The sequence below is a fragment of the Polistes dominula genome, unplaced genomic scaffold (assembly GCF_049000335.1).
Source record: "Polistes dominula isolate Pdom_NZ unplaced genomic scaffold, Pdom_raw_medaka contig_75, whole genome shotgun sequence".
In the NCBI taxonomy this organism is placed as follows: Eukaryota; Metazoa; Arthropoda; class Insecta; order Hymenoptera; family Vespidae; genus Polistes; species Polistes dominula.
In genome coordinates, this window is record NW_028301003.1 from 2,105,793 (window position 1) to 2,352,500 (window position 246,708).

Below are 246,708 nucleotides of genomic sequence, written 5' to 3' on the forward strand. Positions count from 1 at the left end.
CTAGATCTCAAATAGACGAGCATGTAAATACATGTCAATTATTGATGGATCCTAATCAAGAAACTCAAATTAGAACTTCATCCGACGAAGAAGTAATATATTACATTTGTTACTTAAAATTACGTTCTCATCAAGTGTTATAAGACAAACATTAATTAATATTGATTTAAAACACTAGCCAAGACCCTCAACATCTTACCAGGAGTCACTTCAGGAGGAGAGTTCACTTCAGGAGGGGAGTTTACTTCAGGAAGGGAGTTCACAACAGGAGGAGAGTCAAATAACAGAACTTCCAAATTTACAAGGTGTATCTTTTCAAAAATGGAGAAAATCCCAAGAACTGGCAGAAATACAGGAAACATCACTTTCTAAATTAAAAAGGGTATGAAAATAGTTGTTAAAATGGAATAAGACATATATTACATAAAATGTATTTAATATCAGCCAAGGCCTAACCCAAAGTCGTTTAGAAAGAAAGATGTCCCAGATAAATCCTGGAAACCAAAATTAATGCAAGACAAAAAGTCAAGTTCAAAGAAGTCAGAAATGCGAATACAATCATATTATAAAACATTAAATAAAGAAAGGAAGGTAAATGTAGTAATTATCAATTTGAATGACTTGAAATTTATTTCTTTTTTTTCTTTTTTTATTTAATAAAAATCATTTCATTTGATATGATAGGAACTAAGGAAACTAAAAATAGACAGTGGTTCTGATGAAGCTTCTTCATCAGGTAGTGGATCGCCATTATCATTTATGGACACTATGCCAGATACCAAGAAACAAATTCTATTTGATATGGGTTCAAAATTTATGGCACAATTGGCATCTACTTCACAAGAAACAGATTGTTCACAACAAGAATCTAGTTCACAAGAAAAGATAACTGAAAAAATGGATGTTGAAAGATGGGTGATACAATCGTCACGTTTTTCGTCAGAAGTGACTACTCCATTAGAAGTTGAATCGAAAGAGCCTCCATCAACTAGAGATGTTCTACAAGAACAATCGCAATCATTTAGTGTACCTGCAGAAACAACACATGAAAGGGTTCGTTCACAACAGCCAAAAGAGACAATCAAAAAGAAACATGAAGAAATAGGTACAGAAATAAAAATGGTAGCTGAAGAGACACATATTTTATCAGTAGTGATTACTCCATTAGAAGTTGAATTGGAAGAGCCTCCATCAACTGGAGATGTTCTACAAGAACATTCGCAATCATTTAGTGTACCTGCTGAAACAACACATGATTCGGATCTTTCACAAAAGTCAAAAGTGACAGAGGAAAAGATATCTGAAAAAATGGATACAGAAGAAAAAATAGAGACTGAAGAGTCACATACTTTATCAGAAGTGACTACTCAATTAGAAGTTGAAATCGAAGAACCTTCTTTTGTTGCAGATGTTCCACAACAACAGTTACAATCAGCAAGTTCTCCTACTGAGACAAAAAAAGATTCGGATCGTTCACAACATCTTAAGAAGGCAACAGAAAAGAAACATGAAGAAATGGATACTGAAGAAAAAATAGAGACTGAAGAGTCACATATTTTATCAGAAGTAACTACTCAATTAGAAGTTGAAATGGAAGAACCTTCTCTGGCTGCAGATGTTCCACAACAACAATTACAATCAGTAAGTTCTCCTACTGAGACAGAACAAGATGCGGATCGTTCACAACATCTTAAGAAGGCAACAGAAAAGAAACATGAAGAAATGGATACTGAAGAAAAAATAGAGACTGAAGAGTCACATATTTTATCAGAAGTGACTACTCAATTAGAAGTTGAAATGGAAGAACCTTCTCTGGCTGCAGATGTTCCACAACAACAATTACAATCAGTAAGTTCTCCTACTGAGACAGAACAAGATTCGGATCGTTCACAACAGCCAAAAATTATAAGTAAAACGAAACATGAAGAAATGGATACTAAAGAAAAAATAGTGGCTGAAGCGTCACATACTTTATCAGAGGTGACTACTCAATTAGAAGTTGAAATGCAAGAACCTTCTCTGGCTGCAGATGTTCCACAACAACAATTACAATCAGTAAGTTCTCCTACTGAGACAGAACAAGATTCGGATCGTTCACAACAGCCAAAAATTATAAGTAAAAAGAAACATGAAGAAATGGATACTAAAGAAAAAATAGTGGCTGAAGCGTCACATACTTTATCAGAGGTGACTACTCAATTAGAAGTTGAAATACAAGAACCTTCTCTGGCTGCAGATGTTCCACAACAACAATTACAATCAGTAAGTTCTCCTACCGAGGCACAACAACATTCTGATCGTTCACAACAGTCAAAAATGACAGAGGAAAAGATACCTGAAAAAATTGATACAGAAGAAAAAAAAGGATGAAGCGTCACCTACTTCATCAGAAGTGACTACTCCATTAGGAGTTGAATTGGAAGAGCCATCTCTGGCTGGAAATATTCCACAACAACAATCACAACCTTTTAGTTTTCCAGCTGCAACAACACAAGATTCGGATGATTCACAACGGCACATTAGTTCTATGACAGAGAAATATGCAGAAAATATTGGAGAAGAAATGACGGATGCTGAAGTGTCACATGTTTTGGCAACAGAGACGAATTTACAACTGATTAAAACTGAAGAACCTTCTTCTTCTAGAGATGTTCCAGAAATAATAGCTACTTATCGTGGTGACACAACAAATGATGACTCACCACAAGCAGATATTTCACAACAAGATAGTAGTTCGCTACAAGAAAGTAGTTCGCTACAAGAAGATAGTTCGCTACAAGAAGATAATTCGCTACAAGGAGGTAGCTTGCAACAAGAATATAGTTCACAATCAGAAGAAAGCTTGGGGGAAGAAATGTCAGATATGTTGAATTATCTGCATTGGATGCAAATTGGATCTTCAAAACCTACTTCATCTTTACAAGAAGAACAATCCGAACCAGTTGTTTCTCATGATGAGGCAAAACATGAATTAAATGTTCCACAAAAAGAAAGTCGGTCAAGAAAAAGGTCAAACGAAAGCTCAAGTGAAAACTCGGATATCGATGATTTACAAAAAAAAGGGAGTTCACCAGAAGCAGATATTTCATCAGAAACAGATGGTTCACGAAGGAAAAAAATATGTCTAGAAAAAAGAAGACGTTATGATTCTACTTCAACAACAGATGAAGATAAAGGTGAAAAGACTGATTTGGAGAAACCTTCTTCCTCTGTTCCAAAAGAACAATCTGAACCAGCTAGTTCTTCTTCTGAGACAAGACAAGATTTGGATGATTCACAACGGCAAATTGGTTCTAGTAAAGAGAAATATGCAGAAATTACTATAGAAGAAACAGTGGAGGCTAAAGAGTCACATATTTTGGCAGAAGAGACAACTTTACCAGAGGTTGAAACGGAAGAACCTTCTTTGTCAAGAGATGTTCCACAACAACAATTACAACCAATTAGTTCTCCTGCTGAGACAAAACATGAATTAGATTTACCACAAAAGGCAAGTAAATTAAGGAAAAGGTCATATGCAAGAACGGATATTGAAATAGGTAGTTTACAAGAAGCAGGTAGCTCACAACAATTAGATAGTTCAGAAGAAGCAGATAGCTCACAAAGAGAAGTTATAAAAAAAAGAAAACGTTCTGATTCTTCTTTAACAACAGATGAAAATAAAAGTAAAAAAATTGGATTGGAAGAACCTTCTTCGTCTGTCCCAAAAGAACAATCCAAACCAGTTGTTTCTTGTGATAAGACAAAACATGAATCAGATGTTCCACAAAGTGCAGGAATTAGGTTAAGGAAGAGGTCATATGAAGCAACGATAGCCAAAAAAGTTAGTTTAGACGATCCATGTTGCTCATTTCAAACAGATAGTTCACAAGAAGGAGATAGTTCACAAAAAAAAATTCGAAAAGATTCTAATTCTGATTCTTCTTCATCATCAGATTAGAAAAGATGGGAATATAAAAAAAGACAATATAAATCGTATTATTGTCTAGAAGACTTAATTGTCTTCTATGTTAATTATACACTTAAAGCGTTAATGTTTTATGTAAATTATGTTATACAATATATATACTTCTAGATAAATTAATGTTTTTATAAATGTATTGAATATTGTTATTAATTATATAGATATAATTTATATATTTATAACAATTACATTATAAATTATATTATTATTAGATAATAACTGTAATATATTATTAAATAATAATATATTTTTATAAAATAATTAATGTAAGATCATCTTTTCTTTTTTTATTAAAAAGAACAAATTATAGAAACAACTTTAAAGAAGATATATATGATAGCTTACATATATACAGAAATATAATATAAATTATATGAAACTTAGCGATTAAAAACATTTTATTGAATACAAAAAATTTGACCAACACTTTTTAATTGTTTGATTTTTAATTTTTTTTTTGTTAGTCTTGCTTTTATATTCTTATAAAAATTCTTTATTGTAAAAAATACAATTGTAACCTGTGTGAACTAAATAAACTATTTTATATAACATTTTTATTTGAATATTTTAATTATTTTCTTTCCTCAGTTACTATATCCTTTTTAAACACCTTATGTTTATGATGTAAAATTTTAAATTAAATATAAAATATTACTATATATATTTATTAAATATATTAAATATATGTATTATAATAATTTTAATGGACAAAGCCGTTAATTATATGAATTTATTTATTTTGAGTATAAACTACACGAAACTTTAAATATTATAATAATATTTATATATTTTTTTCTATACTTTAATTTAATAATAAAAACAAATGTTTATTCTTATTGTTACCAATATCACAATTAATGTTTTTAATTACGAATTTCGATGTATTTCAAATAATCGATACTAAACTCAAGACTCGAGATATAATATAAAGAAAAAACAATAATTTATACTTTTCTCAAGTAATTTTTCAACGAATATGTGTGTTTTGTTTTTTTCAGAACAATTATTATCGAATAAATCATTTAAACATGGTATAATTAATTTTTAACGAATTAATATGTTATAATTTATGATATGTCCTTATACTTGTTTTAAATGATGTTTGTAAATAAATCGTTTCTCGAGATTTGATACTTAAGAGTCGAAAAATTTAGAAATTTTTTTTTTAATTTCATATTACTTTCAATCTAATCTCAACAGAACGATCAATCTTTGTTCGATCTTGTCAGTTGGTGGGCTTATTTGACAGACAAGCATTACATTCAATGTGCTAATTATATTTTATTTATTTTCAATTAACAAAAAAGCATTTTAAATTACCTGTTTCATCTTAAGATATCTGATCATATATATAGAATTTTTTATTTATTGTTTGCTTTTTAAATTTTTGAGACCTTTTTAAATAATACGTTAACATAAAAAAATACGTAATAAAGCTTGAGAAAGTTGTATTTAGTAAAACTACAATTAATGTGGTCACAAAAGGTAATTATAATTAATTTTATCATGCAAAGTGTTTTTAATTAAAATTATTAAAATAACTTTTACCATTTTAGGTTTATTTTATGATATATAGATCCATGGAAAGTTATTTAAATCAATAAATATATATATACATGTATGTATAGATATAGTTATGTATATATATTTTGAGTACATATATATGCATGTATATTGAATCAAATACATATATTCTATATATATATTTATTATATAATGTTTATTGTTCACTAAAAGCTTTAAAAAAGAGTGTGTGATAAACAAATACATATATATCAATCTTATAATTTTATATAACACAAGGGCAAGGTGATTTTTAAAATTATCTACAATAATTTCTTTCTTTATTTTCTTAATTTTTCATTGAATTTTTAATATATTAATTTATTTTTTTTGTAAAAATAAAGATGAGCGACGAAGATCTTGTTCAATGTCCTTATAATCCTAATCACCACGTACCTAGGTCTCAAATAGACGAGCATAAAAATACATGTAAATTTTTGATGGATCCTAATCAAGAAACTCAAATTACATTTTCATCCCACGACGAGGTAATATATCAGATTTGTTTCTTAAAATTTCGTTCTCATTAAGTGATATATGACAAATATTAATTATTATTGATTTCAAACATTAGCCAAGACCCTCAACATCTTACCAGGTGTTACCTCAGGAGGAGAGTTCACTTCAGGAGGGTAGTTCACAACAGGAGGAGAGTCAAAAAGCAGAACTTCCAAATTTACAACGTCCATCTTTTCTTGAATGGAGACCGCCCAAAGATCCAACAAAATTACAGGAAAAATCATCTTCCGGATTAAAAAGGGTATGAAAATAGTTGTTAAAATGAAATAAGACATATATTATATGAAATTTATTTAATATCAGTCAAGACCTAACTTAAGGTCGTTTAGAAAGAGAGGTATCCTAGCTGAATCAGAAATAGAATCCTGTAAACCCAAATTAGAGCAAGACAAAAAGTCAAGTTCTAAGAAGCCAGAAATGCGAATAGAATCATATTATAAAATATTACATGAAAAAATGAAGGTAAATGTTGTAATTAGTAATTTAAATGATTAAAAATTTTCTTCATTTAATTTTTCTTTTTCCTAATAAAAATCATTTCTTTTGATATGATAGTTACTGGAGAAACTAAAAATAGACAGTGGTTCTGATGAAGATTCTTCTTCAAGCAGTGGGTCGACGTTATCACTTATAGACACTATGCCAGATAAAAAGAAAAAAATTCTATATGATATGGGTACAGAATTTCAAGAAGAACTGAGATCTACTTCACAACAAACAGGAAGTTCACAACAAACAGGTAGTTCACAACAAGAATCTAGTTCACCAAAGCCAAAAATGACAGGCGAAGAGATAGATAAACAAACAGATGTTGAAAGATGGGTGATTCAATCGTCACGTTTTATGTCAGAAGTTACTACTCCATTAGAAGTTAAATTGGAAGAGCCTCCTTCAACTGGAGATGTTCTACACGAACAATCGCAATCATTTAGTGTACCCACTGAAACAACACATGATTCGGATCGTTCAGAAAAGACAAAAATGACAGACGAACAGATTCCTGAAAAAATGGATACAGAAGAAAAAAATAACGCTCAAGTGTCACCTACTTTATCAGAAAGGATTACTCAAATAGAAATTAAATTGGAAAAACTTTCTCTGGCTGCAGATGTTTCAAAAAAACAATTGCAATCAGTTAGTTCTCCAACAAAAACAAAAGAAGATTCAGATCGTTCACAAAAGCCAAAAATGACAGAGGAACAGATTCCTGAACAAATAGGTACAGAAGAAAAAAATAAGGCTCAAGTGTCACCTACTTTATCAGAAAGAATTACTCAAATAGAAATTAAATTGGAAAAACTATCTCTGGCTGCAGATGTTCCACAACAACAATTACAATCAGTAAGTTTTCCTATTGAGACAAAACAAGATTCGGATCGTTCACAACAGCCAAAGACGACAAAGGAAAGGAAACCTGAAGAAATAGATACTGAAGCAAAAATTGAGACTGAAGAGTCACATACTTTATCAAAAGTGACTACTCAATTAGAAGTTGAATTAGAAGAACCTTCTTTAGCTGCAGATGCTCCACTACAACAATCACAACCATTTAGTTTCCCTGCTGCAACAACACATGATTCGGATGTTTCACAACAGCCAAAAATTATAAGTAAAACGAAACATGAAGAAATAGATACTGAAGCAGAAATGGAGACTGAAGAGTCACATACTTTATCAGAAGTGACTACTCAACTAGAAGTTGAATCGGAAGAATCTTCTTTGTTTGAAGTGGTTCCACAGCAACAATCACAATCTTTTAGTTTTCCTGCTGCAACAACACATGATTCGGATGATTCACAACAGTCAGAAATTATAAGTAAAAAGAAACATGAAGAAATGGATACTAAAGAAAAAATACAAACTGAAGAGTCGCATACTTTATCAGAAGTGACTATTCAAGTAGAAGTTGAATCGGAAGAATCTTCTTTGTTTGAAGCGGTTCCACAACAACAATCACAATCTATTAGTTTCCCTGCTGCAACAACACATGTTTCGGATGATTTACAACAGCCAAATATTATAAGTAAAAAGAAACATAAAGAAATGTATACTGAAGCAGAAATACATACTGAAGAGTCGCATACTTTATCAGAAGTGACTATTCAAGTAGAAGGTGAATCGGAAGAATCTTCTTTGTTGGAAGTGGTTCCACAACAACAATCACAACATTTTCGTTTCCCTGCTGCAACAACACATGATTCAGAGGATTTACAACAGCAAATTAGTTCTATGAAAGAGAAATATGCAGAAATTATTGAAGAAGAAATTGCGGATGCCGAAGTGTCACATATTTTGGCAACAGAGACGAATTTACAACAGCAAATTAGTTCTATGAAAGAGAAATATGCAGAAATTATTGAAGAAGAAATTGCGGATGCTGAAGTGTCACATATTTTGGCAACAGAGACGAATTTACAACTGATTAAAACGGAGGAACCTTCTTCGTCTAAAGCTGTTCCAGAAATAATAGTTACTTTTCATGGTGAAACAACAAATGATGAGTCACAGCAAGCAGATATTTCACAACAAGAAAGTAGTTCGCTACAAGAAAATAGTTCGCTACAAGAAGATAGTTTGCTACAAGGAGGTAGTTCGCTACAAGAAGATAGTTTGCTACAAGGAGGTAGTTTGCAACAAGAAGATAGTTCACAACCAGAAGAAAGCTTCGGGGAAGAATTGTCAGATATGTTCAGTTATCTGCATTCGAAAGATACTGGATCTTCAGCACCTACCTCATCTTTACAAGAAGAACAATCCGAACCAGTTGTTTCTCATGATAAGGCAAAACATCAATTAGATGTACCACAAGAAGCAAGTAGACAGAGGAAAAGGTCATATAGTACCTCAAGTGAAAGCACGGATATCGATATAGGTGATTTACAAAAAGCAGGTAGCTCACTAAAATCAGCTATTTCACCAGAAGCAGATAGTTCTCAAAGGAAAAAAATTTCTAGAAATAAGAAGACGTTTTGAAGCTGCTTCAACAAAAGATAAAGATACAGATGAAAAGATTGATTTGGAAAAACCTTCTACGTCTTCTTCAAAAAAACGTTCAAAAGCAGTTGTTTCACGAGGTAAGACTAAGCATCAATTAGATGTTCCACAAGAAGCAAGTAGACAGAGGAAAAGGTCATATAGTACCTCAAGTGAAGACACGGATATCGATATAGGTGATTTACAAAAAGCAGGTAGCTCACCAAAATCAGCTATTTCACCAGAAGCAGATAGTTCTCAAAGGAAAAAAAATTTCTAGAAATAAGAAGACGTTTTGAAGCTGCTTCAACAAAAGATAAAGATACAGATGAACAGATTGATTTGGAAAAACCTTCTACCTCTTCTTCAACAAAACAATCCAAACCAGTTGTTTCTCGAGGTAAGACAAAACATCAATCGGATGTTCCACAAGAAGCAAGTAGACTAAGGAAAAGGTTATATGAAACCTCAAGTGAAGACACGGATATCGATGTAGATGATATACCAATAGCAGTTACCCCACCAAAATCAGATATTTCACCAAAAGCTTATGTTTCACCGAGGAAAAAAAATGTCTAGAAAAAAGAAGACGTTCTGATTCTTCTTCAAAAACAGATGAAGACTAAAATGAAAATTAAGGAATATAGAAAGAAAGACAATATAGATCGTAATATTGTCCAGGAGATTTAAATGTCTTCTATGTAAATTATACTCTTAAAGCGTTAATGTTTTGTGTAAATTATGTTATATATTATATATACTTCTAGATTAATTAATGTTTTTATGTATGTATTGAATATTGTCATTAATTATATAGATATAATTTATATATTTATAACAATTACATTATAAATTATAATTTTATTATATAATAACTGTAATATATTATTAAATAGTAATATATTTGTATGAAATAATTAATGTACGATCAGCTTTGAATATATAAAAACTGTCTTTTATTCAAAAGAACAAATTATAGAAACAACTTTAAAGCAGATATATAAATGGGCTTATATATATACATATATATATATAGAAATATAATATAAATTATATGAAACTTAGCGATTAAAAAAAGGTATTGAATAAAAATAATTTGAAAAACATTTTTTAATTCTTTGATTTGTAATTTTACTTGTTGGGCTTGCTTTTATATTCTTATAAAAATTCTTTATTGTAAAAAATACAATTATAACCTGTGTGAACTAAATAAACTATTCTATATGACATTTTAATTTGACTTATTTAATTATTTTCTTTTCTGAGTTACTATCTTCTTTTAAACACCTCATGTTGATCATTTAAAATTTTAAGTTATATATAAAATATTATTCGATATAATAATTAAAAATATTAAATATATATATTATTATCATTGGACAAAGCCATTAATTATATGAATTTATTTATGTTTAATATATACTATACGCGAAACTTTAAATATCGTAATAATATTTTAACTTTTTCTTCCTATACTTTAATTTAATAATAAAAACAAATGTTTATTATTGTCGTTAACAATGTCACAAATAATATTTTTAGTTACGAAATTTGATGTATTTCAAATAATCGTTATTATACTTAAAACTCGAGATATAAATTAAAGAAAAAGAATCATTTATACTTTTCCCAAGTAATTTTTTAAGGAAAATATGTGTATGTTTTCTTTTGTTTTAAATTGTTATCGAATAAATCATATAAACTTGGTTTAATTTATTATTGACAAATGATTATACTATAATTTATAATATGTCCTTACACTTGTTGTAAATGATGTTTGTAAATAAATCGTAGTTCTAAATTCGATACTTGAGAGTCGAGATACTTAAATATTTTTCTTAATTCGAATTTATTATTATTTTCAATATAATTTCAACTGAACAATGAATTTTGTTCGTTCTTGTCAGTTAGTGTGTTTATTTGACAGACAAGCATTACTTACAATGTGCTAATTATATTTTATTCATTTTCAATTAACAAAAAATCATTTTTAATTACCTGTTTCATCTTATGATATCTGATCATATGTATAGAATTTTTTAGTTTTTGGTAGCCTTTTTAATTTTTCGTACTTTTTTAAATAATACGTTAACAACAAAAAACGCGGAGTAAATTTAAGAGAGTTATCTTTCATAAAACATTCGTCAATACTTAAATAAGACAAAAAGTAATTATAATTAATATTATTCTGCAAAGTGTTTTTAATTAATAATATTTAAATAAATTTTACCATTTAAGGTTTATTTCATATGATATATAGATCTATGAAAAGTTAATTAAATAAATATATATATAAATATATATTTATACATATAGATATATTTATGTATATATAAATTGAATATATATATGTATATATATGCATGTATTGAATCAAATACATATATTATATATATATTTATTATACGATGCTTATTGTGAACTTAAAAGCTTAAAAAAAAAGAGTGTGAGATAAACCAATGCATATACATATATATCTTATACTTTTATACAACATATAAAAAAGGTAATTTTTTGAAATTATCTACAATATTTTCTTTTTTTTTAGTTTTATTAATTTTTCATTGTATTTTTAAATAATCAATTTCTTTTTATAGAAATAAAGATGAGCGACGAAGAACTTGTTCAGTGTCCTAATAATCCCAATCACCTGGTTCCTAGATCACAAATAGACGAGCATGTAAATACATGTCAATTATTGATGGATCCTAATCAAGAAATGCAAATTACAACTTCATCCGATGACGAAGTAATATATTACATTTGTTCCTAATCAAGTAATATATGACAAATATTAATTGATATTGATTTAAAACACTAGCCAAGACTCTCAACATCTTACCAGGGGTCACTTCAGGAGGGGGATTCTCATCAGGGGGGAAGTCAAATGGCAATACTTCCAATTTCTGAGGATACATCTACTCAAGAATGGAGATCATCACTAAAACCAGAAATACAGGTAGTATCACCAAATAGATTACAAATGGTATGAAAATAATTGTTTGAATGAAATAAGACATATATTAATTGAAATTCATTTAATACCAGCTAAGACCTTACCCACAGCCGTTTGAAAGTAGTGAAACCTCAAGTGAAACAGATATAGATTTATGTGGATCAGAATGTTTTTCGGATAATCAGTCGAAATTACAGATGACAGATACACGTAAAAAAAAATATATTAAAATAATAAATACAAGAAGCAAGGTAAATGTAATTTATTTATAATTTAATTGATTTGAAATTTTTGCCCTTTTTTTCTAATAAAAATCATTTCTTTTGATATGATAGTCACTTAAGAAACTAAAATTAGACAGTAGTACTGATGACACTTCTTCATCAAGCAATGACTCGACATTTTCACTTCATTACACTGTGCCAGATAAAGAGAAACAAATTATACATAGTTTTGGTGAAGATTATATAAAACAAATATCTCCAGCTTCACAAGAAGAATCTAGTTCACAGCAAGCAGCTAGTTCACCACAAGAAACTATTTTACAACCGTTAAAAATGACATTGAAAAAGGAAGATGAAAAAATGGAAGTTGAAAGTATGATGAATCTATCGTCAAGTTCATTGCCACAAGTGTCTACTTCATTAGAAGTTCCAATGGACGAATCTTCTTTGTCTGAAGAGGTTTCACAAGAACAATCAGAATCAATTAGTTCTTATGTTGAATCAACAGATGATTCGGATGATACAGAAAATCAAAGAATGAGAAGTGACATGGAACATGAAGAAATGTATACAGAAGAAACAACGGATGTAGGAATGTCACATTTTTCGACAGAAGTGACTACTCCATTTGAAGTTCAAATGGAAGAATCTTCTTTGTCTGAAAAGGATTTACAAGAACAATCACAACCATCTAGTTCTTCTACTGCGCCAACACATTATTCGGATATTTCAAAACGACCAAAAATGATTGGTAAAAGGAAACATGAAAAAATAATAATAGAAGAAACAAAGAAGCCTGAAAGATCACATACTTTATCAGAAGTGACTAGTCCATTAGAAGTTGGATTGGCAGGACCTTCTTCGTCTGTTCCAAAAGAACAATCCAAACCAGTTAGTTTCCCTGCTAAGACAATACAAGAATCAGTTGGTTCAGAACGGCAAAGTAGGTCTAGGAAAAAGAAATATGAAGAACTAATGGAGATGGATCCGGTTAGACCAAGACACCGAAGTAGGTCTAGGAAAAGGAAATATGCAAGAATGTATATAGAAGAAAATAAGGAAGCTAAAAGGTCACATCTTTCGACAGAAGAGACGACTCCATTAGAAGTTCAAATGGAAGAACCTTCTTTGTCTGGAGATGATCCAGATATACCAGTTACTCATCATGGTGAAACAATATATGATACTTCAGATGATTCATCAAGTGATACTGATATCTAAGAACAAGTAGATACTTCACAACGAGCAAAACATAAATTAGATGTTCCATAGGGGGAACATAAGTTATGGAAAAAGTCATATGAAAGGACAGATATCAAAATAAGTAATTTACAAGATGCAGGTAGCTCACAACAATTATATAGTTTTAGTTTATCAGAAGCAGATAGTTTACAATAGAAAGGTATAAAAATTAGAATAGAAAACTTTTTGAATATTCTTCAACAACAGATGAAGATAAAGATGGAAATAAAGGAATATAAAAAGAAAGACAATATATATCATATTATTGTCCAGGAGACTTGAATGTCTTCTATGTAAATTAAATATTTAAAACGTTAATGTTTTATGTATATTGTATTATATATTGTGTATATATATTTTTATATAATTTATTCCTTATATAAATGTATTAATTATCGTCATTAATTATATAGATATATTTTATACATTTATAACAATTACATTTTAAATTATAATAATAATGTAATAATTGTAATATATTATTAAATAATAATATATTTCTATGAAATAATTAATGTACGATCATCTTCTAATATAATAACTGCCTTATATTAGAAAGAACAAATAGTAAAAACAACTGTAAAAGAGATATATATATATATATATGATTGCTCTTATATACATAGAAATATAATATAAATTATATAAAACTTAGCGAGAAAGAATGAAATCATTTTATTGGATAAATATACATTTAATATGAATAAATATGATACATCATAATTTTAAAATATAAAATGATATCAATGATTAACAATTTTTATGTATTAAATTGTAATTTTGTATTTGTTCCATTTTATATTTAAACAATGGGAAAAAACTTTTATGCTATTATTAATAAAATTTGATTAACATTTTTTACTTCTTCTTGTTAGTTTTGCTTTTATAATTCTATTAAAATTCTTTATTGTAAAAAATACAATTATTACCTGTGTGAACTATTTATACTATTTTATAGAACATTTTAATTTGATTTTTTTAATTATTTTATTTCCTAAATTACTATCTCCTTTCATACACTTAATGGTGATGATGTAACATTTTAAATTTGTATATAAAATATTATTCTATATATTAATTAAATATATTAAATGTATATATTAGGAGTACAAATAAGTTTCCGCCGTTTTGAGAGAGATGGCATGGCACAAGGCTTACGTTAGAATTCGCAGATGATAGCCGGCTTAAAAATTAGGTTGCTTATTCAAGAGCAACATAACCCTATCATACTATTACCTCCGTATTAGCATCATATTTTTTTTTAATTCAAAAATGTCTAAATTTGATTCAAATAAGCATCATTTGCGGGAACTTTTATATTAACTTCTTTAATTTAAAAAAATCTGCAACTGAGGCGCATCGATTGCTCGTAGAAGCATATAATTAGGCTGCCTTGAGTGAGAGATCATGTCGTGAGTGATTTCAAAAGTTTAAAAACGGTAATTTTGACGTAAAAGACAAAGATCGCAGTGGAAGGCCAAAAAATTGCGAGGATGCAGAATTGGAGGAAGATTCGTCTCAAACACAAAAGGAACTTGCACTTATTTTAGAAGTCACTCAGCAGGCAGTCTCACATCGTTTAAAATCGTTAGGAATGATTCATAAACAAGGTAATTGGGTTCCATACGAATTAAAGCCGAGAGATGTTGAACGCCGATTAGGCATGGGTGAAATGCTGCTAACTAGGTACAAAAAAAAAAGGTTTTTTTGCACCGTATCATGACTGGCGATGAAAAGTGTATACATTATGATAATCCAAAAAGAAGAAAATCATGGGGACTACCTGGCCACGTGTCAACATCCACAGCAAAACCGAATATTCATGGAAAAAAACTCATGCTGTGTATTTGGTGGAATTAGCTGGGTGTGGTGTATTACAAGTTGCTTAATCCAAGCGAAACAATCACTGGAATTCTCTACCGAACACAATTGATGAGATTGAGCCGAGCTCTGTAGGAAAAACGCCCTGAATACTACTCCAGACACGACAAAATTATTCTTCTACATGATAATGCTCGTCCGTATATAGCAGTTCCGGTGAAAAACTATTTGAAAACACTTGATTGGAAAGTACTACCCCACCCGGCGTATTCACCAGACATTGCGCCATCCGACTATCATCTGTTCCGGTCAATGACACATGTTCTGTCGGAGCAGCGGTTCACATCATATGAAGATACCAAAAATTGGGTTGATTCGTGAACAGTCTCAAAAGATATGGAGTTCTTCAGACATGGAATCCGAACGCTGCCTGAAAGATGGGAACAAGTAGTTGCTAGTGATGGACAATACTTCGATTAAATTTAAACTACTGTTCTTAAACAATAAATATTATTTTTTTGACAAAAAACGGCGGAAACTTATTTGTACTCCTAATATATTATATTATTATCATTGAACATAGCCGTTAATTATATGAATATATTTATTATATGTTGAATATAAACTATACGAAACTTTAAATATCCTATATATAATAATATTTTATTTTATTCTTCTTATACTTTAATTTAATAATAAGAGCAAAGGTTTATTGTTATCGTTACCAATGACACAAATAATGTTTTTAATAACAAATTTTGATGTATTTCAAATAATCGTTATTAAATTTAAGACTCGAGATATAAATTAAATGAAAAAAAAAATTTATAGTTTTCCCTAGTAAATTTTTAATGAAAATTAAGTGTTTTTTTTTTTTTTTAAATTGTTATCGGATAAATCATATAAACTTGGTTTAATTTATTATTGACAAATTATTATGCTATAATTTATAATATGTCCTTACACTTGTTGTAAATGATGTTTGTAAATATATCGTAGTTCGAGATTCGATACTTAAGAGTCGAGATATTTAAAAATTTTTTTTTTCAAATTTCATATTACTTTCAATTTAATCTCAACTGAACGATCAATCTTCGTTCGATCTTGTCAGTTGGTGCGCCTATTTGACAGACAAGCATTACTTACAATGTGCTAATTATATTTTATTCAAATTCAATTTAAAAAAAAAGCATTTTAAAATACGTGTTTCATCTTACGATATCTGATCATATATATAGAATTTTTTAAATTTTGTTTACTTTTCTCATTTTTCGTACTCTTTTAAATAATACGTTAACAAACAAAAAAACGCGGAATAAATTTGAGAATTATCTTTCATAAAACTCCCGTTACAGCTGTGACAAAAAGTAAATGTAATTAATATTATTCTGCAAAGTGTTTTTAATTAATAATATTTCAATAACTTTTATCATTTATTCATATAATATATAAATCTACAAAAAGGTAATTAAATAAATAAATAAATAAATAAATATATATATATTTATTTATTATACAATGTATAATAAATATATATTCTTTTTTGTATTTTTATTAATATTTCATTGTATTTCTAATATATTAATTTATTTTTGTTTTCTAAATAAAGATGAGCGACGAAGAACTTGTTCAGTGTCCTAATAATCCCAATCACCGGGTTCCTAGATGTCAAATAGACGAGCATGTAAATAAATGTAAATTATTGATGAATCTTAATCAAGAAATGCAAATTACAACTTCATCCGATGACGAAGTAATATATTACATTTTTTCTTAATCAAGTAATATATGACAAATATTAATTGATATTGATTTAAAACACTAGCCAAGACACTCAACATCTTACCAGGGGTCACTTCAGGAGGGGGATTCTCATCAGGGGGGAAGTCAAATGGCAACTATTCCAATTTCTGAGGGTACATCTACTCAAGAATGGAGATCACCAGACAAACCAAAAAAAAAGGTAACACCACCAAATAGATTACAAATGGTATGAAAATAATTGTTTGAATGAAATAAGACATATATTAATTGAAATTCATTTAATACCAGCTAAGACCTTACTCAAAGCCGTTTCAAAGTAGTGAAACCTCAACTGAAACAGATATAGATTTATGTGGATCAGAAGGTTCTTCGGACAATCAGTCGAGATTACAGATGACAGATACACGTAAAAAAAAATATATTAAAATAATAAATACACGAAGCAAGGTAAATGTAGTTTATTTATAATTTGAATGATTTAAAATTTTGTCCCTTTTATTTTTTCTTATAAAAATAATTTTTTTTTTCTATGATAGTCACTTAAGAAACTAACATTAGACAGTCATACTGATGAAACTTCTTCATCAAGCACTGACTCGAAATTATCACTTCATTACACTATGCCAGATAAAGAGAAACAAATTATGCATAGTTTGGGTGAAGAATATATAAAAGAAATACCTACTGCTTCAGAAAAAGAATCTAGTTCACAACAAGCAACTAGTTCACAACAAGCAACTATTTTACAACCGCCAAAACTGACATTGAAAAAGGAAGATAAAAAAATGGAAGTTAAAAGTATGATGAATTTATCGTCAAGTTCATTGCCACAAGTGTCTACTTCATTGGAAGTTCCAATGGAAGAATCTTCTCTGTCTGAAGAGGTTTCACAAGAACAATCAGATCCCATTAGTTCTTATGCTGAAACAACAGATGATTCGGATAATACACAACGGCTAAAAAGGAAAAGTAAAATGAAACATAAAGAAATGGATACAAAAGAAAAAACGGAGGCAAGAATGTCACATTTTTCGACAGAAGTGACTACTCCATTTGAAGTTCAAATGGAAGAATCTTCTTTGTCTGAAGAGGATTTACAAGGACAATCACAACCATCTAGTTCTTGTGCTGCGCCAACACATCATTCGGATGATTCACAACGACCAAAAATGATTGGTAAAAAGAAACATGAAAAAATAATAATAGAAGAAACAGAGAAGCCTGAAAGATCACATACTTTATCAGAAGTGACTAGTCCATTAAAAGTTGGATTGGCAGGACCTTCTTCGTCTGTTCCAAAAGAACAATCCAAACCAGTTAGTTTTCCTGCTAAGACAATACAAGAATCAGTTGGTTCAGAACGTCAAAGTAGCTCTAGGAAAAATAAATATGAAGAACTAATGGAGATGGATCCGGTTGGAGCAAGCCACCGAAGTATGTCTAGGAAAAGGAAATATGCAGGAATGAATACAGAAGAAAATAAGGAAGCTAAAAGGTCACTTCTTTCGACAGAAGAGACGATTCCATTAGAAGTTCAAATGGAAGAACCTTCTTTGTCTGGAGATGATCCAGATATACCAGTTACTCATCATGGTGAAACAATATATGGTACTTCAGATGATTCATCAAGTGATACTGATATCTAAGAACAAGTAGATATTTCACAACAAGTAACATATAAATTAGATGTTCCATAGGGGAACGTAAGTTATGGAAAAAGTCATATGAAAGGACAGATATCGAAATAAGTAATTTACAAGATGCAGGTAGCTCACAACAATTATATAGTTTTAGTTTATCAGAAGCAGATAGTTTACAATAGAAAGGTATAAAAATTAGAATAAAAAACTTTTTGAATATTCCTCAACAACAGATGAAGATAAAGATGGAAATAGAGGAATATAAAAAGAAAGACAATATAAATGATATTATTGTTCAGGACACTTAAATGTCTTCTATGTAAATTAAACATTTAAAGCGTTAATGTTTTATGTAAATTGTATTATATATTGTGTATATATATTTTTATATAATTTATTTCTTATATAAATGCATTTAATACCGTCATTAATTATATAGATATATTTTATACATTTATAACAATTACATTATAAATTCTAATAATAATGTAATAATTATAATATATTTGATATATAATAATATATGTCTATTAAATAATTAATGTACGATCATCTTCTAATATAAAAACACTTTTTTATTAGAAAGACCAAGTAGTAACAACAACTGTAAAAAAGATATATAAATGATTGCTCTTATATACATGGAAATATAATATAAATTATATAAAATTTAACGAACAAAAAAATTATCTTAGATAAATATAGATTTAATGTGGATAAATATGACACATCTTAATTTTAAAATATAACATGATATCAATGATTAACAACATGCATGTATTAAATATAACTTTGTTTTTGTTCCATTTCATATTTTAACAATGGAAACAAACTTTTGTGCTATTATTAACAAAATTTGATCAACGTTTTTTACTTCTTAGATTTTTAAAGTTTCTCGTTGGTCTTGCTTTTATATTCTTATAAAAATTCTTTATTATAAAAAATACGATTATTATTTGTGTGCACTTATAATACTATTTTAAATAAAATTTTTATTTGAATTTTTTAATTATCGTCTTTTTCCTGAGTTCTCCTTTCATACACTTTATGGTGATGATTTAACATTTTAAATTTGTATATAAAATATTATTCTATATATTAATTAAATATATTAAATGTATATATTAGGAGTACAAATAAGTTTCCGCCGTTTTGAGAGAGATGGCATGGCACGAGGTTTATGTTAGAATTTGCAGATGATAGCCGGCTTAAAAATTAGGTTGCTTACTCAAGAGCAACATAACCCTATCATATTATTACCTTCGTATTAGCATCATATATTTTTTTTATTCCAAAAATGTCTAAATTTGATTCAAATAAGCATCATTTGCGGGAACTTTTATATTAACTTCTTTAATTTAAAAAAATCTGCAACTGAGGCTCATCGATTGCACGTAGAAGCATATAATGAGGCTGCCTTGAGTGAAAGAACATGTCGTGAGTGGTTTCAAAAGTTTTAAAACGGTGATTTTGATGTAAAAGACAAAGATCACAGTGGAAGGCCAAAAATTTGCGAGGATGCAGAATTGGAGGAATTATTTTAGGAAAACTCGTCTCAAACACAAAAGGAACTTGCACTTACTTTAGAAGTCACTCAGCAAGCAGTCTCACATCGTTTAAAATCGTTAGGAATGATTCATAAACAAGGACATTGGGTTCCATATGAATTGAAGCCAAGAGACATCGTACGGTGTTTTGTCACGTGTGAACTACTGCTTCAACGGCAGAAAAGAAAAGGTTTTTTGCACCGTATCATGACTGGCGATGAAAAATGGATACACTATGATAATCCAAAGCGTAGAAAATTATGGGGTAAGCCTGGCCATGCATCAACATCGTCCGCAAAACCAAATATCCATGATTCGAAGCTTCTTCTTTGTATTTGGTGGGATCAGCAGGGTGTAATTTATTAAGAGCTACTCAAACCGAATGAGACTATCACGGGGGATCGCTATCGACATAAATTGATGCGTTTAAGTCAAGCCCTAAAAGAAAAACGGCCGCTTTACGAGAAGAGACACGACAAAGTGATTTTGTTACATGAGAACGATCGGCCTCATGTTGCAAAACCAGTGAAAATCTACCTGGAAATACTTCGATGGGAAGTTCTACCCCACTCGCTGTATTCACCTGACCTAGCCCCATCCGATTTTCACCTATTCCGTTCGATAACACATGGCTTAGCTGACCAGTGTTTTCATTCTTACGAAGAAACTAAAAAATGGGTCGATTCTTGGATAGCCTCAAAAGACATGTCGTGTTTCCTTCGCGGAATTCATATACTGTCAGAAAGATGGGAGAAAGTGGTCTCTAGTGATGGGCAATACTTTCAATAAAACGTTTTTGTTTCTTATATTTTAAAGAAAGTTTTTATTTTGTAAAAAACAGCGAGAACTTATTCGAGGTTCTAATATGTTGAATACAAACTATACGAAACTTTAAATATCCTGTATATAATAATATTTTATTTTATTCTTCTTATACTTTAATTTAATAATAAGAACAAATGTTTATTGTTATCGTTACCAATGACACAAATAATGTTTTTCATTACGAATTTTGATGTATTTCAAATAATCGTTATTAAGTTTAAGACTCGAGATATAAATTAAATTAAAAAAAATCATTTATACTTTTCTCAAGTAATTTTTTAAGGAAAATATGTGTATGGTTTTTTTTTTTGTTTTAAATTGTTATCGAATAAATCATATAAACTTGGTTTAATTTATTATTGACAAATTAATATGTTATAATTTATAATATGTCCTTACACTTGTTGTAAATGATGTTTGTAAATATATCGTTGTTCTAGATTCGATACTTGAGAGTCGAGATATTTAAATATTTTTCTTAATTCGAATTTCGTATTATTTTCAATTGAATTTCAACCGAACAATCAAACTTTATTCGTTCTTGTCAGTTAGTGTGTTTATTTGACAGACAAGCATTACTTACAATGTGCAAATTAGATTTTATTCAATTACAATTAACAAAAAAGCATTTTAAACTAAGTGTTTTATCTTACGATATCTGATTATATATATATATATATACATATATATCGAATTTTTTAAATTTGGTTTGCTTTTTTCAATTTTCTCGTACTCTTTTAAATAATACATTAACAAACAAAAAACACGTAATAAATTTGAGAAAGTTATCTTTTATAAATCTACAGTTAATGCTGTGACAAAAAGTAATTATAATTAATAATATTCTGCTAAGTGTTTTTATTTATTATTATTTAAATAAATTTTATCGCGTTTTAGGTTTGTTTCATATGATATATAGATCTATGAAAATAAATACATATATATTTATGTATGTATAAATTGAATGTATATATATATGCATATATATTCAATCAAATACATATAACATATATATATATATATATTTATTATACAATGTTTATTGTTCTCTTTAAAGGTTAAAAAAAAAACGAGTGTAATAAACAAAAATATATATAAATATATTATAATTGCATACTATTTTTAAGCAAGGTAATTTTCTAAAATTATCCGCGATTTCTTTTCTTTTTTTTTATAATTTGAAAAATATTTCATTGTATTTTTAATATATTAATTTATTTTTTCTGTAAATACAGATGAGCGACGAAGAACTTGTTCAGTGTCCTTATAATCCCAATCACCAGATTCCTAGATCTCAAATAGACGAGCATAAAAAAATATGTAAATTTTTGATGGATCCTAATCAAGAAAAACAAATTACAATTTCATCCTACGACGAGGTAATATATTACATTTGTTTGTTAAAATTACGTTCTTATCAAGTGATATAATACAAATATTAATTGATATTGATTTAAAATACTAGCCCAGACCCTCAACATCTTACCAGGAGTCACCTCAGAAGGGGAGCTCACTTCAGGAGGAGAGTTCTCATCAGGGGGAAGTCAATTGGCAACTCGTCCAATTTCTGGAAGTCCTTCTATTCCAGAATGGAGTTCATCAGACGAATCATCAGATTTACAGGAACCATCACCAAATAGATTACAAACGGTATGGAAATAATTGTTCAAATGAAATAAGACATTTATTTATTGAAATTGATTTAATTTCAGTCAACACCTTACTCAAAGCCGTTTCAAAGTAGTGACACTTCAGATGATACAGATATAGATTTATGTGGATCAGAAGGTTCTTCGGACAATCAGTCGAAATCACAGATGACAAATATACGTAAAAAAAAATATACAAAAGTAGTAAATAAAAAAAGTGAGGTAAATGTAATCATTTATCATTTGAATAGTTTATAATTTTGTTTCTTTCTTTTCCCTTATAAAAATCATTTCTTTTGATATAATAGATACAAAAGAAACAAAAAGTAGACAGTAGTACTGATGACTCTTCTTCATCAAGCGATGATTCGGTATTATCACCTGAAGATACTATGTCAGATAACAACGGAAGGTCTCTATCTTCTATGGGTTTAACATATTGTACAAATGTGTCTTCTACTTCACAAGAAACAGATAGTTCACAACAAGAAGACAGTTCACAAAAAGCAGCTATTTTACAACAGCCAAAACTGATATTGGGAAGGAAAGATAAAAAAATGGATGATGAAAGTTCGGTTGATCTATCGTCACGTTTTTCTCAAGAACTGTCTGATCCATTAGAATTTGAAATGGAAGAACATTCCTTACCTGGAAATGTTCAACAAAAATACTCAAAACCAGGTTGTTCTTATGCTGGAACAACAAATGATTCGGTTGATCTACAACGGCTAAGTAGGAAAAGAAAAACGAGAGCTGAAGAAAAAGATACAGATGAATTAACAAATATTGTATTGTCACATTATTTTGAACTAATTTATCCTTCATTAAAAGTTCCAGTAGTAGAATCTTCTCCGTTTGGAGAGCTTTCAACATCAGAATCAATTAGTTCATCTACTGAAACAACAGATGATTCGGATGATTTACAACGACTAAGTAAGAAAAGTAAAATGAAACCTAAAGAAATGGTTACAGAAGAAAAAACAGAGGAAGAAACGTCATATCATTCGACAGATCAGTCTACTTCATTAGAAGTTTATATGAAAGAATCTTCACTTTCTGAAAAGGATTCACAAGAACAATCACCACCATCTTGTATTCCTGGTCAGCGTACATATTATTCGGAAGTTTCACAACAGCTAGGTAGAAAAAGGAAAATGGAACATGAAGAAATAGATACAGAAGAAATAATGAATGTTAAAGTGTCACATATTTCAACAGAAGTGACTACTCAATCAGAAGTTGGAGTGGCAGGACCTTCTTCGTCTGTTCCAAAAGAACAATCAAAACCAGTTAGTTCTCCTGATGGGAAAACACAAGAATCAGTTGGTTCACAACGTCAAAGTAGATCTAGGAAAAATAAATATGAAGAACTAATGGAGATGGATCCGGTTAGACCACGACACCGAAGTAAACCTTTTAAAAAAGAATATGCAAGAATGTATACAGAAGAAAAAAAGGAGGCTAAAAGGTCAGATCTTTCGACAGAAGAGACGATTCCATTAGAAGTTCAATTGGAAGAATCTTCTTCGTCTGGAGATGTTTCAGATATACCAGTTACTCATCATGGTGAAACAATATATGATACTTCAGATAATTCAACAAGTGATACTGATATCTAATAACAGGCAGATATTTGACAACAAGTATAATATAAATTAGATGTTCAATAGGAGGAACATAAGTTATGGAAAAAGTCATATGAAAGGACAGATATCAAAATAGGTAATTTACAAGATGCAGGTAGATCACTACAATCAGATAGTTTATCAGGAGCTGATAGTTCACAAAAAGAGGTATAAAAATTAGAAAACTTTTTGATTATTCGTGAACTAAAGACGAAGATTAAGATGAAAGGAAAAAAATAAAAAAAATAAAAAGACAATAGAAATCATATTATTGTCCAGTACACTTAAATGTCTTCTATGTAAATTAAACACTTAAAGCGTTAATGTTTTATGTAAATTGTATTATATATTGTGTATATATATTTTTATATAAATGTATTTAAAATCGTCATTAATTATATAGATATGGTTTATACATTTATAACAATTACATTATAAATTATAATAATAATAATGTAATAATTGTAATATATTATTAAATATTAATATATTTTTATGAAATAATTAATGTAAGATCATCTGCAAATATAAAAACTGTCTTTTATTAAAAAGAACAAATTATGGAAACAACTTTAAAGGAGATATATATGGTGGCATATAAATATATATATATAGAAATATATAATATAAATTATATAAAACTTAACGAACACAAAAATTATATTAGACAAATATAGATTTAATATGAATAAATATGACACATCATAATATTAAAATATAATATGATATCAATGATTAACAATTTTCATGGATTAAATATAATTTTGTATTTGTTCCATTTCATATTTTAACAATGGAAAAAAACTTTTATGCTATTATTAAGAAAATACGACCGACATTTTTTACTTCTTTGATTTTTAAATTTACTCGATGGTCTTGCTTTTATATTCTTATAAAAATTCATTATTGTAAAAAAATACGTTTATTATTTGTGTATACTTATAATACTATTTTAAATACAATTTTTATTTGAATTTTTTTAATTATCGTCTTTCTTCCTGAGTTACTATCTTCTTTCATACAATTTATGTTAATGATTTAAAATTTTAACTTATATATAAAATATTATTCTATATATTGATTAAATATATTAAATATATATATTATTATCATTGGACAAAGCCGATAATTATATGAATTTATTTATGTTGAATATAAACTACGCGAAACTTTAAATATCGTAATAATATTTTAATTTTTTTCTTCCTATACTTTAATTTAATAATAAAAACAAATGTTTATTATTGTCGTTAACAATGTCACGGATATTAATTTTAATTACGAATCTCGATGTATTTCAAATAATCGATATTAAACTCGAGACTCGAGATATCAATTAAATGAAAAAAACTAATTCATACTTTTCTCAAGTAATTTTTTAAGGAAAATATGTCTTTTGTTATTTTAAAGAACACCTGTTATCAAATAAATCAAATAAACATGATTTAATTTATTATTAACGAATTAATATACTATAATTTATAATATGACCTTATAGCTATATGATGTTTGTAAATATATCGCAGTTCAATGATTCGATACTTGCGAATCGAACGATTCAAGAATTTTTTTAATTCGAATTTCATATTATATTCTATTTAATTTTGATTGAACAATCAAATTTAGTTCGTTCTTGTCAGTTAGTGTATTCATTTGACAGACAAGCATTAATTATAATGTGCAAATTATATTTTATTCAATCTCTATCAACAAAAAAACATTTCAAAATACGTGTTTCATCTTACGATATGTGATCATATATATCGAATTTTTAAAATTTTGTTTGCTTTTCTCAATTTTTCGTACTCTTTTAAATAATACATTAACAAAAAAAACACGTAACAAATTTGAGAAAGTTATCTTTCATAAATCTACAATTAATGTTGTGACGAAAAGTAATTATAATTAATATTATTCTGTAAAGTGTTATTAATTAATATTATTTAAATAACTTTTATCATTTTAGGTTTATTTTATATGATATATTGATCGCCGAAAAGTTAATATATTTATGCATATATAAATTGAAAGTCTACATATGTATGTATATTGAATCATATACATATAATATATAAATATATATATATATAAATTATAATTGCATACTATTATTAACCAAGGTAATTTTACAAAATTATGTACGATATTTCTTTTTTTATAATTTTATTAATCCTTCATTGAATTTTAAATATATTAATTTATTTTCTAGATGAGCGACGAAGATCTTGTTCAATGTCCTAATAATCCCAATCACCAGGTTCCTAGATCTCAAATAGACGAGCACGTAAAAACATGTAAATTTTTAATTGATCCTAATCAAGAAACTCAAATTACATTTTCATCCTACGACGAGGTAATATGTTAGATTTGTTTTTTAAAATTACGTTCTTATCAAGTGATATATGACAAATATTAATTGGTATTGATTTATTACTAGCCAAGACCCTCAACATCTTACCAGGAGTCACCTCAGGAGGCGAGTAGTCATCAGGGGGGAAGTCAAATGGCAACTCTTCCAATTTCTGAGGGTACATCTACTCAAGAATGGAGATCACCAGACAAACCAAAAAAAAAGGTAACATCACCAAATAGATTACAAATGGTATGAAAATAATTGTTTGAATGAAATAAGACATATATTAATTGAAATTGATTTAATACCAGCTAAAACCTTACCCAAAGCCGCTTAAAAGTAGAGAAATCTCAACTAAATCAGGAGACTCAAGTAAATCAGATTTGTTTTCGGACAAACAGTCAAAAGAGGGTCTGCTAGCAATGCGTAAAGAAACATATCTTAAAGAATTAAGTAAAAAAAGAAAGGTAATTGCAAAAATTTTTACTTTAAATGATTTGAAATTTTTTTCTTTTTTTTCTTTTTTTTCTAATAAAAATCATTTTATTTGATATTATAGGATCTCAAGAAACTAAAAATAGACAGTAGTTCTGATGACAATTCTTCATCAAGCGCTGATTCGGCATTATCACTTGAAGATACTATGTCAGAAAATAAGGAAATTATTGTATATGAAATGGGTTTAGAATTTAAGTCACAAATTCCTTCTACTTCACAACAAACAGATAGTTCAAAACAAGCAGTTATTTTACAACCGCCAAAACTGACATTGGAAAAGAAAGATGAAAAAATGGATAATAAAAGTTCGGTGGATCCATCGTCACGTTTTTTGCCAGAATCGTCTGATCCATTAGAATTTGAAATGGAAGAACCTTCTTTACCTGAAGATGTTCCACAAGAACAATCAGAATCAGTTAGTTCTTATGCTGAAACATCAGATGATTCGATCGATTTACAACGGCTAAGTAGAAAAAGGAAAATGGAACATGAAAAAATGGATACAGAAGAAATAGTGGAGGTTAAAGGGTCACATCTTTTGGCAGAAGTGACTACTCCATTAGAAGTTGAATTGGAAGAACTTTCTTCGTCTAAAGAGACTCCACTACAGGAATCACAACAATTTAGTTTTCATACGGCGTTATCATATCATTCAGATGTTTCAGATCAACTAAAAATGATTAGTAAAAAGAAACGTGAAGAAATGGATACAGAAGAAAACATAGTGGCTGAAGCGTCACATACTTTATCAGAGGTGACTACTCAATTAGAAGTCGAATTGGAAGAACCTTCTCTCGTTGCAGATGTTTTACAACAACAAATACTACCATTTAGTTTTCATGCTGCTTCAACATCAGATTCAGATTACATTGTCACAACAAACGATGAGTCTCAACAAGCGGATATTTCACAACAAGAAAGTAGCTCGCTACAAGAAGATAATTCGCTACATGAAGTTAGTTCGCTACAAGAAGATAGTTTGCCACAAAAAGGTAGCTTGCTACAAGAAGATAATTCGCTACATGAAGTTAGTTCGCTACAAGAAGATAGTTTGCCACAAAAAGGTAATTTGCTACAAGCAGATAATACGCTACATGAAGTTAGTTCGCTACAAGAAGATAGTTTGCCACAAAAAGGTAGTTTGCTACAAGAAGATAATTCGCTACATGGAGTTAGTTCGCTAAAAGAAGATAGTTTGCCACAAAAAGGTAATTTGCTACAAGAAGATAATTCGCTACATGGAGTTAGTTCGCTACAAGAAGATAGTTTGCCACAAAAAGGTAGTTTGCTACAAGCAGATAATACGCTACATGAAGTTAGCTCGCTACAAGAAGATAGTTTGCAACAAGGAGGTAGTTTGCTACAAGAAGATAATTCGCTACATGAAGTTAATTTGCTACAAGAAGATAGTTTGCCAAAAAAAGGTAGTTTGCTACAAGCAGATAATACACTACATGAAGTTAGTTCGCTACAAGAAGATAGTTTGTCACAAGGAGGTAGTTTGCTACAAGAAGATAGTTTGTCACAAGGAGGTAGTTTGCTACAAGAAGATAGTTTGTCACAAAGAGGTAGTTTGCTACAAGAAGATAGTTCACAACAAGAAGAAAGCTGTGGAGAAGAAACGGCAGATATGTTGGATTATCTGCATTCAATAGATACTGGATCTTCAGAATCTACTTCATCTTTTCAAGAAGAACAATCCGAATCAGTTGTTTCTCATGATAAGGCAAAACATGAATTAAATGTTCCACAAGAGGAACGTAGGTTAAGGAAAAGGTTAAACGAAAGCTCAAGTGAGAGCATAGATATCGTTGATTTACAAAAAGACGGGAGCTCACAAGAAGCAGATATTTCATCAGAAACAGAGAGTTCACAAGGGAAAACAAAATTTTTAGCAAAAAGAAGACGTCATGAATCTACTTCAACAACATTTGAAGATAAAAGTAAAAAGATTGGATTCGAAAAAACTTATCTCTCTGTTCCAAAAGAAAAATCAAGACCAGTTGTTTCTCGTGGCAAGACAAAACATCAATTAGATATTCCACAAGAAGCAAGTAAGCTAAGAAAAAGGTCATATGAAACCTCAAGTGAAAGCACGGATATCGATATAGGTGATTTGCAAAAACCAGGTAGCTCACTAAAATCAGATATTTCACCAAAAGCTTATGGTTCACCAAAGAAAAGAAAATGTCTAGAAATAAGAAGACGTTATGATTCTTCTTCTTCAACAGATGAAGATAAAGATGAAAAGAAAGGAATATAAAATAAAAAAAGACAATATAAATCGTATTATTGTCTAGGAGACTTAAATGTCTTCTATGTAAATTATACACTTAAAGCGTTAAAGTATTATGTAAATTATATTATATATTGTATATATATTTTTATATAAATTATTGTTTATATAAATGTATTTAATATTATTACTAATTATATAGTATAATTTATACATTTATAATAACTACATTATAATTTATAATAATAATGTAATAACTATAATATATTATTAAATAATAATATATTTTGATGAAATAATTAATGTACGATCATCTGCAAATATAAAAACTGTCTTATATTAAAAAAGACAAATTATAAAAACAACTATAAAGGACATATATATATATATGGTGGCTTGTATACATATGAAAATATAATATAAATTATATAAAACTTAACGAACAAAAAAATTATATTAGATAAATATAAATTAAATACGGATAAATAAAAAAAATCATAATTTTGAAATATAATATGATATCAATGATTAACAACTTGCATGTATTAAATATAACTCTGTATTTGTTCCATTTCATATTTTAACAATGGAAAAAAACTTTTGTGCTATTATGAAGAAAATTCGACCAACATTTTTTACTTCTTTGATTTTTAAATTTTCTCGTTGGTCTTGCTCTTATATTATTATAATAATTCGTTATTGTAATAAATACGTTTATTACTTGTGTGTACTTATAATACTATTTTAAATAAAATTTTTATTTGAATTTTATAATTATCATCTTTCTTCCTGAGTTACTATCTCCTTTCATACAATTTATGTTAATTACATAAAATTTTAACTTATATATAAAATATTATTCTATATATCAATTAAATATATTAAATATATATATATATTATTATCATTGGACAAAGCCGTTAATTATATAAATTTATTTATGTTGAATATAAACTACGCGAAACTTTAAATATCGTAATAATATTTTAATTTTTTCTTTCTATACTTTAATTTAATAATAAAAACAAATGTTTATTATTATCGTTAACAATGTCCCAAATAATGTTTTTAATTACAAATTTCGATGTATTTCAAATAATCGATATTAAACTCGAGACTCGAGAAATCAATTAAATGAAGAACATTAATTCATACTTTTCTCAAGTAATTTTTTAAGGAGAATATGTGTTTTGTTATTTTTCAGAACAACTGTTATCAAATAAATTAAATAAACATGATTTAATTTATTATTAACGAATTAATATACTATAATTTATAATATGACCTTATACCTAAATGATGTTTGTAAATATATCGTAGTTCGAGATTCGATTCTTGAGAGTCGAGATATTTAAAAATTTTTTTAATTCAAATTTCATATTACTTTCAATTTAATCTCAACAGAACAATCAATCTTTGTTCGATCTTGTCAGTTGGTGCGCTTATTTGAAAGACAAGCATTACTTACAATGTGCTAATTATATTTTATTCAAATTCAATTAAAAAAAGAGCATTTTAAAATACGTGTTTAATCTTACGATATCTGATCATATATATCGAATTTTTTAAATTTTGTTTCCTTTTTTCAATTTTTCGTACTCTTTTAAATAAAACAATAACAAAAAAAAATACGTAATAAATTTAAGAAAGTTATCTTTCAAAAACTGCAATTAATGTTGTGACGAAAAGTAATTAAAATTAATATTATTCTGTAAAGTGTTTTTAATTAATATTATTTAAATAACTTTTATCATTTTAGGTTTATTTCATATGATATATAGATCCCCGAAAAGTTAATATATTTATGTATATATAAATTGAAAGTCTACATATGTATGTATATTGAATCAAATACATATATTTATTACAAAATGTTTATTGTTCTCTTTAAAGTTTAAAAAAAAGAGTGTAATAAACAAAAATATATATAAATATATGATAATTGCATACTATTTTTAACCAAGGTAATTTTATAAAATTATCTACGATATTTCTTTTTTTATAATTTTATTAATCCTGCATTTTATTTTAAATATATTAATTTATTTTTTAGATGAGCGACGAAGAACTTGTTCAGTGTCCTATTAATCCCAATCACCAGGTTCCTAGATCTCAAATAGACGAGCACGTAAAAACATGTAAATTTTTGATTGATCCTAATCAAGAAACTCAAAATACATTTTCATCCTACGACGAGGTAATATATTAGATTTGTTTTTTAAAATTACATTCTTATCAAGTAATATATGACAAATATTAATTGATATTGATTTAAAACACAAGCCCAGACCCTCAACATCTTACCAGGAGTCACCTCAGGAAGGGAGTAGTCATCAGGGGGGAAGACAATTGGCAACTCTTCCAATTTCTGGAAGTCCTTCTATTCAAGAATGGAGATCACCAGACGAACCAGTAATACAGGTAACATCACCAAATAGATTACAAATAATATGAAAATGATTGTTCAAACAAAAAACGACATATATTAAATGAAATTGATTTAATACTAGCCAAGACCCTCAACATCTTACCAGGAGGCATCTCAGGAGGGGAGTTCACAACAGGGGGAAGTCAAATGGCAACTCTTCCAATTCCTGAAAGTACATCTTTTCGAGAATGGAGATCACTAAAGAAAACAGAAATACAGGAAACATCACCTTCTAAATTAAAAAGGGTATGAAAATAATTGTTTAAATAAAATAAGACATATATTAATTGAAATTGATTTAATACCAGCTAAAACCTTACCCAAAGCCGCTTAAAAGTAGAGAAATCTCAGCTAAATCAGTTAGAGCCTCAAGTAAATCAGATTTGTCATCGGACAAAAAATCAAAAAAGGGACTGCTAGCAATGCGTAAAGAAACATATCTTAAAGAATTAAGTAGAAAAAGAAAGGTAAATGTAATAATTTTTAATTTGAATGATTTTAAATTTTTCTTTTTTTCTTTTTTTTTTTTTTAATAAAAAACATTTCATTTTATATGATAGGATCTTAAGAAACTAAAAATAGACAGTAGTTCTGATGACAATTCTTCATCAAGCACTGATTCGGCATTATCACTTGAAGATACTATGTCAGATAATAAGAAAATTATTCTATATGAAATGAGTTTAGAATTTAAGTCACAAATTCCTTCTACTTCACAACAAACAGATAGTTCACAACAAGCAGTTATTTTACAACCGCCAAAACTGACATTTGAAAAGAAAGATGAAAAAATGGATGATGAAAGTTCGGTGGATCCATCGTCACGTTTTTTGCCAGAACAGTCTGATCCCTTAGAATTTGAAATAGGAGAACCTTCTTTACCTGGAGATGTTCCACAAGAACAATCAGAATCAGTTAGTTCTTATGCTGAAACATCAGATGATTCGATCGATTTACAACGGCTAAGTAGAAAAAGGAAAATGGAACATGAAAAAATGGATACAGAAGAAATAGTGGAGGTTAAAGTGTCACATCTTTTGGCAGAAGTGACTACTCCATTAGAAGTTGAATTGGAAGAACTTTCTTCGTCTAAAGAGATTCCACTACAGCAATCACAACCCTGTAGTTTTCATGCGGCGTTATCATATCATTCAGAAGTTTCAGATCAACTAAAAATGATTTGTAAAAAGAAACGTGAAGAAATGGATACAGAAGAAAACATAGTGGCTAAAGCGTCACATACTTTAACAGAGGTGACTACTCAATTAGAAGTTGAAATGCAAGAACCTTCTCTGGCTGCAGATGTTCCACAACAACAATTACAATCAATTAGTTTTCATGCTGCTTCAACATCAGATTCAGATTACATTGTCACAACAAATGATGAGTCTCAACAAGCAGATATTTCACAACAAGAAAGTAGCTTTCTACAAGAAGATAATTCGCTACATGGAGTTAGTTCGCTACAAGAAGATAGTTTGCCACAAAAAGGTAGTTTGCTACAAGCAGATAATACGCTACATGAAGTTAGTTCGCTACAAGAAGATAGTTTGCAACAAGGAGGTAGTTTGTTACAAGCAGATAATACGCTACATGAAGTTAGTTCGCTACAAGAAGATAGTTTGCCACAAAAAGGTAGTTTGCTACAAGAAGATAATTCGCTACATGGAGTTAGTTCGCTACAAGAAGATAGTTTGCCACAAAAAGGTAGTTTGCTACAAGCAGATAATACGCTACATGAAGTTAGTTCGCTACAAGAAGATAGTTTGCAACAAGGAGGTAGTTTGCTACAAGCAGATAATACGCTACATGAAGTTAGTTCGCTACAAGAAGATAGTTTGCCACAAAAATGTAGTTTGCTACAAGCAGATAATTCGCTATATGAAGTAAGTTCGCTACAAGAAGATAGTTTGCCACAAGAAAGTAGTTTGCTACAAGAAGATAATTCGCTACATGAAGTTAGTTCGCTACAAGAAGATAGTTTGCCACATGGAGGTAGTTTGCTACAAGAAGATAATTCGCTACAAGAAGTTATTTCACGACAAGAAGATAGTTTTTCACAAGGAGGTAGTTTGCTACAAGAAGATAGTTCACAACCAGAAGAAAGCTGTGGAGAAGAAACGTCAGATATGTTGGATTATCTGCATTCAATAGATACTGGATCTTCAGAATCTACTACATCTTTTCAAGAAGAACAAATCGAATTGGATGTTTCTCATGATAAGGCAAAACATGAATTAAATGTTCCACAAGAAGAACGTAGGTTAAGGAAAAGGTTACACGAAAGCTCAACTAAGAGCACAGATATCGTTGATTTACAAAAAGAAGGGAGCTCACAAGAAGCAGATATTTCATCAGAAACAGAGAGTTCACAAAAGAAAACAAAATTTTTAGCAAAAAAAAGACGTCATGAATCTACTTCAACAACATTTGAAGATAAAAGTAAAAAGATTGGATTCGAGAAAACTTATTTCTCTGTTCCAAAAGAAAAATCAAGACCAGTTGTTTCTCGAGGTAAGACAAAACATCAATTAGATATTCCACAAGAAGCAAGTAAGCTAAGAAAAAGATCATATGAAACCTCAAGTGAAAGCACGGATATCGATATAGGTGACTTGCAAGAAGCAGGTAGCTCACTAAAATCAGATATTTCACCAAAAGCTTATGGTTCACCAAGGAAAAGAAAATGTCTAGAAATAAGAAGACGTTATGATTCTTCTTCTTCAACAGATGAAGATAAAGATGAAAAGAAAGGAATATAAAAAAAAGACAATGTAAATCGTATTATTGTCTAGAAGACTTAAACGTCTTCTATGGTAATTATACACTTAAATCGTTAATGTTATATGTAAATTATGTTATACATTATATATACTTCTAGATAAAATAATGTTTTTATAAATGTATTGAATATTGTTATTAATTATATAGATATAATTTATATATTTATAACAATTACATTGTAAATTATATTATTATTAGATAATAACTGTAATATATTATTAAATAATAATATATTTTTATAAAATAATTAATGTACGATCATCTTCGAATATATAAAAACTCTCTTTTATTAAAAAGAACATATTATAGAAACAACTTTAAAGGAGATATATAAATGAGCTTATATATATACATATATACAGAAATATAATATAAATTATATGAAACTTAGCGATTAAAAACATTTTATTGAATACAAAAAATTTGACCAACACTTTTTACTTGTTTGATTTTTAATTTTTTTTGTTAGTCTTGCTTTTATATTCTTATAAAAATTCTTTATTGTAAAAAAATACAATTATAACCTGTGTGAACTAAATAAACTATTCTATATAACATTTTAATTTGACTTATTTAATTATTTTCATTCCTGAGTTACTATCTCCTTTCATACAATTTATGTTAATGACTTAAAATTTTAACTTATATATAAAATATTATTCTATATATCAATTAAATATATTAAATATATATATTATTATCATTGGACAAAGCCATTAATTATATAAATTTATTTATGTTGAATATAAACTACGCGAAACTTTAAATATCGTTATAATATTTTAATTTTTTCAACCTTCACTTTAATTTAATAATAAAAACAAATGTTTATTATTATCGTTAACAATGTCACGGATATTAATTTTAATTACGAATTTCGATGTATTTCAAATAATCGATATTAAACTCGAGACTCGAGAAATCAATTAAATGAAGAACATTAATTCATACTTTTCTGAAGTAATTTTTTAAGGAGAATATGTGTTTTGTTATTTTTCAGAACAATTATTATCGAATAAATCATATAAACATGGTATAATTTATTATTAACGAATTAATATACTATAATTTATAATATGACCTTATAGCTAAATGATGTTTGTAAATATATCGTAGTTCGAGATTCGATTCTTGAGAGTCGAGATATTTAAAATTTTTTTTTTCGAATTTCATATTACTTTCAATTTAATCTCAACAGAACAATCAATCTTTGTTCGATCTTGTCAGTTGGTGCGCTTATTTGAAAGACAAGCATTACTTACAATGTGCTAATTATATTTTATTCAAATTCAATTAAAAAAAAAGCATTTTAAAATACGTGTTTCATCTTACGATATCTGATCATATATGTAGAATTTTTTAATTTTTGTTTACTTTTCTCATTTTTCGTACTCTTTTAAATAAAACAATAACAAACAAAAAACACGTAACAAATTTGAGAATGTTATCTTTCATAAAACTGCAATTAATGTTGTGACGAAAAGTAATTATAATAATTATTATTCTGTAAAGTGTTTTTAATTAATATTATTTAAATAACTTTTATTATTTTAGGTTTATTTCATGTGATATATAGATCCCCGAAAAATAAATATATTTATGTATATATAAATTGAAAGTCTACATATGTATGTATATTGAATCAAATACATATATTTATTACAAAATGTTTATTGTCCTCTTTAAAGTTTAGAAAAAAGAGTGTAATAAACAAAAATATATATAAATATATGATAATTGCATAATATTATTAAGCAAGGTAATTTTATAAAATTATCTACGATATTTCTTTTTTTATAATTTCATCAATCCTGCATTGTATTTTAAATATATTAATTTATTTTCTAGATGAGCGACGAAGAACTTGTTCAGTGTCCTATTAATCCCAATCACCAGGTTCCTAGATCTCAAATAGACGAGCACGTAAAAACATGTAAATTTTTTACTGATCCTAATCAAGAAACTCAAAATACATTTTCATCCTACAGCGAGGTACTATATTAGATTTGTTTGTTAAAATTACGTTCTTATCAAGTAATATATGACAAATATTAATTGATATTGATTTAAAACACAAGCCCAAACCCTCAACATCTTACCAGGAGTCACCTCAGGAGGGGAGTAGTCATCAGGGGGAAGACAATTGGCAACTCTTCCAATTTCTGGAAGTCCTTCTATTCCAGAATGGAGATCACCAGACGAACCAGTAATACAGGTAACATCACCAAATAGATTACAAATAATATGAAAATGATTGTTCTAACAAAAAAAGATATATATTAAATGAAATTGATTTAATACTAGCCAAGACCCTCAACATCTTACCAGGAGTCATCTCAGGAGGGGAGTTCACAACAGGGGGGAAGTCAAAAAGCAACTTTTCCATTTCCTGAAAGTACATCTTTTCGAGAATGGAGATCACCAAAAAAACCAAAAATACAGGAAACATCACCTTCTAAATTAAAAAGGGTATGAAAATAATTGTTTAAATGAAATAAGACATATATTAATTGAAATTGATTTAATACCAGCTAAAACCATACCCAAAGCCGCTTAAAAGTAGAGAAATCTCAGCTAAATCAGTTAGAGGCTCGGGTAAATCAGATTTGTCTTCGGACAAACAGTCAAAAAAGGGACTGCTAGAAATGCGTAAAGAAACATATCTTAAAATATTAAGTAGAAAAAGAAAGGTAAATGTAATAATTTTTAATTCGAATGATTTAAAATTTTTCTTTTTATTCTTTTTTTTTAATAAAAATCATTTCATTTGATATGATAGGATCTAAAGAAACTAAAAATAGACAGTAATTCTGATGACACTTCTTCATCAAGCACTGATTCGGCATTATCACTTGAAGATACTATGTCAGATAATAAGAAAATAATTCTATGTAAAATCGGTTTAGAATTTAAGTCACAAATTCCTTCTACTTCACAAAAAACAGATAGTTCACAACAAGCAGCTAGTTCACAACAAGCAGCAAGTTCACAACAAGCAGTTATTTTACAACCACCAAAACTGACATTAGAAAAGAAAGATGAAAAAATGGATGATGAAAGTTCGATGGATCTATCGTCACGTCTTTCGTCGGAACCGTCTGATCCATTAGATTTTGAAATGGAAGAACCTTCCTTTCCTGGAGATGTTCAACAAGAACAATCAGAATCAGTTAGTTTTTATGCTGAAACATCAGATGGTTCGATCGATTTACAACAGCTAAATAGAAAAAGGAAAATGGAACATGAAGAAATGGATACAGAAGAAATAGTGGAGGTAAAAATGTCACATCTTTTGGCAGAAGTGACTACTCCATTAGAAGTTGAAATGGAAGAATCTTCTTCGTCTGAAGTGGTTCCACTACAACAATCACAACCATTTAGTTTTCATGCTGCGTTATCATATCATTCAAATATTTTAGATCAGCCAGAAATGATAAGTAAAAAGAAACGTGAAGAAATGGATACAGAAGAAAACTTAGTGGCAGAAGCGTCACATACTTTAGCAGAAGTGGCTACTGAATTAGAAGTTGAAATGCAAGAACTTTCTTTGGCTGCAGATGTTCCACAACAACAATTAAAATCAGTTAGTTCTCCTACTAAGGCAAAACAAGATTCGGATCGTTCACAACAGCCAATGAAGACAACGAAAAAAAACATAAAAAAACGGATAAAGAAGAACAAAAAAAGGCTGATGCGTCACCTACTTTATTAGAAGTGATTATTCAATTAGAAGTCGAATTGAAAGAACCTTCTCTGGCTGCAGATCTTCCAAAACAACAATTACAATCAGTTAGTTCTCCTTCTAAGACAAAACAAGATTCGGATCGTTCACAACAGCCAATGAGGACAACGGAAAAGAAACATGAAAAAATGGATACAGAAAAAGAAAGGGATGCTAAAACGTCACATACTTTATCAGAAGTGACTACTCAATCAGAAGTTGAATTTGAAGAACCTTCTTTGGCTGCAGATGCTTCACTACAACAATCACAACCATTTAGTTTTCATGCTGCTTCAACATCTGATTCAGATGTTTCACAACAGCCAGAAATGATAATTAAAAACAAACATGAAGAAATGGATACAGAAAAAGAAAGGGATGCTAAAACGTCACATACTTTATCAGAAGTGACTACTCAATTAGAAGTTGAATTGGAAGAACCTTCTTTGACTGAAGAGGTTCCAGTACAACAATTACAACCATTTAGTTTTCATGCTGCTTCAACATCTGATTCAGATGTTTCACAACAGCCAGAAATGATAATTAAAAACAAACATGAAGAAATGGATACAGAAAAAGAAAGGGATGCTAAAACGTCACATACTTTATCAGAAGTGACTACTCAATTAGAAGTTGAATTAGAAGAACCTTCTTTGACTGAAGAGGTTCCAGTACAACAATTACAACCATTTAGTTTTCATGCTGCTTCAACATCTGATTTAGATGTTTCACAACAGCCAGAAATGATAATTAAAAACAAACATGAAGAAATGGATACAGAAGAAAAAATAGAGGCTAAAACGTCACATACTTTATCAGAAGTGACTACTCAATTAGAAGTTGAATTGGATGAACCTTCTTTGGCTGAAGAGGTTCCAGTACAACAATTACAACCACTTAGTTTTCATGCTGCTTCAACATCAGATTCAGATGAGATGGACAAAAGAAATGATGAGTCACTACAAGCAGATATTTTACAACAAGAAAGTAGTTCGCTACAAGAAGATAATTCGCTACAAGAATATAGTTCGCTACAAGAAGATAGTTTGCTACAAGGAGGTAGTTCGCTACAAGAAGATAATTCGCTACAAGAAGATATTTCGCTACAAGACGATAGTATGCTTCAAGGAGGTAGTTTGCTACAAGAAGATAGTTCACAACCAGAAGAAAGCTGGGGGGAAGAAACGTCAAATAAGTTGAATTATCTGCATTCAATAGAAACTGGATCTTCAGAACCTACTTCATCTTTTCAAGCAGAACAATCCGAACCAGTTGTTTCTCATGATAAGGCAAAACATGAATTAAATGTTTCACAAGACGAAAGTCGGTTAAGGAAAAGGTCATACGAAAGCACAAGTGAAAACACGGATATCGATGATTTACAAAAAGAAGGGAGCTCACCAGAAGCAGATATTTCATCAGAAGAAGATGTTTCAAGAAGGAAAAAAATGTTTAGAAAAAAGAAGACGTTATGATTATACTTCAATAACAGATAAAGATAAAGGTGAAAAGATTGATTTCGATAAACCTTCTTCCTCTGTTCCGAAAGAACAATCCAAACCAGTTGTTTCTTGTAGTAAGACAAAACCTCAATTAGATATTCCACAAGAAGCAAGTAAGCTAAGAAAAAGGTCATATGAAACCTCAAGTGAAAGCACGGATATCGATATAGGTGATTTGCCAAAACCAGGTAGCTCACTAAAATCAGATATTTCACCAAAAGCTTATGGTTCACCAATGAAAAGAAAATGTCTAGAATTAAGAAAACGTTATGATTCTTCTTCAACAACAGATGAAGATAACAATGAAAAGATTGGATTCGAAAAACCTTATCCCTCTGTTCCAAAAGAACAATCAAAACCAGTTGTTTCTCGTGGTAAGACAAAACCTCAATTAGATATTTCACAAGATGCAAGTAAGCTAAGAAAAAGGTCATATGAAACCTCAAGTGAAAGCACGGATATCGATATAGGTGATTTGCCAAAACCAGGTAGCTCACTAAAATCAGATATTTCACCAAAAGCTTATGGTTCACCAATGAAAAAAAAATGTCTAGAAATAAAAAGACGTTATGATTCTTCTTCTTCAACAGATGAAGATAAAGATGAAAAGAAAGGAATATAAAAAAAAAGACAATATAAATCATATTATTGTCTACGAGACTTAAATGTCTTCTATGTAAATTATACACTTAAAGCGTTAATGTATTATGTAAATTATATTATATATTGTGTATATATTTTTATATAAATTATTGTTTATATAAATGTATTTAATATTATCACTAATTATATAGATATAATTTATACATTTATAACAACTACATTATAATTTATAATAATAATGTAATAACTATAATATATTATTAAATAATAATATATTTTGATGAAATAATTAATGTACGATCATCTGCGAATATAAAAACTGTCTTTTATTAAAAAAGACAAAATTATAAAAACAACTTTAAAGGACATATATATGGTGGCTTATATATATATATATAGAAATATAATATAAATTATATAAAACTTAACGAACAAAAAAATTATATTAGATAAATATAGATTTAATGTGGATAAATATGACACATCATAACTTTAAAATATAATATGATATCAATGATTAACAATTTTCATGTATTAAATATAACTTTGTATTTGTTCCATTTTATATTTTAACAATGGAAAAAAAACTTTTATGCTATTATTAACAAAATACGACCAACATTTTTTACTTCTTTGATTTTTAAAGTTTCTCGTTGGTCTTGCTTTTATATTCTTATAAAAATTCTTTATTATAAAAAATACGATTATTATTTGTGAGCACTTATAATACTATTTTAAATAAAATTTTTATTTGAATTTTTTAATTATCGTCTTTTCCTTGAGTTACTATCTCCTTTCATAAAATTTAAGTTATTGATTTAAAATTTTAACTTATATATAAGACATTATTCTATATTTTAATTAAATATATTAAATATATATATAATATTAATTCTATTAAACAAAACCGCTAATTACATGAATTTATTGATATTGAGTATAAACTGTATATATATATATATATACGCGAAACTTTAAATATCGTAATAATATTTTACTTTTTTCTTCTTATACTTTAATTTAATAATAAAAACAAATGTTTATTATTGTCGTTAACAATGTCACGGATATTAATTTTAATTACGAATTACGATGGATTTTAAATAATCGATATTAAACTCGAGACACGAGATATCAATTGAATGAAAAACTAATTCATACTTTTCTCAAGTAATTTTTCAAGGATAATATGTGTTTTGTTTTTTTTCAGAACAATTGTTATCGAATAAATCAAATCAAGATGATTTAGTTTATTATTAACGAATTAATATACTATAATTTATAATATGACCTTATAGCTAAATGATGTTTGTAAATATATCGTAGTTCAATGATTCGATTCTTACGAATCGAACGATTCAAGAATTTTTTTTAATTCGAATTTCATAATATATTCTATTTAATTTCAACTGAACAATCAAATTTAGTTCGTTCTTGTCAGTTAGTGTATTCATTTGACAGACAAGCATTACTTATAATGTGCAAATTATATTTCATTCAATCTCTATCAAAAAAAAAGCATTTTATATTAAGTGTTTCATCTTACGATATATGATCATATATATCGAATTTTTTAAATTTTGTTTGCTTTTCTCAATTTTTCGTACTCTTTTAAATAATACATTAACAAAAAAAAACACGTAATAAATTTAAGAAAGTTATCTTTCAAAAACTGCAATTAATGTTGTGAAAAAAAGTAATTATAATGAATATTATTCTGTAAAGTGTTATTAATTAATATTATTTAAATAACCCTTATCATTTCAGGTTTATTCCATGTGATATATAGATCCCCGAAAAGTTAAAATATTTATGAATATATAAATTGAAAGTTTACATATGTATGTATATTGAATCAAATACATATATTTATTATACAATGTTTATTGTTCTCTTTAAAGTTTAAAAAAAAAAAAGTAATAAACAGAAATATATATAAATATATGATAATTGCATAATATTATTAAGCAAGGTAATTTCATAAAATTATCTACAATATTTCTTTTTTTTATAATTTCATCAATCCTTTATCGTATTTTAAATATATTAATTTATTTTCTAGATGAGCGACGAAGAACTTGTTCAGTGTCCTAACAATCCCAATCACCAGGTTCCTAGATCTCAAATAGACGAGCACGTAAAAACATGTAAATTTTTGATTGATCCTAATCAAGAAACTCAAATTACATTTTCATCCTACGACGAGGTAATATATTAGATTTGTTTGTTAAGATTACGTTCTCAACAAGTGATATAAGACAAATATTAATTGATATTGATTTAAAACACAAGCCCAGACCCTCAACATCTTACCAGGAGTCACCTCAGGAGGGGAGTTCACAACAGGGGGGAAGTCAAATGGCAACTCTTCCAATTCCTGAAAGTACATCTTTTCGAGAATGGAGATCACCAAAAAAAACAGAAATACAGGAAACATCACCTTCTAAATTAAAAAGGGTATGAAAATAATTGTTTAAATAAAATAAGACATATATTAATTGAAATTGATTTAATACTAGCTAAAACCTTACCCTAAGCCGCTTAAAAGTAAAGAAATCTCAGCTAAATCAGTTAGAGGCTCGAGTAAATCAGATTTGTCTTCGGACAAACAGTCAAAAAAGGGACTGCTATCAATGAGTAAAGAAACATATCTTAAAGAATTAAGTAGAAAAAGAAAGGTAATTGTAAGAATTTTTACTTTGAATGATTTGAAATTTTTTTCTTTTTTTCCCTTTTTTTTTTAATAAAAATCATTTCATTTGATATGATAGGATCTTAAGAAACTAAAAATTGACAGTAATTCTGATGACAATTCTTCATCAAGCACTGATTCGGCATTATCACTTGAAGATACTATGTCAGAAAATAAGAAAATTATTCTATATGAAATGGGTTTAGAATTTAAGTCACAAATTCCTTCTACTTCACAACAAACAGATAGTTCACAACAAGCAGCTAGTTCACAACAAGCAGTTATTTTACAACCGCCAAAACTGACATTGGAAAAGAAAGATGAAAAAATGGACGATGAAAGTTCGGTGGATCCATCGTCACGTTTTTTGCCAGAACCGTCTGATCCATTAGAATTTGAAATGGAAGAACCTTCTTTACCTAGAGATGTTCCACAAGAACAATCAGAATCAGTTAGTTCTTATGCTGAAACATCAGATGATTCGATCGATTTACAACGGCTAAGTAGAAAAAGGAAAATGGAACATGAAAAAATGGATACAGAAGAAATAGTGGAGGTTAAAGTGTCACATCTTTTGGCAGAAGTGACTACTCCATTAGAAGTTGAATTGGAAGAATCTTCTTCGTCTGAAGAGGTTCCCCTACAACAATCACAACCATTTAGTTTTCATGCTGCATTATCATATCATTCAGATGTTTCAGATCAGCCAAAAATGATAAGTAGAAAGAAACGTGAAGAAATCGATACAGAAGAAAACATAGTAGCAGAAGCGTCACATACTTTAACAGAGGTGACTACTCAATTAGAAGTTGAAATGGAAGAACCTTCTCTGGCTGCAGATGTTGCACAACAACAATTACAATCAGTAAGTTCTCCTACTGAGGCACAACAACATTCTGATCGTTCACAACAGTCAAAAATGACAGAGGAAATGATACCTGAAAAAATTGATACAGAAGAAAAAAAGAGGATGAAGCGTCACCTACTTCATCAGAAGTGATTACTCAATTAGAAGTCGAATTGGAAGAACCTTCTCTCGTTGCAGATGTTCCACAACAACAATTACAATCAGTTAGTTCTCCTACTGAGGCACAACAACATTCTGATCGTTCACAACAGTCAAAAATGACAGAGGAAATGATACCTGAAAAAATTGATACAGAAGAAAAAAAAGATGATGAAGCGTCACCTACTTCATCAGAAGTGATTACTCAATTAGAAGTTGAATTGGAAGAACCTTCTTTGGCTGAAGAGGTTCCACTACAACAATTACAACCATTTAGTTTTCATGCTGCTTCAACATCTGATTCAGATGTTTCACAACAGCCAGAAATGATAAGTAAAAACAGACATGAAGAAATGGATACAGAAGAAAAAATAGAGGCTAAAACGTCACATACTTTATCAGAAGTGACTACTCAATCAGAAGTTGGATTGGCAGAATCTAATTTGTCTGAAGAGGTTCCACTACAACAATCACAACCATTTAGTTTTCATGCTGCTTCAACATCTGATTCAGATGTTTCACAACAACCAAAAATGATAAGTAAAAAGAAACATGAAGAAACTGATACAGAAGAAAAAATAGAGGCTGAAACGTCACATACTTTATCAGAAGTGACTACTCAATCAGAAGTTGGATTGGCAGAACCTTCTTCGTCTGTTCCAAAAGAACAATCAAAACCAGTTAGTTCTCCTGCCCGGAAAACACAAGAATCAGTCCGTTCAGAACGTCAAAGTAGATCTAGGAAAAAGAAATATGAAGAACTAATGGAGACGGATTCGGTTAGACCACGACACCGAAGTAAGTCTTTAAAAAAGAAATATGCAAGAATGTATACAGAAGAAAAAAAGAAGGCTGAAAGGTCACATCTTTCGACAGAAGAAACTACTTCATTAGAAGTTGTCATGGAAGATCCTTCTTCGTCTAGAGATGTTCCAGAAGTACTAGTTTCTTATCATGGGGAAATAATATATGATACTTCATCAAGTGATTCTCATAAGTCACCACAAACAGATTTTTCACAACAAGCAGAACCTAAAGTGGATGTTTCACAAGTGGCAAGTATGTTAAAGAAAAGATCATATGAAAGCTCGGAAGAAAGCACGGATGACAATATAGGTGATTTACCAAATCCTGCTACCTCACCAAAATCATATAGTTCATCAGAAACAGATAGTTCACAGAGGAAAAAAATGTTTAAATATACGAGAACTTTCTGGTTCTTCTTCAACAACAGATGAAGATAAAGGTGAAAAGATTGGATTGGAAAAACCTTCTACCTCTTCTTCAACAAAACAATCAAAGCCAGTTGTTTCTCCTGGTAAGACAAAACATCAATTAGATGTTCCACAAGTGGCAGGTAGGTTAAGAAAAAGGTCATATGAAATGTCGGATACCAAATTAGCTGGTTTAGACGATCCAGGTTGCTTATATCAAACACATAGTTCACCAGAAACAGATATTTCACCAAACAAAATTAAAAAACGTTCTGATTCTTCTTCTTCAACGGGTGAAGATAAAGATGAAAAAAAGGAATATAAAAAAAAAGACAATATAAATCGTAATATTGTCCAGAAGACTTAAATGTCTTCTATGTAAATTATACACTTAAAGCGTTAATATATTATGTAAATTATATTATATATTGTATATATTTTTATATAAATTATTGTTGATATAAATGTATTTAATATTATCACTAATTATATAGATATAATTTATACATTTATTACAACTACATTATAATTTATAATAATAATGTAATAACTATAATATATTATTAAATAATAATATATTTTGATGAGATAATTAATGTATACGATCATCTGCGAATATAAAAACTGTCTTTTATTAAAAAAGACAAATTATAAAAACAACTTTAAAGAACATATATATGGTGGCTTATAAATATATATATAGAAATATATAATATAAATTATATAAAACTTAACAAACAAAAAAATTATATTAGATAAATATAGATTTTATATGGATAAATATGACACATCATAATTTTAAAATATAATATGATATCAATGATTAAAAACTTGCATGTATTAAATATAACTTTGTATTTGTTCCATTTCATATTTTAACAATGGAAAAAAACTTTTGTGCTATTATTAACAAAATTTGGCCAACGTTTTTTACTTCTTAGATTTTTAAAGTTTCTCGTTGGTCTTGCTTTTATATTCTTATAAAAATTCTTTATTATAAAAAATACGATTATTATTTGTGTGCACTTATAATACTATTTTAAAAAAATTTTTATTTGAATTTTTTAATTATCGTCTTTTCCTTGAGTTACTATCTCCTTTCATACACTTTATGTTATTGATTTAACATTTTAAATTTTATGAATAAATTTTTTTATACATATGTATACGTACATATTTTTATTACATATATATATTATAGAATTTCTTCTAATATTTATAATTTATAATTAGAAATATTGACATCTTTATTTGCCGGGTTATTTTTGACCTAGTACAAAAATCATCCAGAAGAGCTCGCAAGTGTACTAGATTCCACATCGTTACCAATAGTATAAATTGTAACCGCTTTAAGTGACAAGTATAACTTGAAACATCAACTAAAGTAATTTGTTTGAATAAACTCTTTGTTTTATTTTTAAAGTTTAAATAAAACTTTCTGTAAAATGGTAAATAATTATTTGATATTAATGACATAATTTAAGTGTTTTATTAATTAAAAAAACAAACGTTCTTTACTTTATTCTTTCTTTTTGAGGTTAGCTTTCAAAATGCATTGTCATCAAACTCGCACTACATAAAATTTTAATAATAAAATATTAATGTTTTATCATTTTTTATATTAATTATTACATTTATATTTATATTTTATAAAAATCTTTAAATTCTCTTGTTTATATCGTTTTTTTTGTTAATTTTTTAAACATAGTGTTGTTTATAATGATATTGTATTATTAAAATAAATATATTTTATAATAATTTGAATTGTTTATTTAGGCTCGCAGGTACGATACACGTACCACGATTTTCTCACCAGAAGGTCGTTTGTATCAAGTGGAATATGCTATGGAAGCTATAAGTCATGCTGGTACATGTTTAGGAATATTGGCAAATGATGGCATTCTATTAGCTGCTGAAAGAAGAAATACAAATAAACTTTTGGACGAAGTATTTTATTCTGAGAAAATATATAAATTAAATGACGATGTAGTTTGTTCTGTAGCAGGCATTACAGCTGATGCTAATGTTCTTACAAATGAACTGCGTTTAATAGCGCAGAGGTATCTTTTACAATATGGTGAACCAATTCCATGTGAACAATTGGTATCTTGGTTATGCGATGTTAAACAAGCTTATACTCAATACGGTGGAAAAAGACCATTCGGAGTATCAATTTTGTACATGGGTTGGGATCGTCATTATGGTTATCAATTATATCAATCAGATCCTAGTGGAAATTATGGTGGTTGGAAAGCTACTTGTATTGGAAATAATTCAGCAGCAGCTGTATCATCTTTAAAACAGGAATATAAAGAAGGAGAAACTACTTTAAAGGATGCTATGTCATTGGCTATTAAAGTACTTTCTAAGACATTAGATATGAACAAACTTTCTGCAGATAAGGGTAAAGAAAAATAATATTGAAAATATTTTTGATTAAATATATTATTCTTATGTTAATTTCATGAATTTTATTTACAGTGGAAATGGCAACATTGACACGCGAAAATGGTAAAACCAAAATTAAAATTCTTCCAGCTAGAGAAGTCAATGCTTTAATAGAAGAACATGATCGATTAGAAGCATTAGCTGAACAAGCCAAAAAGGAAAAACAAAAGTTATAGAGATATTATTTTTACATGGGATCAATCTGGTACACGTTAAGGAAATATTATTCTTTTCTATCGTTCAGAATCCCATATTGTATGTTTGTAAATCTTTTACTTAATAAATTTATAAGTTTCACATTCTTTTTGCGTTCATCTATTTGAATTTAAATGTCATCGTATAATAAATAAACTATTATATTTAAAACTCAAAGAGACTATATTTTATCAATGATGTATCAAATCACATAATTTATTTAAATAGTATTCTTTGTAATGAATTTTTTTTTTTATTAAATTAATTTCAAAATAAAAAAAGTAATGGAGTATATAAACACACCATGACGTATAAGATACTCACCTTTGTAAATGTCAAAAAAAATAATTAAAATAAATTATTAAAAAATATTTTTTTGCAGTATTATTATTAGAATTGTTAATATTATTAAAAAATGCAAGAAAAAAGAAAAAAAAAGTTGTGTGTCGAGTCATATCGACCAGGCTGTCAATGCGGTCCCACTCCCGGGCGCGATCCCGCTACTGCCCGCCACGGAGACTTTTGGCTGCTGGGTTTCCCCTCTGGCCCGGTTCGCCTCTCCTTAGCCAACCTGGTCACCTCGACTTCCCCCGAGGTTACCATATTGATGGCGAGCTTAGCGCGGACGCCCAGTCAACGTGGATCCCGCACCAGCAGTAACCCCCGACCTCAGACCCTCCGACACAACTAGCCTCCGAGTAGCCGGATTACAGGAGCCGCCACACTCCCAGCTGACAACGAAGCTTCTACCTGTCTATATAAGTTTCATCTCGACTAACTTCATTCGTATATTGATTGAAATGTGTTAGTATATATACATGTGTATTGCGTATGTGTTACTATGTTCAGACTAGTTTGGAAGGTAAATTATTATTACCAATGATAAGAATATTTTGCTTTGTCGATAAAGATGTATTTGATTGTATCGACCAATAATACAATACGACATCTTTCGAATATATTTAGAACTAAATTAGCGTGCCGGTATATCGCATCTCGATAATCGAAATTCAATCGATTTCCTGTGCGTGTTAGGAACGCGTCTTAACGAGTTAATGTTTGGTGCATTCGTTACTTCTTTCTTTTCATTCTCTTAATTGAGGAAACATTAAGAAAGAAAAGAAGATGTCTAAGGCTGATGAGAATGCGGATACTGGTGATACAGGAGATAATTCCAATGGTTCTTCGGCAGAAACCACATCTTCCCGGGGTGGCGACTTTGAAACAAAACTCGAGTCAGATCGAAGTAAGAGGTTTGATTACTTGCTCAAGCAAACAGAAATTTTTTCACATTTTATGACCAATAATCAAAAAGACAAAGCTGGAAGCCCATTAAAAGTTAAACCTGGCAGACCAAGAAAACAACCAGAAAATTTAAACAAATCTGATTCCGGTGATCATAGACATCGAAAAACAGAACAAGAGGAGGACGAAGAATTGTTAGCTGAAAGCAATGCCAGTGTTGCACCAACTACACGTTTTGAATCCTCACCTCATTATGTTAAATCTGGTGAGTTAAGAGATTACCAGATACGTGGTTTAAATTGGATGATATCGCTTTATGAAAATGGTATCAATGGTATTTTGGCGGATGAGATGGGTCTTGGTAAGACACTTCAAACCATATCATTATTGGGATATATGAAACACTTCAGAAACATTCCTGGTCCTCATATTGTTATTGTTCCAAAGTCTACACTTGCCAATTGGATGAATGAATTTAAAAAGTGGTGTCCTTCTTTAAGAGCTGTATGTCTAATAGGAGATGCAGAAAGTAGAAATACTTTTATTAGAGATGTCATGATGCCTGGTGAATGGGACGTATGTGTTACCTCATATGAAATGGTAATCAAAGAAAAATCAGTATTTAAAAAATTTAATTGGCGTTACATGGTAATTGACGAAGCTCATAGAATTAAAAATGAAAAATCTAAATTATCTGAAATATTGAGGGAGTTTAAAACAGCTAATAGACTTCTTCTTACTGGTACACCATTACAGAACAATTTACACGAGTTATGGTCGTTACTTAACTTTTTATTACCAGATGTATTTAACAGTTCAGATGATTTCGATTCTTGGTTTAATACTAACAGTTTCTTAGGTGATAATTCTTTAGTTGAAAGATTACATGCTGTTTTAAGACCATTCCTTTTAAGACGATTGAAGTCTGAAGTAGAAAAAGGTTTGAAACCTAAAAAGGAAATTAAAGTTTATATTGGTCTGAGTAAAATGCAAAGAGAGTGGTACACCAAAGTATTAATGAAAGACATTGATATAGTGAATGGTGCGGGAAAAATAGAAAAGATGAGATTACAAAACATTTTAATGCAGTTACGTAAGTGTTGCAATCATCCATATCTGTTTGACGGTGCTGAACCTGGACCACCTTATACTACAGATGAACATCTTGTTTACAATTGCGGTAAAATGGTGATATTGGATAAGCTATTGCCTAAATTGCAAGAACAAGATTCAAGAGTATTAATATTTAGTCAAATGACCAGAATGTTAGATATTTTAGAAGATTATTGTCACTGGAGAGGTTTTCAATATTGTCGTTTGGATGGTAATACTGCACACGAGGATCGTCAGAGACAAATCAATGAATACAATGCACCTAATAGCGAAAAGTTTATATTCATGTTATCAACTAGAGCTGGTGGATTGGGTATAAATTTAGCGACTGCTGATGTAGTCATTATTTATGATTCCGATTGGAATCCACAAATGGATTTACAAGCTATGGATAGAGCTCATCGTATTGGACAACAAAAACAGGTACGTGTTTTTAGATTTATTACAGAGAACACAGTGGAAGAAAAGATTGTCGAACGTGCAGAAGTCAAATTACGTTTAGACAAATTAGTCATACAACAAGGTAGATTGGTAGATGCAAAACAGACTGCATTGAACAAGGATGAAATGTTGAATATGATCAGACATGGAGCTAACGAAGTGTTTGCTTCGAAGGACAGTGCCATTACCGATGAAGACATTGATACAATATTACAAAAAGGTGAAGCCAAAACTGAAGAAATGAAACAGAAATTGGAAAGTTTAGGAGAATCTTCTTTACGTAATTTCACTGTCGATGCACCAACCGATTCAGTTTATCAATTCGAAGGTGAAGATTATCGTGAGAAACAAAAAATATTAGGAATTGGTAACTGGATAGAACCACCTAAACGTGAACGTAAAGCTAATTACGCTGTCGATGCTTATTTCCGTGAAGCTTTAAGAGTATCAGAACCAAAAGCACCAAAAGCTCCTAGACCTCCTAAACAACCAATTGTACAAGATTTTCAATTTTTTCCTCCTCGATTGTTTGAGCTACTTGATCAAGAGATATATTATTTTCGACAAACTGTTGGTTACAAGGTTCCAAAGAATCCTGAATTAGGATCAGATGCAGCCAGGATACAAAAGGAAGAACAACGCAAGATAGACGAGGCTCAACCATTATCAGATGAAGAAGTTGCTGAAAAAGAAAAATTATTAACTCAGGGTTTCACTAATTGGACCAAGAGAGACTTCAATCAATTTATTAAAGCAAATGAAAAATATGGTAGAGACGATATAGAAAATATCGCTAAAGAGGTAGAAGGTAAAACTCCAGAAGAAGTTATGGAATATTCAGCAGTTTTTTGGGAACGTTGTCATGAGTTACAGGACATTGACAGAGTAATGGCACAGATAGAAAGAGGCGAGGCCAAAATACAAAGGCGTGCTGGTATTAAAAAAGCATTGGATGCAAAGATGGCCAGATATCGTGCACCATTTCATCAATTAAGGATATCCTATGGTACTAACAAAGGTAAAAATTATACTGAAGAAGAGGATAGATTTCTTGTTTGTATGTTACACAAATTGGGCTTTGATAAGGAAAACGTTTATGAGGAATTAAGAGCGACCGTTAGATCGGCACCACAATTCCGTTTTGATTGGTTTGTTAAATCTCGTACTGCTTTGGAATTGCAAAGACGATGTAATACTTTGATAACATTGATAGAACGTGAAAACTTGGAATTGGAAGAGAGAGAAAGGCAAGAGAGAAGAAAGAAGAGTGGCAATGTTGGTGCCAAACCTGCTTCCAAACGAAAACAAGAAAATTTGCCAGCGCCACAAGATAAACCTAGAAAGAAGAAGAAATAAAAATAATATGAATCTTTTACGATTAAGTTTTACTCTATACTTATGCATACAAAAAAAAAAAAAAAAGAAAAAAAAAAGAAACAGACTGTCTATTTTCACGGTTTTTTATATCTTTTTATTCGTTATTCCAAAACAAAATTGTTGCTAAATACCATGACTCAAATTCATAGATTTTTCATAGATTTCTTTATTAGAAAATACAATTCTCTCTCTCTCTCTCTCTCTTTAATTGTGTTCTTTTTAAAGCATACTTTTTATTTAAAAGTAAAGTAAGTAAAATAAAAATAAAAAAAAGAAAATGACGAAAATAAGATATATCTTGGTCTAAAGAAATATGCATTAATAATCTTTATTTTTGTTATATCAAGAATGAGTTGTCTCAAAATATAAATTTGTTTACCAATTAACATGAACGATAAGATCACATTTATTTGTCTATGAATTTGAGACTAAGAATCATTTTTTCTCCCTAATTCATTATTCTTTCTTTTTCTTATTCAATAGAAAAAATTGTAAAATATTTATTACATATTATTTATAAAATGATTCATTTTCATACAAAAAAGAAAAAAAACAAAATTTAATATTCATCGATTTATCAACCGCAAAGTACAATATTACACGGTTTACAACACAACAATAATTTTTCTCTTTATGATTTTGTAATTGTATATTTAAAATTGTGATTATAATCATATATTTTAATATCAAAATTATCGTTTTATTTATTATAATCGATTTATAGAACATTGTAATAAATTTTACACAAATAAAACTCAAGCCACCGAATTTACTCAAGATTTTTTATAACATTTTTTTATTTATCCGTACAGAAATCTATAAACAATGTCATCTTTAATTAATAATAATATACTGTTAATAATATATTATAATATTATGTATGTAATATATTTTTATTTATTTTATTTTATTTTTTTGTTTATGTATGCATTTGTGTACTGTAAATGTAGTATACAATACAGTCACCAGATGGCTCAGTTGACATTTGCGAAGACATTTAAATTTTTCTTTATTAGTTTACATTAAATATTCATAAATTAAAATTTAAAAAAAATACTAATTCGATTGTTAATATAAATAACTTTATATATATTTAATAATATTGCGAGATAAATAATTGTTAATAAATGAATTTATTACATTTATCGTTGGTTAAATGAACCAATCAGTAAAATCGAAGTATACGCATGCGCATAATAATTTCACTCCGTTTGGCACAAGAGAGAACTATATAAGTAACTAAATTTTCCACTAAACGTGATCGTCTTTGTTTTTATCAATACTATTGTTTATTATATATAATAAAACAAAAAAGGAAAAATAGGAAATTGTATTAAATATTTAAAAAAAACATCGTTATTTTGATTAAGTGCATATTATGATATCAAAAATTAGTTATATTTCAACGAAAAAAGAAGAAATATTTGAAATCTTACATCACTCAATCAGATGCGCGAATATTTTGGTTAGATATAACAGCTGATAATTGTCTTACTTAAATCATTCTAATCAATTCATGTGAAATACAAGATTGAACACAATGAATTTCAATGATCTCATTCACTGGTAAGATTGTTTTTATTATTTTTCATTATTCTTTGAATATTAATGACAGAAGATGAAGATACATTTTTATTGATTTCTTCAATACGTTATCTATATAACAGATGTATTATATTATTTTAGGTATCAAAAGAAAATTGGTATGTACGACAAGCAACAGTGGGAAAAAATAGTGGAACAAAGGATTCTTGGTGGATTTAATAATATTCCTATGAAAACTGCTAAATTGAAAACTGAATTTATCGATGTTGACTTGGTACGAGGTAAGTCATCATAGTGTAAATAAACATTTCAATACAATTATGTTATTACTTTCTTTTTTATGTATAGGTTCATCGTTTCCAAAAGCGAAGCCTAAACACGGTTTATCTACTGTTGCGTGTTTAGCTTTACAACGTTTTTTATTTCTACCTCTTTACAAAACGTGGTGGACCCAACAAACAAGTATTAGAGTGTTTGTTTTATTTTTGTTATTGTATAGCTTACAACTTATCAACGTCTTATTATATTTCTCTTATGAAGACAGAGAAAATGAGGCTGATGTACGGAAACTTTTTCTTTTCACTTAAATCACTTTATTTATTTTTTTTTTCCTATTTATATTGTTATGATTTATAATTAAATACGTTGTTTCATTCTACAGACAGTTTCAACATCGGAAGTATTTATGCCAAGCGTTATGATGTTAATATTATGCTTAGTTCATTCTCACATTGTATCAACGAATTCCGGGCCTATGGAAATCAATGGTTATAGCAGACAAAAAGTTCTTAGACGACCCAGACATGGTAGATGCAGAATTAATAAATCTAGACATAGATCTAATTTAAGTAAGTTCATTTGTATACACATATTATATTCATTTAATATATGTAATTTTATACACAAATATTTAGAATTTATTTTGTTTTATAGAAACCATCGATGATTCTAAATCATCACAAGATACTGCTTCGGAAAAAGCTAGCACCATAAGCAGAGAGGCACTTAATTCTGTACGATTTGCAAAGAAAGTTATGATAGAAAATTCTTTGACGTTGAGTCATTCACAGGTAAATTTCTAAATGTTTGTTTTTTTTTTTAATATTTTTAAATAATGTAATATCATTAGATTAAAGCTAATGATATATTTTTACAATTAAAGGAATTCCTTCCTTCTCTTTCATCTAGTAATAAAGAAGCGTTGAATATATCAATTAATAATCCACCTATTAATGAAGATTCTATAAATCACAATCAACCAGGTATGATAATGAATAATAATCAATATCAAATAATTTTAATATAAAATACATTTATTTATATTTGAAATATTCATTTCAAGATAATCAAGCAGAAGAAAATATTGAAGATCCAGATATTGTGCATCTAGACGATGATGGTTTTGAAAGTTTAAATGGGAATGTATCGAGTGATAACGATAGGACGGTTAATGTTGAAGAAAGAGAGAGAGAACAAATGAAAGTATGTGATAATAAAGAAGAAAATACTTTTCAATTGGAAGCATCTAGTAGTCCCAAAGTTTTACTTCAATCCAAATTCTCAGGTTTGGTGTTCAAATGTTTATTATACATTAGATAGATACTTATCTCTGATATGTATTTATTTTTTATTTTAGTTTATTTCGTATTTTAAATGCGTATGTGTTGTGTGACACAAGTAGACAAATTTATCGCACTCTTCGTTCATCTGTAGATACTGCGGTTGCATTACAAGCAAGAAACAAAAATTAAACTATAGTGGAAACTAATAATATTTCTATACCGTTAACACATGCTTTAATATTTGTTGGAAGGGAAAAGCAGAGTATTAGATAAATCATAGTTTTCCACTTTCCACGCAGCACCTGACCCATTGAACAAAGGAGGAAACTTTTCCGACAGTGAAGGAGATGGATGCATTCACATGGTAAATTTCAAATTTTCATTTTTATCCATCATTCTTTTTTTTTATGATATAATATTTTATTGAATTTTTAAGGAAAGAGATGAATCACCGACTGTATCAGAAATAAGAGAAGGAAGACGACAATGTGAAAGTGAGGAGGAAGGTGAATGCGAGGATGCTGCAACGAATCATTTAACTGAAGCAACAACATCTGCAACAGAATGGATGGGTGTGACGACGAACAGCGATGAATGCAGTTATAGGTACAAATATTTACAAAAAAAAAAAAAAAAAGAAACAATGTGAAATTGTTTATTCGAAATATAAATATAAATATATTATAATATAACATAATTATTTTTTCTTTTTTATAGTTCAGAACTGGAAGAAATAGATTTGCATGGTGAAATCAATTCGAATCATAACGAATTTATAGAACATCCTTTCTCTTGGGAATTTGGAATACCTCCTTCCATTTTATTAAGTTCCAGTTGTGCTTCATCCGATCGTAGTTAGTTTTACTTTATTTTAATAGATATATTTATAATAATAATAATAATAATTATTATTATTATTATATGTTACTTTTATTATAATATTAACACATTACATATTTACAGTTTCCTGTACTATTTGGACAAGGCGTGATGTGAAGAAAGCAGAATTGTCAGTACTTGATATTAGTTCTGCTATTATAGAAAGAGTAGAATCAATGCCGGAAAGTATGAGTTATTTTTACGGTGGATTGATATTAAGTATTGTATTATCTTTAGTACCATCGTTTAGACGAGTAACCGACACTCTTGGAACAGATACCAATTGTAATGTTACCATTCCTATTATACCAGACGATCTCAGACAAGCTAATTTAGAAACTTACACTGATATTCTATGTAGAATAATTGACATTGCTTTTGGAGATACCATATTGTAAGTTGTTTTATCTTTATCAACATATATTTACATATTATGTTATAAAATGATAATGATATAATTTTTAATTCATTACAGGAAACGTACCATTATTCTAATATCAGCCTTTGAAAGACTTGCATTATCTTGTTTTCTGTTCTTTCTATTGGCTGTCGCTGAACGGACCTATAAACAAAGACTATTGTATGCTAAATTGTTTTCACATTTAACATCATCCAGACGTGCCAGGAAATCTGATTTACCGCATTTTCGGTTAAACAAAGTGAGAAATATTAAAACATGGTTAAGCATCAGATCTTATTTGAAGGTACTTTAATATTAATAAATATTTTATATTTATTTTGTCTTTTAATATATATTTGTTTATATCATCGTTATGAACATTTTTTCAGAGAAGAGGACCACAACGTTCTGTCGATGTTATAGTATCTTCAGCTTTTATTGTAACATTGTTATTATTATCATTTATCAGTTTGGAATTAATTAAGGTAAACTATAATTTAATATTCTTATTAATTGATATTTTATTTTATTTTTACTATTATAAAATATATATATATATATATATATATATATATATATATATATATATATTTCATTTTTGTAGGATCTTGAAAGTTTACATTCGCAGTACAACGTTGAAGCATTGTTTTGGAGTTTTTCATTAGGAATATTTATTTTACGTTTTATGACACTGGGAACTAAAATAAATAAAAAATATAGAAATCTTTCGATTCTGTTAACCGAACAGGTATATATAATTATTTTTTATAAAGATAACTATATAGTTAGAAAAAATCTATCTTTCAGATAAATCTACATCTTCAGATAGAACAGAAACCCCATAAAAAGGAGGAATTAATGGTAGCTAATAGTGTATTGAAATTGGCAGCCGATTTGATTAAGGTTTTTGTATATTTTATAGTTTTTTCTTCTTTTAATAGATTAAAATTAACTGAATGTTTATTAATTATTGAATGATTGTTTGCAGGAATTGGAAAGTCCCTTTAAAATATCTGGCCTATCCGCTAATCCATACGTTTATACCATTACAAAAGTGGTATTGTTATCTGCCCTTTCCGGAGTCCTATCTGAGTTACTTGGTTTTAAATTGAAATTACATAAAATTAAAATAAAGTGAGATGTGTTAAGTATTATCTCACTTATCTACCTCGATGTTACAGACTGACTGGTGAAAATAATTGCATGATGTTTCGGTATATCTGTAAATTTGGATTTGGATTTGGATTTTGTTTTTTAATTTATTAGATGTTTAAAAAAAAAAAGGAATATATTTGAGAAACTATATATATATACATATATATATATATATATATATATTTTAGTTTTACGATTAGATAGAATAAATGAATGCATCTTCGTCGTTAGGTCTTTTTCTTTTCTTTTTTTTTCTTTTTCGATAATAATTTACGAGTTGTGCATAAATTTTGTTTGTCCAATGAATATTAATCTTTTTACGTTTAGCTAATATCGTAAACTATTTTTTTTTTGTTCTTCTCGTAAAATATTGTATAATGCATCTAATTACAAAAAGTTATTACAAAATTTAATCTTTGACAATATTCTAAATAAAAGAATATATATATATATATATTGTATGGATAATATATATAGAATATTAATTAATGGTTGCGTCCACAACTTTTAAATTTGAAAAAAAAAATAAAATAAATAAATTAATGAAAGAATAGAATAAGAAATATTTAGTCGGACAAAAATTTACTGTTATATAGTAATTTGAATTCTTACTTTTAACATATCGCTATATGTATACGATGAATATACGTATACATTATATATCATTCTTTTTTGATAGATGTACAAATGAAAAATAGTATGTAAATATTCTGATATATAATCTACTTACCACACGAAAAACAAATTAAAGAAAAGATAGTACCTGTGCAATACAAAATTATATTAACTGTATGCATATATATAACTACATATATATATATATATATATATATATGTACAGTTATTTTTCAAATAATTATAAATGTATTTCGAGATATGTTAAATAAATATATAATAAACATAATGAATATAAGTATGTACCAATGTGCAGATATATATACATTAAAAAAGAAAAACTGATTACTAATGAAAAATTGCAAAAATTGAACTTTGAAATTTGAGAAAGGTCCTTGAATTATATTTCGTATTTGTAATTCAATGTATGTGACAATCGTATATAGATAAGTAACGTGAAATGTTATATCGTAAGACCTATTACGTTACATTCAATCCTTGAGTCATCTATAAATAATAATACATAATTACATATAACAATACTTTTCAGTATAATCAATTAATGAATGGGCTACTTTAATAATAAAATTAAATATATCTAAATAGTAATAATAATAATAATAATAATAATAGTAGTGTTTATAGGTAATATAGAAAATAATTGGATGCTTTTTATAAAATTAATATTTCATATAAATAATTTTTGTTATAACATTCGATAGAAAAATTGATTAAATAATAACGTCATTGACACTGACTTAAATCGGCCCTGAACTTATATTATGTTTTATTTGTGAGTCTCTTGATTCACGATTAAGTTTATGTTCATCTATATTATGATTCACAATGAATTCATTGCAGTTAAAGTATTATTGCATCATCCGAATGAAAAACATAACTATAATAAAAAGTTATTATACTATATAAAACATTATTTTTAAATGGGTATATCGGGTGGTACGCTTTTGAATTATCTATTACTCATTTTAAATTAAATTTTAATTAATTAAATTTATTGTATATATATATATATATATGTATATATGTATATATATTTACTTTTAATAATTGAATACTACGGAGAATAATAGAAAAGAAGTTCGCGTTTAAACTAAACTAATTATATTTTAAAAAGGTGACACGTGTTATATTTAAGAAATAAAAAAAGACACTTAAATGCATATTAAATATTTCAAACGTCACGTGTAACGCGCGATAAAAATTAGCCAATGAGAGGGCTCCTGAGATAACACCAATGCTCAGATCCGAATTCGTGCGACCTTAGTCGAGTATAACCGAAGCTTCTCGATTCGCGGGGAACGTGCCTCAGTAACGCGCGAGACGGGTTCGGAGTAACACGTTGAAGTGACAAGTGAATAATAAGTGTAGTGAAAATAGTGAGATTGTGCCCCACCAAGTGTTTTGTAGTTCTACAAATATTTTCTCTATTTTTTTTTATTTTTTTGTTTGTTAATTAATTAAATTTATCATCTACATAATTATGGCTGATTCTTTAAACTACTACGATGGTTTCCGGACTTTTTCATGGTTCGCAGATTTCATCGGCTTGCCGATTGATCAGGTTAGAAAAATAATAACGATATATATACAGTATATATATATATATATTTTTTTTTTGTTCTCATTTCTTTTTCTCTTTCGATTAATCTATTTCTTTTGTTTTCCTTTCTTTTTTTTTCTTTTTTTTCCGCGTCATTTTAACGACGCACGAGCGTCTATTAAATCTTCTTCTATCGCCTGTTGACTGTACATGGACCTTGCGAAGCTGCATCGATCGTTCCTTCTTTCTCTTTTATTCGCTCTGTTTCTTTTTTTTTTTTTTTTTAATAAGAATAATAAATACATATATTTATATATACGTCATTTATATCAATTTCAAAATTAAATGATCAAACGTCAAATTTGTTTCATCGTGTTTTAGTATTATTTTTCAAATTAGAGGTTAAGATTTTTCTCATTTTATCTTTCCCAATATAAATCATTTTATATATAATTATATGTAATTATATATTTAATTATAATAGTATAATTTTTTTTTTTAATTTAATTTATTTTCGAGGGTGTTTTTAACGCAGCCATTTTAAAATTTGATTTCGATTATCGAAAGAACATTTATATACGATACTATTTGTTTTTTACGACGATAACTTCACTTTGCACTTTTTATTTTTTTTTTTTTTTTTTTTTTTTTTTTTTGTAAACATATTACTCCTGAGAGAGAATAAATATTTTAAATCGATCTTTATAAGAATAAACCGTAGCCGTTTATTTTCTCATAATTTTATGATGAATATATACACGTATGTATATATAGATATGTATGTATGTGTGTGTGTGTGTGTGTTATTAAAGTATAATTTTAAAATGTCCTACTATTAGTCGCAATCGAGAATGCCAGGTGGATTTAATCTCTCAAATTATTTTCTAATTGACAATTGACCATAATAATTCAACACTAAATGTATATTATTATTATTATTATTATTATTTTTAATTTGTTTGATATTTTATATCTATTGTATTTATATTTCATTTTTTTATTTTTTTTATTTTCCAATTAATTTTATGTTAAATATTTATAGGAAAATATATATATAGTTATAGTATCTTTTTTTGATTTTAAAATATATATATATATATATATATACAAGTATATGATATCATATATGAAGTGGATTAATTGATAACTGCTGTATAATCGTTATCAAAATTCAAAGATTAATATCAATAATAATTTGATTTAAAGAAAGACTTTTTATATTTACTTTAAATAGATTAAATTCCTTTCAAAATTAATGATTGTATTATATAGAAGGATTTGATCACGTATTGATATAATATAACATGATGCAAACAGTTTCTTGATTTGCAGTTTCACATGCAAATTATATCAAATAATCAAATATTAACCTCAAAAAAGTTGACACAATAAATGATACTATAATTAATTTTTAAAATAATATATAATCAAGAAATAACTTTTGTTCTATTCTGTACATATACTACACACACAGAGAGACACACATATATATATATATATAATGTACATGCAACAGGTATTATTTTAATCATTTTGTTTTATTTGTGTCTTTTGTTTTTTTTTTTTTTAATCCACTCTAATATCTCCACAAATGGTCAAACGTGGAATCCTAAAATACGTGAATTACTAACACATACAAACACATACACACACACAGGAATTCTATTTTTAACTGAATATTTTTCCTCTCGTCACATATACATGTAACATTTCATTCATGTATTACGTCTCAATGAAAGTAGTACGAAACTGTAAATAGGGGTCATCGATCAGCTGATATTATTCAATGAATCATATGTTCATAAAATATGTTCCTATATTATTATTTTTTTTTTTTATATATATATATTTAAAAATCTCTTTATAGATATATTTTATTTATTTATTTATAATTGTTACTTTGTTCATCATAATAATATAAAATTATGTTATTATTTGAAACGTTTTATTTTTCTCGAATAAACATTTTTTTTATTATTATTATTATTATGATGAACTAACCTCTTTTGTTTTTTTTTTAGATTGTATAACAAAAACATGGTTGATTATACATCTTTTTTTTTTTTATTGTGTCTGTGTATGTGTTTATTTGGTTTTTTACTTTTACATTTTATGATTTATTTCTATTTTTATTCTAATTTTTATTTTTTTTATAAATGATTCTTATTGTTTTTTTTTTTATGACAAGTAATGTGTGTTTTTCAGATTATATAATAATAATAATAATAATAATAATAATATTAATGTTAATGTTAATGTAATGTTATATTTCTTTTTATTTTTCTTTTTATCGATCAATATTCATGTTATCGAAAGGTGCGTCAGAGTGTTACTGATTCTAATAATAAACAAGTAACGTAAGCATTTCAAATAGATATACACGTTATAACTTGAGAACTTATTTATGATATAGGTTTAATTATTATTATTATTATGATTATTATTTTATTATTTTATTACTATAATTAAAAATTTCTCTTATTTCTATTTTTCTTTCTTTTTCTTCTTCTTTTTTGTTAAATATATGTTATTATTTTAGATATTTTTTATATTATATATTTAACACTAGATATATACCCCCGCCATTTTCACTATAACCTATCTCTACCACACTAGTCAAAATGACAGGTGTATACAAAAAAAAATGCTTTTTGAGACTTCCAATTTTTATTTACTCATAAAAAAATAACAAAAAACGTTTAACAATAATAATTTTAATAGATTAATGAATTTGTAGACATTTTTAAATAACAAAACGCTTAATTATTTACAAAAATCATTAAAAATAGTCCGACCTGTCAAAATGAACTGCGCTGATGTATCTAGTGTTAATATATTTTATATATTTGATAAGAAATTAGAAAAACAAGAAAGTAACAGAAAAAATAATGATAGTTTTTAAATTATTATTATTATTATTATTATCTAATAATAGTAGAAAAATGAATTTAATAAATGTGAAAAATTATCTTTACATTATCTATTTCTAAATTTTGTTTTCCTTTTTTTCTCAATAAATCACTGATATCTGTGACAACATTTTAATAATTGAGACATGTTTATTTTATCATTTTTTCATTATGGATAACACTTATTATATTGCCTATACCAATTTTTAGTAATATTAATAAATTAAGTGATTAAGATTACTTAATATTAACACATTGTCAGCTGGTGACCTAAGAGACATTTAAAACCTGAGCACCGGCAACGTATCAGCCACTTAAACCCCAAACGCCGGCCTTATTCACTTGTTTCTGATCAATGAATAGTCAACACAATGTGACAAGTAAATACAAATCGATGTGTAAGACACTTATACCAACAACAACAAAATCCACATCATCGTGAGGCAATTACTCAAGCGACAGTCTCAGAAACCCGCGTTTTCGCGGGGCCAGCTGTAAATGTGTTAAAAAGAATTATATATGTATGTGTATGGGATTCCCCTTCTCCTGTTAGTCTTCCTAAAGGATATCTAACAAGTAAAAAAGGAAAGAATTCCGCGGTGTTGTGTTAATAGGTTGATGTAGAAAGAAAAACCCTTCTTCACGGATATACAAATACACAAATACAAATACAAAGTGATGATAAAATGTCTTCTTTGCTCGGCTATTAAACGATGACTGATTCTCGATCGTTTTTCATTTATTTACTTCTTTCAGTGACACTCTTGATAGCGATATTCGGTTGTTCATTTTGCTTTTGTTCATCGTCATCCTTTGTCAAATTACACACGGCACTTTTTAACTCACTCATACCTTTCAAACTCTCACGCACTCACACTCTCACACCCCACATGTATATATATATGTTGTAATCATTTCTAATTCTATAATCTAATAAATATTCAAGAATTCTAATATGATTTGTCATTTGTTATTATACTAAACGTCGAAATTTAGAATATGCAAGTTTTATATATTATACATATACTTAATTGTAATATAATATATCATATTCATATTATATATATATATATATATATATATATATATATATATATATATATTACATATGTAATAGATAATTACATATATATATACTTCATTGTAAGATAATATATGATATATATATATTTAGTTGAATATATAGTAGATTATTTTATGTAACACTTTACACTTCAATTGTCAGTAATAATATTAATATTATTTAATTATTAATTATTTAATTTATAATATGTTTAATTGAATACACATAATAAATAATTTTATATAACACTTTACACTTCAATTATCAGTAATAATATTAATATTATTTATAATTCTGCAGATAAAAATGAATTAAGTAAAACAATATTATTATTAAGGATTATTATAAGATATTATTAAATATATTAAATAATATTTCTTATTAATTTAATAAAGAATTTATTTATTCATTTTTTTTTTTATTTTTGTGAGAAATTATTAAATTTATTTTATCTCAAAATATTATTACTTATTGTGAATAATAACACTAGATGTACCACCATTTTCTTTTCAGTATACCTATTTCTACCACACTAGTCAAAATGACTGGTATATTTAGTGTTAATTTGAAAATTCCATAAATAAAATGTTTATCAATAATTCAAATACAAAATTTAATTATTTATTTTGTCCTTAAATACATTGTGTGAATATTCATTTGAAAATATCATAAATTTGATAGCATAAAAAGATTTGTGAAATGTTAAAAGGGTTAAAGAATATTTGAATAATTATTAAACCAAATTAATTAGAATTCATTTTAAGACAATATTTATCATGTGATTTTAAATAGATATTACAAATTTACTTTCTAATAAGAATATTCTTCAATAAATATATTTTATGTGTTTATTGTTTATGAATAATTTTCAATAATAAATCAGAATTTATTTTCTTTTATTTTCTTTTTTTTTTGCCAAATATAAACTTTACATAAAATAATTTATACTATTCGTTTCTACTTCGTTTAAAAACCCATTAATAATTCAAAAATGAATATTTATTATATGAAGATATATTGAGATTGATTTCAATGTTTATTCAAATAAAGTATCATTTTAAAATTAAAGATTAAACGAATGAACTGAGTAGAATTGTCAAGAGAGATCAATGGCCTCCAGTTAGTTTAAAGTACGCATTTGTCTCTACTTCAAAGTAGTACCGTTGAAATGTACAGTCTATGTCAATAAGTATGTCAACTTATGTGCACGAACATTTTCACAACTATAGTATTTTCCAATGATTGCTAACATTATAAAGAATACAAACATTTCATTTTAACACTTAACATGTATAATTTAATATCAATAATTTATTTTCATAAAAACATACAAATTTATAACATAAAATACTTCATTAATTAAATAAGAATATTAGCATTATAAGTATAATTAAATATTAAACTTATTACTAAAAGTACTTATTTATAAATCTAATTCACGTGGGTTATCGTTTACTAAGTAATACCTAGCATGTATAATTCATTATTTACATGCAAATACATAGAATAATGTTTAAATATATTCTATGTGTATATTATGTGAGATTTTATTCTTCTCTTTCTTCTACTTCTTCAATACTTTCTTCTTCTTCTTCTTTTTCATCAGCATCTCGTCTGAATCTGAAACCAGCATTCAATCCAAATGAAGGTTCCAATCTTCCTCTTGGACCTGGTTGTACTTGACCACGTCCATTGACAAAGCCATTTCCAAATTGACGTTCGTATACCACTCCAGCATGTGGTCTCACTCGGTCTCCTTGGGTGTAATGACCACCACCATAAGCACTAGTATGCTCGTTCAGTTTCTGTTGGTACTCAAGGTTTAGAGTAGCACGTCGATCGGGACCGCTCAATGGTTTTTCTCCACGGAGTACAACTGATCCTTGAGGATCAGCTTCACGACGGAATCTGAATCCAGCGTTTAATCCAAATGAAGGTTCCAATCTTCCTCTTGGACCTGGTTGTACTTGACCACGTCCATTGACAAAACCATTTCCAAATTGACGTTCGTATACCACTCCAGCATGTGGTCTTACTCGGTCTCCTTGAGTGTAATGACCACCACCATAAGCACTAGTATGCTCGTTTAGTTTCTGTTGGTACTCAAGGTTTAGAGTAGCACGTTGATCAGGTCCGCTCAATGGTTTTTCTCCACGGAGTACAACTGATCCTTGAGGATCAGCTTCACGACGGAATCTGAATCCAGCGTTTAATCCAAATGAAGGTTCCAATCTTCCTCTTGGACCTGGTTGTACTTGACCACGTCCATTGACAAAACCATTTCCAAATTGACGTTCGTATACCACCCCAGCATGTGGTCTCACTCGGTCTCCTTGGGTGTAATGACCACCACCATAAGCACTAGTATGCTCGTTTAGTTTCTGTTGGTACTCAAGGTTTAGAGTAGCACGTTGATCAGGTCCGCTCAATGGTTTTTCTCCACGGAGTACAACTGATCCTTGAGGATCAGCTTCACGACGGAATCTGAATCCAGCGTTTAATCCAAATGAAGGTTCCAATCTTCCTCTTGGACCTGGTTGTACTTGACCACGTCCATTGATATAACCATTTCCAAATTGACGTTCGTATACCACCCCAGCATGTGGTCTCACTCGGTCTCCTTGGGTGTAATGACCACCACCATAAGCACTAGTATGCTCGTTTAGTTTCTGTTGGTACTCAAGGTTTAGAGTAGCACGTTGATCAGGTCCGCTCAATGGTTTTTCTCCACGGAGTACAACTGATCCTTGAGGATCAGCTTCACGACGGAATCTGAATCCAGCGTTTAATCCAAATGATGGTTCCAATCTTCCTCTTGGACCTGGTTGTACTTGACCACGTCCATTGATATAACCATTTCCAAATTCACGTTCGTATACTATTCCAGCATGTGGTCTCACTCGGTCTCCTTCGGTGTAATGACCACCACCGTAAACATTCGTATGTTCATTCAATTTTCTTTGTAACTCTAAATTGATGGTTGCACGTTGATCGGGACCGCTCAATGGTTTTTCTCCACGGAGTACAACTGATCCTTGAGGATCATCAACTTCACGGGGTAAACGTTGATTCTGAAAAACAGTAAGACATTACTTTTAGATTCTTATAAAATAAATTCATTATTAAATAATAATAATATTCATTCATTAATATAACATAGGTTATGTTAATCATATATATGTTAATAATTATTAACATAACCTATGTTATGGTAATGAATGAATATTATATTTATACAAACATAATAACATTCATTAATACATAACCTAATATTTATATAATCGAAGGTTTAATATTTTGCATTATAAATAATATGTATGTTAATAATTATTAACATAACCTATGTTATGTTAATGAATGAATATTATATTTATATTATATAATATTATAATATAATATATAACATATATATTGTATGTGTAATATAATTATATATAATATAATATATAATGTTATATATTAACAACATAACCTAAGTTATGTTAATGAATGAATATTATATTTATATAGTGGAAAGTTTAATATTCTTAATTATAACTATACTAGTATATAAACTGGTATATCAAATATAACTTTTACTTTAGAAATTATTCAAAATCTTAGGATACAACAAATAAACAGTTTATTTTATAACTATAAAATAAAATAACAAAATTAACTTACCACTGTTTCTAAATCAGCAATAGCAGCTGCATCTTGTAGATTATCCAAATTTGCACTAGAGTAAGTAATCGCAACTGATGCGATATATAATAACAATTGAAACTTCATTGTTATAGAAAGAGATATTCAGTTATTCTATTAGATTATAACAAATTACAGATAATAGAGTAGAAGAAGAAACTCAGAATGAAATCTTCTTTTGTGACTTCGTGAATTGAACTGTGCTTTCTTTGCTGATGTCTTTCTCTTATATACTAATCTTACCATATGTACGGGTTATATACATGCGTATTCCATTCGTTTTGTTTGCCATAATCGTCGAGGGATCCCCGGGAAGTTCCATATACTCGGGGGACTTTGGTGTATTCCAGTTCTGTTATTCGAAAAAAGAAACTGTTAAATGCATTTTAACTTGGATAAACTATGATAGTTCAAATGATTTAATTACTTCTATCAAAGTTCATCTAGTTCATATCATATTTTTGTGATATGTAACATTGAATCGTTAATTGGTCGAAGATCATTTTATTTGACTTTATCTTCTCATGTAATTGATAAATATCTTGTCATATCATTCATTCAATAAATTATTATTATTATTATGTTATAATTAATGTTTCATTAAATTTTAATATTTGTATATGCAATTTTTATTTTTATTTTTATTTTAAATAAATTTGATTTATTTTATTTATTAATAATATATAATTTTTATTGTTAAAATATATAACCTCACTATTACATATATTATAACTATACTAACTGTACACATGTTAATAACTACTATTAATTATTATTTTGTGAATATTGCTTATATTAACAAATCTTCTTAATATATATAAATTACGTGTCAGGTTGTTTGTCCGCAATGGACTCCTAAACTACTGAACCGATTTTAATAAAATTTTGCACATTGTGTGCAGTTTCATCCAACTTGAAAGATAGGATAGTTAATATCTCAATATATAATTGCAATATTATTTTATTGCGAATTATTTGTTTATTAATAAAGAGTCATGATTATCTCTGTTCGTTCGATAAGATTCTAACAGATGGCGGTATAAGGTAATTCGTTGACTTAAAGACGTGTGTATCGGACTAATTGTGAGCCACAGCTACGCGTGGCGGGTCACCCCTAGTTGTTATATATATAGTTATATTAATTATGTATATTTATTATTATATTAGTTATACAATTTTGCTTCCCTTATTTTCCTACAGATGGCTTATAGAAAAAAAATGTTGATAACAAAGTTATACACCTATTACTAAATATTGCTGATATAAATGAATTTTTCCCATTGTTAAATAAATTAAACTTATATAATTGTTATAACAGGAGATAATGAAACAACGCTACAAACAAGTATGAAATAAAACAAATAGTCATTTGTTTTAAACAAGCCAAAGAGTAGTTATTTAAATATAGCACATCATTGTTTGCATTGTATCAGATGAGCTATTGTCTTGCTTATTATGTTTCACATGTCACGCTAGTATTATTAATTAAAAAGAACAATAGTCAAAAGTGGAATTCTATAATTACCATTTACGTCATTATCTACATTTGAATTGACAAAGAAAACACTAATGATAATAAATTTATTAAGTGGGAACCACCGCAGAAGAAGAAAAAGAAGAAAGCACATACTTATCTTCATTTTATTTTCTTTTTTCCTGTATCTTTTATGTTAAATGTCATATTTTATTTATTATTTATACGTAATTATTCATATTTGCGTTGTTATTATTATTATTATTATTATTATTATTATTATTACATTTATCAGTTTATTAACAATGTCGATAAGAAATGTCAATTTTATTTCAGTAAATTCCCGTCTTTTATCAATTTATATTATTCTTTCATATTTTTCCTCCTTTTCTATCTTATTTGTAAGAAAAAGAAAAAGAGGATACGTATATATATATATATATATACCGGGTGTTAAATTATTAAAGACTTTCTATTAGTTTGTATTTATTGTATATTACATTTAATAATAATAATATTAATATATTTGTTTTTATTTAATTTTAGGCTAACTTTGTTATAACGCAATTCATTGCATTGCTATTGGCTGGATTATTCAGGTCATCTTTAAGTCATAAAGTAGTAAAACCAGCTACCAGACATTGGTTTGGTCTTACCATTGGTCTCGCGCTTGGATATTTCTGCTTTGGCAGGTAAATTATATATTAAATATATAATTGTAAATAATTGAATATTAAAATATAATAAAATAATAACAATTTTGATTATACAGACAAGCTGTACATTTGGTGGGTCTTCCAGTATTTTGTTATACAGCAATGAGAACACAAAATGCTGCTTGTATGCAAAGGTAAAAATTACTTCGTATAAATAAATTATTTATAAAGGAAATCTTAAAAAAAAAAAAAAAAAAAAAAACAGTCGAAAGACTTTCTCTATGAATATAAAATAATGCAATGAATAAATAACTCATTCATATTTATAGATATAAATTAATTGTGGACGCCTGATGATATGCAATACTTCATACTCTGTCGATAACATTGTTTGCGAGCGTCATCTATCAGTAAAAAAAGAAAAAATACATTTTTTTTATCCTTAATGGTATGCAACATCGTCATACACGAGCGTAACACGTGTTGCATATCAGCAGGGGTTAAATACAGTTTTCGTACCGACAGACGAGTATCAAGGGTTGCCTATGAACAGGCGTAAAATTAAATTTTTTTTTAAATTTTTTTAAATATTATATAAAATATTATAGAAAATCTATCGATATATTATATATTATAATATTTTTTAACGAACCATAAATATTCATACATTTTTATATTCATATATTACATACAATTTTATAATCATTTTTTTTATTGTTTATAATATTGTTAATGAATAATTTTTTTTTTCTAGGGCTGTTCTTGTCGTTGCATTAGCATATTTGTCTACTATACACATACACAGACAACTTTACGATTATGGCTCGTATACTCTAGACATTACTGGTATGTTTAATTAAAAAAAAAAAAGAATATTATAATAACATTTTTAAAATAATTCAAATTTATCATTATTTAAAATTAGAATGGTATGAAAATTTGATTTGATGATAATAATAGATATTTTTTGAGTAAAATTATACGTTTAATTAGAAAAATTAATTTGTTGTATTAATTATATATATTTTTTAATTATTATATATATACAGGGTGATCTGTAACTGGTGTCACCCTCTTTTCGCTTGTACCACCAGTTACAGATCACCCTGTATAATTATTGTGTTGGAAACTAAGTCTCATTGCTGATTTTAAAAAGCCATCTATCGACAAAATCCGCAATTACTTAATTGCCTATTCAATATATAATTTTATATAATTTATAAATTTAATATTATATAACTGTTAAAAATTACAGATACATTTTACTGATTCCCCGAAGGGTTACACTCTTTTTACAATTCTATCCTTAACCTATCTTAACACTACTCTCCCCTTCACTTCTCCTTTCCCCCTCCCCTCGTCCTACAACCCCGCTTCTACCTCCTTCACTTCCAACCTTGTCTCTCCTTCCCCTCTCTTATACTCTCAACCCTCTTCATCCATTCTTCCCTTATTACACTCACATCTAAAATCTCTCTTATCATTTCTTCTATTCCTCTCCCGTCCTCCTCATCTATCGTTCTGACGCAACCTTCCATCACATGCTCCCACGTCTCTCTCTCCCACCCGCACACCCTGCATCGTCTCCTCTCCTCCTCCTCCCAATATCTCTCTTCCCTCATCTCATTCCCTAATCTGAATCTCGCCACTCTTTTCTTCGTTTCTTCACTCCATTTGCTTTCCAAATTCTTCGGTATTCTTTCCGCTATCACTAACCTGTACCATTTATTATACCTGGAGCTTTGCACCTTCTCTCACTTTTCGTCCTCCTGCCTGTTAAATTATCTTATCTTCTTAATATATATATAAATTACGTGTCACGTTGTTTGTCCGCAATAGACTCCCAAACTACTGAACCGATTTTAATAAAATTTTGCACACTGTGTGCAGTTTCATCCAACTTGAAAGATAGGATAGTTTATCTTATTTTAATATATATAAATTACGTGTCACGTTGTTTGTTCGCAATAGACTCCCAAACTACTGAACCGATTTTAATAAAATTTTGCACACTATGTGCAGTTTCATCTAACTTGAAAGATAGGATAGTTTATATCTCAATTTATAATTCGCAATATTTTTTGTTTATTAACAAAGAGTCATAATTATCTCTATTAGTTCGATAAGATTCTAACAGATTGCGGTATAAGGTAATTCGTTGACTTAAAGACGTGTGTATCGGATTGATTGTGAGCCACAGCAACACATGGCGGGGCACTCCTAGTATATATATAAATATAATTGTTAAATTATATAATATATATTTAAAATATTAATATATTTTATATTATATTATATAAAATTATATATATATGTATTAAATATATATTTGTAAATTGTAGGTCCTCTCATGGTTATCACGCAAAAAGTAACGAGTCTAGCGTATAGCTTGCACGATGGATTGGCTAGGAATAAGGAGGAATTAACACCCTTACAACGACGCCAAGCCGTCTAGTGAGTGCACGCGTTTTATAATTAAAACCGAGTCCGAGAAAGATCTTAGGATGTGGGAACTAAAACGAGGAAACGAGCTACATCGCGTTGGTTAGATTTAAATATTAGTCTCTCACGCATATATTATTTATGTGATATATAAATATATATATATATACATATATATAGAAACCAAAAAAAAAAAAAGAAAGAGAGAGACAAAGAGAATATATATTATTATATATATATATATATTTAGAGGAGCATGATGTATATTCAAAGCTTGGCTTTTTAGTCTATTCTTAGTTTTTTTTTTTTTTTTTTTTTTTTTTTTTTTTCGATTTTCATTTGTAGGTGATTTTAGGTGACATAAAGAATATTTCTAGCAAAATATGAATGACGCCTATTTATAGCCTAGCTCTCTTGCCCCTCATTTTAATTAGAATTGTTATTTAATTATTGTCAAGATGAATGCGTAAAATATTTAAATCTAATTATTATTATTATTATTATATTATTATATTTATATAGTAAAAAGCAAGTTTGAATTTATATAAAATGTAGTTTATACGCTTTTAAGTCTACTTGTTAGTACTTTTTATTTATTTATATTTGAAATTTATCATGTGCAATGTTACAGGGTGGAATATTTAAAAAAAAAAAAAAACGGTTGACTTAAATGACACCCTGTATATAATAGAAATATATATATATATTTTTGTTGTTGATTAAAAAACGAGAAGAGGATCAAAAAAAAAATGTTTGACGAATTTTGATCTTCTACAATTGCATTGGCATGCACGTGTTTGTTTAATTATTATTTGTAGATATTTTGTAATTTAATTATTAATTAGTAAAGGATTTAATTATTATACAATACTTTATTATTATTATTATTATTATTATTATTATTATTGTTCGTTTATATTTATTTCGGGATAAAGATTTATATTTTGATTTATTTTATTTTATTTTTTTTAGATTAAAGTAGAAAACATATAAAGTATACAATTTCTTTAATAAAGAAAGGACACTTATATTAATTAATTAATTAATTGATTTATATTCAATATATATATATATGTATTGAAATTTATATAAATTTATTGTTTATATTATTCTAGTAAAATGCCAACGATGATGGAATACTTCAGTTATGTATTTCACTTTCAAGCTTTAATGGCGGGCCCAGTAATATTTTATCGTGATTATATCGATTTTATAAATGGTGATCATATGAAAGATGCTACTAAATCATTGACGGTGAGATTAATCTATTTTTCAAATATTTTATTCATAATTTTATTTCTTTTATTTAATTAATTCATCATTTTAATTTATCATTTTGATTCACAATTTTTTGAAAATTCTCTAAATGATAATATAATTATTAAAATATAATTATTATATTATTATCTTCTTCTTCTTAATATATATAAATAACGTGTCACGTTGTTTGTCCGCAATGGACTCGTAAACTACTGAATCGATTTTAATAAAATTTAGCACACTGTATGCAGTTTCATCCAACTTGAAAGATAGGATAGTTTATATCTCAATTTATAATTGTAATATTATTTTATTGCGAATTATTTGTTTATTAACAAAGGGTCATGATTATCTCTATTAGTTCGATAAGATTCTAATTAATTATATAATTATTAATTTAACGATTAATAATTAATAATTATTAATTATTATTTTTTATTATATATATTATATATATATACTATCTATCTATCTATCTAATTGTATATATTAATTATTAATTAAAATTATTATATAATAATATATTATTTATATTTTTAGGGTCAGAACAATGAGAAAACATTGGAAAATGTTAACGAGATTGTATTAGAACCATCACCGATGAAAATTGTTGTTAAAAAAGTGATAGCTAGTTTAATGTGCGCTGCTCTCTTTGTTTCTTTAATTCCATCGTTCTCAATTCAAAAATTAAAAGGTTATTGATTATTTTTACAAAATGTTTATAATATTATATATTGAATTTTGTGTTGTACACTCACATACACTTATACTTATATTTTATAAAACATGATTGATTATTTGTTTTAATATTTTTGGTGTTTCTTATTTTAGATGATGACTTTTTACAAGAATCATTATTTTATAAACTATGGTACATAATCGTAGTTACTACGTTGGTACGTTTTAAATATTATTATGCTTGGATCTTTGCCGACGCCATTTGTAATAATTCAGGACTTGGTTTTGATGGTTACAAAGAAAATGGTGAACCACGATGGGATAAATTTGCCAATATTAATGTTATTCAATTTGAGGTAATATAATCAGTGTAAAACAATCATACACTTATAATCAATAATTAACACTTTAATGGCCGCACCATTGTCTCCGCGGCAGCGGCGCTCGTGATAGCTGGCGTCGTTCCCGTAGATCTCTTAGCACAGAAGCGCAAAAGGATCTTCGCGACAAGTGTAGAATTGGGACGGGAAAGGGCCGCCACAGAGGCATGGAGAGAGACTCTTAGCAGCTGGCAAACCCGCTGGACAGAAGGCTTCAAAGACAGGTGGACGAGACGGCTCATAACGGACGTACGATCGTGATCGGAGAGGAACCACGGGGAAATAAATCTTTACTTAACCCAGTTTCTCTCTGGCCACGGATACTTCCGCAGGTACCTGTACCGTATGGGGAAAGTAACATCCCCGTCGTGCAGATACTGCGGACATGCACAGGACGACACGGAACACACATTTTTCGTGTGCCCGCGGTGGACAGACGCTAGACGCCAGACGAACGCTACGAATTAGAACAGGAGATCTGACCCCGGACAACATAGTGTCCGCAATGACTCAGAACCAGGACAAGTGGGATGACATGACGCGTTATGTGACGTACGTACTCACACAAAAACGAACAGACGGATGCCTAGAAGGCTGACGAACAAATTAAGAGGATGATCAGATATGCTAGTCAGTCCGAAGTAATATGCACAACAGTCCCGGACTGGTTCGGGGACAGCCGAAGTCAACTACTGACTTCATAAAACATATATATAATGGCCGCACAACTACGCAGTCAAACGTCACAATAAAATTAATATAAAACAAAAAACAACAATAAATTTAATTTTATATAATTTTAAATATTTCAAAAGTTATAAATAAATAACGGCCAATAACGGTTGTTCCGGCTATCACACACATGTTGTATGAGCGGCCATTAAAGCGTTAATATTATAATTTGTATTTAATTTGTATTATATTTCCATATTATTGTTGCTTATTTCATTTGTAATATATTTTGTTTATTTTTTTATAGACATCTCTTAGTTTAAGAGACTGCATAACCAATTGGAACATGGGAACCAATAGATGGTTGAGATCAATGGTTTACGATAGAGTTAAACGACAAAAGATATTACTTACGTATGCTTTATCAGCTTTATGGCATGGATTTTATCCTGGTTATTATTTTACCTTTGCCAACGGAGTATACTTCACATTAGCATCTCGTAATGTAAGTAATACGATTATATTATTACACATTTATAATGGCAGATTGAGTAGCAACTCGAGCGGCGCCGATACGGCGCCCAGCGGCTGATTTCAAATCTTTTGTTAACTCTATCTGCTTATTTACGATGTGTGATAAAATATTTCTTTAAAGATAATGCTTAAAGGGTTTAAAAGAGATTGTAAAGTTTGCTCTGATCAGAATACATCTGAAAATAATCCGGAAATAACATATTATTGTGATACGTGTCTTGATAAACACTTAGGATGCATCTTTGGGTATTGTTTTACGAAATATCATACAAAAACTAATTACAGAGTATATTATTTCTTAATGTTTCTTTTTTTTTCATATAAAAATAAATCAATTGTTAAAATTTGATTATTTGTATATATACGTTTGTTTGTTTATAAATAATTTTTAAAGTACATGTAAAGTGTTTTTCTAATTTGACTGAAATCGTCTCGAGTTGTTGGATTAGCGCAAGTGAAAAAAGACCTCGAGTGCAAAGTCTTCATTTAAATATTTAAATGAGATATTTATTTGCTTAATTTGTTAACCATGATTATTTATTATGTTATTAGGTACGTCGTTATATTAGGCCATTCTTTTTGGGCTCGAAAAACATGAAATTCATTTACGATGTGATAACATTCATCTCAACAAGAATTATTATGGCCTACATATCGTTCGCTTTTATTCTTTTGGAGTTCCTACCGAGCATTAGACTGTACCTGTAAGTTTATCCTAATAATCATTGAATATTATTATTTAATATTAATAATTAATTATAATAATGTTCTTTTTATTTTACTTTTGTTTTGTTTTTTACAGGTACATGTACCTGTTACCACATCTCTTTGGATTGGTTGCTATAGTCATTTTACCATATTTATTAAGTTCACGTCTTCCAGAAAGATCAACTGAAACTTCCAACAAAATATCTTCCGAGACTTCTAACGTTCGCAATGGAAATTTGAAACACAAAACTATGTGAAAAAGATGAAACAAAAACAAAAAAAAAAAGAAATCATCGTCGTTTAACAACCAACAACAGTTATATTAAATAATAAATTAACATATTAACACTTTCCCACAGGCACACAATACATACATGCATACATACATACCTACATACATAAATACACATGCCACATATACAAAACGCATATACATATTTTTTATTACTGTTTTCAATACATACGTATAATATTTATTGTTATAAACTGGTAGAAATTCTATAATTATATGTGTAATATACAAAAGTGGGGAATATAATATATTTAGATATATATATATGTATATGTATATATACATATACGTGCATATATTTATGCATACATGTACAAATATATTTATATTTGTATACAGAATTTTTGTGTACAATGAAACGTCCTATCAAAATTGTGTTTCAATTTTTATGGAAACTTTTATATCAACCCTTTTCTTACTGAACGCTTTAAATCGACTATTGTTCTATATAAGTGTACTCATATAATATTTTCATAAATTATACAAATCCTATATGATTTAATAAGTCATATATATGGGGTTTTTGCATTATCTATCCATATGTGGATTAACAGTAACGAAAGGGTTAAATTGGAGGACATTTCATTGTAGATATTGTAATATGTATATGTATGTATATTTATATATAATGTATATGCATATATATGTGTATATATATATAGGAAATATGTATGAGTGAACATTTGTATATGTGAATGTTAAAAGTCTGACGAAAGTTGTTCTTTGCAGCTATATTTTGATGGTAATGCAGAATTTTTGTGAGATGGAACATATTACAGATTTTATATAACTTGTGTTAATATATATTATCTCGTTGTTTGTTTTTTTATTTTTATTTTTATTTATTTATTAATTTATTTATTTATTTATTTATTTATTGTAATTTCCATTGCCAATCATCCATCGCTAAAATAGTTTTATTCCATGATTTGATCCTACGACTGCTGTATATATTTATATACAAACGTCAATCCTGTATTTGTAAATCCGTACAAATATCTTATCTTTTATTTTTCTATTTTTTTTTTTATTATTAACATATAAATATTTTAAATAATCAAAGATGTGTATGAATACCGTGGGGTGCGGTATTTAAATGAAAATAATACAAAATTGACTTGATATGCTATTTTGTATACCAAAAGAAAAGTATTACTGTAAATTGTCAAAAAAAAAAAAAAAATGATTAGTTTATTAGAAGATATATTTTTACAAAAATGTATATGATGGTTTTTTTATCCCTAAAATTGTAATATAAATATATATATATATTAATATATTTATGTAAAATATTTGATATAAAATATTAAATTTATAAAAAATGTTAAAACAGAAAAAGAAAAAAACAATGAATGATATAAAATAGATTAAATATTCTAAATAATAATTCTAAACATTAAATAAATGCATTTTGTGCATCATTGAAATACCGCAACCCATTTGTAAAATTCAACACACATTTAAACAATTTTAGATATACATATATATATATTATGGAATTTAATGGATAAATTTGAAATCAATTTTATTTAAATATGTATATAATATTTATCAATAACTCTTCTCTTAAGGGGTTAAATCAAAGGCTTATTCTTTTTTACGCAACTATTTTCGTTAGCTAACGTCTAATGGTATATCGTAGGATTTAATCGCGTAAAAAGAAGCACCGTTAGCTCTTTACGCACCATTGAAGCCCTACTGTTTCAGGAATACTTCCGAGTATGTTAGTCAGTAGGGCAGTAGTAACTAGTTGACTATCAGTCAATGTGCATTGTCGAGTATTATTTCATTTTGAATCATTCTACTGGTATCGAAGTGCAGTTTCTTCAATCATTTACAAATAAACCATTTTTTTTATATACAGCAGGATTTATATCCAACAAAATCATGGTAAACACAATAATTACATTGTATTTTAATCTATTATTATTAAATATTTTTGTTTTATTTTATTTTACCATTATAAATGTGATTATATTAATAATAATGATTATTTCAGAATTTGTTTACTTTCATGAAACTGGGCTACGCGATGCTGATAGTTACATTATTGTTAATGTTTTGGACCTCAATGGCACGAATGCACGAATTACCAGTTCAATATCCACCATGTTTCTTCAATCCACTTTGCACCTGTTCAAAAGCAATACCTGATCTTGGAATAGTTTCTTGTTACAATGTACCAATGCCACGTATACCACAGCCTATTAATTCTTCCAAAGTTTTTATGCTACAATTGGAAAACAATGGATTGATGTTCTTGCAACCACAATTTTTAATAAATACAGGTACAATTATTTATTATATTGATTATTGTTGATAATGAAATAATTGACAAGTGTTTTATTATTGTGATGGATATGATTATTGTAGATTGCTATCTCAAATGTAATTCTATACCACAGGTCTTTACAAACTACAAATCAAACATAATCCCTTGGCCGACATCCCGGACGAAGCTTTCCTAGGGCTTGAGAGATCGTTATGGGAGCTAGAATTACCCTATAATAGATTATTCAAAGTACCAAGCAAATCTTTCAGACATTTACAAAAATTACGTCTTCTTGATTTAACAGGTAATTCAATAATATTATTGGATTATCCAAAAAGTTCGTGCCGATTTTGACAGAAGATTGAAACGCAACGCATTTAAGTCTTTTTTTTTTGGTAGATTTCAATTAAATTATATATAAGTGGTCATTATGTTTCACAAAGCTTTCTTCATCTTTATAGATAACTTCAAAATTTCGTCTTTTCAAAACTTTTTTCAGGTTTTTTTTTTAGCAAAAAAACACTTTACGCCATCTACTGGAAATCGGCATAAACTTTCCTGATAACTCAATACAACAAATTAATTACAAACAATGATAAAAGAAATATCAAGAAATCTAGAAAAATGTTAATCCAATAAATAAATTCCTAATTTGTTTTCAGGTAACAAAATATCGCATATTGCGCCAGAAAATTGGCGAGGACTCGAAGATTCGTTGCAAATACTTCGTCTTGGTCGTAACTCGATCGACAAACTACCAGCCGATGCATTTGCCGGTTTATCATCGTTAGAAATTCTTGATCTTCGTGAGAATACATTGAAAGAAATCGATGCATCTGTTTTTCGCGATGGCATGGCTAAATTAACTCATCTTTATTTAAATGACAATCAATTGGTTTATATACCATATGCTCAATTGTCATCGTTAAAACGTATGAAGGTTCTTGATTTAAGTTACAATAGAATTTCTAAAATGCTTCATCCACTTCACGAACCAGAATTAAGGGGCGTACAAATGTCATTGGATATTCTCAGATTGGATTATAATCAAATTGAAATGCTTATGCCAACCGATTTTCAACATTTTTATAAAGTTAACAAAACTTATCTCAATGGTAATCCTTTGACTATTATCGAGGTAAATTGTTTCATTGATAATTTTGATTATACAATAAAATTCAATTGTTACACAATTAATAATTGATGTTATGTTTTATAGAGTGGAGCATTTCGTGATTCCAGAATAAAAGAATTATACTTCAGTGATTGTAATTTAATTGAAGTCAATTCGGCTGATTTTTCTGGATTGGAATCATCCTTAGAAGTATTGGATTTGTCTGGAAATAATATTACCAATTTACAGAGTCATTTGTTTCAAGAATATGATTTTTTACGTACACTTATTTTTCGTGAAAATCGAATAGATACATTTTCACCAGGTATTATTATTATTATTATTATTATCATTATTATATAAAGAAAAATTATGACGAAAACTAATCCCTACGTAAATGATCTTATTATGTATAAGTATTTAATGTGTTAAATCTGTTTAATTTAAACCAATTTTCTTGTTAACAGTCGAAGTGTTCAATGGTTTTCAATATTCTTTATATAACTTGGATTTAAGTGGGAAAGAAAATAGCGTCATTTCTTTACAAGATTTACGACAAATGAGAAACTTAAGATTTCTGTCAATATCAAAGATGCCTGAGTCGACATTGGTACCAGAAAATTTTCTTGAATTTGGTATGGACATTAAAGAATTGCATATTATACAAAGTAACTTGAACGCTATTAAAAATCATGCGTTCACTCATGTTCGAGGAATCAAATATTTGGATTTTTCTGAGAATTCTATTTCTACAATTGAGGATGATGCTTTCTCTGAGGTATACAATTTGAATTTGAATTTTTTTTTAGATGCATAAAACAACACTGATATTTGATATTTCCAAATTTTGATTATAAACCAATTGTTTTATTAAATCTTCTTAATATATATATATAAAAATGACGTGTCACGTTGTTTGTTCGCAATGGACTCCTAAACTACTGAACCGATTTTAATCAAATTTTGCACACTGTGTGGAGTTTCATCCAACTTGAAAGATAGGATAGTTTATATCTCAATTTATAATACGCAATATTATTTGTTTATTAACAAAGAGTCATGATTATCTATGTTAGTTCGATAAAATTCTAACAGATTGAGGTATAAGGTAATTCGTTGACTTAAAGACGTGTGTATCGGATTGATTGTTAGCCACAACAACGCGTGCCAGGGTACCCCTAGTAAATTATATATCAAAAATATTAGATAAAACTTTGAATAAAAAAAAAGTATTGACAAATTTTCAATTACATATTCGTGCATCTAAATCAATTGTTCTTATATTAAACAAAGTTTCTAATATAAATTTAACAAATTATTTATTAAGGTTGGTCATTCTCTTTTGACGTTAAGAATATCGCACGGTTTATCAAGTTCCATTACCGAGATACCTAACAAACCATTTAAGTCTTTGACAAATCTACAACATCTTGACTTCAGTAACAACAAAATTAAATCTATGCCAGACACAGCGTTCCATTTTTTAAAGAGAATTAAACGTATCGAGCTTCAGGATAATGAAATTGATGCTATTCCAAAAGGAACTTTTCAGGTATTGATTCAACAATTGTTGACATAAATATAAAAGTTTCTATTAAATCTATTGAAGCACTTTTATTCTAATCTAGAGGAAAGGAGGAGGGAGGATAAACCTAATCGTATTAATCTATTGAACCTATAATATCTTTTTTTTAGGGTGACATACATTCAATGCTGGAAGAAGTGAATTTTGCTTTTAATCAGATTAAAAGCATACAAACTCATACGTTTGTAGATTTGTTGTCATTAATGACTATTAATTTAGAAGATAATGCTATTCAGAGAATTGAAAGACGTGGATTTATGAATATGAATCGCTTGAAGTATATCAATTTACGTGGGAACAAGATCACTGATATTACTGATGAAGCATTCCAGGTAATTAGATTTATGTTCCATTTATGTTCAAATCGAGATATTAAAGGGTTTGGACAATTGGTGTTAGGCCACTTTCAAAATAAATGGCTCATATGATGATCTTACTAATTGATGTGTAGTATTATATATAAATTTCATTTTGTAGAACCTACCAGATTTAGAATTTCTCGATTTGGCTTACAATGACCTGAATGAATTCGATTTAACTTCATTTGACCAAGTTGGCACGTTATCTTCCTTCAAAGTTAATGTCAGTCATAATGAAATTCCAAAATTGTGGATCAACAGTACCACCTTTACATCACCAACCACAAGTATGTATTTAATAAAAAAAAAAAACATATATTTTCGTAATTTTTGAAGTGAAAACTTCTTTAGAATGGAATGTGATTTGAAAAAATGAAACGCGGTAATGTAATGGGGAAAAGAAACGGCCTTAATTTCATATAAAATACTAAATATTATTCTAAAAATATGCATAAATTAATTACAATATTAGAGTTTAATTTTTATCATTATTTATAAAAAATATTTGATTTGCAAACATTTTGTTAAGTATTTTATTATTTATTTTCTTTGTAATTATAAAAAATGCGCGCCTGTTAGTATGCAACCCTCCAGACACACTTTGAATTTTGTCCAGTCAAAATTGTTTATACACGTGTGTATGACGGGTTGCCTATCTTTCGGGCAGAAGAAATTCCGTCTCGACAAATGGCGCTCGCAAGCAACATTTTCAAAGTGTGTCGTCTGGAGGGTTGCATACTAACAGGCGCACATTTTTATAATTACATAAATAATAACAAATTAAAAGTACAAATAATATTATGATAATATTGTATAATAAATTATCCTCGAAATTTGTTTATTTGAAAGTTTCACTTCTAACTAGTGTGATATGCACACTGGTTTTTTTTTTTTTTTTTTTTAAATAGAAATGTAATAAAAAGAAAATGTATTATTTTGTGTTACAGTTGGTGGTAACATGCAAGCCAATATCAAAGTCTTAGACCTAAGTTACAATAATATATCGGACATTATGAAATACTATTTTAAACCAGTGGAATATTCGCTTAGTCATTTGTACATGTCGCATAATCAACTGACCAACGTTACGCAAGGAATATTTGGCAACATGCCTCATTTGCAATGGCTCGATTTAAGTCACAACGATTTAATCGAGGTCGATTTTGATTGTTTTAGAAATACAAGAAATTTACAGGTTCTTTTTTTATCATGGAATAACATCGCAGATATTCCGGCAGATGCGTTGAGACCTTTGAAAAAATTACGCATCGTTGATTTATCACACAATAGATTGAGATCATTACCGGATAATATGTTCACAGATGCAATCATTGAGAGTCTTGATCTTTCACATAATCAATTTATGAGACTTCCTGTTAAAACTATGTCTATATCAGCGGCAATGAGTTTATCTATTTTAGATTTGTCTTGGAATACTTTGTCAGGCATTCACACAACCGATGCTATTTTCAGATTGAGAGTAAGAATCTAATTTTAAACAAATTTCACTTTGTTAATTATGTTATGATTACAATTGTTCCATTTATTTTGTTATTTATCAATTATAAAGTACTCTTTATTTTGGTTTCTTTTTTTTGTTTTTTTTTTTTTTTTTAGGGATTAACGTGGTTAGATCTTTCATATAATCGTTTAGTTAGATTGGACGATGGAGTATTTTCTGATTTACCTTATTTATCTCATCTTGATTTGAGTCACAATAAACAATTGATATTGGAAACTCGTGGACGAACTTTTCATGGATTGGAAGATACACTTTTTTATCTTGGTTTAAGTAACATTTCTTTATTGAGTGTATGTATTTTATTTATATTATATATATAAGAAGAAAGAAAGAGTACGACAAGTTGGATATCAATATTTTTTATTCAAATATATATATATTGTTTTTATTAGGTATCTTTTTTGAGATAAAAAATTACATATTTTTTGTTGTTTCTTAGGTACCAGAATTACCATTAACGAGATTACAAATATTACATTTAGCACACAACGAATTGGCATCGATACCAGCTGAAATGGCATCAAATTTAACGTCGTTACATTATTTGGATTTAAGTTACAATGATTTAACTGTAGTTCCTTTGATCACACATACTCTTCCAGAATTAAAAACTTTTAATTTGGCTAATAATCCAATCACGGCTATCACCAATACAAGTTTCTTAGGTGTAGCCGATAGTCTTGAAGAATTGGATATACGATGGTTATCTTTATCAACGTTTGAAGTATGCTTCTCTTCTTTTTTTTTTTTTTTCTTAAATTAAACAATTACAGAATATTAATTATGTTTAATTGTAGGCTGGTGCTCTTTGTAAAGCAACGAAACTTAGAAGATTGTATATAACTGCTTACACGGGTTTAAAACAATTCAATTTTCCTAATATTTTGGAATACAATCATGGTTTAAGAGATTTGTTGATTGATGTAAGCATATACAAAATTTGATTGTATTCAAATATTGGAAAGATTAATTAACATGGGGATTAAGATTTATTATAATTAATTGTTATTATTTTAGGTTGAAAATGAGACTGATTTACAGAAAGAAATGAAAGGAAAATTTCCATGTAAATTGTACAATATTACACTGACTGGGAAAGCTTTGAAAATTATTCATTCGGATATATTAAAAGTAAATCTTCATTGAATTATTTATTATTCATTGAAATGATTTATTAATTTTTTACAAATTTTTTTTTTTTTATTTATTAATAGGGAATAAGAAATTCACATTTACATTTTGGATTATTTAATACAAGTGTAAATAGTGTACCAAAAGAAATATTTATCAATGCCGAATGGGTGAGAAATATTACGGTTGATCTTCATCGTACTGATACAAGAACACTTCATAATCCATCAACTGGTCATAAACCTGGTGTACCGAGAAAACAATTTCTCATGAAACTCAGATTAGCTGGAAGTTATATGAATTGTGATTGTGATATTGGGTAAGATGAATATCTTATATTTGTAATTAATGATAATTATATCATAATTAATACTAGAACTACCACATCAGCCATTTTGACTGGTTTGACAAGTTTATAAATTCCTCCTTCATGTTACATGATTTTGATAACAAATATTCTTCATTATTGTACTTATTGTTATTATATAGTTTTTAATATCTCAAAACATGGAGAGTTTCTTTTGTAAAATAATAATAAGTCAATAAATATAAAAATATTCGACTTTTATGTCTTTTTTAAAGACCAGTCATTTTGATTGGTTTTGGTAGAGACAGCTATGTTTCAACTGTTGGTAGTTCTAGTGTTAATATCAAAATGAAAATAATTTATCATTTATAATAATATATTAGGTGGACCAGAAAGTAATGTCACTTTTTAACCTCAAAATTCAAACAAGTTTTTATTATTAATCAATAATTAAATTAATTAATCACAAAGGTTATCAACAACCTTTTTCTATCTGATATGCAAATTTGTAATATCAATCACTTTTTTGATTTATAATATTAGAAATAATTTGACACGCGTAGTAACGACATTACTTTTAAGAAGTCCCCCTAATACATCCTAATTAATTCTTGAATTTATAATTTGTGATAATATATTAAGAGGGGGGAGCCAGAAAGTAATGTCACTTTTTAACCTCAAAATTGAAATAATTATTTTCAGATGGATTGAAATGTGGCAAAGAAAACACAGACAGTATCAAGAAGATAGATGCAATTCTTACGGTGAATTTAATAATTTTGAACGTGAGGAAGGTGATGAATTTAATTGTTGGGACAATGGCTCTGACGATGATCTAAGAGAAACATTTTGTATGAACAAAAATAACATGACCTTATCCAAAGCTTTGAAAACTGAGATCGAATGTGGTTGGAGTTCTGGAAATAATATTGGCACATCTAACCTATTCATTTTTTTCCTTTTCTTGATCATAGGAATACAATTATAAATTGAACAAGATTTTTTTTTATTTATTTTGTTTTTTTTTTGTATCCATCTCATTTGGAATCCAAAATAATTTCTTCTGTGTTTGTTTTCCAGATTATTATTAATTATTCTGTACATTGTTATTTACAATGTTGACACATGCAAATGTGTGTCCTATGTATATATGTGTTTCATTTTATTTATTTATTTATTTATATTATTTTTTATCAAAGCAGTTTTTTCTAACTGCGCAAAACCAGTGGAGACAATCAATGAGACTGTCGAACAATGTTCAGAAAATAATTCGTACAAAGTCTGCGATTGTGTAAATTAAGTTTCCCCAAAGTGTCATTTGGTCAGTGTTGTATAGAAACAAATTTTCTTTCTTAGTGTCTTGTTAATTAATTGGCGTATTATTAAACAATAATCAAAATTATTGTATATCAAGAACAAAATAACAATCATCACATAACATCAAATACTCAAAACAAAGATTATTAATTCAATATATATAATATAATTTTCTTTGACTTTCTTTATCATCAATAATTATACGACAGAAGTTTTGCAACAATATGAAGAACCATGTATAAAATTGGCATAATGATTAAACCAAATATAAAAGTTAAACAAATGTAAATACTGAGCAATTGTATTGCAAATATCGCATATTTGATAATCATTTGATTAATATTATTAGTATTCTTGATGTTTATCAATTTGTCCAATATGAATCGTAAAATGTAGAGAAATATCTGTAATATCAAATGAATTCATAGGAAAATATTATGTTTCAATTAGAAATAGGGTTACTTCGGTCAGTCATTAAAATGATATTTTCATTACTTCTGCAATAGGTGCAATATTAACAATAATATAAAGCAGAGCGATCAATGATCGACCTGTTGCTTGACCCATGACTTTAACAAGATCCCTAAAAGGATATTCTTTGCGTGAAATACCATTGGTGGTTTCTTGATAATTTGCTAAATGTTCTCTTACGTTTAACAAAATTGTCGTCTTTGGTTTTTTATTTGTAACACTGACGGAGGTGGACTCCTTAAGACTGCAATCGTCTGAAAAATTCAATCAAAATATTAAATATGATTAAACAATAATTATTATTATAAAAAAAAAAAGAAATATGAGTCTTATATTTAATTTGTTTTAATTAATGTAGTATTTAAATGTACCTATCATTTCTATACCACTTTTATTACTAAATTGTATTGAATTATTGCAATTAGAAATGCTGTATGGATTTTTAGATTTCATTTCTGTATTAATGGTTGCTTCTTGAGTAGTTTTTTTATTATCGTTCAAAGCTAGTTCTATCGATTGCCAAAATTCCTTGCAATCATATTTCCAATCACCTGATTTATTATTTCCATTTGATAAATATGATTGTTCCATCGTTGATCTATTTATTTCTTTATCGGATTGATTTAAACCATTGGAAATTGGAGAAGATGTAAAACCGTTCTTCAGATTTCTATAATATTCCTCTTGTGGAAACTAATGAATAAACAAGCCCATAATTTCGTTGAAAATATATTATTATTATTTTCATTCTTATATCATAATCAAATGTTTAATGTAAATAAAATTACAGTTGATTGAATGGGTTCCTTTAAATTTGCAATGCGAGTTGTTCCATTTGATGATTCTTGAAAAAATGTAAACCCTTGTTGCGATTTCCTTCTTTTTAAATCATTAGTATGATGATAGATATTAGTATTATTATTCCACATAACGAAATTTAGTATTATAATAATAATAATAATAATAATCACAAAAATATTATATAAGTAAATGTAATTATCGTGATGAAGAAGAGATATGTTTAAATACAATAATTCAAATTATGAAAATACAAGAGTCCTATTGTCCAATTAGTACTGAGATATTTATCTCTTATAAAAAAAAAAAAAAAAAAAATAACCAATATTAATATTTATATATTAAATTAAATACAAAAAAAAAAAAAAGAAAAAAGGAAGAAACAAAACAAAACAAAACAGAAATTTTTTAATTAATTAAAAGAAAAAAAAAGCAAAAAAACAAAAAGAAACAAAAAATGTCGTACGACATCAAATGATTTAAAATTTAGCAATTAAAAATAAAAAACAAATTAGAATTTTGTTATTTATAAATTGCTATAGCAGTCGATACGAGAGTGTGTTTCTCTTATCAAATAAAAATATATGTATATATATATACAGAGTGAGTCATTTAAATTTGGATACTTTAAATATCTCTGTCATTTATAATTTTATAAAAAAAAAAAAAAAATAAAATAAAATAAATTTACAACAAACAAAAGGTTTCATCAGAACTTCGTAACATTGTAAAAAAATGTACATAGTTAGGCTGAAAAGTTTTGAGCCTTTTTATAATTTCTTTTCAAAGAATTTTGTACAATTTATGTACAAAGTATAACAAAAATCATTGTTTTCAAGTTCTGATAAAGTTCTTGTAGTATCAGTGGTATTGTTTGCATATAAATATAATTCATTTAAATATTATATTAAACAAAAATCATGTATAAATTATTGAGTGAAAAAAATATTAAGTGTTGTTCCATTAATGTTTAAAAAAAACAAAAAAAACAAAATATGATTTCATTAAATAAATATGTGATCAAAAGTTACACATAAATGTAATTACATTTTATAAATATTTTCTTAATTAAGATTATAAAGTAAAAGAGATATTTAAATGTTTCAATTTAATCATTAGAATCCTTAATAATCTTTAAAATAATTTTACTGAAATAAATAATTCAAGTGATACCAACCCCGACGTTATCATCAATTGTGTCCATAATTATGAAAGTGAAAGTCTAAGTCAAAATGAGACAACAACAAAAAAAATACAAAAAAATTGAATTTATCAATTATTTCACATTACATTATTTAAAAGTAAATAAATTCAATGTAAGTAATATTGTATCAAAAAATGAATCTTTAAATATAATGTTTGTTATTTTACACACTTAGCCGACCAACGCGCGCCGCAGCGAACTGTAAGAGCAGCATTTAAAATGTAAAACACTGCTTTTTGTTTGTCCATTTCGTGGTTTTTCGAAGAATATTATAATAAGACATATTATTGGTGGTCTGTACGATCAGCCCCTTTCATATATTTGTCTACATTGAAACGAGGAGATCAACCCGATCGGTCGGGGCACCGATCTACATTGAAACAGGGAGATCTCCCCGATCGGCTAAGTGTTAATATTATACAAAACTCATATAAAATGAGTTCAAATGTAATTCAAAACAAAAGATATATGTTGTTTCGACTATTTTCATAATTATGGCCATAATTGTGTATTACATTATAACACATTGCCAGTCGGCGACCTAAAAGACATGTAAAGCCTGAGTGCCGGCAACGTATCGGCCATTTAATGATATAACAAATGAAGATTGGCGTAAAGAATGGCAAGTAAATACAAATCAATGTGTAAGAAGATACTCAACCAGCAAAAAAAATCCACATCATCATTGTGGGGCAGCTACTCAAGCGACGAACTCAACAGAAACCCGCGTTTTCGCGGGGCCGGTGCTCAAGCGACAGCCCATAAACCGGGGCCGGTTGTCAATGGGCTGTTAATAACATGTTATAATATATATAAATAAAAAAAAATCTAAACAATATTATTGATCTTTTTGATGGGATTCTAACGATTAAATATTTCACTCTCGTGTATTATAATTTTTGTTATATTTTCTTTTTTTGGTTTTCGTTATCTTCGTTTCTTTCACAATAGAACTTTATTGTCACGTGACTAACAATAATAAGGACAGCCGACAAATTGAGCAAATATTGTGGTTGTTCGGGTTTCAAAAATTGCTGCCCAAATATTATTATTATTATTATTATTATTATTATTATTATTATTATTATTATTATTATTATTATAAATGTTATGTTTATACAAATTGTTGTTGAATTTTTATAGTTTTCTTCAAACTACGGTTTTTATCTTCTGCTTGATTGTTTTGCTTTTGCTTTTGTTTTTCTTGACCAATATTTTTTCAGGGATGATAATAAGAAACGTGGGTGTAAAAGAAGAAGAAGAAGAAGAAGAATTTCAAGAGAAAAACAAACAAAATAATAATAATAATAATAATAATAATAATAATAATAATAATAATAATAATAATTACATACAAATATATAAGAAATTGTCAACGATAAGTTAAATATGATCTTCTTTACACCATCTTACACGTTTCTTCACTGTATTACAAAAAATTTGTTTGTATATATAGTATCTTTTTTATATTATAATAATATATCATAGTGATCACGTGATGTCGTTCATGTTAATCATCATAATCATAATTATCATCATCATTGTTAGCATTCAGGGTTATTTTCGGCTATTGCAAACGTAATACAATTGCAATTTTATATTGTTCTCATTATTTATCTGCTAAGATTTGTTGTTTCTCTTATTCCCTGTGTTTTATTTTATTTTATTTATTTATTTATTTATTTATTTTTCTTTTATTTTATTTCTATTATCATAGTCAATTTTTTTTATTTATTTTATTTATTTTGTTATTAGTTTGACTCAACTCTCTCTCTCTCTCTCTCGATCTCTTTCTCTCTTTTTCTCTCACACACTCATACACACAATCATCACAGTAGCTTTTCATTATGTCTCTGTCTCTTTCTTTCTCTTTTGAGCGTTTCACCCGTTATATTAAATTTTGTTAAGTTATTCGATTCTTTTTATTTTTTATTTTTTTTTTTATTTATTTTTTTTACAAAGAAACCAAAAAAAAAATCGAGAGAAAAAAAGCTGTATATATTAAATATATTTAATATAATTCGTTTGCTTTTGTAGAAATTTTCATGTGTTCAAGCCATTTTATTTGTTTGTTTTATTATTATTATTTTTTTTTTTTAGTTAAAGAATCGAACACACACGTCCATCATTTTTACATCCAGAGGACAACGTAAAAGGGAAAGAATAATATTTTTTTATTTATTTATTTATTTATCTTTTTTTCTTTCTTTCTTCTTTTCATTTCTTCTTTTTGTTTGTTTGTTTTTTTGGTTTTGTTTTTATTTTTTTATTTTTTTATTTTTTTTTATAGAGAAGAATATAGGAAGAAACGATAATTTTTTTGTTTGATATCTAAATCAGCTATAATTATTTTGTCAAAGCACGTAGTAGTAGTAGTAGTAGTAGTAGTAGTAGTAGTAGTAGTATTAATAGTAATATTAATAAGTATTAATAATATAGTAATAGTTTACTATAATATGGGGTGCCAATTAAATTTGAAAGCATCATCGTCATCATCATCATCATCATCATCACGTAACAATTTCCTTTTTTTTTGTTGATAATTATTCTATTACTATCAAGAAGAGGTCTTTTGTTTTTATATCAATTTGTATTTAACGTGCAGGTGTGTTCTCATTAAACGATGAACCCTGGAAAGGATAATCGATAACAGTGGATACTGAGAAGAGCATTGTAATTGTTGGTTATTATTGTTGTTATCAATTGAGCACAATTTATTGTTGTTATTTTTATTTTGGTTATTTTTGTTGTTGTTGTTGTTGTTGTTGAAAGCATAAACAACACCCACAATTGCACGCAGCACACCACAACCACCACCACCACACACGCTTATTATCTCTCTTTTATAGAACATAATTACATAATAATAAATATTATGTCCATGTGTAATGTGTGATCGGGTTTTTAAGAAGATTAAGAAACATGATATTTTATATATCCTGATGTATGTGTATTTAAAGTATTCATCATTATTCACTTTGATATAGTGTTGATTAATTGATGAAGCTTTGGTACACATTCACAACATGCCAAAACCTTTAGAATAGTTGATTGCTTTTAATAAACGATCTTGTAACTTTTCAATCGTACTATAGTCCGGTAATAGTAAAACGTTGAAGCATGTGTGGGCGATGGGTAATCTGAAAATTAATTATTTTTCATAATTAATTAATTTATTCATTAGCACAATTTAAAAATTCATTTAAAAATTATTTAATTAACCCTTTGAGTGTTGAATTACTTTTATCTAAAATCTTTTGTAAATTATTAACTAGATATTATAACTATTAATAATTAGATTATTAACTAGATTTTAATAATAAATTATATTAAGTCGAGTCATAAGTAACTTCCGATGCGGCTATGTAGAATCTATTTTTCGTAATTTACCTACTATAAGTCACCGAAACAAACGGATTTTCGATATCACTGTATAGATGAGGATTCAGTTTAGTCTTCTGTTAACTTTTTTATGCAGTCAATGTTACATTTAATTGTTTTTCTTAATCACTGAAATGGATAGTAAAGATCACACGTGTTAGAAGTGAAATCTTCAATAAAACTAAGCTTCGAGAGAATGAGACGAATACAAAATAAAAATATTTGGTGTAGGATAATTGTATTCTCTTCTTATTTAGTATCGCGGCCGTTTTATCGGCTTCCACCGCTCCGTTACATAGCCGCCTACCGCTCCGTTACATAGCCGCCTACCGCTCCGTTACATAGCCGCCTACCGCTCCGTTACATTTTTTCAAATCACACCCGTTCTAAAGAAGTTTTCACTTCAAAAAGTGCATATTCAACATGTAATGCTTTAGGAATTGAAACAAGGCAAGTAGCACTAAGGTGGCAACTGAAAAAATATACAGCTTATACAGTGCAGGACTGATAACTGATAGGGCAGTCAGAAATTGGTTTGTAAAATTCCGTTCTGAAGATACGATCTTAAAAGATGAACCGAGTACAGGACGTATTTTTCCGACTTTGATGAACCTTTTAAAGGTAATATTAAAGCAGAATCCAATAGATACGTTCAACAATTGCAAAGAGTGCAAAAAAAACTTCATGAAAGGTGTCTTGTATTTATCAGTTGCAGAAACGCCATTCGTTGTCTCATAAAAAAACGGAAGTTATTTATGACTCGAAGTAATATTTAATAATTAAAGTTTTTTTTTTATATATAAATATAAACGAACATATATGCATTGATAGGATCACTCTGGTAATTTTTACCAAACGCATATATGCGTTCATAGCACTGAAAGGGTTAAAAAGTATAATAATAAAAGTATCATACGGTAAAAAAAAAGAAAATAATGACAATAATTGGAAACAAGAGGACAACAACAGTGTACGTATGTAATTTTATGATAATAATAATATTTAACATAAAAAGAATAACGTAGTGAATATGAATCATAAATGTGCATCATTTTATATGACCTACGTATTAAGAAAATATTTCATGATCTTATATTTATAGAACTAGCTTCAAATCCAAGTTTCTTCAATTTGGCACACTAATATATTTTTATTTGAGCTTTCGACTTGAATATATATATATATATATGAATCGTTTATTTTGAAAGTGACCTAATTCCATTTTCCAAAAAAGTTAATCAAGTTAGCTACCGTAATAGTTCCATTTTTACATGAATTTTTTTCATTATGAAACAATTTGTTACTAATATATTTTAAATCATAAAGATTTTCTAACAAAAAGATTTGCTGATTAATGAAACGATGACAAAGTTTATTTTGAAAGTGGTCTAATTCCATTTTCCAAAAAAATCAAGTTAGCTACTGTAGTTATATTTTTTTATGATCGTTTCATTATGAAACAATTTGTTACTAATATATTTAAATTCATGAAAATTTTGTAACACATAAATTTGTTGATTAATGAAACGATGGAAAAGTTTCTTTTGAAAGTAGCCTAACTCCAATGATCAATTATTATTTTTCAATTGTCCGTAATTACTTGTAATCATAGAGATTTTGACGTGGTAGAAGTATCATTAAAAGACAATTATTTATCATTTACCCCCAAAGATTATTATAATATTATCAGAAAGATCCAAAAAGGTAATAACTTTATTGTAAATGAAATGAAACAAGAAGATTTTTGTATGAGCCAAATTATTAGAAAAAGCAATTTTTAAAAGGGTACAGAATTTTAACGGAGAATCGATAAACTGATTAAAAATATATTTGAATGTATTTTGTTAGAAATGAACCGTATTAAATTTTCTATAAGACATCGATGAATGAGAATGAACATTTGAAAATCCTGAATTTATTACCACATCTGGGTAAACCAAAAAAGTTCGACAATATTATATTGACACCATTGTATGAAAATATCAGACAAATTACAACAGCAAAATTCAAGGACGTAATAGTCCTGCTACGACATATACCAACGGAATATCATGATTTCTTCAAATCCCTTTCACAAACGCAAAATGTAAATGAGCAGAAAAATTGTTTTGTAATTGATGTAGTTAACAAATCTTTTGAATCGCACAAATAATGTTTCTGAAGTGTTTTAAAGATATGTAAAGTAAATTGAGTATTGTTTATTTTTCAATTTGAAGCATCTTAAATTATGTTGAATGGACTTGGGCTCCTTCAAATTTAATAATGAATCTGGTTATCAATTTAGAAAGTGGCCTAACTTCATTCTTGGTAAGAAAACGCATATTATTCATTTAATAATTGCCACTATTTTAATAGAAACTATAAATTTAACATCCCTAGCAGTATGACTCGTTAGTATCTTGTACATATATTTTGAATTGCATTGAAACGCAAACCTTTCAAACTCAAATGGAGTTAGGCCACTTTCAAAATAAACGGCTCATATATAAAAGTTGAATAAATACCTGTCTGAATCTGGACCATGTCTTGCAATAACCATTTTAAGCCTAGAAAGACCACCAACTGGAACTCGATCGCTACCCGTAGTAAACTGAAGTAACCTTCTTTGACTTTCCGGTGGTAACGAATGAGCAACTCGCCAAAAATTACGAACTGCTTCACTGTCAACCGTATAACCACCCTCGTATTCCGTTGCTGCTTCCAATTCAGCGAAATCAAATATTTTACTACCACAAACAAGCTTTAAAACAAAACAAAAACAAAAAACAAAATAAAATCTTGGTTATTAACTTTAGTTCCAATTTATTAAAGATGATTTGTATTTAAATAATGATAAATGTACCTGTTCAATTTCTTCTGGTCTGAAAAGTAAAGCAAGCGGACTTTCATCGGTAACCATTTGAAAACCACGCCTGAACGCTTTGAATTGTCTTTCGACTGATTTATTTAACAAAAAATCCGCATAAAGATCTACAAATTCTTTTTTATTTGCTTGAGTTACGTAAGTTTCATCACCATTCTCGCGTAAATCATGAAACGACATAGAACCAAAAACATCTCTATAAAAAGAAAAATTAATTATATTCATTAAAATGATCTAATTATTTGAATTAATAAATATTACTAATATCTAATATATATCAGATATTTAATATTATAATTAGTATAGTATTAGTATGTAGATATATTTATTTGATTAAACTTACTTGTAACCAACACGGAAGGTTTGCATAAATGTATCCGACATATCATCTTCAGTATATGCTAATAATTCCGTTAACGTTCTATATAAAGTAGGACTCCAATCTTCTAAATCGGCAAATCCACCTTTTCTACCTAATAATTTTCGATAAACTACCATAGGAAAACGTACATCCAAAATGACGTTGTTATAAATAGCTAATCCAATGACAATTCCTATTAACGTAAATTGTGCGTCGATTTCAAACGACGTAGGATTAAACCACGTTAATTGTGTGTCTTCCTGTTCAATTAAACAATTATAATAATATTATTTTATAAATAATATTTATGATTAATCATATTTTCTAATCAATTGTTTACCTGAGTCGTAAACATGCCATAATCAGGATTGAAGATTTCTTCTATAACTAATTGAAAGAATTCTTTAGATACACCACCTTCATCTACACCTTGTTCACCCTCAAATTCGACAACCAATTGTTTTTTAAGATCCGATGGATTTTCCATAGCTACCATTTCCAATTCGACCAATGCATCGTCTATCAAATGATCTCTACGTACCTATTTACGTAAATATTATCAATCATTTGAAAAATATTTATAAATTGATTATACAATCAATGTGATATCATCGGTGACTTACTTTTAATCTAAGATATGGATTAGTCGGTTGTCCAACAACAGTTTGTAAGAAACTCATTCTTCTTTCGTTATACATTCTTATACGATTATCGTAATATAGGCCCAATGTTTTTGTAGCTGGCGTAAGGATAAACGGATAATTCATAAAACTAAATTTCTGAGGTTCTTCGCTTTTATAATAAGCAAAATCTTTATCCATTTCGATAGCATCACTTAATGGTTCATTATAAAAATCGGTAAAAGATATAAATGGTTTGCGAGCATCCAACGCAGAAATTCCTAATTCTTTGGCTAATGGATCCTAAATAAATATATTACGTTATTAAATTAATACAATTAAATAATGTATTAATATCCAATTAAATATTGTATACCTGTGGGATTTGCGAAGTGATTTTACAAGATTTGTCAAGTTTTGTCGTATCACCATCTTCAGTCGTCCCTAATTCACTACTATCTAATTCTCCAGCTAACATACTAGCATAATAAAGAATCCTCATAACTTTTGTAGGAGCAGTTATGGTATCTGCATCTTGTACACAATAATCCCGTGTAAATGATCCACTTATTACCTATACAACAACAAAATAATTTATGATCAAATAAATCAATTATCTCTTAAAAGAATATTTATCAATAATAATAATAATTATTATTATTAATTAAAGCATACCTTAACGGTAATCAATTCTTGTAAAGCTTGAAGAAGATTAGGCAACGTAGGTTTACAATGTCTGGCCCATATGCGTGCTAATTTTGCTTGAGCTACTGTCGGAAAACAGCTAACAGCTTTACAAAGCATATGAAGTGCTAATTCAAGATATTCGCTATTTCCCAACATTGGTATTTCAAATACGATTAAAAATACATTTAAAAGACTGTCCATGCTGTGAGGTGGTGTTTTTCCAAATACTCTTAAATGTAATTCTATTGTATCCGCTAATGTGACTAGTGCATTTACAAGTGCCGATTCAAATGCCTTCCCTAAAACAAATTTTAATTCTTAATATTTATATTTACACATACAATAATATATATACATAATATGATATGATATAATTAACCCTTATCTTATACATACTTACTTATATATATATATATAAGTATACCTTACTTATATATATAAAGTAACTAACAAATAAAAATATGTTATTTATAAAAATGTTAATTAAATAATTAATAATTTCAAATAAATTATAAATTAATTTTGATATATACTTAACACACAAGTTTGTTGCATGTTTAGTAAAACCACTTATAACTGACCAAGATAATGGTTAATATAATATAATTATAATAACCTGGAAGTGTCCATAACGCTTTAAAAGCTCTTCTAACAGCAAGTAAATCAACGCTAGTATCATCGTCGTTAGGAGGAACTGTTGGTGTTGGATCGCTACTGTCTTCTTCTTTATCTTCACCTTGTAAGGAACGTACAGCCTCTTTGTTTAAATCTGCAGGCGGCCTTAAAAGATTATCAGGTGCTCTATCAAGTAATGCCGCCAATGGTGAATCATTTTTTTCAGTCTTTTGAAAACTTCGGCTTAATGCTTCTCTAGAAGAAAATACTTTTCCCAAAGTACGTATCAATAATTCATATGCCCTTTCCGATTTACATTTATTTATTATATCCAGAAGTTTGGCTTCGGTTAGATATGGTTCTGATTTACCTGTTACAATTAAATTAATTATATTACATATTTCTATCTTTCTCTCGTTACTTTTAAATTCTTTTTTTTTTCTTTCTTTCTTTCTTTCTTTCTTTTTCTTCTTTCTTTTTTTTTTTTATGCTACATTATTTTAATAATCTAATTTCAATCCAACCATTTGCTTTCTTTGTCAATCTTTCAATACAAGCGCATTAAAACAAGCTTTACAAAATGTTGTATTGCTATAGAAAATATTTATTATAACAATTAATAAACAGTAAACATTATACTGTATAAATATAATTGTTACAAATATTATATATGTATATATGTATGTATATATATATATGTGTAAAGTAGTAGAGATTAGAAAAAACAAAAAAAAACAAAAAAAAATAAAAGAAGACAAAGAATCCTTTTTAGGATTCTTTTATTTATTTATTTATTTATTTCTAGATAAATAACATTTATCGTATCTTTCCTTTTCCAAATATTTCAAATATAATGTTAATATTAACAATTTGATCATAGACTTTCGCGTATAAAATTTTCTAACAGTTCTTTTTCGAATGTTTCTTCTATTTCTTGTTTGTTGTGGTTTCTTCTTCGATCTACTACTTTGTATTACTTGTTTAGGCGATGGCTGTTTTCTACATCGAATTGCCTGCCTTCTTGTTTGTTTAATTTGACATTTTGGAATACGAATGTTATACTTTTTCAATATTTCTAACATACAATCTTCATTAACGACAACTTTAGATGAATTAGAACATTTATTAGAATAAACATCTTCGTTAGATCTTGAATAAAATTTAGTTGATTTATCTTCTAAAATAACAATGTCAGAAACATCATCGTTGTCTCGTTTCTCTAATTGTAGCATATCAGAATTTGAATTTGTATTGTTAACGATCTTGATAGAATTAATATCATCTTCTGCGATAGTTGTTTGTTGACAAATAGAATCAAGAAGAAAGCAAATGGCTGTATTACATTCTGCCAATATAGTACCTTCATCCGAGCAAGTAGGATTTACATTTTTAACAGGTAGACTTTTAGCCAATGATGCTGGTCCCGGTTCCAAAGTAGTTCTAGCAACTTTACTCGGTTGAGTACCATCGCATAACCGAGCTTCTTGTGAGAACAACTGTATGGCTTGAGCAGCTGCTTGGTTTGGTGTTAGATTAGTTATCTGTACGAACAATGAATAATCATTGTTATTTATCACATGAAACAAAACGCATTAACTAAAAAATAGATATATACTTAATATTAAATAATATAATATTTCAAATGTTCATACTTTCCCACTGGATGCGCAGTTTTGGTTACTACATTGAGGATTACCACATCCTTCGGTAAGTTGATAAAAGTACCTTTCAATAAGCTTCTTGGCAGCTGCACGCTTCATATCGCTGCAAGGGCTTTCCGCTCCTACCCTAAATTTATCCAAAACAAAAATAATAATAGTACACAATTCTTTATCATTTCATAACAAATTAATATTTTCAATTTAACGTTTAATCAACCCTTAGTAGCACAAAATATTTACAAATATTAAATACCACATGTATTCAATATTTTTTGTGCTACTCGAAAAAACTTCAAAGTATACATTAATAATATAATTATAAATAATTATTATTAAATGTCAAAATAGAGAGGGAAAAATGGGAAGATAAATGTGAATTGAAAAATACTCATTTTAAATGTCAACAAGAATATAATAAAGCCAAATATTTAATGATGATTTTTCCAACATTAGATGAAGCTTTTCTCACGAGTCCGTTGTACCAAAACAAAGCACTAAAATTAGATCATTCCGTGGCTATGAAGAGAAACAAGAAAGAGAAATATAGAAACACATATATATATATATATATATGTAACATAAAATAAGCATGAGCAAGACAACTACGTCATATAAAAAGAAAAAACGTACTCGTGTGTGAGAACGCAAATGAGAAATGAATAAAAAAAAACATAAATAAAAAAAGAGAAAAAAACAACATACACATACATACACACACACAAATACGTTCATATTTACATTCACATTTACACTCACATTCACATTATGTAAAGATAGAGGAGAAAGATAAAGATGACGCGTTAGATAAAGATAAAGATAAAGATAGAAAATAAAAATAAGATAAAATAGGAGAGTTGGAGGAGAGGTAGGGGGAAAGGCACAGAAAAATTTAAAAAAATGAAAGGATGGAAAAATAACGTGAAACAACAATATGACACCTGGAAGCGTGATCTTCTCCAGGGTCCCCTTGGCTCTTGGCGCTCATAGACCGTGAATCGTGGAAATGTTGTGACTCCTTTTTGTCCGTCGATGAAAAATGTGCCAAGAAATTTGGCCCAGGTTTCTTTTCTTCACCACCTCCCTTTCTTCCTTCCTTCCTTCCTTTCTTAGATTTTATCGAATCAACGAAGTTTTACTTTAATGTTAAATAATAGACGTCTTTAAAACACTTCAATTTTTAAGGTTAATTTTTTTATCTATCTTTTATTCTCGATTTTATTTCTTCTCCCCCTCCTCCTCCTCCTCCTCCTCTTCTTCTTTACACACTAGACTCTTTTTCTCACACTCAACTAATACAAATTCAATTGCGTTTTCAATTGCACTGTCTGATGTTGTATTGCATGAATCGTATATATCCAAGAACGCACATACACATATAAGTACACATATACATACACGTTTATGCGTAACGCGTGATTTGACAAATATATATGTATATATATATATATATTTGATGTATTTGTGGATTGATAGATCTGTATGTGTATGTATATATATATAATGTAGAACGTAGAATTACACGCGCACTACTAACTTATGCAGACACGTACTTACGCAAACACATATACATATATATATATGTATATTATATATATATATATACGAGTAGAGAAAGAGAGTCGATTAAATTGAAAAAGAAAAACGAGATTCGAATCACGCGTTTCCTATTTATAATATTATCAGTTGGATTACCTCAATCGCGTATTTGTAATTGTTAGGTTAAGTTGCAACACTATTTATTTTTACGATTAGATTTGATGTTTAATGTTTTATCGTAGCACTTTGTGTTAAGTTTCTTTTCTTTTTTTTTTTTTTTTTTACCGTCAGACACTTTTCAATTTATTTTGACTAATATTTTACTTTTCATTTGTGGACGGGGTTTTGTTTGTTTGTTGTTTGTTTATTAGTTAATTTTTTTTTTTTTTTTCAATTGAAAACGATCGCAAGGAAGAAAAAGAAACAAAAATTTCTTTTCTACCTTGGGACGATGAGATATTAGTTGGGGCTCGTGTTGGAACAAAAATTGCAATGATTCTCACGAACTTAACACGACTTATTGCGAGTTCTTACTTACGATTGCGTTTCTTCATTTTTCGATTATCGCGATATTATCGAACTTTCGCGAGAATTCCTTTCAAATGATATCTCGATTATATTATCTAATGAGCTTTGACCAATCGCATATCGTATTAACCCGTAACGCTTAGCGATTGGTCGAAAGTACCATGTGACCATTCAATGTATGAATTTGAATATTGCCGCTATTTTTTTCTTATTTTCGGAAACTTCTTTTTTTATCTGATTAATTTATATTAATATAATAAAATTTATTAGAAATAAATTATCTTATTATTAATAAGTAAAATAAATGTGTGTCCTGTATAAAGTTTACATAAGCAAATATTTCCTTTATTATCGGCTAAGTTGATTGAGAGGGGGAAAAAAAAGATGACTCATATATACACAAACCTTATTTTAATTTGATTTTAAACAACATAGAGATAAGACATAAAGATAAGACGTTCGCTTTCCTCGTAAAAATTTCTTTCAAAGTAATTTAATTAATATTTTGTAAATATTATTATTTCTTCATATTTAATTAAATTACATTTGATTTAAAATGTTTTCATGCAATCATAATCGCGATGATTCGAATATCTTAAAGAATGATTATTTATGAATATTATTATAAATTGTTTGGTATAGATTTTTTTTTTTTTTTTTTTTTTTTTTTAATGAGATGTAATTCCACTAAATATGACCAATTAAAAAACTATACTTATTATATAGAAAAATATAAAACTTCTTATAAGTTTTATCCTAGTAACCTTTTGCAGACTAACGCCACATATATGCGTTTCGCAAAAAGTAATTGATAGATTTAGGACACATATATGTGTCCCATGTAAATGCGTAGCTATAACCACAATTATGCGCTCACAATTTTGAATGACAATAATGACAGGTGCTCCGCTCAATGGTACGGTTCGTTTCAAACCGTCCCGTCCGCAAAAAATTGAATAACAATGATTAATGAGAAAGAAAGAAAGAAAGAAAGAAAGAAAAGAAAGAAAAAAAAAAAAAAAAAAAAGAAAGAAACAATGTTATGACATTGTACAGAACTCATAAAGTTTTAAAATATTTGATCAATTATTAAAAATATCGAAAATGTATTACTTAAATAGCGAAATATTCATTTCTAATTATTACTTGAGATTCTAGTTAAATTGTACTACCTTAAATCATATTTTAATATTAATCTTAATTAGTATTTAGATGTACTTGCTTCGGCAGTACATATACTAATTAGTACTTAGAATAACTCTTTTTATTCTTATTTGTTCTTTTATTCGACCGTTGCGATTGTCTTTGTTCGTATCTGTTGGCCATGCTACGTAATTCATATGGTACATCCTATATTAACGAAAGGAAGACAAAATATGTGTAAAGTAAGAAAATAAAATATAAGAGCAAAAACAAAAAAAAAATAGAAAAAAATAAATATCGATATACTAACTTGATAAGCCTCTTCTAAAATATCGATCAGAGCTTGTGCATGAGCCCAATCCTTTTTAGTCATATATGTTATGCTGACTCCCCTTTGGCCAGCACGTCCGGTTCGTCCAACTCGATGAACGTATTCTTCGATTTCATTAGGAAAGTCGTAATTAATTACATGCCTAAAAAAAAAAAAAAAACAAAATTCATTGTTATATAGAATTTAACGCACTTAATAAAAGATAGGAAAAAAACAAAAAAAAAAAGAAATAGAATTAAAAAACACTTACGTAACATTTTTAATGTCAATTCCACGACTGACAAGATCGGTGGCAAGGAGTATTCTTACAGTATTATTTTCAAAATATGCTATTGATTTTTCTCTTTCTTCTTGTACTAATCCACTGTGAACATTTTCGTTATCTATTTTATGATCCAAACAAAGCTCAAGAGATAGATCAGTGACGTTAGTTTTTGTTCGAAGAAATACAATGACTTTGTCTTCAGGATGCAAATTAAGAAGAAAATCTTTTAACTGTAAAAAAGAAATATTTCAAATATAATTGGGGGGGGGGGGGTATTTGTGGCAATGAGTGGCAATCAAGTTCCTAATGCCAATCAATAATAGTAATAATAATAATAATAATAATTATATATATAATACTAACAATTTCTTTTTTCTCTTCTTCTTCCACAACGTAAACTATTTGTTCTACTGTATGTGTAGCCGTCAAATCTAATGAACCAATAGATACTTGAATTGGATCTACCATATATTTGAGTGCCATAGTTCTAACGGCTGGTGGCCATGTAGCACTGTTATAAATATGAAACATATTCAAATATTAATAAATCCATATTATATATAAATGTAATTATATTTGAACAATTATGTTACATACCTGGTCATAACAGTTTGTCTATCGGGTCTTACATCATCTAAACAATAACTAATTTGATGTCCAAAACCCAAATCTAACATACGATCTGCTTCGTCTAATACGACATATGATACAGATCTTACATCTATTACATTCACTCTAACAAAGTCCATCAATCTACCTGGCGTAGCTATAACTATATGTGCATTTTCTTTTTTAGCAAGTTTAATCTGTTCTAGACGGTTAACTCCGCCATATATACAAATACTAAAAAAAAAAAATGAAATATTACATTACTTAAACATTTGTTGATTAAGATGACAAACAATTAAATAAATGATCGTATTTAATTATACTTACGCTTTGATATCACGATAAGAATATTTATTTACTTCTTTTTCAATTTGCAATGCCAATTCTCTAGTTGGTGCTAATATAATAACATTTGGTCCAATCCTTGGGGTATCCCTTTGTCCATCGATATGAATCAATGCAGGTAATAGAAATGCTAAAGTTTTACCTAAATAATAATAATAATAATAATAATGATATGATAATTGTAAGTAATATCCTTAATATTAATATCGATAAATAATATAATAGAATAATAAAAACCTGTTCCAGTTTGTGCAACACCTATCATGTCTTTGCCACTTAATAAAATTGGCCATGCTTGACATTGTATTGGGCTAGGAGTTTTAAAACCTTGTTTAACAATTTCTTTTAAAATTTCTGGATATCTCTGTAATTATATATTATTAGTATTATTATTATTATAACTTGTTAATTGGATTAAATTGATTTCTTATATTTGACTCACTTTGAATGCTTGTTCAAAAGAAGTGATTGGATTTGGTACGAAAGTTATAAAATTTTTAGGAGCATCCTCATCAGTGAAAATGCATTCAACTTCAATATTATTATTCTGTCTTCTTATTTCCCTTGCATCTTTTGGTGACATACTAGAAACTGTGGGATCTTCCTTATAAAAATTTTTAACAATAGGACCTGGTGTAAAGGGTGGTGGTTTTACGTATGAATCCTGAATTGAAATAAAGAAAAAATCATTAACAACAACAACAAGAAACAAAAATTATGATTCAAAAATATTAATAATTAAAATATAATTGTAAATAAAACTAACGTATAAAGATAAATCTTCTTCTGGTTGTGGTGGAGGATCTTTTAAAAGTTCTTCTATTAATTCATTTGCTTTCTTTTGATTTTCCAATGATCCAGTTATAGTTACCGTCGTTGCATTATTATTATTCCTAGAATTATCTACCTGTATTACAAAAAAAAAAAAAAAGATAAAAAAATAATTAAAAATTGAGAATATATTTATATAATATTTAATTTGTTTTATTATATACGAGAAAGAGAGAGAGAGAGAGAGAGAGAGAGAGAGAGTTGATTGAAAAACTTTTTTAAGCATCGACAATAATAAAATTTTGTATTTGATTAAAAACGTTGAGAAAAAACTAACGTAGTAGTAGTAGTATTTTTCGTTTGAACGGAAGCGGGTTTTGAATTTTGAGATTTGTTCGTCCTTTTTTTTTTAATTCTTTTTTTTTAATTATCTTTTATTTTTAATTTATTTATACGTTCAATGATCGACTTTTTATTCAAATCATTTGTTGTTTTGATACGTTAAATAAATATTCTTACGTATACCACCGGCGTGGCATACACACGTGGCCTGAAACGGAAGTTTACAGCGTACCACGTGATACAAAACGTATTAATATTTATTTGTATTTATTATGATAATTTTATAGTTTATTGTAAAGAATATTGTTTAATGCAATATTTGTATTGTTACAAAATCAATTCTTATCTACTCTAATTTTGAATTTAGCCAACAGATAGCATATTCAAGTGTTAAAGATGCCACGTGGTGTAGCAATTCAACCTATCTACTTTAATTTTGAATTTAGCCACCAGATAGCGTATTCAAGTGCTAGAGATCCCAATATCCGTCTAAATGTATCCCCATTGGATATTTCGATAACGGAAAATATCCATTTCATCGATAAGTAAAAAATGAATCACATTACTACGTTAAATTTGTAAACAAAAAACTTGTTCAATACACTTTGTATATTAACAAATATTATATATTTTTATAAATAATATTATATATATATATATATACTTACGAGAATTCTGGTATTGCTTTTCTGCTGCAATTCTTTGATATTTTTACCTTCTTTTCCAATAAGTTTTCCTACTTTCTTAGGATCTATTTCAATCTTCATACTTGGCATATTGTTTCTCGAATTATCGTTGTAATTTTTATTTTTTGGCATAGTCCTTGATTTTGATGTTTCTTGCCAACCATTGTTATTATTCCGCGATTTGGAATTTGATCCAGATTTTGTACTCCATCCACCATTGTTTCTTCTGCAAATATAAATAAAAGAATATATTTTATAATAAATGGAGATATCATAACATAATTGTATAATACATTTTATTTATAATTTATAAGAACAAAATGTGTTTTTATTTATGAATAATAAGAACCACGTGGTTTTATTTATAATTTATGAAAACCACGTGTATGTATATATATATATATATAATTTTATTTATAATTAATGTGAAAACCACGCATGTGTTTTATCAAAAATCACGTTTTTTTTTAGTTATTTATTAATGATTAATAAGAACTCCACGTGTTTTTATTTATAATTAATGTGAAAAACACGCATGTGTTTTATCGAACATCGCGTTTTTATTTATTTATTTATGATTAATAAGAACCACGTGTTTTTATTTATAATTTATGACAACCACGTGTTTTTATTTATACTTTATGAAAACCACGTGTATGTGTATATATATGTATATATATAATTTTATTTATAATTAATGTGAAAACCACGCATGTGTTTTATCAAAAATCACGTTTTTATTTATTTATTTATGATTAATAAGAACCACGTGTTTTTATTTATAATTTATGACAACCACGTGTATGTATATATATAATTTTATTTATAATTAATGTGAAAACCACGCATGTGTTTTTATCAAAAATCACGTTTTTTTATTTATTTATTTATGATTAATAAGAACCACGTGTTTTTATTTATAATTTATGACAACCACGTGTTTTTATTTATACTTTATGAAAACCACGTGTATGTGTATATATATGTATATATATAATTTTATTTATAATTAATGTGAAAACCACGCATGTGTTTTATCAAAAATCACGTTTTTTTATTTATATATGATTAGTAAGAACTCCACGTGTTTTTATTTACAATTTATGAAAACCACGTGTAATTTTATTTATTAGTAAAAAAAAAAACCACGCGTGTTTTATTAATTTAGTTATTACTTTCTGATTTGATTTTCAAAATGAAACGTTGCATATATTAATAGTTATTTATTTAAGTATAAAAATAGAAAAAGGAAACAAAACAAGAAAAAAAGGACTTACCGTGATTCTGCCATCGTTAATAATGCGTAATATATTTAACGTAGATGTAATAAGAAATTATGTCCTTGTTGAGAAAGTGTTGACTGAAAATAAACAATATTAGGATATTACAGCTACAAATAATTTGAAAATCAAATTTCATTCATTAATAATACATTAATTTACAATTTTAAAAATTATTCAATTAATAGTTACATTATTAATGCATTAATTGACAATTTTAAAAATTATTCAATTAATAGTTATATTAAAAATACATTAAATAAATATTAAAAAATATATATATATATATATTATACCTTATTAATTGTTCCACGAGTATTTTAGAAATTAATAAACTTCTTTAAGGTGAAACACGACTTTTGTAGTTAGCGATCCGTACTCGTGTAGATCAGGTCTTCAAATGAAGAATTTTCTTCGTGAATCTTTTCATATTCCCTTTTAGAAGAATGAACGGACCTGACAGGGGGAATACTAAAGAAAAGCAGCTCTACGTCACTTCCACCCTATATCAACCACCAATAATATTCGAAATACCTAGCCTTATCACGGATAACAATAGTCCGAACGTAATGTTGAAAGAATGATATCAATGTATGGGGTTATTTTGCCCGATAGGGCGCGCTGATTTTACAGAGTACTCGTTTAAATACTTACGCGGGAAGTCTTGTTGCTATTGACATATCTGAAAAAAAAAATATTTTAAGAAATGTGGAATTAATATTATTTAAAAACTACACAAATGTAATAATCAATTATTTGTTAACATAAAATTTTTAATATTACTTTGAGGTTATTCACTTTTGGTGCTTTGAATAAAGCCACTTTTCCTAAATTCTCACTTGCCTTTCGGCCACTAAGGCAATCATAAACGGCACAACACTTTTTCATTTTTTAATAAAAATAATGCTAAAAAAATAAATTAATATTTTATATTTAATTTATGTGTAATAATAATAATAGTATCGGTACGTTCTAGGGATCCTATAGGAGGGATGCGCCATGTACATTGCTGGGGGACCGGAACTCGATTTTGCGTGCGAATGATTCAAACATTGAAATAATTATAAAATAATGAATTGCATCAAATACAGACAAAAAAAAATGAACTATATTTAATGATAATTAAAAATTTATATTAAAATAGAATAGGTTAGACGAAAAAATTATTATAAATTCAAGCGGTCCCACAAAATTTTCAGCCAATGGCACATGAGCTGAATATGAATGGCGCATCCCTCCTACAGGATTCCTAGTACGTTCTGAATACTTGCGCAGCCAGTGGCAAAAAAGAGAACTATGATCTGGATCAAGAAATGATTACCACAAAAAATGTGAAAAATTCTATATCGTTCGGACTCCTGGTATCTATCCTCCTTACCTTAACCGTCCATACTTCCTTATTACCATATTTCCTGAACATTTGGAAATACCTTTTCTACGTTTTTCTTTACGTGTCAATGTTCATATTTATTAAGAAAAATAAAAACTTATATTCCTTTTTTCGTAATATTATTCTCTGTAATTTAATGATATTTCAAAAATTCGATAAGAAAAATCTTTTATTCTGTTTTTTTCAGTAGTTTGAAACAAATTAATATTATTCAATTATCGACCGATATTTCGGAAGATAATTTACCGACACTGCTATAATAACAGACCGTTTTCTCGAATGGTAAGTTATCGACATTCTCATAAAAAACAATATAGTGAAGATATTTTTTGAAAACTATAAAGAAAATTTTGAAAATATTATAATTGATAATATAATTATAAATACCGAAGAATTTTAATAATTAAATAACATGATAAAATTATCAAGAAATATGATAATCAGAAGAAAGATTGTATGGATGTGTATGGATTTTATTCTTTACGTATTATGTAATATATATACACAATGTACATACGTAAGTATCCGATGATTCTTTTAAATCAACAGAAATAACATTTTCATTATTTTTTATTCTTTACTCTATTTACATTATTATCTTATTTAAATAAATAAAGAATAAATATGTAGTATAAATTAATAATTATAACCTAAAGAGTCAAAAAAAAGTTGGTAATAATAATCATTTAATTATTAAATAAATAAGTTTTTATTATCAAAATTAAAAAAATAAAAAAAAATAATAACACCAACAATCTTTCTAATATAAATAAATTATTATTTTAGATTTAGAAATAGATTTAGAAGAGTAAACTCGTGAGATGAATCAACTGATAAATTTTGGGAATAAAACATTTGTGGATATTAAGTTTATGAAATCTTCGTCACCCTTAATCATCGTCATAAAGAGGAATATTTAAATTTAATAAATTTACTTTGATTGCATAATTTATGAAATCGAAGAAGTAATAGACCGGTAACGGTTGAATGCTACCCTAAGAACATGATGATTTTGTCACGCGCACGTGCGTTATATTATATACATATATATATGTATCATCACTCTCGAATTGTGCGAGAGAGGAGAACGTAACCTTGAAACGGCCACCCTCGAAGCGCAAGTTCAGTCGCCGCGGGTGAAACTGACGTTTTTTTTTTCTTCCCCCTTCCGAGGTTTGCGTTCTCCCGTGCATACGTGCGTGCGTGCGTGCTTACTTGCTTTTACTTACTTACTTACTTACTTACTTGTGTATTATATATATGTATATGTATATGTATATGTGTGTGTATATACGTCTGTAAAAAATTACAACCTTAGAAGAGGATTTTTAAGTGCAAGAATTTGTCCGGAATATGAGGATTAATAATTAATACAAAAATATCAAAGAAACAAGTAAAATGTTATATTGAACTTTATTGTATATATATATATATATATATATAGACGCGTATATATATGTATACATTTATATATATATATATATATATATTTAGAATCAATTCTATAAGAAGAGGTGAACGTTAAAAGTATAGACAAACGATTGAATGAAAGATTGGTTTATAGGTTATGTGAGTTTAAAGGATGATAAATAGCAGTAAGAAAATGTTAACCAATAAAATTTAGGGGTTTAAAGGGAAGAGGATTTATTTATTATTATATAGCAAAAATGGTGCATCGTGTGGTGATACCTAAACGTAGCGTTAGAATTTTGTTGATCGGTGAACGCGGTGTTGGTAAGACATCTTTGATATTGTCTCTTGTCAGCGAAGAATATGCTGAAGATGTACCAAGTAAAGCGGAAGAAATCACCATACCTGCCGATGTCACACCTGAACAAGTACCAACTCATATCGTTGATTATTCAGGTAAATATAATTGATAGTTAACCTTTCACTTTTACAGTTTATCACAGTTTACATTTATTCACTTTTATCTAATGTTTAGCTGCAGAACAAACGGATGATCAGTTAGCAGAGGAAATACAAAAAGCTCATGTAATATGTGTTGTTTATTCAGTCGAAGATGAAGATACTCTCGACAAAGCTGCTACGTATTGGTTACCTCTCATCAGACGTTGTTCAACCAGCAACCGATGTCCAGTTGTACTTGTTGGAAACAAAATTGATTTGGTTGATTATTCTACTATAGAAGTATGTGTGTTAAATGTTTAAATGCTTATTAAACCTTTGTACTGTAATTTAATGTGTCAACTAAGTGTACCATGTTCACAAGTTGTTGTTTAGTACAAAGGCTTAATTGTATATTTAGTTTTATATGTATATAAATATATTTCAAATGATTTTATTCTTTTTACAGGCTGTATATCCAATAATGAAAGAATTTTCAGAAATAGAAAGTTGTATAGAGGTAAACAAATATTTGAACTATTTAGTAATAAATGTAAACGCATAATTGTATGAATTATTTCAGTGTTCAGCTAAAACATTACAAAATGTATCAGAAACGTTTTATTATGCACAAAAAGCTGTATTACATCCAACTACTCCTCTTTATAATTACGATATACAAGAGGTATTTATTTGACATTATTTTGTTAATTATTAAATACATAAAGTATGTATAAAACATCTTTATGATCTATATATATATCTTTTTTATAGCTTACGGAAGAATGTAAAACTGCTCTCCAAAGAATTTTTAAGGTTAGTTGATTATTATTATTATATTTGTGGTTAATTAAAATTGATTAAAAATAATCTTTTTATCTTTATTAACAGATATGCGATTTAGACAACGATGGCCTGTTAAATGACATGGAATTAAATGCATTTCAACAATGGTGCTTTAATACACCTTTACAACCTCAAGTTTTGGAAGATGTTAAAGCAGTGTTATCAAAAAATATTCAAGATGGAATTTGTAATCGTTGTGTGACTATGAAAGGTATACTTTATATATATATATATAAAAAAAAAAAACAAAAGATAATTTATAGGAAAGAATTGAACAAGTTAACAAGAAAATTTGTCATTTGATTAGGTTTTATGTATCTCCAATGTTTATTTATTCAACGTGGAAGAAATGAAACGACATGGGCCGTATTAAGGAAATTTGGTTACGATAATGAATTACAAATGTCTAAAGAATACATACATCCTCAGTAAGTGAATAAAATTATTTGTTCGAAATAATTGACACATAATATTTGTATCATTTATTTTGTTTGAAATATTTGTCATTGTGTATTATTTATATTTAGATTAAAAGTTCCTTCTGGTTGTACAACTGAATTATCGCACAAGGGACAAGAATTCTTAACACTGTTATTTATGCAACACGACAGAGATCGTGATGGAGCTTTATCACCACCAGAAGTAGATTCGTTATTTTCAAGATGTTTGAGTCCACCATGGGGTGACGAATACAAGCATACTGTACCAACCAACGAAAAAGGTTGGATCACATTTCAAGGCTATATGTGTCAATGGGCATTATTGACTATTACGAATGTTAAAAAAACTTTAGAATATATGGCATATCTTGGATACAATATGTATAATAACGAATGTCAAACGAGTGCTGTAATAGTAACACGTGAGAAAAAATTAGATTTAGCTAAAAAACAATCAAGTAGAAATGTTTACACGTGTCATGTTATTGGACAAAAGAATAGCGGTAAAACAACTCTATGCAGAAGTTTTGTCGATCCTAAATTAGAGGTATTTTTATATCATTTGTTTTGTATTAATCACAATTATTCTAATTGTGTTTTATATACATTTAAATATTATTTTATAGAAATTAACGGATGATGTAATACCTTTAAACACTCATGTTACTGTCAATACGGTACATGTATATGGTCAAGAAAAGACAATAATTTTAAAGGATATTAATATAATGAATGTTCAAGATGCATTAACACCTACACAAATACAATGCGATGCAGCAGCTCTTGTTTACGATACAGCTAATCCTAAATCATTTGAATATATTGCACGAATTTATATCGTAAGTATTTAACAAAAATGTTTTCCTATATTGTGTTTCATTTAATTTAATTTTGATATATTAATAATAATAATTGTTAATATTGTTTTACAGAAATATTTCGCAGATAGTAAAATACCGGTATTAATAATAGCTAATAAAAGTGATCTTGCTGAAGTTAAACAAGAATATTTATTACAACCGGCAAGTTTTTGCAGTAAGTACAAGTTGATGCCGCCACAACCTTATAGCGTTTCAAGGGCTGTACGTAGAGAAATATTCGTCAAATTGGCTACAATGGCAGCATTTCCGTAAGTTTAATCATTTAATAATTATTTATATAAGTAAGAAGAATTTTAAAAATATTCAATATTTAAGATAAAAAAACAAACAAACAAACAAAAAGTATAATTAAAGCAATTTAAAAAAAGAAACAAAGTATATAATTGTTAATTTCTATTTATCATTCGTTCAATATGATTTTCAAAATGTATTTATTCTTTTTTTTTTTTTAATATTCAAAATTGAAATTGGTTTTTACTAAAGATAAAAAAAAAGAAATTAGAATTGAAGTATATGAAATTTATAAATGTGAATGAAATTAAAATTGAATGTTAGAAACTAACAAGAAGAAATTTCGTGTTTAGCCGCTTTCAACCAGCGTGGGTATTATTTTATAGACACAGGTTGGTCTGGATTTTCTCTATAAACATTAAACTTTTATACATGCTTATGAGCAAATCGTGAATCACGTATTAGATTTCACATTGGCTAGATATATAACGCTTTTTATATATATATATATATATATATATTTACTTTTTTTTCTTTTACGTTGCACGTATTATAATTATTATTATTGTTATTATTGTTATTTTTGTTATAATACACATTGGAGTTGTTTATTTTGAAAGTGGCCTAACTCCATTTACCAAAAAAATCAAGTTAGCTACTGTATTAGTTATATTTTTACATGATCTTTTCATTATGAAACAATTTGTTAATTATATATTACAAATCATGAGAATTTTGTAATAGAAAAATTTGTTGATTAATGAAACGATGACAAAGTTTATTTTGAACGTGGCCTAACTCCATTTTCCAAAAAAATCAAGTTAGCTACTGTAATAGTTACATTTTTACATGATCTTTTCATTATGAAACAATTTGTTACTAATATATTTAAAATCATGAAAATTTTGTAACACGTAAATTTGTTGATTAATGAAACGATGACAAAGTTTAATTTGAAAGTAGCCTAACTCCATTTTCCAAAAAAATCAAGTTAGCTACTGTAATAGTTACATTTTTATATGGTCGTTTCATTATGAAACAATTTGTTACTAATATATTTAAAATCATGAAAATTTTGTAACACGTAAATTTGTTGATTAATGAAACGATGACAAAGTTTATTACGAAAGTGGCCTAACTCCATTCTCCAAAAAAAAAAACAAGTTAGCTACTGTATTATTTATATTTTTACATGATCTTTTCATTATGAAACAATTTGTTATTAATATATTTAAATTCAAGACAATTTTGTAACACGAAAATTTGTTGATTAATGAAACGATGAAAAAGTTTCTTTTGAAAGTAGCCTAACTCCAATGATCAATTATTATTTTTCAATTGTCCGTAATTACTTGTAATCATAGAGATTTTGACGTGGAAGAAATATCATTAAAAGACAATTATTTATCAATTACCCCCAAAGATTATTATAATATTATCAGAAAGATCCAAAAAGGTAATAACTTTATTGTAAATGAAATGAAACAAGAAGATTTTTGTATGAACCAAATTATTAGAAAAAGCAATTTTTAAATGGGTACAGAATTTTAACGGAGAATCGATAAACTGGTTAAAAATATATTTGAATGTATTTTGTTAGAAATGAACCGTATTAAATTTTCTATAAGACATCGATGAATGAGGATGAACATTTGAAAATCCTGAATTTATTACCACATCTGGGTAAACCAAAAAAGTTCGACAATATTATATTGACACCATTGTATGAAAATATCAGACAAATTACAACAGCAAAATTCAAGGACGTAATAGTCCTGCTACGACATATACCAACGGAATATCATGATTTCTTCAAATCCCTTTCACAAACGCAAAATGTAAATGAGCAGAAAAATTGTTTTGTAATTGATGTAGTTAACAAATCTTTTGAATCGCACAAATAATGTTTCTGAAGTGTTTTAAAGATATGTAAAGTAAATTGAGTATTGTTTATTTTTCAATTTGAAGCATCTTAAATTATGTTGAATGGACTTGGGCTCCTTCAAATTTAATAATGAATCTGGTTATCAATTTAGAAAGTGGCCTAACTTCATTCTTGGTAAAAAAACGCATATTATTCATTTAATAATTGCCACTATTTTAATAGAAACTATAAATTTAACATCCTTAGCAGTATGACTCGTTAGTATCCTGTACGTATATTTTGAATTGCATTGAAACGCAAACCTTTCAAACATAAATGAAGTTAGGCCACTTTCTAAATAAAAGGTTCACTTATCAGTTTATTAGTCAACATTAATGATTGTATGTTGGAGTCGATTTGCTCAAACATTAGTTGTTGCATTAGCACGAATTCACATTCACATAACAATGACTCCGCATACTGTTTTCAGCCCTTTAAGGCATATGGTCCACATGTTGTTTGTCAAACCCTCACCCACTCAATGGTGGAATTCTTTGACAAGGTTTCTTTTGTATTATAGTTTCCGAAGCATAGCATGATCTCAATCTTTGAATTAATGTAATTCTTTATTTTAGCATGAAGCATGTCATATATGTTTCGTATGAACTAATATCATTGAAATTGTTCATCAATCTCATTATACAGATTTGTTTCTTTTTTTTTTTTGCTATATTCTCCACAACACTGAGAGAAATAATAATTTAAAATCCTAATATAACTAAAAAAAAAAAAAAAAAAAAAAAAAGAGAGAAAAATATAAATGTTATATAATCTTATTAATCGTGCTTAATTAATGATTTATTCATATCATATCATATATATATATATTTTAATATTTTTCAGCCATAAGTGTAATCATTCCGATATCAATGTTTCATTCAATTTTATTTCTAAAATTATTTTTATTGATTTAATATAATTCAAATTCATATTTTTCATTTTATCACATGATTAATTCAAATAATCATATATATTTGTTTATTTATATTTAATAAATAAATGATAAAAATCATGAGTGTAAGTAGCTGTATAAGTGCAAGAGAACAAAATTTGTTCACATAAATGTTTCTATAACTTTTCAAATATCGGAATGTGTGGTGAGGGTTGTGTTAATACTAATATCGTAAGATATTAATAATATTTCAATTTTTCATTAAATATATCGTATAAATTTGTATTATTCTACGTTACAGACATTTAAATCAATTTGGGCTGATACAACAAGATTCCGTAGTTTGGTGGAAAGCTGGTTTGGGAATAGCAGCAGCTACCGTTGCTGGGTTTATGGTGATGCGTGTCTTAAAGACAGAAAAAAGATAGTCTACCATATGTTTTATTTCGCACATTTAACTGCCCCCACTCTCTCTCTCCCTCTCTCCCTCTCTCCCCTTTTGTTCAAAAAGAAAACCACACCCCCATCTCAGAGAACGCATTAAGTTAATAAAAATATGTTCATAAATCATTTATTATTGGTGTAATTAAGAGGTTACTACTACTACTACTATTACTATTACTACTATTTACTATTAATACTATTTACTATATTACAATGACTATTATCGCTGAAACACACATTGTATACAATAGCTTTGTTTAATCTTATTCTTCAAAAAAACAAAACAAAAACAAAAAATTGTAATCTGTTTATTTTATTCGTTAGATTAACAATTTTCATTGATGATTAACTATAACAGATCTGAGAATTATTATCAATTTTGTTTTAATTATTCTTATTCTTCTTCGTAAATTATAATAGTAATATATATATATATCTTTTCCTTAAAAAAAGACAAGAAAAGCAAACCAAAAAAAAAAAAAAAAGAGAAAAGAACACAAATATTTATAACATTAAGCTTGCGAACGATTTTGACTGTATCTTTTTTGTTTTTGTTTGTTTGTTTGTTTAACACTTGAGAACCAAATATTATGAAAAGCTTTTACAATTATTAACATTTTTGTTCTTCAAAGCGCACTACAGAAAAAGAAAAGAAAAAAAAAACCCCACAAATTGTCGAATTTTTTTTTTAGTAAACAATTTATCTTCAATTTACATTTGAAATAATTTGTAGATAATCACAGAGCTTTACTTTTAAATTCATGATTCATACAAACTGGACAATGCATTTTCGATAACATGTCTCTCTCTCTCTTTCTCTTTCTCTCTCTCTCTCTGCGTCATTGATAACAAAAAGAAAAGAAAAGAAATAAGAAAAAAACAAATTCATCAATAATATTGTAGAATACATGAATTTTTGTGAAATAAATTTTACTTATTACTATTGAATCATTTACTATTAATAATAATAGTAGCAATACTAATTTGTATTTTTCAAAAATTAACCATTGAACTATGTTAATTCTTTTTTTCTTTTTTTTACAATTTTGCGTAGTTTGGTAGTATACCTAAAAAAAAAAAAAAAGAAGAAAAAAAAACAACAACAAAAATAATAATAATATAAACTGCCTTCTATATCACAATTATCAATGTAAGGTAATTTAATGGGAAAAACAAAAAAAAAATACAACAAAAATATTTAATTTTTTAAACTACAGTATATATATATATATATAGATATATACAAAGAGAAAGTAGAAAAAAATTAGTTCAAAAAAAATATAGAAAATAACAATTAACGTACAATAAAAATAATAATTATTTGTTTGTTTGTTTTATTTATATAGAAATACAATCGTAGAATTAGATTTTTCTCATAAGTTTTCATATATGGCAATCAACCAATCAACAACAACAACAACAAACATGATCATTCATCTTCATTTAATATCTGTAAAAAAAAAAAAAATGGTTTATGTTACTTAAGTGGCATTTGTTATATTAATAATATATATACATACATACATACACACATACATATATATATATATAGTAATATAATAATCTATTTAATTCCTTGAATTATATATTTTAATGTATTGATGATAAATTGTGTGCCAAAATTGGTACTAATTATATATTTCTTGTTTCTTATGTTTGTTCGTTAATCTCTATGTTTTTATAATACAACAACAACAACAACAAGGGATTTCAAAATTTAAGAAAAAAAAATGTATGTGTCCTATTAAAATCATACTATTGTTATATTTATGTTTGCAATGAATGAACGTCTTTTTTAATCAATTCACATGTTTGTGCAAATCCGTTTGATTTTGTATACAATTTAAAATTTGTTCTTCTTCGTATCTGCAGGGATGATTGTTAACGGAATTATTTATTACAGATTTGTGAGATAAAATTGATTCGTTACGATCACAAATTTGATCATCAATTACCATATCCTGTGATATAAAAAAACAAATTTCTTTCTAAACACAATTGCGATATTTTGATTAAAATATAATTTGAATTGTGACAAATCATCGTAGCTACACAACCAACAATTGTTCCCGCCATATTTTCAAATATTCCAAGAATTTGTCGTTGAACTATTTATAATATCAGGTTTATACAAATTTATTTCTATTTAATGTTTAGGGATTTTGTTTTTGTTTTTTTTGAAAGGAAATAAACTATTGTACATCGATTCAATTATGATGAATTTATTTATTGATAATAGTCATATGTGTACATGGAAACTAAAAAAATTATATTTGTAAAAGATATTTAAAAAAAAAGCAAAGGGGAAACATATTTTACGACAGAACAACTTATATTTTATTGCATTATAATTTGTCTCTCTAAATTGTGACTATAAATATACTATGTAATACTAATTTTGTTTTATATTCCATATATGACAGGGATAAAACGTAGTTCAGACAAATCGCACAATTATTTTATATAATATATGTATATATATATATATTATAACGTTAAATTATATTACCATTGATCGATAAAACAGATTATGAAAAAAAAGATAAGTTTTTCTAAACAAAATTTCTAAATAATATTTTATATACTGCCAATTTATTTAAATTTAGACCCAGATTTAGATCATATCTGAAAAGAGAATAAAACACGTATTAAATATTCCAAATTCATTTCAATTCAATCATCAATAATTATAATAATAATAATATTTAAAGGTACATACTGTTAGCAGATTTGCATTGACGAAGAGCTTCATTGAAACCCTCGCAAAGAGAAAGATCTGATTGATTAGAAGCACATTCTAAGAATTGTTTGACTTCCCAGGCACAAGCACCGCCTGCAGGTGTAGACATTGGTGAACTTTGAGCTTGAACAGGAGCTGGAGCTGGTGCAACTGCTGGCTCGCTAGAACCACCGCTGAACAATCCAGTGACTGCGTGACCAATGGTATGACCAACAGCTGAACCAATGGCTACACCACCAGCAGTAGCAGCCATTTGTCCCATAAGAGATGGCTGTTGGGCTGCCGGTTGAGCGACCATCGGTGTTGATGCTGGTGCATGTGCTGGAGGTGCTGCAGCTTTTGTTGGAGGTGCTGAGAACCTTGATGGCGATGATGGCCTTACCCTGCAATAAAAAAGAAAAGAATTGACAAAAAAATTCATTTAAAAATGAAGAGATATTTCAATAAATTATTTAAAAATGGTGGACATTTAAAGGACTTCTGGTTTTTTTTTTTTTTTTTAAATGGATTAACGTATTTCTTTATTTATTGTTGTTGTTTTTTTTTATATCATAATGCAATTATTCTGCGTCACAAGTAAACCTTGTGATCATGTGATGCAATATTAAATATAAAATTGAATTTGCTTGAAATATTATATAAACGGATGAAGATGAGTATGACAAATTTAGTATGAAAATATAAAAAAAAGAATTAAAAGGATTAAAACTTACGTCCTCGGTGGAGGACCCGCTGCTCGTCCACGTCGTGGCATTTTGTATTTGTCTCTTTTTAGGTTCTAAACTTTTTTTGTGAGCACAAGATTAAAGTACGTCTTCGCTTGATAACGTTTCACTTCTTAATACCAACCCACTGTTACAACGACGAATTTTATTCCCTTGGAATAAAATCTGTTACGCAATTCGCGATATATTAACAGTCAATGTCGACGCGCATGCGTAGTAGATATTTCGCGAGAATTCCAGATGCCACGCGAACAAATTGGGAAACAATGGAAATGGACTGACGCGCAATATGGCGGCAATTTTGAAATTCATATCGGTGATTATCGATCCTTTTCTCTTAAAATTGATAAATATTCAATAAAAAAATTCGCAATAATTTTATTTGTTTCAATAATCGATCGGTTATTTTAATCAACGTCATTTTATTTTCTAATACGTCGAAATTCGTTTGTACGCAAATATTGCAAAAGTTTCTAAATTCGTTGCACGATATCGCGTAAAATGTGCTTTTTATAGTAACATATCTTTAATTAAGTTTAGTAAGCTTTTTACGTAGAATAATTACTCACCCTTGTTGACGTGGTGGTGGTGGTGATATTGTTGTCGGTGAAGATGTACGACCTTTACCCATTTTTCCATATTTTTTTCCCATTTTCTGACGTCTAGACATTTTTTTCTATTTTTCTATTTTGTACAAAATTATTTGATAAGCAAAAATATTGTTATTGTTTTGATTAAAACGAATGATAAGTAAAATATTTATTTATAAATAGGTGAAATTAAATACATTATATAAATAATAATAATAATATTATTATTATTATTATTATTATTACGGAGAATTTGAATTATATTGCATGAAGTTGTGTACAAATTTAAAAATAACATTCAAAAAATCACTATCGATAATCGTTATTAATTTTTCTATAGATGGTGTAATATGGCGCTAAATTTAAAACACTCAATTCATTCAAAATATATTCTATCGTATCAAATTAAAATATCATGACAAATTAAATGTATTTGAAAGATTTATTTAATAATTTATTTTTAATATATAAATCTTTTAATAAAAAAGAAGTTTCTACGTTGATAAATTAATATAATATATATTTTACATATCGTTTATTTTCAAATTCATTCACACTTACACTGATTTAATAAGAATTATTTAATTGCATGAAAATTTTTGTTAATGAATGTACCTGTCAAATTTATGCACTCTACAAAATTACAATTTTGACACAGGAAGTAACGGAGTAGAGTCAGTTTCATTACTATTGAGGTTTTTTATTCGTTGATAATAATGCAAGTTACATCCGATTGAAATACAGGAATTTTAAATGATTAGAAATCTGATGGTAACTTATCTTAAGAGTAACGATTACGAATTATATAAATATAGGTTAGAATAATACATAAAACATAAATAAAATAATTCTTAATAAGTTTTAAATAATAAAAATATTATCCTTGATTAGTTGTTATTTATTTAAACAAAATAGTCGAATATTATCGGTCGGTAAGTCATAGTAATAACTCTTAAAATAAGTTACCATCGAATCACTAATCGCCTTATCGACATTTTTTATTATTTTTACTACCTTTTGTATCATCATGTGTTCCTCTTACAAATCTTTCATTTTTCTGACGATAGAAAACTATTTGAATCATCGAAATATTTTAATTATTATAAAAAATTAGAAAAAAAACGACGTCAAAATTTTGATTCATACATGAAAATGTAAAAAATGCTAAAATTTAAATATAATAATCATATAATTCTATTTATTACGAATATTATTTGAACAATTAAACATTATGTACTATTAATATTACAATAATTTTTATTAAAAAATTCTTTTAAATGGAAATCTGAACCTCGTAGTCATCATTGTGGAAAAAAAGTCAAAACAATTACATTAGAATGAAAAAAAAATGTAAAAATTAGAACGTTATAAACTTACATTTATTTTATTAGGAACATTTTTCTCGTAGATGACATGCGCAACGTTTTGAAAGTCATATAAGCAAGATGTAATATAAGAATTTTGAAAACATAGGACAACTTGTCAGTCTGAAGGTGAATTTTGAGTAGGATGGTTTTCCGAACATAAGTTCCATTCATTTTAATAACAATATACATTATTCTCGATTAATTAAACAATTATTTGAATATTTTAATACATTTTTCTTATTTTTAATATTTAATATTTATCAAATATTAAATTATTTGTAAAAATTATAAAATTTATTACTGTAATTTGCTGTCAAAGATCTGCAAAAAAGTAAAGATGGTCTGCAGTTGAACGGGACAATGCAATTGTTGACATACGTGGACGATATTGCTTTGCTAGGAGATATTAAAGAGTCATTAATTAATAAAGCGAAAATACTAATAGATAATACAAAAGATCTGGAGCTACAAATAAGCGTGGAAAAAAACAAAATGGTCACCGATAAAGTTCAGAATATGCCTAATACTTATGGGAGGATAATATTAGAAGAGATCTGAAAAAAATAGGATAAGAAGACCGCGAATGGAAGGATCGAGCTCAGGGACGGTAACAATGGCGGCATTTGGTATTTGCGGCAATGAACTTTCGAGTTTCTAACGCCAACTAATAATAATAATAATAACAGGGACTATACAATTCATTAAAATGAATATCAAAAATACTTTATTTACATATTTGGTTGTTCTTATGATTCTATACAATGTAAAAAAGTCAAAACAACAACATACTTCACAAGAGAGGTTGTAAAATACTTGTTAATATATAAAATTGATCAAAATTTATTTACAAACTAACCTATTTACTATTATTGTAAAACTACAATTAACTATTATAATTAATTAATTAATATTAATATAAAAGTTAATAAAAATCACAATCTTCATTTCTCTTGGTAGACATTAACGATACTTATAGTTAAATTCTTAATACTTTATATCATTATTCTGAATCGTTTTACAAATATGAATTCAATTACAATTGTTTTGTATGAAAATTTCGGATATATAAATAAACAATTGTTTTACAGACCAATACGAGAAAACAGAAAAATATCCTAACAAAATAGACATTTAATATTTACACAGTAAAATAGTACTTATAATATTTACTATAATATACAATACTACTGTATATTTCATATTTTTATTTATATATATATATATCTCAGAAAGTGGATTTTAGTTATTTTAATAATTTTAAAATCTTTTTTTCCTTTGTTGAGAATGTTGAAATGTGAAATGTGAAATGTGAAAATTTATATAACTATTTTTAATTTATTTTCCTTCTTCTCTTTTTTTTTAAATTTTTATTTCTTTTAATTTTTCTATTTAATTTTCATTTATTTTTTTTTTTGCTATTTCATTTATCTTTTTGGTTTCGTTTTCTATAACATATTATTTAAAATCTTCGTGATAAAGACGATACAATAATAAGTCCATTGATGTGGCGACATTTTCTATTTGCCAATTTTTCTAAAATGTCGTTGTTGTTGATGTTGATGTTAAATATTAAATCAAATCACTTCATAGACGTATTAACAAGTGTGCAAAACCATTTTTGGTGCAAATTTATTGTTGTTGAGACTGTTGAAATTTGAAAATTTATTTAACAATTTGTAATTCATTTTCCTCTATTGATGCTTCAATCTCTTTTTTTATCATTTTGATCTCTATAAATTTTTCTTTAGAATTTTCATTTATTATTTTTATTTCTTTTATTTTTTTTTTCTGCATTCTCTATTACATCCCCATTAAAACTGTCGTGGTAAAGCCGGTACAATAACAAATCTATTGATGTAGCAGCATCCTCAATAGATGAGTGGACTCCCGATTGAATCTCCCGTTTTAAAATGTATCTGGCCAAATCTTGTATTTTATATCTGTACGGAAAACCGCTTTTATAAGATAATAATAATGAAGTGTCAATTACATTGTAATGTCTAATTTTTAAAATCCTCAAATCATTCTACAAACCATGACCGATCAAAATGGTCTCAGCAGATATTATTTTCAATAATTCTTTTTGAACCATTTTGAAAGTCATAGTCGCATTCTTGATATTTTCAATCGTCGATTTGGCCAGATTTTCCGGTAAGGTTTCGTCAATTTTCACCCACGAATAAAAAACTATTTCACCGCGGACATCAACCAACGCTACATTTGATAAACGAAACTCGCCGTTATCCAACGTCACCATACCGCAATCTAAACCGTAAATCCCGTAATTACTTTTTTTATCTCGGGACTGTTTCGTTTTTATAAAATCTTTATAAATATCTTTATCATTCGGAAACACTCCCCATTTGTGGCTTTTTGTTTTTTTACATCCAACTGTATTTATTCTTGTCTTGCAACATTCCCAACATGTTCTACTGCCCTTACCTATTAAACCTAAACTGTGGGAGTTACATTGCTCGCTGATATTTATGAGTCCGTGCTTGTATAAATAAAAATCTCTATAACATTTCGTGCAACGAATCTCATAAATATCATCATTTGGTACTTCCACAGTCCAGGTCTTAGAACAAACATCAATTCCTTTCTTTAAATTAATTCTATGCGGATAATTCGCCTCGATTAACTGAACTATTATATGCACATATGACAAAAGAATTAAAAACAAACTGTCGGTATTCTTTAGAAGTTTTACTTTCTCATCGTTAAACGAATATAAAACCTGCAATGTGCAAACATTTTTTCCGATTTGATGTTTGTCCTTAGTTTTATTGTTCCCGATTATTACCATCGATTGACTCTTGATATTACCGATTTTGTATCCATGGAAACACAATCTAATGATTGTGTATCGAGTGGCATACTTATTGTTGATAAATTATCATGCTCGTTTTTAATATTCAAAAATCGTTTTGCTTCGAGCATTGTTTGCATTTATTTACGTCTTATGAAGTAGTTTGATCTGCTGTCAACTTCAATTTCTTTTACTTCTGTAATTAAAAAAAAAGAACACAAAATTAAAAGAAATTCTTATTAAAATTGATATTCTTAATTTTTATTTTTTTTTATTTTCTATTAACACGAATTATTTTATTATCACTGTATATATATTGCAAATGTTCTATTCAAAATGAAAAAAAAAGAAACGAAATTTTTAATAAAATTATTATATTTTTGTCTTTTTATTGTTTAATTCTGTAATTTTTTTCTTATTTTTTATATTAATTGGAATTATTTAATTATTTTTTTTTTTATTAAAATATATATAATTAATATTATAATAATACTTTGAAAACGTTCGAATTATATTTGCATAATTTTTTTTTCTTCGCTGTCCGTTTCGCGAATCAATTTTGCAATTGTTTCATTTCAATTGTTTTATAATTTTAATTTTTAGGAATAAAGAACATACGACAAAAGTACGAACAAGATAATAAAACAAAAATAAAATAAGACGAACGAAAAGTTGAGATTAGAAAAATAAGCCTAGGTCGAGTTCAAATTTATGTTGATCTATACGAGCACTGTTGCTTCTTATTCTTCTTCTTTTTCTTCTTATTTTTTGTCTCTTTTTATTAATACAAAATATTTATTCATTATTATTTATTACGAGTTATAGAAAATTGACGATTTATTCTAACCCCCTACATTCACCTTTTACTTTTACTTTTCACAAGTTTATTTAACGAGTTGAACTTATTAATAATATTGCAATAAAATTATTCACAATAAAATAAGATTATAATAAAGAATAATTAAAATTTATTTCAATTGTTACGTTAAATCGAATACTTTTTGTTTCTAATTAATTCTCCGTTGATTCTTTTTTCTATTTTACATTTTTTTTTCTTTTTTTGTTTTTGTAAAAAACAAAATATTAAAGAACGAATATATAACACTTCTGTTCGATTATTATTTCAACACTTTATTACTATATTTTCATGTTTCAAACGAAACTATTAATATTGATTTCAAATAAAATTTATCGCGAGACAAGAAGAAGAAGAAGAAGATGAAGAAGAAGATGAAGATGATGATGATAAAAACAAGAAAAAAAATTGGACGAAAAAAAAATACCAAATCTAAATTTTGATACGTAACCTAATATACTTTAAATGATACAAAAAACATTGTACGTACCTTCCACAATTGCTTCACTTTTTTCAGTTTTGTCTTTTTTTTTCAATTTTTATTACATTTTTCCCAATCACATAAAAGTTTTCTATTTCTATCTCTTTTTCACTCAACTATAGTTGGCCCAAATGAAACCCCTACTCTTATCTTTACTCCTAACATTTGTATTTTAATTTAATTATTTTAACCTAACTGTTGAAACAATAAGTTCTATTTATACTTTCTATCTTTATATCTATATCTCTCTATTCACTATTACAGGTGAGACCAAACGACCGTGTACCTGCACGATCTGTAACACACTCTATTTACCAAATATTTAATCTTTTTTCTTCTTTTCGTTGTTCAGCATGTTGAGCCTAAATAAAACAAAAAAAAAAGGACAAAAGAAAAGTTGAGGTTAGAAAAAAAATATCTTCTTATATGTCGAGTTAAATATAATGAAAATGATACAAAAAACATTGTACATACCTTTTATAATTCTTCATTGAGATTAAACTGATTAGTTTAATGTTTCGGGATGTTGTGTTTAGGACATCTTGTTCTTTTTTAAAGGAGACAACTTTAAAGAGACAATTTTTAACCTAAAACAACGTTTTAAGATCTGTACTTGAATAAATCTACTTTATAAAAGTGAACGTATTCAACTTTTTGGATTACAGTCCCTATTTATCTCTTTATTTTTCTCTTTGCCTTTCTTTTTTTTTTTTTCTCGAAGAACTTTTTTTTTTGAACAGGAGATATTCATATTCACTGACACACAATTTGTATTCTCACTATGTAAAGGAATATTATTGTTTCTTACAAGATTTTCTTATTAACTGAACTTCTTACCTCATAACCATTCCTATTTATATTATCTTCTTGGCACTAATCTACCAATAACAAGATACCTACTGTATATCTTGAAAAAAAAAAGGTAGAAAAAAACCTTCAAATGTTATTACCTTTTCCCAATCATGTAAAAGTTTACTACTTCTATCTATTATTCACTCAATTATGGTTGGTTCAAATGAAACCCCTACTCTTATCCCTACTTCAAACCTTTTTGTTTTAACCTTAATTGTTTAACCTAACATATTAACCTAAGATTTGATGTTTTTATTTCTATCTCTTTTTAACTTTCTTATACTGGCCCAAATGAAAACCCCTATTCCTGTCAATTCTATTTCTTACATTTTTATTTTAAATAACCTAATTATGTTAACTTAACAATAATTATAATATCAACTTTTAACATTAATTTCATTTAATCAAAATCTATTACTCATTTATTTATAATAATCAGATAATGATAATAATAAGAATAATTATAGTCAAAATTTATTTTTAGGCTTATGATTAAGTAGTGAAAATATATATAATTTAGGGTGGGTCAAAAAAATCAATTATTTTTTTTTTACAAGTGACATGGAAAAATGGGTTGCTAAACACCTTAAAAAAATTCTCACCAAATATGAGCTCTTAATTTTAATAGGATAGATATTCAGAGACAGAAATGTGTACACATGAAAGTTTGATGATGAATATCTATTGAACGCTTAATTTAATCGCCAAAACATAAGACACCATTTTTATAGAGCAGTTAATTTCCTACAAAAATTTGTATTGCGCATTTAATAATAGTCATTTATTGTCGAGTTATAAAATTCATAAACAAAAATGAAATTTGTCTAAAAATCATCAAATTTAAATCTTCAATATCATCCAAATGGTGAGGTTTACGGAAAAAATATAAGATACCTTTTTTGTAGAGCATTAAATTTCCTACAAAATTCGTCTAGAACATTTTTCTGTACAATCAATAAATAATGAGGTATGAATTTTATTCTATTGGACTGAGAAGAAAATAAAAAACTGCGATGCGGAGGATCTTCCTATTAAAATTAAGAGCTCATATTTGGTGAGAATTTTTTTAAGGTTTCTAGCAATCCTTTTTTCCGTGCCACTTGTAAAAAAAAAAAATTAAATAATTTTTCTGACCAACCCTTATATATATGATTTATATATTAACTTTTATCATTTAATTTTTTTTTAACCAAAATTAATATCAGTTTTTTTTTAAACTTTGATATGAAATTATTTTGATATAAATAATAAATTAATTTCTTTGAAAAGTATATTTAATATTTATTTAATTATTGTTCTATATTTTATTCCTTTTTTTTTTTGGTTTGTAATTGTTGAAGTATTTTTATCCAACTAATTTTAAGAAAGGTATGTTTAAAATAGGAGAATATGAAATCTGGGAAAGAAATCAGAATTTAGAGACAAGACAAATATTTTGTTTAAAAAATCAATATTTAATATAAAAATTGTATTATTTAAATATTTTTTTTTGTCATGATTCTATACAATTCATTAAAATGAATATCAAAAATACATTATTTACATATTTGGTTGTTCTTATGATTCTATACAATGCAAAATAGTTAATATCAAAAATATATTATTTACATATTTGGTTGTTTTTATGATTCTATACAATGTAAAAAAGTCAAAACAACAACAAACTTCACAATATAGATTGTAAAATATTTGTGAGTATAAAAAATTGAGAAAAATTTACTTACAAACTAACCTATCCACCTATTACTGTAAAACTAAAATATTAAAAATATATTATTCACATATTTGTTTTTTTGTTTGTTTGTTATGATTCTATACTATGCAAAAAAATTGATATTAAAAATATAATATTTACATATTTAAATTGAACGTATCAGGTCTAGTGTTTGAACAAAACAAAACAATGTAATCAACGTTATTGTCACTGTTATCTTCAACTACTTGTGTCCAACATTCAAGTAGCATCTTAATCCCTCTATTGTAAACTTCTTGGGTATTTTGATTCCAAAAATTTAGTCAAGGTATTCTTGAAGAACTATTCATTATTGAAATGTTCTCCAAGAAGAAAATTTTGCAGAGAATGAATCAAATGATAATCAGATAAGGCAATATTTGCAGAATATGAAGGTTGTAGAACTTTCTATCTTAACTGGTGTAGTTTTCCCTTCATGATTCTTGTACTAATCGATTGTGCATAATTGGGATGAAGAATTACGTCCTTCCAATTAATCAGCTTGGGTTCATCTTCTCAAAGTTCAGTCTAATCTTTTCAATTGTGGACTTTACTTGACTTGTAATGGTTTGGTTTGCTGATAAGAGTTCTTAATGAAGAATTCTTTTAAAATTCAACCAAACATACAACATTACTTTCTTCACATCCAAATGAGGCTTTGGCTTGAACTGCGGTTCTTCTCTTTTGTCCAACAATTGTAGCAGTCTCTTCAAATTAACATAAAGCTCCCATTCCTTCATCTCCATTAACAATTGGCTTTAAAAAAGACAATCATTTTTGAATCCATGTGGAACCCACTTTCCAAACTTTTGGACCTCACCAAGTGACTGCCATTGATTGCAAATAGTTTCTTGTGAACAGTTTAAAGTTGTCAGAAGCTCTTGTTGCGTTACATGAAGAATTCGAATAAAATCTAGAGATTTTAAACGAATACTAAAAAATGACACTATGTCTAGACCTGATGTTCACTATACAATAAATATTACGCTAATATACTATACAATACATTATACAATATGTGAAAAATACCCTAATAAATATTATACAATTCAATTAAACTATTATACAATATTTTTAAACAATTTATGTACAGACATATAAATGTGTTATCTATTCTATATATGTACATTATGTGTATATATATGTTATCTAATCTATATATGTTGTATTATGTGTATAAATGTTTTATCTATTCTATATTTGTCATATTGTATATATATACATGTATGATATATAGATTTACATGATAGCAAATGTGATAGCAATAGTGGAAGATATATGTACAATATTTCTGGTATCATTTCAATTATATTATTATTATTATGCTGATAGTACTTTTTAACCATAATAGTCAAACTATGCAAAACCATTTTTGAATATTAAAGATGAGCATGATAATATATCAACAATTAGCATGCCATTGGATACAACATCGGTAATATCGAGCCAATGTATTGAGAGTCAATCAATGGTAGTAATAGGAAACAATAAAACTAAGGACAAACATCAATTTGGAAAAAATGTATGCACATTGCAGGTTTTAGACGCGTATAACGACGAGAAAGTAAAACTTCTAAAGAATACCGACAGTTTGTTTTTAATTCTTTTGTCATATGTGCATACAATAGTTCAGTTGATCGAGGCGAATTATCCATATAGAATAAATTTAAAGAAAGGAATTGATGTTTGTCCTGAGACCTGGACTGTAGAAGTACCAAATAATGATATTTATGAGATTCGTTGCACGAAATGTTATAGAGATTTTTATTTGTACAAGCACGGACTCATAAATATCAGCGAGCAATGTAATTCCCACAGTTTAGGTTTAATAGGTAAGGGCAGTAGAACATGTTGGGAATGTTGCAAGACAAGAATAAATACAGTTGGATGTAAAAAAACAAAAAGTCACAAATGGGGAGTGTTCCCCAATAATAAAAATATTTATATAGATTTTATAAAAACAAAACAGTCCGAAGATAAAAAAAGTAATTACGGGATTTACGGGTTAGATTGCGGTATGGTGACGTTGGATAACGGCGAGTTTCGTTTGTCAAATGTAGCGTTGGTTGATGTCCGCGGTGAAATAGTTTTTTATTCGTGGGTGAAAATTGACGAAACCTTACCAAAAAATCTGGCCAAATCGACGATTGAAAATATCAAGAATGCGACTATGACTTTCAAAATGGTTCAAAAAGAATTATTAAAAATAATATCTGCAGAGACCATTTTGATCGGTCATGGTTTGGAGAATGATTTGAGAATTTTAAAAATGATACATTACAATGTAATTGACACATCGTTATTATTATCTTATAAAAGCGGATTACCGTATAAGTATAAAATACAAGATTTGGCCAGATACTTTTTAAAACGGGATATTCAATCGGGAGTCCACTCATCCGTTGAGGATGCTGCCACATCAATAGATTTGGTATTGTACCGGCTTTACCACGACGGTTTCAATGGGGATGTAATACAGAATGCAGAAAAAAAAATAGAAGAAATAAAAATCACAAACAAAGAAAAATTAATAGAGATTAAAATTATAAAAAAAGAGGAGGAAGATGCATCAAAAAAGGAGAATACATTAAAAATTGTAAAATAACATAGAAATGATTTCAACAACATTCTCAATATGCATAAATTATTATTTAATTTATTTTAAAAATGGGGATGGAATAGAGAATTGAGAAAAAGAAAATAAAAGAAATAGGAAAAAAATTAATGAAAATCACGAAAGAAAAATTGACTGAAATTAAGATGTAAAAATATATACACTAAAAAGTAACCGAATTGAATATAATTATAAAAAAAAAATTAAGGGAAAGCATCAAAGGGGAATGATATATATATATATATATATATGTATATATATGTATAAATAAATAAATAAATAAATAAATAAATAAATAAATAAATAAATAAATAAATAAATAAATAAAAATATATATATATGTAAGTTTGGTCTAATCCAAACTATAGCGCGACACGTCAGAGGTCGTCCCTGCTCGACACTCATGCCAAGCGAGGTACGCGCAGTGATCCCATTCGTACGATAGTTATCGTACACGTCACATAATTTGAAGCCTTGTACGATCCAAAATCCAAAATGATAATTATAATAAAGTCAAGCTGTACTTGTTGTTGATTCAGGTAAACCTGCGTACAATCTTGTATTATAATTATTCTAATCGCTCTTTGAATATGTATATAGTGTAAATATATTTCAGTTATTACTAGCATCAACCGCAGTACAATTTATTGGTGACGTAGTTTCCAAATTTCGTAAGACAAGGGAATTGTCTTATATATATATATGTATGTATAAATAAATAAATAAATAAATAAATGAGTAAATAAATAAATAAAATATATATATATATATATATGAAATATTAGATAAATAAAGATATATAAGCGATTTATAGTGTAGATATATGATACATGGTTTGCATAGATATTTTTGAAAATAAGAAGTACTATCAGGCATAATAATTAATATAATTTATACTATTTACCAAATATAAGATGATAACAGGTCCAATGTTCCAGAGGTGTCGTTGTTGTTGATGTTGATGTTAAAATCTAATCAAACCACTTCATAAGACATTAGCAACTTTGCAAAACCATTTTTTAAGCCAATTTTCGAATAAATTAAATAATAATTTATGCATGTTGAGAATGTTGTTGAAATCATTTCTGTTATTTTAGAATTTTTAATGTATTCTCCTTTTTTGATGCATCCTCCTCCTCCTTTTTTATAATTTTAATCTCTATTAATTTTTCTTTGTTTGTAATTTTTATTTCTTCTATTTTTTTTTCTGCATTCTGTATTATATCCCCATTGAAACCGTCGTGGTAAAGCCGGTACAATACCAAATCTATTGATGTGGCAGCATCCTCAACGGATGAGTGGACTCCCGATTGAATATCCCGTTTTAAAAAATATCTGGCCAAATCTTGTATTTTATACTTATACGGTAATCCGCTTTTATAAGATAATAATAACGATGTGTCAATTACATTGTAATGTATCATTTTTAAAATTCTTAAATCATTCTCCAAACCATGACCGATCAAAATGGTCTCCGCAGATATTATTTTTAATAATTCTTCTTGAACCATTTTGAAAGTCATAGTCGCATTCTTAATATTTTCAATCGTCGATTTGGCCAGATTTTTTGGTAAGGTTTCGTCAATTTTCACCCACGAATAAAATACTATTTCACCGCGGACATCAACCAACGCTACATTTGACAAACGAAACTCGCCGTTATCCAACGTCACCATACCGCAATCTAACCCGTAAATCCCGTAATTACTTTTTTTATCTTCGGACTGTTTTGTTTTTATATAATCTATATAAATATTTTTATTATTGGGGAACACTCCCCATTTGTGGCTTTTTGTTTTTTTGCATCCAACTGTATTTATTCTTGTCTTGCAACATTCCCAACATGTTCTACTGCCCTTACCTATTAAACCTAAACTGTGGGAATTACATTGCTCGCTGATATTTATGAGTCCGTGCTTGTACAAATAAAAATCTCTATAACATTTCGTGCAACGAATCTCATAAATATCATTATTTGGTACTTCTACAGTCCAGGTCTCAGGACAAACATCAATTCCTTTCTTTAAATTTATTCTATATGGATAATTCGCCTCGATCAACTGAACTATTGTATGCACATATGACAAAAGAATTAAAAACAAACTGTCGGTATTCTTTAGAAGTTTTACTTTCTCATCGTTAAAGGAATCTAAAACCTGCAATGTGCATACATTTTTTCCAAATTGATGTTTGTCCTTAGTTTTATTGTTTCCTATTACTACCATTGATTGACTCTCAATACATTGGCTTGTTGTTACCGATGTTGTATCCATGGATACACAATCTAATGATTGTGTATCCAATGGCATGCTTATTATTGATAAATTATCATGCTCGTTTTTATTATTTGAAAATGGTTTTGCTTCTAGCCATGTTTGCGTTCTTCTTATGAAGTAGTTTGATCTGCTGTCAACTTCAATTTCTTTTACTTCTGTAATTAAAAAAAAAGAACACAAAATTAAAAGAAATTCTTATTAAAATTGATATTCTTAATTTTTATTTTTTTTTATTTTCTATTAACACGAATTATTTTATTATCACTGTATATATATTGCAAATGTTCTATTCAATATGAAAAAAAAGAAACGAAATTTTTAATAAAATTATTATATTTTTGTCTTTTTATTGTTTAATTCTGTAATTTTTTTCTTATTTTTTATATTAATTGGAATTATTTAATTATTTTTTTTTATTAAAATATATATAATTAATATTATAATAATACTTTGAAAACGTTCGAATTATATTTGCATAATATTTTTTTCTTCGCTGTCCGTTTCGCGAATCAATTTTGCAATTGTTTCATTTCAATTGTTTTATAATTTTAATTTTTAGGAATAAAGAACATACGACAAAAGTACGAACAAGATAATAAAACAAAAATAAAATAAGACGAACGAAAAGTTGAGATTAGAAAAATAAGCCTAGGTCGAGTTCAAATTTATGTTGATCTATACGAGCACTGTTGCTTCTTATTCTTCTTCTTTTTCTTCTTATTTTTTGTCTCTTTTTATTAATACAAAATATTTATTCATTATTAATTATTACGAGTTATAGAAAATTGACGATTTATTCTAACCCCCTACATTCACCTTTTACTTTTACTTTTCACAAGTTTATTTAACGAGTTGAACTTATTAATAATATTGCAATAAAATTATTCACAATAAAATAAGAATATAATAAAGAATAATTAAAATTTATTTCAATTGTTACGTTAAATCGAATACTTTTTGTTTCTAATTAATTCTCCGTTGATTCTTTTTTCTATTTTACATTTTTTTTTGTTTTTTTTTGTTTTTGCAAAAAACAAAACATTAAAGAACGAATAAATAACACTTCTGTTCGATTATTATTTCAACACTTTATTATTATATTTTCATGTTGAATTTTTTATTACCGTTAACAAAATGTTGTTCAAACGAAACTATTAATATTGATTTCGAATAAAATTTATCGCGAAACAAGAAGAAGAAGAAGAAGATGAAGAAGAAGATGAAGATGATGATGATAAAAACAAGAAAAAAAATTGGACGAAAAAAAAATACCAAATCTAAATTTTGATACGTAACCTAATATACTTTAAATGATACAAAAAACATTGTACGTACCTTCCACAATTGTTTCACTTTTTTCAGTTTTGTCTTTCCGGGGATTATCTTTCTTGTTCTCCTTATCCTTTTTCTCATGTGAAGTCTTTAATTGTTCCGTTACCCGGTTGTAACTGTTCCAACACTGTTTTGTAAATTTCTTTAGAGACGTGCATCGCGTTTTCGAATCTGTGCTCGTATAACTCGGCTCTTTAAAAACGATATTAATCGTCGTTTTTAACGAGGACTGCACCTCGTTTTTCTCTTGTTTCTTCTTGCCTCTCCTTACTTTTCGCCCGTTTGAACTCTCTCTAATATTATTCATTTTGGAAGTTTTTGACAAACTAATCTTTTCCTTAATAATTTGGTCTTATATACCATCTTCTAGGCACGATTCTACCAATAAGAAGATACCTACTGTTGAACTTTAAAAGATAGATAGAAAAAACCATTAATTTTTATTACATTTTTCCCAATCACATAAAAGTTTTCTATTTCTATCTCTTTTTCACTCAACTGTGGTTGGTCAAAATGAAATCCCCCTACTTTTTATACCTACCCCTACAATTTATATTTTTCTATTTCTATCTCTTTTTCACTGAATTTTGGTTGGTTCAAATGAAACCCCTACTATTATCCTCACTCCTAACATTTTTTCTAACCTAATTACTTTTATTTAACATCTTTACCTAAGATTTTATAATTTTGTCTCAATCTCTTTTCAACTTTCTTATACTGGCCCAAATTAAACACCCCCCCCCCCACTCTTATCATCTCTAGCCCTACAATTGTTTATTTAATATTTCTATCTCTTTTCATTCAACTATTTTGGTTCAATGGAAAACCTTTACTCTTAGCATTTCTATAATTAACATTTTTAGGTTAATATTTGTATATTTTTTCAACTTTCCTATGCTGCTAATCCAAATGAAACCCTATACTCTTATACCTAAATCTAAGTTCTGTTGTTTTTTTTTTTATTTTTATTCATTTTCAATTTTCTCAATGCTGATCCCAAAAAAAACTTTTTATTCTTATTGTTAGTCCCATTAAGAATTTTTAAAAAAGAATTCTTTCTATTTTCTCTTGTCTCTTTTTCTTTGATTGTAAATTCATCTTCTTTTTTTTTTTTTCTTTCTTAATGTTCTTGGAATTCTTTTTCACATTTAGGGTTTTTAAGAATCAAACAAAACATCTTTTTTCGACAATGCTGAATAAAAATGTTAATTCTGAAAAAGAAATAAAATCCAATATTTTCTTCAAGGTTAAAGAAATCGATTTTTACCACATGCTGAGTTTAATTGTTAGTTGAAAAGATAAGAAAAAACTTTCTTTTTTTTTTTTCTTTTCAAACAACCATTAAATAAAATCCCATAAGGTCCTAATGAGGTCCTTACCGTAACCTATTTTTCCTCTTTTTTCCTTTTTTCGTCTTTCATATTAAATTATGTTATTATGTATTATATAAAAATGTACTATACATATATATGTATATATAGATACTTTATATACTACCATGTACTGTATATATTCCATAAAATAATAATTATATCTGTATTTATTCATTTTACAATATTTATTTGAATTTATATTAGATGTATAAAACAATTTGTTTGTACTGTTTTTTTTTTTTTTTCTATAAATTACTGTAATATTAAAAAGTAATGGTAGAAATTAAATACATCATTTACATTAAATAAATTTGATCATCTATTAACATAATAAATCCATAGAAATATTAAACATAATGTTAACATCAAATAATTCTCGATTAAAATTCTTCTGTAAATGTCTGATGTTTTAATTTTTTTTTTTTTTTTAATATATACAGAATTTTTTTTTCGAATATTCATGATGAAGGGGTTAAGAAGAAAACGTTTATATGAACACTGTAATTTTGGTATGGCAATGAAAAATTAAAACATTTTTAATTAGGCAATATTTGATTTCATTAATTAATGTAAATTTGTGTCAATGATTATTTTTGATCATTTATTTATTTATCATTGTTATTTATTTAACATTGAAAGACAATTGAAAGGAAAACTCACTTTATACATTTGTGTTTAACATCAAAAGGAAAACATCTATAAATCAAAATCTAGGCACCATAAAATTGATTTAACAATATTAACAATGCTTTATTGTTAAGTTTTTCAGAAAAGTGAAAGTTTCAAAACCATTAGTTGTATCTTTTCAAATGTTTTTTTATTTAATTGTCCCATGTTTCGTGTTCCGTGAGACAATCAAAATGGCCGGTGGAACTCTCTTTCAAATCTTACAAAGAAATAGAAATGTCTTTTTATTCGAGTATCTTTTCTAAAGATCGATGAATCGAATTCATTATTCAATAGTTCTTTGAATAATATGTCATAAAATATTTTTTAATCATTTTCAGACAAATACATTTTTTATCTTTTTTAGATTTCTTGATATTTTTTTTTTTTATTATTATTATTGTAGAAACTATTTCTTCTTTTATTTCGGATATTTTTTTTTTTTTTTGAATACCTTTTCTTTTCATATAGTTTTCAAGAATGAAATACAAACAATTTCTGAATAGACCATATGTTTAAAAACTTTCTCTCAGTACAAAAAAAAAAAACAAAAAAAAGGAAAATGCTTTTCGAACAAAAACCACATCGAATTTTTAATAGAAAATACAAGAAATGACCTTTTTTTTTTTTTTTCTTCCATTAATCATAAAATACATTTATTTCAATCCTTAACCTCTCTTTCTTTTTATTTTCTTTTTTATCCTTTTTTTCGTATTAACAATAGATTTTGTAGGCATTTTCAATATACCTATTTATACGAAGCCAATTAAAATGACTATTGTATACAAAAAAATACGTTTAATTATTATTAATATAATTAAATAATAAAATGTTTATTTTTTTCTTTCTTTTTTTTTTATTAAATATACTTTATTATTTTAATATTTTTTATACATTTTATATATTTTATTTTTTATATTATATACTTAACACTAAATATACTACCATTTTCAGTATACCACATATATTTCTACCACACTAGTCAAAATGACTAATATATACATAAAAATGCTTATTGAGACTTCCAATCTTTATTCACTTTCAAAAAGTAACGAAAAAGGTTGAACAATATTAATTGTAACAGATAAATGGACATATACACATTGTCAAATAGCAAAACGCTTAATTGTTTACAGTTTGTCGGTCGCAATTTGTACATGTGAGCCATTTATTTTGAAAGTAGCCTAACTCAATTTATGTTCGAATCGAGATATTGAAGGATTGGCATTTAAATGCAATTAAAAATATGCCTACAAGATACTAATAAGTCATTTCTTTTTCCTTGAGATTTGTTTACTCGGGCGCTCAGTCTCTGGACCATTGTACCCGGGCCCCTTGCGGGGAAAAAACCTATGACCATAGCGGTCCCGCGGGCAGCCCCGACTCCCTTGCAAAGCGCAGGAGTCTGGCCGCCTCTGAGCCCACTAGGTCGAAATTGTTGTCGGTGGTCCCAAGGACATCATTTCTGACGTCCGCGAGCCCAACGCATTGAGTTATGAGATGGAGGGGGGTATCCTCTCCTTCGCCACACCTGCCGCAGACCGAGTATTGTGCAAGGCCCAGTCGCGTAAGATGCTTTCTAACATTGGTGGATTGGTCTAACAACGTTGAGAAACGAGCCATATCTACTGTCTTTTTTCATTTTGCAAATTTTCAGCAGTTTCCTCTTGTTTGCGCATATTCTTCCAAGCAACGAAGTATTTTTTGATCTCAATTTTAAATCCAAAGAAATACCTGTTAAAAAAATATTGGTTATTACGTATAGATACACATACACACATGTGAAAAAGGAAAATGATGTTGGAATTCGATGATTTATGGTATTTATTGGGGGAGTGGGTTTAGATCGAAAGCAAATAGTTTCCAACGTGTACAAAATCAAATCAAAATGACGAATAAAGTAAAATAAGATAAGTATGTAAAAAATATTAATGTTCGAATTGGAAAATTCTAAATTCTGGAATAGTTACATCAACATCAAATATTTTCAACATTAAAGAAAAAATATCAACAAAAAAATGCATTAGAAGTGAAAAATATTTAACATTTATTTTCTATTGTAAGATTTTTTAAAATTATTATTTTATAGTTATCATATATTTACTGAATTTTTTTATTCAAAATATTAATAAACATTTTGATTGAATTTAATGACAAATTATTTGTATAGAAACAAAAGAAAAAAAATAACCCGCAAATATGGCCACCTATGGCCATCTATTACCTTTTTTTGGGAAGGGGAGTAGAACCCTACTCAAAAACTGGTTCTACAAAAATTCAATGCTGGGATACTGTAAAGTGATCTTATCTTCTTCTACCAATCACAGCTACTAACTCCCACTTTTCTCCTCCTACATCCGCCATTTTTAACACGTTTAGTGCTACGCCCACCATCGGTGGCGGTCATTGAACTTTCTGTTTATGCCACGTTAGCCATCGCTGGCTAAAAGCGTATAACATGATGTTGCAAAGCGACGCGTGTTGCCTCACGTTGACTTTCTGAAAATGAGCATAACGTTCAACATGTTAATTCTGAAACCATTTTGTGTCGAATGACAATAAAAAAAACTGTATCTGATGATAAACACCTTCTAAATCACTGGTCATTTAAAAAGGCTTTCAACAACGATTTGAAATTAATTCAAATTCAAATATTTTTCGATGACGTCCTCAAATGGTATGAAAGTGCACGACCTTTAACTATCAAAAGTCTCATAAATTTACGCGTAACATAATAACGATAAGATTATTTTTCCGAACTTAAAGACTATGTAATATTTAAAACTTTCTTATCCACATTATGGAAGTGGGCCACGGACCGCTTCAGGGATCTCTGGGTGCAAGGCCACGATGAATCTTTACTGAAATGTGGACATTCGTTATTATATTTGGTCATTAAATATGAAATATCTGATTTCGAGGTGAATATAATCCGAGTAATCAGACATTTCATGGTTAATAACCTAATAGATAATATAACCATGTGACACCGCCAACACGTAATTATTTATATAAAGTTTTTCTTATCTCTCTTCCCCTTCTCCTGATCCCTTCCCCTAGGGGGGTGGGCGGAGTTTCAGTCTTTAGCGGCGCGCGTTATGCAACGCAAAGGTGTCGCGATGAAATTCGGGCGAACGGGCGTGCACAGGCTGTGCCGTATAGAAGACTAGCTCCTAGGCGGTCTCTTTGGGCGAGGCTTCGGGCGACCTTAATGGCGTCTAGCTTTGCCTAGCAGTCTAAATGCGGGAAGTTTGCATGCTACTCGGATGTAGCGTGCTAGTATGTGTGGATCTGGTCAAGCGCGCCATTGGGCGGGGATTAGGTCACCTGTATGTATTGCATGCTGGATGAATGGTCCTCCCATGTGGTGTTCGCAGACACCAAGGGAGGCGTATGTAGATGAATGAATTTAGGTTCTGTAGCAAGCGGGGCAAATCAAGTCTAATTGTAAGCTCATAAAAAAAGGGGGAACGTCCTGTTTGAATTATTGCCTCTTGCATTGTACCGGTCTTGCGTAAAATTGTTCAACTATTAAATGGATTTCACCTATACAATGCTTCTCAAGTTTGCAGATATAATTATGATTAATATTCATAATAATGTTATATTTTATCAGGGAATAATGTTTTTGTATTATTATAATTGTATTTTAACGGGATATATTTATATTTCCGTTATTAACGACCCATAATACAAGTTGTCCATGTAAAAGGCGCGTATTATTATTACCGAGAATTTGAATTATATTGCATGAAGTTGTGTACGTATATGGCTACTCGTGCCGAGCAGCACCGTCGCCGTCGAAAGAAGACACTATAGGGGAGGTTTGAATTTCACTAGACGACTGGCCCGCCATCTTCCGGCCGGCGCTTACCAACTACCGTCGTGATGTACGCATGCGTAGGCGTGCTCGGGCTACTCACTAGTATGACCGTCCAACCGAGCTGACGTCATTTCGCATCGAGTTGAATAAGGAAAGTATAATGGTATCATAACCTGCTTTGGTAATTTCTACCTGGTTTTTGACCTATCCTATACTCCTCGCTGAAGACAAAGCTAAACGATAAAGAGACTTATTATTAATCTCCACAGTGATAACAATTAGAAGGCCTTTCAAGTCTCTACACATATTTAAAAATATCATTCAAAAAATCGCTATCGATAATCATTATTAATTTTTCTATAGATGGTATATGATTAGTTGTAATAAATTTAAACAAAATTGTCGAACATTTTCGGTCGGTAAGTCATAGTTGTAACTCTTAAGATAAGTTACCATCAGATCACTAATCGTCTTATCGATATTTTTTATTATTTTTACTACCTTTTGTATCATCATGCGTTCCTCTTACAAATCTTTCATTTTTCTGACGCTAGAAAATTATTTTAATCATCGAAATATTTTAATTATTATATAAAGTTAGAAAAAAACGACGTTACAATTTTGATTCATACATGAAAATATAAAAAATGCTAAAATTTAAATATAATAATCATATAATTCTATTTATTACGAATATTATTTGAACAATTAAACATTATGTACTATTAATATTAAAATAATTTTGATTAGAAAATTCTTTTAAATGGAAATTTGAACCTCGTAGTCATCATTGTGGAAAAAAGTCAAAACAATTACATTAGAATGAAAAAAAAAAATGTAAAAATTAGAACGTTATAAACTTACCTTTATTTTATTAGGAATATTTTTCTCGTAGATGACATGCGCAACGTTTTGAAAGTCATATAAGCAAGATGTAATATAAGAATTTTGACAACATAGGACAACTTGTCAGTCTGAAGGTGAATTTCGAGTAGGATGGTTCTCCTAACATAAATTCCATTTATTTCAATAACAATATACATTTTTATCGATTAATTAAACAATTATTTGAATATTTTAATACATTCTTCCTATATTTAATAATTAATAATTATTATATATTAAACTATTTATTAAAATTATAAAATTTATAATATTTAATATATGATATGTTTAATTACTATATGTTAATATATTAAATGTTATATTTAATATTTTATTTATTGAAAATTGTTTCAATTTACATTTTTCATTTAATAAATAATAATTTTCATATGTTATTAATTTAGGTGATTTTTTAATTTTTTTTTTCAAATAACTATCAATTCCATTGTTTTCTTTCTTTTCCATTTAACCTATACATTCTCTTTAATTACTTTATAAGGTTTTTTTAATTAATTTATATATAAATACATATATTTAGGTACAGTAATAAATAATAATTTATTTATTTCCATTAAAAAACCAAAGATAATCAAAGTGATAAAAAAAAAACCAAAAATTCGTATCAACCATTGAAATATTGTCTTTCTAGTTATCACTAGATCTAGTTATCATCATGCAACTATTTTTCTTTTCCTCTTTGAAATTTTTTAAAAATAATTACCGTAAACGAATGAGAATTATTTGGGTAACTTATTGCCTGATTTAGCTTTTAAATATATATATATATGTATATATATGTATGTATATACTTTTTATCGTTTCTTTATCACATTGTACAACGTGCGTCAGGAATTAAACGACTGTGACGACACACATGCATATATATATATATACATATATATGTAAAATACTTGCTTACGTATAATACGTAAATACAGGCAACACGTGTGTGACTGCATTCAGTGGTTTCGCTCACACACATACTCACACATGAGAATCGAAACCCGAGTTCTTCATAAACCGGCGGGAACACGTTTACTCCGAGAGTCAGTTTCATGATGCCAGTGTTGTTAGGTTGTGATAGAGCACGTTTATATCCAACTAAATTTCTTCCAATTAATTATTGCTTTGTTTTTTATTTTGTATTCTTTTTTTTATTCTCCTAGCACCCCTCCCCCTCCTCATCAACCAACAATCATCCGCCATTCCCCTTCTACCATTTTCTTTTCTTTTTTTTTTCATTTATTTTGATTCTTCGTGAATTATCATCAATTATGTTTAAAAAAATGATTTAATATACTTGTGCTTATTATATATATATATATGTCAATTGTTTATAATATAATAAATTTTATTAATTATTATAAAAATAAAGTTAATAATGTTCACTAATGTTGGATAACGTAGTGGTTTTTTGTTGTTGTTTAAATTGGTCGGATTTAAAAATTCGAAAATACAGGATATTTGTTTTACCTTGTTGGTTTTTGTAATTATTATTATTATTATTATTATTATTATACTTATTTGTTGAAAAATTGAAAGTGTTCGGTGTTACAAGTGTTTTTATTTCGAATCAAATCAACGATTGACGTAAGATAATGGAAGTTATCTAGGAAGATGTATTTTCCTCCATTATCCTTTATTGGATAACCCGGAAAGAAGGATTATTTCATCGATATGACCATTCAATTGTTTTTGATATGCAACCAAAATGGATCCTACGGACTACGTGAGTTTTACATTTATTTTCTTTATTTTTCTTTATTTTCAGTATCAGACATTTGTCATCGTTGGAAAATATTGTTCTTAAGAAGATTCATTAAGAATCATTTGTTTCGAATAAGATAAAAGATAATTTGTGTTTTTTAATTGAAAATTATTATTTTTCTTCAAAAAAAAAAAATAAATAAATAAAAAACACACACATTTATTTACAAATTCTTTTCTAAATTTCACGTCTCGCATTATTTTGTGTGTATGTGTGTAGTCTCGTATTATTTTGTACATATGTGTGTATATGTGTGCGTGTGTAAAGAAAAAACGTTTCAAGGCGCAAATAAAGAAAAATAAAAACGAGGTTATTGTTAATTCTTATTTTTAGATAGCAATTTATGTTATTTTTAGATAACAATATCTTGAAGTGCCGCCATTTTGACAAAATGACAAAATTTTTAGCATTCAATTCTTCCTCTCTTCTTGTTCCTTTTTTTTTTATTTATATTTCTTTTCGTATTCTTATCTCTTTGTTCGCTTTGTTAACAAACGTAGATTGAGGTTATTTTTAAAATCGTATCGATATAAGAACAACAAAATATATTTAAACGTTTTCCTACGTACGAAAGTTTTCTTCTTTTTTTTTTTTTTTCCTGTTTTTATCCATCTTATTTATTTTCTTTCTTACTTTTTCTTATCGTTCGAATAAATTTCATTCTCAAATGAAATTCCTTCTCCTTTCAACATTTTACCGTTCAACACTAGCGTAGTAGTACGTGGATAAAGTAAAATTTGGTGAGAAATTGGTTACGTGTGGTGGTCACGGTTTAAAAATAACTTTCCAATATATATATATATATATATATATATATATATATATATATATATATACATATATATACACGATACAGTTTTCGTTTTTAACGCTTGCAGTTTGTTTAATTTTTTGGTTAATCTTTTGTTTTGTTTTGACATTTTCGTTCCGTTAATTAAAACCAAACAAAAGTATTATTATAATTGGTATTTGTATTTATTTGAGGTTATACCGGTTTTTGTTGCTTTTGATTTTTTACGTTTTTTTTTTCTCTTATCTTATTTTTATTTTTCGTTTCTTTAATTTATATCTTTTCAGTATTATTTTCTTAATATCTCTTCTTTTCATTAGTCGATTTATCTGTAAAAAAAAAAAAAAAAAGAAAAATATTCGATTAATTTTTATTGATAGGTTAACACACTATGCAACTTCCGCGGGGGGGTTTTTTTTTTAATATGAACGTTTAAACTTACCAAAATTATTCTTCCCGGTAACGCGTGTGTTGATCTCGCAAGCTTGGGTTTAGTAATTGCGCACATTTCTCATGGCACACTGCCAAATTTCTAAGTTCATATACATTTTCTGATATACTATGTTCGAAATTACGATGAAACAATTTTCTATCAATGTTTCATTCAATATTTTTGAACCTATATCTTATCTTATATATTATAATCATTATTCGAGAGATTATTTAACGATGGAGTATCGTTAAGGGCGTAAATCAAATATATTTCGAATTCCCGCCAAAAAAACAGAAAAGAAATTCTCCGTCGGTAAAGTAGAACGTATTAATTTTGCATTTTGCAATTTGAAATTATTTAATCGAATATATAAATAAATGTTAATGATTTGTTTATATATTTTTAAAAGATCTGGTTTTTGTTTTGTTTTACCACACACACATACACATTTATATTTTATTTTGTTAAATGAAAGTACTATAGTAAGTTTTAAAGTGTTGCACTATTTTTATTTTTATTATTTAATTCTATATGTCAACATTTTACGCGAATAAATGTTTTTAATTACTTATTATTATAATAAATAAAATTAGATTTTTTTATTTTATTAATTTTAATTATTAAATAAAATTTTACTATCAATTAAATTTAATTTACAATAAAATTTAATTTTAATAAATTTATTTTATAATTATTTAAGTAATAAATAAATAAATTAATGAATAAATTTTTAGTATGAATTTAATTGTAATCTCGTTGAGAGAAAAAAAGAAAAAAACGTTTTATTCGAATTCCAAAGAATTTCAATAGAAAATAAATCTTATTTCAAGGTCAACCGAGACCATTCAACGAAACCTTCAACGATGAACATATAATTTCACTATATTTTCATTTTCTCTTTTTATCTTTTATATTATTTTGATTGAATCTAATAGAAAAGAGAATTTGACAGACATTAACATAGACACACACAGACGAAATTTTTTTTAAGGGCAAACGACTTTTTGACTTGACCGAAGGTTCATTGACCCTAAACCCAGGGAAGACACGTTTAATGTACTATACTTGTCCCGAAATATCTAATTTAACAAATAAACAAAATCTTCTATGAGAATATTTTTTTTGCATATGAATTTACTTGGTGAACAAAATTTATTTATTGGGGAAGAATTTTTATATTTTATAGTTTAATAATAATTAAGAAATGTTTTACGTAGTAATTTTTTTTGTTTTTTTATTTCTGTTGTTTCTAATTAAAATTTAAACGATAAATTATCTATAAAGATAATATTATATATTATAGGTTATGTTAATAATAATAGTGTATTAAATTAATTTATTATATTATATTGAATAATTTAATATACATTATTGAGTGTATCATATTTATATATTTAAATATTTAGTTAATATATTTAATATAATATATCATAGAGGTTATGTTAATATTTTCTTACGATAATTAATATTGAAATAACACGTTTTTACAATTTGTTCAATATAATATGATAAATGTAATGTTTGTATATACATATATACATGATTTTAATAAAACGAATCAAAACACGTGATTTTTGTTTGTAAATTAAGATAGAGGTTATCTTCCGCGTTTTGCAGATTCTTATAAGTAATACGAAACACTTTCGTACATTCTCTTATTTCATTTTATTTTCTTTTTCTTTTCTTATCGTCGAGACTTCATAATAACAATAATTATTATTGTTTTTAATAATACAACGAAAACAAACAATTTTATAGCAAAAATGTGAAGATTTTGTTTATGAATCTGACCACATGTGGTGGGTTCATCGTTTTGACGTTCACCATTCCTAACATGACGTCATTATGACGTTCAAGTTTTTTTTTTAAATACAGACAGTAATAATTTCAAAAATAAAACCGATTATGAAATCAAATTGTTCTTATCTATAATATATACATACATATATATATATATATATATAAGGATAAAAATATTTACGTGCTAATCCAAATGTTTGTACTATCGCCGTTTTTATTTAATAATCATCAAATGAATATTAATTTACTGGTCAGTTTTTCATTTTCAAAAAACTTATCGTCACGCTATTACGATATTAAAACAAAATCAAAAAAAAATTTAATTAATTTCTACCAGAAATAACCTACATATTATATATAATAATTATTATTATTATTTGAATAAGAACAAATTCTACGTTAGAATTATTATTAATATAACCTAAAATTTGTGTTAATATTAAATTAATCAATAATATTTGTTTAAATTACTATTAATCATATTTTTCCAAATTAATTATATTTATAATATATATATATATTTTTTTTTTTAAATAATAATATTTATAATAAGTTTTTAATTTTATATGTGTCGATAAAGAAGGATTCATTCTGTTTGCTTTTTTCTGTTCGTACGCTCCTGGTGCCCGAACACGCGGTAAAATTTAATGCTCGTTATACTCGCGCATAGGAAAACCGAATCGAGAACGAAGATATCTGAAAGGAGGAAAAGTAACGGATCGTGTAACGGGTTGAATTTAACGCATCTTCCCGCTAGAAACGAGTCAACTCTTTTCTCTGATCAATTGATAACAAATTCTCTCTTTTATTCTTTGATATGTACCTTTCCAATTGCAACGTTTTACAAAAAAAAAAACCAAACAAACAAACAAACAAACCAAATAAGCTTCTGAAACAACAGGTGTAATAAATTACACACACACACACACACACATATACACAGAGATTAACGTATTTATTTAGACACAGAGATAACGTATGTTTATTTTCTCATTGGTCAAGTTTACGAGATATAAGGAAAAAATTGGTATGTGCAACATTATCGTAAATCCCAATGTTTTTTTTTCCCCCTTTTTTTTTAATTCTTTTTTCTTTTCTACATCATCTTTGCATTCTTCTTGGTATCACATAATTATTGATAATGCAATGACGCGAGTATTTAGTTGTAATCAGTAATCAATGACGCAAGTTATTCCATGAAAAAATTTGTTTCAATTAAACGCGTAAATAATCAAGAAAAACCTAAGGACTGGGGAAAATACAATCATTCGCGATTCTACGAAACCCAATAGAATTTCGCGGAAAACTTAAGCCGCCAATTGGATGACGCAATAATGTCGGTCAGGATTCGTTTAAGTCGTTCAAAAGAAAATTAAAAAAAAAAACAGGTTACTCGCGATGAATCATACTGCCGTTGAAAATATTTAATATTCATTTTGTGTGTAAATAGAAATTTTAGTTCATTGTGTTATGTCATTATCTCTGTTATTTATTGTTCCTTGAAGTTCCGAAGATATGACAAAATATGGCACACATAATTGTTACATAGGACAAACAGTAATTCAATATTCAGTTTTAAAATAGTTTTTATTTTGACTACGAAGTACACTAGGAAATCATTTGAAATTCTTACGAAATGTTAATTTACACTTATCATACAATTAATTAAAATTAATTAACGATAAATCACGAATTTATTATTAATATTGTTATATCAATCATTCATCGTATTAAATTTTAATTTGAAAACGAATCGATTATATATATATATGGTCTATTTAAAATATATATTGGCGCCTTTTTCTAGTCGCCATATTTGAAATTAACAATAACTAATTTAAATCGTTATTATCATTTTAAATATCATACCTAAAAAAAAAAGAATTAAAGAATTGAATTCAATCAAATGACGTAAAATAAGTTTTGGAAGACCCTGTATAGGTAGCTTGTATATTATCCGATACAAACATCATGACAACATTCTTTTTTATACGCAAAAGTGTTTAACATAAGTAGATGGATAGGAAGAATAAGAAAAGAATGAGATATATAGAAAGAGAGAGGGGATTAGGGTGGTGAGTAGTGTGGGGATTGATAGAAGGAGAAAGAAAGATAGATAGATATTTAAAGGTTAGGTGTTAAAAAGGTAAGAATTGATTGGGAGGGGAGTGGTGAGGAAAGGTGAGGAATTAGGGACGTATATACTCGGCACGCGATCTTCCGTTTCATCAAAGACACGTTTTCTCTAAACCCACGAGCGCGTCACGGTTTCCTTTGAAATATTAGGTCGATTAAGCGGCCATATTTTATTCGCAAAACCGCCTGTAGAGTTCGCGGTTGGCGTTTTGATTTTACGTAAGACAAACGACCTAACAGTTTATTCGTACCGCGATCATCGCGAGTGTTCGAACTTAACGTGTTTTGTGATTTTATTATCCTGTCATTTAAAAAGGATCCTTCATTTTCTATTATCTCTTTCGATTGTTCTGGAAATTATCTGAAAGAAAGTTCATTAAAAAAAAAAAAAAAAAACAAAAAAGATAATATCGCGAATAATAATAATAATTATATTCCGTTTAAATTATCCCTAACGTTTATTTATTTAAAATTTTAATTAGTAAATTTCTTTTTTTTTTTTTGCTCTTTTTTCTATTCTATTCTATTCTATTCTATTCTATTCTATTCTATTATCATTAAAGAATGACTATATAATTGTAATAATTAAAATTATCAATTTTCATGGATCTTCTTTCAAGGATGATCAAAAAATAATAACGACTACTGTTTTGGCAAAAGTAGTTAATCTGATTTCGTTTTTCTTTTATTTTATTTTATTTTATTTTATTTTATTTCTTTTTTTTTTTGTCTCGAAATTCTTTTTCTTTTTTCATACTATTTTTTTCCTTTTTTTTTTTTTCATAACAATACGCAAATTTTCGAATAAAAATTTGGTTGCTAATATGAATTGATAAAATAGATTAACGGTAATCCTTGAAAAAGAAAAAAACTAAAAAAAAAAAACAAAACAAAGAAAAAATAAAACAACCAAGGTGTAACCACAGTGATATTTTATCGTATCGACGAAAAAAAAAAAAAACTAATAAAACATTAAATATAATTTAATTGATCCGTGCAATTGAAGAACAAACAATATCAGGATAATCAAGGACAATCACATTACCTGTTACGTCTTATTATTAAAATCATTTATTATAAGAAGAAGAAGAAAAAAAAAGAAAAAGAAAATAAGTCAATAGAACAATAATTAAATTTGACAAAAATAAAAATTGTATGTAAAAAAAAAGAAAAAAAATAATAATAATTCTCTTTAATTTTGCTAAGTATCGTTCCTTGTTTACCGACAGTGTGTACAATCAAATTTGAATTTATCGATAATAACCTATACACAAATAGACATTTAAAGGTACGAATCTAGATAAGAATTATTTCATGGATTACAAATGATTAAGTTGACTGTTATTATCGCGCTAGTCGTTGTGTGATCTTTTTTCGTATATTTTTCGGTAACACGCGTTTAATGTGCACGCGAAATATTAATACGTCGTTAAAAAAAAAAAAGAAAAAAATTCTATCGAAACAAAAGAAAAACGGTAAAATAATATTTGAAAAAAAAAAACAAGTAAAAAGCCTTAATTTTCATTAAAAAAAAAAAAAAAAGAAAAAGAAGGTTTTTTTTTCCATTTAAATTAACAACGAGCAGTGTGGCGTGTGTGTTTCTTACGTGCAATTCAGTGTAACTTAACCCTACCTTTTCAAAAAAAAAAAAAAAAAGAAAAAACACAAAATTTACCATAACCTCTTTTCTTTCATATTATTTCCGTTCGTCGTACGATTTGTGTCTTCGATAATTACGATTATCGTTAATCAAATCAAATCGAATTAAAAACAATAGATAATTATCAATTTAACTTTGTTTTTCCATCCCTGTTCCGTTCGTTTGTTCGTTCAATTAATTCGTTCGTTCTTAATCGCGGTGTTAACGAAAACGTGCTTTCGTTCGTGCGTGCGTGCGTGCGTGCGTTCGTGCATTCCTATTTGTTTGGCCGGTGTGTTGATTTTCTGTCATGTTATTTTTTGCCTAACGATATTTACAACGACAAACGTGATATTTCAAAAATAATAATAATAATAATAATCATTTCCTCGTGGTCAAAGTGATTTTAATAATATTAACAACGGACAATATTTCATTGACCGGTTTTTTAATCCGATAACGTCAAACAATAATAATAATAATAATAATTAAAATAATATAATAAAAGTATAGAGAAAAGAAAAATAAAGAAAAATGGAAGACAACAGAAGTAAAATTTTGTTCAACCGTGCGGAATCAAACATCATTCTGTATTTCTTGACAATGATCATCGGCAGTATCATCATTTTTCTTGGTTATATTCTCAGCCGGTATGCCAGACATCGTAATGAACTGGATTCAACAAAAGGTAATTATTATCTTTCATAAATCATTCGATTAATGTTCATTGTAGATATTTTCGATAGTGTTTTATTATTCTTACAATCACTGATTTGACTCATTTTAATTTTATCTTTCTTTCAATCATTGATTTGACTCATTTCAATTCTATCTTTCTTTCTTACTCTTACCTTGAGTGGTATATATATATATATATATGCATTTGTCGTCTCTTACTCTACACTTAACACACACACACACACACACACACACACACACACACACACACACACACACACACATGACACACGAGTGTATACTTATTTTTCGTTGAAGAGAAAAATAGAATTATGAGTAATCGTACGACCTCGAATAACCCCGTTTATATTATTATACTTATCCATCAAGACATCCATAATAAAACATTTCTTTAACGATTGACAAATATATTTTAATCAATCTTCGATTATTATATATGATATTATTGTATTTAAATGAATAACTCTTTGTTAAACACGTTAGAAATTATTTTCCGTTATAAATTTAGGTTACTTTCTCTCTTTAGATTTATGTGAAATAGGTTAATGCGTGTGTGTATTTTCTTTATCCGTTTAGGGAGAAAGGAGTGGCGGGTTTTTGGAGCACGTGTCGCGTGTGCCGTTAGTTCGCATAATGGCCACGAGTGGCACTAGTATCCGTAGGTGGTAAGAGTGATAAAGATAGATGTACAGACAAAGAAAAAGAGAGAGAAAGAGAATAGGAGTGGGAGTAACAGAGAGAAAGAGAAAAAGAATGAGTGAGAGAAAGAATAAAAGTAGAAGTGGGAGTAAGAGAGAGAGAGAGAAAGAATGAAAGAATAAATGAACTTGGAAGATACTTATTTGATATTATTTATAATAATTTCAAAGAAAAACAATAAAATAAGGAAACGTAACATTGACCTAGAGAATTTACATAAAATCATTTTTATTTTTGAACTGCACTATGAACTCAATTGAAATGATCTAATTAAAACATTTCACGTAATATCGATCTTAATTAAGTAATAAAAAAAAAACATTTAGTACGCGAATTTTGTATAGATCGTAAATGTTAAGAGAATAGAAACGATTAAATTATGGTAATAATAATAATTATGGTTTTTAAATACGTGATCATTTTTCATACGATCAAATTATGTACATTAATAATTTATTTAATAGTATTCATTGATATAGGTTATGTTTTACTTAGTGTGCGGTCTTATTATTATTATTATTATTTTTATTATTAATTTAAAATTAATTGTTATTAAAATTTGATATAATTGAAAAATTTGTCAACCAAAAATTAATATATAATTTATACAACGTGTTTTTGTATAAAATCATAAATATAAGTCAAATAACAGATTGACAACAATTTATGTTTAATAGTAAAATTGTAAAGAATTTATGAAATAATATTTCTTTAATATAATTCGATAAAATATTGTAAAAAATGGTAGATATTTTGTAAAATAATTCAATGAACTATTTTTCTATAAACTCGACACAATATAACAAATATATATATATATATATATAGACAATAGGATTGAAATAATTTTTTAGGTTAGAAAGTTTTACTTTATTTCGAGTTAATTTTTGTGTTAACATTTGAATTTTATTATCGACAGATGGTAAAGAAAAATTCTTATAATAAAATACAAAAAAAAAAGAACAAACAAAGAGAAAAAGAAGAAGAGGAAAAACCATTTGCAACGAAATTTAAAATAAATTCGAAATAAATAAAAGAACACAATACAAGTGAAAGCGTTTTCGTGAACAAAACGAAAAAGGTTTCTTTTTTGTTTTTTTTTTCTTCGCTTAAAAGTATATTTTGTTTCTTTCTATTGAAAATTTATTTCTATTTAAAGGTGACATTTATAGAATTGATGAGATATTCGTTATATTTACGATTTTTATTTAGGATCGTTGTGTTGTTTCTATATTTTCTTGTAGAAATAAAAAGAGAAGATAACATCGAACATTTTCTAATACTTTACAAAATTAGTCATGAAATCTTAAAAAAAAAAAGAAAAAAAAGACAATTTCTATAAAAGTATTGAACACGTGTTATTTGTCCTTTTATTTTCTGAAAGGATGTATTCATGTGAAATTGAATTTTCACAGTGAAGATAATTTTGTCCTTCATAAATTGATTTATGATCATTTAAACTTTTACTTTCTTTTATTTTGGATTTAGTAGGTATATAAGTATAGAAAGGTTTTTTTTCTTTTTGATTTCTTTTTCTTTCATCCATTTTTTCTTTTCTTATTTCTTCTAATTTTAAAACTTCATCCTATTATTCCTATTTTGATGAAATTTCTTTTGTAAATCTTTTGTTATTTCGTAAACAATGATTTTTCTTAACTTTTTTGTCCCACTATTTTTGTAGTTCTTTTTTTTTTTTGATAGACCCCCTGGTATTCTTCCAGGTGATTTATTTTCCATAATTTAGAAAATTACACAGCAGGGAATATTTTTCAAGAATGTTTTTAACATTGAATTTGTATTAACATTTATCTTAATTTATTATTATTATTATTATTATTAATTATTTTTATTCATTTTTAAATATTTTACAATTACATGAAATAATATTCATATTAATAATAATAAAACAATTCAATATTATTCAGTATTTTAAGATCTAAAATTGATCAAAGATGAAGTATTTTTTTAAAAAAATATATTGCATTGCAATTTGAATATCATTTGCAATTTGATAATTGCAACATTTGAATTAGCATTGCAAATGTTAGGATTTATTGTAGTTATTTTCATTAGCACTAATTTATCTTTAATTTGAATAAAAATTATATATATATATATATATAATTATGTGTGTGTTTATCATTTATTTAGAAACTTTTTTTTTCATATTTTATAGGATATTTTATAATTACCTTATATATATATATATATATATATAATCTTAAAATAACCTAAAATAACTTTCAAATATACAAAACCTTAAAATAACTCTCTGAAAATTTCAACTATATAATTAAATATATAAAAGTTTAGTATATTATACTTATATATATTATGTACTTATATAAATACAATATTATGTATATATCATCTATATAAATATATTATATATATATCTAATATGATAAATTAAATTATATATATTAATAATAGTTATAAATATATATGAATAAATTTTTGCAAACCTACAAGTTTGTCAAATAAACAAATTGGATAATACAAATTTGAAATAAATAAGACATTCTATATATATATATATATAGATTTGTATATTAGATTATATATATATATACGGATTTGTATACATATTGGATTTTCGTGATGAAGAAAATTTGTCCTTCACTGGTTGATTTATGATCGTTTATACTTTCACTTTCTGGTATTTTGGGTTTTATATGTATATATGTAGGTATACAAAGGTTTTTTTCTTTTGTTGTTTCTTTTTCTTTCTTCAAATTTTGTTTTCTTATTTCTTATGATTTTAAGACTTTGTCCTATTATTACTATTTCTATGAGATTTCTTTTGTTCAAATTCAAATTCAAATCTTTTGTCGTTTTAAAGATAATATAATAATACAAATATGAAATATATTAGATACAGATTTAATGATAAATGTATTTATTATTATAATAAATATGTAAATACATTTTTATTACCTTATGAAATTGTCAAATAACCAAAATTTGATAATACAAATTTTGCTAAGATACATTCTCCTATATATTTATTAATAATTTTTAATATTTACACACTTATATTACATAATATAATATTATAAATATATATATAATAATTAATATTATTATTATTATATTATATTATTTATTTATATTAAATTATTATTTTAATAAAAGTAAAAATATTCAAACATAATTTCATAATTTCAATTGTTTTAAGTAAAATTTTGTCTTACGTAGTACATTCATCAGTTATTTGTGTATATTTTTATTATACTATATAATTTTTTATATTTATTATATTATATATATATATATATATATATATATAATAATTAATATTATTATTATTATATTATATTATTTATTTATATTAAATTATTATTTTAATAAAAGTAAAAATATTCAAACACAATTTCATAATTTCAATTGTTTTAAGTAAAATTTTGTCTTACGTAGTACATTTATCAGTTATTTGTGTATATTTTTATTATATTATATAATTTTTTATATTTATATATATTATATATATTATTTTTATGTAATTTATTGTTGTTATTTGTTATTATGACTATTATTATTATTATTATTATTATTACTACATAAATGATATTATGTATAATCTTCTTACCTTTTCATTATAAGTAAATCACGTTTGCATGTATAATTAATTATTATACAAAGTATAATCATTGTTAAATATTTTTTTCTTTTTATCATTTGGTAGCACAAACAATAACTTAATGATTAGTCTTCATAAATATGTATTGTATATTAAAATTAATGAAAAGACAAAATAAAAGATCATGAAGTATTATAACTCGACACCGTTTCATTCTTACGATTTACAGTGTCTCATTTTTTGAATCATGAAATAATCCTTGAAGTTGTTTTCACTTATTACGTCACATTTTTTTTACAAAGGTATATTACTCAATCATAAATCAACGTACTCAATTTATCGTCATCATCATCATCATCTTTATCATCGTTTCATATTTTGACTGTAAAAAAAAAAAAAAGAAGAAATGTTCCATTTAATTATTTAATTATATATTTTTTTATGGTATATTAATTCATGTTACATTCAAATATCGTAACGTATATTTCAAATATTACATATTCTTCTATTCGTTTGTAAACTTTTGTTTAATACAAAAAATAATATAATCATAATCCTAATCACCACAATTAAAATCTATTTTCTATAGATACTATAAACTTATAATTTAACTATAAATTTAAATTATAATTTAATTAAATCTTCATAGTTTTAAATATATTAGTAACAAATTGCTTCAGAATGAACAAATGTAACTAATACGTTAGTTAACTTGAATTTTTTGGAAAATGAAGTTAGGTCATTTTCAAAATAAACGGCCATTTAACCGCCATTTAATCGCCGTTATTGTTTAATATTCAATTAATCTAGTAATTATAATATGTAACACTAGAGGCCACAACTAGCGACATCGGTAGAGATATAAAAGGTGGTAGAAGTGGGAGGATAGGTAATGTGAGAAAATCTTCCGATAAGTAAGATAGTCTTATTATAAGTATAGTGATAATGGCTAATTGTGAGATGAAGATTTAAGTGTTAGTTTCTTCTTTTATTTTAGGTAAGAGAGCTTGCTTATCTTGTATTAATTCGTTAAATAATCTAAATATATCGTAAATATAAAATTTATTTTATTATAGAGAAACGCAGCTTTGTCTTTATTTCGAAAGCTAACGTATCAAAGATTCTAACCTAATTAAAAATTCATAATACAACATTTTCAACAAATATTTAACAAAATATGGAAAGATTAAGATTGAAGTTTGCGGTTAAACCAAAAACGGATGAAAAATCAGATATTATATGCATAATTTCAATAATTAGACCTGATGGATAGAATTTTGAAATATCAGTTGTCTATCAACCGTCAAATTTAAACAAAGAGGTTATTAATAACCTCAAACTATGTCAAGGTGAAAAAACATTAAACAATATGATAAATAATAGTGATAACCTTCACAGAGAACATATCAAAAGTGTATTTAGATGAAGAACAAAGCTTACAGTTTAATGATGTTTATATAAAAGTAATTATAAACATAACGAATAACATTGAATTTAAATCAAACGTTAGAAAAACTGTTAGAGAATTTGTTTGAAGATAGACAAAGAACATTTGAAATTTGAAATTTAATAGAAATTGATAATAATTTTATGATTGAGAAATTTATTAGCAAGAACTTAAATGCTTATCAGTGGATTAATTAATTTCTAATTAATATTATAAAATATTTTATATTTAATATCCTAAAATATTTTCTAATTAATATAATATAATATAATAATAAGATTGAATTTAAATTTAACAAGTCAATTCAAATGAAACGTTAGAAATAATGTTAAACAATTTGTTTGAAGATAGACAAAGAAAATTTGAAACTTGAAGTTTAATAGAAATTGAAAATGATTTCATGATTGAAAAATTCACTGGCCAGAACCCAAATGGCTTATCAGTGAATAATTTAATGAAGAATACACATTTTTCAAATTGATTAAAACAAAAAAAAGATTGAAATTTGAACAAATTTCTTAGAAGATTCCAATGTTGATTGGTATAACCGCATGTTAGTGAAATTTACAATGGAATTGGATTGGAACACATGGAAGGAACATTTTTGTGAGACGTTTGGAAACAAAGGATAGTTATTCATTAAAGATTATGAAGCTCATATTGACTTGATCGCGGATAAATACTGTTTACAAACGTTCATACAGATGTACAGCTGAAGATAGAAGAGGAATCGAAGATCAAATGGCAAAACTATTCAAGAAAAACTTGATGGAGGAATATTATGGCCCATTAGCTGCCCCAGGGACTCTGGCATATAAGAAAGAAGATGACAAACAAAAGCAGGTTACGTTTTTATAAATTTTAGAAACAGAGGTCGCCAAATTGTTGGTCCGTGGACCACTAGTGGTCGACGTGAAACAATACATAGCTTTCATATTTTGGTTACAATTAATAGTTTCATTTTATTAACTAGGTACATTTTATGTGTTTTTAGATTACCATTTTTTTTTCGTATAAATATATTTAACTCTGAAAAAATCCTATTAGTAGTCCACGAGATTTAAATTATGTAAAATTGTTTGACCAATTGTTGACCATATCAATTGGTCAGTGAGGAGAAAAAATTTGGCGACCGCTGTTTTAGAAAATTGAACAAAATTGTTGTTTCTCGCCTAACGGCTCGTAGAGGGGTAATCTGCGTACTCGGCCCCGTTGTAAATGCGCCGTTTCCTAGGTTCGTGTCTCAATTTTTAAGCCCTGGAATGGCTGTCGCACTTCGTTCAAATGTATTGAAGATACTTATTTTCGTTATGTCGCAATTTCCAAAACTGATGATCATATTACTTTCATGTCTTTTTATTATTTTCTTTTCTTTTCACAAGATGGTTTCGTATTTATGAAATCTTTATATTCGATGAGGTTGTTCGCAAACAATCTTCATTTGTAGATTGATTCCTTTTTGACATAACCCATTTTTTTCATTTTTTGCTGGAAACATTCTCAGTATGTTTTGTTATGTGATTTTATAATATTTAATATATATATATGTTATATGGGGGAAATCAGCCTCTATACGATGGATATCGCAACCTGGCGATAACTTTCCCAACTCTTTTTTTAAATTTACGTGTCGGAAAAGTTTATGGATGGTGCTCGAATAACTCGGTTTTATAAACACGATATTATTCGTTTTGCCCGAGGACTGTCCCTCGTTTTTCTCTTGTCTCTTTATGTTTGTCCTAGCTTTTCGCCAGTCTGTACTTTTTTTAATGTTGCTTATTTTTAAAGGTTTCGAAAAACTAAGCACCCATTTATGTTTGATTCTTCAAATATCCATCGTTCACAAAGTCATTGATTTTTTGTTGTGCCTGTTGTTAATTCTGTACAGCAATAAGTCTATGAATGTGGCATCTTCAATGGACAAATGTACTCCCAATTGTATTTCTTGTTTTAAAAAGACTTGTACCATTCTCTTTTTATAGCTGTATGGTAAACTGCCTTTGTGAATTAATAATAGAGATGTGTCTATTACATTGTAATGAATTTTTTTGAAATTCTTGAATCGTTCTCTGGACCATGACCGATCAAAATGGTTGGTCTCAGCTGTTAATAACTTCAGTATTTTTGCTGCACGCTCTTGAAACATGTTGTTGCATTTGTAGATGTTTGCAAAATAAATGAATATTTTGAAACAACTAACAATTGTTATAAAAATATATCCTAACAAAAGTCCATGTGAATAATGATCCATGCGGTTACACTTATAGCAGGTCATCTCTTATAATTTTGCATTCTTCTTGCTCTGTCTGTCTTTTCATTCTTCCCTATACTGCTACTTCTCTCTTACTGTTTCTTTCTTTGAAGAATATATTCAATTGTCAAATTCACTTGAATCCCTAAATTGTTACATAATATAAATTTATTAAAATTAATATATATTACAGAAGATAATTCAATTATAATTGTTTGGAGTATGTAAGCAAATGGATATCTTAAATTATTGATTTGCAGATTAACACAGGTACTAACCGAGCCAAACAGACATATAATATTCACAAAATTAAATAGTGCTTAACGTATTTCTTAATATTCTATGCAATACTATTGTATGTTTATTTTATATTTTTATTTCTAAATATTTAAAGAAATTGATTTTAGTTGTTTCATCATTTTGAAATCTTTCTTTCCCCTCGTTGATTACTTGTCTTCTTTTTTATAATTATTTAAATATTTCCCATTTTGGTCTTTTTCTGTTTTTTTTTTTCGATGTCTTCTTCATTTTTTCAGTTTCGTTCTTAATTACATACCTATTAGAATCGTCGTAATAAAAACGGTACAATAATAAATCTATTGATGTGTCTGCATCCTCCACAGAGAAAAGGACTCCTGATTGAATCTCCCGTTTTAAAAAGTATTTGGCCAAATCTTGAATTTTATATCAGTGCGGTCAATTGCTTTTATAAGATAATAATAATGATGTATCAATTACATTATAATGTATAATTTTTAAAATCTTCAGATCATTCTCCAAACTATGACCGATCAAAATGGTCTCGGCAGATATGATTTTCAATAACTCCTTTTGAACCATTTTGAAAGTCATGGTAGCATTCTTGATATTTTCAATCGTCGATTTGGCCAGGTTAGTCGATTAGGTTTCGTCAATTTTCACCCACGAATAAAAAACTATTTCACCGTGGACATCAACCAACGCTACGTTAGATAAACGTAACTCGCCGTTATCCAAAGTCACCATACCGCAATCTAACCCGTAAATCCCGTAATTACTTTTTTTATCTCGGGACAGTTTTGTTTTTATAAAATCTATATAAATATTTTTATTATTCGGGAACACTCCCCATTTGTGGCTTTTTGTTTTTTTACACCCCACTGTATTAATTCTTTTTTTTGCAACATTCCCAACATGTTTTACTGCCATAACCAATCAAACCCAAACTGTGGGAGTTACATTGCTCGCTGATATTTATGAGTCCGTGCTTGTATAAATAAAAATCTCTATAACATCTGCTACACCGGATTTCATAAATATCATTATTTGTTACTTCCACAGTCCAGGACTTGGGACAAACATCAATTGCTTTCTTTAAATTTATTCTATTCGGATAATTCGCCTCGATCAACTGAACTATTGTATGCACATATGATAACAGAATGAAAAACAAACTGTCGTTATTCTTTAGAAGTTTTAGTTTCTTGTCGTTAAATGAATTTAAAACCTGCAATGTGCATACATTTTTTCCGATTTGATGGTTGTTCTTAGTTTTATTGTTCCCTATTACTACCATTGATTGACTCTCAATATATTGGCTCGATATTACCGATTTTGTATCTATTGGCATGCTAATTATCGATATATTATCATGCTCGTTTTTAGTATTCGAAAATGGTTTTGCTTCAAGCATGGTTTGCATTCGTCTGATGAAGTAGTTTGACCTACATCTATCTAACGATAGTATATCCATTGGCATGCTAAATGTTGATATACTATCGTGCTCATCTCTTGTATTCGAAAATGGTAATAGATATATTATCATTCTGTTATTTCGTATTTGAATTTGCTTTTGCTCTGAACATTGTTTGAACTCATGTAATGAATTAGTTTGATTTACTGTCAATCTCGATTGCATTTACTTCTGTAATTAACAAACAAACAAAATAATAATATGATTTAACTGATACAAAAAAGATTGTAGATACTTTCCACTATTGCTCCAATATCTTCATTGAGATTAATGTGATTATTTTGTTTTTTGGACACCTTGTTTGTTTTTGAATTCGAAAAATTTAATCTCCTGTAAATGTTATTGCCAAACTGTGCGATTTAAGTCCACATACTTGGGATTACATTTTTTTTCATACATGCGTAATTATTGCCGCTGATTTTGCATATACACAATCCATTCCATAAATATCATACTTTCTTGTTTTTTACTAGATTTTTTCGTATTGATAAATTCTTTTTATTCCTTGAGGTTAAGGTCGTTTGTGGTTTTTTGATATTTGAACCAGCTTTTTCTATTTTTGGTGAAAAGTAACATTCGCGTTTATTACTATCCGTTTTATTACCTACTTCTTAATTGGTTCTTAGCTTTTTTCCATAAACAATTTTTTGTTTAATATTTCCGTTTTATTGAAGAACTTTTCGCACAGTTTTTAAAAAGAAACTTCGTTTCTCATAATCTATCCCCATTGTGTTAGCTTTAAGGCGCGTATCTACAAATAACAAGTTAAACAGCTATGGATCGAACTTTTTTTGAGTACGCCTAATAAAATAGTTTGATTTATGCTATTAACATTGATTGCATTTATTTTTGTAATTAACAAACAAAAAAATAATAATATAATTTAAATGATACAAAAATGTTTGTACATATCTTCCACAATTGCTTTACTTTTTTCAATTTTGTCTTTTTTGTCGTCATTTCTTTTAATCGTCTTATCGGTTTTCTCATTCGAAAGCTTGAATTGTTGAGATACCTGGCGATAACTTTCCCAACACTTTTTTTAAATTTAAGTATCGGAGAACACCTTATTTTTTGTACTCGAATAACTTGGTTTTATAAACGCGATAGTACCCGTTTTGTCCGAGGACTGCCCCAGATTTGTATCTTGTTTTGTTATGACCAAATTCCTCAATTAAAAGTCCTCTGGTAATTAGTTGCTGGGGATGAGGAAGAAGGGATTAGAATAAAATTAATCAATCACGTGGTTGAGCTAAACAATGAAACAATGCCTTTTTTATTGGCTCGTCAGGGAAAAGCCTTGCGGCATAAAAAACCTGGATGATATTTAATTATAACAATGATGGTCCACCACGTGGTGTTACCACGCGGGAAAATACCGTAGATGTGAAATGTATTTAATGGAAAGATCTCATCTTTCGTGAAACAAACTTACTAAACTACGTTTTTTTCTTTTTCTTCTAATCGTATGACTACTTTGTACACAAGAATACGTTTGAATAAAAAATAAATGTTACATTTTACACTTACATATTCTTCTATTGCTTGTTCGTTTTGTTTTCTGCACACGTGTATTATTTCATGGCAAGCATTTCTTTCTTTCTTTTCTACATTTACACAAAAATGCTCCGGTTTTGTTTGCTTGTTTTTTTCAATATTTTTTCAATGTTTTTTTTGTTTGGTTGCTTTTTTTTAATAAATCAATATTATTCATAATGTAAAAAGCTATTTTGTATTATTTTTTGTTCGGACATAGAGAAATTTGTACTTTGTATATTTCATTCTTTTCTATTACTCTCTTTCTCTCTGTCTTATTATCATTTTTTCAGTTTCGTTCTTAATAACGTACCCATTAAAACCGTCGTGGTAAAGCCGGTACAATAACAAATCTATAGATGTGGCAGCATCTTCAACGGATGAGTGGACTCCCGATTGAATATCCCGTTTTAAAAAATATCTGGCCAAATCTTGTATTTTATACTTATACGGTAATCCGCTTTTATAAGATAATAATAATGATGTGTCAATTACATTGTAATGTATCATTTTTAAAATTCTCAAATCATTGTCCAAACCATGACCGATCAAAATGGTCTCTGCAGATATTATTTTTAATAATTCTTTTTGAACCATTTTGAAAGTCATAGTCGCGTTCTTGATATTTTCAATCGTCGATTTGGCCAGATTTTCCGGTAAGGTTTCGTCAATTTTCACCCACGAATAAAAAACTATTTTACCGCGGACATCAATCAACGCTACATTTGATAAACGATACTCGCCGTTATCCAAAGTCACCATACCGCAATCTAACCCGTAAATCCCGTAATTACTTTTTTTATCTCGGGACTGTTTCGTTTTTATAAAATCTTTATAAATATCTTTATCATTCGGGAACACTCCCCACTTGTGGTTTTTTGTCTTTTTACACCCCACTGTATTAATTCTTGTTTTACAACATTCCCAACATGTTCTACTGCCATAACCAATCAAACCCAAACTGTGGGAGTTACATTGCTCGCTGATATTTATGAGTCCGTGCTTGTATAAATAAAAATCTCTATAACATCTGCTACACCGGATTTCATAAATATCATTATCTGGTACCTCTATAGTCCAGGTCTTAGGTCTTTCATCAATTAAAAACAAACTGTCTGTATTCTTTACAAGTTTTAGTTTCTCGTCGTTAAACGAATCTAAAATCTGCAATGTGCATACATTTTTCCCGATTTGATGTTCCTCCTTAGTTTTAATGTTCCCAATTACTACCATCAAATGACTCTCAATATGTTTGCTTGATATTATTGATTTTGTATCTATTGGCATGCTAATTGTTGATGCTGGATCATGCTCATCTCTAGTATTCGAAAATGGTAATAGATATATTATCATTCTGTTCTTTCGTATTTGAATTTGCTTTTGCCCTGAACATTGTTTGAACTCATGTAATGAATTAGTTTGATTTACTGTCAATCTCGATTGCATTTACTTCTGTAATTGACAAACAAACAAAATAATAATATAATTTAAATGATACAAAAAACATTGTACGTACCTTCCACAATTGCTTTACTTTCTTCAGTTTTGTTCTTTTTGCTAGTCTTTTTGCTGCTCATCTTTTTCTTTTTCTCATTCGAAAACATTAATTGTTGCGATACCTTGCGATAACTTTCCCAACTCTTTTTTTTAAATTTACGTGTCAGTAAAGTTTATACTTGGAGCTTGAATAACTCGGTTTTATAAACGCGATATTATTCGTTTTTCCCGAGGACTGTCCCTCGTTTTTCTCTTGTCTCTTTATGTTTGTCCTAGCTTTTCGCCAGTCTGTACTTTTTTTAATGTTGCTTATTTTTAAAGGTTTCGAAAAACTAAGCATCCATTTATGTTTGATTCTTCAAATATCCATCGTTCACAAAGTCATTGATTTTTTGTTGTGCCTGTTGTTAATTCTGTACAGCAATAAGTCTATGAATTTAGCATCTTCAATGGACAAATGTACTCCCAATTGTATTTCTTGTTTTAAAAAGACTTGTACCATTCTCTTTTTATAGCTGTATGGTAAACTGCCTTTGTGAATTAATAATAGAGATGTGTCTATTACATTGTAATGAATTTTTTTGAAATTCTTGAATCGTTCTCTGGACCATGACCGATCAAAATGGTTAGTCTCAGTTGTTAATAATTTCAGTGTTTTTGCTGCACGCTCTTGAAACATGTTGTTGCATTTGTAGAAGTTTGCAAAATAAATGAATATTTTGAAACAATTATCAATTGTTATAAAAATATATCCTAACAAAAGTCCATGTGAATAATGACCCATTCGATTATATTTGTAGCATGTCATCTCTTATTATTTTGCATTCTTCTTGCTCTGTCTTGTCTTTTCTTTCCTCCCTATACTGCTACTTCTCTCTTACTGTTTCTTTTTTTGAAGAATATATTCTATCGTCAAACTCACTTGAAACCCTAAATTGTTACATAATATAAAGGGTATAGCCGGATAAGTATGGGAAATCTGCACCCGTGTCTTTTTTGACTCGCACTTGGGGGATCGATTTGGTGTCGAATAAACATAATTCACCCCAAATTTTAGCTCTTTTACTCAAACGATTCTCGAGATTTTCAAAAAAACCTGTTTTTTCGATTTTATTTTTTTTTTTTTTATAGTAAAAATCAAAACTAATCAATGATTATCTTTTTTCTAGTTCTTAGGAGTCTAAGACATGAAAAAAAAATATTATCATAATATTTTAACGAAAAGCTGATTTTTGGCGGACGAAAGAAAATTAAATTTTTTTTTTTTTTTCGCTTTTTTGAAATATGTCAGTCACCAAAATTTTTCAGAAAATGTCTTTTATACTCCTCTACACTCAGGAATTTTCTTGAATTTTTTGAAGTGCTGGAACAATATGAAAAAAATTAAAAACTCATTTTTTTCTAAAATCCCAAGTTTTAACTAATTTATATATATTTTTTTTCAGTTAAAAAAAAAAATGTGAAAAATTATATTTTTACTCAAAATACACTTTGCCAGAAATAAACATACTGATTATTATAAAACAATTAAGATATATTCCGTCTAACGTAATTAGAAGGGTTATTGATTATTGAAAATACATTTAAAAATAGTACTTATATATTCTTTATACGGTTAGATATTATTCTAAATCTTATGCAACAAAAATATAAATTATAATAAAAGATGTAACTATATTAATCTTCATCACTGTCTTCATTCACTACGACAGTAATTTTTTCATCGATGAACAGGCGACTCAGGATCTCAGCAGGTCTTACAATTTTAGCCAAATATCGAGCGTAAGATAAATAATATATGATAGCAGCAATATGAGAGCAACAACATCCAACAGTGCGTCTACCATTCGCACAATCACAACAATATCGAGTTATTCCGGAAATATCGTTCTTATCTGGCTGATATTCAATAAAACTACGATATGTCTTCGAATTAATATGTCGAGATCTGACTTCAAACTTTATAATATTAGGTGTAATTTTTACAAAATGGAATGTGATTATTCCGTTTTCATCCATCATCTCAGCTAAATACACGATACAGTTTGAGACATTTGATATGATCCAGTGAAAAGAATTTTGAGTTATTGCTCTGATAATTCTGGAAAGTCAGTTAATTGCTCTGAAGTTATTATTGCAAAAGGAACTTTTCTTCTGGCCCAACGATTAGTTTCTATCTCCAAAGCTAAAGTATTCTCTTGATCTTTTTTTGAATTCATGACAGCAATTATTTTTTCTGCAAGATCAAGATCAGAATCAAGTCTTGTTCCAAATTCATTGTGCAAAAAACAAGCGATTCGACAAAAAACACTAGTTTTTGGAAGCAATTTGTTATCCAGTTTATGATCTAATAGCTTAAACTTCTGTTTAATATTGCCATGTACTGCTTCAACAACCCAACGAATTTTGGTAACGAAACGGGATTTATTCGATTCATCTGTGGTCAACTGATAGCGTTTTCCTTTGAGAGCAGGCATTAGCACTTTGAACCCTAATTCTTCTAAGTATACAATCACATCACGAAAGCCACGATCAACCACAATAATGTCATCTTTTTTCAGCAATTTAATCAGACCATTGGGGTCATTTAAGATCACTCTCATAATTTCAGCATCGTTCATATTAGCTGTATATGGCCCAAGCATATCTATAACGAAACCATTCGTAGTGCATATCGTGAATGGTTTACACAAAGGAACCTTTTTTTGACCAGAATATGATTTCCTCTGGTATTCGTCATTTGCACTTTTTTCATGACGAATATATGTTCCATCACAAATGAATATCAACTGGTCATCTTCTACTTGATACAATTTTTTAGCAGTGTTTTGACGTATTAGTGAGTAATGTCTCCCTACTGATAGCATCAATTCCAAAATGCTGAGGTAAAACATCTTTTTCAAACGAAGATATAACTTCATCACAGTAGTCAGATACAATTTGTTCCCGAACTAAACCAAAAACGGAAGATATTAATGCATTCGAATTTCCGGTTCGTAATTTGAATAAAAAAAATAACAAGAGCTTGAACGATATTACGATTCACTGAGTTTCTCATCGATGTTAACATTTCACGAAGTTTTATCAATTTTTCCCAGGTAAGACTAGTAAATGTCTCTAACTGTTTTTCTGAAAACGAGTGATCTCCAATTTTATCAATTATGAACGAGTCACGTACCAATAGCGAGCTGCTCCAGTAATTTTTCCAAATCACGAACTTCAAATACACTGGTGTTCGAATAAATTCGAAAATTGTTAATGTCTTCATCGTAGAACCGCTTTTTTATAAGATGGTCTTTACAACACCGATTTCCTTCGGGAATAAGGTGTTGTCTTTTGAAAAACACTTGTTTGCGTGTTTCAAATGGAACAGATTTGATATTTGATGATAATCCACAAATGCAACAGTAATTGTGAGTAGCAACAATTCGAGGAAAACCCAACTCCACAAATTCTAATTCTTCTTCCATTTTTTCTTCAATTACATATGAAAGACCTTCAGTTGACGATACAGATGAAATACTAGTGGATTAGGATTGAATAATTTTTCACATTTTTTTTTAACTGAAAAAAAAATATAAATTAGTTAAAACTTGAGATTTTAGAAAAAAAATGAGTTTTTAATTTTTTTCATATTGTTCCACCACTTCAAAAAATTCAAGAAAATTCTTGAGTGTAGAGAAGTATAAAAATGTGACAAATTTTGGTGACTGACATATTTCAAAAAAGCTAAAAAAAAAAAAAAAAAATTTAATTTTCTTTCGTCCGTCAAAAATCAACTTTTCGTTAAAATATTATGATCATATTTTTTTTTTCATGTCTTAGACTCCTAAGAACTAGAAAAAAGATCATCATTGATTAGTTTTGAATTTTACTATTAAAAAAAAAAAAATAAAATCGAAAAAACAGGTTTTTTTTGAAAATCTCGAGAACCGTTTGAGTAAAAGGGCTAAAATTTGGGGTGAATTATTTTTATTCGACACCAAATCGATCCCACAAGTGCGAGTCAAAAAAGCCACGGGGGGCAGATTTCCCATACTTATCCGACTATACCCTTTGTACTTTGTATATTTCATTCTTTTCTATTATTCTCTTTCTCTCTATGTCTTATTATCCTTCCTGCTACTTTTTTTTATATTTTCTTATTTAAGTTTTATAAAAAAAAAAGTCCTATCAGAAACGTCATTCATTACTTCAACGATATTTTTTCTTTATCTATTGTTTGTTATCATTAAATATTAATATTTACTATAATAAGTAAGTCTTTGGTATTTGTACCAATTATTTTGCCTGTATAATAATAATCTATTTAGAATTGTATAAACAGCAGAAAAAACTCATATAAATAATGAACAAGACTTTTTAGGTATTATTACGGAATATTAATATTTATAATAATAAAAATAAAAATAATAATAATTAGTTTTTATTAATAATCCTTATTTAACCTAAGTATTAATCTTATTTAATAATCTTTCCTTTTCGTCGTTAAACGAATCCAAAACTTGCAATGTGTGTTGATCTGTTTGGAATCTGATCTGTGGATTGATGATTCTTCTTACTTTTTGATAGTTTCTCGTTTATTTATTTGGACAATTATAAATTGGCTCTCAATATAATTGTTGTATACTCCAATTTGGTAAACTTCGAATTGCTATAACATTTTGTTCTTTGGAACTATTGATCTTACAATATTGATGATCCCTTGTATTTTCTAAAATTTATTTTGACTTCGGTCAATTTGTTAGACTTTTTTGTCTATTCTTATTTTTTCAATCGTTCTATTTATTCTTCTAGTACAATTTTCTATCACGTCCCGCATTAAAGCTGTCGCGGAAGAGCACTAATTCCTTGGATGTAGAGACATTTTCTATTTACCAGTAATTGATATTGAATTGTAAAACTTTAGTGAAAATCACTTCATAAGACGTAATAAAAATTTGCAAGACCATTTTTGGTGGAAATTTTCTAATACTTAAAGAATATTGTTAGAATATGTTTACTTGTTGAAATATATTTCTATGTTATTTTACAATTTTTAATTTATTCTCCTTTTTTAATGCATCCTCCTCTTTTTTATAATTTTAATTTCTATTAATTATTCTTTAGAATTTTCGTTTGTGATTTTTATTTCTTTTATTTTTTTTTCTGCATTCTCTATTAAATCCCCATTAAAACCGTCGTGGTAAAGCCGGTACAATAACAAATTTATAAATGTGGCAGCATCCTCAACGGAGGAGTGGACTCCCGATTGAATAACTCGTTTTAAAAAATATTTGGCTAAATCTTGAATTTTATATCTGTCCGGAAAACCGCTTTTATAAGATAATAATAATGAAGTGTCAATTACATTGTAATGAAGAATTTGTAAAATTGTTAAGTCGTGTTTCAAATCATGACCAACCAAGATGGTCTCAGCAGATATTATTTTCAATAATTCCTTTTGAACCATTTTAAAAGTCATGGTTGCATTCTTGATATTTTCAATCGTCGATTTGGCCAGATTTTCCGGTAAGGTTTCGTCAATTTTCACCCACGAATAAAAAACTATTTCACCGCGGACATCAATCAACGCTACGTTAGATAAACGTAACTCGCCGTTATCCAAAGTCACCATACTGCAATCTAACCCGTAAATCCCGTAATTACTTTTTTTATCTCGGGACAGTTTTGTTTTTATAAAATCTATATAAATATTTTTATTATTCGGGAACACTCCCCACTTGTGGCTTTTTGTCTTTTTACACCCCACTGTATTAATTCTTGTTTTGCAACATTCCCAACATGTTCTACTGCCCTTACCTATTAAACCGAAACTGTGGGAGTTACATTGCTCGCTGATATTTATGAGTCCGTGCTTGTATAAATAAAAATCTCTATAACATCTGTTTCACCGGATCTCATAAATATCATCATCTGGTACCTCTATAGTCCAGGTCTTAGGTCTTTCATCAATTAAAAACAAACTGTCTGTATTCTTTACAAGTTTTAGTTTCTCGTCGTTAAACGAATCTAAAATCTGCAATGTGCATACATTTTTTCCGATTTGATGTTCGTCCTTAGTTTTAATGTTCCCAATTACTACCATCAATTGACTCTCAATATGTTTGCTTGATATTATTGATTTTGTATCTATTGGCATGCTAATTATCGATATATTATCATGCTCATCTCTAGTATTTGAAAATGGTTTTGTTTCAAATATTGTTTCCATTCGTCTGATGAAGTAGTTTGACCTACATCTATCTAACGATAGTGTATCCATTGGCATGCTAAATGTTGATAGAATATCGTGCTCATCTCTTGTATTCGAAAATGGTAATAGATATATTATCATTCTGTTCTTTCGTATTTGAATTTGCTTTTGCCCTGAACATTGTTTGAACTCATGTAATGAATTAGTTTGATTTACTGTCAATCTCGATTGCATTTACTTCTGTAATTAACAAACAAACAAAATAATTATATAATTTAAATGATACTAAGAACATTGTACGTTCCTTCGACAATTGCTTTACTTTCTTCAGTTTTTTCTTTTTGGTAATCTTCTTTGTTTTTCATCTTTCCAATTTTCTTCTTCGAAAACATTAATTGTTGCGATATCTTGCGGTAACTTTCCCAACTCTTTTTTTTAAATTTACGTGTCGGAAAACATTTTGTCTTCGAGTCTGTGCTCGAATAACTCGGTTTTATAAACGCGATATTATTCGTTTTTCCCGAGGACTGTCCCTCGTTTTTCTCCTGTCTCTTCATGTTTGTCCTAGCTTTTCGCCAGTCTGTACTTTTTTTAATGTTGCTCATTTTTAAAGGTTTCGAAAAACTAAGCATTCATTTATGTTTGATTCTTCAAATATCCATCGTTCACAAAGTCATTGATTTTTTGTTGTGCCTGTTGTTAATTCTGTACTTGTTTTAAAAAGACTTGTACCATTCTGTTTTTATAGCTGTATGGTAAACTGCCTTTGTGAATTAATAATAGAGATGTGTCTATTATACTGTAATGAATTTTTTTGAAAATCTTGAATCGTTCTCTGGACCATGACCGATCAAAATGGTTGGTCTCAGCTGTTAATAATTTCAGGATTTTTGCTGCACGCTCTTGAAACATGTTGTTACATTTGTAGAAGCTTACAAAATAAATGAATATTTTGAAACAATTAACAATTGTTATAAAAATATATCCTAACAAAAGTCCATGTGAATAATGACCCATGCGGTTACACTTGTAGCAGGTCATCTCTTATTATTTTGCATTCTTCTTGCTCTGTCTGTCTTTTCATTCTTCCCTATACTGCTACTTCTCTCTTACTGTTTCTTTCTTTGAAGAATATATTCAATTGTCAAATTCACTTGAATCCCTAAATTGTTACATAATATAAATTTATTAAAATTAATAAACATTACAGAAGATAATTCAATTATAATTGTTTGGAGTATGTAAGCAAATGGATGTCTTAAATTATTGATTTGCAGATTAACACAGGTACTAACCGAACCAAACAGACATATAATATTCACATGATTAAATAGTGCTTAACGTATTTCTTAATATTCTATGCTATACTATTGTATGTTTATTTTATATTTTTATATCTAAATATTTAAAGAAATCGATTTTAGTTCCTTAAGTACCTCTCCTGTATTCTTTCCAACTCCTTCCTCCCCTCTATCCCCCAAATTTCCACTGCATACATGAATATACTCTTTACCATCGCATTGAACATTATCATTCTCCTCCTAAAGTCTCCACCAAATTTCCTCTCTCTAATGCTCCATACTTGTACCATAGCTGCTGCTGCTCTCCTTCTTACATCCTGAATATGCGACTCTTCCTTGTTATTGTACCTAAACGTGTATCCTAGATACTTGAACTCCCTTACCTCCTCTATCTCTTTCCCATTATAGAACCACTCTCTTTTCTTTCTGCTCCTTCCCTTACTGAACATCATCACTTTCGTTTTTTCCGTATTTACTTCGAGATCCTTCCTCTTGCAATATCTCCCCACGCTTTCCATCATTTTTTCTAGTTCCCCCTCCGTCTCCGCTATTATCGCCAGATCATCTGCGTACGCCAAGGTGTATATTCTCTTCCCTCCTATCGTTATTCCTCCCTCCTGTCTTCTCCGCAAATATTCCTCTATGTCCGCAATAAATATAATAAACAAGAGTGGGCTCAATGGACAGCTCATGTGTAGAATATGTGGATTAAATTTTATAAGAATCGGTTTACTGGTTCGTGAGATACGATGGAGCTAGTATTTCAAAACATAGTTTCGAGATAAACGCGTTTAAAGTTTTTTTTTACTCAAAATCGTGAAAAATTCTTACCTAAACTTAATCTGCGATGCCTGGACCGTACAATAGACTTTCTTCTTGTTCATATTCTTCAATTTCTTCCAGTCTTGCCTTCTTCCACTTTGATCTGGCATCTTTTGAGCACTCAGAGCTTCGACGGTTCGCAGATTCGATACGTCGGTCGTCGCGTCTTTTAGCAAAGTCGATCGCTCCTGGCCCAATTTTCATGCCCATCGTTTCCATTATCTTCATCACTGTTCGAAATCCTTTGTTGAAGATACATGCTGAATCTTTGCACGCAATTTCAACAACTTTTTTGCCGTTAAACATGTGTTTAGGTGCGATGTGCCTTAGATTTGAGGTACTTTCACCAGTCGATGGAACACTTAGAATGCTTCGGCTTGGCATCAGTCGAAATTTTGTGGTAGTATCCTGCCCAAATCTCGTTACGCATATCCTATGAAGAATTCAAATTTCTTCTGACTGCTAAACCGTAGATCTCTGAGAGTTCTTTCATCAATTTGATTGTAAATTTTTAGTTTTTACTTCAGGAACTTGTTTTCACAACAGTCGTTTTTCTCTTCACTACTGTTTTTGCTACAGTTCTTATTTTTTTTTTTTTTGCGGTTTGGCGTTTTTCTTTTAAATTTTCTTCTTTTGTATGAGAGCTTTTCTTGCCTTATTAGCGCGCTTAAAAATATGTTTTGTCACATGCAAAATATACTTCAACTTTTTAACAATGAAATCTTCACCGTATGGATGATAATAAAGTAGCATTTTAAAAGTCTTGGAGTCTCCGTAGCCGATATAAGAACCGTGCGCGCCGAACGCTCAGGAAAGCGGTCCGAGGTAGTTACGTTCAGGCAGCAAAAAAATGTAGTTAGAGACATCAGATCTTTTTGAAATTTTAACACAATATTTCTACATAATATATACATTCGAAAAATGTAAAAAAAAAAATTTAATTTTTTAAAAATTGCAGAGTAGAAGGTCCCCTTAAATTATTGATTTGCAGATTAACACAGGTACTAACCGAACCAAACAGACATATAATATTCACATGATTAAATAGTGCTTAACGTATTTCTTAATATTCTATGCAATACTATTGTATGTTTATTTTATATTTTTATATGTAAATATTTAAAGAAATCGATTTTAGTTGTTTCATCATTTTGAAATCTTTCTTTCTCCTCGTTGATTACTTGTCTTGTTTTTATAATTATTTAAATATTTCCCATCTTGGTCCTTTTCTGATTTTTTTTTCAGAAGTCTCTCCTTCATTTTTTCAGTTTCGTTCTTAATTACGTACCCATTAAAACCGTCGTGGTAAAGCCGGTACAATACCAAATCTATTGATGTGGCAGCATCCTCAACGGATGAGTGGACTCCCGACAGTGATCCCATTCGTACGATAGTTATCGTACACGTCACATAATTTGAAGCCTTGTACGATCCAAAATCCAACTTGTACGATCATTTACGATTATTCGATATTCGATATTTAAATATAATTTTCGATATGTCTTGATTTTGTTTTTGTTACGCGATTCGGTTGCAGCGCACTTTAGCGCATCTAGTTATTTATGTTTCGAAAAGTTCGAAAAAGCGGTATTTCAATTTTTACTTTTTTTTTTTTGCAGTATTTAAAATTCTAAAATCATCTTAAAATCTGGAAAATCTCTGAAAATCGGATCTGATTTTTCTGGGCGTACGATAATTTTACTGAGAACCCGATAATTTTACGGCACTGTATCGATCAGACAAGCAAAAGTTTCTGGGATCACTGACTCCCGATTGAATTTCCCGTTTTAAAAAGTATCTGGTCAAATCTTGTATTTTATACTTGTACGGTAATCCGCTTTTATAAGATAATAATAACGAAGTATCAATTACATTATAATGTATAATTTTTAAAATCTTCAGATCATTCTCTAAACTATGACCGATCAAAATGGTCTCTGCAGATATTATTTTCAATAATTCTTTTTGAACAATTTTGAAAGTCATGGTAGCATTCTTGATATTTTCAATCGTCGATTTGGCCAGATTTTCCGGTAAGGTTTCGTCAATTTTCACCCACGAATAAAAAGCTATTTTATCGCGGACATCAATCAACGCTACATTTGATAAACGATACTCGCCGTTATCCAAAGTCACCATACCGCAATCTAACCCGTAAATCCCGTAATTACTTTTTTTTATCTCGGGACTGTTTCGTTTTTATAAAATCTTTATAAATATCTTTATTATTCGGGAACACTCCCCATTTGTGGCTTTTTGTCTTTTTATACCCCACTGTATTAATTCTTTTTTTTTGCAACATTCCCAACATGTTCTACTGCCATAACCAATCAAACCCAAACTGTGGGAGTTACATTGTTCGCTGATATTTATGAGCCCGTGCTGGTGTAATTAAAAATCTCAATAACATCTGTTTCACCGGATCTCATAAATATCATCATTTGGTACCTCTATAGTCCAGGTCTTAGGTCTTTCATCAATTAAAAACAAACTGTCTGTATTCTTTACAAGTTTTAGTTTCTCGTCGTTAAACGAATCTAAAATCTGCAATGTGCATACATTTTTTCCGATTTGATGTTTTTCTTTAGTTTAAATGTTCCCAATTACTACCATCAAATGACTCTCAATATGTTTGCTTGATATTATTGATTTTGTATCTATTGGCATGCTAATTGTTGATATATTATCATGCTCATCTCTAGTATTTAAAAATGGTTTTGTTTCAAATATTATTTCCATTCGTCTGATGAAGTAGTTTGACCTACATCTATCTAACGATAGTGTATCCATTGGCATTCTGAAGGTTGATATAATATCGTGCTCATCTCTTGTATTCGAAAATGGTAATAGATATATTATCATTCTGTTCTTTCGTATTTGAATATGCTTTTGCCCTGAACATTGTTTGAACTCATGTAATGAATTAGTTTGATTTACTGTCAATCTCGATTGCATTTACTTCTGTAATTGACAAACAAACAAAATAATAATATAATTTAAATGATAGAAAAAACATTGTACGTACCTTCCACAATTGCTTTACTTTCTTCAGTTTTGTCTTTCTGGTTATTCTTTTTACTGTTCATCTTTCCCTTTTTCTCATTTGAAAACATTAATTGTTGCGATACCTTGCGATAACTTTCCCAACTCTTTTTTTTAAATTTACGTGTCAGAAAACCTTATGTTTTGGTGCGTGCTCGAAAAACTCGGTTTTATAAACGCGATATTATTCGTTTTTGCCGAGGACTGTCCCTCGTTTTTCTCTTGTTTCCTTATGTTTGTCCTTGCTTTTCGCCAGTCTGTACTATCTTTAACGTTGCTCATTTTTAAAGGTTTCGAAAAGCTAAACTTCCATTGATGCTTGATTCTTCAAATATCCATCGTTCACAAGGTCATTGATTTTTTGTTGTGCCTGTTGTTAATTCTGTACAGCAATAAGTCTATGAATGTGGCATCTTCAATGGACAAATGTACTCCCAATTGTATTTCTTGTTTTAAAAAGACTTGTACCATTCTCTGTATGGTAAACTGCCTTTGTGAATTAATAATAGAGATGTGTCTATTACATTATAATTGTTAAGGTATGGCTGATAAATAAGACAACGCAGAGTTAATATTAAAAGTAAGATTTATTATAAGAAACAGTGGAAAAGAAAGAACTGGTGGACAAGCCTAGAGCGAGACCGAATACAGAATACAGTGTACCAGCAGGACGCAACAGCACCCTGTACTAAGGGACTGTGCGGCCCATAGGAGGAGTAGGGGTAAAGAGTAGGGGTGACGGAATGAGAAGACATAACGTCTCTTATATACGCTATTTTTAACACTCCCTCCCGGTATGTCTCGATACTCCACAAACTTTTGTTAATAAACTCTTTAAATGGTTTAAACCATACAATATATTCAACAACATCTTTAAGTGATTAAAATCGTAAATAGATTGTACAAAATCTATGAACGAATAACTTTTCATGCTTATTTATACTGAACTTATTCAAAATAAAATTAATCTAACTTGACAAATCTTTGGCACGGAATGTCAGTTAACTCTTAGTTAGACAGCTTGGCCCTGTGAAGAAGAAGATTTATTCCCTGAAGAGGTGCTGGCACCTTGACTACCTCCTTGGCCATTTCTTCGGCCACCACGAATACTAAACCTGCCTCTCTTTGCTCCACGACGACCTAGATCAAGCTTGCGCTCACCTTCGGGTTTAGACCTACCCTCGTGTTCACGCTTTTGACTTAATTGACCTCTAAATCTGCCTGATCTGCCTCGGTAGTGGGTGCTAGTATATCCGCGGCCCTTATGGTTCAGTGACGAGTCACCTCGCTGTCGATGAGCTGGTGATCTAGCCACCGAACAATGTTTAGCCATGTGGCCAGGTTTATCACATACAAAGCAGTTGGTTCCCTTTATTTCCCTACATTGGGAAACACTTCGCTGTACCAAGGTTAACTTCGTTTATTTTCACTGGTTTTCCGTGAGTATGAACAATACTCACCGGAGCACCAGAAACCCTATCACGACCATTATCTTGAGTAGCTGTACTGCTACTTCCAACAGAAAACTGTTGAGCTGTCGAGACTGCATCGTCTAACTCCGATATTCTTAACAATAATGAATTTTTTTGTGATTCTTGAATCGTTTTCTGGACCATGACCGATCAAAATGGTCTCAGCTGTTATTATTTTGAGAAACCCGTGCTAAGAATATTTGAAACTTCTTATAGCATTCTTGATATATTTTACAGTAGATTTGGGCAGGTTTTTCGGTGATATCTGTTAAGTTTTTTCTACGAATAGAAGACATTTTTATGTGGAATTTCGTCCAATGCTACGTTAGAAAAATGTAACTCACTGTTATCCAAAGTTCATCTCTTAAGTAATTACTTTTCTGATTGGATTTATAGCAGGTGGATTTATAAAATCTTTATATACATTTAAATTATTTGAAAACAATCCCTACGTGTGGCTATTTAATTTTCTGCAACTCACTGTTTTCATTTTTTGTCTACAACATTCCCAATATGTTCTATTGCCATTACTTATCAAACCCAAATTGTGGAAGTTGCATTGTTCATTAACCGTTTGAGTCCCAAGCAGCGCGATCGCGCTGTTCACATTTTATGTTGAAAAAACCCAGTACATTTCGAGCATTGTAGACAACTGACGATGCGCTCATATATATAAAACAAATGCATACAAGTAGCGCTATCGCGCTGCTTGGGTCTTCTCTTACTCATTTAGAAAAAGCGCAGTTGCGCTGCTTGGGATTCCTCGACAGTGTTTTTTCAAAACCCCCTGGGAGTCAAACGGTTAACCCTTGCGTTGCGGCAGTCCATTCCGCGGGAGTAACGTTTTAGATTAAATCTATTTATGTATATTGTTTACGTTTTGGTCAACTTCCCAACAAGGGAAGTGACAATCTGTTTCGTCATATTATATAGAAAAACATAAAAAAGAGCATATATTGTGGATATTTAGAAATTTACATATTACAGTCGGCACTGTAGAGGGTTTCTCTATAGTAAAAGTAAAATTAGACTGAATTGTCTTTGTTACTTTTATTCAAAGGATGCGACTAACTTTTCTTTATTGTCAGTGATCCCATTTGTACGATAATTAGAAGTCTTGTACGATCCAAACTTCAGCCTGTACGATAATTTAAAGCTTGGACAATTTTTTTCCAATTTTGAAAATCCAATTCGAGATATTGTACAAATTCCAAATTTTTCCTGTGCGTACGATAAGTTTCCGCGTACGCCCCTGTGTCAATCAGACGAACTAAAGTCTCTGGGATCACTGACCCGTACACACAGCGCCGTCTCGCGGACATCGACTATAGTCGGCACCCGTATAGTCGGTGTCCGTAGCGAAAGGGTTAATATTTATAAGTCCATGCCGAGATAAATAATAAATGTGTTAGGACAAACATCTATTGGTTTTTTTTCAAATTAATGTTATGCGGATAATCCGCCTCTATTAAGTGACTTATTGTATACACATATGATAACAAAATTAAAAACCATCTCTCCATCTTTTTTATATGATCTTCTTTTTCGTCATCATCAAACGAATTTAAAACTTGCAATGTGAATACAATTTATTCCGAATTGATGTTTGTCCTTAATTTTATTTGTCTCACTTACTATAATACAATAACCTTTCTCTGCAACGGATCGTTTATTTTAAAAGTGTTCTAAGTTCATTTTTGAAAAAAAAAACAAAAGAATGAAATATCACGCTGTTCATGTTTAATTTCTTAAAAAATTTCTATGTTTTATTGTACAATTTAAAATTGGTCGATAAATTAATTTGCATAATCATCGATTATAATAATAAATAATTAATTATAATATTTCATGTATAAAGATATGAAGCAGTTATTTTAACTTATACACCTTCGGTGCATCATGCATATTTCGAAACACTGTCACATGCAAAGTATAAGTAAATACTATTCATATCTTGTAATTTTAACGATGTAACTAGGGATTTAAAATGAAAAACTGCTACTTCTATTTTATATCGTGTTATTATTTGTAAATTAAATTCGATTAACCCTTTGCACTTCGAATTGTATTATAATTGTTGTTTTAAGCAGCTTCTAATAAAATATGATAATTTAAATATATTGTAATAGAAGAAATAAATGAAATAAAATGTTAAATTAAAACGTCCATTTTTTTTTAATTATTATTATATTTTGTAATTTTCAAAGTTATGATATATTTTGATGTAAAAATCGATGTCGAGTCACACTCGACATAAGAGTGCAAAGGATTAATATGAAATATATTTGAAGTGTGATATTTGATTTTTCAAAAATCAAATTATACGTCAATGTTTACATTTGACTAATTTTGAAAGTGCTTGCTGAAAGTCCATTTGAGATGCTCATGTAAATATACATTACCTTAGTTACATTCGCTTAAAACCAATTTACATGATCAAATTAAATGTCGATAAGTAAATAAGCACATTGCCATATTGAATATAATTACCTGATATTTTTGTATTTAGAAATATGCGAACCTTTAATTTATTAGAAATAATAGAAAATGGACTTACAACCACTTTCAATATAAACTGTCCATATATATTTATTTCATATTAATGATTCAGTATTTGAAAATGCTTGTGCACTGAACATTGTTTGAATTCATCTAATGAATTAATTTGATTTACTATGAACTTATATTTTATTTACTTCTGTATATGTAATTAAAATAAATTTTATATCAAAATTTGTACATTTTATTTTATTTTTATTTACTATCCTATTTTCATGTTTTTTTTCTTTCTTTATTTTCTACACACGCTAATTATTCAATTATTTTAATATCATTATATATATATATAAGATTAATATTATTAAAAAATATCATGTGTGTGTATGAAGATCACACATGTAAGAAATGAAACCTTGAAGAAACTAAGTTTCAAAAAAATGAGACTAATGCAGAGTATCAAGAGTAAGATAATTGTAGGATTTATTTATTATAATATTGTTATCATATATATATCAAAGGACACTGGTATGACCTTGGGATGGGGGTAGCTGATAAGAACTATCACTTACCAAATTGTTTTAATTAAGATAGAATGCTAAATGCGATAGCCATAGATAGAAACAAATATTTATGTAAAAAAAGTATACTTTATTTAATTTCAATTTGCCGTGTTTTATTAGGGATCCTGTAGGAGGGATGCGCCATTCATATTCAGCTCATACGCCAGTGGCTAAAAATTTTGGGAGACCGCTTGAATTTATAATAATTTTTTCGTGTAAACTATTCTATTTTAATATAAATTTTTAATTATCATTAAATATAGTTCATTTTTTTTTGTCTGTATTTGATGCAATTCATTATTTCATAATTATTTCAATGTTTGAATCATTCGCGCGCAAAATCGAGTTCCGGTCCCCCAGCAATGTACATGGCGCATCCCTCCTAGAGGATCCCTACGTTTTATTAGATCAGCGCACCTCCTATAATAAAGTTGTTAGATTGATGAACTAAGAAACAAAGACGAGAAGAAGAACGAGCTCAGTATAAGAAAAAGGATTAGTAAAAAAAAGAAGAAGAAATATAAGACAGATTAGTAGTTCATGATTTAAATATAATAGTGATAAATAGAGTAAACCTAAACTGTCGTTTCTTTTGTTTATAGATAACTAATAATTAACCCTTACCGGTCGTTAGCTTTTTTTTTCATACGTGAGTCTCATTAGATTGTAGCTAGTTTCGGTACAAAATGCGAAAAATCTTTTAATCAAAAAACCATTTTTGTTAGAAATTTCTTTATTTTGTGAAAGTGTATTACAAATATATAAGTTTAATATAATTATTTATATATTTTTAACGTATGATATTTTTGGAAACATTTTTCAACATGAATAAATTGTTTTCTGTTGCAATTTTGACTAGTTCAATCGTTGTCACCTGTCTGTCACGTGACGTGCATACGACCGCAGCTATAAAGTACTATTGTCACGGAAGAGGTGACGTGCGATCGCAGTAGTAAAGACTGTTGTCACGGAAGAGATGATTTACGACCGTTAAGGGTTAATAATTAATTTTGTACATATCATATTAAATAAAATGACTTCTGTTTATAGCAATACAATTTGGTTTACACAGAAAGAGAATAACCGTCCCTTACATATATATGTAAGATTGGGTTTAGAAGTGTATATTAGAAGGGTATAGAAGTGTGAGATTAATGTACACCTAGTTTAACCCTACTGATAAAATATATTGAAAATATATACAGGGTGGGTCAGCACATTTTACCATCTAGATTTACGTTATTATTATTACGCGTAGCAGACAATGCTTTCACATGGAGTTGAATGGCTTTAAAAGGGGTTCATACTGATAGTACGTTTTTTTTTTTGTAGGTGGACGCGTAAAGGATATATGAAAGTCATTAATGTTTTTTTAAACGGAATCATATATTTTTTATTGCATCATCTGATGCTCTTTCATATTATTTATAAAAAAGTATTAACCTATTTATGTAAAAAAAATTATTACTTTAGGAGATATTTTAATTTTTATGTCTATTTACAAAGCACAAATACCATTCATATCATATATCAAAGGTTCAAGAACTGACCGCAAGTGACTGTTATCAACGTTTAGAATTTTGTAATTTAGCTCTCACTCAAAGGGACAACTTTTTCAGCAATGTTATATTCACGGAAGAAGCAACGTTTATAAAAAATGAATCAATGAATTTAAGAAATGCCCATTATTGGCCAACAGAAAATTCTCATTGGTTTAGACAAATGGATAATCAACATCGATGGAGTGTAAATGTTTGGATGAGCATACTCAGCGATAAACTTATTGGTCCATATTTGATCAAAGGATCACTAACCGGACAAAAATATGCAAATTTTTTATCAAACACTCTACGGACATTTTTAGACTATTTATCATCGCATAGACGACAAATAATGTGGATAAAATAGGATGGTTGCCCTGGTCATTATTCAAGAATAGCAAGGGATACATTAAATCAAATGTTCCCAAATCGTTGGATAGGACGGGGTGGGCCCATTCATTTTCCGGTTAGATCACCAGATCTAACGCTCCTCGACTTTTTCTTATGGGGCTACTTAAAAAATAAAGTTTACGCTGAGCCTCCGACTACAATGGCCCATATGAGGGATCGTATCGTCAATGAATGCAAGAAAATAACATCAGATATATTAAGAAACGTTAATGAGTCATTAATTTCTCGTTTCAGAAAGTGTTCTGATGCAAATGATCGCCACATTGAACCTTTTTTGTAAATAGACATAAAAATTAAAATATCTCCTAAAGTAAAAAATTTTTTTTACATAAATAGGTTAATACTTTTTTGTAAATAATATGAAAGAGCATCAGATGATGCAGTAAAAAATATATGATTCCGTATAAAAAAACATTAATGAACTTCATATGTCCTTTACACGTCCACCCACAAAAAAAAACGTACTATCAGTATGAACCCCTTTTAAAGCCATTCATCAACTCCATGTGAAAGCATTGTCTGCTACGCGTAATAATAATAACGTAAATCTAGATGGTAAAATGTGGTGACCCATCCTGTATACTTATATTTATATTTTTATATTTATCGCGAAACAAGAAGAGAAAGAAGAAGAAGATGATGATGGTGAAACGAGAAAAAAAAGGGGAAAAAATACAAAATCTAGATTAAAAAAAAAATAAACCTAAAATAATTTAAATGATACTAACATTTTTCATGTTATATATATATATATATATATATATATATATATATATGATTTTCATCACTAACATGATATTAACATTATATAAATATAACATTAGCTGTAATCTAACATTAACTGTATAATTATTTTTTACATTAATTTCGTTTAACTTAAATTAATTAGTTGTTTTTTCTAAACACACTTTGATATGAAATTATTTTGATGTAATTAATAAATTAATTTCTTTGAAAAGTATATTTAATATTTATTTAATTATTGTTCTATATTTTATACCCTTTTTTTGGTTTGAAATTGTTGAAGAATTTTTATTCAACTAATTTTAAGGAAAGTATGTTTCAAATAGGAGAATATGAAATCTGGGATAGAAATCAGAATTTAGAAAGAAGAAAAATATTTTGTTTAAAAAATCAATATTTAATATAAAAATTGTATTATTTAAATATTTGGAATTTTTTTGTCATGATTCTATACAATCCAATAAAATTAATATGAAAAATATATTATTTACATATTTAGTTTTTGTTGTCATGATTCTATACAATGTAATAAAGTCAAAACAACAACATACTTCACAATAAAGGTTGTAAAATACTTGTTAGTATATAAAATTGATCAAAATTTATTTACAAACTAACCTATTTACTATTATTGTAATACTACAATTAACTATTATAATTAATTAATTAATATTAATATAAAAGTTAATAAATATCACAATATTCATTTCTCTTGGTAGACATTAACGATACTTATAGTTAAATTCTTAATACTTTATATCATTATTCTGAATCGTTTTATAAATATGAATTCAATTACAATTGTTTTGTATGAAAATTTCGGATGTATAAATAAACAATTGTTTTACAGACCAATACGAGAAAACAGAAAAATATCCTAACAAAATAGACATTTAATATTTACTATAATATACAATACTACTGTATATTTCATACTTTTATATATATATATATATATCTCAGAAAGTGGATTTTAGTTATTTTAATAATTTTAAAATCTTTTTTGTCCTTTGTTGAGAATGTTGAAATGTGAAATGTGAAATGTGAAAATTTATATAACTATTTTTAATTTATTTTCCTTCTTCTCTTTTTTTTTAAATTTTTATTTCTTTTAATTTTTCTATTTGATTTTCATTTATTTTTTTTTTTTGCTATTTCATTTATCTTTTTGGTTTCGTTTTCAATAACATATTATTTAAAATCTTCGTGATAAAGACGATACAATAATAAATCCATTGATGTGGCGACATTTTCTATTTGCCAATTTTTCTAAAATGTCGTTGTTGTTGATGTTGATGTTAAATATTTAATCAAATCACTTCATAAGACATTAACAACTTTGCAAAACCATTTTTTGGTCAAATTTTCGAATAAATTAAAGAATAATTTATGCATGTTGAGAATGTGGTTAAAAAAATTTCTATGTTATTTTACAATTTTTAATTTATTCTCCTTTTTTGATGCATCCTCCTCATTTTTATAATTTTAATTTCTATTAATTTTTCTTTAGAATTTTCGTTTGTGATTTTTATTTCTTTTATTTTTTTTTCTGTATTCTCTATTACATCCCCATTAAAACCGTCGTGGTAAAGCCGGTACAATAACAAATTTATAAATGTGGCAGCATCCTCAACGGAGGAGTGGACTCCCGATTGAATCTCCCGTTTTTAAAAGTATTTGGCCAAATCTTGAATTTTATATCAGTACGGTAAATCGCTTTTGTAAAGTAATAATAATGATGTATCAATTACATTATAATGTATAATTTTTAAAATCCTCAAATCATTCTCCAAACCATGACCGATCAAAATGGTCTCAGCATATAATATTTTCAATAATTTCGAAAGTCATGGTAGCATTCTTGATATTTTTACTCATTGATTTGGCCAGATCTGTCGGTAAGGTTTTGTCAATTTTTACTCACGAATAAAAAACTATTTGACCGCGGACTTTGATTTACGTAGAGATCCTGTAGGAGGGACGCGCCATGTAGCAAGGCTCCTTCAGTTTTGTTTTTCTGGTTATTATTTTTGTTGTTCGCCTTAACCTTTTTTTCATTGGAAAGCTTTTTTTTTTTTGTTGCGAACCTGGCGATAACTTTTATAACACTTTTTTTTAATTTACGTATCAGAAAACATTTTATCTTCGAATCTGTGCTCGAATAACTCAGAGACCCTGTAGGAGGGACGCGCCATGTAGCAAGGCTCCTTCAGTTTTGTTTTTCTGCTTATTATTTTTGTTGTTCGCCTTAACCTTTTTTTCATTCGAAAGCTTTTTTTTTTTTTTGTTGCGATAACTTTTATAATACTTTTTTTTAATTTACGTATCAGAAAACATTTTATCTTCGAATCTGTGCTCGAATAACTTAGAGACCCTATAGGAGGGACGCGCCATGTAGCAAGGCTCCTTCAGTTTTGTTTTTCTGGTTATTATTTTTGTTGTTCGCCTTAACCTTTTTTTCATTCGAAAGCTTTTTTTTTTTGTTGCGAACCTGGCGATAACTTTTATAACACTTTTTTTTAATTTACGTATCAGAAAACATTTTATCTTCGAATCTGTGCTCGAATAACTCAGAGACCCTGTAGGAGGGACGCGCCATGTAGCAAGGCTCCTTCAGTTTTGTTTTTCTGCTTATTATTTTTGTTGTTCGCCTTAACCTTTTTTTCATTCGAAAGCTTTTTTTTTTTTTTTGTTGCGATAACTTTTATAATACTTTTTTTTAATTTACGTATCAGAAAACATTTCATCTTCGAATCTGTGCTCGAATAACTCAGAGACCCTGTAGGAGGGACGCGCCATGTAGCAAGGCTCCTTCAGTTTTGTTTTTCTGGTTATTATTTTTGTTGTTCGCCTTAACCTTTTTTTCATTCGAAAGCTTTTTTTTTTTTTTTGTTGCGATAACATTTATAACATTTTTTTTAAATTTAAGTATCGGAAAACATTTCATCTTCGAATCTGTGCTCGAATAACTCGGTTTTATAAACGCGATTTTATCCGTTTTTTCCGAGGACTGTCCCACATTTGTTTTTTTTTTTTGTATTCTTGCTTCTCTTTACAAAATTCTACTGACTTCTCTTGCCACACCGACGTATTTGTAAGATTATTCATCTTTGAAGTTTTCCAAACACTAAACTTCCCTTAATGGTTTGGTCATATAGCATCTTCTAAGTCTTATCAAATAATTTCATCGACTGTCTACCTCTGTTAAATATTTACTTCTGTAATTAACAAACAATGTACATAAAATAACAAATTAAATCTTAGTAAAATTTCTACATTTTATTTTATTTTATTTTATTTTTTGGTTTATTTTTTTATATCAACTCGAGTTATTCAACTATTTTAATTTTACTATATATATATAATTAATTAATATTATAATAACACTTTTAATAACACTCAATAGTTTTACATTTTAACTTATTTAAAATGAAGAACACATATGACAAAAGCATGAAAAAAAAAAAGAAGAAAAACAAAAAAAAAAAGAACAAAAGAAAAGTTGAGGTTAGAAAAAAAATATCTTCTTATATGTCGAGTTAAATATAATGAAAATGATAGAAAAAACATTGTACATACCTTTTACAATTCTTCATTGAGATTAAACTGATTAGTTTAATGTTTCATGATGTTATGTTTAGGACATCTTGTTCTTTTTTAAAGGAGACAACTTTAAAGAGACAATTTTTAACCTAAAACAACGTTTTAAGATCTGTACTTGAATATATCTACTTCATAAAAGTGAACGTATTCAACTTTTTGGATTACAGTCCCTATTTATCTCTTTATTTTTCTCTTTGCCTTTCTTTTTTTCTTTTCTCGAAGAACTTTTTTTTTTTTGAACAGGAGATATTCATATTCACTGATACACAATTTGTATTCTCACTATGTAAAGGAATATTATTGTTTCTTACAAGATTTTCTTATTAACTGAACTTCTTACCTCATAACCATTCCTATTTATAGTATCTTCTTGGCACTAATCTACCAATAACAAGATACCTACTGTATATCTTGAAAAAAAAAAGGTAGAAAAACCTTCAAATGTTATTACCTTTTCCCAATCATGTGAAAGTTTACTACTTCTATCTATTATTCACTCAATTATGGTTGGTTCAAATGAAACCCCTACTCTTATCCCTACTTCTAACGTTTTTGTTTTAACCTTAATTGTGTAACCTAACATATTAACCTAAGATTTAATGTTTTTATTTCTATCTCTTTTCAACTTTCTTATACTGGCCCAAATGAAAACCCCTATTCCTGTCAATTCTATTTCTGTTACATTTTTATTTTTAATAACCTAATTATTTTAACTTAACAATAATTATAATATAGACTATTAACATTAATTTCATTTAATCAAAATCTATTACTCATTTATTTATAATTATCAGATAGTGATAATAATAATAATTATTATAAAATTAATTACACAGAGGGGAGGGTAGTAGACCCTTACAAGATACCGGTATTAGAAGTATCCCCTGTTTGGATACTCTTTATGTTCTTATACTTTTCTACTATTCACAGTTTCTAATATCCACTTTTCTCCTCCTACATCCGCCATTTTTAATTCTGGAACCATCATGTGTCGGATGATGATAAACAATCTGTATTTCTTATCAAATCCCGATGAATTTTTTTTTAAACGTTTTTATCCTTTTTATAAATATTACAAAGTTCGAAAAATTCTTTTTTTCAATTATTAATTTATTTCAATTTAAACAAAAAATTACAAATATAAATTTTCAAGCGTCATATCAAAAATGTTCCCATCAATTCTTTAAAATTTCGTTAATTTATTTTTTCCATTAAACGATATATCCTGTAGTTACAGTATGTACGAGAAAAACCAATTTATTTCCCATCCATTAGAATTTTTATTAAAAAAAAAAGGAAACTGAGTTTCAGGTAGCAGTTTGAATGTCACAGCAGGACGTCAATTAGGGGGGAATTAGGGGGAAGAAAATTCTTTAGGAACTCACTATTTAAGAAAATTTTACTTTCCGAATTTGGAAAATAAAGTGAATCTGTGTATCTGTGTGTATGTGTAGGAATATATACAGTACGTATGTAAACCTTGCATCAAGGGTTCTGTCAGAGATTTGACAACTACGTATTGATGCAATAGGAAATTTCCATGCAAGATGAAAAGAAAAATTCTTTATCTACGTTACGAAATAAATAAAAAGATTCTTAGGAGAAATTTTTTCTGTATATAAAAATATCAAAAATACGGATAGACCTGTAAAAAAGAAAATAATGTCAGAATCCGTATATTTATGGTTTTATTAGGGGGAGTGAGTTTGGATCAAATATCAAATACTTTTGTCTACGTTAGAAAAATAAAATAAAAATTCACGTACATGTAAAAGAATTTTCTACAGGTAGTAAAATAAGATACACATACACACATATATGAATAAAGGAAATTTTTGTTAGAATTTGAAAGTTTTCGACGTATACATATTTTGGAATGGTTACATGGAAAGCAAATAGTTTCCCCTGTTATAAAATCAAATGAAAATTACGAAGGAAAGTATTTTTGATGAATAGAAAAATAAAATAGGAAAATAAAAATGAAAATACAGTAGTGCCGTTTTGGTAGTTTCGATTGATGTCATTGTTCTCTTAGGGTAGGTTAAAACAAGTATTTCTGAGGACATTTCCTGTCCTTTTATATACGTATAATATTTTGAAATAAAGGGACGAGTATTTGGATGTTAGGTTTGAAATAATTTTAAAGAATTTGACAGCTGTAACAATCTGATTTAGAATTTAAAGATTTATGGCATGCATTAAAAAAAAAAGGGGGGTTTACATCGAAAGAAAAAAGTTTTTAATACGTTACAAAGTAAAATAAAAATTTACGAATGAAAGTATTTTTTACAGACAGTAAAATAAAACACGTATATAAAAAGATATTAATATTCCGACGGAAAAATTCTAAATGCTAGAATATTTACATTGAAATTAAATATTTTCAACAGCAAAGAAAAAATTATCAAAAATAAGCGTTAAAAATCAAAAATTACTAATATTTATTTTCTATTGTAAGATTTCTTTACGAATTATTATTTTATAGTTATCATATGTTTATTAAAATTGTTTTTTTCAAAAAAATAAAAATCAAGTAAAATATTCATAAAAATGTTCATTATATTTAATAACAAAAAATTCGTATAGAAACAAAAGAAAAAAATTAAAAAAAAATATCCCGTAAATATGGCCGCGTATGTTGAAGTTTACTTTTCATTGTGGGAGGCAGAGGGGAGGGAGTAGACCCTAACAAAATACCGGTATTAGAAATATCCTCTATTCGGATACTGTATTATGTTCTTATCCTTTTCTACCATCCACAATTTCTAAAATCCACTTTTTTCCTCCTACATCCGCCATGTTTAATTTTGGAATCATCTTGTGTCGGATAATGATAAAATCCGGATAAATAATATTAAATAATTATTTAAAAAATGATATCAAATTTTTATACAATTATGAATAATTTATTCTCCCTTCGTTATTATTTTTTATAATAAAAAAACGTTAAAAAATATTTATCCAATGATATGACGTAGTTAGAATTTTAATTCCTACAAAAAATACTCTGGCGCTGGAGGAGCGATTGAAAGGTTTTCATTGGTCAATTTGAAAAACACCTGTTACGGTCTCATTCAAATGAGATGCCTCTTGTTTTTTACTTTAATTTTCCTTTTTTTTAATAAAATTTATATCAAATTAATATCCAATCATAAATTAACCTTTTTTTTACCTATGATGGTAAAAAAAAGATTAAAAAACATTTGCGTAATGGTGGAACTAAGGTTAAGTCTTAGTCCCGCCAAAAAGAGATGGCGTTGTTGTAAAGGACGTTGGAACGTTTTCATTGGTTAATTCTGAAGTCCTTTAAATCCATTTTTTGGGGATGAAAGGTCGCTGCTAGTAAAAACTTTAATATAACAGCAACCGTTGCAGAGTACACACGTAGACTGTCAAATTTTGTGAAATTTTATTTTATTCATACAAATTTGTATCTTTTTTTATGTGTAACGTTTTATTATCGTTCATATACAATGTCGAGTGATTCTAATGCTGTAGAAAAATCCCTGATAAAGGATAGTCGTAAGTAATATTCAATTTATTATTAACATTTGCATTAATAATAAATATTATATATTTATTGAAAAATAAACTGTAGTAACAATTTCATGTGACTTGGAATGTGTCATGGTATCAGTTAAAAGTAAAATATAATTTTTTTTTCTTTATTTATTGTTAATCATTTTTCGTATTTCTTTTTTTTCTACATATATATTCGATTCAATTTACATTTAAATTGTTAATATATTATTTAATAATTTAATAGTTGTTTTTTTTTTGTACACTTGTGTTCGTGACACGGGAATAAGTCAAAAAGGCGGTTAAGAGTAAAATATAATTTTTTTTTATTTATCGTTAATCATTCGTCGAATTTTGTTTTACATATATGTATATATTTGTTTTAATTTACAGTTAAATTGTTAATATATAATTTAATAATTCAACGGTTATTTTTTTTTTTGACTTTTTGTAGTACGCTCATGTTAAATGGTATTTAAAATCAATTTGACACTTTATACTTTGACTTCGTTTATTCACAATAATTATATAATATTTAAACTAACAATTAAATTATTATATTGTTTAAACAAATGAGAAAAAAAGAGAAATATTTATGATTTAACAATATTTTCATATTTCAAGCATTTTTCTGTTTAACGTTGTCATTGAAAGTAGTAAATTATTTGTCTTCAATCTAACTATTCCAGAATTTAGAATTTTTACCGTCGGAATATTAATATTTTTTTATATACGTGTCTTATTTTACTGTCTGTAAAAAATACTTTCATTCGTAAAATTTTTATTTTACTTTATATAAAAACTTTTTTCTTTCGATGTAAACCCCCCTTTTTTTTAATGCATGCCATAAATCTTTAAATTCTAAATCAGATTATTACGGCTATCAAATTCTTTAAATTTATTTCAAACCTAACATAAAAATACTCGTCCCTTTATTTTAAAATATTATACGTATATAAAAGGACAGGAAATGTCCTCAGAAATACTTGTTTTAACCTAACCTAAGAGAACAATGACATCAATCGAAACTACCGAAACGGCACTACTGTATTTTCATTTTTATTTTCCTATTTTATTTTTCTATTCATCAAAAATACTTTCCTTCGTAATTTTCATTTGATTTTATAACAGGGGAAACTATTTGCTTTCCATGTAACCATTCCAAAATATGTATACGTCGAAAACTTTCAAATTCTAACAAAAATTTCCTTTATTCATATATGTGTGTATGTGTATCTTTTTTTACTACCTGTAGAAAATTCTTTTACATGTACGTGAATTTTTATTTTATTTTTCTAACGTAGACAAAAGTATTTGATATTTGATCCAAACTCATTCCCCCTAATAAAACCATAAATATACGGATTCTGACATTATTTTCTTTTTTACAGGTCTATCCGTATTTTTGATATTTTTATATACAGAAAAAATTTCTCCTAAGAATCTTTTTGTTTATTTCATAACGTAGATAAAGAATTTTTCTTTTCATCTTGCATGGAAATTTCCTATTGAATCAATACGTAGTTGTCAAATCTCTGACAGAACCCTTGATGCAAGGTTTACATACGTACTGTATATATTCCTACACATACACACAGATACACAGATACACTTTATTTTCAAAATTCGGAAAGTAAAATTTTCTCAAATAGTGAGTTCCTAAAGAATTTTCTTCCCCCTAATTCTCCCCTAATTGACGTCCTGCTGTGACATTCAAACTGCTACCTGAAACTCAGTTTCCTTTTTTTTTTAATAAAAATTCTAATGGATGGGAAATAAATGGGTTTTTCTCGTACATACTGTAACTAAAGGATTTATCGTTTAATGGAAAAAATAAATTTACGAAATTTTAAAGAATTGATGGGAACATTTTTGATATGACGTTTGAAAATTTATATTTGTAATTTTTTGTTTAAATTGAAATAAATTAATAATTGCAAAAAAGAATTTTTCGAACTTTGTAATATTTATAAAAAGGATAAAAACGTTTAAAAAAAAATTCATCGGGATTTGATAAGAAATACAGATTGTTTATCATCATCCGACACAAGATGGTTCGAGAATTAAAAATGGCGGATGTAGGAGGAGAAAGGTGGATTTTAGAAACTGTGAATGGTAGAAAAGGATAAGAACATAATAGAGTATCCGAACAGTGGATATTTCTAAGACCGGTTTCCTGTTAGGGTCTACTCTCCTCCCCTCTGCCTCCCACAAAGAAAAGTAAACTTCAACATAGGCGGCCATATTTACGGGATATTTCTTTTTTCGCGTCTATACGAATTATTTTGATTCAATCATCTATAACGGGTGTTGAAAAATTAATTTCTATAAACTTACAAATATTCAATAAAATTAATATTATATACCGGGTTATGTAATAATAAATTTTCTCATAAATAATTCTAATATACAAATGATTTTTATTTTCTCGTTCCTTTTTTTTCTTTTACAGATCCTTATAATGAAAACATCCGTGAAGATGTTAATACACTTGATGGACCTTCGACGTCTGCCAACAATGTCAACAAGCGTATGAAAAGTAAAAAGCGTCGTGAGGTTCAACAAGAATTTTCTCATTCATGGCTTTCTGGTACTTTAAAGGGCCATACCAGTAACGTCTTTAATATGAGCTTTTCCAGCAACGGCAAACATCTTGCATCCTGTGCTGAAGGTATGAATCGTTCAATATTTTAATTATTGTCATTATGCTTATGTTCGTTTTTCAATTTTTATTTTTTATTTTTTTTTTTGTTATTTTTATTTTTTTTTTTTTCATTCATCAAAATAGTTTGTCCGAATTCGATTAAAAAAAAAATATATATATATATAAATAAATATTAAAATCATAAATTTAATAATAATAATAAATACACTAAATAAATACACTTAATTTTTTTAATAATAACAATAATAATAATAATAATAATGATAATGATAATGATAATGAATCGTTTAAATTAGTAATAATTAATTTTTAATTAGTTTTCCATATTTTTTTTTCTAATTTTTGCATTTTTTAATTTATTTGTTATATTTTTTTTTGTTTTTTTTTTTTAACTTCAAAAAGTAGGCAACGATGAACGCGAATGGAGGGGGGTCACGCTGACGAACGAGAACAATGGCGGGTTTTAGTATTTGCGGTAATGAACTTTCGAATTCCTAATTAATAATAATAATAATAAAAATAAAAATATAAATTTTGATTTTCATCGAATCGGACGAACGTATTAAATTTTGTTAATATTAAATAATTAAATTATTTCAATAATTTCCCTCTACGAATTATCCTCGATAAGTCGACAGTTGTTGTGTTGGATAAAAATTTAAAAAAAAAAAAAAAAAATAGAAAAAAAATACATAAAATAATTCGATGTTCTTTTGTCATCTCAACTTTTAAATTCGCAAAATTGTGAACGAAGGAAATTTATTTTTAAAAATTAATAATTAAAATAATTTTTTTCCTTTCAAATTTTTTCTTTTCAAATCAACGTAGTACAAAAAGTAATCAAAGTACAAACGTTATCTTGTACAACGTAGTAGTACAAAAAAAAAAGATTTAATATCGATGTTAATAATTATTTCAAAATATAAATTTTAAATTATTATTATTTATATACAAAATATTCATTATAAATAATTTATTCGTATTATTAATCATTTTATATACAGGGGTAGGTCACCACATTTTACCATCTAGATTTACGTTATTATTATTATGCGTAGCAGACAATGCTTTCACATGGAGTTGATGAATGGCTTTAAAAGGGGTTCATACTGATAATACGTTTTTTTTTGTGGGTGGACGTGTAAAGGACATACAAAGGTCATTAATGTTTTTTTAAACGGAATCACATATTTTTTATTGCATCATCTGATGCTCTTTCATATTATTTACAAAAAAGTATTAACCTATTTATGTAAAAAAAATTATTACTTTAGGAGATATTTTAATTTTTATGTCTATTTTCCAAAAAGGTTCAATGTGGCGATCATTTGCATCAGAACACTTTCTGAAACGAGAAATTAATGACTCATTAATGTTTCTTAATGTATCTGATGTTATTTTCTTGCATTCATTGACGATACGATCCCTCATATCGGCCATTGTAGTGGGAGGCTCAGCGTAAACTTTATTTTTTAAGTAGCCCCATAAGAAAAAGTCGAGGGGCGTTAGATCTGGTGATCTAACCGGAAAATGAATGGGCCCACTCCGTCCTATCCAACGATTTGGGAACATTTGATTTAATGTATCCCTTGCTATTCTTGAATAATGACCAGGTCAACCATCCTGTTTTATCCACATTATTTGTCGTTTATGCGATGATAAATAGTCTAAAAATGTCCGTAGAGTGTTTGATCAAAAATTTGCATATTTTGGTCCGGTTAGTGATCCTTTGATAAAGTATGGACCAATAAGTTTATCGCTGAGTATGCTCATCCAAACATTTACACTCCATCGATGTTGATTATCCATTTGTCTAAACCAATGAGAATTTTCCGTTGACCAATAATGAGCATTTCTTAAATTCATTGATTCATTTTTCATAAACGTTGCTTCGTCCGTGAACATAACATTGCTGAAAAAGTTGTCTCTTTGAGTGAGAGCCAAATTACAAAATTCTAAACGTTGATAACAGTCACTTGCGGTCAGTTCTTGAACCTTTGATACATGATATGAATGATATTTGTGCTTTGTAAATAGACATAAAAATTAAAATATCTCCTAAAGTAATAATTTTTTTTACATAAATAGGTTAATACTTTTTTGTAAATAATATGAAAGAGCATCAGATGGTGCAATAAAAAATATATGATTCCGCTTAAAAAAAACATTAATGAACTTCATATGTCCTTTACACGTCCACCTACAGAAAAAAACGTACTATCAGTATGAACCCCTTTTAAAGCCATTCAACTCCATGTGAAAGCATTGTCTGCTACGCGTAATAATAATAACGTAAATCTAGATGGTAAAATGTGCTGACCCACCCTGTATATATATATATAAATGTTAACGAAAAAAAATCGTGTTTGTTTTTTCAATTTTGCTTCAATCTTTTTTTGTTATTTTTTTTTTTTGGTTAGAAAAAAGATATTTATTTATAAATTTGTTAATGCATAAATTTAGAATTTAGATCTTCCTCGTAAGTTGTTCATCAATTTCTTCCAATTACCAATTTCATTTGTTTATTCTTTTTTCATTTTGTTAGCTAATTTTGATTATACATGCTTTTGTATTATTTAGATCATCATCAATATACATTTATATATGTACACACACAAACACACACACGTACATACACATAATTATTGCTTTAGAATCATCATATTTTCTCTAAAAAAAAAATAAAAAACAAATAATAATTTTCATTGTAATTTATTTTATAATATAAAATAATATAAACAATGAGTGAGAGATATTATTCCCGCCAAAAAAATAAGGAGGTGTAGGATAGCGACATCTATAGATCATTAACGTACGGACTGTTACGGTAATTCTAACGTAATTTTTGTCTTACAAAATTTGTGATAGGCACGTGTATGTTTATTGTTAGCTCATATTACAAAGCATACCATAACCTATAATTATTCTTATTTGTATTAATTTATATAATACATTAGTTTCTACCAATATATATATATATATATATATATATATATATATATATATATATATATATATTGCATATTAATTAGTCTGCGTCTCACCTTCTTCCTGCTAACATAAACCAAAGACAAATTAACTTTAATTAATTCACCCGTTGAAATTAGGGATTTTTTTTAATTTCGTAGGAATTGTTTTTAATTTGGTAAATTTTCAAAAAAAAAAAAAAAAAAAATAGAAAAAGACAACAAAACTCAAAAGAATAATTATTTGAATTAATTAATAATAATGAATTAATATAATAAAAATGTAATTTATTATTATTAATTATTAAAAATTAGGTTAATTTCAAAATCAGGATGATTGATTGATCAGTTTATCAAACAAAACACGCGTTTAGGTTTTCTATAGGAAACCATCAGAGGAAAGGAAACGGAGTGGGGGTAACAGAGATGATTTCATTCAGATGACGTAATGGTGTAACAATTATGTTGTAAATCGATGATTAAATCATTCCTTTAATTTTTTTTTTTTTTCTTTTTTTTCTGTACCCTTCCAACCACCCACCAATCCACCCCCACTCATCCACCTGCTTCATATTTTTTTACAAAACACACGTGACGGTTTATATATTTTGTTTGTTTGTTTGTTTTTTTTTTTTTTCAAAATAATTCTATATTTGTTTTCTACTTTGAATTGCAATTTTTCAACATAGGAAAATGCGATATCTATGATATGTATGTATGTGTGTGCGTGTATGTGTGCGTACGTAATATAAATAATTAGCGAATTTAAATGAATGAATAAAACGATATCGTTTCAATAGTTGAACTAATTTCGTATTCCATTTTTCGAATAAATATATTAACCGCAGCAACAATGTTTATTTATAAATAATAATTAAACATTAATTCGTATAAATTAATTAATGTTAATTAATAATTATTAAAAATAGTCAAAATTAGGATATTGGTCGAAGGAAAGTGATGGACAAATTAAGAAAAGTTTGCAATTTGTTATAGCTTTCTTTTTTTTTTTCTTTTTAATTTTTTTCCTTACACATATATATATATATATACATATGATTAATTCTTAAATTAATCCATTTGTTATTCTAATATTTAATTGATCAAATTAAAATTATTTTTCATGATAGAAAATAATAATATAAATTAATATATATATATATATATATATATATATATATATATATATATATATATTATAATTAAATATATATTTAAATATTTTATTTGAGTCACGTCGTTATTATTTCTTTTCTTGTTTGTCTAAAACCACGGTAATCAGATGTTACTATTTAATTAAGCTGATATATTATTTATTAATATAATAAATAATATAAATATATATATATATATATATATATATATATATATATATTAATAATTAAAAATATATAATATTTAATTATTTGATTTGGATCACGCAGTTATTATTTCTTCATTCGTATTCTCGTTTCTTATTTGTTAATGAGACCGTGACGTGTTTTGCTCTAATTAAATTGACCAAAAAAAAAAATGTTAAATAAAAAAAAAACTAGTCTCCTACTAGTGCGTTCAAAAAAAAAAAAATAAAAATAAAAACAGACATATATAAAATAACCTTGACTTTGAAATACTCGTTTTAGTCGGATAATGTTTAACATTTTTACGACCTGATTTTACTTTCTACTTTCTATATAAATCAAAACGGTATTTTCTTAGATGGTCACCGTTAAACGTAGAATTATTAGAAAATGTTAAAATAAAACTTTCACGTGTTTTGTTAAATAAAAATTAACGATGATTAAATTTATAGTTTTTTTTTTTTTTTTTTTTTTTTTTTAATTTTTTTTTAACTTTTTTCTCGTATTTATTTTTGATTAGTAAAACACACACACACACACACAAGAAAAAAAGTAACATCGTAATTATAATTTTTTTTTCTTTTTTCAAAATAAATTATTCTCAAATTAACCCATTTAATTATTTTTAATAATCAATTAAATAATCCAAAATTAAAAATAAATTTTTTATTCGCTATAAATAATATAAACTTAAAATAAATCAAAATTTTAACAATTAATCAATTATAAATATTAGAACAAAATTAAATCCATATTTGTTATTTTAAATAATCGATCGATCAAAACAAAAACTAAATTAACAAAACAAAAAACAAATAAATAAATAAATTAATTAATAAAAATTCGAACAAATATTAATGGGTTAAATTAGAATAATTTATAATAATAAAATAATAACATTGTTAACGAAAAAAAACAAAACAATTTATTAAAAATAAACAATATTGTTAAATCGTCGACTTAACTTGGAGATAAATCGTAGGGGGAAGGGAGAACATATGAATGATGATAATAATAATGAATAAAAAAAAAAAAAAAAAAAAACCACAAAAAAAAAATTGTATGTATGCTCATGTAAAATTTGTTTTTGTACATAAAGATCATTATAAGCGGCCACATGGGATACCGATGGCGATGATGACTCCTAAGGTAACACCGACAACGAGAACAATGTCGAGATTACCAATCTCACATTTATGCCCGCTTCTAACTAATCAACGTTATGTAAGCTTACCATCATATGTACCACCACCACCACCAGCACAACGAATCAACAGATGCAGTAACGTACCAAAAAATAAGGGATATCAGACATCGATGGGTTATCAACATCAACTACAACAACAACAATATTATAGTCGATCATATTATCAGAAGAAACGTGATCAACAATATTATCAACAGCAGCGAGAACAGCAATATTATCAACAAGAACAGAAATATAATCAAGAAGAAGAACCAGAAGAAGAAGAAGAAGGAAAAGTACAAGAAGACCAAGAGCAAGAACAGACACCGTTGTCTTCTTCAACAAGTACAGAACTAAGTACTTCAAAGAATTTGAAAAGAAAGTCTGCTAGTCCTTTATGGATACCACCACCACAACAACCAACAACAATAAAACCTACCAGTAATAATAATTCTGAATTGAAAGATGACTCAGTATACATACCGGAATATAAACAAAACGTATGTAATTTAAACCATTATCAGCAAGTAGCAAGAAATATATATTTCCATCAAGTGTACATGCAATTAATGTCAATAGAGCAATTGTTCATATCTGGTCGACCAATTATAAGTCTGAGAAGTGACGTTTTACCAAATTTTCGTTATATAGAATTGGCCAAACAATTGGCACAACAATTGGCGGAACAATTGGAAGTGGGAAAATTAACGACCGAACAATTGACAGCACAATTGGGTGAGATCAATGCAGGAGTTGTCGAGGATACTTCTTTGTACAAGAATGCAGTATTACCCTATTGGATGGAGGGTAGATATCCAAGCAAAGAGACGTATGGTTTTGTTGAAACCAAACGGAATGAGTTTATCATCAACGATACCATATTGGAATATGTATTGCGTACTTATGTGCATCATCCTCTTTATTTGATAGAAGCTGGTTATCCATGCGCATTAAATTTTGATGCTAGATTCAAGCAATTCATCAATAACCTACATAAACCGTTTAAGCCGAAAAATAAATTTAACATGATACAATCGGTTAATAATGTCAATACCGTTGCTAATAACAATTCTGAATCTGACACTACCGATAACGATGAACAACTGAGTCGTGATTGTGTTAGATCATCGTCATTTACTTCATCGTCTAGAAAAGATTATATTAATGAAACAACAACTAGACAAAGAAGTAGTTCGATATCAAATATGGTTGAATTTGATACTATTGAAACGAGATGTTCAATGTGCCTTAAAGGTTTTTACCTGTACCGTGCTAATGGTGACTTGGATAAGACAGAAGTATGCATTCATCATCCAGGTGAATTAATATTCCATAACAGAGACAAGGTTAAGACTTGGACCTGCTGCAAGAATCGTGCTAGTGTATTGGGTTGTAAGACTGAGACCTCTCATGTGTGGAAAAGCTATAAGAAAAATTTTACAAGCTCACAAATTGATTATGTACGCACCAAACCTTCTGAAGTACAATCTGAGAACCGTATCTATGGTATCTATGGAATTGACTGTGAAATGGTTACAACAGAAAAAGGATTAGAACTGGCCAGAGTTAGTCTGGTTAATATACATGGACATGTAGTCTATAATGAATATGTCATACCAAGTTGCAAAGTTATTGATCATAATACCAGATTTAGTGGCATTACACCTGATGATTTATCAAAAGCTACTAAAACTCTTAAAGTTGTTCAACAAGATTTATTGGGATTTATCAAAGCTGAGACTATACTCATTGGCCACGCACTTGAAAATGACCTTAAAGTCTTACGTATGATCCATTACACTTGCATTGATACTGCATTATTATTCAAGCATCCTGATGACTTGCCATTCAGACATAGTCTCAGAGTACTGAGCAAATCTTATTTAAATAGAATCATACAGAATGGTTCCCACAATTCTGTTGAAGACACCTTATCAGCGCTGGATTTAGTTTTATACAAATTAAGAACTGATGGATTCTGAATCATCTTCATTTCCATCCTCCAATAACCCAGTTAGATTTATATTGTAAAAAGAAAAAAAGCATTCGAAATTTATTATTCAAATTTGAGAGTGAAAAAGGAATTTATAATAGAGATAAGATTTATTGAAATGATTGAGAACAAACAAAATAAACAAATGTAATTTTATTATAATTACATTTGTTTGTTTTTTTTTTTTTTTTTTTTAAATAACATATTATTATTATATATTTTATTGTTTCTTTTTCTACTCTCAAATTATTATGAAGGATAATAAATTGTTGAAGTTTCTTTTTTCTTGTTTGGTCAGATTATAAACCCACATATGTAAGAAGAAGACAGTCCCCCATAACTTCATAGATTCTCTCTCTGTTTAATTAAAGTCAAAAACAAAATGTTTCATTGTGTTAACGCGAGGTTTTTTTTTTTTTTTAATATTGATCAGAAAAAATGTGTTATTTAAATGATAAGAAATGTTTTGTTATATGTTGTAGTATTTTCACATATATATATATGTATAGAAAAGAAAGTAATATCGATTAGGCAAAAATTTATATATATATATATATATATATATATATATATATATATATATATATAAAATATATATTCAGAATTTTAATGAAAACTGTGATACTTTTTATAATAGTAATAATTAATCTATAATAGTAATAGGATGAAATGGTAGGTCAGTTGTTGTTTTATTTTTTTTTTTATTTTATGTATTTTATCTATTCATTATTTTTTTAATTGTCATACATTTATGGTGGCACTGAGACAAAGAAAAAAAAGAAAAAGAAGAAAAAAAAACACTCCAATAGAATTTCATTTTCAATATAACTGACAAGAATTTCACGCCATTCAGTGTGAAATTTGCTACTTTCTTACTTTTATAATAATAGTAATAATAATAATAATAATGAATAATAGAAATATATCAAATATAATAGTTATATTGAACATGTACATTTTTTTTTTTTTAATAATAATCATTTGAAATAATAATAATAATAATAATACATAATACATAATATAATTCATCCATTAAGTGCCACCATAACTCATTTCAATAATTATTTTAATATATACAAAAAAAAACATGGTGTTCTCAGATTGTTAAATATTAAATTATTAAAATTATATTAAAAGAAATGGTAAATAGAATTTGTTTAATTTATAATCATGATATTATTGTAGTAATCACATTTTGACTATTGTTTAAATCATTTTATATGTAATCTTTTGTTTTTTTTTTTTTTTACTTCATTTTCATTTTGTTTTTTTCTTGTTTCATATATATTTGTTTTCTTATAATGATATATATAGGTATATAAATCATATCTGACATGAGACACCTTGTAAATATTTTTATATGTTACCATACATGTTTATACGATATATGTATGTATATATATATGTATACATATGTATTTTAAAAAGAAAGAAATAGAATTTAAATGGAATGTACTTAATAATCGTTAAAAATCTGAGTATATGCGTTATATCATTTTAAAACTGTAAATATTAATTTTAGGGGGAAAAAAATACAACACACGCAAACGCACACTTATAAACACTTGTTAGACACTGTTCAATAAACACACACGCACACACACATGTACACTACACAAACGTAAAGCTAAAAATTGTAAACTGCGTGTTTGTTTATTAAAACGTACTTTTCTAAGAAACCTTTGTTTTCCTTCTTTTCTTTTTTTTATATATATATATATATTTATATTATATTTTTACTTCTTATTGTTTTTTTTTTGCTAATATTTTAATTGTATACACATAAAAAAAAAGCAAAAATCATAGAGGCTATATTAATTTTTTTTCCTTTTTTTTTTTTTAAAATGTCGCTTTTATAATAAGTCAAATGAAAAAAAAAAACCTAAAATTTGAAACAAATACAACTGTATATATATATATATTTGAGAAAAGAATTTAAAGTAGAATGTTGTTCGTTTTTCATTTGTTATATTTTATACAAGATTTTTAATGCAGTTATGGTGTTTTATTAGAAAGAAAAAAAAATAAATGAGAAAAGGCTTAATAAGATAGACGATGCCGCCATTTTGAATTAACGAAAAACACAAAATTTGTTATTAAAACCATTGAGAGGTTAACCTAACTGCCAAAAAACGATTTTTAAAGGAAGAAAATAAAGAAAAGTTTAATTAAAAAAAAAAAACCAAAACTTCGCACTAGGCGTTGAAAAATTTATAAATTTATAATAAAAAAACAAGAACGAAAAAAAAATAAAATAAATAAATAAATTTGTTAAAGTAATTAAAATGAAAATATACGCGTTAATTATATATGCACATATTCGCGTATATTTTTAATTTAATTTCTTCTAATAATAATAATAATAATTATAATAATAATAATAATAATAATAATAAAACAATAATACGCGACACGATTAAATAATTCCGTTCTATTTATCAACGACTATAAAAATAAAAAATAAAAAAAAAGAAAAAGCAACAAAGTCATTCCGTTATATTTTTATATATATATATATATATTTATATATATATACATCATATATATATATATATATATATATACAATATATTTTGAAAAATAAAAATCGTGCAAAATTGAAACTTGTTCAACAAACGAATTTTTCGACGAATGCTTTGATTTTTATCATGTTCCTCAATCTTTCTTTTTTTATTTAAAAATTGTCAATTAACAATTCTTCCTCTTATTATTTTCTTTCTTTTTTTACTTTTCTTTCTTTTTTTTTTTTCTTTCTTTCTTTCTTTCTTTTCACATACACAATGTTTTTCTATTCATTGTTTTTTCCTGCAGAGAAAAAAGTAAGAAAGAAAAACGTCCCAGTAGAAAAAAAAAAAGTGAGGTTATTGTTAAAACACAATATAACATTCTCGCCATTTTCAATTATTATTCATAACAAAAGATTTTGCAACAATTGCATTTATTAATAAATGATACAAATCAAGAGTGTAAAAAAAAAGAAATGAAAGACAAAACCAAAATAGAAAGAAAGAAAGAAAGAAAGAAAGAAAAAAGAAAGAGAGAAAAAGAAAGAGAGAGAGAGAGAGAAAGAGAGAGAAAAAAATTAAATAAAAAAGAAAGAGAGAACACTAAATATTGTTTTAGGAGCATATTTTACTTATAATAATTATGTACGAAAAAAAAAAAAAAAACAACGGAATGATTTTAATGTTTTTTAAATGTATAAATCAATTCTTTATTTGTTTGCTTTTTATTTTACGTTTCCTTTCATCTTATCGAATCATAATCATGAAACGAAATAAAGTAATAAATGCGTAATTAATATTAAAATTAAAATACAATAACATTTGTACTAGTTATTAAATAAAAACAACCTTTTGCATTCTTTTGTAAAATATTTCTTTCGTTTTATAAACACCCTCCTAACCTACAAAAAAATAAATCGATATCGGTGTGTGTGAATGTTTGTGTGAGTGTGTTCCTGTTAAAAAACATTTGATTTTAACGATCAGTAAAATTCAATGCACGGTTCGTTGTCCCCCCTGCCCCCGCCCACCAGGCCCATCTTCGCGTAGCTCATCCAATCCCCTCCACTCATTTCCTCGCAGCCTCTCCCCTTTACCCCTTTCCCTACCCGATTCTACTCTTACAACACTTTCTTGAATTCGAAAGTATTTTTTCTTCTGTCCCTTCTTTGCTAGTAAAGGTAGACAAAAAAAGAATTAAATATAGTATCAGGTGAGGTGGCCTTGAACGTACCTTAACAATGAATTTAGAATTCGAGGTTATGTATATATCGTATGCGATATATGTATTTATTTGTATTCTATCGTTCCTATTGGATATTCGGTAAGAATATTTTTTTTTCTCTCTCAACATGGGTCAAGGACAAATATTAAGTAAACGTTACGTTCATACAAATTGAATCTTTCACGATCATCGTTTATTGAGGATTTTTTTTTTTTTTTGGTAACCTTGATGAATATTTATATACTTTAATTCATTAGTATTACGTTTATATGTGTATTACATGTTTTATGTGGGAAAGAAAAAAAGGTTCAATAACCTGAATATTTAATTTATAATGGGTGGTATACTAATGGGTGTTTCATAATATGTTGAACTTTCTTATATATTCAAGAATACACATTTATATAGAAAAATATAATTATTAATATATAATAATATATATAATTAATATAATTATTAATAATATATTAAATAAAAAAAAATATTAAATTAAATAATAAATTAATTAAATAAACAAATAATAAATGTTTTAAAAATACGATCCTCCATTTTACATAACCTCTCGATGTACTTCAGAATACAAAACAGACATTAATTAAATATTAATATTTATTTAAATATTAAAATAATTTAATAAAAAATAATAATAATAATAATAATAAAAATAAAAAGGAAGTGACGCGCGTAAAATTTAAAATCAAACGTGTCACGTGACCGTAAAATTCAAAATGAATTCTTTCCTATATTTCGAACAAATGAATCATTTTTTATTTGCCAATGTTAACTATTTGAATAAATATAAAGGACAACAACATAAAAAGAAATAAATATCAAATCAAAGTTAGTAAATGGAAAGAAAAATTGTTAAACGCATATATGCGCCTACGCTAATCAAAGTGTTAAAACTATCGATTTTTTGTATTTTAAATTCGCGCTTATTCGTCACGTTAAATTCGTAAACAAAAAATAATCAAATAATCAATTTTTTTTTCACGCATTAATTCACGAAAAAAGAATAAATGATTCGAACACGTTCGAACAAGACAATGGTAATCTAAAAACGATAAATAAAAAAAAATCAAAAAATACGTGCTTTTTCAATAATAACCTTGAAATATCATTATTTTCAATACGTGAACACGTTTATTAATTATTGTTTCCCTCGTTTGATAATTTACAAGTGAAAAAAGAAGAAAAAAAATCGAAGAGAAATGAAATAGGTATGGGGGCGGAGGGGCAGGAGGGAATAGAGATAGAAGCATCAAAATTTAAACGTGTTGAACGTGTCGTAATTTTCAAAACAACAAAAAAAAATCTACGTTGGATCGACAATATTCACGCGTACTTATTTCCGCCGTTTGATTTCTCAATTCTCAATATCGTTTGGATTACCTAACCTAAAATACTTATTTGAGAGGTTTTTGATTAGGTATAGTTGTCCTTTAGAATATTTAAATACATTTACCTTCTTATTCTAATGCTACGCAAATGTATTAACAAATAATATTTACCTGACCCCCATTTCAATTAGTTACTCAAATTATAATATATACACATATATATGTACATATATAACCTCTCTTTAACCTATATATTTTATAATATTTAATTACCTAACATTATTTTTATAATTTATATAATATTTTTAAAAAAAGATATATATATATATATTTTATAATATTTTTAATATTATAAATATATTATTATAATATAATTAATAATATAATTTTTATAAATATATATATATATATATATATATATGTATGTATGTATATTTTTATAATGGTATTTATTTGTGTTGAAATTGTTTAATTACTTCATAATTTATTTAACTTATACTAACCTAAAAATACTTCCCTCTCTCTCTTTCCCCCACCCATTAACTGTAAATATAATCCAACTGAAGCATATTATACTACACATTGATCAAATTACATTGAACATTTTAGAGATTGATTCGAGTAATATATGAATAACATACAATATATACATACAATACTCAGATTCTGTACATTAATTGTGTACATATACACGAAGTAACGATAGGTTATGTTAAATGCCCTAGTTTATACGCTTTCTCTTATCTCGTAAGTATTTGAAAAAAAAAAAAAAATATATCTTTAAAAGTAAATGTATCTATTTTTATCCACTAACAAGTTTCTATGCTTATATATTATTATTACGTATACATCTATTCATATATATATATATATATGAATATAAGTATGTATGTTGAATTTGTTAATTCTCAGTGAAAGTGGTTTTATTTATGTGTTTGAACAACTTTCTAAGAAGATCTAATTTCACTCAACGTTTAATTTCACTATGTCAAGGTTCAAAGACTTTTTTGGTTTTCTTCTTCTTATTCTTTTAGTCTTCTTTTTAAAAACTAACCTAAAATGAAAAAAATTTTCTTTTGTTTTATATATTTATGTGTTGAATTTTTATGTAAAAATATTACATTTAAATAATCATGCCAATTTTTACTCGTTATATAACAAAACAATTTACTACTTTTCTGTGTTAACTTTTCTTCTTTACGCTTTTGTTCATTTAGTTATTTAATGAACAAAATATAAAAAGAAATAAAATATGTTGTTTGATTATATTTTTTTTTAACAAAATCAAACGCAAGTACGAAATACCGCCATTTTGTTATTTACAAAAATATGTCGAAGAAATTCGAATTTTTTTTTCTCATACATTATTAAAATTTTATTTTTAACAAAATGTCATATTTAAAGTGTTTAATATTTAATCTTATTATTTAACAATTAAATCAATTTCATTATAATTAATATTTATCAAATGTATATTTATATTGGTTTGTAATTTGACTAATATGCCGCAAGGCTAAAGAAACATGGCGCCTTCCGGCAATTTCAAATTCAAATAATACCGCGCTTGCACGTGTGTGTCGTGTGCGTGTAGGTGTATGCGTGTTCGTGCATATATGTGTTTCTAACCAATAAAAAAGAAGTCGCCATTTTTTAATTGAATTTTCTTTCGTGTATATTGTTTAAGAAAATAATCACATTTTCTTTTTAAAATAAATAATTTCAAATTGTGTATAACGCAACTTGAATCGATTAATCGAATGATATCGATATTCGAGATTGCGATTACGTTTCTCGTGACGAAACGATAACTTCATTCGTATAGTCGATTTATTCGAGCATACAGCTGTTCGATATTAAACGCAACGTAATTTTACAAGTATTATTTACTATAAACAATAATAATAGTAATAATAATAATAAATAATATGACGTATATTACGAGTAAATCTATATAATGTGTTTTATTTTCAATTGTAATTAATATTGTTCATTACGAGGAATTTAAAAAAAAGAAACGTGAAGAAAAATGAGTTGAGCAAAAGTGAGGTTATTTTTCTTCAATCAAAGGTTTGTAAAAAATAACTTTTTATTTGAATTAATAAATATCGTTAAATAATAAATTATTGATGTAATTTTGATCTTTTCATCTGTCATTTGCAGGATAACATTGTTAAACTTATAAATTTTGTAATACGCATAAAAATATATATACATATATATATATATATATATATACAAAATACTCATATAGAATAGAAAGAAAAATAGAAAAAAAACTCTATCAACATGTCAAGTTATAATAATAAATCAACAATACCACCAAGATGGCTTAATTGTCCAAGAAAAGCTATCAGATTGATAGGAAATAAATTCTTAGCATTTAAAACACCATTATCATCTGCGTTCAATGAACAAGTACCGGAAGAATGTCGGTTCACAATAGACATGCTTTTTTCTTCTCTGAGAAGTGAAAAAATTAAGCTCGGTTTATGGATTGATTTAACCAACACAACAAGATTCTACGATAAGAAGAATTTGGAAGCTCACGGTTGTAAATATTTGAAAATACAATGCAGAGGACACGACGAAAGTCCGTCCAATGAACAAACTAATTTCTTCATACACATTTGTAAACAATTCATATCTCAAAATCCATTGGATGTAATAGGCGTTCATTGTACTCACGGTTTCAATAGAACTGGATTTTTAATAGTCAGTTATCTGGTGGAAATTGATAGCATCAGCGTTGATGCAGGTTTGGCTGAATTTGCAGCAGCTCGACCACCAGGTATTTACAAAGCTGATTATATCAAAGAATTGTATAAACGATATGATGACGAAGAAGATGCACCTGATCCACCACCAAGACCAGCTTGGTGTTTAGAATATGATGATTCTAATGTGGAAGATACTGACGAAGGACCAAGTGTGGATAATAATACAATTGAAGGGGAATCCAAAAGAAAAAAAAGGGAACATCATAACAAAAATCCTGTATTCATGGCTGGCGTATCGGGAGTAACACCAATCTTGGATCAAAAGAAATCATCTGGTATACAAAAGTGTGTTCAAGAAATTTGTTCTTGGACGTTGTCAGGATTTCCAGGTTCTCAACCGGTTTCAATGGATTTAGAAAATATTAGGTTATTACATGAAAAACCTTACAGGGTATCGTGGAAAGCTGATGGAACTAGGTTCGTCGCTGAATATTTATTTTATTAAATATATTTTCTTAACCTAAAAACTTATTTATTGTATTTGTTTAGGTATATGATGTTAATACAAGCCAACCGAGAAGTATACTTCATAGATAGAGATAATAGTGTTTTCCAAGTGGATGGTTTAACTTTTCCACATCCCAGAGATTTATCCAAATGTCTTAAAGATACACTTTTAGATGGTGTAAGATATTTTTCTATTATACAGCATGAAACACACATCTAACTTTTGATTATTTCTAATAACTTATTTGTTCTTTCGTATGATACTTAAAAAAGTTAATAGAAATAATCAATAGTTAGGTTATCTCACTGATTATTCTACTGTATTTGTATATTATTTAAATGTTATGTTATATACAGCACGAAACACTTAACTTTTGTATATTTCTAATAACTTATTTATTTTTCTTTCTAATGGTATTTATAAAAGTTACCAAAATTAATAGAAATAATCAAAAGTTAGGTTAACTCGCTAATAATGCTATATTATTTTACATTATTATTATATTATTATTATATTATTATTATATTTTATAGGAAATGGTAATCGACAAGGTATGCGATAAAGAATATGCAAGGTATTTAGCATACGATATAGTTATGTTCGATGGTAAGGATGTTAGCAAATTACCATTCCATCCTGATCGATATGAAATTATTGAAAAAGAAGTAATCAAAAGTAGGCATAGAGCATTAATGGAAGGAAGAATAAGAAGAGAACGAGAACCATTTTCAATTAGATTAAAACACTTTTGGGATGTTGTACAAGCTGCTAATTTACTTAGCGACAAATTTGCCAAGAATTTGTCACACGAACCAGACGGATTAATATTTCAACCATCAAAAGAACCATATCGTCCAGGACCATGTCCAGAAGTTTTAAAGTGGAAACCATTGTCATTGAATTCAGTTGATTTCAAATTAAAAATTGTCACTGAAACAGGAGTTGGAATACTTCCACGTAAAGTTGGTCATCTTTTTGTTGGTGGTTTGGATGTACCTTATAGTCAAATGAAAATTACTAAACAAATAAAGGATTTAAATAATGCCATTATAGAATGTAAATTAGAAAATGGTCAATGGGTTTTTATGCGAACCAGAACTGATAAATCATTTCCCAATTCTAAGCGTACAGCTGATGCTGTATTCGAAAGTATTAGAAGACCTGTTAAAACGTCCTATCTTTTGGAATATATTGAGAAACATAAATTTTTGGAAGATGATTCGGATCTTATGCCACCACCTAAAATCAGATCTAAATTAGATTAATGATTTGTTATTAAATTTAATGGAATTAATCGATAATCGTTTTACCAACATTACAAATGTGTATTCCTACTTTTGAAATGAAGTAATTAATTAGCATAATTGCAATGTCAACTTTACATATTTGAGAGATATAAAAAAAGAAGAAAAAAAATGAAAAACAACATTAATTCAACATTAATTTTTTGAGAACGGACGTGTTCCTCGTTTTAAGAAAAAAAAAAAAAAAAAAAAGAAAATGGCCAACAATTATGTTTCTAACTTTTAAATTATATTACCTTTTTAATTCATAATTTATATAAATCAATGACATAAGATTTCTTATTGTAGATAATAATAATAATAATAATAATAAAACAAAATAATTATTTTAACCGTGTGCTTTGTTTTTTTTTTAGATTTTTTTTTCTTTGCATGATAGCCGTGACAAAAATGCTGATCAATGACACTCTCGTCCGTACTCCAATAGTTCAAAATTGTTTATAGTTATATATTTTGTTTTGTATATTATATACCCCCATTGTATATTCAGAATCATCCTACGCTGAATAAATAAAAAAATAAAAAAAATCTTTTATATAAAACACTGTATATATGTTTTTCTTTTCTTACCTTTTTTATACACTCCCCTCACCCTTTTTTTACAATATTACAACGCTAATTTGATTCATTTCAAATTTTGTGTGTGTGTTACATATATATATAAACTAAAATATTATATTTTAAAAATATACGTTGAAATGTCAAAACAATGTTTGTAAGAATACAGAAATGTTTGTAAAAAAAAATAATCAACAAAACATCCGTAAATCTAGTGTTAATTATTTGGAACGAGTATATAGTATAAAATAAAAAATGTGTAAAATTAATAAATGTATAAAATTATTATCATTATAATATTTGGTTCATTTTTCAGATGCTGTGTTTATATGGTGTACTAAAAATTTGGCATCAAAAGCACGTAAATCACTTCGCATTAATTTAGAATACGATTATGCTATTATGATAAGATGGTCACCTGATGGAAAAGCATTTATTGTACATAAAGCTGTACAAAATATTATAGAGGTTTATAAAGTTACTAAAAAAATGGACGGTTTTATAGCATCGGCAACTAAAGTTCTTGAATTTCCACAGGTATATAATATAATTTACTGATTAAAATATTATTCAATATTTTCTAATAAAAAGAAATCTCATATTGATGATTATTTTATTAATAATTATATAAATTAATTGTTTAAATTTATAATTATTTAATATATATTTATTATAGAAACATATTGCAAATCCTGTTGGTTTGGATATAGCTTGTACCGGTCGTTACATAATTAGTTGTAGTGAAGAAAATGATTTAATAATATGGGATTTAAAAGGTCAACCTCTAACAACGATAGAACTGAAATTGGGATCAACTCATAGAGCACGTATATCACCTTGTGGACGTTTTGTAACAACATCAGGTTTTTAACAATATTTTTATATTATTAAATGAAAATACTAAGATCCAATTGTAACTTCAATTATATGTGTTATAGGATTTACACCTGATGTTAATGTATGGGAAGTAGTGTTCAGTAAATCTGGAGAATTCAAACAGGTGTCAAAAGCTTTTGATCTTACTGGACATTCTTCTGGAGTTTATGATGTCAACTATAACGCTGATACAAGTCGTATGGCTACGTTATCCAAAGATGGAACATATCGTTATTATAACACCAAAAGTAATCTAATGATATATATATACATTATTTATATTATATTGGATTATTAATTTATTAATTTAATGTTTTAGTTGAGTTTGAAAAAGGAGAAGATCCACACGTACTTATAACAGGTGTATGGGACGTTACTACACCAGCTAATATCGCAGTTTCACCTAACGGTGAAGTTTTGGTAATAACGCATGGTTCATCTCTTAGCTTTTATAATACCATTACTGGTTCATTGGACAATACTATTAAAGATATTTTTTCTAGTAAGTATATATCATAAATATACATTCATATATAAGTGAACTGTTTATTTAGAAAGTGACCTAACTCCATTTATGTTTTTAAAAGGTTTGCATTTCAATGCAATTCAAAATATACGTACAGGATACTAACGAGTTATACTGCTAAGGATGTTAAATTTACAGTTCCTATTAAAATAGTAGCAATTATTAAGTGAATAATAAACTTCAGAATGAAAAGATCATGTAAAAATGTAACTATTACAGTAGCTAACTTGATTTTTTTTAGAAAATGGCGTTAGGCCATTTTTAAAATAAACTTTTTCATCGTTTCATTAATCTACAAATTTTCGTGTTACAAAATTCGATTGATTTGAAATATATTAGTAACAAATTACTTCATAATGAAAAGATCATGTAAAAATGTAACTATTACAGTAGCTAACTTGATTTTTTTTAAAATGGCGTTAGGCCATTTTTTTACATTGTTAATCAATAATTAACTATAATCATTATAATCGTATTGAAAGTCTTAATATATATTAGGTGGACCGGAAAGTAATGTTGCTTTTCTAACCTTAAATTCAAAAGAATAAATTTTGAAACAAATTTTGATTTTTAATCAATCCTTGTTATCAAAAAAAAAAAACCCCTTTTTCATTAAATAATGCAAATTTTTAATACAATATTGATAAAAATTAATCAGTTTTTAATTAAATTTAATTTGAATTAAATTAATAATACAGAAATTGATATGCGTAGTATACGCCATTACTTATGGCGGTCTCCCTAATATTTAATTTTGAATAAATATACATATATATATTTTTTACAGATCCCATAACTTGTGTTGCTTTTGATGCATTGGGTGAATACGTTTTGGTTTCTGGTGATAAACATATAAAAATATTTCGCAATGTAACCGGTTATCGTGCAGCCATAACATCTGCCAAATGTAAACTAAAGCAGAGACAAACTTCAGCTACTAAAGAACGTTTGGAAAAAATAATAACCGATTCTAAACAATTTTTACAAGAGATGGGAGAAGAATGTTCCGAATGACATCCCCTCCCCAATGTTTATTATTATTATTATTTGCAAAATGTTTCTGTTCCTATAACTGAAATGTTTTATATCTTCTTATAAATATTCTCTATGCAAATGGAAAAACAAAAAAAAAAAACAAAAAAAAATTGTTTATACCATAATTTTTCATGTATTAAAATAAAAATACAATTATACAAATTTATATTCTAAAAAAAAAAAAAAAAAAAAAAAAGAATTTTTATCTCATCATCCTTCTTGTTTATGTTAAAAACAATTTATTATCTATTTAATATTAAATATATCATAATTTTATAAAAAGAAATTCTATTAAGAATTCTATAGAAATATTTAATATCTAAAGATTTTTTCAATTTATGCATCACACACTATGAAGAACTATGCATTATAATTATGATCATGACAACAAATATATACATATGAATCTAAAAAAAAAAGAAGAAAAAAAAAGAGGAATTAATAAATATAACATTTAACAGACAATATAATAATCACAGACAAATATGAATAGGATTGTAGACATGAAGTATTTTTTTCTTCGTATTTCTTAACACAAGAAGTCTGCGTGATGCAACTAATGCAAGTGTTGCTTGATGTTCACTTCTTAAAATTTGATAATTTGCTCTCAAACTGATGCGTCTTAAATTACTTGGTGGAACAGGTCGACCACCAGCGAATGCAAATCTGTAATTGTATTGTATTCAAATTATTATAAAATTATTTATAATTTTGTTTCGTTTTTATTTTTTAATATATTTATAAACCTTATTTCTTTTCTGGGTCCTTTCAAAGTAGAATCTGGAAAAGCTGATTGTCTGTCCCACAATATTTTAGTATTAACTGGTCTTACTTTAGCATATTTAATTTTACTTTTTATAATAATTGGAAGTGTTGGTGTTTTTCTATATTCACTTGTATCATTGTCATATTTAACAGGTAAATATGGTAACAAAGAATCACCATAATGTTCAATAATACTTGTCAAATCCAAACCATGTGCACCAGATTTTAACAAAGCGCAAACTGCCAACTGTAATCACAATATTATTCGTATAAATTTTCTATTAAATATATTAAATATATTACAAAATTATAAATGTTAATATGAATGAATATATTAAGGGTATCGCGCATGCGCGAAAAGTAATGTCGTAAACTACGCATGACAATTTCAATGCTATAAATTCAATTTAAATTAAATTTAATTAAAAATCAGCATTAAAATTTGCATTACTAAATAAAAAAGGTTATGTTGATAACAAGGATTGATTACGTTATTGATTAAAAATAAGAATTTGTTCAAAATTGATTCTTTTAAATTGAAGGTTAGAAAAGTGACATTATTTTCAAATCAACTTAATACTTACTGCCAAGCATTGCCAAATAACGGAACCAGGTGGTGCATATTTTAAAATATTATCTATAAAAATTGGTGTATCTTTATCAGATTGAAAAAAGATTAATGGTTGTACGCTTGCTAATAATTCTCTGGCCATTGTTCTTTTTTTAATTACTTCATTATCCTCTTTCTCATCTCTGACAAGTATATCTTCCAATATAGGAATGTATCTGTAATTTTAATATTTTTATTATTAACAATATACACAAGTTATCTTGAAAAATAACTGGCCTAAATTTTTAATTGAAGATCAAATATAAAAAAATTTTTTATTTTCATTTGTTAAGTATAACCTTTCATAATTTAGCTGGTCAATCACACAAGAAATACCTGATATATATATATGTGTGTAACATATATATGTTACTTTATTTATAGTATAGTATTATAAATACTATGTTACACATATAGTATTATATATAGTAATACTATACTATACACATATAGTAATATATATATATATATACAATAACGTAAATATATGTTACTAATATTATTAAATATGTTATATTATTTATAATATAAATAATATAAAATATATATATATATATATATTTTTTAATTTATTTAATAATTAATATAATTACTTATTAGCAATGGATGACCAACGAAGCATCAGTTTTAATACACATTCCTTAAATAGTACTTCCAAATTAGGATTTATAAAACTTTGTCCAAGAAGTAATTCTAATAATAATTCGGTTAATTTATCTACCTGAAATATTTTATCAATGTTAAAATAATGCAATAATTAAATTATAAATGTAACAATAGGTTGTAATTTATAAAATTTGAAATAATACCGTTGTTAAGTAATATGGATAAACAGCATCGCTGTTACTGGCAATAGCAATAATAAGTTGACATGTACGAATTGATACTCGAGTATATTGAGCGTTGTTAGAAATGACCATTGATCTAGCAATTGACATCAATCTATCTATGACACCTTCTGCACCTAAATGTGGATTGTTCGCACAATCGTTGACCAATACCTATATGTCATAAAAAATGAAGTTTTTTATTATTTACAATAATATGTAAATCAAATATTTTACCTGAAAAGTTTTCTGGGAACCATTGAACAATGTTTTTAAAGCACGTTTAGCATAATGGTAACGAGCCTCCGTTAATCTTACATCGCATACTTCCATCTCTAAAATAATATATATATAAGATGTATTTTTAGGTTAAGTGTATTAACAAAATATTACCTTGAATGAAAGATACGTTGTCTTGGGATACATTAATAGCTTCGTTAACTTTATCAACCAAGTTAATGATACGTTCATTTGGAACAAATACTTTAGCTTCTGAATGATATTCTGGCATCATATCGGGTGGTCCTAAAACAGGATCTACGCTGCACAAACTTGTAAGTACTGCATTTAAATCGTTTGATGTTAAACATTTTCTTCTACTGTGTTTCAATCTTGTAATACATTTCTAAAATAAAAATGAAATATAAGTTATTGATATTAGTAGAAAATAAATAATGAAAATAAATATGTATTATGTATTACATACGTGTAAAATTTCTCTTAACCTATAAGAAGCATCTTCTGCTAATCTTCGTAAAATAGAATCTGGCAAAGGATGCATTCCTAATTCTTCTCCAATTGCAGAAATCCATTCTGTACTAAGCATAGCATATCTTCTAGTATTATTATCATTCGTCATACTGTTAACACTAGTTTCTCCATTATTACCGACAAATGAATTATTATAATTTGATACATTTTGATTTGGTAATATTTCCTTCATTATTTATTCAAACTTTTCTCTATTCGAATATCACTGTAAAACGTATATGATTATAGTAATCAATGTAGAAAAAGAATTAAAAACATAACATGCAAGTACATCGAATAAACTAACCTTAACTGTCAATTTATAAACTTGTGTTAGGTAGATTGAGGCCTGCCATCTGTCTGTTAAATTGTGAAACACGTGTTAGATCGAGGCCTGCCATCTGTCTGTTAAATTGTGAAACACGTGTAAGATCATTTTTTGAATAACTTTAATATGTTTACGATACTTTTTTATTTTCTTCGTTCATTATAAATTAAAATTTTCGGATGGGAACCTTGGAATTAAATTAAGAATTTAATTAAATTAAGAAAATGTAAATTTCTTTCTTATTATACTTAATTTTCGATAGATTTAATATTATTATTCATAAAATGACTGACGTGGCACAACGCACATTAATTATTTTTTAATAGCTAATACGAAAATCAATTTAATGTTCATTAAATTGTTTTCTCTTTTTATCTTTCTTTTCTAATTTACATAACAAAATTTATTTATAAAATTATTATTTCCTAATAAGAATAGGAAATATTTTCGTATTTATTTTTAAGAAGGTTACATCATAAATTTTTATAATTGTTTTTCTATTCGATCTTTGTTATTTTCGATGATAAATGACAACTAATGATGACGACAGTCCGACCATTATGACTCACAATTATACGTCAAAGATAAACATTAGATATTTTTCAAAACAAACGTTAAATTAAATATAACACAATTTATCAAACAATCGTCTTGTATCAAAATATCTTTTATCTATCATTAAAAATCAGATAAAAATAACAACCGTAAAAATGAATGGCGTAAATTGTAAGAAAAGAACATTTAAAAATAAATCTTTTTGAAAACATTTCAAAGATGTTGATTCAATAAAATAATTGTGCAAGACTAAATAATTTTAAAACAAAACTTGATCGATTTTTCTAGATGTTTATGTTGTCCAATCGATAAAACAGTTTCATCGAAATAAATGTTTTCGAAATAATACAACAGTTGTCGCTGCAATCAAGTGGAAGACATCTTGTTATCTTTGTCTGACTCATGACAAAACCCATATTTTGTTCTTGTTCAACGTATATAAACGCTTGGTAAAAGTTAAATAGCCAATAAGAATTTAGAACGAGATATACGCACAGAAATATCACTGACGTGTCCCCGTAAAGAAGCGCTTCTTCAGCGATTCATGATCATTCTTTATTCGTATAAAATTACGAGAACTTACGACGACAGTAATCAGTGTAGTTGTATCAAATATAAGAGTGACTTGTATAAAAAGAAAAAAACAATTAAAAGATTAAATTATGGCGGCGATATTCAATACTTTCGTTAATTCATTCAGCAACAGATTGTAAGTATAACGTTCAAGAAAATTAGACATTATTCTGATTCACCTTAATATGCAATATATAATATACATATATATATATATATATATATATATATATTTATATACATATTTTATGATATACAAAATACGACCTTATTAACAATTATTATTAATTTATAAATAAATTAATAATAATATATATATAATTCTACAGCATATTCCATTTTTTTTTCTTGTCAACATATAGTTAGGATGATGTAAGCATTTTTTTGTGTTTTCCTTTTTGTCTGTCTATCTATTCCCCTCCCAAATGCTAATTATAATATATATCTATAATCGTTATTACATTCTACGCATTTAGAAATATATTTGTTATAATACGATATATATATATATACATATATATATATGTACAGTCCCAATATCTTATCTTAATCTTCTTACATTTATCTATTCTTCTACTTGCAATAATATTTGATATGCTAAAAATATCTTTTCAATACCGTTGACTTTTCAAAATCATATTAATATGCTATACATATTGTTATTCCTTATATAAAAATATATAAATATTACTTTGCCCTATTTGTTTGTGTTATTTAGTTTTAATAATAATAATAATAATAATAATAATAATAATAATAATAATAATAATAAACATGCGTTACACGTACAGAGAATTCCAAGCATACATAACACACATAATTACACATATAAACACACATACATTTTTATCTATGATATATAAACACGTTATCTTTATTTTTATTTTATAGGGATGAACCTGTCAGAAAACATTTAAAAAATGTTTACGGTTGTTTGTCCATGTCAACGGTATCAGCAGCTGTAGGAGCTTACGTGCATATGTACACGCAAATCTTACAAGCTAATTTACTTACCAGTTTGGCTACCATTGGTTTATTATTCGCATTGATTAGTGTACCGGACAATGGAAAAAATCATAAACTACGTCTTGGCTATTTATTGGGATTTGCATTTCTATCTGGATTAGGACTTGGACCTTTACTTGAAATGGTCATCAATATTGATCCTTCCATCGTAGTCACCGCTTTACTTGGTCGGTATAAAAAATAAGTAACAACATAACCTATAAAAATATCAATTACAAATGCACATTGATGGATGCCATTTGATGATTGTTTATGATTATAAGTAACATTGTATGAATTGTATTTGTGTATTTACAGGTACCACCCTTTTGTTTGTATCGTTCAGTATTTCTGCACTTTTGTCTGAACGAGGACATTGGTTATATCTAGGCGGTATAATATTCAGCATGCTAAATATTATGGTTATGACATTCTTCGTCAATATCTTCTTACAATCTCAGTTTATTTACCAAGCTCATCTTTATATTGGATTTTTCTTAATGTGCGCTTTCATCATTTATGATACGCAATTGATCATTGAGAAACATCACATGGGTAACAAAGATTTCATAGCGCATTCTTTGGATTTATTCATGGATTTCATCAGCGTATTCCGTCACTTGCTTGTGATTTTAGCGCAAAAGGTAAATAATATTATATATTTCGTATATACAAATAATTCTGATCAATATTACAATTCTTCTATTTTTTTTTTTTTTTTTTTTTAGGAAATTTCTAAAGAACAACAGCGTAAACGTAAAGATTAAAAAAAAAAAAACAATAAAAAAAAAAAGAAAGAAAAGAAGTAAACATTAAGAAGAATCGAAGAGAGTTTTAACAAGTGCAAAAAAAAACATCATTGCATACCAAGTAAAAATCCATAAATCCTAGAGGTCTTCATCCAAAAATACAAACAAACAAAACCCATAATATATATATATATATATATATATATATACACACCATAGATTTTATACTATTGGATAAATTGCTAAACGTTTTCCTTTTCTACATGTGTGTGTTTTTTTTTTTTTCATTCTTCTCTCTTTTTATTTACTAACAATCATAAAAATCGAAACGATACTAATCCAGTGATACACCATTTATATATGACTCTTATTTTTTTTTTATTTATTATTCAAAAAAAAAAAATATATATATATATGTATATTTTATAAATTTCAAATATTCCAAACATATATTAATAGACAAATTTTCAAGAGGACCACTTTTATCGGGAATTATCAAAAAAACAAAAAAAAACTGTCATAATCAAAAAAAAAATTCATTATGTGCATTATCATTATTATGTGTGTGTTGCACATTATTGCGCTTGGAATGGGTGGTGGGAGGTTAGGTGTCCTACTAACGGTTCTTTAACAACTTACAAGCGCACTGTTTATCTAACTTTCTTTTTCCAACGTGCTGTAGAAAGTTAGAATTCTAAAAATAGAAACTTGTATACTATTTCTCTCTTATTTTTTTTTTTTTTTAATTCTATATATATATATATATATATATATATATATGTATGTATGGATATTATAATAATTTCAATATTAATAGGATTGGGAAAAGCATATTCATTGGTATAAGATCTATGATAGATAAAAAATATTTACATACATGACACTTTACCCATACACACATTTTACATACATTACACACAACTCACACACACATATATATATATATATATAGTTCATAATTAAACAACAACAAAATAAACTATATTATATATATATATATTTACTATAAAGAGCAAAAGTTATAAATGATTAGTGCTCGTTTAATACTTTGAAGAACTTAGAGAAATGTTATATTAACCGGTAAACGGTAAAAACAACAAATGTAATTACTTTGGGTCGTCGATATTATCACTTCCTTCTATGAATTATACCATTTTCTGTATTTAGATTTATACAAGGATATGTAAATGCATATATAAATTTATTGTATATTTTTAACTTTCAATAAACAAATTTTCCGAGTTTTCATTTATCGTTTTTTTTTTTTCATTTATATATTTTTTAATATTAAGTTGACTAGAAAGTAATCGCGCTTTCTAACCTTAAATTCAAACGAATAAATATTAAACAAATTTTGATTTTTAATCAATAACGTAATTAACCATTGTTATCAACAAAACCTTTTTGTTTTAATATGCAAAATTTTTAATATCAAATTAATCGGTTTTTGATAAAAAAATATAAAAAAAATTGGACATTTGTAGAAACAACATTACTTAATATATATATATATATATATATATATATTTAAATCTTTTAGATATCAAAAGTTCATTATAATAATTTTTCAAAAACCACAAAATACAAATTTAAAGTGCATTAATTAATATGTAATTAATGTAGTAGAGGCATTACCATACAGAAATATACAGTGTGTCATGAAAAATAATGCTTGTTAATAACTTTAAAGATTAAATTTATCATCGTATGAGTAACCAATAATCTACAATTAATCTTACACATTTATACTTTAATCTTAAAAGTTTTGAAATTTTTTTTTTTTATAGTAACATTCTAATGTTCAAAATTTTATCATTACAAAGTGTTTAGAAATTAATTATAATATCATTAAACAAAAATTTACTTTGACTAGTCTTCCAAAGCATAAAATAATAATATGCATATATATATATATAGAGATGTGAATTAGTTAAAAATAGAAGATATTTAACTGCATATATTTTTTTTATATACTTTATTTTTGTTTTGTTGTTTTGTTTTTTTTTTTTAATATTTACTAGACTAATGTCTTATTTATTAAAAGTTAACTTTACATGGAAGGTTATTATTTATTTGCATGAAATGTAAAACGTAGATTGATGTGTTAGCCTCATCACATAATCCTAAATCCTCTTCTTCTTCTTTTTCTTCTTTAGTGAATATAAAAACTATGTGATAAAACTAAATGATAATGACATTACTTCGTCGTCATGATAATTCCTTTTTTTGTTTCTCGAGAAATAATGTACATGAACTCATTAAGAGCACGTACAAAATATTTATTTAATGTGTATATAATCCTGGTATGTAAATGAATGAGTATGTGTATGTATGTGTGTGTATGAGAGGAGTTGTATTTTTATGTATTTATGTATCATTAGATTGTTGTTATTAAAAACAATGCATTTTAAATTGTTTAAATGAATACAAATTTAATAAGGTCGTTGACGGTCTCTGTCTCTATCCCCACGTCTGAAAATAAAATACAAAATTTATTTTAATATAATAATATATACAATTGTATCATAATAACATTTAAAATAATTTAAAATAATATTAACATACCCGCCAGCTCCTCTCATTGGTCCACCACGTCCACCACCTCTACCTCTGTCACCACCGCGGAATCCACCACCTCTTCCACCTCTATCTCCTCCTCTGCCACCACCCCTGTCACTTCGGAATCCACCACGGCTTCCTCTATCACCTCCTCCACGTCCTCCACCTCCTCTTCCGCCACCACCTCCGCCTCCACCGCCGCCACCACCTCCGCTACCAGCGCCTTCCGGTTTTGAACTTTTACACAGATTGCAGTGATCTCGCCATGCGAAGTTTGTGTTACCGCAATCTGGGTTTGGACACCTACAAAAAATTACAAGACAATTATATTATTATTATTAATCTTGTTTTGTTATTAATTTATTATTATAAATATTTATTTATTTATTTATTTATTTATTTATTTATTTATTTAATCAGTTAACCTGTTAACCGGAGAATTCCCTTTTTAATTACGTAGCTTTTTTTATTATTTATTTATTTTATACATATTTATTTATTATTTATTATTATTTATGCAATATACAAATTTCAAGATGAGTTAGAAGAGTTTCAAGATTTGTAAATTACACTATTATTTTATTTTTTTATTATTTAATTAATTTTAACTTTAAAATCAGCAATTTGAATCTTGACTTGTCATTGGTCAATTTACACGAATCACAGCAGCGCGCGCACTTTCAAAATGGAGCGACATAGTTAACTAATTAATATATACACAATATTATTTATTAAATTATTATTATTATAAATAAATTATGCATATATTAATTATATTTTTTATCCTAGTTAAAAGATTAATTATTCTTTTTATTTTTTAATTCATTTTAATCTCGACTTGTCATTGGTCAATTTACGCGACACACAGCAGCGCGCGAACTTTCAAAATGGAGTGCCACAGTTAACTGATTAATATAATATATATAATATTATTTATTAAATTATTATTATTATTATTATAAATAATTTATACGTATATATATTAATTATATTTTTTGTTAAAAGATTAATTATATTAATTTGTAATATTAATAGATAAAAACAAAAACATACCTCCAATCACCGCCACGTCCTCCTCCATCACGACGATCGTCACCACCGCCACCACCACCACCACCTCCACGATAATGGTCATCTCTATCACCCCCACCTCCTCGTCCACCAAATCCACCACCTCCTCGTCCTCTGCCACCGCTTCCACGACCACCACTGCTTCGATTACCTTGCCAACTACTTTTATGCTGTGCTATTTGTACTTTAATTTTACAACCCTTGAAATCCTTGCCGTCGAACCATTTTATGGCTGAGAGTGCAGCATTTTGATCGTCATAAGTTACTGTTGCTTCTCCTTTAGATTTTCCAGTATTTTTGTCTTTGTACATCCACACTTTTGCTTTGCCAGTGCGTTTGTCATGCTAAAAATAACAAATGTTTAATTAAATTATTATATATTTAAATCATCATACAAATTATTAACCCTTCGCACTTCGAGTAATTTTTAACACGAAGTTTCAGCAACTCTGGGTCATTTTGATCATGACCACTTTCAATTTTCGTTTTTTTCCCTAGATGACGGCATGCCGTGTCGCCGCAGCGGCGACAACGAAGTGCAAAGGGTTAATATTAGATTGTAATTATATCTTTTAAATGTAGATTTACTTTAATTAGTCCAATAGCTCCAAAATGTTCACAAATTTCGTCTTCTGAAATAGATGGATCCATTCCAGACACGAAAATGGTATCTTCTTGCACGACCATTCCATCACCGCCACTGTTACGGTCACCGTAGCCCCCTGGAACGTAAATAAAATTAAAATCTGCTCCAATAAATATTCTTAAGTGTAAAAGGTAATATTATCGACTCTACTTGGCCCTAAATCTACTACTCAATTCTAATCTAATAATAATAATAATAATAATAAATAATAATAAATAATAATAATAAATAGTAATAAATAATAATAATAATAATAATAAAAATAATAATTAATAATAGTGTCGTATCTTTATTCAAAATTAAAGATAGAAATTTATTTCTCCGTTGTGTTTTTTTTTTCTTATTTATTTTTATCTTCTCTTTCTTTTTTTTATTTTTTTATTTTTTTTTAAATAAACCACAAGACAGGAATTGTTAAATTCAATTAATTATTATTATGATAAATGATATGTGATCATTTTTTTCTACCAATAACTCTCTTTTTGTTTATATTATTCTGAACTAGTCAAATCAATGATTAACGTGCAAATGTTTTTATATATTCATCAATCATTTTTGTCTAATTATAAATAATAGATATAATAATAATAAACATAATAATATAATAATAATAATAATAAATATAATGGTAATAATAATTGTTTTTAAAAACCACTTTCCAAGCATGCATTTGTTTTCCCTTATATATCTCAATTAATACGTGTGAACACTATTATATATACATATATATAATATTAATGCTTCGCAATTGTGGGATTTAGAAAATTGCACCTCAAATTTTTCTTATTTTTTATCTTGTACGCTTGTATATAACCTCACTTTTATCAACTAACTATGTGCAAAGAATAAATAGCATTAATATATATATGCCTCTTTTCTCTCTATAAATAATAATAATAATAATAATAATAATAACAATAATAATAACCATAATAATAATAATAATAATAATAATTAATAATAATAATAATAATAATAATTAATAATAATAATAATAATAATATTAACAAGCAGCATTGCCATCTGTTTATTAATTAAACACCTGTAAAGTATTTACTATGTTATTCGATAGATAATTTTGAATTTCTACCAATCATAGATATTATAATTATTAACTTAATGTGCTGTCGGTGTTAGACGCCGCCATTTTCTTTTGTTTTTCTCTTTTTTTACACACAGAGGCACCAGATTTATTTAAAAAAATAAAAAAATAAAATAATAATGTATTATGAAAATCTCTTTTTCCAATGGGTTGTAAAGATTAAAAAAGAAAAATCAATAAAAGAAAAGAAAAAATAAATAAATAAATTAAATAATGAATCATACACATGTAAATCTTCTAAATATAAATAAATTTCTTTCTCTCTTTTGTAATAAAAACTTTTTCGGAGAAATATCAGACCATATAAAACGGAGTTTATGATTTTTCGTGAACACTTTTTCGCTTTCATGCACCCTTCCAAAAAAAAAAATTATATTTCTTTCTTTCTTTTTTTTTTTTTTTTAAGTATTTTCGCTAACGACACAAACGCAAGTTCCTGTATTGCGATTTTTCATTATCTCTTTTTATATATATATATATATATATATATGTATGTGTATATATATGTAATATATATATATATATATTTTTTTCTTTTCAACTTTTACTTTTGTTGAAATAATATTATTACAAATATATATTCTTAAAAACCTCTCTTTTTTTTTTTCACAGCACATAAGTTTTACTTTTTACTTTTTTTTTTTTGTTTCTTGTAGATATGAGAATACTTTCTCGTTTCCACAGATCCATCTCTTCATATACCAAATAATTATACTAATATAATACTCTCTGAACCCTAAAAACCCTTATCAGTTGTATAATAAGTATTGTAAGTAACACAAGGTTGCAGCTTAACATATAAAAGGGCTGCAAAACATTATATTTTCTTTCTTTTTTTATCACCCTTCAACAACAAACCTGTCCTGCAACATCCTTTTCTAACAAAATTCAATTATTTCTGTAATATTATTACTATTATTATTATTATTATTATTATTATTATTATTATTTAAATCAGTTGCACCAATTGCATTTTGTACTTATCTTTTAATGAAAGTATCTCAATAATATTCAAATTATGCAAGTATACGTTTAGATAATATTTATCGTTGACGTATACAATTTTATCAAAATGAATTATATGAAAGAAAAATTACAAAGTGTATTGTATAATTATTCATTAAATTGAATTTTTAGATGTTGTGTACGACTATAGTGACTTTAGTGATATTGGAAGTACAGAACGTTTGAAAAGTATTCGATTATAATGAACAGTATGACAAATTAAGCAGATAATAATAATATAAGTTTATTATTACCTTAAGATTATTATTATTAAAATAATCATAATCTATGTTTTATCGAAATAAATTATATAAAAGAAAATTACAAAGCTGAATAATTATTCATTAAATTAACTTTTTTGCTGTTGTGTACGACTATAGTAGCTTTAGTGATATTGGAAGTACAGAATAATACAAAAGTATTCGATTATAATGAACATGGTTATGACAGGTTAAGCAGATAATAACCTAAGTTTTATCAAAATGAATTATATGAAAGAAAAATTACAAAGTGTACTGTATAATTATTCATTAAATTAACTTCTTAGATAATTTTTTAAGATAAATAAAATAAATTAAAGCAACAAAAAGCAATTGGTGATTGAAATTACTTTGCATTACCACAGGAGTGTCACATATTTTTCTTCATGATTAATAAATATTGAAATATTTGTTTATACATGTACATATATATATATGTATATAATGTATATGAGGATAATATACATATATAAATATATATATGTATATGAACCTAACAATGTTGCAGAGCAGCCCTTTCATATAAGTAACCGAGTATTTAGATATTGTAAATATTAGAGTGAAAGCGTGAATAGCACCAGACTAGTACAGACAGTCTGGTGCATTTACCTTTGTTATAACCACCACGGCCACCGCCACTGCTAAAACACAGAAGCAGATATACCAATGAGTCGACTCATGGACAGACTGATTGATCAATCGATGCATGGCGAATCAAATGTTGTGCTCGCCATCTTTCTTCTTGATGTACCTACTGTCTAAATGTCTGTAGTCACCATATTATTTTTCTTTTTTTTTTTTTTTTTTTAAACAGCTAATAATAATAATAATACCAATAATAATAATAATAATAATGATAATCAAAATAAAAACAAAAACAAAAAAAACAATAATAATAATAATAATAATAATAATAATTATATATTGTAAATGTTACGTCTGTCAGTCATGTCATACACACAGAAAAAGAGATAGATAGATAGGATAGATAGAAAGTGAGAGAGAGAGAAAGAGAGAGAGAGAAAGAAAGAGAGAGATAGAGATAGAAAAAGATAAATAGTAATAGATATACAACAAATATCTTTTACACAATCAAATAATGTTAGACAAAAATAAATACTTCAATGTTCTTGTAATGCAATTTTTTTTTAATGGCTCAGCTAAAAATAATATTTTCAATAATCTACTCTTCCCAAATTATATATTTTCTTTTCTTTTTGAGATTAACTAGAAATATATATATATAAATACAAATAACTATTACGTTAATCTTTAAGTTTATCTTATCTTTTTCTTCTCCCCATATCCGAATGAATGGTAAAACTACTTTGAGATAAAAAAAAAAATAAAACAAACAGAAAAACATACCAAAAAAAAAAAAGAATCAAAAAATGTTAAAAATCCGTACATTACTTAAACATTTATATATAATAATAATAATAATAATGATCGTATGTAAAAGTAAAAAAATAAGATGTATTATTAAAAAAAAAAAATAATAAATAAATAAATAAAACAAAAAAACAACAAAGAAAATAAAAACAAAGAATGTCAATAAGCCCTGTTTTATCGTGTCCTAAATTAGATTAGACAATCCCCATGATTTATAATTAAACACCGCCAGCCAATCAGCAGACAAATCAACAATACAGTGAGTGTGTCTCTCTTATAATGGACTGTTCTTTTTTTTTAAATAATAATAATAATAATAATAATAACAATAAGAAGAAGAATAATAGTAATAATAATAGTAGTAATAATAATAATAATAATAATAATAATAACGACAACAAGAACAACAATAACAACAACAACAACCCAATAACTGTCAGCTTTTTAATTACTAGTATATTATAATTAGCTGCAAGTACCTAACAGTGGCTCCAGTGGCAGTATTATCTCAACCGCTTGACGTTTATTAATAATAATAAACTTCTACGTGTATATATAAATGTATGTAGTATGTATGTATATATACGTATATCAAACGTGAAGGACCATACGTTTAATACGCATATTAAACCATATTATTTGATATATATCTCAATATATATATATATAAATAATGCGGAACCAACTTTGGGGGAGGAGGGCTATGTAGTTTTAATAAAAAACATACACAGCGTATAATTATCATTTTACGTCAATTGTCATATACAACCTGTTAATTACCTTTACTTTTACCAGTTAATACCTGTGTTAAACCTGTAGGCATACTTCAAACATATTAACCGCCCAATCGGGCATGAGACCATTTTTTTTTTTTATTTTGCAAAGACACAAGAGATGAATTGTTCTTTTTTCAAACACAAAACAGTTCGTCATAAGACTTTCATTATAAGAAGTAAAAATTCAATAATACCTTTGAATAGTTTAAAAAAAAAATAAATAAATTGTATTACCTCATCGTTGAATTAGATATCATACGTATAAACCCTTTAGGTATGCTGTTGGCATTATAGTTTTTTCTTATTTTTTTTTCTTTTTTTCTTTACGCTCTTATTTGATTTTTTTTTCTTTTTGTAGTGTATTAGATAAAATGTTAAATAAACTTACTTATAGCCACCACTAGACCGGTCTCCGTATCCTCCACGATCCCCGTATCTACCTCCTCCGCCACCTTGACCTGTAAAACAATATTAATGTAGTTTGTTGATGTTTTATATAAAGCAATATGACCGATACTAAACATTGTAAATGTAATTGAAATGAATACCTCCACCGTATCCTCCACTAGAGTTGCTACGATTATATCCACCTCCACCGCTGTTACTGCTTCCTCCATGACCATAACTTCCTCCTCCTCCTCCTCCACCTCCGTAACTTCCACTACCGCTGTTACCAGAATTACTGCCACTGTAACTGTTTTGTCCATAACCACTTTGACCAGGTGATTGATTGTAATCTTGGCCACCTCCGGTATTGTAAGCATTATAATTCCCATAACTAGCTCCAGTATTAGGAGGGGGTTGACTATATTGATTGTAATTACCACCACCGGTAGAAGGTGGTGGATAAGATGTATCCTGTCCTGCTGTCGGAGGGGGTTGACTGTATTGATTGTACCCCTGTTGGTAACTCGAATACTCTACAAATTACAATTATTTTATTAATACAATTACATTCATATATTTACATACATATACAAAAGACATATACTTATCTTTGGGGGTTATATTTAAATAATTATTAATTGTTTATAACAAGTAGTATCGAGTGAAGATAAATATTTAACTGATAATACACTTTTTTGTTTAATAAAACACAAGTTCATCATGATAAAATACAAATCAATTATCATGTCTAAATAAAAATAAAAATAAAAAAAATTGGAAAGAATATAATTATTGGTTAAATAATTAATTTACAAAAAAAAAAGAAAAAAAAGAAAAACAAAAAGAAAACGATAAAACGTGTATAATGAATATCGATTGGTATAAATATCACTTAAGAGTTGCAATAATGTGATGCTGTACAAATGACTATATATAACGTAATCACATCTATCAAACTTATATCAATAATTAAAATAATGTTAAATAAAACTATCTTTATTTCTAACGTATGAATATTATAATCTAATTTTATGGTTAAATTATGGATTCTTATGGATTCTTTTTCATATTGAATGTTCGTTTCTTTGAGCGTCATTCTTGTTCCCTTCAAATGTGGAACACATAATTCAATGGTCGAATATTTTCGAATAAAATCAATAAGAAATTTAGAAGTTAATCTAAAATAATATTAATTATTATTATTATTAATAAAATAAAACTTACGATTGTCCGTCATGGTGTATACGGAATGATCTCGAGTTTTGTTAAAAATAGCAAGTAATGGCGGGAAATTAACCGCCTACAACGACTAAAATTAGTTGAGGTGTTGTCGCTAAACTGGAATCGAGCTTTCTTTCACTAACGGAAGTTACTGATGTTTACCGGAAGTACTCATAACTCGTAGCACCACACTAATCATATTCAATACTGTTTTGTTATACGTATGATATATACAATTTATAATTGTTTAAACAATCATATACAATCTAATAATATTAAATAAAAATTAGAATCATTAATAAAAATATATTTGTAATGTATTTGATTAATTTAACAAAATTTTTATTATTTTTAAGTCTTATTTAAACTCGCACTTGATTTAAGCTGGCTTCTGATTGATCAAAAACTCTCGAATAACAGTTTCCGTTTTTTGAATTATAAATTAGAATAAATATGAGATACTTTTTAACTCTTTTTTTTTTCTTTCTTCTTATTTGTTATTAAAATATATAAATAATTATCTTTTTATATTTTTTTTTAGAAAGGATTCTCTTCAATTATTTTATACAACTAAGGAATTAGGTTATGTTTATAAATATAATTATAGGTCGGTATTAAAGATAATAAAATATTGTTGAAAGATTATTAAATTATACTTTTATCTTCGTGTTTATAAATACTATACACATATTTTGAAAATTAATTAATATATTTCAAAAGATACGCTTTCTCTCTCTCTCTCTCTCTCTCTCTCTCTCGTCGTATGCGATTATTTATTTAAAACAGTCAATTGGATGCAAAGGAGTATCATCAATTGACAAAAAGATTTTTTTAAAGAATTAATGTTTTTGATTTTTTTTTTTATAATACTCTTATATCAGATATAATCTGTACAATAACTTTGAATGAAAGATTAATAATATTGTTTAAAAATAATTTAAAACTACATGATGTGTATATATTTATATATATATATAGGTATAGTTTATATATATATGTATGTATATATAAACTGTGGTTTTAAATTATTTTTAATGCAACACGATCAAAACGAAGATGAATAATAAAAGAAACTGTACAAAACAAATTCAAACGTTTCTTAGTGATTTGACTATCGAATAAATCCTAAGATCACAAAATATTGATTATATACAAACGGTGTAAACATTTATTATTAATATGATGACGCGTACGTTTATACGTATAAAGTGAAAATATATATAATTAACTCATTTTCATAGATTTGAAATGACGACGGATTAAAAAATGTTATTTCACAATTTAGAGATCACGAATTGGAATGCTGAGAAGGTGTAAGTCCACCGGTGTGTTCAGGGCTGTGTTTTTGTTTTTTCCTTTTTTCTCTTTTTTTCTTTTCTTCCTTGCTTCTTTTTCTTCGTCGTGTCTTTTCTGTTTTTTATGTTTCTTTTCGTGTGTATCTGAACTGCTGATATCGGTGGTAGCTGTTTCTTGTCCGGTTGGTATTTCACCAGGTTTGTGTTTATGCTTTTTATGTTTGTTCTTATGTTTCTTTTGTGGTGCTTGATTTACATATCTGTATTGCTCGGGTAACTAAAAAAAAAAAGATAAAAAACAAAGCAATTATTGTCTTAATAATGATAAAAATGAATAAATAAATAAATAAATAAATAAATAATGAGATGATCTTACTGGTCCCGGATGTAATCTAAAACCAGCTAATTGCACACTAGTCAGTGGTAATAATTCTTTACCACCAATTGGAGGTTTTTCTATTACAGACCTTAATGAACTGTGAAATACAAAATTATGAATATAAACTAAATCAAGATATAATAAATGCTAAATAAATAAACATTTATTTTCTTACCTATTATCCTGATGACCAGGTGTATCAATATTGCCAGGTAAATTAGGAAGAAACGAAGATAATTGTTCTTTAAGCTTTTTACCGCTAAATTTACTGTAGGAATGTTCTAGACCATAATATGCCATCAAATTCGTTGCTCCAGTAAGTTCACTCTCCCCTAAAAAGAAAAATTAGTTAACGTTTATAAAAATTATATTTATTAAAATTAAATTATAATACAAGACCACGTCATAAGGTTCTTGAATGTTTGTTTTAATATTTGGAAAGTTTGAGTTTTCATATAAAATTAAAATGAATATATTTATATAAATTTATAAAATGTCTGAAGAAGTTTTCTTGATCAAATAGTGTCAGAGTATTTTTGAATAAAATCTTTAAATAACCTGTGTTTACATAACATTTTCTTGCATAAATTACATTGACACTTTTTGAAAAAAAAACAACAATATATATATATATTAAATATAAAAACTATATTTTACTATATATAACTAAATATAACTATATATAACTATATATAACTAAATAATACTTAGATATTTTAAAACTATATTTTAAATATAAAAACAAGTCAAATGATCAACTTAATGGTATATATAACAATTATACAGAAAATTCTTGTCAATTTGTAATAAAATAAAAGTATAAAATTGATATACAAATAACACTGTCAAACATGGATTAATAAATGACAAGACTATAATAATAGAATAAAAATAACTATGAAAAACGAACAACACTAAACTAAAAACTAAATTTAAGTGCGCATCACTGTGATTGCGTATTCAGTGTGTTTGAAATGTTGTCAATTTTATTTTAAGAGTTATTATATATATATACCATAAATAAACAACGTGATCCAATTGAATTGAATAAGATTAATGATTACAAATAATAATAAAACTTATGATTACCAGGTGGTTCTTTCATTAAATAAAAAGGACCACTGTGGACGATGGAAGGATTTTTTCCGAGGGAAATCGTCGTTTTGAGTGTCCCTGTCGAGTCTTGGCGAGAAACAACAGGGGAACGTGCACCCCTCGGTGATGATTTTGGCGAGTACTGCTCCACTTTACTACGAAACTGATCGCCCATCATCCTCCAGCTTTTACTTCATCGCACCTCGTCACGACGATTTAACAAAAAACTCTAAATTAAGAGCACGAACGATCGTTTGAGTTCGATGTGCTCTTACTCCTCTCTTTCTCTCACTCTCTCTCTCTCTCTACTCACTCACTCTTCTCTTTTTCTCTCACTCTTACTATCCTTCTTTCACTCACTCACTCTCTCTCTCTCTCTCTCTCTCTCTCTCTCTCTCTCTCTGTATTTTTCTGTTTTTCCTTCTTTCACAATTTTTCTCTTCGTTTCTTTATCTGGTAATGTATAACATTCGTATTATAAAAATTCAAGGTCCATTTTTAGGTCAACACTTAACACAAGTTTAATAGTACTTGTCGACTTCATCATTTTCCTAAATTATCCAGATAACGTTTAACATGATCGTTTGAATTTTATCATTCTTAGAAATAAAATAGGTTATTTCCAAAATAACAACATTGTTGTTTATAATGTTTGTTTTATCATGAGGATTTTCTTCTTGTTTTTTTATAAATAATTAAAAGTTAAAAATGATTAATATACAGAGCGTACTACTACGGTTACCGCTATGCTACTTTCATTTTACTCTTGACCACAACACTTGTTTAGACGACATCTATCGTACTTCTAAACGGTGCGCGCAGGCGCCATCTGTGCGGGAAAATTATGACCTCTTATTTTAAATTATTCCTTTTCTAAATTAAATTAATTTCTTTTCTTTTTTTTGTAAATTAAGAATCATTATTAAAATTTGTTCTCTAAAATAAATTGTTAATTAAATATATTTTATAAATGTGAACAAATAAATCAATAATGAATGAAGAAATATTCGATGAATTTTTCGAAATGCTTTTACGAACGTTGGCGGCAAATTCAAATAATAATTTAATGCGACACTGAAATTATTAAATATATTTGATATATATATATATATATGTATACTGACAAATATTTTAATCATTTGAAATGTTTTTACGAACACTCGTACTTTCAGTGGTAAATTTGATAATTTAACACGTTATCGAAATTATTAAATACATTTGATACATATATCGAAAAATATTCGACCTCTCGATATGCTTTGACGAACATTCGTATTTTTGGCGGCGAATTCAAAAGTTGACTTAACGCGACACCAAAGAAAAAATTCGAATAATAAGTTTACAAATTTTCTAATTTAATTACAAATAGATATATACGATAATGAACTATATTTTCATGACTTTTATTTCGTAGACGATACGTAAGTACCGAAATGTATATGTACATGTAAGTGATAATAACGAGTAGTATTTTTTTTTTGTTTTATGTACAAGTACATCAAGTTTTATAAACACTAAACATTCGTCACAAATCTTATGCATTAAAGTTTTTTTCTTTTTTTTTTTCTCTCTTAATCAATATTATTTTTTCTCTCTTTCTCTTTTTTATTTTATTTTATTTTTATTGTGTGTTGTACCGTTGTCTTGTTCATCTTCCTCTTCCTCTCTTCCTCATCCGCTTCTCCTCTCCATTTTCTCTTTTAAAGTACATCATTTTAATAATGACACTAATAAAACTATGGTCGTCTCAAGGATTGCACTATCTTCACTGCAAATTCAAGTGAAGCGTTTGAAAAAAAAAAAAAATTAAAAAAAAGAACTAAAAGAAAAACAAAACAAAAAAAATATAAAACAAACATTTGCTAAAAACTATGACGTTCTAGCTCGTTATTAAGGCGTGCCTTTATTATTATTATTATTGTTATTGTTATCATTATTATGATGATGATTATTATTATTATTGTTATTATTATTATTATTATTATTATTATTATATTATTAATTATTATTATTTTTTTTCTCCATTAAAAGAGTCTCACTTAAATTTCTAGTAAAAGTGGTGCAACCGGGCCTACACCGATTTTTGTCCTAGTACAAAATAAGGGCGGCGGTTTTAGGGGGTGTTCTAAGAGGTGGGGTGTGAAGAGTGGAAATTTGGCACAGATCTCTCTCTTTCTTTTGAAATATAAAAATGAATATATGGAAGCTAAATCTTTAAAGACGGCGGGCAACAACACATTCTCTTGTTCATTTTTTTGTTTGTTTAAAAAGCGTTTTTAACATGGAAGGAATTCTTACAATGCTTGAATAAGTTTTCTTTTTGTCAAATAACAAACATATATATTGTATATATATATATATGTATATTCATGAAAATATTATGTACTATCTATCTGTGAAAAAAAGGTTCCCACGTGCAGAGATCTGTCATTCAAAGTTGGACAGTACACATATGCATATGTATATACACATATATAGAAAATTTGACAATTAGAAAATTTCGATGTTCTTTTCTTTTTTAATCTCATCGTTATTTAGCAGAACGATATGTGCTATGAAATAGTATTAATTATCAATTTCATTATAAACGAAGTGCGTTTATGCAAAAAGGTATTTTTTTTTTCTTTTCTTTTCCTTTTTTTTTTCACCTTAACTTTACAGTCTGTTTTTATGTGTGTATCAAGCCTCTCTCTCACATATACATATATATGTCGAAATTGGACATATACAGTTTGCCTAAAATTCATATAATCTTACAAATGTAATAATAATAATAATAATAATGTACCGGCAATGAATAATAATAATTAATTAAGTGATTAATTTATATATCAATTAATAAACGCGACATTTTGTGTATAGTACAAATCGTTTTGTTTTCTTTCTTTCTTTTTTCTTTTTTTTTTTTTGTTTCAAAGTAGCATTTATTCGGTGTATGTGTATGCATATGTTTATATATATATGTATATATTTTGTGAGACATATGCTGTATGTATTTATTTGTATACCTAAAGAACCGTATGTATGTTTTTATGGTCTTATTTTTTTGTTTATTTCCAAATTCTCGGCACGTGTGTTTGTGTGTATGTGTATGGTGTGGTGTTTGGGACACATTCGTTCGCATACATTTCTCTTACATACTCACAAAAATTTTCTGGTTTTTTTCTGTTTGTTTCACATTTTATTTTGTATGCTTCGTTTGTTTGTTCCTTTTTTTTTATATTTTTTTTTTGTTTGTTTGTTCGTTTGACTTTTCTTCCCCCATATGTATTTTTTTTTTATTTTTGTATTTTTTTTTTTTTTTCATAAAAATCAAAAGTCTTATAAGTTGGGCACGTACATAATAAAATGATGTGGATCCATAACAAATATATATATATATATATATATACATATATAAGACTTATATATTATATATATGTATATATATGGGTGAAATTATATAAAGTCTTATATTTATCATTTACGTATAAATATTGTTAAATTATATATATTTATATATGTATATATATATACGTATACATATGTAATTATATTCATATGCATATGTATATATATATATATTTATATATATGTATATTAAAAATTTTACTACACATTTTTCACGATTATCTTACACAGAATTTTCATTAATAACGCGACTAGCTTATCGCGTTGTTGTTGTTTTTTTTTTCTTTTTAAATATATATACATATATATGTATGTATATATATACATATATTTTTAGTTTACGTTATATTTTCGTAAAAGTCCCAAAAATGATGTAACGAAGAATATAATTGTATTTCTTCGTGCGATATTACATTTCTATTTGGTATGCGATTTCGCAATGGAAAATAATTCGGTATTAATCTGCCATCTTTTTTCATTTTCTCTTTCTTTCATTTTCATTCTCTTTAAAATATTCGCGTCGATTACTGTAAAATTACTTATGGCTCTAACTAGCCGCCTTTATTATATTATATAATAATTTTCACACACTCATCATTGTTATAATCAACATCATCATCACCATCACCATCATTACCACCACCACCACCATCATCATCATCAACATCAACATCATCATCATCATAGTCATCGTAATCGTAATCATTTTTTTTTAGTATTATAGATATTATTATTCATCCTCATTATTATCATCATCATCATCATCATCATCATCATTGTTATATCGTAATTACCGATGTTACAAATATAATATAATTTACGTGATAACGCTAACTCTATAGTCTCTTGGAAAAAATAATATAGTTCCTTAGTTAGCGTTAAGTGTATGAATAATATACATGAAAAGTGATCATATGTATTGTAAGAGACTGGACCAATAGGATTGAATGTAGTTGATGTTATATTCGATATCAACGTACAATATTGCTGCTTGCTGCTGCTGGTGCTTGTTTATTTTCCTTTAGACGGATATATTGTAAGTAATGTACGTTCCTTCTTGATTTGAACGAGAGACGCATAAGGGTAGCAATATTTGCACTCTCTCCGTCCAACGGCAGGATTGTACGGAGACTGGAAAGATGGGCTATACGGATATCTCATAACTCATATCATAGACACTTGCTCGATCTGGTGTTGGTGTGGTAGGTCTTTGCGATCTTGAATCATTAGGAGCAGAGACCATTTCCATAGAGTCTGTCATTTCTAACGCTCTTACAAATGACATAGGTCTACGTCTGGTATCGCCAGAAGTAGGTGTTGTTGGTGTTGCCATAACAGCTTTTCTTTTAACTTGCGGCGACTGTTGATGTGGCTGATGGGGTGGGAAGACTGGTACACCACCTCTCATAGCTGGATGATAAGCTGCTCTTGGAGCAGTTGTATAAGATTGTTGAGTTGGACTAGTTGGATTAGAGCGATAATAATCATAAGGTGGTGGTGGTCTCTGTGAAGGAGATTGATGAGTTGCTGCTACTGCTGCTGCTGCTGCTGCCGCTGCTGCTCCAGTATTTGTCGACGAGGACATATTTCCTCCCGTTACTTGATAGCTACCGGGTGAATTATCTTTCCACAAATATGCACCACGCTGTGGTGACCCTGCAAGTTCTCTAATGTTGTCAACGGTATTGTTGGTTCTCGAATAAGAATGATCGGCATGGATTAGCTCGCTTTCCGATAAAAAACGTCGTTGAGGACTATAACCGGTAACAACGGTAACTCCACCGACTCCCCCGCCACCACCAATTCCAATACTATTTCCTTGTTGTACGTCATAATATGTTGGTGTTTCATTAACTCCTATAAAGTCCGGCCGACGTACCTGTGTCGGTGTACCTGGATTGGATCTGTAACATAGATTGACCGTTTCGGTTTCTGAGCCTAATCGGACGATGGTATGGTTAAATGAATGTTGATATAATCGACAAATGCACAGTACAGTGAACCAATATTTAATAATATATGCGAGTGCTGAGCATTGTAGCCATACAAATACGGCTCTGGCGAGACATACAGGAGAGAGAGCAGCGCATCATTCCTGTTAAGAAATTAGCATCTATTGAAGGAAAGTAAAACATATAGCGAACCTAAGAAATACATGTAAGTGTTCAACGTGCTTGTGTGTGTCTATGTGTATGCGTATGTTTGTGAGCGTATATAACACGTGTATACATGTTGTGTGTTTGTACGTAAAAAAACTTGTTTAAGTATATTTTTTGTTTGTTTGTTCAAAAAATGTTTCAATTGGGTAAAAATATATATATTTATATATATATATATATATATATTATTTTTTTTTTTTTTATTTTCTTTTAAAAATGCAATCCTTATAAACCATTATGCAAGAAAGCACAATTTTAAACTACGATATTTCCTCGTAGGATGAAGTTCGTGTTTACCTGCAGTAGGTTGCAACATGATGGCAGAGAGCAGCTCCTTGCAGTTACCACCCCCTGCAGTGGGACACAAACTTATCTATATACCATAGATCTCGTAGTATGTATTCATGCAGAGAGACTAACCTTCTACAATTTTATTGTGAACTACATCGCACAATCGTCTTTTCGACAGGTTGTTCCTTTCGTAAGGTTAATCGAAGGATTATAAGGTGAGAAAATAGAGTGAACAATACGTGTGAGAAAAATAATGTAGGATAATAATAATAATAATAATAATAATAATAATAAGAGCAAGAGTGAGGGGGGTGAGTTTTTTCAAAGTGAGAAGAAGAAGAATATAGAGAAAAGGGGTGGGTGGAATAATTAGGGTAGTTATATTCATTATTTTTTTTTTTATTTTGTTCTAACTTATAAGGTGACAACGACATTTTGAGAGAAAATAGGTGACGAGAATAAAAAAAAATTAAAAAAAAAAAAACAAACAAATTATCCATTTTTATATTGGCAGCGTGCTTGAAAGATGCAATATAACTATTACTAGTGTATGTGTATGTGTGTGGTGCTTCCCCCTCTTGCTCTCTCTATGTCAAAAATCATTTTTTTATTTGTGCAATGAAAAGAATTTCAAAAGTCCTTAATTATTTAATTTATTTTTAATTTATTTTTAATATCAATAATTAATCAATCAATTTATTCCAAGATGTAAAAAAAAAAAAGTTTATCGATAAACATTTTTTTTTCTTTTTATCGAGAGAAAATATTTATTATAAATAAATGTTTTTTTTTTTTAATTAAAAAATAAATAATATTAATAAAATTGATTTGAATAAATTTTTTGAATAAATATCCCTTAAGATGGGAGCTGTAGGTACAACGACGATGTGTTTGGATCCGATATTATGGCTAAAGAATCTGAGCATACCTGCGGATAGGACTGGAAATGGCAAGTGGCGTTGGTACTCCTATTGCTTTAATACGTTGTTGCATTGTTGGACTAGCACCTCCTTGACCTTGATTACGTTGAGGAGCAGTAGCAGGAGAACCACTTACTTCTGGTGATAATGGGTCTGGTGTATGACTACGTGATCCATTCATCCCCCTATAAAAGAAATTAAATGTATTAAACCTTTTTATAATCTTACTTTTAAATTATTATTATTATTATTATTATTATTATTACCTTGGCTTTGGATGAGGACTGCCTCTAGGATAATGAATCGGATGACGATGTTGTGGTGGTTGAGGATGCCTGGGAGATTCATTACTTTCAACGGGTGGCAAAAAGAAATTGCTTTTAGAACCATGTCTTTGCAATGGTGGTGTTGGTTCACAATCTGCTGATTGAGACGCGGTTGGTTCCATATCTGTATCTGAACCATCACGACCAGGTGATAACTATAAATGATAATTACAAAATATATATTTTATATAATGCGTTTAAATGTTGTTATATTAACAATATATTATAATATATTTTATATAATAATATTCATGACAATAATCATACATAGTAAATATTCTGCAGGCAGAGGCATTAGTTTAGGATTGGCAGGAATAGATTATTATACAAATAAAATCAACATCTTTCTGCTATTCTGAATTGGAAATTGGTTATGGAAAAGGAATCTTCACTTGTGCTCGTAGTACTCTAAGGACATAAATTACAAGATTAGATGAAATTAATGTTTCTTTTTTTTGTTTTGTTTTAGGTATGGAAGATTAATTCACAGAACTAAAAGCATTTGTTTTCATGAAATATAACATTATAGATTAAACATATACGCAATGGTTGTTAGAACAAGCTTATTAAGCTAAAATTATACAAGTTCAATTACAAACAGTATGTAAAAAAGAGGAAATGTATTGGATAATCTAATTATATAATCAAGGAAATTTTCCAACTCGTGTAACGTGTATCACATCTACAAGTGTAAAATAAAGCAACAACATTGCACAATAGAACAGCGTTAAAAGAAGCATGCCAAGGAAAAGAGAACATTTTGCCTTTTAAAAAGTTTCTTCTTTGTGTACAGAAGCAAGAGAAGTTTGATTGGTTTTTTTGTTCTTTTCTTTTTTTTTGTTCAGCATAGTTGCACTAGCTCTTACCTTATTGTAAGCATTTGAACTGGCATTTCTAACACCATTGCTGCTATCCATGTAGGTTTTTACCTGGTTCTCACTGTCTATGGTTGATATCTCAGATGTACATGCGCCTCGTCGTTTTCCTGAATATTTATCAGGCTTAATTAAACTGTAAAAATAAATGTTTTCTTTTACAATATATATATACATATATATTTACTTAATAAGTAATAGTATTTAATTGACAGTATAATATATAACCTTGGGTATTGTGGTCCAAATTGCGTATACCAACAATTTTGTAAACATCCTTTCGAGAAAGGATTGTAACCTCCGTTGAACTTGCCCGTTACTTGTTCATTGGTTGTTCGTCCTCTAGAAACAAGTATTATGTGAAAGCCTGTTAATCCAAAAATTGGAAGAAACAGTAATACTATCACACCCATAAGCACAAGCCTATGTTTACAGTTAAGAAATATATCAATAATAAAAAATCATTATTTTAAGAATGAATTATTTGTATTGGTTTTGAAGGATACGAAATAATTGCGTCAACGTCTCCTAATTGCTTTTGATGTTCCAATATGAAATACAAACAAAGTCCAAATATACTAATCATATGAAGGCTAAGGGACAAAAGGAAGAAGAAAAAAAATCTGTAATTTCTTCTACCAATGCAATTGTTGACCCACGGGCAGTGATGATCAAATGTCTGTAAATATACAAAATATATATTTATATAGAAAATATTACAGAATTCATTGATCAAATTGCAAAAGTATAATTTACAAGATTACTGATTGCAGTTTGATTGATAAACTTTAGGACACTCTATATATTCATACTTACTTCGATGCAATGGTTGCAAACGCTACAATGAGAACAACGAGGTGGTCTATAAAATTTGCACGTAACACACCATTTCATACGTACAGTAATACCATTGATCTCAACGTTCTTATACAATGGAGCTCTAAAGTCATCCTCCCTGTCTTCGTCAGGAGGTGCTTAAAAGGAAACATATCGTACAATTAAAAATCTGTTATAAATACATATGTCTGTATAAATTGACTAATTTATTATTAATAATGTCAACATACCTTTTGGTATAACACCTGGATCCATAAACGTGGCCAGTGTAAAATTGGTCAGTACAAAGAAAGATATAACTCCTTGAAAGGCTGGCACCAGGGAACCCCATCGAAGGACATAATATCGACACCTGTTTTGTATGATCAATATCAACACATAAGTATTTAATTTGAAAATAACGATAAACACACATGATCGTCATTGATAACATATTTTTGAAAGAATTTATAAAAAGTAAATAAAAGTAAAAAAAAAAAAAACCCCGTATATGTAATGATCCGACGAATGACACACTCTAGGGATAAATTTGAACACATTACTCACGGGAAACAATAAAAAAGTGTCGTAGCTCCTAATAGAACCGTCCAAGCGAACATTGCTGGTACATATTTTGTTTTCACATCGCATTTCGGCATTCTGCACAATCCAACTTCTAGGTTCACAATAGAAGAATTAATAATGGGCAAGATTTCTGCTACCAGGAAACATGGCCGCGTCCATCGGTGCTACTTGTTTGTAAGTTGCAAGATCTATGATTTACGAGGACTCCCATTTTCTCTCACTTTAGTCATTCGTGATAAGTCCTTAATTACACCTTCCATCACATGAATGTTACTCCGGCAAAAACATTAGTAACGTAATTAATATTTAGTCGCTTATGCTTACATCAACCGTGAACACACCACCTAACTCTCTGTGACATATATATATATATGTATATGTATACGTATATGTATAACTAGATGTATATAGGACTTATATGTATAACGTGAATAGAGCGAATTGTTTCTCCTGTACCAACGCTCTGATTGGTGTGTTCGGTAATTCGACGAATCTTATCTTTTCATTATTTCTAACCAAACTTTTTTGTTATTCATGAAAATATTATTTGATCAAAGTTATATATACATACAAAATTTCATTGGTTTTGTATTCAATTAATCAGAACAAAATTATAAAATAAAATATAAATATGTGTATTCATGATTTAAATGATTATTATTGTTGTAATTGGTCATTTCTATAAATACATATTTAAAATGTATTGTTATAATTATATTCTATAATTGCAATCATGTCATTTCAATTGCAGTCAATGAAAACGACACTTTATATTGTGTCATTTTAATTTTAGCCTATCATAGAGAGATTTTATACAAGTTAATTTCATTTCAACCAATCACAGCGAAGACATTTTATCTTTATCCAATCATATATGTTTTTGCACGATGTAATGCTTAATACTAGAAAACAATAATTATTAATTTCCATATATGTATAAATTTGTATTAAAATCGAATTTTATTTGATAACTTAATCTAAAATATTAAAAACAAAAATATATTATTTATATTAAAAATAGTATTATTAGTATTTTAATGATACACATGGACGCGGTCTTGAATGAACGTCGCCATTCGCCATTGTAACTTTTAAGAAGAAGAAGAATGTACAATATACCTTAATAGGAAGTATTCCTTGGATCTTAAATTAATCAGAGGACATTAAAAAAATATTATAATGTAAGTAAAGTTTCGATTAATATATATTTTCATATGATTGCATTTAAAATCATTGAAAATGTATAACCTCTGTGTATATCTGTATGTATATGTATATACGTATATACGCCATTTGCCGCTTTATATATAGGGCTCGAAGCCGGAAGGATAGTACAGGTAAAAGCGATTCTGAAGCTACAGATAAGGAAAGTAAAAGAGAAAGGGGTAGAGAAAAAGAAAGAAAGAAACGTGCTGCATCTTCCTCCAGCAGTGGTAGCAGGTATAATTTATCATTTTAATTATTCTACGTTAAGTCTCAAAACATATAATTATGTTGATACGTATGACCTCGCAGTTCATCGGACAGTAGCTCAGGATCATCTAGTTCTAGCAGTGGCAGTAGTTCAAGATCTAGTTCATCTTCGAGTACATCTTCTAGTACTTCTGGAAGTTCATCTGGTAGCTCCAGAGATAGAGGTCGCAAAAGAAGTCGCAGCAAGAGTGTTGATGCATCCAGACGACATGATAATAAGGAAAAAGAAAGGGAGAAGGATAGAGACAGGGAAAGGGAGAGAGACAGGGATCGAGATAGAGAAAGAGACCGAGATAAGGACAAAAAGAAAAGCAGTAATTCTGTTGTTGATAAACCCAAACCTAAAGGACGCTCCAGGTTATTACATTATTAATCTCTTATATACATTTAATTCCTTTAACGTAAAGTAATAATATTAGTATATCATATGTTATACTTTTCTTATTTCTTGTTTAATTTTCTAGATCTCCTTCACCCCGACGTAAACGCAGAGAACGTTCACCAATTCCAAGGCCAACAAAAATACATATCGGGCACTTGACCCGAAATGTTACAAAAGAACACATAATGGAGATATTTTCAGCTTATGGTCAAATCAAAATGGTTGACTTCTCGATGGATAAACTTCATCCAAATCAAGGACGTGGATTCGCATATGTCGAATTTGAAACAGCCGACGAAGCTGAAAATGCTATGAAACATATGGACGGTGGTAAGATAAATAATTTACAAATATAATCAAATAAAATGATGAAAATAATATTATTGAAATGTTGATGATTTTTCAAGGACAAATCGATGGTCAAGAAATAACAGCTGCACCAGTATTGTTACCAAAACCAAGACCAATACCAATGCGCAGAATGTCACCAGTAATGGGAAGACGTGTACCATTAAGATGGGGAGGTGGTAGAAATACTCCTCCACGTTATCGTAGACGTTCACCACCGATGAATCGACGTAGAAGTCCTCGTCCACCAAGACGTAGACCAAGAAGTCGTTCTCGAAGTCCACAAAATAATCCACGACATCGACATCGTCGATACACAAGATCTAGTTCGAGCAGTTCTCGATAACGCTCTTTTTGTATATACTAAGGTTACGAACTGAAATTTTGATCAAAAATAAATTCACATCTATAATTGATCGTTTTGGTATAACGAAAATAAAAGAAGAAGAAAAATAAATCAATTTCAATTCTAAAGGGGTGATTTGTGCTTTTGCAGGAATACTTATCGAGTATATCTGTATTTATATTCATCGATTTTGCACGTTAAGAAAATCAATAATAATATTAATAATAATAATAATAATGATAATAAATGATGATTTAATGTTTTGTCAGTCACCATGTGTCGTATCACGTTACTTTTAGAAATATATTGATTTTTCACATGGTTAATGTAATTTAAAAGCACCTTCATCGGTATATGTGAACTCCGGTGAAATCATTTTATAAAAATTTTTGCAATAATAATGTAATAACTTATTGTACTCGTGATTGGTATAATTTCTCTTAATTAATATCAATATGTGAAACAATATATTAATATCTTGTGGAAGTTCATCAGAAAATTTCAAATATTAGAAATTTAAAAGAAGTCACAGTAAGAGCATTTGATGCATCCAAATAATATATATATATATATACATTATGAATGAAAACAAAAATACCGTAGGAGTGCCGATGGTAGTGCTCTCATATTTTGTTTGTTACTTTTCTGATTCTTCTCAAGTTCTATATATATATATATATATATATAAAGCATAAAATGAGTGTACATCCGATAAAACATAAAAGATCAATATTTTATAAACGACTAAATAAAAAAATACGAAAAGAAACAAAAAAAATCATAATAATAATAATAATAATAATAAAATTGTTAACTAAATTAAAAAATATAAATGTATGATATTATTTATACAATTAATTATTTTTTTTTTCATTCTTCTCGTACAAATATTCGTAAATACTTTTTTTAATTATCTAAAAATGATGTACGCATGAATTAGTTAATTATATATATATATATTTTTTTTTTCTAATGGATGTATTTTCAAAAAAGGGACGTAGGCTTATTATGAATTAGAATAAGATTATAAATTTTTCTAATGATTTGGTTGTTTGTTTGTTAACTAATTGTTTGTCCATCTCATTTTAAGCGTATATTTTTGTGTCCACCAAACTTTTTCACGTACGCTTTCTCGTAATATGATTTCAAAACTATTCAAACTTCAATGAAACATTGTGATTGATGATGTAATAATATTAGCAGCACGTCTTATATATTACAAAAAATTTATTTAACGCGCTATCTCCATTCGTACTGTGAATTTTTATCAGAAAATATTCTAAAATATCTGACTCGACTATTAAAAAAAAAAAAAAAAAAAAAAAACAAATAGAAAAACAAAAAAAAAATAATATTTAAAAAAACGAAAGAAATATTTTGTGATTTTTCAATAATTATTATTATTATTTTTTTTTTATAAACATATTTCCAATAGCGGGTTTATTGGTTATTATAATTACTTCTTATGTTTCTTTTTTTAAAATGAAACTTCTCCCTTTGGAAGAGTACCGCCATATTTTTTGAAAGACACGACACAATTCTAAGATTTCCAAGGAGTATGTTATTTTAAATGATAAGAAAAAACAATGGTAAGATTTGTAAAAGATTCCAATGAAAAATTCAACACAAATTTCGTTTCAATCGTATAAATAAACCCCCATCCACGTGTTTTTCATTTGAATTGTTTTTCTATATAAAAGAAAAAAAACGCGCGAAATTTGAATATCTGTCAATCGTACAACAAAATGAAATAATTATTTCACTTAATATAATAAATATATGCATACATAAGGATTAAAAATGATGATTGATGATATTAATAATGATGATGATGATGATGATGATGATGATAATGATAATGATAATGATGACACTTGAAAGGATACACAACTTTGATAGAAACTATGATTATTGAGACCCTTTTACAAAGAATCAATTTTAGAAAAAATCCTATTATTCACACAAAAATCATTTCCTTTATGATACTTTATCTTTTTTTCATTCTTATTAACCTCCATTTTTAATATACTTCGTCATGGATATCTACAAGAGAACAAAAACTTGTATTTGTATATCGCATTTTGTTGCGACAATTGCATCGATGTAAAATTATCTACATGTTTTTTTTTAATGTTAAATCCATTTTCTTTCTGTTTTGTTTGTTCTTTCTTTCTTTCTTTCTTACGTTTTTGTAATATATACGTGGTCATTTATATTATTATTATTATATAATGTACACTTTTATATACGTGAAAACTTTACAGTATAGAAACAAAGTGTCCTTTGTTTTATCTTCTTTTTTTTTAATTATTATTCTCAATACTAGTAATGCATGTTTTCGAAAAAAGGTAAAAAATGTGTGTGTGTGTGTTTTTTTTATACTCCCATTCTATTTTTCTTATTTTTTCTTTTCTTTAGAAGAACCGGTGTGTGTGTGTATTTGTTGTGTATGGTATGTAATAATTTGTTTAGAATAATATATCCCACAAATTATTTTAAAAATAGAAAAATAAATTATAAATATATATATATATAAACATATTTTATCATCGTAAAAAGAATAAATTTCAAAAAAAAAAAACAAAAAAACAAAATCAAAGTTTAGAAAAAATTTTTAATAACAAATATATGATTGATTAAATCCCTAAACTTGTAAATGTAAATCTATGGTGTTACAAATATGTAACATACACATATGTTAATCTTCTTTCTAACATATTCATATATTTATAAATGTATTTATTTTTTAATATGTTTCAAAACGTTGAAGATTATTAATTAAAAAAAAAAAGAACTAAAAGAAAAATCAAAATAATAAAGAAAATGATTTTGGCGGGGAGAAAAAAATAAGAAAATAATTTTGGCAGAAAATGAAAAAATGTTTGATTTTGTAAATGTTTTTTCTTGTTTCTTTTTTTTCTCCTCTCTTTATATATATATATATATATATATATGTATGCGTGTAAGTTAAAAGAGAATTTTTAATAAAAAATAAATATGTGATATATAATAATGAAAAATTGAATGAACGGATTAAAAATAATAATAATAATAATAATAATAATAATAATAATAATAATAATAATAATAATAATAATAGAGATCACCAGTTTTTCTATAGAAATTTGTTCTTATAGAAATTCCTTAGAAATTGTCTTATAAAAAAAAATTACAACGTCGTAATTGTGTAGTTATTTTAACGATGACGATTGTTATTATAATTAAATTAATTAAAATTAAAAAAAAAGAAATAATCAAAGAAAAAGAGAAACGAAAAGAAAATTTGTTTTTAAAAGAAATAAAAAAAAAGAAAAAAAAAAGAAAAAATATTTGGAGATCTGTGTGATGAAAAAAAAAAATTATAATCATATAAATATATGTATATAATATATAATATATATTATTAATATATATTATATACATATATGATAAATTATAATCATAAAAAAAAAAATAAAAAATCATTATTATTATTATTTCTGTGCTTTAAAAAGAAAAAGCACTTTGGCACGGACAAAATTATGACTTACGTATTGTTCCACACAACAGATCTCAAAAAAACTGATGAATTTGATTTTATAAGAGATGAAAAAAAAAAAAGATCCTGTGATATTTTTTGCCGCGTTTTTGTTATAATTATTTCCAATTTTGTTTTATTATTATAATTTTTTTTTTTTATTTCTTTTCTTTTTCTCGTATTTATTTTCTTTTTTTTTTGTTTTTGTTTCTGTTTTGTCACATGGTCGCATTAATAATATATCGTAGTAAATAATATTTTTCAATGATAATATTTCTTTTTTTTTCTTTTTATTATTATTATAATATTTTTATTATTTCTTTTTTTTTTATTGGTTTTTTTTTCTCTTTCTAAAAGAAGAAGAAGAAGAAGTAATTTCAATTTGATTTATAAATTTGGTCGCACCGATTTAAAATAAAAAAAAAAAACAAAAAATACAAATCATACAGAACAAATTTTTACATCTCAGTACTAATGAGTCAAAAATGTTCATATCACAGGAGAGACAAAAAAAAAGTCATATACATTAATAAAACAATAATAATAATAATAATAATGATAATAATAATAATAATAATAATAATAATAATAATAATAATAATAATACTTAAAACATAATACACACACATTTTTTCAAATTTAATAAAAATTGTACAAAATAAAAAAGAAAAACATAAGACGATGTATCAACAAAACAAAAGAAAAAAAATTA

The 246,708-nt window shown here is 27.5% G+C and overlaps 26 protein-coding genes, 3 long non-coding RNA genes, 1 other non-coding gene and 1 pseudogene across 43 annotated transcripts; 17 read left to right on the forward strand and 14 right to left on the reverse strand.

Moving 5' to 3' along the window:
* The first annotated feature begins 17,100 nt into the window (after positions 1–17,100).
* On the forward strand, positions 17,101–18,962 carry LOC107067225 (uncharacterized). Its single transcript, XM_089173912.1, has 3 exons — positions 17,101–17,225; positions 17,315–17,473; positions 17,563–18,962. The coding sequence occupies exons 1-3, from the start codon at positions 17,154–17,156 to the stop codon at positions 18,670–18,672; spliced, it is 1,341 nt and encodes a 446-aa protein (XP_089030038.1). The 5' UTR covers positions 17,101–17,153; the 3' UTR covers positions 18,673–18,962.
* Positions 18,963–22,281: 3,319 nt separating this feature from the next.
* Positions 22,282–24,462, forward strand: LOC107073667 (uncharacterized). The gene is made up of 4 exons (XM_089173911.1): positions 22,282–22,417; positions 22,504–22,688; positions 22,751–22,909; positions 22,996–24,462. Exons 3-4 carry the CDS (start codon positions 22,856–22,858, stop codon positions 24,304–24,306), a joined length of 1,365 nt encoding a protein of 454 aa, XP_089030037.1. The 5' UTR covers positions 22,282–22,417; positions 22,504–22,688; positions 22,751–22,855; the 3' UTR covers positions 24,307–24,462.
* LOC107067224 (uncharacterized) lies at positions 24,422–29,496 on the forward strand. Its single transcript, XM_089173993.1, has 5 exons — positions 24,422–24,427; positions 26,522–26,665; positions 26,750–26,887; positions 26,977–27,132; positions 27,225–29,496. The coding sequence occupies exons 1-5, from the start codon at positions 24,422–24,424 to the stop codon at positions 29,424–29,426; spliced, it is 2,646 nt and encodes an 881-aa protein (XP_089030119.1). The 3' UTR covers positions 29,427–29,496.
* A 7,206-nt stretch (positions 29,497–36,702) lies between these two features.
* On the forward strand, positions 36,703–38,497 carry LOC107067230 (uncharacterized). Its single transcript, XM_089173965.1, has 4 exons — positions 36,703–36,826; positions 36,916–37,080; positions 37,143–37,301; positions 37,391–38,497. The coding sequence occupies exons 3-4, from the start codon at positions 37,257–37,259 to the stop codon at positions 38,321–38,323; spliced, it is 978 nt and encodes a 325-aa protein (XP_089030091.1). The 5' UTR covers positions 36,703–36,826; positions 36,916–37,080; positions 37,143–37,256; the 3' UTR covers positions 38,324–38,497.
* Positions 38,498–42,210: 3,713 nt separating this feature from the next.
* Positions 42,211–44,129, forward strand: LOC149032134 (uncharacterized). The gene is made up of 5 exons (XM_089173767.1): positions 42,211–42,409; positions 42,500–42,643; positions 42,730–42,894; positions 42,957–43,115; positions 43,209–44,129. Exons 2-5 carry the CDS (start codon positions 42,500–42,502, stop codon positions 44,127–44,129), a joined length of 1,389 nt encoding a protein of 462 aa, XP_089029893.1. The 5' UTR covers positions 42,211–42,409.
* A 2,508-nt stretch (positions 44,130–46,637) lies between these two features.
* Positions 46,638–48,099, forward strand: Prosalpha3 (proteasome alpha3 subunit). The gene is made up of 3 exons (XM_015322557.2): positions 46,638–46,797; positions 47,126–47,753; positions 47,831–48,099. The coding sequence occupies exons 1-3, from the start codon at positions 46,795–46,797 to the stop codon at positions 47,971–47,973; spliced, it is 774 nt and encodes a 257-aa protein (XP_015178043.1). The 5' UTR covers positions 46,638–46,794; the 3' UTR covers positions 47,974–48,099.
* Positions 48,100–48,427: 328 nt separating this feature from the next.
* LOC149032135 (signal recognition particle RNA) lies at positions 48,428–48,724 on the reverse strand. The gene has a single exon (XR_016177064.1).
* Positions 48,725–48,997: 273 nt separating this feature from the next.
* Iswi (nucleosome-remodeling ATPase imitation SWI) lies at positions 48,998–52,228 on the forward strand. Its single transcript, XM_015322764.2, has one exon. The coding sequence runs from the start codon at positions 49,118–49,120 to the stop codon at positions 52,145–52,147; it is 3,030 nt and encodes a 1,009-aa protein (XP_015178250.1). The 5' UTR covers positions 48,998–49,117; the 3' UTR covers positions 52,148–52,228.
* A 144-nt stretch (positions 52,229–52,372) lies between these two features.
* phtf (putative homeodomain transcription factor) lies at positions 52,373–58,625 on the forward strand. 2 transcript variants are annotated; one of them, XM_015322772.2, is made up of 16 exons: positions 52,373–53,734; positions 53,855–53,994; positions 54,062–54,273; positions 54,375–54,561; positions 54,647–54,783; positions 54,876–54,975; positions 55,056–55,277; positions 55,575–55,639; positions 55,712–55,881; positions 55,993–56,129; positions 56,239–56,548; positions 56,630–56,858; positions 56,944–57,039; positions 57,159–57,302; positions 57,344–57,457; positions 57,543–58,625. In XM_015322772.2, exons 1-16 carry the CDS (start codon positions 53,709–53,711, stop codon positions 57,690–57,692), a joined length of 2,439 nt encoding a protein of 812 aa, XP_015178258.1. In that variant the 5' UTR covers positions 52,373–53,708; the 3' UTR covers positions 57,693–58,625. The 2 variants fall into 2 exon arrangements, with proteins under 2 accessions (XP_015178258.1, XP_015178259.1); XM_015322773.2 differs by having other exon boundaries at positions 57,362–57,457.
* A 1,016-nt stretch (positions 58,626–59,641) lies between these two features.
* On the forward strand, positions 59,642–77,466 carry oys (lysophospholipid acyltransferase 6). The gene is made up of 11 exons (XM_089173966.1): positions 59,642–59,906; positions 69,562–69,707; positions 69,788–69,865; positions 70,426–70,517; positions 72,014–72,125; positions 73,229–73,367; positions 73,914–74,067; positions 74,205–74,407; positions 75,411–75,608; positions 76,190–76,341; positions 76,440–77,466. The coding sequence occupies exons 1-11, from the start codon at positions 59,826–59,828 to the stop codon at positions 76,600–76,602; spliced, it is 1,518 nt and encodes a 505-aa protein (XP_089030092.1). The 5' UTR covers positions 59,642–59,825; the 3' UTR covers positions 76,603–77,466.
* Positions 65,149–67,767, reverse strand: LOC149032136 (uncharacterized). Its single transcript, XM_089173803.1, has 2 exons — positions 67,521–67,767; positions 65,149–66,928 (listed from the first exon to the last, which is right to left on the reverse strand). Exons 1-2 carry the CDS (start codon positions 67,626–67,628, stop codon positions 65,405–65,407), a joined length of 1,632 nt encoding a protein of 543 aa, XP_089029929.1. The 5' UTR covers positions 67,629–67,767; the 3' UTR covers positions 65,149–65,404.
* A 474-nt stretch (positions 77,467–77,940) lies between the features above and the next one.
* On the forward strand, positions 77,941–86,417 carry chp (leucine rich repeat containing G protein-coupled receptor chaoptin). Of its 2 annotated transcripts, XM_015322689.2 has the most exons (16): positions 77,945–78,527; positions 78,637–78,925; positions 79,043–79,213; positions 79,572–80,047; positions 80,129–80,348; positions 80,491–80,801; positions 81,351–81,575; positions 81,719–81,940; positions 82,086–82,254; positions 82,915–83,447; positions 83,585–83,779; positions 83,929–84,213; positions 84,287–84,412; positions 84,507–84,620; positions 84,704–84,939; positions 85,630–86,417. In XM_015322689.2, exons 1-16 carry the CDS (start codon positions 78,402–78,404, stop codon positions 85,913–85,915), a joined length of 3,984 nt encoding a protein of 1,327 aa, XP_015178175.2. In that variant the 5' UTR covers positions 77,945–78,401; the 3' UTR covers positions 85,916–86,417. The 2 variants fall into 2 exon arrangements, with proteins under 2 accessions (XP_015178176.2, XP_015178175.2); XM_015322690.2 differs by lacking the exon at positions 83,585–83,779 and having other exon boundaries at positions 77,941–78,527.
* On the reverse strand, positions 86,083–87,408 carry LOC107067306 (uncharacterized). Its single transcript, XM_015322691.2, has 3 exons — positions 87,087–87,408; positions 86,740–86,969; positions 86,083–86,648 (listed from the first exon to the last, which is right to left on the reverse strand). Exons 1-3 carry the CDS (start codon positions 87,304–87,306, stop codon positions 86,436–86,438), a joined length of 663 nt encoding a protein of 220 aa, XP_015178177.2. The 5' UTR covers positions 87,307–87,408; the 3' UTR covers positions 86,083–86,435.
* A 2,195-nt stretch (positions 87,409–89,603) lies between these two features.
* On the reverse strand, positions 89,604–100,990 carry Ube3a (ubiquitin protein ligase E3A). The gene is made up of 13 exons (XM_015322739.2): positions 100,598–100,990; positions 99,844–100,230; positions 98,897–99,032; positions 98,605–98,785; positions 97,246–97,614; positions 96,618–96,928; positions 96,319–96,516; positions 95,946–96,245; positions 95,663–95,863; positions 95,305–95,582; positions 94,941–95,157; positions 94,603–94,838; positions 89,604–91,857 (listed from the first exon to the last, which is right to left on the reverse strand). The coding sequence occupies exons 2-13, from the start codon at positions 99,888–99,890 to the stop codon at positions 91,737–91,739; spliced, it is 2,595 nt and encodes an 864-aa protein (XP_015178225.1). The 5' UTR covers positions 99,891–100,230; positions 100,598–100,990; the 3' UTR covers positions 89,604–91,736.
* Positions 100,991–101,627: 637 nt separating this feature from the next.
* On the reverse strand, positions 101,628–107,374 carry LOC107067246 (putative ATP-dependent RNA helicase DDX43). The gene is made up of 12 exons (XM_015322572.2): positions 107,038–107,374; positions 106,739–106,821; positions 105,444–105,687; positions 104,429–104,569; positions 104,105–104,326; positions 103,900–104,026; positions 103,645–103,804; positions 103,306–103,551; positions 103,072–103,219; positions 102,694–102,938; positions 102,423–102,585; positions 101,628–102,319 (listed from the first exon to the last, which is right to left on the reverse strand). The coding sequence occupies exons 2-12, from the start codon at positions 106,750–106,752 to the stop codon at positions 102,212–102,214; spliced, it is 1,818 nt and encodes a 605-aa protein (XP_015178058.2). The 5' UTR covers positions 106,753–106,821; positions 107,038–107,374; the 3' UTR covers positions 101,628–102,211.
* Positions 107,375–109,190: 1,816 nt separating this feature from the next.
* On the forward strand, positions 109,191–118,183 carry Miro (mitochondrial Rho GTPase). 4 transcript variants are annotated; one of them, XM_015322767.2, is made up of 14 exons: positions 109,191–109,524; positions 109,626–109,997; positions 110,077–110,282; positions 110,449–110,499; positions 110,563–110,664; positions 110,754–110,795; positions 110,871–111,036; positions 111,133–111,253; positions 111,353–111,812; positions 111,892–112,104; positions 112,198–112,394; positions 112,731–112,769; positions 114,732–114,803; positions 115,495–118,183. In XM_015322767.2, the coding sequence occupies exons 2-14, from the start codon at positions 109,799–109,801 to the stop codon at positions 115,619–115,621; spliced, it is 1,995 nt and encodes a 664-aa protein (XP_015178253.1). In that variant the 5' UTR covers positions 109,191–109,524; positions 109,626–109,798; the 3' UTR covers positions 115,622–118,183. The 4 variants fall into 4 exon arrangements, with proteins under 4 accessions (XP_015178253.1, XP_089030132.1, XP_089030134.1 ...); XM_089174006.1 differs by having other exon boundaries at positions 109,696–109,997; XM_089174007.1 differs by lacking the exon at positions 114,732–114,803 and having other exon boundaries at positions 109,193–109,997.
* LOC149032137 (uncharacterized) lies at positions 116,949–119,980 on the reverse strand (annotated as a pseudogene).
* On the reverse strand, positions 117,844–119,296 carry Chchd2 (Coiled-coil-helix-coiled-coil-helix domain containing 2). Of its 2 annotated transcripts, XM_015322802.2 has the most exons (3): positions 119,091–119,294; positions 118,357–118,760; positions 117,844–118,262 (listed from the first exon to the last, which is right to left on the reverse strand). In XM_015322802.2, the coding sequence occupies exons 1-3, from the start codon at positions 119,129–119,131 to the stop codon at positions 118,252–118,254; spliced, it is 456 nt and encodes a 151-aa protein (XP_015178288.1). In that variant the 5' UTR covers positions 119,132–119,294; the 3' UTR covers positions 117,844–118,251. The 2 variants fall into 2 exon arrangements, with proteins under 2 accessions (XP_015178288.1, XP_089030135.1); XM_089174009.1 differs by lacking the exon at positions 117,844–118,262 and having other exon boundaries at positions 118,343–118,760; positions 119,091–119,296.
* A 3,105-nt stretch (positions 119,981–123,085) lies between the features above and the next one.
* LOC149032138 (uncharacterized) lies at positions 123,086–126,034 on the reverse strand. The gene is made up of 3 exons (XR_016177041.1): positions 125,680–126,034; positions 125,215–125,567; positions 123,086–124,064 (listed from the first exon to the last, which is right to left on the reverse strand). It is a non-coding gene; the product is annotated as an uncharacterized LOC149032138 (long non-coding RNA).
* A 3,169-nt stretch (positions 126,035–129,203) lies between these two features.
* On the forward strand, positions 129,204–130,394 carry LOC149032139 (RNA exonuclease 1 homolog). Its single transcript, XM_089173994.1, has one exon. The coding sequence runs from the start codon at positions 129,204–129,206 to the stop codon at positions 130,392–130,394; it is 1,191 nt and encodes a 396-aa protein (XP_089030120.1).
* Positions 130,395–141,223: 10,829 nt separating this feature from the next.
* LOC107067262 (transducin beta-like protein 2) lies at positions 141,224–211,333 on the forward strand. 5 transcript variants are annotated; one of them, XM_015322603.2, is made up of 7 exons: positions 148,990–150,012; positions 190,928–191,146; positions 209,098–209,318; positions 209,458–209,644; positions 209,720–209,905; positions 209,977–210,159; positions 210,971–211,333. In XM_015322603.2, the coding sequence occupies exons 1-7, from the start codon at positions 149,859–149,861 to the stop codon at positions 211,195–211,197; spliced, it is 1,377 nt and encodes a 458-aa protein (XP_015178089.2). In that variant the 5' UTR covers positions 148,990–149,858; the 3' UTR covers positions 211,198–211,333. The 5 variants fall into 5 exon arrangements, with proteins under 5 accessions (XP_015178087.2, XP_089030137.1, XP_089030136.1 ...); XM_089174011.1 differs by lacking the exons at positions 209,098–209,318; positions 209,458–209,644; positions 209,720–209,905; positions 209,977–210,159; positions 210,971–211,333 and adding exons at positions 147,304–147,695; positions 196,546–199,184 and having other exon boundaries at positions 149,833–150,012; XM_089174010.1 differs by lacking the exons at positions 209,098–209,318; positions 209,458–209,644; positions 209,720–209,905; positions 209,977–210,159; positions 210,971–211,333 and adding exons at positions 148,463–148,973; positions 196,546–199,184 and having other exon boundaries at positions 149,833–150,012.
* LOC149032140 (uncharacterized) lies at positions 142,655–144,176 on the reverse strand. The gene is made up of 2 exons (XR_016177040.1): positions 143,759–144,176; positions 142,655–143,645 (listed from the first exon to the last, which is right to left on the reverse strand). It is a non-coding gene; the product is annotated as an uncharacterized LOC149032140 (long non-coding RNA).
* LOC149032141 (uncharacterized) lies at positions 155,127–157,811 on the forward strand. The gene is made up of 2 exons (XR_016176967.1): positions 155,127–155,299; positions 155,379–157,811. It is a non-coding gene; the product is annotated as an uncharacterized LOC149032141 (long non-coding RNA).
* Positions 161,425–174,740, reverse strand: LOC149032142 (RNA exonuclease 1 homolog). The gene is made up of 2 exons (XM_089173726.1): positions 174,617–174,740; positions 161,425–163,296 (listed from the first exon to the last, which is right to left on the reverse strand). The coding sequence occupies exon 2, from the start codon at positions 162,712–162,714 to the stop codon at positions 161,524–161,526; it is 1,191 nt and encodes a 396-aa protein (XP_089029852.1). The 5' UTR covers positions 162,715–163,296; positions 174,617–174,740; the 3' UTR covers positions 161,425–161,523.
* Positions 205,184–208,772, forward strand: LOC107067263 (mRNA-capping-enzyme). The gene is made up of 4 exons (XM_089174012.1): positions 205,184–205,761; positions 205,855–206,888; positions 206,961–207,096; positions 207,453–208,772. Exons 2-4 carry the CDS (start codon positions 205,981–205,983, stop codon positions 208,182–208,184), a joined length of 1,776 nt encoding a protein of 591 aa, XP_089030138.1. The 5' UTR covers positions 205,184–205,761; positions 205,855–205,980; the 3' UTR covers positions 208,185–208,772.
* Positions 211,334–211,464: 131 nt separating the features above from the next.
* Positions 211,465–214,489, reverse strand: LOC107067264 (uncharacterized). Its single transcript, XM_015322605.2, has 8 exons — positions 214,127–214,489; positions 213,814–214,045; positions 213,658–213,755; positions 213,403–213,594; positions 213,187–213,314; positions 212,568–212,769; positions 211,965–212,230; positions 211,465–211,884 (listed from the first exon to the last, which is right to left on the reverse strand). Exons 1-8 carry the CDS (start codon positions 214,361–214,363, stop codon positions 211,692–211,694), a joined length of 1,548 nt encoding a protein of 515 aa, XP_015178091.1. The 5' UTR covers positions 214,364–214,489; the 3' UTR covers positions 211,465–211,691.
* A 1,043-nt stretch (positions 214,490–215,532) lies between these two features.
* On the forward strand, positions 215,533–218,628 carry BI-1 (Bax Inhibitor-1). The gene is made up of 4 exons (XM_015322612.2): positions 215,533–215,762; positions 216,518–216,819; positions 216,950–217,275; positions 217,360–218,628. The coding sequence occupies exons 1-4, from the start codon at positions 215,716–215,718 to the stop codon at positions 217,396–217,398; spliced, it is 714 nt and encodes a 237-aa protein (XP_015178098.1). The 5' UTR covers positions 215,533–215,715; the 3' UTR covers positions 217,399–218,628.
* LOC107067265 (uncharacterized) lies at positions 218,146–227,963 on the reverse strand. Of its 3 annotated transcripts, none has more exons than XM_015322609.2 (8): positions 227,803–227,963; positions 226,740–227,111; positions 226,580–226,649; positions 224,633–224,661; positions 221,599–221,732; positions 220,993–221,354; positions 219,946–220,242; positions 218,146–219,852 (listed from the first exon to the last, which is right to left on the reverse strand). In XM_015322609.2, exons 1-8 carry the CDS (start codon positions 227,813–227,815, stop codon positions 219,813–219,815), a joined length of 1,317 nt encoding a protein of 438 aa, XP_015178095.1. In that variant the 5' UTR covers positions 227,816–227,963; the 3' UTR covers positions 218,146–219,812. The 3 variants fall into 3 exon arrangements, with proteins under 3 accessions (XP_015178095.1, XP_015178093.1, XP_015178096.1); XM_015322607.2 differs by having other exon boundaries at positions 224,633–224,664; XM_015322610.2 differs by lacking the exons at positions 224,633–224,661; positions 227,803–227,963 and having other exon boundaries at positions 226,740–227,104.
* A 467-nt stretch (positions 227,964–228,430) lies between these two features.
* On the reverse strand, positions 228,431–231,816 carry MED19 (mediator complex subunit 19). Its single transcript, XM_015322611.2, is given in 5 exon segments — positions 228,431–229,161; positions 229,164–229,371; positions 229,471–229,570; positions 229,649–229,805; positions 230,563–231,816. Coding segments are annotated over 5 exon segments (723 nt in total). The 5' UTR covers positions 230,747–231,816; the 3' UTR covers positions 228,431–229,087.
* Positions 231,817–231,955: 139 nt separating this feature from the next.
* Positions 231,956–240,429, reverse strand: Zdhhc8 (zinc finger DHHC-type containing 8). Of its 2 annotated transcripts, none has more exons than XM_015322710.2 (9): positions 239,913–240,429; positions 239,597–239,718; positions 239,346–239,503; positions 239,036–239,208; positions 238,758–238,952; positions 238,584–238,665; positions 237,595–237,809; positions 237,337–237,513; positions 231,956–235,862 (listed from the first exon to the last, which is right to left on the reverse strand). In XM_015322710.2, the coding sequence occupies exons 1-9, from the start codon at positions 240,002–240,004 to the stop codon at positions 235,103–235,105; spliced, it is 1,974 nt and encodes a 657-aa protein (XP_015178196.2). In that variant the 5' UTR covers positions 240,005–240,429; the 3' UTR covers positions 231,956–235,102. The 2 variants fall into 2 exon arrangements, with proteins under 2 accessions (XP_015178196.2, XP_015178195.2); XM_015322709.2 differs by having other exon boundaries at positions 238,521–238,665; positions 239,913–240,423.
* Positions 240,430–240,951: 522 nt separating this feature from the next.
* LOC107067365 (uncharacterized) lies at positions 240,952–244,944 on the forward strand. The gene is made up of 5 exons (XM_015322808.2): positions 240,952–241,111; positions 241,242–241,370; positions 241,446–241,760; positions 241,868–242,115; positions 242,193–244,944. Coding segments are annotated over exons 1-5 (981 nt in total). The 5' UTR covers positions 240,952–241,109; the 3' UTR covers positions 242,480–244,944.
* Positions 244,945–246,708: the final 1,764 nt, after the last annotated feature.

Excerpts from the sequence above, each read along its gene's own strand:
- LOC149032134 (XM_089173767.1), top strand. The coding sequence starts at position 42,500 with ATGAGCGACGAAGAACTTGTTCAGTGTCCTAACAATCCCAATCACCAG. Across the intron at positions 42,644-42,729 it reads CATTTTCATCCTACGACGAG|CCCAGACCCTCAACATCTTA; the intron begins GTAATATATTAG and ends TTAAAACACAAG. Across the intron at positions 42,895-42,956 it reads CACCTTCTAAATTAAAAAGG|CTAAAACCTTACCCTAAGCC; the intron begins GTATGAAAATAA and ends ATTTAATACTAG.
- Prosalpha3 (XM_015322557.2), top strand. Across the intron at positions 47,754-47,830 it reads CAAACTTTCTGCAGATAAGG|TGGAAATGGCAACATTGACA; the intron begins GTAAAGAAAAAT and ends TTTTATTTACAG.
- BI-1 (XM_015322612.2), top strand. The coding sequence starts at position 215,716 with ATGGCGGCGATATTCAATACTTTCGTTAATTCATTCAGCAACAGATT. Across the intron at positions 215,763-216,517 it reads AATTCATTCAGCAACAGATT|GGATGAACCTGTCAGAAAAC; the intron begins GTAAGTATAACG and ends TTTATTTTATAG. Across the intron at positions 216,820-216,949 it reads CGTAGTCACCGCTTTACTTG|GTACCACCCTTTTGTTTGTA; the intron begins GTCGGTATAAAA and ends GTGTATTTACAG.
- LOC149032136 (XM_089173803.1), bottom strand. The coding sequence starts at position 67,628 with ATGAAGTTTCAATTGTTATTATATATCGCATCAGTTGCGATTACTTAC. Across the intron at positions 66,929-67,520 it reads TTGCTGATTTAGAAACAGTG|AATCAACGTTTACCCCGTGA; the intron begins GTAAGTTAATTT and ends ACTGTTTTTCAG.
- LOC149032139 (XM_089173994.1), top strand. The coding sequence starts at position 129,204 with ATGCCATTGGATACAACATCGGTAATATCGAGCCAATGTATTGAGAGT.
- LOC107067262 (XM_089174011.1), top strand. The coding sequence starts at position 149,859 with ATGGAAGACAACAGAAGTAAAATTTTGTTCAACCGTGCGGAATCAAAC. Across the intron at positions 150,013-190,927 it reads TGAACTGGATTCAACAAAAG|ATCCTTATAATGAAAACATC; the intron begins GTAATTATTATC and ends TTTCTTTTACAG. Across the intron at positions 191,147-196,545 it reads TCTTGCATCCTGTGCTGAAG|ATCATTATAAGCGGCCACAT; the intron begins GTATGAATCGTT and ends TTGTACATAAAG.
- LOC107067264 (XM_015322605.2), bottom strand. The coding sequence starts at position 214,363 with ATGAAGGAAATATTACCAAATCAAAATGTATCAAATTATAATAATTCA. Across the intron at positions 213,315-213,402 it reads ATCCATATTACTTAACAACG|GTAGATAAATTAACCGAATT; the intron begins GTATTATTTCAA and ends AAAATATTTCAG. Across the intron at positions 211,885-211,964 it reads GGACCCAGAAAAGAAATAAG|ATTTGCATTCGCTGGTGGTC; the intron begins GTTTATAAATAT and ends ATACAATTACAG.
- Ube3a (XM_015322739.2), bottom strand. The coding sequence starts at position 99,890 with ATGAGCGCCAAGAGCCAAGGGGACCCTGGAGAAGATCACGCTTCCAG. Across the intron at positions 99,033-99,843 it reads GGAGAAGATCACGCTTCCAG|GGTAGGAGCGGAAAGCCCTT; the intron begins GTGTCATATTGT and ends GGATAAATTTAG. Across the intron at positions 91,858-94,602 it reads CATGGTCCAGATTCAGACAG|ATTACCCATCGCCCACACAT; the intron begins GTATTTATTCAA and ends ATTAATTTTCAG.
- LOC107067230 (XM_089173965.1), top strand. The coding sequence starts at position 37,257 with ATGCGTAAAGAAACATATCTTAAAATATTAAGTAGAAAAAGAAAG. Across the intron at positions 37,302-37,390 it reads TATTAAGTAGAAAAAGAAAG|GATCTAAAGAAACTAAAAAT; the intron begins GTAAATGTAATA and ends TTGATATGATAG.
- oys (XM_089173966.1), top strand. The coding sequence starts at position 59,826 with ATGGCTGATTCTTTAAACTACTACGATGGTTTCCGGACTTTTTCATGG. Across the intron at positions 69,708-69,787 it reads GGATATTTCTGCTTTGGCAG|ACAAGCTGTACATTTGGTGG; the intron begins GTAAATTATATA and ends TTGATTATACAG. Across the intron at positions 69,866-70,425 it reads AATGCTGCTTGTATGCAAAG|GGCTGTTCTTGTCGTTGCAT; the intron begins GTAAAAATTACT and ends TTTTTTTTCTAG.
- LOC149032142 (XM_089173726.1), bottom strand. The coding sequence starts at position 162,714 with ATGCAATCGAGATTGACAGTAAATCAAACTAATTCATTACATGAGTTC.
- Zdhhc8 (XM_015322709.2), bottom strand. The coding sequence starts at position 240,004 with ATGCCGAAATGCGATGTGAAAACAAAATATGTACCAGCAATGTTCGCT. Across the intron at positions 239,719-239,912 it reads ACACTTTTTTATTGTTTCCC|GTGTCGATATTATGTCCTTC; the intron begins GTGAGTAATGTG and ends CATACAAAACAG. Across the intron at positions 235,863-237,336 it reads ATTTCCAGTCCTATCCGCAG|ATCCAATCCAGGTACACCGA; the intron begins GTATGCTCAGAT and ends TCTATGTTACAG.
- phtf (XM_015322772.2), top strand. The coding sequence starts at position 53,709 with ATGAATTTCAATGATCTCATTCACTG. Across the intron at positions 53,735-53,854 it reads TTCAATGATCTCATTCACTG|GTATCAAAAGAAAATTGGTA; the intron begins GTAAGATTGTTT and ends ATATTATTTTAG. Across the intron at positions 56,859-56,943 it reads GCATCAGATCTTATTTGAAG|AGAAGAGGACCACAACGTTC; the intron begins GTACTTTAATAT and ends ACATTTTTTCAG.
- Miro (XM_015322767.2), top strand. The coding sequence starts at position 109,799 with ATGGTGCATCGTGTGGTGATACCTAAACGTAGCGTTAGAATTTTGTTG. Across the intron at positions 110,500-110,562 it reads AAATAGAAAGTTGTATAGAG|TGTTCAGCTAAAACATTACA; the intron begins GTAAACAAATAT and ends GAATTATTTCAG. Across the intron at positions 111,037-111,132 it reads TCGTTGTGTGACTATGAAAG|GTTTTATGTATCTCCAATGT; the intron begins GTATACTTTATA and ends TCATTTGATTAG.
- LOC107067224 (XM_089173993.1), top strand. Across the intron at positions 26,666-26,749 it reads CATTTTCATCCTACGACGAG|CCAAGACCCTCAACATCTTA; the intron begins GTAATATGTTAG and ends ATTTATTACTAG. Across the intron at positions 26,888-26,976 it reads CAGACAAACCAAAAAAAAAG|CTAAAACCTTACCCAAAGCC; the intron begins GTAACATCACCA and ends ATTTAATACCAG.
- Chchd2 (XM_089174009.1), bottom strand. The coding sequence starts at position 119,131 with ATGCCACGACGTGGACGAGCAGCGGGTCCTCCACCGAGGAC. Across the intron at positions 118,761-119,090 it reads GCGGGTCCTCCACCGAGGAC|GGTAAGGCCATCATCGCCAT; the intron begins GTAAGTTTTAAT and ends TTTTTATTGCAG.
- LOC107073667 (XM_089173911.1), top strand. The coding sequence starts at position 22,856 with ATGACAAATATACGTAAAAAAAAATATACAAAAGTAGTAAATAAAAAA. Across the intron at positions 22,910-22,995 it reads TAGTAAATAAAAAAAGTGAG|ATACAAAAGAAACAAAAAGT; the intron begins GTAAATGTAATC and ends TTGATATAATAG.
- LOC107067265 (XM_015322607.2), bottom strand. Across the intron at positions 224,665-226,579 it reads CGGTCTAGTGGTGGCTATAA|CAGTGGCGGTGGCCGTGGTG; the intron begins GTAAGTTTATTT and ends TCTGTGTTTTAG. Across the intron at positions 220,243-220,992 it reads GGACGTGGCGGTGATTGGAG|GTGTCCAAACCCAGATTGCG; the intron begins GTATGTTTTTGT and ends AATTTTTTGTAG.
- LOC107067365 (XM_015322808.2), top strand. Across the intron at positions 241,761-241,867 it reads AAACCTAAAGGACGCTCCAG|ATCTCCTTCACCCCGACGTA; the intron begins GTTATTACATTA and ends TTAATTTTCTAG. Across the intron at positions 242,116-242,192 it reads TATGAAACATATGGACGGTG|GACAAATCGATGGTCAAGAA; the intron begins GTAAGATAAATA and ends TGATTTTTCAAG.
- chp (XM_015322689.2), top strand. The coding sequence starts at position 78,402 with ATGTGCATTGTCGAGTATTATTTCATTTTGAATCATTCTACTGGTATC. Across the intron at positions 81,941-82,085 it reads TTACTGATGAAGCATTCCAG|AACCTACCAGATTTAGAATT; the intron begins GTAATTAGATTT and ends TTCATTTTGTAG. Across the intron at positions 83,780-83,928 it reads GTAACATTTCTTTATTGAGT|GTACCAGAATTACCATTAAC; the intron begins GTATGTATTTTA and ends GTTGTTTCTTAG.
- Iswi (XM_015322764.2), top strand. The coding sequence starts at position 49,118 with ATGTCTAAGGCTGATGAGAATGCGGATACTGGTGATACAGGAGATAAT.
- LOC107067225 (XM_089173912.1), top strand. The coding sequence starts at position 17,154 with ATGGCAACTATTCCAATTTCTGAGGGTACATCTACTCAAGAATGGAGA. Across the intron at positions 17,226-17,314 it reads CAGACAAACCAAAAAAAAAG|CTAAGACCTTACTCAAAGCC; the intron begins GTAACACCACCA and ends ATTTAATACCAG. Across the intron at positions 17,474-17,562 it reads TAATAAATACACGAAGCAAG|TCACTTAAGAAACTAACATT; the intron begins GTAAATGTAGTT and ends TTTCTATGATAG.
- LOC107067246 (XM_015322572.2), bottom strand. Across the intron at positions 104,327-104,428 it reads AAGAAGATTTATCTTTATAC|GATTCATACGTAAAACCACC; the intron begins GTTAGTTTTATT and ends ATTTCAATTCAG. Across the intron at positions 104,027-104,104 it reads CTTTTGAACAAGCATTCAAA|AGATATCCAGAAATTTTAAA; the intron begins GTGAGTCAAATA and ends ATATAATTACAG.
- LOC107067306 (XM_015322691.2), bottom strand. The coding sequence starts at position 87,306 with ATGGAACAATCATATTTATCAAATGGAAATAATAAATCAGGTGATTGG. Across the intron at positions 86,970-87,086 it reads AAGTGGTATAGAAATGATAG|ACGATTGCAGTCTTAAGGAG; the intron begins GTACATTTAAAT and ends TGAATTTTTCAG. Across the intron at positions 86,649-86,739 it reads ATATTGCACCTATTGCAGAA|ATATTTCTCTACATTTTACG; the intron begins GTAATGAAAATA and ends TTGATATTACAG.
- LOC107067263 (XM_089174012.1), top strand. The coding sequence starts at position 205,981 with ATGTCAAGTTATAATAATAAATCAACAATACCACCAAGATGGCTTAAT. Across the intron at positions 206,889-206,960 it reads TGGAAAGCTGATGGAACTAG|GTATATGATGTTAATACAAG; the intron begins GTTCGTCGCTGA and ends GTATTTGTTTAG. Across the intron at positions 207,097-207,452 it reads AAGATACACTTTTAGATGGT|GAAATGGTAATCGACAAGGT; the intron begins GTAAGATATTTT and ends TATATTTTATAG.